This window comes from Mugil cephalus, chromosome 2 (genome assembly GCF_022458985.1).
Source record: "Mugil cephalus isolate CIBA_MC_2020 chromosome 2, CIBA_Mcephalus_1.1, whole genome shotgun sequence".
In the NCBI taxonomy this organism is placed as follows: Eukaryota; Metazoa; Chordata; class Actinopteri; order Mugiliformes; family Mugilidae; genus Mugil; species Mugil cephalus.
This window is the reverse complement of record NC_061771.1, coordinates 15,266,250-15,505,988: the sequence shown is the minus strand read 5'-3', so window position 1 is coordinate 15,505,988 and position 239,739 is coordinate 15,266,250. Positions and strand designations below refer to the sequence as shown.

Below are 239,739 nucleotides of genomic sequence, written 5' to 3'. Positions count from 1 at the left end.
CCTTGGCCGGCTTGACCTGACTGACATGGAAGGTGGGGTGAACACGGAGGGAGCGAGGTAGGCGGAGCCGGACAGCCGCAGGACCGATGACCTTGGTAATGGGGAAGGGACCCACAAAACGCGGTGCCAGTTTCTTGGAGGGGACCCTGAGGTGAAGATTCTTGGTAGAAAGCCAAACCCTTTGACCTGGCTGATATGCAGGTGCAGGTCGCCTCTTGCGGTCCGCCGCTTTCTTGGTCCGGTCCCCTTGGCGGATAAGCACTTGCCGTGCAGCGGCCCAGATGCTTCGGCAGCGGCGGATCATGGCGTGGGCGGATGGGACCGTGACTTCAGGCTCCTGGGCAGCGAACACAGGAGGTTCATAACCATAAACACACTTGAAGGGCGAAAACCCTGTGGCAGACGTAGGCAGGGAGTTGTGGGCGTACTCGACCCAGACCAGGTGTTTGCTCCATGTCGAGGAGTTCTGGGACACTAGACAACGGAGGCCGGTTTCCAACTGCTGGTTAAGGCGTTCGGTCTGGCCATTAGCCTCCGGGTGGTAGCCCGAGGTCGGACTGGCCTTAGCGCCGATGAGCCGGCAAAATTCCCTCCAGAACCGTGACACGAACTGGGGCCCCCGGTCTGAGACGATGTCCTTGGGAAACCCGTGAATCTTGAAAACATGGTCAATCATAATTTCAGCTGTTTCCTTGGCTGAAGGCAGTTTAGGCAGGGCAATGAATCTGACCATTTTAGAGAATCTATCCACCACAGAGAGGACTGTGGTGTTACCTTGAGAGACCGGAAGCCCCGTGACGAAATCCATCGATATATTGGCCCATGGTCTGGAGGGGATAGGCAGTGGTTGCAGAAGTCCCATACGTGACCCGGAGGACACCTTGTTCCTCGCACAGACCGAACAAGCCTCGACGTACTCCCGGACCTCCGATTCCATGGATGGCCACCAGAACCTCCGAGAGATGGCGAACACCGTCCGCCGAACTCCCGGATGACAGGAAAGCAGCGAGGAATGGGCCCAATGAATCACCTGTGGGCGCAAATCGACAGGGACAAACAATCGATTCTCGGGGCACCCACTAGGTGGCGGAGCCTCACCATTAGCTTGCTTAACCTCATTTTCTATCTGCCAAGTCACCGCTCCAACCACACAGGTCAGTGGAAGGATAGGCTCTGGTTCTTTGGCTACAGGCTCAGGGTCGTATAGACGTGACAGGGCATCAGGCTTGACGTTTCGGGACCCCGGCCTGTAAGAAAGAGAAAAAGAAAAGCGGTTAAAGAACAGCGCCCACCTGGCCTGGCGAGAATTGAGTCTCTTTGCCCTGCGTATATATTCCAGGTTCTTGTGGTCAGTCCAAACGATGAACGGGTGCTCAGCTCCCTCCAACCAGTGTCGCCACTCCTCCAACGCCACCTTAACCGCCAACAGCTCCCGATTGCCGACATCGTAATTCCGCTCCGCTCTGGACAGTCGTCGCGACAGGAAGGCGCAGGGATGCATCTTCCCATCCTGCTCTGACCGCTGTGAAAGGACGGCCCCTATACCCTCGTTGGAAGCATCCACCTCTACAACGAATTGCCGCTGAGTGTCCGGCATGATGAGGATGGGCGCCGTGGTGAAGCGGGACTTCAGCTTCTGGAAGGCAGCTCCTGCCTCTGGTGACCAGGAGAAATGAACCTTCGAAGAGGTGAGTGCGTGCAGAGGAGCTGCTATTGCGCTGAAGCCTCTGATGAACCGCCTGTAAAAGTTAGCAAAACCAAGGAATTGCTGAACTTTTTTGCGGCTATCAGGAGTGGGCCAATTGACCACAGCGCTAACTTTAGCCGGATCCATCTGCACCCTTCCAGGGGCTACGATGAAGCCCAGGAAGGAGACGGTATCGGCGTGAAACTCGCTCTTTTCAGCTTTGACGTAAAGTTTATGGTTTAATAGTCTCTGTAATACAGCTGCTACATGTTTTTTATGGGTGTCCAGGTCAGGTGAGTAGATGAGAATGTCGTCAAGGTAAACATACACAAAATGGTCAAGGAAGTCCCTTAGCACGTCATTAATCATGGCCTGGAACACAGCAGGAGCGTTAGTGAGCCCGAATGGCATAACCAGATATTCATAATGACCGCTAGGGGTGTTGAACCCCGTCTTCCATTCGTCCCCCTCCCTGATCCTGACCAGATGTATGCATTTCGAAGGTCTAGTTTTGTAAATATTTTGGCCTGTTGTAGTTGATCAAACACAGATGACATGAGGGGCAAGGGGTAGCGGTTCTTGATAGTAATGTCATTGAGGGGGCTGTAGTCAATACATGGTCTTAAGGTCCCATCTTTCTTTTTTACAAAGAAAAAAACCGGCTCCAGCAGGTGACGAAGATGGACGAATGAGTCCCGCCTTCAGAGATGACTCTATGTAGTCTTTCATGGCCTGCCGCTCGGGCCCTGACACAGAGTACAGCCGCCCCTTGGGAATGGTGGACCCGGGGATGAGGTCGATGGCGCAGTCATATGGTCGATGAGGTGGAAGTGACGTGGCCTTGATCTTATTAAAAACCTCCTTGAGGTGGTGGTAACAGGTGGGTATCGAAGTCAGATCGGGGTACTTGGCGTCTGTAACAGGGTGAGCGGAAACAGAATTTATGACAGTGGTAACCTTCTCCTGAATCTTGTCCTGCAGACATTCTTTCTCACAAAGCTCCCCCCATCCCAAGATCTTGCCCGTAGGCCAGTCTATATGGGGGTTGTGGCGCGTGAGCCATGGATGTCCCAATACCAGGGTGCGTGTCGGTGATTTAAACAAATAAAAGTTCATTAATTCGCTGTGATTATCTATGGTAATGGCTATGGGTTCTGTGACGTGGGCTATAGTGAACAGAGCGTTACCATTTAAGGCCCTTGCCAGGATGGGTCGTGAGATAGACTCAGTTTTCACTCCCAGTTTCTTGGCTAATCCCCAGTCCATTAAACTCTCATCAGCCCCAGAGTCAATTAAAACGTTCATCTCCATGACGGTGGTGTTGTGTTTTACCTTTATGGCGGTCAAACTGCGTGAAGGAGGACCTGAGGTTGAGAGCTTGCTTACTCCGAGCTGCCTTGACTGGGCAGACGACCACACGATGTCCAGATTCTCCGCAGTAGAAGCAACGCCCCTCCTTGAGACGAGGTTGTCGTTCCGCCTGGGTGAGCTGGGTCTGACCCAACTGCATGGGTTCAGCCTCTCCTACCGTGGATAAGGAAGGAGGACGTTCGGGAGTCGGTCCCCGGGCTTCATGCCCATCCCGAACCAGCGGTTGTCGGTACCTCTCCAACGATGGTTGGCCTTCTGATGCCGATGGAGTTCTTGGATCCGGTTATCTGTCCGGATGACTAGGGCGATGAGGGAATCCAGGTCCGCAGGCAGGTCCAAGGGCACCAGTAGCTTCCGTATGGGAATAGACAGTCCATCCAAGAAGGCATCATAGAGGGCTGTGGAGTTCCATCCGCTCTCCGTTGCCAGGGTGCGGAAGCGGATGGCGTAGTCGCTTACCGAGTCGTTTCCCTGCTTCAACCCGCTCAATTCCCTAGCTTTCTCTCTGTCCGCTGACACCGGATCAAAAGTCTTCTGAAGAGCGGTTTGAAACTGGAAGCGAGTGGCACAGTGGAGAGTCACACTCCCATTCTGCTGTGGCCCATGCTCTCGCTCTTCCGGTCAGATGAGACATCATGAAGGCGATCTTCGACCGATCTGTGGTAAATGCAAGGGGGGAATGTTCAAAGTGAATGGCACAGTCTATGAGAAAAGCCTTACATGATCCTGGTTCTCCGGAAAAGCGCTCCGGGGGTGCCAGTCTGATCCCTGTTCCGACAGTGGGTACCGTCTGAACAGGAGCAACTGCTGTGACTGGAGGCTCCGGCACAATTGGCGGGTTGTGAGTCTGTTGTAGGTGTCCAAGCATATCCTGCACTTGGGATGAAAGTTGACCCAACTGCGTGAACACCGCCACCTGAAACTCCTCCTGGCGGAAGAGTCGGGTCTCGTGAGCGTGGAGCGCGGCCGTTATCTGGCCAGTCTCTGCTGAGTCCATACTGGCCAGAGTGTACTGTCAGGCCGGGACTCAAAGCAGAACTCAGGACTCAGTATGCAGAGAAGACAAAGGGGCTTTAATTGGAATGCACAGAGATCCCTCACAGAGGGACAAACAAATGGCCACAAAATTCCTGGACGTAATTCTAATCAGTGAAAAACAAAAAACTCTCCAAAAAGGAGGAAATTCAAATCGTAGAAACAAATCACCAAAATAAACACAAAACACTCCGAATGGAGGAAAACCTCAGAACTGAGGAAATAACAAAGAAAAGACTAAACAACCAAAACTATCTCTCCGAGAGGATTCACAGGCTTACTTGAAATTACTTTTGTTGAAAACGTGAAGCAAAGCACGAGAACAGGTTGACGACGACAACACTCTGGCACAAGACAAGGGGAACACAGACTACTTAAACACATGGAGGGAAATAGGGAACAGGTGGACACAATCAGGAATCAGGGAAGACAATCAGACTTGTGACACATGAGGAAGGGCAAGTGACCTGAAACGAGAGGAGCGTTACTTTTCAAAATAAAACAGGAAATGACAGGACAAAACAACCCCAAGACAAGACGCCCTCACCACGGTGTGACAAAGTGCTGTTATTTGCCTATCCTTTATTGGATGTTTAGCATTGTTGTGTATGCTGACTTGAAGAATGTTCAGTCTATTTATTTATTTATTTTCATTTGCACGCCATTGGCATTTATGGAGCCATGTTTCTCCTCTCTAGGTAGTATGTAATGCTCACATGTACACATCAATAAAACACATTAAAGTTTGGCATTCGGTTCATCGCTAATATGTTTTGTACCTATTTCTAAAAAGAGCTTGGAAATGTCTGGCAAGATTTACAATCACTGGACCAACGGTCAAAGAGCTTTGGCCAGTTTCCCACTAAGTTCTGCCTCTTACAGAGATTTGTTGGTTGTCAGCAGCCATGTTTTTGGACTACTTCTGTGTGTTTCTAAACTAATTGTCTAGTTCAGTCCTCTAATGCTGGATATAGAATTTGGAGATGATACATGCAAAACTCAAAAGGTCTTATGGCACAGTTTGTGAAAAACAAAAAACATAAAAACATCTTTGTGGGCTTTTATGGCTTTCCAGGAATTTGACCTACCCTAATTGTGAAAGTGTATTGCACCTATTATTGTTCGTTGACTTCATGGCATCACATCTCAAACCGTGTAAAAGTAATGTACCCTGCCAGTCATCTCTTGCCTCATCATCCTGTGGTTTTTGAGGTGTTGTAATTTACACACATACAACATTTCTTCAGTACAGCCGGATGGACACTCCCAGAATGCTTACGGTATAAAAAGAGATATCAGCTGTGATTAGTTTCATAACCAGAGCAGTCCGCCAAAGGAACTTCTTGGTGTCATTAACAAAGGTAAGAGAGACATTTTTCAGAGGATAACAGTGAGTCAGTGAACCGCAATCGTTTCTGTATTTTAAATGTTTAGCAGATGACATAAGCTGTGCGACACCTTAATGTGGATAATTGTGGTAAATTCTCTCCTCACCAGGACTCCATTCCACTTTAAAGACTGAAAATGGTGAATTACAAAGTGACCGTCTCCACTGGCAACCTTGCCGGTTCCACCACTTTTAACAATGTCTTCATTAAGCTGGTGGGCACAGAGGGGGAGAGTGAACAGAAATGGCTGATAGACTTAAATGGACCTTTAGACTTCATCAGAGGAGCTGTAAGTCCACCGACTCCATCTCCTAATGTTGTGACCTATTGAATGCTTCTTCTGCTTTGCCTCCATGACACGACACTGATTTAGAGGAAGTGATGAAAAACTTGATATGTCAGATTTGTGCTCAGCAAAGACAAAACATTCAGAAATATTGTGTTTTATGTATATGTTTGTATTTATCTAATCCACAAGCTGATTATACACATGAGTTCTTGAAATGTATTTCAAAGCAACTGGTCATTTTTATAGGTGGCCAGTTTTACCGTGTCCTGTCCCACCTCCCTGGGAAAGTTGGTGTTGATAGAGCTGAACAAACGGCCCCACGTACTCCTCCCAGAGGGCTCTTGGTTTCCTGCCAAAGTGGAGGTGAAATCCCCTGAGGGAAACACCTACCACTTCCCCATCTACCGCTGGATCACTGACAGCGAGGTGCATCGTTTCAGAGAGGCAACAGGTTTGTGGAAGTTTTCTTGTCTGACACATTGTGAATGACTGACCGTGGACAGATTCTGCAGACTACACTAGCGGGAATCAGGACAAAATTCCCAACATACTGCAATTATCAAGTATTTAAAACCTTGTTTCATTTTCTTTTCAGCTCTGACAGTCCTTGAAGACAAGCATCATCTTGGCCAGTACAGTCGACAGCAGGAGCTTAAGGAGAGGGAGCAAGACTACCGGTGAGAGATCAGAACGTGCTCATTTAAGCAAAACTTTCCCACCTTGGGAGAATAAACCGATCAGCCACAACATTAAAACCACTGTCAGCAGGAGATTGACATTGATCATCTTGTGACAATACAATGATCTCCTGGGAAAGTTTTGGACCATGTTACTTAGACATGAATCCACCTCGTTTTTTGAATGATTCCTTACAAATCTAGGTTGTATATTGTAATCTTTAACACTACATGAATTGTCTTTCCTGTTTCATACGTAGTCCTGAATTTCCAGATTCTGATTCCAATATTCCTGTTTGAGAGTAGGGGCTTCAGTTCTGTGACTTCTGAGACTTTGCAGCTTTCATCAGTGTGTGTAATGAAAACTTCCCTGAGGGAAAACATTTCATACCAGCAAAAGTGGTTTAGGATTACAAGAAACATGAAAAACAACACAAGGTGTTGACCTGGCCTCCAGATTCACTAGATCCTAAACTGATCAAGTATCTGTGGGATGATCCACAGAGCCTGTGATCCTGCCCTCAACCCACAGGACCCAAAGGCCCCCACTACCAACATCCTGTTGCCAGACACTATAGAACACCCTCAGAAGGCCCATGCCTTAGGTGTATATAGGAAGGTGGTCATAATATTATTCCTGATCGGTGTATACAGTATATTAATGAACTATGATTATGAAACAACTAACTTCCTTAGCTGTTTATGACATTGGACAGCCAGAATTAAAATATAGAAGAAGTCGCAAATATTCAAGTGTTTTCTCTGTTTGTTTTTTTTCCCAGCTGGGATGTTTATCTGGAGGGAATACCCCACTCCATAAAGGCAGAAGGCCCTCTTTCGCTGCCTGCTGAGGTCCGCTTCTCCTTCACCAAGACCACAGAGTTTCTCTACACATCAGCCACAGCGTAAATTCCTCAGACTCTCTGTGACATGTGTTTACCCATTCTAAATGGTTTAAAGCATCATAATACTATGACTGTTTTCATTTTCTAGACTGGCAGAACTGCAGCTGAAGGGACTGGATGAATGTCGAAAGCCGTGGACTGACATTGATGCTATCGATCGAGTCTTCTGCTGCAAACGGACCGACATATCAGGTACCGCACTGTCCTGGTATGTTTATGAAGTAGCTGATATATAAGGGGCAAGTTTTACAGCTTAAGTCAGGGGTCCACTTTACCTGCACCTGTACGTACAGGGATCTCTGTATACCACAGGGAATGAAGTATTACAATACTAATTACTGTTTAATGTATCATCTGCAGTCTGTGATGCTGATAAATCAAAATCTCCAGCTCTTAGAGCACAAATCACACAACAACAAAAACCCCACAGCAAAACAATGGCAAACTATCATTTCTACTGAATAAAGACTCTCGCACATTGTTCCAGAGCAGGACGGACGTTTAATATGGCAGATTTTTACCACAGGTTTACTACCATACAGCATTTAACTAATAGAGTCAGTTAGCCAGAGCCACACAAACAATGCTAAGGAAATAATAAATTCCATATTAAAGCCAAAATGTATCTGTACAAATGAATCCTCTAATGCCTCAGTATTAGCTATTAGATAATGCATAATATATGACATGAAACGCACAACTAGCTAGATATTTGTCTAACTATGGAAAAAAGGAATGGCACGCTCTATTCATGATGTAATCCAATTATTTCCAGATTTTCTGCAAAATGTCTTACGAAATTATGACCTATACAAAACAGTTTGCAAGAAATCTTCATAAATGCCCTGGTCACCTCCAGCTTGGATTACTGCAACTCCCTCCTTACCCTCTATCTGTTCTGTCCCCTAACCGTTATATCCACCTTATCAATTTTCTAGCCACACTGTATTTTGTTTGTATGTATTTATATTACGTGCTATTGTATTTTATATGTATTTTTTTTTTTTGTTCTTGGGTGACCCTGGGTTCTTGAAAGGCACCGACAAATAAAATTTATTACTATTATTAAGTGTGTAGTGTTAAGTACATGTCACGACATTGTCCTGACTGCTTTGTGTCAGTTGCCCTGTGAACATAAACCACATCCTGGTTAAATTTGACATTGTAACATATTGTACCACATCAGTCTGTGAATAGGAATGAAGTTTAGGTTTGGAAGCACCCTGACAATAACAGTGTTTTAATTCCCAACACGTGAATTCAAGATTCAGGAATCATTTATTGTCATTATTTGTGTATGCGACGAATTTTTGGATGGTAGCTACGTCAGCATTGTGGTGTGGGAGGTGGTTGATTTTACAGCTCTAGAGAAGAAGCTGTCTCTCTCTGCTGGTGGTGGCTGTGGTATTTCTCTACCTTTTCCATGAAGAGAGAGGTACAAACAGTCCATTGCCCAGGTGGATGGGATCTGCAGCGACCCCGCTGGCCCTCTTTCGGACCCAGTCAGCATAGACTGAGTCCAAATCTGGGAGAGGACCCCCTACAATCCTTGAAGCAGTTCTTAACCAACCCAAAAAACCTACTTATTTTCCTGTCTCAAATGCAGTCAGAAATCCGGGTAACGGCAGTAGCAGAGCAGGACTGTGCTTCAGTGTTTTAAATACAGTGAAGTTCTGTTTTGTTCTTTTACTAGACTATGTCCAAGAACACTGGAAAGAGGACGCTTTCTTCGGCTACCAGATGCTCAATGGTGCCAACCCCATCTTGATCCGGCGCTGTTCGGTCCTACCTAAAAACTTCCCTGTTACCGATGATATGGTCTTCAGAAACGGCCAGGGTAGCCTGAAAGGTGAAATGAAGGTGATTGCCTCATACATCTGGTTGTGGACTAAAATATTTTCTTGAATCTATCTGCCAAATGTGCTGATAATGTAATATGTTAACATTGCAAATGTAATATCGAGACCATGTGCATGGGAATCAATTTATTTTGTCATTTTTTGCTGGAACTTCAAACAGAGAGGGAACATATTCCTGTGTGACTACAAGCGTCTGGATGGACTGAAAGCAAACACCATCAATGGGAAGAAGCAGTATTTAGAGGCTCCCCTTGTCCTGTTCCACAAAAGACCTGATGATAAGCTGATGCCAATTGCTATTCAGGTGAGATTTAATGTTACTTCACTGTTTTTGTTATTAAGAAGTACAAGTTGCTCAGAAGATCCAGATCAACCTACAGAAAAATGGGGAGATGAGAAGTTAGTCGGGCCTCCAGACTAAGCAGGTGCAATCTACATTTGTCATGTTTGTATCACACAAGGATTGATGAGTTTAAAACTCTGAGCTGATTTAACTTGATTTTGTCCTCTGACCTCAGATACCCATGCAGAGAGGAAGAAATCTTACAATAGGTCAATAGGCAAACATTCAATAACAACAGAAAAAATCCTTCTCATTACTGACCTGCATCGGTAATGGTCTAAATGTATGAAATGAACCACATCCTCATTCCTTCTCCTGTAGCTGAAGCAGACTCCAGGACCTGACAACCCCATCTTTCTTCCTACTGACTCTGAGTACGACTGGTTGTTGGCAAAGATTTTTGTGAGAAGTTCAGATTTCAGTGAGCACCAACTCAACACCCACCTGCTGCGAACTCACCTGCTGGCTGAGGTTTTTGCAGTGTCGCTGCTGCGCAACATTCCCATGGTGCATCCTCTGCACAAGGTATCTGTAGCCGATGAGTTAATGTTGATGTTGTATATATAAAATCACAAGTCACTGTGTACTAAAAGATTTTCGTCTTTCCCTCAGCTTCTTGTACCTCACACTCGCTACACTCTGCAGATCAACCACTTAGCCCGACAGCTTCTAATATCCAAAACTGGAGTTTTCACTCAGGTATGAGAAGATAGTTACCCAAACAATGTTTTCTTGTTCAATGTAAAGTTGAGTCTGTGTCTCTGACTGAGGTTTGACTGTTCAACAGTTCTCATCTTCTGGGGGTGAGGCCATGATCACCATCTTGAAGAGATCACTGTCCTCAATTACCTACAGCTCCCTCTGTATACCAGATGACATTGTTGAGCGTGGACTGGAAGCTGTGCCAAACTTCTACTATAGAGATGATGGACTGAAGCTTTGGGATATCATCCACAGGTACAACAGCCTACACTTTCCATTCTTCGTTGGTTTTACTAATGTGATTATAATGCGAATTCTTGGATGCTTTAATTACTTTCCCATGCTGTACTCACAGGTCTTATTATATGCCGTTGTTTCAGGTACTCAGTTATGCAACATATCTCTTTTTAATGTACTGATGTGATGGGGAGCTCCCACATCCATGTGGTTAAGGTGCTGACCAATGTAAACCCCAATGTCTCTGGTTTGAGTGCATCCTCCCACTGTAATAACATATCAAGAAATATATATTTCTGAAAATGAGTTGCATGTAACCTAAGTAATCCTGGAATATACAGTGTCTACAGCAAGTGTTTTACAGAACGTGTCCCATCTCATCCCATCTCTCAAGGTTTGTGCAGGGAGTGCTCGGATACTACTACAAGACTGACAAAGAGGTCGAGCAAGACCCTGAACTGCAGAAGTGGGTTAAGGACATTGTTGAACATGGATTCCTTTCCCAAGAAGGCAATGGTATGGTGGGCTTTAAAGAAAATCTTAACTGTATGATAATGAGGAACTGGGTGAGGGTCCCAGAGGTACTTTTGGGATTTGCTGTAGGCTCTTAATACTGTTGTGCTGTCTGGGTTGACACACCTGTAGAACAATGCATTGACCCCGGGGCTAGTGCCCTTCTTGTCTCTGGTGGTCCCCCTTTTTACAAATGTAGACAGACAGGTGTGTGCCAATTACTGGGGTATCACACTTTTAAGTCTACATGGTGAATGTTATGCCAGGGTAGGTTAAGACCAACTGTCAAGTCTTGGCTCCAGGGGGAAACAATATGGGCTTGGTAGTGTGTCAGTAAGTATATTTTTAAAGGACATATTGTTTATGATGTTCATTGACAGGATTTCATGAAACAGAAGGTGTAGGTTTGATGCAGCATGTGCACTGTCTCTTAGTGGTGATGATAGAGTGAAGATATAAGACAAAACTCTTGATGTGTTCATGTAGCCAGTAAGAACGTATGTATGTATGTTCATCGACATTCATCAAGTATCTACATATGTGGTTAAACCTGTGGGTGTGTACCCTACACACACATGTAAATATAGATGTAGGCAACAATTAGGTTTATTCACTCTGCTCAGAGTCGACCCTCTGCAAACTTTCATTTAGTCTAAAATGCCTTTCACTAATCTGGCTTATTCTTTGCAATCAACAGGAATTCCCAAGTGCTTGACCAGTGTGGTGGAGTTGGTCAAGTTCGTTACCATGGTGATCTTCACTGGATCAGTGCAGCACTCAGCTGTCAACTCTGGACAGGTGAACACATGGACTCTATCCAAATGAATAACCATAAAAAATAGCACATCTGATAAAATGCTAACTGAGTGACAATAACTGGTTATACTCTTACCGTCACCTTCGCCAATGAGCGGCAGCCACTGAGTACAACTTATTCTGGTGGGATTTTAATTAGTTGATTTTCTGCCATTTTTATATAAACCAAGAACAGATTTTGACATATTAGGTGTTGATATGAGGATGGTTACAGTTCATCCAGAGTAAGGCAATCCAGAGTTGTGGAGACATTCCTTTCATAACCACAAACGTTTAACTTCCATGCTGCTGCAAGAGGAAAAGGGCAAGTTACTCATTTACCACCAGTTGTTGAAACATTTCAGTCTGGACCAAACAATATGGCTGCCTGACGGAGATAAAGTAGCATATTAAATAATAGTAATAGTCAAGGTGCTACTATATATGCTTCAAAACTTCATACTCCCTTATTCATTGCCTCTTCATTAACTACAGTATGACTACGGTGGCTGGATGCCCAACACTCCCATCTCCCTGCAACAACCTCCACCAACCAAAAAGGGAACATCAAGCGAGGCCACGATGCTGGCCACGTTCCCTGATGTCAACACAACCGCTCAGGGCATGGCCACCATGTGGCTGCTCAGCAAGCAGTCCAGTGACTTCGTAAGTATCCAGGACTTCATGTTGGTTGAAATATATCAAGGTTTGCAGCTGCAGAATTAAACTAAATGTTTGGTTGGTTTTATCAGGTCTCCCTTGGCCGTTACCCTGAGGACCATTTCTGTGAGGAGGTTCCCGTAAAGATGATAAAGAAGTTCCAGGGAGAGCTTAAAGTGTTGAGTGCAGCCATCAAAGCCAGGAACAAGAGTCTGGCTGTGCCTTACACATACATGGATCCAGACCTGGTAGAAAATAGTGTGGCCATTTGAATACTAGAAGGTATGAATTCGTCATCCTCAGGCCAAATTCAGCTTCATTTTAACAAAAAGACCCAGACCATAAACTGTATATGCCGATACAAAGAGACCAATGTTTGTGATCCTTGTACACAGGCTTGCTGATTTGTAAAATTGATTGTTGTGGAGGTCAATCGCACAACAGCAGATTTAACAAACGTTGAGCCTGAGACGGAACACTGCATTATGTCCAAATGACCTTAATAAAGATGTGATGGGTGGTGATAACATATCGTGTAACCACATTCATTAGATACATGATGAAACTAAAACATTTAACATTTGTTGAATGAGCTTGTATATCATTAATCCTGATAATTTAATTAATAGATACTGCTGGTTCTTGTCCTCAGTGGCCAGCCTGGTCATTTTTGTGTTTGACTGCTGACTTTTCTTACTCTTTCTACACATACATTGCTTTAAATGCCTTACTCACAGCTGTACTTTTCTGAAATATATTCAACCTTCTCACAATCTCTGGTGTCATCATCATCTTTTTTTTAAAGCAATATGTATTCAATTCAATTTTATTTATATAGTGCGAACAACAATGCAATAACAATAGAAATCGTCTCAAGATGCTTCACAAAAACCAGCCTGAAACCCCCAGAGCAGCCTGAGGGCGACAGTGGCAAGGAAAAACTCCCTTTTAACAGGAGGAAACCTTGAGCAGAACCAGCTCATATGGAGGGACCCATCTGCCAGGTAGAAACAGAAGATAGACAGAAAAGAAAAACAGGAGAAACAAGATAAACAAACTTCTGTCGTAGATACATACATCAAGCTGAAGGAAATACGTAGGATCTAGTAATATAAAGCATAGCAGATGATATAATGTGACAGTTTGTGAGTATAACTGGAATCATGGGCAGGTTGGTGAATCGTTCATCTAGGTAGGAGTGGACAACTGGAGGAGGCCATGAAGACTGGGGCAGATGTAGTTTATGGAGCTCCACAGGTCTGATACACAGCACTCCAGACCATGAAGACTGGGCTGGTTGATGAGGCCACAGCAGCAGATGTAGCTTAAAACTCCACAGGTCAGATATTCAGCACTCCAGACCAGAGACCCTCACAAGAGGATGGAGGGTTGGGGGGGGAGTGGAGCGGAGGGGAGAGAGTAAGACACATTGGTTAGTAATAGAAAATAAATTATAAGAGATTAGAGGACAGGAAAAAGAGAAGAGGAGAGGGCATGTCCTCAGTGCATCGTCCCCCTGCAGCCTAGGTCTATAGCAGCATAAGGGATGTTTAAGTCCAGCCCTAACTATAAACTTTGTCAAAAAGGAAAGTCTTAATCCTGACCTTAAACGTAGAGACGGTGTCTGCCTCCCAAACCCAAACTGGGAGCTGGTTCCATAGGAGAGGAGCCTGATAGCTGAAGGCTCTACATCCCGTTCTACTTTTAGAAACTCTAGGAACCACAAATAGACCTGCACTTTGAGATCGTAGTGATCTGTTGGGACAATATGGTTCTATGAGGTCTTTCAGATATGATGGAGCTAGGCCTTGTATGTAAGGAGGAGGATTTTAAATTAAATTCTAGATTTTAAAGGGAGCCAATGAAGAGAGGCTAATACTGGAGTAATATGATTTCTCTTGCTAATTCCTGTCAGTGCTCTTGCTGCAGCATTTTGAATCAGTTGGAGGCTTTTTAAAGAACTATTTGGACAGCCAGACAGTAACGAGTTACAATAATCCAGCCTGGAAGACACATGCATGAATTACTTTTTCCCGCATCACTCTGAGAAAGGGTTTTCCTAATTTTGACGATATTACAAAGGTGAAAGAAAGCAGTTCTGGTCACCTGCTTTATGTTAGAATTAAAGGACATATCCTGGTCAAATGCAACACCAAGGTTTTTCACAGTAGTACCTGAAGGCAAGGTAATGCCATCCAACGAAAGCAGGTGATTAGATAATGAATCTCTGCCATGTTTAGGGCCAAATACAACGACTTCGGTTTTGTCTGAGTTTAAAAGTAGAAAATTACAGGTCATCCAAGATAAATAAATTAATCAATGAAGATTTTTTTTTTTTTTTTGATTATGTCGACAAACTGGACAGGCAGCTGAATCTGCAGGTGCTAATTCTAACCCAGGATATCAGATTTAGGGTCAGATCTACTAAAGGTCTGTGCAAACTCATTGCTTGCACAAAAAAGTGTACAAACTGATTTACTAACAGCGCGCACTAAGGGTTGCAACTTTCAAAATGGCACTATTACCTCAGTGAATATGCAATATAGGCATTTACACACAATTTTGCATGTGCTGGGAGGAGAAAATGCAAATATCTTAATTTAGCACATGCAAAGTGATTTATCAAGCCTGAAAGCAATTTTGCTCATAGAAACTACGTCTATATTTAACACGTCTATATGGCTGTTGAGGAGGAATTCACGCATCTTCATTTTGCAAATAAACGTTGCCATGAAACACATTCTTTTTTCATTCCTTAAATATCCAAATGGGTCAGATGTTTACAATAAATTTCATACCTGTGTGTTTCATACGTACTGTGGTCTGCAATAAATATTCCGTTGTGTGGGCCTCTTTTATTTGGCAGTCTGTCACTGCACCGTGTCTTATTATTATATTAAGATGGTTTTTGCTCTAACTCAGTGATGTGTTTAGTTGCCCCTTGGGTTTACACCCATGTAACGGCACCAAACGTCATTTTGCACTTGAAGTCTCAACAGTGAACACCAATACCACGCAAGTGCGCATGCAAATTACTACACACAATTGGGGATGATATGTTACAAAATAAAAAAATAAAAAAGTAAAAGTAAAATACAATGAAATAGTATAAGCAATTAATTATAAAATTTTACACAAAGCAGTGTAACAGAAAATATATGCTTCTGTAGGTGTTTCACACCACCATATATACACAAGATAAATATGCAATAATGTGCATTAACATTGATGACATGGAGTTGTCTGTTACAAAAAGGTGAGTTGCTTACTTAGTTCATGGACACAGGCAAGAGAAGACATCACTTACCACTCAGCTTTGACAGGAGATGCAAGAGAGGAACAGCTGAGTAGAGAAAAAGAGAAAAAGAAAGAGAGAATTTAACATTGCCAACATTCATTTTTAACGTTTCGTGATCCCTTTAGTCTCTTGGTTTTTCCAGACAGTGAGGATCATTCTCTGCTAGACTGAATGTGGTTCTCATGAGTTGCTGCTTGATAGATAATTCATGCTACTCTACACTGACATGGTTTAAAGCTATTGTTTTCCACTGTTCTCCGAAAGTCTTGAAATGCACATGTGGTGCTCAGGTTGCACATTGCCTCCGTTCTGTTTTGTTTGCTCAAAACCACCTCATGGATACTGGACAATTATGATCCACCTTTTTTTCCATTTTTCTTTCCATATTTACACAATGGAATAGGCTCCTAGTGCCACGGAGGCGCAACAATGCGCCATATTTGTTCGCATATAAATTTATCTATATAAGAATAAATCAACATAAGCTTGACCAAATGCGAAGAGAGTGACAGTCTGTCAACAGGGGTGGCTCAGACGTCATAAGTAGTTGTATTGCCACAAATATGCAAATAGGAATCTGATTATTATTTATTATTTAGGATTTCGTTAATGAAACAGGAGTTGGTTTTTATTACTGCTAATGTTTGTCGTAACTGTAATAATAAAAATAATTAAATATAACAATAGGTCCAGTATTAGATATTACAGTACCATATGACAAAAATAGTAAATAAATACATGTTCATTGTTGTGTTCATTGTTACTCGGTACTGAATATAAACTTGCAAACAAAATGGAACGGGGACTTTCCGTTCCCGGTTGTTTTTAAATTTAATTGAATCTAATTTAAATCCAACACGATGAATAAAAATGCGCTTGATAAACTCTGTCAAGAGCGACGGCATCTCTCAAAAGAGTGGCAGTCATTGCCAGTAAAGCACGAGGCGTCAGTGTCAAGCCAGGGCATCAGTGTCAGGATTTACCCTAGTGGCCATGAGGCATCAGTGCCACTGGAAAGATCCTGACAGGTAGTCAGTGGGTGTCAGTGGGTGTCAGTGGGTGCCAGTGAGCATCGCATCCAGGAGTCACAGGTTGTCAGTGGATGCCAGTGTGTGTCACATCCAGGAGTCACAGGGTGTCAGTAGTGGGTGGCAGTGTGCATGACATCCATGAGTCACAGGGTGTCAGTGAGTGCCGGTGATCGTCAGGGACGTGTCAGTGTGCGTTGCATCCAGGAGTCACAGGGTGTCAGTGCCACTGGAAGGATCAGGGTGTCTCTCCTCTGTCCAAAAACGACACAAAGCTTATGAAGATCAATCATAGATAATGTAGATAGTAGTGGTGTTGGTGTTTAACCTCGGTTAATAGCTCTCTGAAATAACAAGTTAAATGTGCTATTGTGACAGTTAGTGGTTGGTGGTGGTGATGTACATCGTGCAGAATGACAAACTGCACCATACTGAGTGGTGTCCCGCAAAATCTTTTAAATTATCTTTTAAATAAGCATGATATGTGTGTATTGAATGCCGTAAACTGTATGAACCCTTCATTAGCCTCTTGCCACTCAATACTATGCAGACTGCATTTTGGAAGGGGAAGAACTTTTGGTCTGTAAAGCTGCCAGTAGTAGCCAGTAGGCACTGATTGTTCAGCACTGACGGTAGATCATTCACAGGTCTGTGTTTATTTCAGTGCAAAACTTTGTGAAACATTTCTGAGACTAAATTCTTTCTGCTCTCTAACTTCAGTTTTTGTATTTTGACCCCCTCCTTGGAATCATAGTTTTATTCTATTGATCTGGTACAACACAACTAACTCAATGCTTCTTAACTGACCTTTAAATGAATCAAAATACACTGCAATCAAACATGCATGATCATAGATCGTAGAATTATCAGACATTATTTAGCTCAGGGGTCTTTAACAATTTTTCAGATCCATGCGTCCTGTATTAAACATGGCCCAGTGCTTATATTGTACATTATTATCATTTTGCATTCAATATTAAGCTTTTCAGATAATAAACAGGTGCAACTGCCGTGAACATAAACATACCTGACATACACATATCTATATATACCATGCACTGTTAGCGATGGGGCGAGGCCTAGTGTGTACAGCAGCTTAGATTGACAGGTGTAGTGTGTCGCTCTGTGTGAAAAGGTGCGCTGTTGAGACAGCTCCTGTATCGCTGAATGAGTGAAGTCGCAACTGAAAGATAAAGTCATTTATCCCTTTACTAAAACATGTTGGATTCATGTTAATGTGTATTTAAAGAAATTGTATTCTGTGGAGGAAATTAAAAAAAAAACAAAGATTCCCTAGGGGTGGCGGGCCCCCTGGTGAAGAACTATTATTTAGCTTATTTATCTGGTCTCTGTGTGTCTTTTTCTCATGTTTACTCCTTTTTTTTTTGCGATACATACATGTGCAGCTTAAAGCCAGAAGAGATACCAGGTTTACTTCACTAGTGCACACTGCAAAGAAGCTGACAGGGGCCTGAAATGGAAAACAGTGTCTGCAATTTGTAACTGTGCAACAGAACACACGCAGCGAGCAGAGTCTTTGTCAGTGTACAGGAGACTACCTTTTTTTTGTGTGCGTGTCCCTCCATACCCCCCCCAGAGAAAGCTGGGATATGACAAAGAGCCTTTCCCTCTGTTCCCAGGAGACTTGTGGTTTCCCTGCAAGGTTAAAGTGAAGTCAAAGGAGACAACCTTCCCGTCTACCCTTCCATCTCTGACGGTAAAGTACGCCTGTCTAGGAACAGGTTTGTGTAAACGTACTTGAATGACACGATGGAAACTTTTCCCGCCTTTATGAGAAAAAACTACATTAAATATTCTTTACTCAGATATAAGCACCCCTGTCAGTTATTGTCTTAGGAAGAAGGAGACGACGCTGAGAAAATATAGAATAAAACAGAATGTACACTATGTACACATTAAATTTAATTGAATTCATTTGCACTGAGTTTTATTTCTATCGCGTCAATGACAAGACAAATTGTCTCAAGACGCTTTAAAGAACCCTGCCTGGAAAAAATCCTCAGGAGTGTGCGCTAAGACGAGATAAGCTCCCTTTTAACAAGAATAAACCTTGAGCACAACCCAGCTCATCTGCTTAATGGAGAGAATGAGGAGAGGAGTAGAAAAGAGCAACCGGGGGATCAAGATGATACATACGTAACTCACGGATGTAGAGTCTAACCATGATACAAGCAAGAGTACACAATATAGCATGCTCCATTAAATATTGATGGTGAATAAGAAATGAGCCGGCACTCATTATGTTAATTGCAGGAGAAATTCTGAATGGGTATAATGATGTAAGAGGTATCATAAGCAGGTTGGATAATTGCGTGTTCAGACATAGATGGAAATGGATGGAGAGAGGGGCACGCAGCTAATAACACGCTACACAGTAGTAACACAGGAATGCATGGATAGAAGAGAAGGTAGAAGACATGTGCATCATGGGAAGTCCCAAGCACCACCTTATTAATTATTCATTATTCTTTATTAAATTTATCATTCATATTATCTCTGCAATAACGTGTAAATGTTACTAATAAAAATAAATAAATAAATGTTAATAATTATAATAATTTTACTCTTACAGTCATATTTACATCTTCCAAGGACAGTTTGAATTAATACCTTTATAGCACAGTTTTTTCTTTTTGTATGTACTTTTTATTGTTCTATTTTTTTTGTTTTTACTTCCATAACTGTATCTTATAGTTACACGTCACATTGCACTCTGTGTGTGTTTATGAAGAGCTTTGGGTTTACGCCTTCATTTTAAATGTTTTTTTTTTGTTGTTTTTTTTTTCTTTATAGCACCATCATGTGGACTTCCTCAGTAACATTCTGTCAGGAACTATTAAGTAACATCCCAAACACTTAAAATGTTTCCCCCCTCTTGTACACTGCATTAATATTTGCTAAGTAAAATGCCACAGCCATTGTCAATCACTTTTTATGGTGTTTAGTGAGTTTTATGGCGCTGCATGTGTTTGGATTTGACTATTACTCAGAGGATGTGCTCGGGCCCACGCACAGACACTTATCATAAATGGTCTGCTGGTTTAAGGATAAAAGCTGAATAAGCCATCAGCGTTTAAGCGACAGGCTAATCTTAGTCTGAGTCACAGCTGTCGAGCGTGACAACTGCTCAGCCTTGATTGATGGTTACAAAAGCAGATGCTTTGTGTCAGGATTTGTGCAGTGTGTTAATGAACACCGCATATTTTCCAGAATTTTAATCCCGGACATATTAACAAAACACTTTTTATATATTCTCCATAATTAACGTCACCGGGCCCAAAGCTTGAGCAGCCGAGACAGCCAGCCAGCCAGGCATGAGGTCAGTTAGACTGTGGGATACAGCCTTTTGAATTTTTTAAATCCTTCCTGACAAACTTTCCAGACAGCTTTAAAATGTATTCCTGGATGAACACTGAGAAGTTTTACAAAAGACAGTCTACTAACAGCAGCTCAACTTCTCACCGGCTTCTTCACATGACAATTTGTGTGTTCTTTAGTCTTTTTTTTTTTTTTTTGCCGCTCGTTCCGAAAATAAAGAAATAAATAAAGAAATGGGATAGCAAATGGTGACGAGGTGGCGATGTTCCTTAATCGTTTCACATTTTATTCCCCCAAAACGTGGCTAAAATAGATTTTTTTTTGAGGTATCTCAAATACTCTGTAAAAATCTTTTGACCCTCATGTGTATGTATTTATGTTTAATCTCCTCCAAGAGACAAATTAGAGCATCATCTAAATAGTGTTATGTCAGTAAGAAGTAAATTGAGCCAAGTATAAATGGAAAGTAATAAACAACGCAAGAGACAACAAAAAACAACGGTTTGTTTTTAAAGAAGCTGAATATTTGTTAAAGAAGCGTTTGTGGGATTGTTTGCAAAGCTTCCTGCATTCCTGGCTCTCATGTTTCTACAGTACGTTGTGTCACTGAAGCAGGGAGCATCTCGAGCAGAAAAGGCCAAGTCAAACTCTATCGCCATTTTCATTTGTTATGTGACATGAGTGCACCCGAAGGATGTCAGAGTAATAAAATAACTTATAAAGAAAAGGCCTCCGAACAGGCTGCAGTGTACTGCTGTGGAGTCTGATTGGAAAGAATCAAAAATGTGTAGCTCACAATGTCTAATTTACAAGGAGTCATATGCCCTTCTGGCAAAACATTATGACCACCTTCCTAATATTGTATAGGTCTCTCTTATGTCTCCAAAACAACTGTGACTAATCAGAGAAAGGACATGGGTCTTCTGAGGATGTCCTGTGGTGTCTGGCAACAGGTTGTTGTTAGTGGGGGTCTTTGAGTCCTATTGGTTGAGGGGAGGGGCCTTATTATCCCACAGATACTTGATCAGTTTGGTATCTAGTGAATTTAGAAGCCAACTGGCACAACCACCTTGTGTGGTTTTCCAGGTTGCATCCTGCTGGGGATGGCTGCTGCCATCAAGAAATGCTATGGGGAGGAGGTACCTGGTCTGGTCTAGGTGGATGGTACATGTTAAAGTGACATGTTATTTACTTCATTAATGTTGCGGCTGATCAGTGTACTACTCTCAAAGTTAGAGAAAGTACTCGCCTACAGCTACTTAAAGACCGTAGCGTTTAAATTTTAACCATTATGAGGGCTTTGCTTGAGGTATTTGGTTGAGAGACTTGTTTACTTGTTTGCCGCCAGACTTCACCTGCTCTCAACCAAAGCCGGCTCAAATGCGATTTTTCAAAGGCGCTCTGGCACTAATAACCTGGCCCTGTCAACAGATCTACATATTCATATTCAGATATCTGCTCGAAGAGATTACTCCATTTCTACAGCTGCTTTTCCCCTCAGGCAAAACAATTGTTGACGGTTGACGTTCTGAAAAACGAGTCACTGACTCACAGTGGCTCAGAAATGCAGCAGATTTAAACTCTGTTGTACTGTGAAATACACTTTTACATGGTGCTGATTATCTTAATCGGCAGTGTGCTTGACAGATGACCAAATGTAACATTTTTATTTATTAGCTCCACACTGCGGCTTTTAACTGAACCATACTAGTTGACTTCCACTCATATCATCCACATGTCATCTGGTAACATTTAAATCATAGGTCTCAACAGGAGGGGCTACAACCCCTAGAGGCTACGAGAGGGTACTGCAGGGGTGTCGCAAAATATTTGAGTGATTGGACATTTTTCATATATATATATATATTTCCCCACCAAAAATTTTAATTTGCTTGAATGGATATTAACATGAATCCAACATATTTTAGTGAAGGAATAAACCAAGGTTATCTTTGAGTCAGCACTTCGCTCTTCACACGATCTTTCACACGGAGCGCTACACTAGCCAGACCTGCCAATCTAAAGCCTCCTCTACACAGTAGGCTCCGCCCCTATCAGTGCTGAGCCAATCAGGAGGCTGCATATTAAACGCTGTCTCTGTCCCGACTACATTTAGCTATGTTTAGAGGTAAAGGTATGTACGTTTATGGCAGTTGCACAGTCACTCTACTTGAATTAGAAATGATTTATTATTTGAATGTCTTGATAATGAAAGCAAAAGCATGATAATAATGTATATTTATAAATAGCACTAGACCACGTTTAATATAGAACTCATATAGTAGGTAGGGGGGGGCCCTACTTAATCTCTCCATCAGTCTGGGGGTCCTTGGCCTTAAAAACGTTGAAGACCCCTGGTTTAAATCATGATGTGAAAGACACACACTGGTATAGTTGGTTAAATTGTAAATTGTATTCAGGTAAAATATCAATTAGGTTGAACAAAACAGCTGTCATCCTGACCCTGAAGTAAGTTTACCACATTTCCATCAGGAAGCAGATGCAGCTGTAGGCGTGTGTTTTCCCAAAAGTGATGTTCTGACAGTAAAGCAACAGTAACAGTATTTTTAACTGATCTGTTAAAAACAAGTCCTGCTTGTTTGTCCCATTTTAGAATAGTCAATCCATATTTTTAAAAAAAAAAAATTATTTATTTTTTATTTTTGCTTATTGAAGTCAGAGTTGTGGCATAAACAGGGTGAGAAGGCACCCCCGCTCCCTTCACAAACAGAATTTTCATTACTTTGATCAAACGCCTGGTGGATTTGAACGCACTCTGCTCAATACTGACATTTTTCCCCAATTAACCCCCGATATCAAATGCCAGCAATTCAGGATAGATGGATCAGTGATACCGCTGGCAACAGTGGTAGTGCAGTGATATCCAAAGGCTGCTAACAAGAACCCTCAATCTTCCACATTCACTGACTGCCCAGAGGCACTAGAGAACATCTAGTGGTCATCTGCTCTGACCTGCCAGTGCTTCTCTGCTGAATCAATATTTCTTACCTTATCCTGGAAGACCCCTCCTTCAGACCGCTCTGAACTGTGCATCAAATTGGTGGGTTACTGCAGCGGGTTATTTACGGACAAACTGAGCCTAGAACGCACAGTCGAAAAATCTGAACGAGGTACTGACAGCTCCCGATCTGTTAGAACAACAGCTACTTATTATTGCTCTGTGAACATTGGCATCAGTGTAGTCTCACCTTCTCTGACATCGTGACAAAACACAGCAGTGATTAGCCTGTGAGTTAAAAGACAGATAAATGTCATTCTCTAAATTAAGAGCTTACACTTTCTTTAACATAATGGAAAGTTGCAACAAGGGATCAATGATTGTCAAAGAAATTCAGTGAAATCTAAAATCTCCCTGACATGCCATCAAACAGAGGCTCAAAGAGAACTCTCGCCTGCCTCGTCTTTATGCACGATGAAGGACATCTCCACTGCTTGGCTCTGTGAACATATCCCTCGTCATTTATCTCCTCATGTGGCATTCATTAAAGTGCCATTGGTGCATACTTCTTATTTTCATGGAGCGAGGGCCTGAGGATGGTCTTTCACCTTCATTAAGCCAGAAGCCTCATTCGTTATTCTAAAGGAGCGGAAAATGAATTTGATATGTCCTTTGCTTCGTATTTTCTCTATCACTTTTTGTGATGTGTGTGTGTGATTGTGTGAGTGTGTGTGTGTGGGGGGGATGCTTGACTTTGCTACCCTTCCAGGGACGACTGGGAATCCGGAGAGAGATTTGTGTTGTCTATTTCCTCTGCTGTCTGGATCTCTTTCTGCTGTGGCAGGTTTATCTTAATAAAAAGCCTGTTTGCTTGCCCCGTTGGTCCCGCATAAGCAAACCCAGGCGATTTTTTTTTAGGTATTTCATCACAGGTCATAGACAGGACTTGAGAGAACCCTCTGTTTGGAGACTCATCTAATATGAAGACTGTGGTCCTCAGTTGAGCAAACAGAAATCTGATTCATTTGGTGTTTGCTATTGTGTGTGTGTGTGTGGGGATCGGCCGCGATAACCATTCCTTCAGAGGCCATCCGACTATTTCCTGTTGACCACCATCACACAAAAGGGACGAGGTGACGTTATATTGTGCATATTATCACTACTTACCCAGAGAAAATAAAGGGCGGTCTGTATCAGAGCAGATGCTAACTGACCCAGTTAACATCACTTAAGAAACTAATTCTGATTTAAAGTGATGGATACGTTTTATAGTTCTGCGCAGCTCAACATATCTCACACAGGCGTTTATAATAGCAGTGTGATTAGTGCCCAGCTGCCTATTCAGTTTTATCTGCCGGTATCTGCCTGCCTTCAGACACAAGGGAGCTTCACAGCTGCAGTACAAATGAAGAGAACAGAACTCTGATCAGGTCAGGGAGGATTTGGGAAACGTGTGAACTCGTCCGGTTTGTCTGTTTTCTGCCGAGACTTTTTTTTTATTATTTAAAAAGAATTTTGTTCTGTGCTGTAAAGTCTTCGAATAATTGAATTCACAGTTAGGATTTCATATATAAATCACTATTGTTTTATAAAAGAAATCCCAAAAAAAGGCTTCAAAAAAAAAAGGAAGGAGACTGATTACAGGCAAAAGTTTTTCAGCCAATAATTGGATTTTGCTATGAAACGACATAGACCGAGCACAGCCGTGGCGCAGATAAGAGAAACACCATAATCTACTAGATACTTTGATCATAGTTTGAAATTCTGGGGCATCGTTATATATTAAAGGTAGCATTTTTGAGTTTTCACTCCATACAAACACAGTTTTGCTTGTTTGTTGTCAAATTCCATAGCATGAAAGTCTTAATAGTTTTGACGCTGCTACGACTTTATCCTTACGAAACCTTGCAGTGTCGCTGCAACATCAAATGGTCGTCATCCCTTTTTCTCCTCTCAGTCATTAGACTGTTGTCATTTGATGGAATTGCTACTCCTGAATTGCACGTGAGCCTGCAAGGCAAACCTCAAGACATGTTCATTAAAGCGTCATAGTGGTTTTATGATTTAATAATAGCAGTCACAAGCTTAGTGGGACACCTATAAAAGTATTATGAAAGAAGCATGTTTTGTGTCGTGGCATATCAGTCAAATGTATTTTATTTACATACTGGTACTCGGATAAAATCGAATTTTTGTGAATGCAACCATGCATACAGAAGACCTTTAACCTCCAGCTGATGCCCTTCATTATCACAGCATACAATAGGCGGCAACGTGCTATGCAAGTCACAGACAGAGCGTTACACCACACAAACACACACACTTTTTGCTAAACACAGCCTTGCGCGACACAAGGTTCCCATCTGCGCATGAGTCCTTTAATTAAAATCTGAAATGGCAACCACTTGTACTCCAATTAATATCCACGGAGGAGTTTACGTAACATAGAAACCACACAGCAAACGGGATCGTATAGAGTATGTACACACGACTACATTTACAATAATACAGTTTGTGAGAGCCTAAAAAGTCGTTGGCACCATTGTCTTTGTAACAAACTGCGCTCAGTTTATGTTAACAAAACATGTACACGTTTAATAGAAAGCAGGTGTTGATTCGCGAGTGTCAAAAATTGCGCGCTGATTCTGGTTTTGCACGCTTCCAAGTGTGTGAAGAACATGAGAGTTGGGAGTTTTATCAAGGAGCTCTGACAAAAAAAAAAAAGTTGGGAAAGAAAAGGTGCTAAATATTTAAGCTCCAGGCTACTGAGCAGATCTTTGAGTGGCAACGACGGTAAAGCTGTTGTTGAGAGTAAAGCTGCCAGAAATTCTGATTAGACCAACGAAAGCAGGGCTAAACTGACTCACTTTTTGGTTTTATACACTGTGTCCACATCAGACTTGGAGGAATTTGGATTCAGACCTAATTTGGATATATACAATTTGTCTTTTACATACAGTTTTTTCAGTCTAACCCCCAACGAAATGTGTATTTTGGATATTTTACAGGTCGAAATAATCACAAAAAGCAACCCCGGTCACATGTTTTACCAATACGCAAATGAAAAGCAATGCACTGTGGTTAAAGGCTCAAAGCAAAGCAAAAGTGGACTCCTAAAAGAAGGAGCAATCCTCCATCCATGAAGAAATGTAGTGAACTCCCAGCGCTGTGGCTGGGAGGCTACCAGGGCTGCATTTCCATGGTAAGTAGGTGCATGCAGGTTTCAGAGTATCGAGCCGATGGAGTGACGGGGAGGCCGAGAAGATTGGGGTGTGCTGCCGGGATCCGCCCATGAGATTAGGTTCGGTCCTTTTATTCATGGACAGTCGAGAGAGAGAGAAACCCACTGTTCTGCAGACACACAATTTTTCGGGTTATTGTTAAGATGGATGGCGGCCGGGTTGAGGGAGGGGATCAGTGAGCAGACAGGCGGACCGAGGGGACGTCACAACAGAGCCAGTTCTCTTTGAGATGATTTTCCCTCTTGTTTTCGCTCTGGCTTTCTCCGTTCTGTCAGTCAGAGTCTCCTCAGGTTGTGCTCCTCCGTGCAGGAGCCTTTCCTCAAGGTGATGTCGTCCACGGCCATCTCCCCACTCCGGCCTCGCCCGCGCTCCCCCTTTAGGATCACCTGACGAACAGCAGAACAATACAGGGTTAGCGAGAATGCAAACATTTCTCTTCTCGCTCGTTTGAAACGACTCAATTTGTTCTTATACTTACACTTTCTAGGCCTGTGCCCCATAACGTGATTTGGGTGTGCCTCCAGCCGTTCCCACCTGTTCGACCCCACACTGCTGGACTGTATTGTTTTCCCTTCTTCACGAACACTTGTAGCATCCCCACGTGGTGACCCGCCAGCTTGTGCCGAAACGACAGGCACAGATTGCCGTCGTTCCAGGGAGGGGTGAGCGGGAGGACCAGCCGGGCCCCGCGTCCAGTCCTCTTGTTTCCTGCTTCAGGAATGGTGAGATACCTCCCACCTGCAGAAATGATAACAGTCAGTCAGTCAAAATGTGCTTTCATCATAAATGTGCAACAATGAACGGAAGGAGGCAGCACTAAAATCAGAACCCAGCTTTGGCATCCAGCTTTGAGGAGAAATGCACCAAACCACTTCTGATATATTCGATAAAAGATATAAATATATTTGCAGTGTTTTTTTTCTTAATGCAGTTTTATTAATCGTCATGTTCACCAGTCTCACTGATTTACATATTATACACTGCACATTTATATTGCCAGTTGACATATTTTATATATATACAACATAAAATTGCCCGTTTCTATATATCAGTTCATTAGGTACACTAGTGAAAATGTAAAGAAATATAGCAATATATAAAGAAAGGTCGTAATTCAAGTGTATGATCATTTTGGGAGAAATGCTTCACTCGAGGGTTTTTGTTCTTTAGCCTAGCCTGTCGACAAAACAATAGAAACATGTGCCAGCACTGCAAACCACAGCCCTCACAATGAAAACACAGCTGAATCCACAGCCCTTTCGGTTTATATTTGTTACATTTAGATGAATTTGCCTTCACCCGTGTACCTAATGAACTGGCAGGTGAGTGTATGTTTACTTATTGCATTGACCGTAGTGTATGTACTGTATTGAACTAAAATAAAGTTGATATAAACAGATTTAAAACAACTTGCATTGAAGCAGGACAAACAGAAAAGAAACTACACCTTTGTAACTGACTACATGAACGAATTAAAAACTGTAACCTCCCAGTTAACAGTTATTAATGCAACTACTGTCCACTCACTTAAATCCTCAAAAAAAGCTGTACGGCAGAGGGTTATTTAATAGTAAAGAAAATAAGACAGTATACTTGCTTTAAGCAAGGAAAAAAAAAAAAAAACATTTTTGTAATGTTAAAAAGTAGACAGGATATAAATAGATAGTTTCTAAACACCCGACCCACTTATGTTTCTTTCCTCCAAATACAGTCAGTTGCCAGCGGCAAATAGATATCTTGTATTAATTTATGCATTAGTTAACGATAGTAGCGCTGGAGTCTTAAAAAATTTAAAGGTGATAGAGCTTCTGGGTAGTAGCTGATTAATGCTGTTGCATTTTTTATTTTTTTTTGCTTATCGTGCAGATCCATGTATGGCTGCTGTTAACCACAGGGGGTGTTAATAAAGATCTGCTGCAGGCCACAGAGATTTCTGAATTAATTATGAGGCCCTTTTTTTTATTTTTTTTTTCTCCTATTTTGATGATGGCTGTCATAGGACTTGATTAACAATAATTCCACGCATGCTTCATAAGCACTTAAGTAAAAAAAAAAAAACATCAACCTGTACCCAGAACGCATGTACCCATATCAAATGTTGTGATTAAGCATAACAACGTAAAATGCAAATTGAAATGTTACAAAGTCAGCACTTGGCTGTTGATTTATTGCAAATTATGTTCCCGGGAATGTACACGTCTGGGCAGCAATATTTATTGGCTTTGAAGCGAGAGCGCAGACTTGGCTGAAACGAGGCCTCAGTCTGAACGTCTGGAAACACACTAATAACGCGAAAACCGAGCCATTTGGCAGCAGAAGCCAGCAGTAGTTATTGTCACACTGTTTACACCTCATGCTGCCTCTAGTCTCAGCATAATTCTTCTCCTCGCCTGAACCCAAACAAAAACAGTGTCGCATTTCCATTTAATGCGAGCCACAGGTATCACTGGTGGGTCACGTAATCCCCTCCTCATTTGCATCGCTTTGTAGCGCTAATCTGCAGAAAAGACAAACTACTTCCCTCGAGTAATTTCATCTTGACCTGTAACTGAGTAGAACCAAACTGTGCTTGGAGTGTGTGTGTGTGTGTGTGTGTGTGTGTGTGTGTGCGTGTGTGTGCGCACATGCTTCACTTAAGGATATTGTCATTTCCATTCACCGGCTGTGAAAACAAATCGTTTTCCTAATTAAAAGTGGGTGCGTGACAAGAATTGACAGATGCCCTTCAATTACCTGACGGATCGGGCGTCGTCTCCCAGTGCAGGTCGCCGTCTTTGTCCCTGATCCAACCACAAAGGCCGTCGTCAAAGGAACAGCTCAGATACCCCGAGTCTGGATAGAGCAAAACGTGTGTTTCAGAGACGTGTCGGGTGCACACACATGAACATGAAGGCATCAGTCTGCTCTTTGCAGTGCTTCACAAGAGCCCCGCTGTGCGCCTCCAACGTCACATTATGACACGACGGAACTGTAAACATTTATTGCAATGTCTCTGAAGAGAGCAGAGGCACGGAGCAAAAGCAAGCACTGCAAAAGTCTCGTGTGGAAACGCATTCATCTAAAAAAAAAAATTGAACAAACATTTATCTGGGCTGCTGGAATCGCTTGTATCTGCTTTTGCTAGTGTGTGCATTTCCCTGCATGGAACCCACCGTATGCATGCCACACACTTTAATAAACTATGTTAAGGTTACAACAGAGGGTCATAATATTCAGTGACTGATGATCTCTTTCCTGGCGACGATGCCTAGACAATAACATTAAGGCAAAACAGGCAAAAATCGCTGCGGTATTATTCGTGCATTGTTCTACAAATTGGTTCAAAGATAAAAATAACATCCATCACTTTGTCCCTGAAACAGTGCGTCTGAAAAAAAACTAAACAAAAACACTTTTCAGTTCATTTTCTGAGCCAATGAAAATATCTCCTCTCCTGACACAGTATATCAAATGATGCACTGCGGACCAAAATAAACACGTAACTAAACCATTAAGCAATTTAATCTGCATACCACTGACACCGATAAATCACAGTGAGCAAACATGACAGAAAAGTTCGTCTCTTCGCTCTTGCAGCGTTTTGTCGCCGCAGAAACTGTGTATTAAATAATGTGGAGGTTCTGAGCAGAGCGCGGATGTTCCTCCAAATGATCAATTAATCACCCAAGCAGTCAAGCAATCAAGCAAGCATAATGTGAAAAGTGGAAAAGTCTGGCAGCGCGTTCTGGGCTGGGAGCCATTATTTAAACGGATACAGCCAGATGTCATGTGTCACCTCCTGGTGGAAGCCCCATCAAAACACATCTGGTCATCGTAACACCTTCACCCCAGCGACGCAGCTGTGAGCGCTGATTGTCAGCTTCATTTTTGCCCATAGCAAATGCGGCTCGTCCGTCATCGTTTGAGCCCTATAGGAGCAGATTGTCATCAGATGTGTACCTGGGTCATCCTTGGCTTCGTCCGCTGTGTTGCCCAGTTCAATGTCAAAGTCAATGTCGAGGACAGTGTTGTGGCCAGGGTTCCTAGGAACTGAGGAGACAGAAGCAGGTTTAGATTAACTAAGGTGTTACATTTGTTTAACAGCGTCCACTTGTGGCTTTGTTTCGTCACACAACGAGGCAAGAATGAATCAATGTCATGGTTTAACGCCAGCAAACCGGAAGTGCGTTTAGTAACTGTGCAATGGGATCAGAACACTTGAAAGCAGACACAAAATGGGTCAAATGTGAATCATAACGAGTAAAAACAGGGATGTTTCATCTGATGTGATGACTGGACAAATGTTGCCTCTACACCAGGGGTCACTTTTTTCACACTCACACTTTTTTCAGGCCAAGGAACCCAAACTGACGGGGACCCCCAGCACAGTAGGGTTTCGTAACTTCTTCTGACTCCATTTATCCCGTTACTAAAATATTTTGGAATCATGTTAAGGTGTTTTTAAAGACATTTAAATTTGTAGGGGGAAAATTAAAAAATATATACAAAAAATGTCTAATCAGTCAAAGATTTTGCGACCCCTCTGCGGTAACTCTACATACCCCCTAGGGGTCACGGACCCCCTGTTGAAGAACTATGCTCTACACCATAGGTCTTGTATTTATGAATTGCACTGGGCCGAGATTAATATAGAACACACGTAGTAGGTTGGGGGTCCCTACTTTAATCTCAGTTTGGGGGTCCTTGGCCTAAAAAACCTTGAAGCTCTTCACAACTGACAGCCTCAGTTCACGCGCACACGTACAGTACACAGCCAGCTCCGAAATAGACACTATCCATCTGCAACAGGGTCACTTCCCAAAATACCGTTAGCCGAGCTGTGTTATTTAAAGTCAACTGTGTGCAGCGTAGAAAATGTGTTTGTTTTTCCTTCCACCATAACCTTTTATAGAGATAGATGCTTTGACCCTTATATTTTAATGAATGATGATGTCTTGTCTTGACTGGTTATCATGAAAATAAAACATTTGCAGATAAGAGGCCAGTGGAATATAATAAGACAAATCACTTGTAAAACTATTCTCAGCATTTCCTGCTGTATCTTCTTAATACTATAAATGATGTTTAACCTGCACTTGAACGACCAAGGCCCAGAATTTCAGAACATATGCCTCCTCCTCCAGTGGGCAGCCTGGGTACTGAAGGGGCCCATCGCAACCGCCTAGTGATGACTGCCATGTAGCCTCTCAGTCGAAGGAATCTGACAGAGGGTGGGCGTGTGGTAGGGAGGGGTGGGGTGGAGGGGTGGGGTGGGGTGGGGTGGGGGGGGCAGGGGGGGGGGTCATGCTCACGTCAAGCTCTCAAGCAATCCAAGGCATTCAGGCCTTGCTGCATCTGTGTCTGTGTTTGTGTGTCTGCGCTTTTAAGGAACGAGGCCTCCCATGAATGCTTACATCCCGTCACAGAGCTGCAGATGTGCTGAGTAAGGCAGCGGTAATCTGATGCTACGACAAGCAAAGAAGGAATGTGTTTGGTTATTTCACCATGGTTGGAATCAAATTCTGTCAATTAAAATTAAAAGGGCAGTTTAATTAATGTTCTTATAAGGTAAAATAGCATAATGCTTTATTTATTAACCAGAGTTGAGTGGTAGTGATATAACATATCCCAGTACATTGACTAAATATATTTATGCTTCTGCTGATGCAAATTTGAAGAACTCAATAGTCCCCAAACAGCATGTCCTGGTTATGTTGTGTGGTCTGCAGACCTCATTGTCAATAGTTTCCATTTGGCTTTTTTAGGAAGTAGCTCAAATAAAAACTTGACTCACAGAAGGTCAGCGGATAATCCAGAGAAACTGGGGCAGTGTTTCTGCTTTGAGCTCTGCAAACAAAACCCCATTCATCTCCATTGAATTGAGGTGTTGGCAGAAATCAAGAAGAATACCTCAACCCTCAGCACATACAACATACAACAATGGCATGGCACGATAGTTCCAGGTTAAGCTTTGTACAGTTAATCCATGTAAAAACAAATTTATATGGAAACTCTCGATTCTAAGCGTTGCCACCCTCGACGCTTATTTATTTCATCCTGGAGGTCAATCAAAGACGTGGGGTTTATTATGTTCAACAGTGTTGTGCAAAGGATGTTATACCAGATCAGCAAAAACACTCCTTGATTTTGTACAGTTTGGAGACAAATACAGCACATTTCATGTTTTCTTTTCCCAGATGCAGTCTAGCCAACTTCCCCTTCTGCTGACATAACGTTAGAGCCGGGGTGTGAAAGCCTGGCATCTCCAAAACATCTGATTTAATGAAGCTTAGAAAGAACCTTTGTGATTGGATTTCACGCAAAAGCCTTTTTGACACCAACCTGCTGTATTTAAAGAGGGCTTATTATTCTCAGTAAATTATGTAGAAAGCATTGACCTTAAATTCACTTGCATTTTGAGAAATGTGCTTCGCCTTCTTGCTGACTCTGATGAGCAGATACAACTCTGAGCTGGGAGGTGGTAATCTTAGCATAAAGAAAGGCAGCAGGAAGAAGCCTGCCTCACTATTAGCCTCTCAAAGGCTCACAAATTGGCACAGTTCATTTAATTATTGCTGGAAGAGGTGTCAAAAAGTGTAGTTAGGCTGTCTACACTTTTGCCGTGGACCCAGCAGATGATGCTCAAGAGATTCTGGTGTTTATAATAGAATACAAATATACGGTAGCTATAGCAAATATGGAAATAGTTAGCATGTAACTAACTACCATTGTTATATTTCTAGTCTATTTTAGGTTCTAATACATGGTGGTAATGAGTTAAATGTAGGGGTACTGTTAAGTATACGCCAATCACCCACAGCATTATGACCACTGACAGAGAAGTGAATAACATCGACCATCTTGTGACAGTACAGTGTTCTGCTGGGATCGTTTGGACCTGGCATGAGTGTGGATGTTACTTAGACATGTACCAGTCACCTAGACCAGACCAGGCACTCCAACCCCACCCCCAGTAAGATGCATCCTGACACAGACTACACACAAAAACGGTTTAGGATCAATTTAAAAAACATGAAGCTGTTGACCTGGACTCCAAATCCACTAGATCCTAAACCGATCCACAGAGGCCCCTCCCCTCAACCCAAAGGACCCAAAGGCCCTCACCGACAATATCCTGTTACCAGACACCACATCACACCCTCAGAAGGTCCATATCCATTCTCTGATGAGTCACAACTGTTTTGGAGACCTACACAATATTAGAAAGGTGGTCGTAATGTTATTGTCGGTCGGTGTACGATAGATCAGGCCATCCAGATCCAGATTTATGCTCAATGCGTTTTTCTAACAAGCATAAATGTTAAAATGCTTTTCACTTTAACTCATCTGAAAACAGGAAAATGCTAGAAGAGAAGCTGTAGCTCACTGTGCAGGTCCAGACAGAGGAAACTACAAAACTCTGACTTTTTTTTCCATCTACAGCACACGCCTGCTCTTGAGGCAGAGCTGGAGTGTTCTTCACACCGTGGGGCCCTAATTCATTTCCGTCTCATTATTTAAATAATCACTCGGCGGCGTCTCTCTTTTCTCCCCCTCTCATTTTATTCCAACCACCTTCAGGAAGCCTGGCTTTCTAGGACTGCTCTGCCGTGGTGCAAACTATTAGATTGATATCTCCCTCAAGCAGTGCAGACAGGTGTTAAGGTAATCTTCTCTCCTCTTCCCCTTTTCTAATTATGCGATGCCATCTGGCAAGATGAGTAAAGAACCACAGTATTTCACCCCTTAGTCTGTGCTTAGCTGATGCTCCTCGACTTATGAGGAAACGGCTTAAAGATTGTTTTTGGTGAACCCGGACGTTTGCTGCGCCTCTGCAAGCCAGCATGATTCCTGTTTAGTAAGTGTGCGGCTTGCTAAGAGATTTTTGGAGGTTACAACTTTTATATAATGTAAATGGATTAAAACAGTCGGATATCGCATGAAAATACAAAAAACAAATATGCATTGTATTTCCATCTCTAAATACATTCATAACCCTTAGTACTTTGTCTTTTAGACGTGATTATAGATGATTCATATACTAAATAACCTCTTAAATCAACCGGACACAATTGAGTGAATTATGCATTTGTTGGGGGTTATTCTAGAGTTGCAGCGAACCAGAATGCTATTTATAACCAGTAATCCCCCTTTTGCATACGTTCAGCAAGGCTATCACTCAACTTTAACATTTTTCATCCCAGTACACTGTAGGAGAATGGAATGATGACATGTTGTCACGCAGTGCGACTGTGTGGCACGCTGATGTCTTTTCAATAGTTTTTTGGCAGAGATAAATATATCAGGCTTTTGATACAGTCCCTGTTAGTAGGATTAGTTCATTCTTGCTTTTTGCCTGTCTGTGGAATTCATTTCAGTATCCCGCACATACTGAAATGTTTACCTGCGGACTAATCCACTGCATAAAAAAGCAGATAGTGGCTTGTGCCTTGTTTGAGGCTTATCTCATTCCGAAACACTTCACTGTTTTGAAAAGGTGCGTGCACTGCAAGACACTGGCAAACGATTGCCGCGATTACCTCCTTTGTTAAAGCCAGAAATTATTTTAAATTCCACCCAGTCACTTGGGTTCAGCGGAGAAAGCCAATGTAAAACAAAGACTGATGATGCATTATGAACGTAATCGGTGTCAAAGATTCATGCTTGGCAGAGAGCACGCAGTGACATGTGGATAAACAACAGTCTGGCTGAGCACCAGTTTGTGTTTGTTAACCGAAGCCAAAAACATCATTACCTCGAGAGGAAAAGATTTAAAGTGTGATGCTGTGATTAGTGAGGCAAATTTATTAACGCTTAAAATACTTAACACTTTGATTTCTTACGTACTGAGACGACTACAGTCGGTAACGCTGGAGCCTTGCCAAGGGCCTTTGCTAAAACTATTTGCATTAATGCACATTGACCTTTGATTTGAACAGTTTATCAGTTCACAACATAAACTGCCTCAGGTGTTTAGGGAAGTCACATCCAATATTAATTTGACGATAAACATCTCCTTAAGGCGAGCATACACTCCTCATTCCTCAGGATGTTTCACAATAAACATATCAGAATGCACATGAAGAAACGTGCAAATGTGCTCCGGCTTTGTTTGCAGGAACCCTGAGTGCCAGAAGTCTGAGAACGAACAGGAACCAAATTAAGTTTACCCCATTATCAAACATCAAAACTGGGCCAACAATAAGTTATTGTTATAGCAGCTCAGATGAATTCAATTATATGAACAATATCGAGCTCTATGTGCAATAAAAGACGCCACCCGTGGGGGGTGAACATACGCAGGATCAACACTTGACTCTGGAGAGGCCCTCGGCTTCGTGGAGTGTTTTAGCTCATTGATTTAGTTCTCTGGCTTTATTGTTCCGATTCATTGTCACCGCCGCAGTCGACCCCGTTTTCAGACACAGCAGCTGTTTTCAAGCACTTACGGCCGCACACTGCCGCCCTCAAATCACTCAAAGAGAGCAGCTGGACATAAAGGAGCAGCTTTAGAGACAAATAGTCTCCTCCTGCACACATTAAAACAGATGAATAAACACTGGAGGAAAATTTGCTCCAAATGAACGTAGTTCCTTTTGTGGCAGATGTGTAAACAGTTGACTGGCACTGTTATCAACTTTAAGACGTTTATTAAGAAATGCCTACACTGGGTTAATACTGTGTGTTATGCTACTTAAACCGATCAGCCACAATATAAAAGCCACTGACAGGAAAAGTAGATAACAAATAGCATCTTGTAACAATTAAGTATTCTGTTGGGAAACATTTGAACCTGGGATTAATGTGGATGTTACCTAGACCAGGCCAGGCACCCCCACCCCAAAAACAGTTAAGCAAAAACTCAAAAACACAGGTGTTGAACTGGCCTCCGAATTCACCATATCCCAAACTGATAGGACCCAAAGTCCCCCACTAACAACATCCTGTTTCCAGACACCACAGGACACACTCAGAAGACCCATGTCCATTCTCCGAGGAATCACAACTGTTTTGGAGGCACAAGGGAGACCTGCCCAATATGAGGCATGTGGTCATAATGTTATGCCTGATTTGTGTATTATAACGTCACGTTTAGTCAGTTCACAAAAGCTACATTAATAACTCAAACACTTATGTCTGTCTGTGTGTATTTAAAAGGGAGTACAAAATCACAACAATGAATTTTAGTCCCAATAAAATAAAAAGCTGGTTCTTACTGTGGACGTCCCCTCTCTGCTTGGTGACCTCCTTCTGGATGGTGTTGTCCACCGGCGTGGCCGGTGGAGGCGTCGGGGGCTGTCTGGTGGGGGCCACGGGCCTTGGCGGGACGTAGGGCTTGCGTGTCGGTATCGACGGCTTCCTAGTGGGGACAAAGGGCTTCCTGGTTGGAACTGGTGGTTTGCGTGGAGGCGGCGCGACCCTCCTGGGAGGCGCTTTAGTCGTGGTTGTCGTAGTCACGATGGCGGCGGCGGTGGTGGTGGTTGATGGCAATTTGGGGATAACGGTGAAGATTCTCTTTGGAGTGACTGGCGTACGGACGGTGGTGGTCCTCTTCTGATCCATGTCTGGGATGTGGTTGTGATGAGTCGGAGGCAGTTTGCCTGGTCTCGGTGGGTCAATAACCACCTTTGGAATGGCTGAAATAATAAGAGAACGCAGATGGAGGACTGAAATATGAGCACTTAAGAGTTAATGAGGCATAGAACTGCGGACTAACTGCAATCATTACCCTGACTTTTGCAGCGGAGGGCTTTATTTCATCCACTGAGACCTCTCCTGATATCTATTAACTAAATGTTAGCAACCTAAAACAAATCGAGTGTCTCAAATCCCACTGATGCAAAAGACGTTCAGTCAACGGGACTGAGAGGAGAAAATGAAGGAAGCCTCCATGGTTCCAGCAGTTCAAGAGCTCAGCCACGTTTAGAGAACTTCAGCTCGTGTGAAATCAATATTGCTTTCTAATAGCGTCTTCCTATCTGCTCATGTGGTCAACGTGATTAGTATTTCTTTGTGTACTCATAGCTAGAGGTGCTCTGGGTGTGTGGAATGATTTCTGAACTCATCACGCTCCTGTGCCCCCGAGAGCACCCCCGCTGATGTCAGTGGAGTTGCACCTCCTTTTCCTTCGGCGCTCCACATATTGTGTGATCTGAGAGATTGGAGGTGGGGAGGGGGAGGTGGAGGTTTTCGTTTGGTATGGTGGCTCATGAGGATTTCATGAGTGAGGAATGAGAGTGGACAAAGGCAAATGGCTCGAACTCGGTTATTGCCTGCTCGGGTTTCAGGGAACTTTGATACGTGATACACAAATAGGATATTGCAACTCGACTCCCGGAGCACTTGTGCCTCTCGCCCTCTGGGCAGGTGACAGGGTGAAGTATGTGCAGGAGGCATCCGCTTTGCTTTATGGACTGTTGCAATAGTCGTGCCTGTCCGATGATTAAATAACTCTGGAGAATAAATGACTTCTTCTTGTCCACCGAGCCGCTGAGAAAAGTGCAGACGCTCGGACTAATGAACTGTGTGTCAGCAAACAGAACGAGACAAACTACCCGGGAAAAGAAGTATTCCACATTTCCCTCCCTATTTCGGGCTGATTAAAATGGCCAGATTTCAAAAATGGAGTCACTCCAGGGGCATGCGATAAAGGAGCAGGGTGATTTAAGCAATGACTGACAGCCAATACAAAGAAAGGAATTTCAGTCCCAGCTCTGCGCTTGAAAGGCTATTCCTCCCTCTCGCTTGCTGTCCTACCTTTCTGGAAGACACACGCAAAGAAAACAAAAATGTGAGGCCCCCGCTCCTCCGTGCAAAAGTGAACAGCTCTTACGTTTACAGTCGTGGCCCATCCCCCTGTAGCCGTCTTTGCATTTACACTTGTAGGAGCCCGGCGTGTTGTAGCAGGTGGCGAAGCTGCTGCAGTGGCTCTGACCTAAAGAGCACTCATCAACATCTGAAAGATAATGGAAACATAACAACATTCAGCCACCAGGCACCGAGTGCAAAAAGCTTCAGACGTAACAGCAGAATATCAAAGACTAATTGCTTCACATCCACTTGAAGAAAGCTCAAGAGTTTATGCTGCACTGTTAGCGAAAGCATTTAAGTGAAAAGTGATCCAGAGCAGAGGAAAATCGTTTCTGTTCGAAAGAAATCCTCTCTGAGATGAAGAGCTGCAAGGTCTTTCAAGCAATTTCTTTAGCAGTGACTGGTCATCCATTTATCAAGATGTATTGCGAGATATAATTGAAAAACATAAAGGCCGTGGATGGAGTTTAAGATCCTGTGGCTTTGTGGAGAATACCAATTCACATTTACACTGCAGTTTAAATTGGTTTTGTAGTGGTTTGGTGAAAAAAACATTAAAAATGAATTTTCAGTCTTTTTTTTTCTTAGTTTAGTCCATGTTAAGTGAGGACATGCGTGTTGGAGTCACAGTTTTGTCACTAAATTGTCTGTGAGTGCATGTGACCGATTGTTTGTCTCTTTGTGTCAGCCTTGTGATAGACTGGGCCCTCCAGGGTATAGCCCACCTCTGTCCTAAGCTTTGCTCCAGTCAGCCCTTGGAGCAGGGGTGTCAAACTCATACATACAAACATACAACCCAGTTTGATCTCATGCGGAATAATACAGAATAATAATACAGAATAATAGCCTAGAAATAACGACATCTCGTTATTTTCATTGAAAATATGTAATCCAATGTAATTTTTGCACTTTGCAAATTCATGCAGCGGGTCTATTAGACCCGCTGGCGGGCCGCCTTTAGACCGCGGGCCATATGTTTGACACCTGTGCCTTAGAAGGGTCGCTCAGTTATAGATAATAAATGGCTGAATGTACAAGTCCTGCATCATCAATCTTACCATCAAAATTTACTTAACGTTTCAGGGCTAATCACGCCAGCTGCCTCCCCTCCACAGTGTTACAATATTAAATTAATTATAGAAGTGGATCATTAATTTTCATACATTTACATGTAGGCGGACAATTAATGTTGTAGCAACTGAAGGAAGAGTCGACCACTGCTGTTGCTACCGGACTCTAGTTTCTAAGCTGTGTGTTCTGTACGCAAATCTGCAAAGAGACAGATAAATGTAGAGGAATGTTTCTCTCTGAAAGGCAGCGACCTGGAACTTCAAAGTAATTTAAGTAAGAGGATTAAATGTATTTAGTTACTTTCACCACTGGTTGGCACTACTACCTAAAAACAGTAACTAACCTACGAACAAGCTTTTGTGTTTGAGATAGATGAGGTATATATATATGCGTCAAAAGGAGTCCTGCTGCACAGGGGATGTGTACGTTTGATGGGTAAAATGCCTCATTAATGCTGACAGTACCTATGCACTGGTATTTCCCATTGACGTACTGCAGGTCGTACCCCTCGTGGCACTTGCAGATGTAGCTACCGAAGGTGTTGATGCATTTCCTGAACCTGGGACACACTGCTATCCCTGCTGCGCACTCATCCACGTCTGCAAGAGAAAAAAGGCAATGCATAACATTAAAAAAATAACAACAATAATAATAAAAATTAAAATAATGCATTCAGCCTTTCTCACTTGAGGTATCCCGCCAGTTGTTCTCCAAGAGCACGCGGTTTGAAACATTTTTTGAAATAAAACAGGCAATTTAATCTAAAACAAAACAAGCGCTGCTATTCACACCAGAAGACTTCTTCACCTCCCCTGGTTGCTATTCATTTATGAACAAAGAACATTGTGTATTCTGTTCAGTGAGCACAGTGCTGCGCATGCTGCCTTGTTTCATTATTTAAAGGCCTATTCTAAGTGTCTCTGTTGATCACCTTTGAACACATGTGGGCATTAATATTTAGACGCTCAGAGGCTCAAAGCATTTGCCTTAAAATCATTAATTTATTGCTGCATAATGCGGCTGAGGCAGCACTAGCCCTACAGGGACTGTTTTTTTTTTTTTTTTTTGTTAAAGTATCTTAAAAACATGGAGACACCTGGACCAGCTGGGGAAACAAGCAAGAGGAGACAGGACAGAGAACTCGCTCATCCTGCCATTTTAAATAACAAACACTGTGTCCCTAAAACACAATGTTGTTTACAAGTGACTGGTCTTTTTCAATGTTTATGTCACATTAACCCCATATACACACTTATAAATATATATAATATAACGATATTAATACAAAATCTATACATCAGGCACAGCATTATGACCAGCTTCCTAATATTGTGTAGGTCTCCTTTGTGCCTCCATGGGTCTTCTGAGGGTCTGGCAACAGGATGCTGTTAGTGGGGGTCATTAAATCTCATTGGTTGAGGGACGGGGCCTCTGTAGATGAGACTTGTTCCAGTGCATCCCACAGATACTTGATCTAGTGAGTTTGGAGCACAGGTCAACACCTTGTGCTGTTCTTTGAGTTTTTTGAGTTGTTCCTAAACAGTTTTTTGTGTGTGTGTGTTTGTGTCAGACTGCATCCTGCTGGGGATGTGGTTATTTGATGGGAGTGTCTGTTCTGGACTAGGTGGATGGTAACATCCACACAAATGCCAGGTCCAAAAGATAGTCAATGTTATTCACTTCTCCTGTCAGTGGTTTGAATGTCGTGGCTGATTGGCGCGTCGCCGTATATAACACACTGAACATGGGCTTGAAGTGCAGCTTTAATTTGAGGGTATACGTTTTTTTCGTGGCCTCAAAAGCGTCAAAGCGACAAATGGAACTTACTCCAAATAAAATGCTTGTTTTTGAATAATTTGTCAAGAATTCTGTGCAGGCGACGACTGCCTCGAGCCCGCAACCCACTTACATCACCAAAGATGGACAAAGATGACAACCTCGGCGATGCACTGAGCGATTTCTGTGAGAGGCGCTATTAAAATAGGAAGACGTCTCACGCTGAACCTCTCCGGCAGCGCACAAACCATCAGCGCGCTTTGTCGTTAATCAAAGGGTTTTGTTCCACTTCTGTCACGAAGCAAAAACAAGTCAATCCTTCCCTCTAATGGATCAAAGTCATCCCCCTTAAGGGATTCCTGGCCCAGTCCACTTTCAGTAAACAAATACCATGGCCTGGGCACGCTTTCTTGAAACTATTCAAAGAAGACTGACACATCAGAGTCCAAAAACTAAACAAATAATGGGTCATTTTCTGTGAATTGTTCAGAACAGATCTTAAACCGAAGGCTACAAATACAGTGAGAGAGATAAATAACCTATTGGGGCGGCCGTCTTTTGTGTAAGCACTTGTACTAGAGCGTATGTACGCATTTCATATGTTAACTTCCTGCTGGAGCTATTACCCTGCCATTAAAGCATCATTAAGTGACAATGTAGTAATGGCTTTTTGCACAACGGAGGTTCAGTTCTTATTCACTGGATGTTCCTGCTCTCAGCACACATGCAATTAATCATACGATAGCAACGTGTAAAGGTTACTATTAAGGCATTAACACATTTCAATGTAATCACCTCGCACAACAAAAGGAAGTGATGACACCGCTCTGAAGCCTGGAATAAACACACACGGTGAACACTGTCTGAGAGTGAAGCTACGTTTTTAACTCCAGTCATTGTGATCGTTTACATACTAACAGGCAGCGTGAGCATTTCTGACGGTAGACTGAGCACATTCTCACAGTCAAAGCTGAGCAAACATGACACGTGGGTCCACTGGAGACACAGCCAAACAGCTCTGAGTTCATTTGCTGTGGGAGCTTCTCTATGGGAAATAGTCCCCAAGTGTAAAAGTGACCACAACTGTTAATAACAGTTTGGGGGTTTAGCAAACAACTCACTCTTAAATCGTCTTTTTATAACCGCTGATATTTGCAGTAGGTTGATTTTATTATTTACGAGGCGCCAATAAAAGAAATCTCATCTCATTATTAAAAAAACTGTTCTGCATCTATGCAAACTCAGAGAGCCTGGCACGGAGTCGCCTCCATATACGCGATTATAAAGCCTCCATAAAACTCCCCGTAAAACATCCCCCTCCAGAGGGATCCGGAAGCGTTCCATTAAATTGTCGTAACACCTGTGGCCCGGCGAACCTTTCCGTCTCCTCCTCCATCTTTCTTCGTGATTGATGTCCGTCCTGTTTTAGAAATCCGCCCCCTATTATCCAGCCGGCAGTTATGAGGGGGACTATAAGGCAGCGTGGCAGGACCAGCCCAGACTGGAAGAGCCTGTGTTTGAACCTGACGCAGGTTAACTGCTTCCATGGCCCCCTTTCATTTGTTTAGTTACCCATCTGAAGAGCAGTGCCATGTAAAACTGGCAACAGGAGGGGTAGAGGGGTGAGTTTTGTGGTTCTGCTGGGAAAGCCAGGGCAAGTTAAGTGAAAAAAAATGTCATAATCTGGTTGTGGATTAGTGATAAAATTATGGGTTCTTTGATCAAAGCATGAAATATATATTGGTAAATATTTTTTGGATGAATTCAACTTGGATGCTCAGCTTGCTTGGAGGATTTGTTTGAGTCCCCAAATTGCTTTTTCTTTTACTGCCAATCTTTTTTTTCTTCCTTTGCCAAAACAGTCGCACATAATTATCACCTGGGAAATTTAAAGGTTGAGAAGAAAAAAGGCTTTAAAGCATGCTGTTCGCGATCCTCTCCGTGCCGTGAGCGCCTCGCGGCTGCTCTCGGCGGCGGCGCTCGGGCTCAGTTTTCACGCCTGTGGAGTTATATTAAGACAGGGACGTACCCACGCAGGTTCTTCCATCCGGAGCCAGCTGCAGCCCCGGCGACGGACACTGACATCGGACCTCCCCTTTCAGCACCTCACAGCCGTACTGGCAGTTGGCCATGCCGCAAGTGCGAGCGCCTGATGGGTACAAGAGAAACACGGCACATATTAACACATGCTGCTCCCACGAGGGAGTACAAAGGGGGAGCAGTTTACGCTGCTCTCACCCACACTTTCTCTCTCTCTCTCCACGTCCACAGCCACTCTCCTTATCCTCTGGCCAATTTGTGAGAGCCAGGCCACTCGCCTGCCTTTTTTTTTTCTTTCTTTCTTTTTTTTTTGATATTATCCAGCTTGACCCTGTGGCGCAGACAACAGAACAGCGCACACTCCACCATTATTAGATTCCTCTGATCCACAGCAGTTGCTATGCGCTTACACCTTAGCTCGAGCAATCTTCCCTCACCCACTTTTATCCTTTCTTACACCCTGAGACTGATAATCCATCTCCACCGTATCGAGGCAGCGGTGTTGTTGCTGAGCGGCAGCGGGCAGAACAAGGCCCTCCAAAATAAGAATAATAATGTGACAGATTTTGTTCAGCCTCTCTTGATAACTTTGGACTCCAAAAAGGAAATTAAAAATGAGGCTTACACCGCCGTCGCCGCCTCCGCCGCCGCTGCTGCTTCAGCTGCTGCAGGCCCCCTGGAGTATAGTTTGATGACTGAGGCAGGCTGGGCTGATTAAATGCTACAGTGGTGTATTGATCAAAAGCCGTGGCGGAGGAGGAAAAAAGGGGGAGACGCAAGGTGTTTAACGCTTATTGTGCCATCACTACACAACAACACCTGGAATAATTTGAGTTTGCCTCACGTGATTAGCGATCCAGACTAATTAAAATGACCCGAGCCTTATTACATGTCCTCGAGTGTGAAAGTTATCAGGTGGGGAAACAGACTCCACGGGCTCACACTCTGTGGAGAACCTCGGGGCAGCCAATAAAAGCAGCGCGCTCCCTCAAGGGTTCCGCAGATTAGGTGTGTGTTTGATAATTTTTCATTTTGGACCATGGCAGGGTTCTTCACGGGGACTCCTGACTGTAGAGCCGCTATAATGAAGCAGATCAACACGGAACTTTAATCAAAACAGTCTATCAAAGGACTGCGAGGCCGCTGAGAGAGGCGCTCGCACGAGAGGGGGAAACGTATTTTGTAATAGAGAGCATATGTCATCAGCGCTGCATTGTGCGGGGATGAATACATTTGTCGTGAGCGCTTCACGGTATCGCACGGAGGCTGCGAAGCAGGAGAGAGATTAGGAGGAAAAAAAATGAAAAACGACGAGGGAGAAAACAGGATGAAAATATCAGTGTTTCTGACAACAATGCAAACACTGCGTGTGTGTGTGAGACTTACTTCCACATGTTCCATCAGGCATCAGCATGTAGCCGTTCAGGCAGTAGCACTTGTAACTTCCATACGTGTTCATGCACCTGTGTTTACAGGGCCTCGGCTTCAGCCCGCACTCGTTCAGGTCTGCAGACGGAGACGGGAGACATGAGTGGACCGGAGGACGCAGAGAGAGGGGGGAGGGGCCCTCCGACCGAGAGGTGAAATTAGTCAGAGGGCAGAGGTGAAGAGGTCAGTCACGTCAAACCCACACCCATCCATTAACGTGTGGGTCTGAGGTGTCTGCCTGTCTACGTGTGTGTTGACGTGTGTGTTTTCTGGAGGGGGGGGCGGGGGTGTATTCAAGGAAGTGAAGTGTGGCCATGTTCTGACAGGCCCCTGAATCCCCCTCCTTGATGATTTACCAGGAAGCCGGTGTCATCTGTCAACCTCCCCATCGCCTGCATGTGATAAAAGATGCTATTATACCCTCTGACTCACCATGGCTTCATGAGGTTGCAGCTTCACCGCCCCGACACTCTTTGACGGATGCATGTACACGCAGTGCTTTTTACACAGACACGCACCAAAAAAAAAAAAAAAAAAAAAAACGTAGAGAAACCTCACCCACGACGGGCCACGGGAATCTTATTAGAAAAAGATGCTGTCTGTGTTTGGAGGACTCCCGGGAGAAAGGAATAAGGCCTGAGCTCAGCACCTGTCAAAAGCTTATGCAAATTCAAGTCGTTACACCTTTCTCAGAGCAGACATTTCGACTAGTCAAACAGAAGAGTAGATAATAATTTGGCAAATGTCTGCATTTGGTTTATGTGTTTAAGTTGTCTCGCTGGGATTACTCACTTTTAGCGGCGCCTGTTTACCTCCTGCTACGACAAGTCAACGCGTTCGCCGCGGCTTCTAAAGCTTTGCGGTGGCTGGGATAAATGTTTACTTATTATTTCTGTGGAGTTCGTTGAATTAAAATGAATGTACGTGACTCAAAATTCACAACACTATTCATTTATAACGAGAGGCCCTGCCTTCATGAAAACCAAAGGTGTAACTCATTACACTAACAATGGATGCTTTCCATTTTTCTATTCCAGTTCTAGGGATGTGCTACTGCGCATGCTGTCTCCCTGGAAGGACTTACTGACAGGTCTAATTGGACCAGAGCTGTGACTGATGTAATTAGAAGGGCATGTTTGCTTCCATCTATAACAAGTCAACCCTATCTTTCCTTCAAAAAAAGGCATAAATATGTTTACAGCGTGCTGTATAGTCCACTTTAACACCTTATCGAAGAATAGAGACAATATAAACGAGGCAGTAATGAAATTTGAGGTGGAGCAAAATTGTCTCATGCCAGATATTTTGGCAGATAATTAGACGAAAGGCACATACGCAGACTGGTATGAGTGTGTCGAGTGTGCCGGTTCACTGGCTCATCTCAATGAGCAGAGGTATGATTAGGCGCATTTCCATCCACCTGGTTTTCATGCATATTTTCAATTTGTGTGTTTCAAAAAAAAAAAAAAAAAGCCAAATAAATAAAAGTTTTCATAGTTGGCTGACGCAGGAGCACGTAAAGCACAACCAGTCATGCTTCTGCTCCGCTCAAGAGACTGAAAAGAACTACAGGTGGGAATATCATACACCAAACGATCATAAACACGAGTTACGTCTTCATCGTTGCTTTTCTGTTTCTGCTGCACCCGTTTCTTCTGCAGCTGTGGCACCAGAACCAGACAGGGGAATCGGTGCCACTGTATCGACTGACCAACACTTGATATTTGCGGGGGCGCAGGGGCGTGGTGGTTAGCCTCACAGCGAGAAGCCCCCGGGTGCGAATCCACTGGCCGACTGGGGCTTTTCTGTTTGCATGTTCTCCCTCTGTCTGGGCGGGTTCTCTCCAGGTGTGAGTGACCCTCCGGAGGACAAGCGGTTACATGAATTAATGGACGAATGATATTTGCACCAGAGATTAATAGATGGAAAGGCACATTACATTTGGATGGAGACCTGACAATGACTCGTGTAATTCCGGCGCTTTTGATCTGAAGCCAAATGTCTGGCATGAGAACGATCTCCTGGGCTCCCTTGATGCTACTTATTACTGGTGCTTTAAGTGAGATTATCTGCTGTTTACTGAGTGCGCTCAGCAATTTATACAAGATTATTTCTACTTCTTTGAGAAAGGGAGGGGTCATTGCGCAGTCTGCGATTGCACAGTTCTGATGAAATCAGGAAATTTTTCATTTCTGTTCGCTTTTAACCATTTACTTCTCCTGAAGAAGCAGTTTTTGAGTGGTCTTGCAGGGTATCACAGAAACATGTTCATAGAGGAACAAGCTCCACCTCTCACTAATTCCAGCTAATTTTCAAGTGAAGGCGCGGCAGGTTTCGACTGGTTTTCTCACCTGAAATTTACATTTAGGAAAGTATTTTGGAAAAGTGACTCCTTCACCTTCTCGTTCAGGTAGATCCTCTGATAATCTGTACATTTGACGGTGGGTGATTGCGGAAGCACAATTAGTGGCTCTGTAATTTAGTTGTAATAGTGAACTGAAAAATAAATGAAGTTTAGCTCGTTAAGCTCAGTTTTACTGGTTGTTTGTTGTTTCATGTTTCAAATTAAACAATAGCTGAAATATTATTGTCATTATTCATAAACAAAGATTAACTTCTTCCTTCCCCATCTAGCCCAGAGTAGTTTAGAATAAGTGTGTACATGTGGTTTAACATGTTATGTATGTTAACAGAGACAATGCAGGAGTTAGGAGTAAATGTCTAACTCGACTGACCAAATGTTATGTGTGGCCAGGCAGCTCCACACCTAGAGTGTTGAATGCTGCTGTTTCTTCTCTCTCTCTCTCTTCCCTTCTTCATAGGCTGGTAGGCATTTCAAATCAAGTAGGGGATAAAAAGGAGGACGAGAGAGGCCAGCTCTCTCTCTCGTTCTGGGGCAGCAGGGGAAGGTTTGCTTTCTTTCTTTTTGAATAAGTTAGCCCTTGGTTTTTTTCTCTGACCTTGATGGCAGAGTCTTCTTATTTTAGTTTGTTGTTTTAGTTTGAGTTGGAGACCCCCGGTAGTCCTGTTTGGCGTTTTTGTTTTGAGTTATGCCTTTCTTTTAATTAGTGGGGAAAGCACAGGGTGCGACGGCTGCGTGGCTGGCCCTGTGTTTCCCTCTTTTGTTCCTTTTGGTTCTTGTTTTGGTTTATAACTTTATGGGTTAACCTTTTTTTTCTTTTCTTCCCCTGTGTAAAGTTTTCAATAAAGTTTCATTGAGCCTTGTATTACTTTAATTTTATGAGGCCGTAACACCAAATATTTTCGAATACAGTTTTCACCTGCCTCTCACCTAAATGTTTCACCCCAGACTGGCATAACTCAACTTGAGACTACAAAGAAATCCATGACAGTGGGATGGTGACCCGCGCGCACTATGAATGTCGCCCTCGCTTTTATGTGATACAGTAGGACCATCGCAAATAGACATAATGTCACTGTACGGCACATGAGGGCTCATCTTGCCTTTCCGCACTTTAAACGGTGCCGCCTTTAGCTCTATATAAAGGCCGCGTTCTCTGAGGGCCACATACCTCCTGCATTTAAAGGATGCCACCGTTTAATTTGGATGAATGATGGAGCAGATGCCCAGTTTGTATGTCCACGCGCCCCGTTTTCTATTAATGGAAGCCACTGGCCGACTGAGGTCATCCTGGCTGAGAGATCAGTCGGTTGTGACAAGGATTTATCCTCCTGTTTCACCCTACCGCGTGTTGTTCCACAGCTCTAAATTCTTGCGAATAGAAAGGTCAGTTTGTGAATGTTGTTACATTAGAGACACTATTCAAAACATTTGAAGTCCACATAGATCTTAACAAGGAGCCGACACTTGACTGATACAAAAGATCAGAGATCATCAAGGTCAAGCAAATCTTGTTTAAGCGTTTAATATTATGATCTAAAAGTGTCGACCAATATAAAACATATACATGCCCATCAGGCATAACATTATGACCACCTTCCTAATACTGTAATACTCATCAGAGACTGGACACGGGCCTTCTGAGGGTGTCCTGTGGTGCCTGGCAACACAATGTTTGTTAGTGGAGTCTTTGCCGTCCTATGGGTTGAGGGGTGGGGCCTCTGTGGACTCAGGCTCATTCCAGTACCTCCCACAGATACTTGGATCAGTTTGGGATCTAGTGAATTTGGAGGTCAAGTCAACAGCTTGTGCTGTTTTTATTGTTTTTTTTTTTGTTTTTTAGTTTTTTGAGGAATCCACGTTTTTGTGTGTGTCTGTGTCAGGCTGCATCCTGATGCGATCAAAGAGTGTCACTGCTATGGGGTGGGGGGGTCTGGTCTGGTCTGGTCTAGGTGGGAGGTCCATGAACACTGAATTGTCACAAGATGGTCAATGATATTCACTTCTCATGTCGGTGGTTTTAATCTTCTGGCTAATAATATTGATATATTATAATTCATTTATAATTGTAATTTGATGTAGTGGTAAACCCTTTTGCCTTTTCACGCTCGACATTCTTCATGAACTGATACCTAAATTAAAACGACTTGTCCTGTCCTCTATCAGACAGAAAGTCCGTTCAGCTGCGTTAATCTCCGTGGCTAAAATCCACTCCTTCTGCCACGAGACGACGTCCGCGATATTCCCTCCTCCACGCACCCATGCGTGCGCAAGCATCCCGACTCTTCAATTTCCCAATTAGCATTTTTCGATCTTGCTTTTTCCTCCTTGTTTTTTTTTTTTTTTTTTTCCACGGTCAACAACTGCCATCCTTGTTACCGCGATTACAGAAAAACCATAGCAACACTGTCCATTGTCGGCGAGGCAGAGAGACGGGTCTCCGCTTGCCCCGCTGCTCTGAAAAACAGCTTAAAAATGTAAATGAGGGATTATTGAAATGGTCACATTCTCAGACAGTGGATGCTTCCGGGAGCATCAGCGCAAGCCATACTCAAGACGCAGCCAGCCTCTCATCTATGAGGAAAAATACAGGCAGGATGGAGAGAAGAATGAGAGAGGAGGGGGAGGGCAGAGTGATGGAGCAACTGGGAGATAAACGGACACATGTGGCCGCCAATTGGCAGCTCGACATGGCCCCGGGACTGCAGAGACCTGTGTGATAGGAAAAGTGGGAAAGTCCCTCTGGGGTGTTCACTGTACCATATATGCACCGCTAAGCCACATCTGAGGTGATGCAAAGTGGAGTGATTTATTGGGTCAGCTCCACTGAGGTATGCTACGCTACATTCCCGACACGCCTCTATCACTGACAGAGAGATTAGCAGGAGGCTCTTTCTTGGGGATGCGCTCGTCTCTGGAGGAGATAAGATTGGTTGGAACTCAAGGCCTTTCACTAGAGGCTCCGGTGGAGATGTGAGTGTCCATGTCGATGATGAGTTTTGAAAGGAAGAGCTCTTTGTGCGAAAAAAAAAAGAAGAAGAGGAAAATCAAAAAGTAGAAGGAGAAAAACACGATGGCTCGTTGGCACCGAGATTCGGTTTTTGAGTGAAAGGTTGAGAGACTGATACAGAGTGGTAAAAACTGTGACATGCTCGGCATTCATGCTGGCATTCGCTGCTCTTGGGTGGTGCCTCTTCTGCCAGGGAGAGAAAGAAAAAGCTGTGGGAAAATAGCTGAGAGTGACATTCCCTTCTCCTCAGCACCATGCACGTTGCCGAGGGAGGAGGAAGAAGAGAAGCCGCCGCCGAGGGGATCGACGAATCTCACCCTCCGTCACCACCCTCGCTGGTTGATGGTCCACGGGGAGAAAGATAGGAAGGTGATCAGCCCACACTGGTGGGGTTAAATAGTCCACAGTTTCTTCTTCAGACAAAAGAAAATGAGTTAAAGGGAGGGGGGGATGAGGGGAATGGGATGGAAGAAGGGGGCGTTGGGGGTTTGATTGACACAAAGTAGTAAAGGGTGGAGAATAAATAAGGAGAACAGAGAGAGATAGAGAGAAAGAGGGAGATGTGGTGAGAATGAAAAGCACCGACCAATGGTTTCTGAACACCTCAGACCAAACCACATTCCTGGGAAGTACAGAGGAACATTATGCAGCAAAGAGGATTACACTTGTGGGAATTGGACATGAGCTGAGTATCAGAAAAAAAATAAAAATTTGAGGGCACATGGGAGAAAGTGTTTTTGTGTCTCATCTCCTGCTGCCCTCCTCTCCGCCATGCGTTGCTTTATTGTCGTAAGGGTGAAATAGGATCTCATGGAATTACAGTATCTCACAGGTTCAGAGGATCCCTTCTCAGTTTTTGTGTGGGGTTTCAAAGGTAGACAGCAGTTACCGTTTAAAGAGGCAAATCATTGCCGGACGACAAACACTCCAGCCTCAGGAATTTCAACCCCTCCCCTCACAGTCTACCCATCTATCAGTCAGGCAACCTTTCCTCCGGCAGTCAGCTAACAACACCTATTGTTGTGGGACAGGAAGATGATACTGCTGCCTCGGACTCCTTTGCACACTTCAGGTCTTTCAGCCAAACCCTAGTGAGGGACTGAATAATCTAAATGAAGACATTTTTATAAATCTAATGCAGCTTTGCCAAGTCTAGATAGGAGAGAAACACTCGCTGCATGCCTAATCTATAAAAAGGAACTAGGAATGGTTTTTGGACTAAGAGACTGTAGAATATTAACATATGCATACTACCAAATACACAGGCAACAGAATAGTAAACACATCAAAAAGTTTGAATGTTTAGGTCCAGGTTAAAAAATAGTAGAAAACTTGCATCCCTTAAATAGGTTTTTGTGAAGCTTACATAATTTAGTTTGTTCAAATATAGGCTAACGAGTCGTCGGCGAACCGTTAAAGCACGCGGTATTTGAATTACTGTAACACACAGTGGTTTGTGCTATTGACAATATTCAAAGTGTGGCTGAACACTGGGAAGTTGTGCTTTTGTCTGGAAGACCTTCGTGACACCTCAAGGGTATAACAACCTAATTTTCACCGACTCTCTCTTCCTTGGTCTTCCACCGGTCTTGCGGCGTCCCCCCAACCTGCAGCTGTCAGCAGCGTGCGTCATCTTTACTGTACTGGTAGCTTTTTTTTCTCAGAAAGCTCAACGTTCCAGTGTTCAACCACACTTTGAATTTTGTCCATTTTTTTTTACGCGGATGCTTGAGTCTTAAAGGGTTCAACTGAAATGTATAGAAATGTGTTACATGTCGGCAAGTCACGTTCATGTGCTGACTCCTGTTGGACGATGCAGGTGGTTGTATTTGGATAGAAGTGGGGGAATTTCTGCATCATTGTGGATGGAATCTGGACTAATGTGCCAATTGTATGTAGAGGTTGATCGGTTCAGGGAACAGGACCTTAGTCAGGTGTTATTTTTTTGCACCTTAACAATCATTACTCAACTAAAGTGCAGGAGGAGACCAGTTCTATTAATTGTATGTCTGTTCCTACAATTATAGAAGATGATTAATGTCAAATATTACTTAATGTCCATTTAATGATGTTTGTTTTAAAAGAGAACATAGATAAAACAAATGTGGAGTAATTAGATGATAACCGAGAGAAAGTACACAGTACGATGACATGTGCGTGATACTTTAAATACTTGCAGACTGTGTAGAAGGCAATCAGTGAAAGAGGGGGATCCGTTTCTAAACCAACACCACTGAAGTATGTGTCCACACCTGGGCTGAAGTGAATTCATGTTATTAGAGGGATTAATCATAAAATCTCCTGCACTTATGCCAAGATAAAGCAGCGAACGATCCGGATATTAGCTAAAATTTCTAAAAACGGACAGAAAAATAAACGTACGCATCCACAGTGCTAGACTGTCGTTTTTGAAGCGGTATTAATTATATGTCTGGCTGACAGACAAGGAGAAAGACAAGACAGCAACATCTGGAGAGGCTGCAGCTGTATTGCGTCTGACGTTTGAGGCGCCGTTCCACCGGCAAAATCTTTTATTAGTGTCTTAACAGCAGGTCAACTACACCTAATTAAATCCACCTGCACGGAATAATCATCTTATTAAAATGATTGGATCAGCAGGGGGAGCGTGCCGCCAAACTGTTAAACAGATTATCCCCATAATGAGTTTATTTGTGGAGTGAGAGCCTATTCATCTCTCCTCACCGTGCTGTATGACAGAACTGATTCTCATCAGCACCCAGGGTGAAGCACTGACGAGGAGTCTCAAAGTAAGGATTATTTATCTTGACACACGAGTGCCTCTTAATTCAATGATGAGAACAGTCAGATTCAAATTCTAATTATATTCCAGTCAGGTTATTCATTTATTTATTTATTTCCGTACAGGGACGACTAGTGAAGTGAAATAACCACTACAATTAAATTATGTGACGGGTGAAAAGAGCACGCACTAAAACAACCGTGTAGTCCTTGAAGTGTGAAGTAAATCTCTGGTAACAGTATCAGATAATAAAGATATGACAGAGGAAAATATGGCTCCGGTTCAAGAGAAATCAATACGACGTCTGGGCTGCTTGTGTTTAGAGTAAACACTAACGTTTCCACTGTGGTTTGCTTTTGTTCCATGCGAGCAGTGTTCCTAACGTGTTTAACACTCTTAATAGGAGGAGCGCCTCCAGGGTGACGCATCCATCCACACCTCCCACTTGAAGCAGAGCAATGTGTGTCTGTATTTGTGTACGTGTAAAATATCTCTACATCTGTGTAGATTTAGTCTGCATTGCAAGATTTTATAAGATAGTTTAGTGTTTTTCGAGAAATGCTGCCTTTTTTATAATCAGTTATTTCAATAAATGTCTTCGCCATATTTCGCCGAATGCTATGAACAATCAAATTAAGTGTGGCAAGTGATAAAAAAGCAAAAAGGGGGTGGGTAGTTACTATTTTTTTAAAGGGTCATAATCTAAAAAAGAGTACTGGTGCAACCTGTAAAAGCAGATTTTTTTTTAAATCTCTTTTAAGTGTGTAATTTTTTCTTTTTAAATTTAACTACTAAATGCACTGCAATTAATATATATATAATGTTTGAATGTATGCAATGGGATAAAATAGAAATAAAAGTAAAACACAAGAGAATTTAAGTTCTACTTAAAGCTGCAGCACAATATTTATGTCGCCCCCTCCAGGCAGTGAGAGTAATTACACAAACAGTGTCCGCTCGTGCATGTGATGCTACATCTACAGTCTACAGCCCCTCCTCTTCTTTCAGAGCTCAACAATAATATGTGTTTCTCCGCACCGTCGCTCACTTTCTGTTCTAGACTTAAACTTTTCCTCACTGTATCAGAAACATTTCTTGATTTCTTACTAGGTTCTATTTAATGCTTTTCGAACCGTGATTATATTTGTAACGCTAGTCTCTCCGCTATAGCTGCACTCGCTACAGTTGCTCCTTTCTTTAGCTCCGGTAAAAAAATAATTTAAAAAAATCATTGCTGGCTAATGTAAAATGAATCACAACCAGTGCACACAAGCAGAAATGTTGCCTCAAACTCTGGTATACTGTGAAATACAGAGAGATTACCATGGAGCTGATTATCTTGAATAGCTTTAAGGGCTCTCATAAATGTACTTAGTGTCTTTAACTGTTTTAGCATTTGTTACAAAGGCAGTAATTATGCAACCTCCGGATGACAATGCTGTCTACAAAACAAACCTACACTCTCTAAACTCATTTAAAAGCTGTCGTGGAGACTACTTGACCTTTAGCAGTGGTGAGGTCAGAGAAGCAGCTCTGGGAAACTTATTTTCCTCCTCCCAGAGGGACAGGATATTAGAATGCTTCGAGACTGGCCAACTGGCACATCGATAGTAAACCTCAAATCAATCTGTGACAGAGGCTGCATTTAAATGAGAAAAACCTAATCTCTGCTCTCCGAATATTTCAATTGGTGTCCATAGCATGGGTCACCTGAAAAGAGGATCCCGGGTTATCTCCGCCTCTGCAGGCTGGAAGGTCAAGTCTGCCACTCAGTTCCGAGTAAAATGGAAAGCTCTTCAAAATATATTAGGCTTATTTGATAATTTGAGTTCGCCTGAAAGTACAGTTTCATCGTGAAAGGTCTTAGAGTCACATGTGTCAGATAAGTCTGTCTGAATGGTTGGCAGCGGGGTCTATTGTAGTTGGATATGGGATGCGGATCATTTTTCCTTTCGCCTTTGTTGCAGATTAAGACAAAGTAGAGCCGTCTGGCCGGGCAGACAGGAGCCACCTATAGCCTCGAAATGCAGGATGAGTCATTTGGAACATTCCGGAAAGGATTTCAACAGCCCCTCCTCTGCCTCTCTTGTTTTTAATTACACACTATCCTATTCCTGTCTTAGGGCGTGAATTCCACAAGTACTTTCAAGCGGCTTGGATGCACGTCAACTTATAGCTAACTGGGAAGCTTTAGCGCTTTTCAACATGTCCAAACTGTCAATACACAAACTCTCAGGCACCTACCGCACACAAACAAACACACTCGGGAGTGCTCAGCAGGGCCAAGTCATCTCAGGTCAGTAATTGAGATGTTATCTTCACAGGAGAGGATGCACTCCCGGGATCATTCAGCGTGGCCTCACCACTCATTTCCATTTCAGCTGAATCAGCCCAGCGTCTCCACCTCCTCCCCTGTGATTAAAGCATCTCACTGGTGTGGGCTGACGGCAAAACCTGCCTCCGCTCCAGTGGCACCTTTAAAACACTGCTGTTGTGCAGCGGAGATCTGGCCACAACAAACAATTTGTACTCTGCCAGGGCAGGGGCTCCCCTTCCCTTAGCCTCCATTTGAAAAATGCGCATGTCAACAGGCCTGCGTGTTGCCTCGTTGGCAGGCACCATATATTCTGACTCCTGTTTCCTTTGTTGCGTGTGTTTCCATTTCAGCACAAGATTACAAAACAAAAAAAAAGGTCAGACGCCACTGCAAGGTAGGGTCACACAAGTCTACAGGTTTTAGTCTCACCTTGATTGCAGGTCTTGCCGGTGAAGCCGGGGTGGCACTTGCACTTATTGGGTCCCACGCAGTCTCCATGCTTACAGCCCGGCTGGCACACAGCTGTTCGGGGAGGATTCAAAGAGGAAGAGACAGATCAGCGCAGCTCCCTGGCAGACTACTTGTACCAGATCAGGATGACAAAGCACTTAATCCTGCTGCTTCTCGACTTCCACAACCCCATGGCTGTAAATTATCTGTTTGTGCTGCATTCCAGCAATAAGACAGCACGCTGCCTCGTCCTCAGAGGAAAAGTATCTCTTTTTGTGTCTCTCCGTATGGCAGCGCGGTTATTTTTATTTTTTAACTAATGACATTAGAGGAGCCATTTTCAGCTAACCGCATTATGCACAGCGGTTATTATGAAGATTTTTATTTTCAATATTTTCATTTTGCACAGAGCTCGATCACGGGAAACCCGTTCTTAGTGATATTGAGTTATTTCACCGGGATAAATGAGAAGCCTGACCTTTTAACACCAAGCAAAGTTTTGATTTCCATGGTTTTAAAATGAGGCGCTGATATTTACACTGGCTTACAGCCAGCTAGGATTCCAACGGGGATTAGGCGAATAATATTTCCCCCTTAGATTGAGACAGAAACTGTAAAAGCACCAAAATAGTAGATTATAATTAGTTCCTCTGTGAAGAGCTGCCCTGCAGATCGTTCCTTTTGCGTGAATGGAGTTATTTCGAGTGTGTACGGAGACGTGGTAGCACAGCCTCCCTGCCTCTGTGCTTTGTCTCAGTGAGCTGGAGGCTTGCCCTGCTTATCTGACTGCTTACTGCAGCTTGCTGCTAAGCATGTCTGATACACAGGGCCTCAGCCAAGTGTTACTAATTTTCATTAAAAGCTTCATTAATTATCTCATAATACGGTGTCATCAGAGGACTTAATTATCGTTGTGGTAAAAGAAGCGGCACGCGTGTGCTCGTGTGCGCGTGCAACGTTTGGGTCACAAACATAGATTCTCATGGAGAGTGTTTACAGCTCTACTCTGTTTGCTGCATGTCTGGAAAAGTGTGTGACGGCACATTCAATACAGCCGTAGGGGTGTGTATCCTCCACATATGCTGATGTTTGATATGCTGCACAAGAAGATGATTCTGGTACATGACCGGCATCAAACAGGTTTGGTATCTGCCCAGAAAGCGCTGAACAGATTTCATTTTGATTTCGGGAGGCTGGACGACGGGGTCAGAAAAGAGCTAATTAGCAGACGTTTGGAATGAAATCAGCATTGCATTTAGGATGCACAGTGACCTTTCTGGATGTGTGTTTCTTCAGGAACTAATGAGTAAATAAGAAATGATCCAGAACAGGCAGTTTAAATAAGTGAAGAATAATATTAGTTATATGATATGACTAATTTATGAATTGAGCTGTAGTGTATTTTGTAATATTTTAGTTATTTCCAGCAGTTTACATGTTTTTCCCAGAGATTTCTAACCATGACATCTGTTGGAGCCACTTGCATGAGGATGCCAGCAACAGCAATCTCAACATTGTCTTAATGTGAGGATGACAGAGCCCTTCATAGTAATGGTTGAGCAACTAAAGCATACTGTATATCTGAATGATGTATATTTAACCAGTACAATTAAAACTCTTGACTTTGCTATGGATTCGTGGCTGAGAGCAGCCCCGCAATACTTAACGTTATTTTGATGGCCCTTAACGTCCCCGCATTAAGCTGTGTGGCCTCGGTGGAGACTTTCAGAGCTGCTTTAGTGCAGACTGAAAGGGTGCAATAATGGTCTCTATAAATTAAATGAAACTGTTCAGAATTGAGTTACAATCTCTGAAATTTCCATTCATACATGAGCAACTTTAGTTCCTCGGGTTTCAGCCGCTGGCATTGTTCAAAGTGAATTCAAAGGCACACAGGTATGAGATGAATCCGGCAACAAGCGCAGATAACATCTCCAGACTCATTCTACTTTATTAGCCTATGTAATCAAATAGAATGAAGGTACTGTTAGCCCACTTTGAGAGGCCTGAGACACGAGCCAGGTTGTTAACACACTGAGCAGTCAACGTTCGCAATTACAAATGAAAAATGGTCACTGGGAGGAAATGAAAAGAGTCGTACTTTACTGGAGGCAGAAGTCAGCGAGACCTTGGAGTGGTCTGCAGATAAAAGAAAAGGAGCTACTGATGTTTTAGTGGACAGCAGCCAAACAGAGTGCTTTCTGTTATTCTCCAACATGGAGGAGGATTTGATTAGCGGGATCAGAGGCGACCATCAGCAGGCTTCGCCTCTGAGGGTATTTTTAAGACTCGGGCCTGGCAGAGAGATGAGGGAAACGGACAGTGTTCGTTAACCACAGCAAAGGACGAGGAGGACTAAAAATGGCCGTACCAGCTGGGAGGCCAAACATAGCCTGAGCGTCCATGAACACCATCAAAACACGTCGAGTGATGACACACTTTCACTCGGGTTTACATCAGCCATTCCCCTGGACACAAGAAGCCAGCTACTGGTGAACATCATTTCCACTAATTGACTTTTAATGATATAACAGCAACGCACATTAATATTTAATAGATAGTGATCGTGGTGTAATTAAATCGACATGAGGATCATTGGTTGCTTAATTACAAGTTAAAACCAACTTGCCTCCTTTTAAATATTGTTTGTTTTTAAGTTCGTTTAAATTTATATGGTGAATTCAACGATGAAAAAATGAAATCTTCTAAAAGTCATTTGAGACACTGGAGCGTATTCGCCAGCGTCACTTGATAAATGGGAATCGATGATCAAAACGGTTCATAAGATTAACTTCATCATCATAAGTTCAACATCAGCAGTGTTTGGGCTTTGACTTTGTTTTATTGATGCAACGTCATGGCGAATATTTTATTTATCGACGGAACTGGCATTCTCACCCTGAATTAATCATTAAGCAGATTGCTCTGTTTTCACTCTGCGCCATAAACAGATATACTGTACAGCTGATATATTAATTAAAACACTTCAGAGGTCTCTCATCTTTGAGAGTTTCATTAGTATCAGTGAGGGGTCGACCAGAGGGGCATTTGAGCTTTAAAAAGTTAAGAACTTTGGCATTATTCATGTTGGACGTGACTGCAGGTGAAATTAGGTCTGCAGAGTGCTGGGTCGTTTGCATAGATGTGAGGCCAGAGGGAAGAGGATGGCTGATGCCAATGGGTGTGCGGTGTTAAGTTGAGAGGGAAGCAGGGGTGGGCTTGGCTCTATAAATAAGCGAGTGAGACTAGGATTCAGAGGATGTGCCCCCAGCAATACACGTCTATCAAGATTATTTCAAGAAACATGTGGAGCTAACCTTGGGGCTGGCACCTTATCCCGACTACTCTGTGAGTTAAGGCGTAGAGAGCTGCAAAACAAATAGCCAAAGAAACAAACAAACAAACAAACAAAAAAATTGCAGGCATTGTTTAGTCGTTGTGAGAAAAGACAAAAGGAACAAAAACTAAAAAATGAAACATTTTGTTAGAGGGCACAGCCTGCTTTGACAAGCAAACACATACACTCACAAAGTCTGGAGTTCTGGAGTCGCACATGTCCCTTGTTGCCTCTATGTAAGAGGTACTTCCACCGATCAGGCATAACATTATGACCACCTTCCTAATATTGTGTAGGTGTCCTTTGTGCCTCCAAAACAGTTGTGACTCATCAGAGAATGGACATGGTCCTTCTGGGGGGTGTCTTGGGGTGTGTCTGGCCATAACTTTGCCGTCCTATGGTTGAGGGGAGGGGCCTCTGTGGATCAGGATTGTTCCAGTGCATCCCACAGATACTTGATCAGTTTGGGATCTAGTGAATTTGAAGGACAGGTCAACACCTTGTTATTTTTTTTCCATGTTTTTTGAGTTGTTCCTTAACTCCGACTGCTGCCATCAAGGAGTGTCACTGCTGTGGGGTGGGGGTGCCTGATCAGGTCTGGTCTAGGTGGGTGTTACACGTCTAAGTAGCATCCACATGAATGCCAGGTCCAAAGGTTTGACAGTGGAACACCGAACTGTCAGGAGATGATCAATGTTATTTACTTCACCTCTCAGTGGTCATAATGTTATGCCTGATCGGTGCCTACAGCTGACATTGCTCAAAGTGGTCACAACTATACAAATGGCGATGCAGTGGGGCGAGAGAGGAGGGAAGACAGAAAAAGGGAGCTCTTCAGAACCAAGCCACTGACGTTACAACCTTGATTTTGAGCTGCCTCAAGTGCGCATAATTTCAAGCTTTGATTTTTAACGTGTGAGGAATTACCCACAAATACTAACTTCCGTTTCTTCAACAAGGGCTGCTAACTTCTTAACGGCTTCCTATCACTTCTTTGGTTTTGTTTTTCAAGGTTAGGTTAAATACGCCGCTGATCAAAACCACTGCGACGCCCTATTATTTCTGAAAATGTTAACTGCATGATCCGGGTGCAGCGGTTTGTCCTTACAGGACGTAAAACAGTGAAGTTATAACACCATCAGTATAATTCAACGAGATCAATGGTCTCGGTTTCTTTTATTATAAATATGCATAAAACGCTGTCGCTACCTTTCTGGGAAACGACTGCCTTTTCTCCGGGCATTTGATTTTAAATTGCCACTGATTCAAAGTCCCTTTAATGGCAGGAGCGTGTCAAGCGAACGTGTTCCTTTTCATTTCTGCACACACTGCCTCCAGTTTTAACGAGCGATCTCTTCCATTTTTCTCCCACCTCGTCGGGATGAAAAGACACACTTTTTAGTCGAGTCTTCACACTCCAGTGGTAATGAAAGAAAGTCGAGCGGACAAGGAAACCACACAGACAATCATGATGAAGTGAATTACTTAAACTGAGGTATCACTTTTCTCCTTTCATCGCTCGCTTGTTAGCTCGCATTACCAATTCAAGAGTCCGGCCTTAATCCCATCCACACCATTTGAGGAAACAAAGGCTGCACTCAATCAGACTAAATCCTGGTCTCAGTGGATTTGTAAAATCCACCAGGACCTGTGAGCAAATTATAATGTGTGATCTATTCAATATGGAGATGATATTCAACCCGATTCCTCTAGGACGCGGAGAAAATCAATACGCGCCTTTTCCACCGAAGCTTAGGTTTTGTCTCGAGTCCTAAATCTTCATAATCAGACTCCGAGACACTTCGAGACGTTCAGGCATATAATCCTGACTGATGAAATGTCACAGCACTTGAACACGTTTCATTTCGAAGAATAAAAATATTAAATATTATCATCATTATATAAGTCTTCATTTCTGTTTTTGGTGGCAATCCACCAATTTTACATATGTAGTTAAATGTTTCTATCACGAGGATCACCATGGAGTGTTAAGCCTTGGGCACACTTTCCAAAGTCTGAGGAGAACCATCTCAGCATGTGGCTTAATTATTTACAGTTATACTAAAAACCCTGTGCTGCAACTTACGGATGTGAAGTCTGAACGATGGGGGCATTTATCAGACATCAAGGGTTTACAAAGACATTTACTGAAGGATCAATGGGAGGATGACTCAGACAAGGGGCTAAAAGTCAAGGTACCTCGCAGGCACGCTTTGATTTTCATCCTCTTTTAACTCCGTATCTAACAAGCTCCTCAGCTTTTATGAAGATCAAGAATTATTCCCCTTAAAAAAATTTCTGGCTACAATATCTGTGCGTGGCATCCATGTCTGATGTCTAATATTATAAGGAGCGAGGGTGTTTTGAATAAATTAAGGCAAGGTTAAGGTGAGGTACCCCTTTTAGGTTCAAACATAACGCAGACCTCTGTCTCTCCTGCCCACAGTGTTGATTTATAGGTGCGCGTGAGGCTGCGTTCCAGGGTACAGGTCACACTGCCACCTGCACTGACACTAAATGTTCCCATTATAATCAGTAATTGTACTTTAGCCAGTAGTCGTCCTCTTATGATTATTTAAGCCTTAATTAAGCTTTCCTGGCGCTCTGAAGCAAAACTGATTTTCAAATTTAAGTGGGTCTCGTTAAAAACGACCAACACGACCAATGCTATGACTGGATCCAGGGACCATTTTGGACCAACGTTGAAATGACAGCTTTTCATCATCAGCGTTTTCCTATGATTACGTTAAACTCTACCGCGGTGGAAATGCAATACTGAGAAATGCAAATATTCAAACGCCCATAGTGGCAGAAAAAACGTTCACGGTGGCAGCTGGTTAGAATAAGTAGCTTCAAGTGTGGCTCTGCCTGCTGGATGGCCTGTCAGAATATTATGAGTGGAGCTTTAGCCTACTATAAATCTAAAGCTCCTCTCACTCTCACTCCATCTGCCTGATTTTCTCACTTGTCTCCCCATCGTAATGTCTCTCCACCACAACAACAGAAATCGTCCCCAGTTCCTTATCTCTGAACCATTTCCCTTACACCTCGGAATTTTTACTTTTATTCCTTCCACTCCTCCTTCCATTACTATTTCACTTCTGGGAGCTATGAAAAAAAAAGAAGAAAAATCGGGTTTGATCCATTCTCATTCTCTGAGAGGAGTCACACAAAGTGATAGCTGAGCTCCGTGGCCGAGAAACCCACAATCCGATGGCTCCGATCTAATCTTTTCTATCTCCACCTAAAACTCCCCAATACCTTAAACCTGTGATGCCTGCATCCTCTCGCACACATACAGACGAAGGTATACGCACACACTTTTAAAACCCTACACTTCCTGCCTCTGAGGTTTAAATCAGCATCTTACTCACTTGATGCAATGGTGATTGTAGTTGCGAGTGAATGGATTTGAGCCGTGACCACTCAGAGGAATCACTGAGGCAAGCACCCACCGAGTGATTTAACTCACAGAACAGTTTTTTTTGTTGTTGTTATTGAGAAAGAGGTGAAAGTAGCAGCTTCACCTGACGTGAGTGGACATTTTTGGCTCAACATGGGACATGTGGGACTCCAGATGAACAAAGGAAACATGCTCACACACTGCCGCTGGGCTGGTCAAGAAAACAGAATTGTTAATGTGACTCTGTGTGCATTTGTAATAGGAGTTTGTGCCGGTTAAAGATGAGAGCACTTCTCGCCTTTTAATCCAAGCTTCTGTGATAATAAAGTCATCTTCATCCTCCACCAAAGCTCTATTCCACCTCGAGTTTTGTGAACATGGGCAAAGAGTCCACTACTGATGCACTGGGAGGTGCTGGGCACCAACTCCTGCCAGGAACACTGCTGTGTCTGGCTGCATGTTCAAACAGCTACTATCAAATGATACAATTGAAGGAGTGTTGCTTTTGGCTATGTCACTCCAGCACCATTTTATAGTCCAAGTGTCAAGGCGTCGGGAAAACGTAGGAGTTTTATAAGCAAGATCAACTAAGGTATGTAAAAAACAAAACAAAACAACCATCTAATTTCCACCCGTGAAATCCACCCATCCCCCCTCAAGCTACAAGTCTAACTCCGTCCCATGAACCATTAGCATAACCTGTTTTTCTGGCTCTCAGTGTTAGAGAATAAAATTATCATATTTTGATTCTAATAGACACGAAGCTTGAGGTGGATAAAAAGCGGATTTATCTCACAAAGACCTTGGGTTAATCTGGCTGAGCTAAAACGAATACAAAACTAGGGCCGTGAACTCGAGTGATACTGTTTGTATTCTCCGGAGTGAAATAAAACTTCTCTCCTCACGCTCTGACTTCAAGTGAATAGATGGCAACCTGCCACTTTTGCATGAAATTGGGAGTGAAAAATAGCTGCTAAGCCCTGCGGCTACAGAAGCCTTTTAGATCAGCAAGCAACATGGACCTTCAGGCCGAACGAGCAGTGTGTGGCATGTTTTCCAAGAAATTATACAAGAAAATTATACAGAATACAATGAGTTAAACAAACAAAAAATAAAAAAATAAATAAAAATGTCAGCTTTAGCATGGCATGAGGAGCTTCCATACCTAAGAACATAAATAAAAATATAGTAATTTAATGAAACACACAACATGAGTGGATTAAATATACATTATTTTATATATGAAGCCAGGACATGCAGAGTTAATAACCCTTCAAGGCCTTTTCCACAACAGGAACCTAACAACCTGACGTTTTTCCAGTGTGTTTTACAATCCTGGACATCATATGCCATTGAATATACTACATCAGTTTTAAAAAAGGAAGACAAATTTCGACTTTTGTTAATAATTTCTTTTGATGTGACATGATCAGTCATGATCAGTCAGCACTTCAAGCACCCTGAGACTACCAGGACCTTTGGACAGTTTGAAATTATCCCTTAGTACAGGTGTCTTCATCATTTTTCAGACTAAGGACCAAACTAACAGAGAGATTAAGTAGAGACCCCCTACCTACTATATGTGTTCTATATTAAACTTGGCCTATTTAAGTATCATTATGTAGTCAATATTAACCTATCCCTTATCCGTTTACTAAAACATGTTGGATTCATGTTAATGTGTAATTAAAGAAATTTAAATTTGCGCAGGGAAATTAAATATATATATATATATATATATATATATATATATAGATATATATATATATATAAAATGTCCAATCAACCAAAGATTTTGCAACCCCCCTTGCAGTACCTCCGCGGACCCCCTAGGGCTGCGGGCCCCCTGTTGAAGACTTATGCCTTAGCGTAACTTCAGTTTCGGGTTTAGTAAAAAAACGAAGCACAGCCAATTGAAATTTTAGGAAATATGCTCCTTATGCTTTGTTTTGCTGCCATGGGTAAGAAGAGAATCTTTCGCTTGGCCAGCGAGTAGTAGCTTAGCTTAGCTTAGCTTAGCTTAGCTAGGGCAGATTTTGGGTTTTATGGGCTCTGTAAGCTTTAATGGGAATTTATGGTGAGCCATCGTTGAACTGACTATTCACTTTAATACACACTCAAAGGAAACAGCTGCTTTTACTCTACCAAGAGTTAAAAAAATGTAATGTCAACATCTTTAACGATCCCTAATTACACTTCCTATCTTGTTTGTTTAATTCACCTTAATACAAAGCCAGGCTAGCGTTTTTTTTTCTCCGTCCTCCTGCTAATCTAAGCTAACCAGCTGCTGGCTGTAGCTTCGTGCTTAACAGTCACATAAGACAGTGGTATTGATTTTCTCATCTAACTCTCGGCGTGGAAGCAAACAGACATGTTGTTTTACATTAAGGGCTGGTAAATTCATGCAGTGGAAAAGGCCTGTTTATTTGTTACCCCCTTTTTTGATTAAACCTTGACAGCGAAGCAGCAGGTACAGCAGGTAAACCATCACTAGCACCAAGACATGCAAACGATTTGCGAGGCAACTGGCCAGATCTGCAACCAGCTGGTATATTTACACCTACCCTGGGTAGCATTACAGCAAGAGAGTGAAGGATCGTTATGCGATGTAAATATGTCAAACATGTGAAGCTGGCATGTGATGCTGTGATGCTATAAGTGAGAACAAGACACATCCTCTGAATCCTCAGTGTCACTGCACTGATGAGTCAAGGTATGTACGCCTGACAGCACCGTGGTCTGTGCAAACGCCACCGTTTCAGTTTTCCTTGATTTGGCAGTGTGAGCTAGCTTGTTTTTGTACTGTTGTAATCTGTAATCAATGTATCTAACCTCCAATGTGTCCACCTGCATCTATCCTCTCTCCCTCATTATAGCTCCCCACAGTGTGAATATAAATGTCAGCCTTTCCACCAGTGCAACCAACCATTACCATCAATCTTTTTGTCAAAGATTTTCCCAGGTGCAGTGCCCCATTAGCTGCATGTGTTCCTGTATGTGTGCGTCCCTGAACCTTCAGTTACTAGCGTATTGTTACAGCACCTCCTCGGTTTAATTGCGTCTTCGACCCCAGCTTGAAACCTTGCAACCTTGTTAGCACTGTGCGACACCACCCCCCCTCCCAGCAGCAGCATCATCAGGCATGGTGGCACTCACGCTGGCAGTGACCCCAGGATCGGCGCGTCCATCCCCAGCAGCAGTCCACCCTGGCCCCGTATCGACACAGGCCATTGGATGATGCCATCTGCCGCGGCCACCTGTGAGGAGATAATACAGTTAGTTAAAATGTCATAATGAAAAGCAGGGGTCTTTTTAATGTGGTTTGAAGTCATTTTCTCTGCAGTACAGAGAAAAAAGGAGGAATTCACTGAAAGTTTGCTTTAGTACAAATAAAGTAAAGGCTGTTTTTAAGCCATATCTCACTATCGCTAAGTACTAACGGGATTTTTACTGCATGAAAATCCCCATTTTGGGATTTTGAGACATATATAGAACTAATATGGGTCAAAAAAGTGTGTAATACATAACTGCTTTTTACTATCCATGAGGGACCCAAAATCTCCAATCAGGCGTAACATTATGACCAGCTGCCTAATATTGTGTAAGTCTTGTGTGTACTGTAGTGTCTGGCAACAGGATGTTGTTAGTGGGGGGCTTTGGGTGCTATGGGTTGAGGGGAGGGCTTGTTCCAGTGCATCTGGTGAATTTGGAGGCCAGGTCAACATCTTGTGCTGTTTTTCGTATTTTTTGAGTTACTCCTAAACTGTTTTTGTGCGTCCTGCTGGGGATGGCTGTTGCCAACAATGAGTGTTATTGCTATGGGGAGGTGGTGCCTGGTCTGGTCTAGGTGGGTGGTACATGTCTAAATAAATCCACATGAATGCCAGGTCCAAACATTTCCCAGAAGAACAATGAAATGTCACAAGATGATCAATGCTATTTACAGTGGTCATAATGTTATGGCTGATTGGTGTATATCTTAAAAGCACTAAAATTGACCCAGTCTACTGGAAGTCTAATAGTTGTCTACTGAACATCAGGCTATCATGACAAAAAGTTTCCTAGTTTTCTTTCAGTTGCAGCCTCATTCATAATCTAAATATAACCAGTTTAATAATACAATATTATCGATTGTTGCAGATTCATTAGTTTGTTGTCTGATGGTTCCAGCTCTACAGCAATTAATATAAGGTCTATATGAAGAGTGTCAGGTTGACTTTTCACTGCCGCTGCAGCAGATTATCTCTGCGTCGCGGAAGCGAAGCTGATAGCGCATCAGTTTGTGTTGGTTTGTGCGGTGTCAGACTGGAGACTTGCGCTGAAAGCCTGCCAGAGCCCATTTGAATTCAGCCTTCGGTGTGCATCACCGCGTCACTGACACTCTCACATCTGAGAGCACCGCTTTGCCGTTGTGCTCCTTGTGAGTCTTGTGAACGCGATTAGGAACGACATACTTCTGGATGTCCTTGAAAACACAATATTTCCATTCACTGACAAGTGTAGGACAGTGGCAGATGTTATCGTCCCCGCTATACAGGGAAGGAGCAGGTAGTATTATACACATAAAGGTTATTTCCCAGCACTGCAATTCCTCTAAGAGAAATTATAGCCGGATGTTCTTTTTACACCATGTTCCATTCTGCTCAGGGTAAGAAATAGATTCTTGGCAGCCGGCTCATGTGGATTACCTTTTTATCTGTACCAAGACCGACCACATATTTATGGAGAAAATGGAGTGAAGGAATGAGTCCATTTAAGGATACTGATGAAAATCCAAACCGCATACTTTAAGCGCCTGGCTCTGGGATGCTACCTAAAATGTAGCAAATAATAAATGAGTCAGTGGGAAGGCAAGAAGTGACTATTCCCACATTGCAATTGAAGAGAAGGACATCTTGAAGCACTATTTCATTGTCATTAGAAGAAGCAGATGAGCGTATTGCATAGATCACTGTATAAGTACGACATATGGAAAACTAAAGGTGCTGGAAACCCTGAAAAAAAAAAAGAAAAATGAACAGGAGTTCTCTTGATTTTCTTGCTTTGGACAAAAGGCGCCTTCCTTCGTGCCTTGATGAAGTGAGACTGTCACTCAGCATTCAAGGCGCATCGCGTGCCACTACCCCTGCCTGTTAGTGTCTCTATGCCAAGATGAGGAAATGCTAATGTGTGCCCCCGCTGCCAATCAGCCCATTGGGGAAAAAAAAAAAAACCCAGATGGATGCTAAGTGAAAGTGGCAGACCCAGGGAAAATGTTTGTCTGCTGCCTGGCAAAGAGGAGCGCAGTCAGTCAGTCAGTCAGGCAGGAAGAAACCCCGAGCTCACCGTACGAGAGGACAGGAGAAGAGAAAAAGAAGAATGTAAATGAATGAGGAAAAAGAAATAAGATGCCACTAACCCTCCCTGTCACATGCACACTGGAACCAGATGTCCCTCATCGCTGAAATCACTTGGAGGGCGGTGACGCCTTTAAATACCTCTGACAACCACCCCACGACATTTAAGTGATATTTAGATTTGCTGCCTCGAGGCTGAATTCCTCCTGGCGTTTTGATAGATCTCTTGTTAATTTATTCATCGGCGTCCATAAGGTAATCACCACCATCGAATATGGAGGCATCGGTGGGGGGGCTTGATGACTTTCCGCCGCTCTGCTTGCACCTGTTTCTCTACAACCTAATGACCTCATATCTGTTGCACATTACAAAAGAAATTGCCACGTCTAATGAGACGCGGTGCGGAAGCTTCCCATTACACCATCGCAGTCAACAACTTTAGGCTTTCCAGTTTTCTGCCGCTGTGCCATCTAATTGTTAAAGTGCATTCCCCGGTGGAGGTTTTGTCTTCTTCAGTCTTCAGACTCTCGGAGTGTAACAGACTTGGGCGAACGCTGAGGCTCTGTTGGAGGGCTCTGTTGGAGATGTGTTAATTTCACACTTGCAGTCATTTCTGACACTTTGCGTGTGATTTTGGTGGTGTTTAGCACCAATCTAGAAATGTTTTTCCTTGTTTTTGTTTGCAAATTCTGTCACTTATTTTCACACTTTCTCCTCTTCAGCCGCTCGGCTGCGGAGGAGACTCTGAGTATAACGTTCAACTGACGACTGACACATGTTTAGACAACTGGTACGGCACAGAACAGCACTGTTCTCCATATCCCTAGCCAGTGCTGTCTTGCCAGCTGACTGACAGAACGTTAATCGTCAACAGTTTTATGCAGTCAATTAGTTTTGAGCAAGTGACACAGAGCATCCACGGACATTTATTGGTCTTCTTCACATGAGCCTCGTGCCATAATTGAGCCATGGCTCCAACGTGGGAAGCTGTGTTCACAAAACATTATATTACACCTGTTAGATGACTGCTGCTGCCTCGAAGCCATCATGGCCTACAGTTTAGCAAGCTAACGGGCGGCTAAGGAAACATTAATTTACCATCCACCTCTGGTGTTTCTGAAAACGTCAGCAAGCGCGTCACAGCTCATGAATTCTCGCTCATGCAAATCTTCACCTTTAAGGCTGCTAATACCACAAGTAAGGGTTTTTCATAGGTCTCACATTTTCTGCAAAAAAGTAAACTGATCATCTTTAGGCTGTGGACTGCGACGAAACAATTTGTATGAAAACGTCATCTTGATCAACATTTGAAAATTACACCAATCGTGCATAACGTTATGACCACCTTCCTAATATTGTGTAGGTCTCCCTTGTGCCTCCAAAACAGTTGTGACTCATCAGAGAATGGACGTGGGTCCTCTGATGGTGTACTGTGGTGTCTTGCCTTTGGGTCCTATGGGTCCTATGGGTCCTATGGGTTGAGGGGAGGGACCTCTGGATCAAGATTGTTCCAGTCCATCCCACAGATACAGTACTTGTCATTTTGGGATCTGGTGAATTTGGAGGCCAGGTCAACACCTTGTCTTTTGATGTGAGGGTGGCTGCTGCCATCGAGGAGTGCCATTGCTGTGCGTTAGAGGTGCCCGGTCTGGTCTAGTTAATTGTCACAAGATGATCAATGTTATTCCCTTCTCCTGTCAGCGGTTATAATGATATGCCTGATCAGAAAGAAGCAAATTACAAAAGCGTCCATAAAACACAGAAGATAAACAAAGGAGGAAGGATTTGACTCCTGAGGGATAATGGGAGAGAGGCGTGTGGGAGGTCTGTCCGGTGTAGTGAGAGCGATAAGGACACAGGAACCTCTTGAGACGCAACAGGTCCTGGGTTACTGAATCAAATATTTCCCTCTAATGCTTTCAACTACACCCACACATATAAATCTACATGCATGGCGTGAATAGAGGGTGGTGTTTCCTGCTCTCGCTGCTGCTGAATTTAGCCTCGGGCAGTGTTGCAATGCCAACTTGAAACTGATGATTTAATACAATTCATCAGCCCACCGTCTCATCACACCAACGCCACAGTGGTGTCAGACAGACATCGTTCATTCGTATTTGTCGCAACCAACAATGGTAACTACTGTACGGTGACATGATTTTCTTCCTGAAGGAAGAGCTGGCATATCGAATGCACGGGAGCATAATACCTATATTTATTAAACCTGAAGCCCTGAATAATGATCCTAAATTGCACTAAGCCTCGGGGGAACTCAGGCAGATAATTATTACCCTTCACGCTTGCTGTGTGACACCTCTCTCGAATACGGGCTATAAGACAAGGTCCCTCTCTCAGAACCTGCGAGGCTGGCATCACAAATTGGGACGCCATCATTCTTCCCTTGTTTTACTACATAGCTGTCCCATCTCCCTCATCTGATGATAAACAACATTAAGCCCAATATGAGGCGTAGTGTGACAATCAGGGCCGCGAAGGTAAATATTCGGCATTCAGAGCGATTGTTATTTAATCCATCCATCATCCTCACATGACCCACAGCGAGACACGAGAAACGTGACAGCTGAATGGATTTTTTTTTCCCTCCCTCACGAGAGCCTATTGATGCTAAATTCTGCATCTGTAGCATCTTGGTGTCAAAGGCTTGCTCGAACCTGCCGAGCTCAGCTGAAGGCATGAGCGTGCGGAGTCACAAGGTGTCTGCCGTCTTAATTAACCACCTCAGCTGCGAGCAGCCGCCAGGAAACCATCACATTAGCACACAGCACCACATTACCACGCTGACACACATCGAGGCAGCAATGGAGAACGCATCGCCCTGATAACTGTAAAGCACTATGTATACACAACACTGGAACAATCCTGAGTGCACCTCGTCTACAGCGAAAGTGCTTAGATGACGGCTTTTTCTGCTTTTCCACCAGTCAGTTATTTTCATTGAATCGTTCAGTGCTAAGTATTTCCTGCGTCCTTGCGTCGGGCCATGCAGTGCACTGTGCAGCATGACTCTGACAACAGGCGGTAACAGGACCTCACCTATTGAGGACATACAGTAACTTGTCAGTGTCTGGGCCTGCGCCTGCAGACGTCCATCACACACAGTTTACACTATATGACTAAAGACCTTGCTAGTTTACTACATATGTCCATACTGAGTTTCTGAACGTGCGAAAATGATAAAGTCCTGCAAGACAACACCGTATGGGCGAGCTCAGATCTCAGTGAAATGTATTAAACGTGTTGCCACTCTCCGTCAACCTCATTGACACCAGGACAGACGTGTGGACACTGAGAAAACTCTAAATGTTTTATTTCTTAATACATGCTTCCGGCTTCACTTTCCACACCAGATGACTCTGGCAATTTTTTTCGCTCTTATTCTTTACCCCTTAAAAGCACAGAAGTGGCTCTGATATTACAATACCAACACAGTCTGGCACCCGTCCACGGCTTCGGATTATTACTGAGCAGGTCTGGTATGTGCTGCTTGGCTGTGTTAGACTTAACAATTTAGTGACATCACTGGAGAAGAATATCCTCCACTGTACTGTATGTGTTTCCTTTCACGTTGGCAAAGTCTCTTTCCTGACATGAAGCTGACAGATTGATCCCTTGTCTAGCACAGAAAATGACAGTAACAACTGCACAGTATTTTTAGAGACAGATTTTAAGGTAAATTGTGTGTGGCTACGGCACCAAATTATCTTCCCAATGATTGCCGTGAAGGACCCTTCAGGATTAGATGGATAAGTCTGTTAGGAATGCTCCCTAAAAGCCAATAAGTGAGGAAGACTAGGTAATAAATTGCTTTTTTGCTTGCGTTCAGTCTCGGGGGATATTTTCTCAATAAATTAATATTGAAGCGGAGTCTGAAGCCAGAGCAAGTTCATGCCCATAAAAATTGGCAAATTATGGCCACGGAGACAAGCCACTCCATCAGCAGGGAAGTTAATAATGCACAATATGCTGCTGCTTGGTTAAAGTAAATGATTATTACACACATGCAATGCGTGAAATAAACTTTGAGCCCTACACATCTCATCAGACCACAGTCTGTCACGCAGATATTAGCCACGGAGATCAAGGAGAAAAATGTCCCAAATAACAAACGATGTGTGTTGCTAAATGCTAAACTGCACTTTTCTGCAATATATCCCCCTTTTCATTCTCTGCAGACACACTTTTACTCCTTGCTAAAACCTTTGATACATCCAAATTGCTTCTTTTGAAATACCTTGGAATGCAGCAGAAAAAAAGAGCCCAGGAGGAAAAGAAATGGCTTCATATAGCTCCAGATGTCAAAATCTGTTAGCGAGCAGGTGAAATGGCACTCAGTTGGACAGGGCTTCCTTGAAATGCATGCATGTTATTTCAATAACAATTACCTCCAATAATCCTCAGTCCCTCATTCATTCGGGGGAAAAATGTTAAACATGGATTCAATGGAGGATTTGACTCTGGAGCTGAGGCTACAGAGATTCTTGAGGAAAAAATAAAGCACTTGGCTGTATTCTCTGTTAGAGATGTAGGGAATTTGGCTGCAAGACTTTGTTTGTGTAACTCTTTCACCATTTGGATGGACTTCAGTTAGATTTCTTTTGCCACTCCAGAAATCCATATCAATATGACGCAAATAAAACATGAAATGTAATTCAATTCTTTGCAGTCACCATGCTAAATTCAAGCAGCAAATTAATATTTGGCCTAAGAACACAACTGATGCAATTACTGCAATGATTTCATGGAACTCTTGCTTTTTATAGAAATGAGGCTGGATTAGTCCTAAATTACAACCTGGCTTTATTTATGGGCTGTTGTAAAAACAACAAAACAAAACAAAAAAAGCAGCCACCATCCATCATGTTTAACTAAGATGCACCTATGGGCAGATCGAAATCTCGGACACACGTGTGCATTCTTGAGAGTCTGGCACGTCTCCACACACTTCACGGGATTCGTGTCAGGACATGGAGCACAGCAACGTGCTGTCACATCACTTTATAATCAGCCTGATATCTGCACAAGACAAGAGGAGCTTGGCGTGATTTCTGCAAATGTAAACACGGCTCCTGCTTCAAAAGAACCCCTGCTCTGGTGCGCACAACAACCGGTCTGGATGATGCGCTTGAATTAGTGCTGTGTTCATGAAAAAGAATAAACAGATAGTGTGGAAGCGATCAGGTGGAGATACACCGACCCAGAGGGAGCACTCACGGAGAGCTTGAGCTCATATCTTCACAGGAGCAACACGTTTTCTGGTCGGATCTGCTAGTATCTCACTTTGCTTCAGTTTTCAACCCTTCAAGCAAAGTACTGCCTCCAAGCAGAGGCGCTGCTTTAACTGGAATACCTTATAACGTGAAACGATCTAACGTGTGATTCGTCAAATTCAGACTCGCAGATCATGCGCCCCTACCTGCCGTCGAAGTCTGCACTTGCTGCAAAAAAGCAGCAATGCAACAACATCAACTTTATCCATAATTCCATGATTCGGGAGTTGTGCGTCCGCGCCGCGCTGCTTTTCTCCGTAATCCAAACGCACCGAGTTGAGAAAACAACGGAGAAAACAATTACAGAAAAAACAAACAGCGGAGTTTTTTTAACGCGCGCTGGAGGTGCACGGGCAGCAAGGGTCTGCAGGCGTCCTCCAGACTGCTCATCTGCGATACTCGGGAGGTACGGGAGAGAAACCAGCCCGATGCCTGGAGGCAGAGTGACTCCGGTGTGTGCGCGAACGTGTGTGGAGCGGGACGCACTCTGCCGGGAAGGGAGCGCACAGCTCCTTCTCTCCCTCTCCCACTCCCGCCCCCCTTTCTCTCTCTCTCTTTCTCTCCTCACAAGTTGAGGCAGCGGACTCTCCAACCAGAGTCACACACAGCATTCTTATCTCGCATCTTTCCTGTATCCAGCGGTCCAAACAGCAAACATATCCAGCCCATAGAGCCCAAGGCAGCTAACTTTAGGTAACATAACCCCTACTCGCACGTGATTAAATTTCGTCCATGTCCGTGATTTGTAACGTAAAAATGACACCGCGAATTACCTACCACAATTCCCGTAACACAGAGATGTGTTACTGATAAAACAAATCCAGTGCGAATCGACATCTCTGGAATTTAGGGGGGAGTTTTTCATTTGTCGTGACTTCTGTTTGATTTGCGTTTCTTTTGCTTTTGCCTGTTGTCACTTAAGGATTATGAAGGATGTGCTGTAATTCAAAGTTTGCACACATGTTAGAGCTCAACGTGGAGAGCAGGCCAGGTCATTCGTAATCTACTCCCAAATCAAAAATCAAAAACATATTTTATCATCCATTATGATTTGCAAAGTAAACCTGTCTTTGACATGCAGTTGAGTGAGGCGGAAAGTAGCAGAGCCACAACAATGGAAGTGAATTTGAAAAACATGAGTTTGTTTATTCCATGTGAATGCGCCACTTGAAACAGTGTGGTAGGGGGTAATATTTGAATCACAGGACTTCCTCAGGTAAAACTAATCCCCTGTGAATAGAGATAGAGAGCAACTTCTGGGTTTATTTGGTCTATCTGCCAGAAGCCATGACTTCTTAACAATTTGTCACTACATACCTTGTCCACTCAGTTTCTCACACAATATTTTAATCACATTGGTTTGTACACCTATACTGTATGTGGCATATATTGACAAGCAACTGAAACTAGCGCCCTGAACATATGGTACATCAGCAGGCTGCATTGGTAGCTAATAAGGTATCGTGTAGAGGCAGCCTGTACATTTGCCACAGATCCAACAGTGGACCACATGCTTTTTCTCCAGTTTGAGAGCCCGCTTCATGAACCCATGCACAAACCTCCCACAGTTTCCAAACTCCAGGCTGCGGCACCCAAATCACAGCGTTACAAGAATGTAATGTCTAAACCGTGACACCAGCCTGCCACCGTACACAAACTGTGAAGTCCTCTTTGACCCTACAGGATTAAACTAATGGCACCATCCATTCATCCGTTAGCTAAACACTTAATAGATGGATGGATGGAGCGTCTGCTGGGCAATAACTATGTGCACCATTAAACTTATCACTCCAAACCATGCTTGTATAGTTACTTTGATTCGACCAATGTTGAAAAAAAAAAATCCTTTTTATATGAAAATAGCAAGGTCTTGTAGCGTTTCCACTGAAACAAAAGGCTATGAAACTCCAGGTATGGCATACAGATAGCAGAAGTTAACAAGAACATAGGACTAAAACTCCAGGGTACAGGAGACAGTTACTTACTTACTAAAGTCACGTGAGGATGTCACCATCTGGACAACAGCAACAGTGCATCAAAGCATGTGTATTTTTCATTTGAGACGGATGGAATCAAAGAATGATGATCCTAAATTGGTATTCTTCAACACCAACGATGGCTCTTCCACTCAAGATAAAGCTACGTAGCTAAAGAGTTAATAAAAAAAAGATTTGGGTGGAGATGTCCAATATAGATTTTTTTTTCATGTATTAATGAATCACAAGTTCCTTCTTAAACTCAACTTTATTATGTAAATGTACCCCACTCCTGCTGAGTACATCTCGGAGTTGAGGTTTCTGAGGACTGTACTAGGCTATTGTAGGTATTAAGTGCAGAGGACACCTAAGTAAAAAGCACAGAGATGGATAAAATGGAGAAACCACATCGTCTCTCTTTTTATTATTTTATTGCATTCAGATCTGAGACTTAGAAGCCCGAAACGTTCTTGTCTTGGATGAAAACATCTCCAGAGTTGGTGACTTTTAACCAATAAAGAGGCATCTTCCACTCCTGGTGCTTGTTGTGAAAGAAATGCACATCATGCACTGGAAGCCCTCAGTAAAAAGGAGAGAAAACATTGGTAGTTACAATTCTGAATCCCGTGCTTTGCCATGAAGACCCTAGCACACAGTAAGATAAATGTATTTTGGAGTTGCACTAGGATATTGTGTTTGAGGAGATTTACTTTCTTTTCGGTCAAGTCCCTTAAGGGGTGAAGTAAAATATTTAGACTGTGAATTCAGAGAGAGATTTGTTAACTTTTTCATTTTTTATTTGTATTGTCCCCAGTGATCAATGGCAGGGCGGCTTTTCTAGAAGACACAACTATATGTATCGTCTGAAGATAAATATTCACACATTAAAACAAATTACTTCCTGGTTGCTACAAGACTTATGGGAGCAAAAATATATGTATTTTTTTTTTAATCCAAAATAAAGTTTTGTGTCCGTTCTTTATTCTTGTTCGCTGGGTACCTGACACCAGATTACTCACACGTAGCTCCTCGCATGCTTTGGAAACGCTTTAATTAATTGCATACTGCAGCCTGCTGAGGCACGCAGGTGCATCGGCCACCCAGGTAGACGTTGCCAAGGCAGTAAAGACAATGCAGCAAAAAATTACTGGGGATGAATTTGGTGAGGACACAAACGTAAGCGGAGCAAAATTCTAAATGAGTGGTTTGGTTTGACGAGCACTTTAATAAACAGAGAGGCTTCCGTAAGAGGCGCGTGACTGCAGTAAAGCACAAATGATCTAGCTTTTAACTGAGATGTTTTCATAATGACTCCCACAGGGCTAGGTCTCCGCTTTTGTGTGATATTTTGTCTGAGAAGCACAAACATGTCTTCCCATCAGCTGCACTCCACCCGGCCACACTTGTTGAAAACTGAGAGCTTTAAATTTCTTGGATTTCATTATTCTTATTCTTTCACAAGAGGATATGTCTGATTATATTAACGTGGTTCGCTGCCTGACTCACAAGCAGCACTTCATATTCTAAGTCCGCTGAACTGCGCTTCCTGTCTGGGGTCAGAATCATAAAAGCTTTTGACGTGACAGCCTTTGCGCTGTGAGAGTCAAATCTGTCAGTGAAATAAGACGAAAGAAAGAAGGAAAGAAAGAAAGAAATGGAAACAAGCCTGCACCATTAATTCGTGAGATGAATGAGAGGAATGTTTGATATGATTACCTCTGCTCTTTTGATTCATGGCAGTGTTCCCCTTGTTACACCCTGTCACTGGTTTCATAATAAATCTAGGAGGTGGCACAGAGGCTTCACATCAAGTGATCGGAGAAATGCCGCCTGTAAATAATTACACTATCAATCAAACTATTTCCACGAATGGGCCGCAAGACTGTGATTCCGTCATTTATTATATTTAAAAATGAGCTATGGGTCATGCAGATCTCCCAAATCATGCATCATTCCCAATAATGTGTAAGACTGAGCGTGGGAATTTTAAAACGTGCGTTTAATCAGAACTCAAAAATGTGTTGTTGTGAGTGGGTTCGAAGTCATTTTAGTTTGGTCTTCTGATACAGATCAGCTTTACTTGAATGAATGAAATGAAAAATCCTGCATCCATCCAGCCTGGAAGCCTGTCTCAATTACCTCCAGCCACACAATGTTCATGGATGAAAGTTAAGCTGTTCCTCACATGCTGATAATGCCAATCTGATGGTCTGGGTGGGCCTTATCTACGTGGTGATGAACAAAAGAATAACAGTGATGCAGTCATTCACATCATCAGAGTTTGTTTTGAATGATCTGTCCCAGATTGGTTTTAGGACTATCTGAATGCATGCAGAGGATTTTTTTCTCTCTCTCTGTTATCAGCTGAAACGCGCCCCATCAGGAAATCACAGCGGCGTGTTACAAGATTTGAGTCTGGTTACAACAAGCCGGGGGAATCCTGCGTCCACCTAAAACCAAGTGTTCCCTCCTTACTCATACATTGTCGGAAACTTATTCCCTTTGCTGACATTTCAGAATTTATCATCCTCAGTCTGCGAATACTTGGACGCACCTTGGGCTACATTAAGAAATTGATCTGGACGCAAAGGGCAACACTTTGTATCTGTAGCATTTTAGCTGGAATCAGTAACTTCCCAGAAAATTAAGTAAAGCATCACCACATGTGCTTAAACATTTGAAAGAAGAAAAAAAATACTACCAGAAAAGGTTTCTTTCACAAATTCACACACACAAAAAAAGTATTTTTGGGCAAACTCACCCTTTAATGGACCCTTTGGATGGGAAACAAAAGCAAAATGAGACCTGGGATTATGTACAGGCGACGTGTGACACAGCACTTCATTCAGGAGTTTTGTAATTATACTAAAGGTTCATTAAAGCAATGAAAGGTATGCATCACATTTAAGAAAACTGAGAGCAGGCTAAAACCCTACTGTTGTACTATATTTAATATCAGTAGTGGTAGCCTTGGTCAAATGGGGAGGAGACTCAATTATGGAGCGGACAAACTGCTGCAGTTTGCCTTCCTCCCAGAATTTACTTCAGGTTCAGCTCATGTTAACTATTGAATTGAAAGTTAATCGGCTTATATCCAGCTCGGTACTACACTCAGAGAAAGGTCTAATGAGGTGACTCATTAAAAAAGATAAAAATAAAAGGGCACACTGCACCAGTTTTCGTCCAAACAAAGATTCCCGTTTCCCCCCTGCAGGTCTTTGGCTTCACTCGACTCACTTCACAACTTGAAATTCTCCACTTACGCATGCAAGACTTAAGTAAAGCCCCCGCCCATCCTCTCCTTTGTATCCATATGCATTTCTATAATGCGCACATGTGCAGAGCCACAAGCGTGAACAGGGAGTGTGCTTTTGAAATAATTCCAGTCCATGGAAGGAGCTGTGTCTGTGGCCATTCAGCTCGGGATAGATTGAGTCTGCAGGCTGAATTCAGATGAGCCTGACGCTGGAAATGAAACCTGCGTCTCTCTCTCTCACTCTCTCGTCGTCTATACTTTCAGCGTGAGCAGGAAAACCGGCTCTCCGGCTGCCTCCCCAGATTTCTCAAGCAGTTGCTGTCAAAGGTGACAACGCAGGATTTTTTTTTTTTTTTTTTTTCAGAGAATCAGTTGAACAGTTTCACCAGTGAGAATGGAGGAGCTACAGGCGCACCGTACGGTGAAATACAAAGCGTATTGTGTGATTTTTCGGCTACAAGGCTCAGAACAGGGGCGCATCTAATCAAGCGCGCTGACCTTTTCGCCGGAATCATAAAATATTCATTGCTCCTGAGCATATTACTGGTTGCATACCGCATTCACGGCGCTTCTTTGCGAAGAATAATCCGGTTTCTGTGTAGAACCGTGACAAATGCTGTGTTTCACCTGATACGAGTTTAAATCCAATTTCCTTTCTTATATCCACATCACTCTCTCTCTCTCGGCCTATCACAAAAACCCAGCAGACGAGAGGCTGGCGGGAAGAGATGGAGGTGATTCCCCATCTCATCAGTTTTTCGCACTGAATCTGTCCCTTTCCCGTTAAGCAGAAGGAGCCGGGTGGCGAGCGCCATCGCAGAAGGCTGCGCTCAGTCTATTTGCAAAAACAGCATGTTGGACGTATGGTGTGCTTAATTCTCAATGTGGGTGAGTAAGTCCTGCTGCTTCTGTACACGCTGACAGCTTGATCGCACAGTTTAGAGAGGCACACTACTTGTGCTGTTCAATAACACAGGGAGAGCGCTCGGCTAAAGTTTAGCTCATCTTTCCTTTTAGCCAACAAGAAAAAATTATGGAGATGACTTCTGTTGTCTTAGAAATAATATTTTATTTTCTGAGGCCATTTTTCACAAAAAAATTAGATAAAAATAAAATGAAATTTTGAGGGTGGATAAAAAGCCAGGAGGCACGGAAGGCTGGGAACGTCATCAAACCCCCGACCACGCTGAAGGTGCCCTGCTGCACACCGGAGCTCCGAGTCCTAATTACGCACCAGTGCTTGGCCGTCAGCGGCTTCTTGTCCGCTCTTCTGCGGCGGCCTTCCCACCAGCATGTTGTTCTTCGGCGAGCAGCTTTCAGGCTCCATGGTCATCACCCGCACCGAGTATCCGTGAGTCTCCGCTGCCCACGACCGATCCAAGTCCACCAAGCCCATACACTGTTTACCTGCAGAGGTACGACAAGAAAAAAGGTCACGGTTGAGTATCAAGCTCTTACTTTCGCTGAAGGATTGAACCCTGAACACAAGTAGACGCAGCTGCAGCCCGACAGACACTAGATGTTTTTGATAATCCTGTGTGACTTTTTTTTTTTTTTTTTACAGATCCAAATTATATTTACTGAGCTTAGTCAAATGGTATCCTTCCTCATTAATCGTTTGAGATGCTCTTTTTAAAACAAAAACCCAAAATCGTTCCACTGAAGCTGAACTAAAGTGAGGTTTTGCTGCTTCTCTCCGTCATAACTGATAAACATTTTGCCATTTGTTGAAAAACAGATGGCACAGAAAGGGGTGAAGCCATCTCAGCAGGCACCTTTCACTGTTTCCCACCATCTCCCTGTTTACTGCCACCAAAAAAATCAATAATCACCAGATTACGTGAATATGTGCACAGAACAAAACCTAATATTTATGGCAACGACTCCACAAACTTTGTCAAAGGAATCAAAAATGTGTGTGGGCGACAAAAGGAAGAGAAACATTAATTAAGTTTGCAGACGCTTCTCCTGTTTGCGTTCTAGATGCCACAGTTAACATCAGATCATAGTCGGCTGCTCTGCCGGAAAAGTGATTTCACGTTTTGAGGGAATACTTCCATCTCGATGCGAGTCTCCCGCGGGGTAATAGCGCCTCTCTTCGTGGGGCGGTAGGGGTCAATGAATGGTTTGATGAGTAGAGAAATGATCTAGATCCATCCTTCACAGTCGGGACTGACATTTGAGATGGTGTATCACCGTCATCAAAACAAAATATCTTCTGAAAGAAAGGCAGTAATCCCTCCGATGGAGTTTATTTGTAGACGCTGCAAAACGCGTAAGCTTTTCTGGCATCTTCCGACCACAGACATTGTTTTCCTTTCATTAGTCACCCTCATGTGTGCGTGGTGTATATGCTGGCTAATCTCAGCCAATAGGAGCATTCAGTCAGGCTTTAACTCAGCAGAGTGTGTTGCAGAGCTGCTACACTGGTTTGCACATCGTCGCCGTTATTCTACTTCCCAGCATTCCTGTGCATCGGTGCACAAACACACAATCCACGTGGATTATCACAACTGTCTCTTAGGATATCCTTCAAACGTATTATGCAGTTTAGTTCGGTGGCAGGTGGCAGGTATGCTAAATGTGAGCTTTGGTCTGCCATGTTGCCTAGAAGGCCACTTTCCTGCTAGCAGGCTCAGGAGAGATGAGATCAAACATGGTTAGAAAACGTTAGTGGGACGGGCTGAGCTCCGTTAACTGATACAGAGCAGAGACCGGCGTGACAGACGGTGTCAGGTACATATGAAAGGGCTTCAGACTGACGAGGCATCGGGGAGCCCGCTCCGAATCAGAGGGAAGCTTTGATAACCCAGAGAGCTATCAAGGTGAAGAAAGTTCTCAACTTAATGAAACACTGTACAAGCTTCAGCACAGGCCCAGAGGTTTCAGTCTGACAAAACACTCTCCCCTGAATCTGACAGCGCTGATCTGGCAGCTGTTCACCGCAGCTGTTTTGTCACGCAGTAGAAATCCCTGCATTAACATTGCCCAAAAAAAAAAGAAGAAAAAAAAAAAGAAAAGGAACAAAAAAAGTCTCGCCAGTCTGAGAAGTACAGCAGTGAGGTCAGCGCAAGTGTAAGAAGAAATCTGTCTGGAAACACAATTTCACGGCGCGCTCTGTTCTGATTGAGCACGGTCGGGAAATAGGCGGCCGATACTTTCACTCTTTCACAGGAAATGATGTGGACATGTTTTAGACACTGTTTACATTCTTAATACTACCGAGGAGGTGTCAGGTCCTGAAATCAGTCATAACAAACAAGCAGGACCAGGAGCCTCACATCACATGATACAACCTGAGAAGTGACTGGATCGAACGCACCACACAAAACAAAAAATGTACCACCAGTAGATTGTGCTGCTGTAATGGACACACTGATGGTAGCACAACAGTTAATGAACAATAATAATAATTTCACTGCTGAAAACATCTAGTCCTGAAAATGACTGTGAATGTGTGACCACTGTAAACCGTACCGATGAGTCGCCGGTCAGGGGGGAGCTGGACAGCCGTCTGGTCTGCGAAGCGGCAGAGGATCATGTGTTCCTAAAACAAAGACAAAAAAATCAGTACAGAAACTCAGTCTAAATATATCATCACTGCCTCTACAGAAGCAGCAGAAAAATCCCAAACTACACTCACATGCCACTTTATTAGTTCAATTGCTTGTTAACACAAAAAAATGATCAGCCAATCACATGGCTGCAATTCAATGCATTTATTCATGTAGAGCTGATCAAGACACCTTGCCGAAGTTCAAACTGAGCATCAGAATGGGGAAGAAAGGGGATTTAAGTGACTTTGAATGTGGTATGGTTGCTGGTACCAGACGGGCTGGTCTGAGTATTTCAGAAACTGCTGATCTACTGGGATTTTCACACGCAACCATCTCTAGAGTTTACAGAGAATGGTCCCAAAAAGAGAAAATATCCAGTGAGCGGCAGTTGTGTGGATGAAAATGTCTTGTTGATGTGAGAGGTCAGAGGAGATAGTAGGGACTGGTTGGAAGTGATAGAAAGGCAACAATAACTCAAATAACCACTGGTTACAACCAAGGAATGCAGAATACCATCTCTGAACGCACAACACATCAACCTTGAAGAAGATGGGCTACAGCAGCAGAAGACCACATCAGGTGCCACTCCTGTCAGCTAAGAACAGGAAAGAGAGACAGTTCACACAGGCTCACCAACACTGGACAATAGAAGATTGGAAAAACGTTCCCTGGTCTGATGAGTCTCGATTTCAGCTGCAACATTCAGATGTCAGGGTCAGAATTTGGCGTAAACAACATGAAAGCATGGATCCATCCTGCCTTGTATCACAGTTCAGGCTGGTGGTGTAATGGTGTGGGGGATATTTTCTGGCCACACTTTGTGCCCCTTAGTACAAACTGAGCATGGTTTAAATGCCACAGCCTACCTGAGTGTTGTTGCTGACCATGTCCATCCCTTTATGACCACAGTGGACCATCTTCTGACTACTTGTAGCCGGATAATGGACCATGTCACATAGCTCGTATCATCTCAAACTGGTTTCTTGAACATGACAATGAGTTTGCTGTACTCCAATGGCCTCCACAGTCACCAGATCTCAATCCAACAGACCATCACCTTTGGGATGTGGTGGAACGGGAGATTCTGATCATAGATGTGCAGACGACAAATCTGCAGAAACTGTGTGATGCTATCATGTCAATATGGACCAAAATCTCTGAGGAATGTTTCAAACACCTTGTTGAAAGTATGCAACGAAGAATTAAGGCAGTTCTGAAGGTAAAAGAGGGTCCAACCTTTTACTTACAAGGTGTAGCCAGTATGGAGAGAGTGTTAGGGTTAGGGTTAGGGAAATCACAGCAGCGGCACGGCTCTAAGGATGTCAGTCATTGAGCTACTTCAGTCCAGACCGAAGTATCTGGACGGCTGCTGGATGGACTGCAATGACACTTTGAATTTAAACATTGCCAAAATGTTTTTCCTCAATAATATGACGTACATGCTTGGTTTGGGACAACTCTCTCAGCTGAGTTTGTATTTATTTGTCGGCTTAATGACTCTGAAAATGAAATCATCTTTTGTCTCAGCAAATGTACAAACAACCTGATATGTGGGTACAGATTAAGTTGTATCTGTGTAGGATGTGTTTTATATTCTTTGCATATTGTTCTGTTTTATTTTAATCTTACTGTGTCTTTTAACTGGAACGTACGACTGAGACTCACATCGTTTAGGTCAAAACTTGGGAAATGGGTGTCGAAATGAGATCACACACAACACTGGTGATTTGTTGCGGTTGTTTAAAGCTGGATAGACACCAGTGTGATGTCACATTACATCCCACTGAGATACTGTGTGAATGGAGCTACTGTGAGACTATGAGACTTCTCGAGGGATTCATCCTGAGGGATCATAAGTCAGAGCAATGCGTGACTAATTTCCTTTTGACATGGATATCGTTACACATAAAGTCAGAGCAATTTACCTGATGCAAATTTAAGCAGAGCCTATGTCAGACAATTCAGTGAGCATCAATACTTGTACACTTGTGCGTTGGCATTAATCTGCAATGGGTGAGAAAATGCTGTTTTGACCAATCAGATTTGTGCGGCCTGTATTTCTTGGGATGTGCGTGTCAGGCGTAGACATAAAACCACACAGCTACACTGTATTTACGGTGCACTTCTCCAACGCAGAGGCACAATTCAAGTTTTATTTAGTTTAAACCTCAGCACTGTTCACACCCTCTCCTCTGTTTGTGACATTTTTACACTTTCAGTGAAGACATAAATTAAAATGAGATGGCACGTGAGCTACGAGCGCTGGCACCACTGTGCGACACCAGATACACCAATCAGTCACAACTCACAATATGATGTTCTGCTGAGAAACCTTTGGACCTGGCATTCATGTAGATGTTACTTGGACTTTAGGGGTGTGCAAAGCATCCTGTTTTTGAATAACAATCAAAATAGTTACACAGTGAGTTACACTTCTAATTTAGGATATGTAAGTATTCTTTAATTAGCCATTATAATACTTAAGGCTGTATATGCAATGTTGGTTGATGTTTTGCATTAATGCAGCTAATATAGGTGATTTAAGCTGACTTGAAGGGGCAGAACATGACTGTCATGATGATTTGGTGCTTGTGGGAGCTGATAGGAGACTGTGGCTCAGTATGTAGAGCGGTTAGTGGTTTGATCCCAGGAATGTACCACATGCTGAAGTGTCCTTGAACAAGACACTGAACTTCTGTGACTGTTTTGAGTAGCAATAGGTAGAAAAGCGCTATACAAAAGTCAGACCATTTACCTTTACCGATAGACAATAGTCTGAATTACCGAGCTAACAAACGAATGGTAACATGAGAGAACCTGACTGCAGAATTCTCAGTACTAATGTAACGTAATAGAATAATCTCCAGGTCAAACTAAAAAAAAAGTCTAAAAAGTCTACAAAAATAATGATGCATTTAAGTCATGTTCCTTCCAGTCAGAGCCTCTTCTGTTGAGTTGAGACCTGAACATCACTCAGTATTACTGCGGTCTCATGAGGAAATGCAGCTTTTTGATAGGATGTTTTTCTTCTTCTCAAATACAAATAATTTGAAAACTATTTGTTCGAAACAAGTAGTATTCATAAAGAACACATTATTATATTATTATCATAGGTGGATGATTGCAGATATCATCCACCTAGACCAGAACAGGAACCACAAGCCTCCGGGATGAACTGGAACCAGCGTGATCCACAGAGGCCCCTCCCCACAACCCATAGGACCCAAAGGCCCCCACTAACAACAACATCCAACATTACCAGACACCACAGGACACCCTCAGAAGACCAATGTCCATTCACTGATGAGTCACAACTGTTTTGGAGGCACAAGGGAGACCTACACAATATAAGGCAGGTGGTCATAATGTTATGCCTGATTGGTGTAGACTGCTGGATTGGACTGGATGCTTACAAGTACTTGCAACCTCAGAATTCTCTACATTTATGCATGTACAGTTGTACATCCCAGATATGTACAAGTGATTAATGTTCTTGACTAAATTAAAGCACAAGTATAATATTCGTGGTTACATTTGTCCACTTTCCGGACTCCAATGATGTTCATTTATATGCAAAAAATGCAAATACTTTTAATTCTGTATCTGCATCCCTGTAACCTTCCCAGACAGGGCAGACGAACCCGGATCATTTATTTCAAACCAGAGGACAAGCGTTTCCGTTCTGCTTTTACCCTGTTATGGTTCACTGGACAAGTGACTCAGGAGAGCGGTTAGTCATCTCTAACCTGCCACTACTTTAATTGATTCTATTCTTCACTCCGCGGGGTCGGCACTGAATGCAAGGCCACGGAGCAGGTGCTTAAAGTTAGTGTTGAGCACCAATATCTCACACCATTAGCCTTTTATTCCGGCCGTACACCATTTGTCAGCGCGCTGTCATTCTGTTTAACTGCCATGGTTTAGGAAGGACAACGGCGGTTCTGCTATAAAACAATGAAATGCAGCTTTTATTTCTGCAGCCTGGGAGGATGGAATCAGTGGGGTTCTGTGCACTGAGCCCAAATACCAAGCGTGGTTGCTGAATGCAAAACCACAGGGACAGGCAGATGAGAAGCAGAGCTCAGGTTTAACGTGTCTGCCGGTTTAAATAGAATATGGATTCACCCCGCTGAGTTGCTCTGTGTTTAACTTCTGCCTTCCAGAAACCGGGCTTTTTGACAAATGGTAGAAAAATCAAAACTCAGTATGAGGGAACACTTCAATATCCCCCCGTCTTGTAAATAATAAGCTATCATCTGCGCCTCTCGAGCCATGTTAAAATCTGTTCTACAGGAGAAGTCAGAGGTGGTCCGATGTTGTGACATGTCAACTCTTAAGGTTGCTATGGTTAGGACCTGCAGCGACTTCTGCTCAGAGTTTCCCCAGGGGCACTGACAGGTCCCATACATCATCGTGGGATGGGCCCTCTCCGAGTACAGTGGGACGTCTGTGCTGAGCGATAAGGGATTGAGAGAGGGCAGGGGATGGGATTTTTCTTGTAAGTGCCTGGGGAATCTTTGTTCCCGAGACCGTGATAAGCGATTTTACTGTTTTAGTGTCTACTAAAATAAATATAAAATCCGAGCAATTTTATAGACAGAGGGGGAAAAAAAGGGAAAAAGCCATGCACATGCCAAGATAAATAAAGCCGCGCCAATTTGCTTTTAATGGTTTAGTTTTTTTTTTTTTTTTATTTGGAACACGAGTACCCCAAAAGGAAAAGCTTGCAAAGACATGCACGGTGTAGATGAAGAGATTTGCGCATTACTAAATGAATACATCGCATCTGGATCTGTTGGAACAAATCTATTATACTAGTCATATTGTGGACTGGGAGGAAAAAGTGGAAAATGGAAATAGGTGAGAATGTCTGGAACGTGGGGCTGAATTATATCAACACATGTTCTATTAGTTTGATCCAGTCCAAAATTTACACGGGGGGCATTATTCACAAGCAAAACCACTTGCAAATCTTTCCAGAAATCTCAACAGTATGCTGCGTGTGAGGACACACCAAGGCAAATTTATTTCATAGATTTGTTACGGGCTTTAAATCACGAGTTTTATGGCTCACATTGTTCTCATTCTTTTCCAGCATTTTTTTAAAAGAAAAAAAAAAGAAAAAAACACACACATCAGTCCAGATCCCCTTCGGGGTTATATGAGGTATATCTGAAGAGTCAATAGACTAAAGGATACACAACATTGGCTCCTGTGCTATGGTCTGCTTTGTGCAAAGAAACGTACGGAAGAAAGCGGTGCCGACCTTTAAAGCGTGGATAACGTGCTGACTGACGCCTTCCATCTGGAGAAAATCCGCTACGCCCAGACTGGAGGAATTGGAACGGAGTTGGAGCCTATTGATCTAACTTGGAAGGGACAGAAAGGCAAGTTGTACCGCATAATCACTACCTTCGCTAGTGCCCAGGCAGGGGAGGGGTCATGAGCCAGACCTTTTTGTCATTTCCAAATCAATGAAGCACTGTATTCCTTATCCAACTCATGTCCATGTTTATGTGCAGAAAAGATATGAAACTAAATATTGTCCGGGCAAAACTTTAAAGAATTCACCTGAACCAACTCCAAAAAAACAACTATTAACTTGTTACCGCTGAACCGATCACTGGGAAGCATTCAAAGACAAAACATGGAATGAGCACATCCCATCCCACTAATGCCATCTTAATACACAGTAATACTTCAAAACTTAGTTTGAAAGGACTTAATTAAAACCAGCAAGTAACTACAAAGGATTCTAACAGGCTTCATTTTAATGCCTAATGACGCATCTACGAATAGCAGGTAGACCCAGGTAGGTCTCTGCTTTTATATTTTTTTTTCACATTTGGCTGAGTCTGCTGCGTTTACTGGGTGTTGAAGTTCGTGGCATGGGAAAGCACTTTCACCTTTTACTGGGTCACTGAGCTGCAGTCGAAGCATGTCAACCAATAACTCTTTTTTTTTTTTAGCTTTCCATTATTCTTGTGTCGATGCAGTAGCTTCCAAGTTAAGACACAGTTAGTAAAAAATAATGTTTTCTCTTAAATAAAATAATAAATAAATAAAATCAGTAAATGAATTTAAAAGCCTACCTTATACGTCAGGGTGTCCTGGAACTTTTTGCTGTAGAAACAGAAAAAAACACAGGACATTTAATGTTAGTCTGGTCAGAACAGTTTCCTCTTTTTTTTTTCAAAATAAAAATAAATAGAAATACTGCACAAAATCAAAACACAGACAAAATGCTTTATGTCCAAATCTGTTTCCTCCTGGGAACCTTTCATTACTTTTGTTACAACATGCGTGCAAACTTGCTTGGCTCGTGATGGTGAGTTTGGTTGATCCTGCTTAAAAATCAACATGAAGCGGGTCAAGGGTGATGGGGCCGGCGCAGTCACACGGAGAAGGACGCCAAGTTTAACTTGAACTTTTGAGGCCTTAATGAAATGGGCAGTTTAGTTGCACAGCTCATAAAAACCTGCGAACTGCTTGGAATGTCTACACCTGCGAGAACATCCACACGAGGATAACTGGAACATGACCTGAGGGGGAAAAAAAACACTAAAAGCAGCGAGATGAAGATTGACAGAGTCAGGTGTGTAAGTCCCTCACAAATACTGCCCTGCAGAAACACAGATTCCTGTTGTCCATTACAGCTGCAGAGACAGTTTTCGTTTTTGGCATTCTTTAATATTTAATGAGGAGTCAGGAGGGGTGAAGTGTCACATTAGAAAAACCAGAGGAAAAGAAAATGATGCACGTGAGAATGCTGAAATATTTGTGCCCTAGACTGAAGGTGATCCCCAGGGCGCAGTTTTGAGGCCGGCGATACCGGGGACATTGAAAGTATTAAAACCTTCATTTGTTAGGGAAGGGACCTTTGAATTCAGAGGAAATCCATAAAAGCACAAACAGGACAACGTGGCTATAACAGCACCAGCACGATGTTTAAAAAAATTTATTCTAAAATCCAGAACCAGAGAAATCTGATAACATTTATCTTTGTTCGATTTCTTTATATGTTCATCTCTTGGTGGAACTAAAGAAACACGGGGAAGAAGAAGAAGAAGAAGAAGAACCAACCAATACTCCTGGCGTATAAAACAAAAGTTATCCACATGAGGAGGGAGTAGAGGATACGCCAAACTCATCTGTAGTGTGCAACCTTCCACCGCATACATATTAACACTAACACAGAACTCACAAGTCCACACAGCTCAAAGTCTACACATGCAGGATAACAGATTTAGCATGCAGAGAGAGGATCCTCTGGCTGGGCCCCTTTTCATGAGGTTGCTGCCTAACTAGAAATACAGAAATACGTTGCCCCTGCTTTGCGCGTAACATTTATGACCTTTTTTTATATATGCACACATGTAGAATTAATAATTACTTAAAAAATATTTGGAAATACAGATTAACTAAATACTTCAGTGGACCTTATAAGCATGTGTGGTTTTCCTGTACCTAACAATAGATATTCACTGTTTCTACAATAAAATTAACCTGCGAAATGCCTTTGAGAACGATTATATATGTCATATATTAATAGTTTACATCCTAACTTCTTCTTTCACCATCCTTGTTCCTTGTACTGCATCATCTTTATATTTGAAATAAAAGCCATGGCATGATAAACGGCCAAAGATCCGAACACCCCTCCCATGTCGGCTACTTCAGGCAGCAGAGATCTATGAGTGCTGGAAGAAGCATGGAGTGAATCCTTCACTAACTGATATCCATAAACCAGGCAGGAAGAAATGCCAAACTTGGATGTAAAATTGGATGCTGTGATGAGGGCAGCGTCAGCGACCCAGCTCCAGGCGAAGCAGTGGAAAATGTCTGAAAACGTCCTAATCACTGGATTATAAAATCATTTTCACTTGGGGGCGCATGGCATTATTTCTGCTGTGTGACTGACACTTTGTGACAGCTCAAATAATTAAAGAGTGGCGTTCAAATCAGAAAGGAAACTGCCACATGCCGCGTCACTCGATACCATGTAGACTAGAGAACAAATATGATGGCTGTGTCAACTTTTAAAGGGACAGTTTGGGTTCTTGTGAGGTTGTATGTCCATCGTGAGGGTAACACCCACAGTTAGACGCCGGTTGGCATGCAGGATGTTGTTAGTGGGGGTCTTTGGGTCCTGTGGATTGAGGGGAGGGGCCTCTGAGGATCATCCCACAGACACTTGATTAGTGTGGGATCTAGTGATTTTGAAGGTGAAGTCAACACCTTGTGCTGTTTGTCAGGTTTTTTGTGTTTTTGTGTCAGGCTGCATCCTGCTGTAGTGTCATTGCTATGGGGTGGGGGTGCCTGGTCTGGTCTAGGTGGGTGGTACATGTCTAAGTAACATTCACATGAATGCAAGGTCCAATACAATATGATCGGTGTATATCACTTACTTTACTTCTACTTTGTCGACGCCCCTACAAAGTCACTGACGCTCCACATGCGATAAAGTAATGAAGTCAAGAGTAGCATATCATTCTGTAGCCGTAATCAATATTACCCACTGTGGCTATAATGTCCCTGACAGCCCCTACACATAGAACCGCATCCTGTGCCGTGGCTGCAACAAGATGTGAGCGATGGAGCCCTTTGTGAAGGTGATGCGGCACCGCTGCCTCACATTGTCACTGGAGATCGTGACAGACAGGAGGTGAACAAAAGGCAGCGAGAAGTGACTGAGATTATGTGCGAATGAAAGAAAAAGCATGAGTTTGATGGAGAGGGCGAAAGCATAAAGGCAAGCCAGAGTGAACGGGGTAACACAAAAAACAACAAGGTCAGGAGCAGCAGATTAAAAAGCAGAGAGTCGGCGCGGCGACCCTGGATGGAGGCGGAGTAGGCAGCAACAAACCTCTTGGGGAAGGTGAACTTGACAGCGTTCTGGATGAAACCATAGCAGCAAGGACTAATGACAAAGGAGGCTCCAGTCTGGATGCAATGCTCCATCACCATGTCTGTTGCAATGCCACAAGCGTGGAGGGCAACCTGAATTCAAACAGAAAAAGAATAAACAGGTGATCTAAAAAAAAAACATGCACTCAATCCAATTGATTACTTCATGATGGGTGCTTCTATTAAATATATCTGTGCTCTCAGAGGTGCAGACTTGGGCAGTTAGAGTAAACAAAATGTATTAGTGCTGTTGGGGCGGCAGCACGGATGGTTCAGGATTCCTATTGAGTGGGTAAACTATGCGTGGAGATGAAAGCATGGCTCTCCATTAGTAATGCTGTGTTTATACACTGGACAGCAGGAAGGGACTAAAAGACCCAACATTACATCCTGTCTGTGTTCCAGACATCTTTCTTATCCAGTCCATCCACAAAAAACACATATTACTTGTCAAAGTAGGAGGAGTTTAAGGTCTAAAGTACAGGAGATGACGAGCTCTCACTGGTTAACGGTCCACATACATAGATTGAAAACTGTTTTCAGACACAACATGCATTTGTGAAACACTGAATTATGAATCACTCTTAGGTCTTCATAAAAATAAAAATAAAATAAGAAATGTTGAGTATTGGGTTTCCAGTGATCCACTAATGAAGCCTGTGCTTTTTATTTATTTTTTTAATTTATTAAAAGACACATTTGTCTGTTTCCGTACTTGGTCTCTATATAAAGCCAGTATGTAAATGGCCAAAACAAGGAACCTAACGCAGGAAACAAGACACAGAAGATACAGATTCTCAGCCAGGAAGGGTACAGCTGCCACCAGATCTCCAGGAAGTGCAGATGCAGTCCTTCATCAGTTTGATCCACCCTGCAGAAATACAGACGAACCAGCAGCTTGGAAAAGACAAACCAAGATCTGGGCATCCAAGGGTTTCTTCAGCCAGAAATGACCACATCCTGATCCACATGTGCAGGGAAAACCACTGAACGACCTCACAAGAGCTCCAACAGCAGTGGTCAAACCAAACTGGTGTCCAGTGTTCCACCAGCACTGTACGTGGTCGACTTATAGATCATGGCTTAAGGTCCTACAAGGCTGTCAAGAAACCTCTGATCAATGAGAGACAGGGGTTAGCCTGACATCGTTGGGCCCAAGCACACAAGAACTATACAGTCAGGAACTGGAAGAAGATTCTGTGGTTAGATGAGTCCAGTTTCCAGCTTTATCTTCCTCCTGCTAATGTGAGGGTACAGAAGGCCAGGCCAAGCATTATCTCCAGCATGTACAGTACCTACTGTCAAAAAAGCGGGAGGCAGTTTTATGGTCTGGGGAAGCATGAGTGCTGCTGGTGTTGGTCATCTCACTGTCTGTGATGACACATTGTCCAAACGGAGTGTTTCAATAAGATAATGCTCCTTGCCACACATCCAGGACCAGCAGAACTTGGCTGCAGCAGCACAGTCTCCAGGTCTTAGAGTGTCCAGCTCAATCCCTGGACCCCATTGAAAATCTGTGGTGGATTATCAAAAGGTGTGTTTCAAAGCACAAAGTAAAGAATTTAGAAGAATTAAAAGTAGTAAATCAAGAAGAATGGGACTAGATTACCCCTCAACACTGTGAAGGTTTTTTGTCCAGTTTTGGACACATTCTCCGTTATTTGTTGACTGTGATACCAACAATGTTGAGAACACATTGAACCGCAATGAATTTTTTTTTGTTAGTTTTTCTTGTAAACAATGAAAAAATTAATATAATTTGTATTTGTTTGTGTCTGTCTAATGCTGCAAAACCTTTTGAAACACACACACAAAAAAATTTCCTGAAATATTTCGTGATAATATTTGAGATTGTGTGAAAATTTTAGCGGTGCCCACCACTGCAACATTCATTATCAACAGTGTGATGAGACGACAGTTACTGAGATTCTCGGAGCTGAACCCAATACGAGTCAAGCAGCTCTTGTTTTCCAAGGCGTCTGTGAGTCTGTACGTACTTCACGTTGCCTTGACAGCAGGGCCACGGACAATTCAGAGCTCATCAAGACGGGGCTGAGTCGGGATTGGCTGCGGCTCCACACATGAAGCAGGAAGGAAGACACAGATACTCTGTGAACGGCCATTCCCGCTCATAAAGACACCGAGGTGTCTGGACAGTGGGCAGGGGGTACATTACTTGGAGGTGCTTAAAGTCTCCCTGGTAGCTGAAGCTCTGTGGGTGTGATTCCACGGTCTGTATCTGGAAATGGGAAGAAGACACGCTCTGCCTCCAAATGAACACTCCTCTGTATAAAATGTATTTCTTTCTCTTCGGGAATATGTGCACTGATTTAAACATGAAGCTATTAAATGGGTCTTTGCACATGAAAAAAAAAATAAAATAAAAAAAATACTGTAAGTGAAAATTGGGGGAATTAACATCAATTACCTCCACGGTCTTGGAACTATTTGACACCTAATCCTGCATTTATTCATGTCATTAAGGAAAAGCCTTATACTTTCCAAACAGCATGTTTCAGGCGGCTTGATTAGGAGAAGGAGGAGGAGTTGCTATCAAAGGCTGCGTGGTGCTACACTCTCCCACATCTAAAGCAAAAATAATTAGCAAAGTAGCACTCTCGCTTTTACCTAGCTACTTAACGTTGTACATTAGTCATGCTGGGCTAAATCCTAATTACATTTCATAACCTTTAGCCTTGATTTTACACAAAGCCCTTGAACCAAAAGAAAGGCACGCAACTGGAATAAACCACATTCTGATATGTCCTGATAACTAATTAAGTATTTCCAAGTTTCGCCGAAAACATTTCTCTGTTTTCAACAGTGATGGTAAAGCACAGTGTAGTCTCGATATGTTCTGGGTGTTACTAATTAAAAATGAAAGGTGGAAGTGTATGCAAGCCTAATTTAAAAGCATCTCACGGTCGTAGGGTTCATATTGTGCTAGGCGTTGCGTCTGCACAAACAGTCTGGGAGAGGAATTAATGCGCAACAACCACGGGGGTCAATTGTAAAACTGCGTTCTTTATTAATCTTCTCCCTCCATCTCTTTGTCTCAATAATCAAATCGCAGGAATAATGAGGCTTCATTATTCACTCTTACTCATGAAATTATATCCCTTTCCCGTTCGAGCCGGATCTGAGACAGAACAAGTTCCTGCAACACAGAAAACTGATACTTAATCAAAATCACACCTTTCTGCAGAAACTTACCACGAGCTTCTTTAGTTGCAGAGGGCTTTGCAAGAGTTTTTTTTTTTTACAGTTAGGGCTTTTTCTTTACTGTGTTGGACATGTTTATTTTGTTGCACTGATTTTGCCATAGGATCCCTAATACAACTCATAATAGGGAGAAGAAAAAAAAACGCATCACTAAAAAGTTGATGTCAAAAGTTCCTGAAACACTGAACAGCTCAGTTTCTAATCTATAATTTCTCTGTCTCCATTTTAGTTTGTTTACCCATACACAAAGATGTGCATGATTCTTTTGTGTGTGTGTATACAGATATTATTTATATATGTGTGTGTGTACCAGACTAGAATAAAGCCTGATTACATAGAATCGAAGAGTTGTTTTCCTCTCAAAGCCGGATGCCTTTTACTGCAGATGAACATATTCAATCGTGAAGTCTTAACAAAAACAGAAAAAAAAAAAGAAACAAACAATATCCTTAAATTACATTAGGATTCACACCTGATGCGGCCATCTGGGACTTGATCGATATCGTTTTCTGCGTGAGCCTTACAGCAATACCAGCCAGTACATTTTTTGTTTCACACAAACATAAGGAAGTCAGCCAAGAGAATCAATTGCAAACAATCAGGCCCTTTAGCAGAACCAATAATGGCCCGGGATGCAATAAAATCCAAAACAACTTCAAGCTCCACAGACTTCCAGGCATCTGCAGTTCGTTGGCTCAATGTTATCTGACAGGAGATTGGATAAATCCTAAATAAATTGCATGCAGAGGCCAGTTCTAATACAACTCTAGCACCTGGGCTGTGAAATTTCCAGCCGGTGAGTGCAGACACTGACTAAGATTAGGAACACCTCGACTTAATTAGTCTGTTTAAACGAACAGGACTAAAAATGGGACCATGTATTATACATAGCTGGATTATAATCAGCGTGATGGGTGGCTCCTTCGCGTCGAAATATCTGCAGGAGGAAGCTTCGCAAAAGATCAAATCTCAAAAGAAAAGGTGGAACGCAGGCACCTGTTTAAGCACAAATGTTGGGCACATTTATATATTGTGCGAAAAGAATGTGTGTGTAAACTTCCACGGCGAGAAAAGACACCCACGTGTCGCAGGGAGGAATATCCTGCACTGTTTGCTTCCTGCCAAGTGGAACGGGTCTCGATGGAGTGACGATGCTGGAATGAAAGCTACTTCTAATTACAGCAGGTACATATATATATATATACATATATATATATATATGTACATATATATGTGTGTGTGTGAGTGTGTGTGTGTGTTGTCTTACTCTGTCCCTTAGTACGTTAGTGTAAAGCTACTAGAACAGCTGGCATTTCTGAAAGTGGGCTACAGCACAAAGAAGACACTGACCCGAGACGCATAAACGACAACAGTGAACAATGAGTGAAGATTTTGTAGGGAAGCATAAAGCAGCCGGTACGAAAACAAGAGTTCAGAGGAGCCTACATATGGTTTAATCCCAGTTTGCTTCTTTGTCTACGATTCTATCCCGATGCGCATCCACAGCTGAGAACGTATTCCCTCCAAATTGATAGTAATTGTCAGTTTAAGGCGTCAATAGCTCCGCACATGAAGACGGGTGCTATAAATAGGACTGACGAGCTCTGCTCTCTGCTGAATTAAGCCGTCAAAATATTCACTCTGGTTTTGCAGGCAGCTGCACAGAGTTAAACAGATTTACTTTAATTTGGATCTTCAAGTTTAACAAACACAAACAGGCAGAACTGCAGCGCTGGGCGGCATGTTCGATGCCGAAGCTGTGCCGAGAATTAAGGAGCGAGAGGCTCACATGGTACGGGGTTACACTCTCTTTTCCAAAGAGGACCCCTTTTAATAAGAGAACAAAGCAAAGCACAAGCATCTCTGCACAGAAGATTTCTACAGCAAGCAAAGGACAAACAAAGAAAGGAGAGCCATGAATATTCTCCACTGGAATGCCCCCTCAACCCTGACATTATGTTTGACCTTAATTTTCCGGGTAAAACTACCTTTTGGCTGTCCAATAATCAGAGAGGGGCCAGTGGCATATTCGGTTTGGCTGAAGTGCAGTGCACTAAAAGGGTTCTGATTAAAACCTCCACTTCAGGAAATGAAAAGCATTCTTGGTTGTTCTGAACAAAAACAATAATAATTGCATGTTGGCATTTTGCAGTTTCAGGCAAAGAAATAAAAAAATAAAAAAGATGAGGAAATAACATGTCTCTTCATGTGAAGTGCGGTTGTGATCTTCTGAAATATAGAAATATTCCTATTAATATATGCAGTGACAACCCTTTGCAGTGAAGTTGTAGCCGTAGGAAGTGTTCAAGTAGTGTGACCTAAGGTGTCGATCCATCACCATAAATAATCATTACTGTTAATAGTAAAACTTTATCTTCTGAACCAAAGGTCATGCTGTGTCTTATTGAAGAAAAGACTTTAAAGAAAAGACATTCATGTGGATGAGGCTAATGTGGTTTATACCCAGAGATGTAACTGTGCGATACGGCGACATAGACCACAGGAGCTGTGATTGGTCCGCTTGGTATTAGCGTGTTTAGTATTTCCGACTGCTTCTCCATTTTCGCAATTTTCAAATTGGTTGTTCTGGGTCAATAAAGACAGAACGCATTAAGGAATGGTAACTAGGTTACGGGGTCTAGTTGCAGGATGCAGCCTGACATAGACACACACATAAAAATAGTTTAGGAATAACTCAAATTCAATATAGCCTCCAAATTCAATAGACGCCAAACTGATCAACTCAGAAGACCCATGTCCGTTCTCTCATGAGTCACAATTGTTTTGGAGGCACAAGGTAAACCTGCACTATATTAAGTATCTGTATTGTGTATTAGTAGTATGTGCACTATCACAAAAAACATAAAAACATTATGCCAACAAATAATTAGATTTGTTGCTAAAACACGTTTTCTTTGCAATGAAGCTCAACAAGATGTCAAGTGGGGCACCATTGTCTTTTCATGGAGAAGAGCTTCTGCCTCTGAAGCTTTCGAACTGCAAATTAAATTCTCATTTTATTTCATTGCTCCGTATCAAAGCTAATGTATAAGTGAGAGAAAGATCTTCCACTTACATATTTATTGTAGAAACTGGATTATGATAAACAAGGCAAATTATAGAGAAAAACTAATGGATTTTAACCAGTGAAATTATACCATGTGAACTATAATAGCAGAAAATAATACAGATACTGTAACAATTATTTCAATTTAACCAGTGGCTGTGGTGAATTTTTTTTGTCTGTGATCAAACATTTTATTGCAGTTACTAACATTCAGAAATGATCAATTTGTTTAATATGCACTCCACTGAAACAGTCACCATACCACCCACATGATCACCGGATCATAAAAGAGCAAATGGAAACCAAATGATGCAAAAGCCTGTTTTTTTTTTTTTTTTTTTTTTTTGTTTTTTTTTCTGCAAAAGCATGTTCCTGTGCTCACCCCAATGTGAAAGGGTCCCGTGAAGTAATCCAAATTGGCCTGAATGAAGCCGATGTTTTTCAGGCCGAGCTCAGCACCGCGACTCTGAGCCCTCACCAAGGACTCTTCTTTGTTCTCGATGAGGATGACCTTAAATAAAGACAGAAAACACCCACGTGGAGCTGACTGATACGCTTTCAAATTACTCGGAATGAGTGGTGCTAAAATGTAAATGAACAAAATACTACAAGAGCCCTCGCGTTAAAAAGGCAAAGGTAAACCATGACTGGTTCTTCTGGATATCACATCATTTTACTAAAGAGTACAGGAGTGTGAAGGGCAACCAGTTCATGACTATTATCGCTTTATCATTTAATACAGTCCTGATTCAAACAGACATACATATCTCCTCGCACACAAACACATTACCTGGCAATCTGGGAGCGTGTGTGCCAGAACAATCCCAACGTGGCCCTGAGAGACGGAGAGCGCACAAAGACAATGAAAACACACAACAGCAAAAAAAATAAAAAATAAAATCTGAACACATGAAAGAAGGCATCAACAGAGTTATGACTAGCGTTGGCCTTTTCCAGCCAAGTGTTGACCTTTTAGCAGCGCGGGGCCACCGGTCTGAGTGTTTATTTTCATGAGCGTAATTATCAGTCTGCTTGCGTGCGCCACTGAAAAGCGAAAGAAGAAGAAAAAAAAATTGCAAGAGAGCGAGAGAGAACACGGGGACTAGTTCCTTTCGGTTGCTAATGGAGTCTGACGCAGCTGTGGGGTAATGATAGATATACACGCGGAGACAGACTGATGGATGACGTTAAGTACCGTTCCACTGCAGAAATCCACGACGGTGTAACCTGGTCTGGCTAGATCTGTAACCACGGCAACCAAGTTGTTCAGCTGTTGCATCTTGCGGACTGCGCGGATATTTGACATTTTCCCTGGTGAAAAAAAAGAAAGAAAAATTCACATTACAATTCAGCACAAAGTGGAAAGTAACATTATTATTTATTTTTATTTATTTATTTTACAGCCTATTCGTTTAAAAACTCAAATAAACAATAAAGAAAAACGACTGCACAATAAATTCTACTTCAACAACAAAAAGGCATCTGAAAAATCGCACTAAAATCACACAGCACTCCGTAGCATTACTCTCCTTTCCCTCTCCTGTCAGTTCGCAAACAGACGGCTCAAATTTTGATTTACAACCAAGCCATTTCAGCCAATGATTGCAGCGCACAGATGAAAAGACCTCCACTCTCCTACCAGCGCGTTTCTAGCCAATTGCCAACTAAGGAGAGCGAGTAATCTCTCTCCACATCATAAAAAAGAGGGACTTCAGGCCAAAAATCAAGCGTCTCTTTGATTGTGGTAAAAGTTTTTGTTGCTGTGTAAGCAGCGTGTACCACATTAACTCACACTGCGGTACACATATTACACTCTACTGCATCTTCCAGTGCGTCACGCTTGGCAGTGAGCCACGGACACGCTGTGTGGAAGCCGTATCCGGACAATAAACCTGAGTGGTTCATTAGACCGCGAGTCACACCCTCATATTCAGACATCAGGAAAATATGATTTCTGTCCTTTCCTTCTCTGCTCACACTGCTCTGTACACAACAAAGAGATAAGGGAGATGGCATGGAAATTTTTTATTCTGACACAAAGCGTGAAATTTCAAGCATTACTCAGCCTCTCACACTGGCTGCTGATCCCAGGTGTAGAGGGAGCACAAAAAAAAAAAAAAAGACAAAGAGGGATGATTTTAAACATGGACTAACTGCAGTACGGTTCTGACTCTTTTCTGCACGTTCAGATGAGCAATTCAGTCCCATCTGTTTATCCATGAGTCCATAGAGGACTTTAAACTGCAAATTACAACGCAGAGCATGAGCAAATTCAGCTGGTTAGAAAAACAGAGTGCAATATAGGTTGTGACCAACATGAGAAGACTGTAGGTCATCCATAGAGCAGGAGTCTTCAGAGTTTTTCAGGCCAAGGACCCCAAACTGAAGACCTACGCCCTAGATGATTCAAAATGTTGTATGTTATATAAAACACCAGAAATTCTAGTTTACACAATTTGATAGTTTGTAGAAATGTAACAGAGTATGATATACACTGTTTTTTCTCCACCAAAGCTTCCAAGCGAAAATCCTTGTGTTCTCATCTGCCAAAGCGTCCACTACACTCACCATGTATCCTTTGGTGGATGTGGTGCAGATAGAGTTCACACAACACTACGAGAAGCAAAACTGTGAAGGTTATGCCTGAACCGAAACAGCGAGTGAGCCGAGAGCCACAGAATGTGGGAATATCTGGGGGTTCATCTCTGATAAAACGACCAGTTTCCCACACAAGCACGAGCAATCATGTGGTTCATTGTTAAAATGATAATATTCATTACTGCTACTTTAAGGGCCAAGTGATTTTCTAAAAACGTTCACAATGAAAGGCCCGAATCTAATGGTCCGGCTAATGCCTTTAGTCCCAGATGTACACCGTGCACATTTATGAGTTGTTGATACAGTTGTAGTCATGTGGGTGAATCATGCCACCGTGTGTGGAGCCACAAAAGGTCTAAAAAGAGAATTACAAAGGTTTCCACACCAACACTAAACGTTTCCCCCATCTCTTAAGAAATGCTCATTGTTATTTAGGAAATGTGAAAAATCAGTATCTTAATTACAGACATGGACGGTTATAGTTTTAACTTGAATCATTATCACAGAGATAATCAATCCCAAAGAGAATTTACAATTTCCCTGCAAATGTATTTTCTGTTTTTATTTATCCCTCCCTTTCTGCCTTCACGCGGTGGCAGTAAGTGTGGATAAACTTGAAGGCTTTTTAAATATTTACAACTTAATTAGCACGTTGATCTTCACCAGCTGTCACTCGCACCCTCGCTAAAAATAATGTTTAGTTAAGAGCATTAGTAGAAAAAAGTTTTTTTTTCTGTACAAAAATCTCAAGGTGAAGAAAAACATTGGGTTACATGGGTTAAGCCAAGTTTCTTTTTCCCTCATTACAAAATGATTTATATGGGTTGAATCTGCTCCATTTATTTTTTAGTCGGATTTGCTGTATGTTATGTAGTTAGTTACAAACTGGCCTATCTAATATTTGTAGTCAATTAAGCGGAGGGAAAGTAGATGTCTGCATCACATTCTGTCCAATAGTTGAGACTTCAACTTCATAGTGGCAATCGATGAAAAAGGTTGGGGAGCCCCCAAAACCCTTAGGATTTACTTTTTAGATGTGTCCATTGCCCACCATCACAGCTCTGTTTAGTCTGTGCAATAAGATCCAATATGAGCAATCTGTTTGCAAGTAACCAGTGTAAAGTGCAAATGACAAACACCCCAAGGGCGCATTGTGATCGCATGAAATCTGACGTCCAACCACGTTTGGAGGAGGTCTGGGTCAGAGTTTTGTTTCATTCATTCAGAAAAACAATTATATATGACGACTGAAAAAAAAGCACTGTGATGTTTGTTCATTAGTAATAAGAGCCTTTTAAAAGAGTGTGTCCTTGCAGCTGTTAACCAAATAAATAATAAATACATCAAACAAGAATTAACAAATGAAAGTATTTAATATGAGTAAACAAATGTCATGCTGTCATTACACGGCATATCAGACTAAGATTAATTATTTATGTAATCGTTTCACTGTATAAGGAGCCGTGTGGAGTTACATTACGTACGTTTGCAACAGGAGATTAGGATGTGTATGAAAACCTGCAGTATTTGAGTCATAATCTTAGCCTCTTGCAGGTCTAACTAACAGAGCGCAGTAGAGGTCCATTAGAGGCATCAGCTATGATAATACTCCGCTGCAGTTCAAATGATGTCAGTGTTTATTTGCATACAGCACAAAACTGAGATCAGATCTGGAGATCTTGCTGGAGCTGCATATTATTGCCAGGCATGAACAGCTCGTCTGGTCACTTGCGATGGGATTGCTCAGGATGTTTGTTGATGCAAGGTATGAACAGGGCCTAAGAGAAGGTGCAGAGGTGGTGACCGTCAACAGTTCTCCAAGATCTGATGGCTACAACAGTTTGAGGACACCACACAACTTTGCAGCTTCAAGAAATATACTTATGTTTGAACAGAAGATACAAATGCATAAGTGGTTCTGTGGTACGGAGCCCCTAAAGGGACACCTGACAGACTCCAGGCTAATCTCTAAGTATGGCAGAAGAAGATGACTTGTCCTCTTTCCTTACAGGCCAAAGTAGCAGTAGTGTCATTAACAAACTGAAAGACGATAAATGAATATAAATGTTAATTTTAGATATATGAATATAGAAATACATGTATTGTACAGCATTGCTAGCTTTCTCTACCCTGATTGCTGTTTCAAACGTTTGACGCTTGCCTGTCTTTCTACAGATCGACATCAACGTCAACGGTGTTATGACAGATGATAAATTGGGACAATATTTCACAAGATATGGGAACCGACTTGCAATAAAAACATTAACAGCTAAAAGTTTTGAGTTGTGTTGCGTTGCGTTTTCATGTCCCTTTAGGGGCTCCGTACTGTGGTAGGTTTCTAGCCAAAACGCAAATCGGTTCATAGAAGATTCGCAAGTTGAATCACTGGGGGCACAAGAAGCTGGCTCTATCTAGCACCTGTTTTGCTGTGGTACTTGATAGGAGACACTTCATATCATTACCAAATGTCACGCAAATACAGCATACCCAACAGTACCCAAATATTTTGCATCAAAAATCTGGACATCACTATAAACTAGACCATGAATGGATTGATGTACAACATTAAATACAAAACCATATAATAGCATTATAGTCTGGCCCAAAATGACAATTTGTCATGTCTCAGTTATACTGGTCTTACACTGGACACTCAAGAGATGAACTGAAATGAGGTGCGCAGATACACTGGAGGACGAAAAAAGTCTCTGGCACTTGACTGGAGTACTGCAAGGGCTAAGGGGAAAACAAGAAAATGTTTTTTTTTTTTTTTCAAAGCAGGTCATTGCAACCTTCTGCAGGTAGTTATGCCACTACCATTACCCTTCAAGTGACTGAAGAATGGTCTCTTGATTCAATGAACAAAATCATTACATGACAACGTGACGCCAGCGTTGCCAGTTCAATAAGATAAGTGACAAATAATTCAACCACTATGCCTGAATGAAGCTTGATAGACTAAAAGTATAACAATTTGGAAAGAACCATTTTATCTGAGGCCTAACACACACAAAAAAAGCAATCAAACACTGTGTAATTCACACAGGGAACAGTAGGAAAGAGGCCTCTTTGCCTCCACTTTATTCTCATGTAAACTAGAAAAAATACCTACAGCAATCACAAGTATGACAGAACCTGCCTGCATCTGTCAGCTAACCCAGCCCATGCACCACCAGCAAGGAGAGTTGTTGACATGGGATCAGTCAAACCAAGATAAGATAAAAATTTAAAAAACATGACTGAAAAACAACTTTCATCCTGAAACCTTGATATCACAGCGTTTGTACCAGACAAAGAGCACAACGGCAGAAACAATGTTTGACCAAGCTCTGAACAATCGAAATCCTATTTTCTTAAAGCAAGCAAAAGCAAAAAAAAATCCATTGACATCTGAGATTATTCCAATCCTGGTTTTAGAATCAATTGTCATTATCTTGCTACAGGTGCAGCGTTCTGCCTAGATAAGGACAAGTGCTACATAAAAACAATAATCCTTTGTCTCTCTGTAGTGGAGAAGATGTTTATTTATCAAGCCGCAATATAAGTCTTCGGCTGAAAATGTAATTACGTCTTTGTAACGGATTATGTTTCCTGGACCTCTCGGTATATTCTGCCGACAGTGTTAGTTTGGTTGGACAGGGCTCAGGTGTTTTCCTCTGGAAGACTTTTGTGTTTAACCTCCTTGCACTGGGTGATGTGAGCTGAAAGCCCAAATGCACTAATGCTGGAGTTTATGAACAGGTGCACGGGCGCCATCCCAACCTGATAATGACTGGCACAAAGCCAGAAATGACAGAACCTGTAAAAATCTTGGTATCGGGGAAACAAGCTCTTTGTTTTTTGCAGCAGCCTCACTCTGCTGTGACACCTCCAAAAGCTCAGTTGGAAGAAAACAGGCTGTGGCAGCGCCATCGGGGGGTGGGGGGTGGGGGGGGGCACCAAGGATCCATTATCCCAAGTGTCCTCTGCTGCTTAAAGGTGCCTACTGGTGCTGCTGCTGCTGCTGCTGGCACTGAGCCATTATCTCTTTCTTGTTTCCCTGATTCTGCAGAAGTGCCCACGGCCTTATCAAGCAGGTCCATCACATAGATTAGAATGTAAACACACCGCTGAGGCACAGGGGGGCTCTGTTTGTGCTCCGCAAGATCCAACACCTACCCTTTCTCAGGGGATGTGGTGGTTGAAAAAGCAAATCTAAGAATGGATGGTTGGAGATTTTGGTTGAGATTATTTAAGTTATGACTGCAATTTGTGTTTGGATATGGTTGCACGTTTGAAAGAGCGTTGTAGGCTGCTGTAGTACAGGAGATTTGTAGCCCAAATTCCGTAAGGCTAAAAAGTTTCCCTGTGTTCAAAAACACCAGCGATTATCAGCCTCGAACGTGTCCAAATACCTGAAGGAGCTACGTGCTGGCCTGTGTGTGTTGTGTTTTGTTGCCACAGAGGAAATTAATTCCTCACAAGTGAAAAGCGTCTCCAGACGTGTTCACCGCAAATATGTCCCCGACGGAGTCATCCATTATGCGGTCGCACAATGTCATGTTAAAAGACGGCGAGCCAGACATGACAGTCTTGAAAAGCACTTAATGCTCCAGAGAATCATTTTATGTGGTTCTAAAATGTAATGTAATGGTAATGATCTGAGCATTACGTAAAGCGAAAGTGTGGCATTTTTATATAAAAATGAACTTCTGTTACAACGGAGCCGCTGCCAAACGAGTTCCCAACATGCTGATTAAGCTAATCAGTAGCAGGTATCACTTTGTTTTTCATAGCATAGCATGTGTTCCGTATCAGATAACAAATGGTTGACTGAGTTGAAATTGGGAGAAGCTGAAGCGGCAAAGAGGGAACCCAAGAACCCAAGTTACAAATGTAACCAAGGTTCTATGACTTCATTGTCTCTGGCGGTCAGGAGGGACGAAATAGAAGCACCCAAGTAAGGGCTGTGATGTTCCAGATAAAAGACAAACACTTTGTCCAGAGGAAACACTGTGTTGTACAAAAAAAAGCAGCGGATGGAAAGGACAGACACAGATTACCATCGATGTGGCTTTTCTTCATCAGAAACCACTTAAAGTAGAAAATTGAAATAAGTGACTAAAGTGCAGTGGATTGCAGACGTACATCAATAGTTTGTTTGTGTATTTACTCTTGCTTCCAGAAGGGGAAGGCGAAGGTTCTGACTTCTTTCAGTGCAATGATTTTATGATACCATCAACTGACTGTTTTTGACAGTCAATAATAATCTAAAACACAGGTGTCAAACATATATTGCCCCCAGGCCAAAGGCAGAGGGTCAAATCTGGCCTGCTGGATGAATTTGCAAAGTGTGGGGAAAATTCCATAGAAGACTGCAATTTTTCAATGGAAATAACTGCTAGACCTTATTTTGTTTCTAGAGAAGTGGACAAAATACAACACTGAGAGCCAAGACTCAGCAATGTGCACAAATTGCACTTTTCAGAAAAATTTTTATATTTTTTCTTCTTTCTTTTTGGAGGATAGTTTATCAAATGTAGATATTCTCCTAATGTTCTTGTTCTTGTTTTGCACTAACACAAATGGAAAAAAGTCTGGAGTTGTTTTTACTCATAGGTTATTAAGCTATAACCTTTCTGGTCCGGTTCACTGGAGATCAAATTGGGCTGCATGTGGTCCCCTGAACTGAAATGGGTTTCACATCCCTGATCTAAAATATCTAAAACAAGTAATACATCCAACAGTAATTATAGTAAATCAGTGAGGGGAGTGGCCTCTGTGGATCAGGCTTGCTCCAGTTCATCCTACAGATAGTTGATCAGTTTGGGATCTAGTGAATTTGGAGGCTGGGTCAACACCTTCTGCTGTTTTTCATGTTTTTTTGAGTTGTTCCTAAACTGTTTTTGTGTGTCAGACTGCATCCTGCTGGGGATGGCTGCTGGCATCAAGGAGTGTCATTTCTATGGGGGTGGGGGTGTCTGGTTTGGTCTAGGTGTGTGGTTCGTGTCTGAGTAACATCCACATGAATGCCAGGTCCCAAAGTTTCCCAGCAGGACACTGTATTATCACAAGATGGTCAATGTTATTCACTTCTTGAATCGTCACCTTAATCTCTTCTGATCGCATCACGAATGCCTGAATTCTACTCAAGCAGTCACAAATGTGTCAGTTCAGACAAGATCGGGTTGGCTGCCCCCATCCTTCTGAGAAATAGTAACAATGTTGTCTTGTCTTGGCAGGAGCTGAAAACAACGTGTGTGTGTGTGTGTTTGTGTGTCATAAAAAACAAAACAAAAAAAACAACCGAAGGAATCCGTTGGCAGCTCTGGGATATGTTAAAAGACAAAAGAAGGCTAAAAACTAAACTAAGATCAACTGTTAAAGCCTAAATCTTTCAGTAGATAAGTGTTGGAACGGAGCATTAAAATATTAAATGCACACAGTGAAGAAGACACAACAGCGTCAAGGTATGTGAATGTGCCATGTCGGAATGAAAAGCCGCCTAATGCGAGTCTTAGTACACTTCCTGGTGTGAGCAGAAAGCAAGAGCGGTTTTATGTGTGAAGAGTGCAAACTGCTGATCCACACATGGGTTTTCCCGGGAGTAAACTCAACAATACGAATAAAAATTGCTCCTGACTCCCTAATAAACCAACTGCCTGTAGCTCAGTAACGAAATTGATTACAGAGTGCCTGACAAATGCTTAAGGGAGGAGACCTGGAGCCTTAACACAATGCCACAAGATAAGAAGAATGGGGGGAATTTACCTCTTAAAATTCAGACTTTCCTAGGAATATTCCTCTTTACTTTCTTACTCTGGTCTACACTTGACTGATGACCTTATGGTGGCGATAATGAGCAAAACTCTGGGCCGTTTATAGGGCTACACCGTAACAACAAACGAAAGTATTCTCGATATTTTCTTCACGCAAAACATTTGACACTTATCTAATTAGAGCATTAATTCCACAAAGCTCATTAGAGGTTTGCTTTAGGCCGTCAGCACATGCTCCCTTTTAAGCAGAGCATATTTTCAGCACGTTTCTTTTGGGTAAAAGAAGCACCAAGCGGGCTTTCCTGGGAAAAACTCAGTGTAGTCTGCGGCCATCTTCACTTGTAGCTTGAGCTTCACTTGAGATGCGAGACTTCGGAGGGCGACCGGAGGGGAAAGCATGTAACTGTTGCACAATGAGACCCAATTCTTGAAAAGCAAGCTCTCTCTTCAGCCTGGTGTTCATTTCTGTAGTGGAACACAAGAGTTAAAGGCCCTTCTGATATAACTTTCAAAGTGACAAGATTCTGGCAGTAACCCAGTTTTAATAAATGGCCACAGCATTAAGCTGGCAAGGCTTTGGTTTCACCTTGGCACGGACTACTCTCGACAACTTCCAATATCATCTCGGAAAATTTGAAATTGCGAACGCTTGTTGGGATTTAACAGCTTATGCACTGGTGCAGACAAGCTTGCCATATGTTCATCATTATGGAAATCAATAAACTAATGAATGAGGAAATGATCTTTGGCACATCTTTTAGAGTGTGGAATGCTGGTAATTAATAACAGAGGGGAGGTCTAAATTAATACCCGTTTTCCAGCACTGAAAATACCTCCTCATTCCCGCTTATTCGTTAGAGGGAGGGCAGCTTATTCCACCTGGAAATGTACAAGAGCTACACCCTGGAGAGGTTGCCAGTTGCAGGGTAAAAAAAAAAAAATCCACGGGTAAATCCAGCAGGCAGTCACACTCGGCTTTCAATGTCAAAATCTCCACTATTGGTCGATGATCTATGTTTCTGTTAAATTTTCATCTGAATTCCACTATTTCATTTTGGAGACGCATCCAGGTGACGGCGTCATTCACGATGCAGGCACACAAACAACAACACAAAAATCAAATTTTAAATTAGTAAAGTAAAATCCTGAAATAATTAGTAAACAGAACGCTTTAATTAAAACCAAAAATGAACCAGAAACAAGGACAGCTGCAGGTACAATGAGATCAAAATGAGTACCTCACCTTGCCCTAAAGATAAAAAGAAACACAAAAGACAGGTCTGGTGCTTGTTGTTCCAGGTGGCAGGTGCAGAGTAATTAAAATTGGATTTCCAAGTTCGGTAAAAACAGCCGACATGGCAAAGTAATCTGATCATTTAAACGTGGGGCATTAAGATACAACGGTGGAAGTAATGTAAGGCGGAAGGAAACCGGGGTTTAACATGCACAAGTGCTCTGAGCCAACCAGTCCCCATTCTTTAAATGTATTGTAGCCCTGTCACTCTGTCTTTCAGACGTCCATTGTGTAGCCGTCCTCCTCTCATCTCCACCTTATCCTGATTAGCCGATGCCTCTCAAAGTGTCCGTCAGCCTAATGGGCGGTTTATACTTCGGCGTTAAGTTGGCAGGGCCTTCGAAGAGCCTAGCGCCGTAACTGATGCGCACCTCCCAAGAAATGTAAATACACGGTTAGGGATGGGCATTGATGAGATTTTATTGATACCAACACCGTTATCAATTCCTCCTGTGAATTTTTGGCTTAGAAAATGTGTGATTTTGTGTAAACAGCAGCAGTTTTATTGAGTTTCTAAACAAGAGATAAGAGCTTGAGTTAGAAAACAAAAAGGAAATTGGTCACTGGATCCTCACTAGCGCTGCTCTGCTGAGACTTAGAGGCAGCTGCAGTTGTTGACCAAGATTGTCGAACACATGGCACTCTCTGTATTTAATGCCGTGCATTGTCGACAAATGCTTCACCATGTTGGTGGTGCTTTCGCCCTTGCTTGAAATTGCGGTGCCGCATAAATTGCACGTTGCCCTGTTACAGTCGTCTCTGGAGACGTGAAGACACCGTTTCAGTCTCTCCATCATCTGCCATCGTGTCTCCCTCTTTCGTCACGTGAGTGTCACATGATGTGAATGACGCGCTTCGACGTAACGATTCTTCTTCTTGCATTTTATGACAGTTTGCAAACAACATTTAGGTGCATTACCGCCACCATCTGGACTGGCACATAAAGATTCGTCACGAAAAGTCGATAAGAGCAATCGATTAGCATGAAGGCTAATGATGTCGATGAACTGAACCAGTTAGAACCGGTTCTCGATGTCCCTACACACGCTGTAGCGACACAGACCGCAAGAGCTGTGATTTGTCTGCTTGGTAGTAGCATCTTTCTGCTCTAGTATTTCCAGCTGCTTCTCCATCTCTGCGGTGCACATATTTATTTGGTTTTGGATCAGTAAAGACTGTAAGGTTAACTGAGGAGGTTTGGAGATACACATATTTGTATGACTCTGCGTCAAGGCCCTGCAGTACTCTAAAAGCACCTTAACTCTGCTCCACCAACACCAACATCTAGACACAACTAGAGCCCTAGCCTCGCACACCTCGTCATAGTATCACCATCAAAATAATTTAATTTTGCACACTCTTGTTACTTCAAACTTATTTTAACGCAACTGTGCAAGACTGTGATTTGCAGAAGCTGTGCAGCAAGTACTAAATATAACCTTGTTGGATTGAAAAAGAAAAAACACCTTCACAACACTGAAAGCTTCAATTGTCGTCAAGCTATCAGGAGGGCGGAAAGAGTTTTCTTTAACAACAGCAGTCACTGAAAGTGTATTTGCGTAAGACTTGATGACAAGTGAAATGAAAGGTAATGAAGACAAACATGTGGAAAAAAAAAAAAGGCTTCTCACTGTGCATCCTTCAGCAGCAGCTTTGGAATGACTGTCAAAACATGACCAGACGTAGCTGCAGGGGAGAGGTCTGCATAATTATGGAACTCCCAGGGTCCCTCTCACAGGTCACAGCACATACCTAATTTGTTTGCAGTGTTTTGCTTCAGAGCGAGCACACAAATAACCCGAGATGTCAACTTTGCTCCTCCGGAGGCGTTCCTTCGCTGACATTAATGTTACAGATGGGCAAGGCATCGCGTCAACACGTGCTTGACGTAAACGATTACGATAGAAATCTGAATTCATGCTGGCTTAGCTAAAATGGTTTGCTGATTAACTCAATAGAAGTGAAAGACCTGCCACGTGTGGGAATTCACTTCAGTGACCATTTTGGGTTTTCAGTCAAAAATAGCTGTTTGGTCAAATTTATACAAATCTTCCCAATAAACTTTCTAGGAAATTACAGAGCCGTGAAATAAACTGTGACCCCGCAGAGATTTTCTGACCTTGCGTCAGTTCATTGGGCTTCACAAATTTATTACAGCAATACAGCTTCTTCCCTCATACAAACAAAGATAAACTGAGCAACACGTTGCCGCAATTTCTTTTCACTTCAATGACTTCAACGGAGATAATATTACATTTTGCCTGTAGTAACAGAAACCGACCACCCTCGTTCTGGCTGCCATTCATTACATGGACGACATGTTAATGTGCAGTCTGTCTCCCGAATACCATTGACCACAATGTTTGAAGTGGAAGCAGCAAAGAAAAAGGAACTCTCTTTCCATTCCCCTGCTTTAAAACTTGGGTAGTGTGGAATCGATCCGTCCTGTCAGCGAAGCTGTGTTTGCCATGGGCAGAGAAAGGAATTGTTGGTCAAATGAGTAAGCTGCTGTGAAGCGCACCAGCACATTCACAGCTCAACTCAGGTAAGGAACGAACAGCCCAAGGCTACCCACAGGCTGATGTATTGGTAAACCATGCCCACACGTAAAAAGAAGATTTTGCACAGTTTATATTTATACAGAATGTCAGCCAGGATGTATAATTGGAACCCACATTATCCAACATCAGTTCACAGCACAGTCTTAACCTCAGTCTATATACATTTTCACCCCATCCACGCCTTCACAGTAGAGACTCTGGTCATTAACTGTTCCATTCATTGTGGAAGGAAAACTAGATCAGAACAGATTCCTCTGATTACAGGTAAATATCTACTCATTACAGATCCTAGCAGTGTTGCCAGATGGGAAATGAAGAAATATCGCACTATTGGTTTAAAATTATCATATTTTGGCCCAAGCCGATGTACTAAAATAACTTGCAAAAGAAAATCACACGCTAGGACAGTGCATTTAAAATGAATGATATTCTATTTGCATGGAACCGCAGTAACCTAAGGATTAAACATGGAGGCTTGCAAAAACTACTTTATTTATTCTCAGTGTAATATCTGGCAGCACTGAATCCTAGTTATGTGACTTTAAGTCACTGCCCATCTACCAAAAAAAAACAAATACCTCACCACCAGTCATGGACTAACTGAAGTTATCTGGATGAGTTTTCTCTTCAAGAAAGTCCAGTTCAAGGGAAACAAATCCCCTTGTTTCTGCTTTGTTTGTTTTTTTTGTTTTGTTTTTTTGGATATACCACCTACCATGACCTGGATGACTAAGAACCTTTACACACACATGCAAGCTTCAAAACTGCCTTCAGGGCACACTAAAGTACAAGATATACCCCGAGCCTGACTGTTCGAGACACTGAAATGGTGATAAAATAACAAACACTTGTTTGCGTGACCAATGCAATGTGCAAAACCCTGGGTAACAACAGAAGAGACATCAGTCGTTTTATGTTACTTATTGGAAATGCCCTGCTGTAAATAAAGGGCCACCATGTGGAATGACGGTTACAGTTACAGTTACAGTACACAAGAAATACTTCAAACACCATGTATGTGGGAAAGACTCTTAATGTATAGTTTATAAAATGCAGAAATCCACCTCTCCTTCCTGTTTTGTATCATGAAACGATTCCCCCACAATTGTTATTTTAAGGTAAGTGGTTGGTTTTTATTCAGTGCACACTCTCTGCTCTCTGTTCTCTGCGAGAGCTGTCAAAGTCAGGGAGTAAGTGGCACAATGCTGGCATCTGTGGAGGGCCGCGTCAACGTCTTTTGGCCTGCCACCTTTGTTAAATCTTTCAGCCAATGTGGCTTTTAGCCCTAGCCTTGGAGTGCAAGTATAAATACAGGCTACTTTGACCAGCTAGTATCGTCCTCCTGGTTTTCCTGTAGAAATGTTGGGTTGTCAAAGCTACTGAGAAAAATAAAAAGATTCTCCATTTGACTCAAGACTTCATAAGCTCTTGGAGCTTGTGGAGTCTTGACAGACTGATGTGTGCAGGGAATTTGTAACTTCAACATTTTAGTGATATGAAGTATACGCTTTGGCTCAATGTATAATTTGCCTCATTATAATCTAAGAATGTCTTGGCGTAGCACTCATATTCTTATTTAGGGAAGTAGGACAAGAATCAAGGGACTGCACATTGGCCACAAACACAACACGTGCCCTTTGGATAATGAGAGAAGGATTTAGTTGAATTATTATTCTGTCTTCCTGAACCACCTGCATAATAAAAACCTCATCATGCACTGCAATGTTAAACCTGGCCAGTGGGAATAGCAGAGAAAACCCCTCAACGGCCTGTCCTTGTAAACAGGACATTTTATGTTTCTGTGAATAATTATAAATCACCTGTCTGTAATATGATGTATGGTGTGCCTCAAGGGTCGGTTTTAGGACCATTTTCTTTGTACAAACTTCTTCTTGAACACGAGACTCCCCGAGATGGTGTCTCACTCCATTTTCAAGTAGATGACACTCAAATCTCCAACTGCCTGTTAACACCTCAGACTTGGGAACCTTGAGTGTATTAAGCAACTGCCTCCATGATGAAAAAAAATGGTTGTGTAACAACTTCCTGCAACAGAACTTGGACCAGACTGAAATCCTGCAAACTATTTCCACCCAAATGAAGTCATCCAGTCCTTGTTTTCACCATCTCAGAGACCTTTTCAAAATCCGACCCTTTTTATACATTAAGACACAGAGACTATTTACTGGATTATTGTAACAGTCTTTTTACTTAAAGAAAAATAAAGCAATCTCCCAACTTTAGACAGTACAAGAATTCAACGGCCATGCTTTTAACCAGAACCATATACCTTGAGATCCTTGGACAGAGGTCTTCAGTCTGTCCCAGGGACCAAGCCGAATAAAAACAAAAGTGAAGGGGGCTTTCACAACCAGAGCCTCACAGCTGATCTGCTGACTCTGTGAGCTCCATAAAACAAACTTTTCTTATGTGCCCGTTTATAAAACTGCAATTTTTTGTGTCATTGCTTAGGACTTTGTAATTTTAAAAGTGCTCATTATTATTATTAACTGTTACCACTTCACAAAAATATAAACCGATGTGACTCAATTAACTCAATATGACATGTTGACAACAGGATAAGCTTGTAACTGTCTAAATGTTATCAGCCACTTATAAGCACATTTCTATTTTTGAGAGGACTATAATTATCACAAAAGGCGATGGAGGCCCCTGTAACGACCGTGATTTATGTCTGCTGTTAAATGATCTGCAGACACAGGAGACAAAACACACACACACCAATGATAACACACCCGCATGCGAGTGTAAGCCAGCACCATGAGGGTGTAAAATACGTGAGGGAAAACTCCACTGACAACGAGACAACTGAGATGTACAAGCCAACGTTCATACACCGCCATGCTTGGAGCCAAATTAGATGCAGGCACCGGGGAGGGTCCCTGCTACATTAACGGTGCATTTCAAGCCAAATATAACACATCATCTATTATAGTTCTCTCCATACAGGCTGTAGTAAAAAATGTAGAGCAGTTTTCTTTGAGGTGTCGCCGACAACGTGGGTAACTCCAGTGAGTTCAGTATAAATGGGGGGAGAAAAGGAATAGTTGACTTTAAGATTAAAAGAGTAAAACAAAAGTGTTTACTTCTTCCTTTTGTTTGTTTTTGTTTATAATCATTATTCCTTTCTTTTGTATTTAGAAATGGTTACATATTTTATGTTTGAAATGTTCGAAATAATTCATTGACTCAACATAAAATGCTTTAGTTTGCTGGAGTTTGTAACAGTAACTTAAAAATACACACAGTTACCATTTCGTTAGTTACAGTAGTGAAAACAAACACATTCTCATATTTGTCCTGCATTAAATGAAAAAAAAATGTTTAAAATAACAGAAAATAACAGCTGCTGATTCAAATGAGTTTTCATTTTAGAAGCTAAGATAAGATAAGATAATATAAGATAATCCTTTATTGATCCCCATTGTAGAAATTCAAATGCTACCGCAGCACAAGTCAAGAGAAAATACAGCAGTGACCAAAAAAGAAATGAAACAGGACACAGAGAGCAGGCAACCAAAAAGCCATTAGATAGAACAAACACAAGTCAACAAGAACAAAGTGCACAAGAGCAAAGTGACAACCTTTGTGGATAAAGTGACTATAAAAATGGCTACATATCAGTTCAGTGGGATCAGAGCCGTCTGCTGTCAGCGGGCACAAAGGAGCGTCTAAAGTGTTCAGTCTTGCACCGGGTTGGGATGATTTGCCAGCTGAATAAGCTGTGGTTTGTAGTAACATTGAATTGTATCATACCGACACATGTTTATATTATTTTGTCATCATCATCTTAGTCAGTGGGATAAGCTAAATAACAGTTCAATCCAGTTTAACAGCACCACAAACTAAATCCAAATCCAATGCTGTGTCGTCACAGACTAAACATAATTATAATCATGAAAGAGCAATGCTTTTATTTTGAATGCCGTACCTAATGTTTTGCCGTGTGTGTGTTTATGCTCTCCTTAGTGAAGCAGTAGAGGCCGAGGAGAGACAAATAATGAACCGTCAGGAAGTATCTCATACAATTAAAAGGTGTCTAGGAATAATAGCAGAGTAAATGTAACTGATCAATGACCGCCTCATTTCCATCGTTTAAACTCTGTGGCAGCTTAATCTGAGCCAGTGAATTGGTGTAAGAGAGGACAGGTAACATAAGATAAAATAAGATAATCCTTCAACGCTGATATGAGGATTGGAGCTTCAAATAGGTGAACCGAGTGGAGATTCGTCTCCAGTTGAATCTCGTTGCTTGTAAATCAGCAGTGAAGTAAAAATGTTTGTTGATGCACAATCGCTTTATTAATGGAAACACTTTCTTCTAGCCATAGTACGTTATATTTCAAATAAGCCTTGCTGTATATCCTTTCTTATTCATGAGAAACCGTAGAGAAGCTAACAAAAAATTGCATTTTTGAGTGGCCCTGGCAGCTCACCAACCTGGCTGAGTCTTTGTCATCAACCCTCTCTCCCTCACTCCAACACTCTTGATAAATCTCATCAAGAGAAATCAATGCAATAACGCTAAACTTACGATACATTAAGAAAACACAATAATTCCAATGTAATTTATTCCAAATAGCTGCAACATCTAGCGCTCTGATTAATTTAGCGGGTTGCTGAAATAATAGAAAATATGAAGTGGTTACACTCTAATATGTTAATAGTCAAGTCCAATTTCTCATAATATTAGTTTTAAAGATGTCATCTTTGTGTTCAGGCTACTGCAGCCACGCTTAAGTAAATGTTATTTATATGAAACCAGCCTATCTCAGAGTAATAGTAAAAATAATTCTAACAGTCATGAAGGGGAATTTAGTGCAGGCTGGTTATACTGCAGTACGTTAGTTTTCATATATAGTGCACCTTATGTTGTTGCAAGTGTATACCCCACGTGTATACCCCAGTGAAAAGTAATGGATACGTGACACCTGACGGCCTTTAAATAGGCGAAAATAATTTCCTGAAGTGGGACTTATGTACGATTATGTCAAATCTAATCTATGCATAACTTATATATTTGTAACTTGTCAAAATTTAAGAGGTGCATTCAACAAAGTGTCAAAAAATATCAACCAGATGCATTTCAGTGGCTCTTCAAAGTGTTTTTTGTGCCTAAAAATTAAAGAAAACTTTTTTTCCAGGAGCAGAAAAGTTAATACATTCAATGAGTTGCACTCTTCAAATGTCATTATCGACAACGAGACAAGACGTGTTGAGCGGTGCTCCAAAGCAAAGGCCTGTGGAGAAAAGATTTGGTTCTACATTCTGCTCAGGGCTGAAAGCACTGATCAGTAATTAATTATGACTGCGCTGAAACGGCGTAAGAAACACTGTGTAATCCAGCACTCGCAGAAAGCTGGCTGAGGGTTAGACAAACCGTCATTCCTGCTCCGCACGCGCGCCGCAATGCCTCACCGGAGATTATGGAACAAAACAAGGCTAAGGAAACAAATGAATATTCATGATATGACATTTCCAAGGAGCTCATCATGTAGGCAGCCAGTGGCTCTGCATTGCAATGGGCCCAGCTCAACATCGCTGCAAATAGTGAAACTCCGTGGTAACCCTCCAGGGAGTCTAGATGTGTTTGAACTTGAATTGTAGAAATAAAGTGCCAATTATCCCTCTAATTGGGAGTAACAAAGCTGGCTGCCTGTTGTGCTGAGTCCTGTGTTTACTGCGTATCTTTAAATCTCCAATTTAAAGGCTCTAATGAGTTCAATTAATTGAGAATGAGAGGAGTGATTTGGGAGTCACAGCCTGCTGTTTGGAGCCATAAGCCCAGGGGAATGAAGTGCTAACCAAATGCACTGAGTGCAAACAGATGTCGTCACCAACTCCCAACAATAAAAACATTTTTAAATCACAAAAACATGTATTTGCGTTCCTAAAGAGAACTCTCCGACTTGTAGTAAAAGCTAATTTACCTGTTGTTACACATGCAATGACGGCTCAACCTGCAAACCTGCTCACCCCTCCGCCCCTCAAAGGAAAAAAAACTGCTCAAATTCACCTCGAGTGTCAGTTGCACTTTGTGCTTCATGCTAATTCGAATTCTGAACCCACCACGGCAATGTCATGTTAGTCTGGTCACAGGCGCCACCGTGCCTAAATACCACCTGACAGGGGCACTAGTGTGGCTGTCAAGTCTTTTTCCCAGTAATGAAAAGAGAAAAAAAAATCAGCTGTCTGTCTCAAGGAGGATGCGTGTGAAAAGATCCTCAGATTCAAGGTTTGTCAACACATTTGCTTTTGGGGAACGGTTGCAAATCCTACTAATCTTGCACAGCAGCTTTAAGATGCTCAGATCAATCGCTCTGTAAGATGCTCGGGTGGAATATTTCATTCATTACAAGAAACTTGGAGAGCTGGATTTTTTTTTTGTTTGTTTGTTTGTTTGTATTTGAAGCCGACATGATCACAACCTTTTTATTTAGGGCTGGGAAAGTGGAGAGAGTTCATGATTAGTGTTTTATTCAGGTTTATTTACATGAGAGATGTGTGACGCACCGAGTGTCTTAAGAGAAAGTCAACGTGCTAAGCCCACATTTACATTACATCCGTCAATCAGACGCCAGGAAAGTGAGCGCCTTTTTACAGACAGGAAGGCTTCATTCAGCCGAAGCCTTAACTTGTGCCTATAGGCTTAATATCAACAGTATCGATACCAAGGCAATATTGGTATTGGATTGATTCCAGTACGATGATACTTTTGTTGCAGTTTCTCTTCTATACGTCCAACAAATTATTCATCACAGAGTTCATGCAAAAGTGCAGCTTCTCTCTAAGGCGTCTCCATCCCCACCTGTGGTAAAAGGTGGGGATGGATATGGACAGAGTTTGATAGTCGAATCCTAGCATCACAGCAGCCGTTATTGACATGCGTTGGTACTGGGACTCGGAAGAGAAGACAACAACACAGGATGTAGAATCACTTCTGTGGTAAAAATTAAACGAGACAACTTTTCCATCTCTGGGCAACTTTTGTTTTTATTATTACATTGTTGCTTTTATTTACTTATTTCGCTCAGCTGACTTTGTTACTGACTTTATTTTCTATTGTTGCTATGTTGTTCTATTTTTGTTACATTGTTCCTTTTTCTTATTTTGCATGAATTACTTTTTTTTTCTAAAAGAATTGAGTGTACTAAAAGGGAATTATTTAAATTTCATACTGTTAATTTGTTTCATATTGTAATTAGTTAAGAAAAAAATGTTTATTTTCCTAAATGTTTGTCCTGTATTTTATCATAATCATAATTAACTGACTAAAGGGAAAATTAAAAAGGGATTCAGTGATCATGACACTTCAAGAAAAATACCATTGGTATTGGTATCAGCGATACTAGTAGCCTGTATTTACTCGGTAAAGGATCGATACCAAATTCCCAGTATCGCTGAGCCTTACTTGTGCCCTGGTCGCTCATAGTGAACACACAACACTAATGTGTTGCAGGAAAAAGAAAAAAAAAGGTGCAGAGAGGTAGAGTGAATCAGTCAACATAATCTTAAGCTGATGTGGTAATGCGCCTCAAAAGGGTTTGACAACAAAGCCAGCTGAGTGTCCATCAGCAGGGCTCCGTTCAGTCCCCCCAGTTCAGATGGACGGCTTAAGTGCAGCGCTCCACAGGTGAAAAGATGAATAAAATGGTTTTATTCAGAGAGAAATTTTCTTCAACCAATCACATTTCTATTTTTACTAATATTGGATGTGAAATGGCTTCAGTGTGTTTGACGCACTTATATCAAGTGCTTCAGATTTCTACAATTGATCCTGTTATTCTGTAAAAGCCTTCAACTACCATGAATGTATTTTGTGATGTCCGTGACATCCTTTACAAAGACGAAACTGTTCATTTTCATTATTTTAAAATGAGCGACTGTCTGTTAATGCCCGTAGGGCATCCAGTCGGTATCTTGGATGCACAAGTAATATTCGCAAATCTGGACTTTACGCAAATGTAGATAATTACCTCCCCGTAAATTCAGCAGCGAGACGGCGCGCCTGAGGGAAAATCACGCCCATTACAGGCGGTCGATCAGCTCTCACAGTGGAATAAATCAACCTAGCATCACAACCCATTTTACCTATTTGAAGGCTCATTTTAGTATTTTTAAACCTCTGTCTAATTTTCCCATCTTTTTAAATGATTTGTAGGGGCTAAAACGCTTGAAATTGGTCCAATAGTGAGAGAGAGTGCTCTCACTGACAACGGAGAAAGAGCTGCGGTGTAAATCAGACGGGATATTTGAGTGGAGATATGATGCACCGATCACAGAAAACATTATGACCACGTTCCTAATATTGTGTAGGTCTCCCTTGTGCCTCCAAAACAGTTGTGACTCAGAGAATGGACATGTGTCTTCTGAGAGTGTCCTGTGGTGTCTGGTAACAGCATGTTGTTAGTGGAGGTCTTTGGGGTCACCAGTTCTTGACCAGTTTAGGATCAAATCTGGAGACCAGGTCAATGATAATATTATGCCTGATCAATGTATATTATATTATAGCATGAATAGGATTCCTACAGAGGACTACCAGACATCTTGGTCAGCATAAAGCATAAAGAAGACATCAAATGTAAATGCGAGTCCGAGTAACAAAAAGTCGTGTGTGGTTAAAAAATAGATAAATAAATTATTTTATTTTTTTTTCAAGTACCAAATAATGAGCCACACTTGCCAAAGCTTTATGGTCCATCTTTGGTGGACAGGGACCCACCCAAGTTCAGTGAATGCTGACGACACTTAGGAAATAGGAACAGAAAACAGCTCTGTTTTTTTTCTTAAAAAAATTGCTGTTCTCAAAACAGAGCAGCTTCCTGCTGACAGAGAGGACAGCGGTTATAGCATTTGCACACAAGAGCGGACTGATTCCAGTTATATTTGTCTCCATTTATCATTTAGAGATTTAAAAATAGGGAACACCAGAACAGTCTATTAAATACAAGTTGGAAAAACATTATAAAAACAGCCAAAAAAGAGCAGAGTATAGCCACCTACATAACTAAATATTTATTACTGGATTGATATTCCGTCTATGATGCATCCTACAGACATGTCTTCATATTCCCAGACTAATATGGTAAGCTTCTGAAGGATATCTGGGGGCTAAACATGACAGATGTTTAACAGTTCATTAGATCTACGCACTTAGTAGAACAAACATGCAAAGCTGTGAAGAGCGTGGGCCGCAGCCTACGATGCGCATACTTCTTCTAATACTTCTGTTGGGATTCGTATCACAAAGAGGAGGAGGTTGCAGAAAGACGTCCTCGAAGGAGGAGGAGGAAGTTCCATCTCGGCTGCAAACACTGTTTCGGAAGCTGCCTCTGGATCCTGTGAAATCACTTAACACCGCAGCGACTGTCATATTGCTGAATGGCCATTACTGCAGAGATCAACTCGTAAAAAGCCAGCGTCAGCAGCCCAGCACGCCAGGAAACTTCAGGAAGCAAGTTAACCACATACGATGAACAGTATATACTCAAGAAGGCTCAACCTTACATGACAAGAATGGTTTTTGGTTTTTGCAGCCTACGGCTTCACGCTGCGCTCTCGACCTGCTCGCAACCTGGCCGGCAACAAACAAGAGACGCACAACGAGGTGGGAGAGGAGCAGGTAGATCAGATATTTTATTCAGCCCTCAGCGAAGGTCAATAACAACAACAAAAGACGAGCGGGTGAGATTCGTCAACCGGCCAGAAACACGATGCTCCATAAAAGCTGGCGTGTAAATAGAACTGCCAAGTTTTTTAAATGATAATAGGCCCCCACGTCAAAGTTGTGCGAGCTGTGTTTCTAGCTTGTTTGTGCTGCCCACACACAGCCTTAAAAAAAAAAAAAAAAATGTCACTGCGGGTTTATGATGGATGACAGTTTAGAGTTTAGAGAAGAACAAAAAGTCTTTTTCCGCCACATAACAAGGAGACATAACAGACACATGCTTCAATTAGTTCTTGTTCACCGCTCAGAAGACTCTACCGGCGGGAAGGACACTGAAAACTTCAGCTTTGCCTACCTGCCTGGCATCTCCAGTCTGATTTTTTATTTTTTTTTACCAATTATCACAAACACACATTTCTAGAGATGTAAGAGTAAGATTAAGTTGCCGTTGTGCTCCTCGTGGAGTTTGGGAGACGTCGAATGTGCCTCAGCTCCTGCCAAAGCAGAGGGAAGACAAATGGAGCCGGTCTGCACTCCAGCAGCTCAACTTCTGTCACACTCTTGTAACCTAAGACAAAGACAAGGGAACTCATCTCATCTCCTTGTACCAAAACAGCCCTGAAGGGCCAAACGGCAGCATGTCTCAAGCATGAAAACTATGTGGTTTCCTCACCAGACCTCCTTTTTTATATGCCTCATTGTCTGTTCCACCCCTCTCCCCTCTCTCCCCTCTCTCCCCCAGCCTTGTTTTCTCCTGATAACTCTTGTCTCTCCTCATGCTGTCACGGTGCTATCTCAATCTCCCACAGCCACACACTCCATCATTCTATCCTGCTTTATTTGCTGTCTCCCGTCCTCCCTCTATTAAGTGAAGTGCTGGAGACAAGACGTTGGCCGCTCGACACAATGGCCCCTCTATTCACGCCGCTGTTTACCTGTTTGCAGACAACCCTCACCGCAGTTAGTGAAGGAGCCCTCTACACAAGGAGGATGAAACCCTCTCAATCACAGAGCTCCCATTGTTTCTCTACAGTATATATCTATATCTATATATATATATGTGTATATATATATATGGAGCATTCCTGAGCGTCAGAGTGTAGGATTTGTTGCGACCCGGTGTAACGTACACTATATCTCTCAGAAAAAAATGCGGCGCACTCATAAAGAATTCAGAGTGTGACATTTTATTTATTTCTTTGTGTGCTGTTATTTTGGCTCCGAGCCAGCACGACGGATTTCAAATGGAAAAACAGCCACAAGGTTAAAGTATCCTGTTTTAAGGGCGCTTTGGGGTGTTTACAGTCATGTTCGGGTTTCTAACACATTTTCAATTTGAAAATCGGCCAGACTCGAGTTTCCAGGCGGCTCAGTGGATTTTTTACAACGTGTTTTACGTTTACCGCTGAAATAAGGGGTTTTAAAATCAGACTCGTACTAATCTCGACTACAGTATGCCATTATCATTTTGCCCAATAATTGCCAGACCGATGTATCTCTACACACTGCAGCGCATAAAAGTCAACTCATAATTCATCGCATCACATCACGGTAAAACGAGGACTGCTGTTATTTATACCTGAATTATTTTCCCTTTACATATTCAACAGTCTGTCTGAAGCCTTGTTTTGTCACTTTCTCCATAGAAACTGAAATTAACGCAGTGTTCCTACATATAGAAAAGATGCAGTGTCCATTTCTGGTAAGTACAACTCAGAAATTTTCAGACAAGCTACACATGTGGTTAAATGTGATTCTAAAGACTTTATACATACATACATATATATATTATTTAGAGATGCAGCAGTCTGATGCGTTTGATGCCGTAGCCCAGACCCTACGCAGACCGCAACTGGACGTGCACCTCCCCACAAATGTAACTACACGTCACGGCAACGCACAAGAGCTGTGATGGGTTTGCTTGGTAGCAGCGTTATTTCTACTTTACTAATTCCAGCTGCTCGTCCGTCTCCGCAATTTTTGAAATAATCGTTTTGGATTAATAAAAATGGAACACATCGAGGAAAGGTTACCTGAAGAGGCGATACAAAAACTTAGACGCACCACTGTTGAACCCAACTGGCAAAAAAGACACGGCGCAAACTAGCCTTCTTGCCACTGGTGTGCACGGGAAAAACAATACTCAGAGCACTTGCAGACAAAACCGTGAAGGTAGGCCACTACGTAGGAGGAAGACTGCTTTCAAGCACCGGACCGGTGTATGTTACGCATTAGTTCTGCTAGCGTGGATTTATTAATGCATATGTAAGGGGAAAGTGCTGCCATTTACCCTGTAGTGCCGTACGTGTAGGCATGTGTGCAGCCATTTGTGTAACACTGTAGCGGCAGATAGATGGGAAAGCCCACGCGCTGGGGTTCAGGACAGTTTGTCTGCCTTTCGTCTCTGCTCCTCTTTAATTAAGGCACTAAAACGCAGGGGCTACCTACCCACCAGCCTCATACCACAGAAGGCGATATCAACAGTGCCGTTTATCATGCAGAGTGCTGGCAAAAGAGTGCTGGCTAAAATGTACTCTCTCTCTCTCTCTCTATCTTCGTGATCCACGCTCTCAGAACAGACGCGCTGCCCACGTCAACAAGAGTTCTTCTGTTTAGACGAGTGGAGTTAAGGGTGGAGATTGTAGATTTAGGTTTGGGATAGAAATAGATTATTAAGAAGCAACATTAATTGGCAGCAATATTTGTGAAAGCAATTACAGCAAAGCCATGTTTTGTTTTGTTCTTTTTTTCCTTAAACTTGACTGTTAGGTAAAAGTACTGGTTTTATGCCATATTCTTAAACTAATACTAAAAAAAAAGTCCTTTATTCATTATTATTGAATCTACTTTCTATTCGCCATGTTTCATCGCAAACTTTTTAAAGAAGTTCAGAATAGACAAAGCAGTTTAATATGAAGTCTCAGCCACAGTAGGTTCTGCTGGACACGTGCTTTCAATCAGCACTAGTGATGTGTGGATCGATACTGAAACATTGACACTTCTGATACCAGGTCTTCATGCTCTGAAATCGTTTCTGAAATCAAATACTTTCGATACCTCACTCATTCGAGGTGACACAACAAAACACCTCAGGTGTTTATGATGAGGAGAAGGAAGAGGACATCACGGTGTTTCTTTAAGAGGATTTCATTTCAATAAATTAATTATTCTCATGTCTTATATTCTTCATGAAGGCATGATGTGAAATACACAACGTTTTTTTAGGTTTGCCGGACACATTAGGATGTATTTACACAAAGTATCGGTATTGGATCGGTATCGTAGATACCAGCCTGAATTTTACTCAGTATCGGATCGGAAAGGAAATCGATGGTATCGAACATCACTAGTCAGCACTCGATCACTGCTCGATACTTGGGGTATCGGAGCGATACTGGGAATTTTGGTATCGATCAGATACCAAGTAAATACAAGGCTAGTATCACTGATACCGATACGTTTTAATTGAATGTCGTGATCATTTAATAACTCAGTAATTTTGCCTTTAGTTAGTTGATTGTGATTACGATAAAAGCACAGGAGAAATATTTTAGTCAAATAGACCTGTTTCCATTAACTAATTATAATATTAAACAATTTAACAGGATAAAATTTAAATTTTAAAATTTGACAGTTGCAGCAGCAGTGTACAGGCACTCACACCATACATCTTATATAACAGTTCTTTTCTCAGTTATATAGGATGTATGGTGTGAGTGCCCGTACACTGCTGCTGCAACTGTAAAATTTCCCAGTTTGGGATAAATAAAGCATCCATCTATCTAAATAATTCCCTTTTACTCCACACAATTGTTTTAGAAAAAAGTCATTAGTGCACAATAACAAAAAGGACCAATGTCACAAAAATATATAACAATGTAAACTACACAACAACAATGAAACATAAAGTCATTGGAGCAAAATAAGCAAACAAAAGCAACAATGTAATAATACATATAAAAACTGCTCAGAGAGGGAAATGTTGGCTCATTCATTTTCCACCAAAGAAGTGAGTCTGCATCCCACGTAATTGTCTTCTCTTCCGAGCACCGACACATTTCAATAGCAGCATCAGTTCCAGCTGTGCGATGCTGCTGTGATGCTATGATTTGAGTGTCGAGCTCTCTCTATATCCCACTTTTTGCTACAGGTCGGGAAGGAGAAGCTCCTGATGCTCACAGACTTGGAGAGGAGCTGCACTCGCATGAACTCTGTGACGAGTAATTCGCTGGACGTATAGAAGAGAAACTGTAACAAAAGTATCAATTGCATCCTCAATCCGATACCAGCTATGTTATCAACACTATCGATATTTAGATCAACACGCCCAGTCCTACTCGATACCATGACCAATTCATATACATAGTTTGGGCCACACTCACGCCAAATATCATGAAATTTTGCGCATACATCCAAGTCCCCCGAAAATGTATTCTGCTGACACTGACAATCCTATGACTTTCCTCAATCATGAGGTTGACATTCTGACATTTTTGGTAATTAATTAAAATATCTGAAATGCTAACATTCATAATGGGGAAAAGATGAACTACAATCACTTGGATGACTGTGACTCTTGTCTAATGAATATTTAATGGGGTAATGATGTAGGGTTACACTCAAATACCAGAAAATAATGGTTAATTGTTGTATTTTGGGTTTAGTGCTAACATACAATGATTAATGTGGTAAATATTAAAACTTTAGATCAGAAATAAAGCGCATGGATCAAGTCTAGTCCGGAACACCACGTCCCATTAACCAAAGCTTTGCAGCCATCTTCAATGTGAAAATGTTAAAAATGTGTTTGTGTTGTACAACTTTGGAGCTGTGCTTTTAAAAGTGCACCTATTATGTACAATTCACATGGCAAGGTGAAGTGGAAACAAGAAGAACTGCACAAGCACGTTAGCTGAAAACAGAGAAAGCTCAACTTATGCCATTCACATCTCAATAATGAAACGCCCTTCATTTCCAGGAAATCACAGAGCGGAATAAACCTCTGCTTGCCGCCATTTTCCACTTGAAAGTACCCAAGCGAAAATGAAAGGGGGCAAGAAACGAGCACATTACCCGACGATGAGAACAGACAAAATATTTAAATATTCGTAATAGGCGTATACGTGCGCCTTTTCATCCATTTTCCACACCACTCATATGCCGCGCCTGCTGCAACGCAGACATTTGGCTAATAAGGAGAAAAACAACACAGGCCCCAGAAACAGAGACAAAGACACACAGAGAGATATCTTCTCTCTGCTTCATCGGCGCCACCTGGGGAAGCAATCAGCAACATTTCCACTGCCTATTAGACGCCACTCTCAAGCCAATCAGTATCCGCTACGGCATAAACACAGGCGTGATGCCGCATGTTACTCGTGTGTGCACCTTTTTGTGTATTTGTGTCGCGCTGAATCGCTTTCCGCCACAGCACTGCTTCTCTCTTTCACCCCACAAAATAAGGTGGATAGCACATATAGATAAGCACTTTAAAATTCATTAGGGAGGCCCACAGGGGAACCGCGTCCAACTGAGGACGAACGGAAAGCTCTGCAATGTGTCAGTGGAAGGTGCCACTGAAAAAGCCCGGCGGCATGGGAAGGTCTGATGCAAACATTTATGCGTGTTCCTCGCCCCATATACAGAATCAATACTATTTGTTGACCGAGCATTAAGAAAGTGGGAGTGTGGAATGACATAGAGGCATACAGACAAGGGGATGGGGGAGCTGTGAATAATGTGAGGAGGAGGCTTGGATGTGGACAGAAAGAAATTGTAAAGAAGCAGGAGAGACTTTTAAAAACAAAAGACAACCCAAAGGAGCACTGAAGAGAGTGCAAGGGCTTTGACTTTACCCTCAGTGGGGTTGATGGCTTCCGGTAGGGCGTCCCATGGGAGAGTCCAGGCAGGGCAAGGATGAGGAGCAAACACCGCCTCGATGCCGCTTTCCTAAGAGAAGAAGGACACGTACGCAGGTTACCGTGGAAACCCATTGGAAAACCTTGTGGTTCTGTTCTGTTAGTTATAATGACTCAACTTAGATGTGGACTAGTGTTATAACATTCAAGAGCAACAAGTTCAGCAATAATCTTTTTTCTTTCTCCTTTTCCCTCTCTGACGAGTTTAGGGCTCAAATGGAAAGTATACTTCATCAGTATAATTACAATACAGTATAATTCATAATTCATTGATAATGAAATGAACCTGAACCTGAGCTTAGTATGAAGGCAGGAGGCTAAATCAACAGCCTTTAATTTAATGAGCGTCGTCTGGAAAAGTCTTTTCTGACAACTGAGCCAATGAATGCACCAATCAGGTGTAACATTTTGACCTCCTTCTTAATACTGTGTCTCCAGAACTCATCGGAGAATGAACACAGGTATTCTGAGGGTGTCCTGTGGTGTCTGGTAACAGATGTTGTTAGTGGAGGTCATTATGGATCCTATGGGTTGAGGGGAGGGGCCTCTGTGGATCAGGCTTGTTCCAGTTCATCCTACAAATACGTGATCAGTTTGGGATCTAGTGAATTCGAAGGCCAAGTCAACTACCACTATTTTTCATGTTTTTTTGGGTTTGCTGTTTCTGTCAGGGCTGCATCCTGCTGGGGATGACTGCTGCCATCAAGGAGTGCTATGGAGTGGGGGTGTCTGGTCTGGTCTGGGTGAGTGGTACATGTCTAAGTAACATCCACATGAATGTCAGGTCCAAACGTTTCCCAGCAGAACACTGAGTTGTTACAAGATGATCAATGTTATTCACTCCTCCCGTCAGTGGTCATGATATTATCCTGATGTAGCACGCTGGTCGTCCGAGACATGTCGTACTCTCTGCCTTGTATCTCTGAAGAGAATGATTCATACTGCAGGAGGATGATGAGCCCGTCCACTACTTGCAGTTTAACTACTTGAAGACGACTAAGGAACTGCTGACTCAGACAATGCTGAACATTTATGGAGCGCTGAGAAACTCCTGCCAAATCACAAGAGGCCGCCCTCAGATTTATAGATGTTTTTAAAGGATGTGGCATTTCACTCAAATTCTTAAACTGTCACAATAACTCATCAACTGCAAAAAAAAAAAAAAAAAAAAGTCTGACATTTGAAAGAAAGTCTAAATATATTCACTTCGTGGACCCAACGTCATGATGCTGCTTGAATACTGCTTGAATGCAAAGATTTAGTTCTTGCACAAACTTCTGTTTCAGTTGTTTCAGTGCTGGGTGGCTGTGGCACGCACGAGGTGAATATTGTGGTGCTGGTGCTTTGTTAAAGTCCATCACGATGTCAATCACATTAAGTGCAACAAATTTTGGACAGCCTTAAAAATGACCTTAAATCAACAACCTCTCCAACACCAGGAACCTAGAATTTATTTCAGGTTCACAGTCATTTCGATGATGGCTGGAGGTGTGTGGAGTGTCTCAGACTGCACTTAAACTGGTAAAAAGTTCAGCTCATTTTAATCTCAAAATGTGATTCAGTCCACAGTACGGTGGCGTGGACTGAACTGAAAGCCTTAATGATCAGGTCCACACAGTTTTGAGACTGAATTATGGCGAATGTCCCCTGGAACTAGAAACTTAGCTGCTTAGTCAAGCTTTAGGCCCAAATGTAGACTAATGGGTTTATGTATCCTGTCTTAAAGCTCATTGGTTTCAGAGAGCAAGCTTCGAAATGGCAGGGACGACAGGCAAACCAAGATTTTCTCTTCTAGCATGCTGTGAAAAGAAAATGGGAAAGGGGGCTGCATGATGAATACTTTCTTTCATATTTTCTTTTGACCGTAGGACAGATTTAGCTAGCTTGGGGGCTAGCGCACATACGCCTTTACACGAGCCCCCACAGAACCTAGATCCCCACTGCCGACAAAAATACACAACCACCGTCTTTAATCCATCTGCAGCACCAGCTTCTTTTTTGTAATTCCGATGATCGCGCTTATTTTTACACTTTTTTTTCCCAACTTGTTTTTTGTTTTTTTTTACTGTAGGCGACAGTGTGTGGTCTTTTTTTTTTTTTTTTGGGTGCCGGTGCTAACTTTCTGTTGACACTCGGATCACAGGTTGTGTCTCAACAGCTCACTGCACAGGCGCCTCGGCTCACATGCATCGCGTGTTAACTGAAGCAAGAGCGGAGCTGACTTTACGAGCCACTTATACCGTGGATAGTGTGGCCAGATGAGCCCCGGGTTAGCGGCAGCGAAAGATCGATTGACAGCACGTCAGCTGACAGGCTCCTCCGTCCCTGCAGTATGTCTCTGTGCGACATGTGACAACGTATACGCACACACACACACAAACACACAGGCACGCTGGCCAAGGCAACACAACAGCTGCACTGCAGACATAATGGTGGCGACATGTAGCCGTCCTTGTAATCCCTCTAGGCAGAGACAGCATGGTGGCCACCGCTTGTGTGTCTGTGTGTGCGTACACATTCCTCCTCTCAGCACTAATGTCTGATTTCAACCTACCAAGAAAACTGTCATTTGTGCACATCTGGGCCCGACTAAATTTCTTCTGGCCAACATGGCACATTCGAGACACGTCCCATCATGACCACCCAGCTCACCTAAGTTCTCTCCCTATTTCCATTTACACCATTTCAGCTGCTTATTATCACATTGTTCTCGACATTTAGCAGGCAGGGGAATATTTTTGCCAAGGAGGAGAGGCAAGGGGGCCAAGAAAACAGTCTTAAGACGGAGTGGGGAGAGGTTAGTCAGGGCTGCGGATGCGTTCTCCTTTCAGACAGCTGGGCCTGCTTATCTCCTGCTGCAAAAGCTAGTTCAAATGTTGCAGGGGTATTATCTGGGGCGCTATGGAGCTGAGAAAACTATAAATGTGCCCGACTGCGAGAGCGCCGCGGCGATGCTTCCGCAGGGAACCGGGTTTTAAGGGGGTCGGGGGGGAATCGGGTGCCGTCTTGTCTCTTTACACTAAGATTTTTAGCCGTCACCATAAACTACTTGGTAAAGCTGTAAAGCTTTTGTTTGGTTTTGGACGAGATTCAGCGTTTTTATTACACCTGAAACGAGAATGCGCCGAATGTGCACTACTGCAAGTGGCAGCGGGAACCAATGAGAATGCAAAAATGTGCATTTTTAAAAAGCGCCGTTTGTTTTTATTGCTTCGTCTCAAATTCTGCCGTGGGAATAAACCTGTGAGGGGAAAAGAAAACAACGCATACAGACAAGTGTCACAGCACCCTTAAAAAAACCTTAATTATTTGACTGAATGCAATTAAAGCGCCGGCGGAAAGATGGAAAATTCTACAATTAAAGGAGCCAGCCAGAAGGGAAAACAATAACTTAGAGCTGCAACCTTAAAAGCACAAATGGAGGCTTGAAATTACAGGGATAATGCTTAATAACCGGCTCGGTGTGCTGTGCCATTTGGTGACGCTGGGAGACAGACCTTAAATTTTAGGTCAGCATATGTTGGAGCGATGTTTACAGAGGCAGGGAATGCAGAGAAAGAAGTAAGAGGAAGTAATCATTTACTTTAAGTTTAGTCATTGTGGGCCTGGGCCCGCCGACGAATGGAAGCTGCGTGGTTGTCTCCTGGCCTTCCTCTTGTTCCAGTGGGCTGGCCACATTGTCCTCTGCAGCTGTCTCCTCTGGGAGGCTGGATGTTGGGGGAAGTTGGGGGACGGACAGATGAAGCCCACAAGCCTCAGCCGCCCGAAGCACCCCGGGTACCTCTTGAACGCGGCCGTACCAACGCAGCAGGCGGGGGACCCAACGCAGCGCGCTCGCAGCATGGGCTTGAAGGGAGCACTAGTGAAAAGGAAGAAACAAAACAACAGAAAAAATGAGGAGCAGTTATCGATTAAGCGACTCAACTGGCATGTCATCTCCACTGAGGCGAGATGAAGCGAGTTCCACTGGTGGACAGACACACATAGGGGCCCGGCAGGAAAAAACATCAAAACAGAGTCGGCCATAAGGGGAGGGTAAAGGCTCAGGCGTGATCAGAGAAGCCCTGTCAGGCGCATGTGACTGTGCAGCAGACGGCGAGGAGAAAGAGAGGCGACGCGGACGCAAGAGGGAGACGGGCCCAGTCCGCAGTATAACAAGTGGGTGGAGTGGAAAGGATCCACTGACGCTGCCTGTGTCGCGGACAGTGATGGCCGTTAAGAGGAGACACGCTAGGCTGAGTGTGAAACTGGAAACCACTGGAGCACAGCTGACTACTAAAAGCCTCATTGTGAGAACCTCAGCTCATTCCCACAGTCGAGGAATAGTTGGAGACAGCTGAAAGGTGAAATGGAGGTTGAGACCCGCTTTGGCGCCTGACAATGCCCCATTCTTGATCAATAACAACATACAGTTGAACTGAGCAGCTCTCAGTTCTCGGCTGCAGGTACTTAAAAAAATAAAAAAATTAAAAAAAAACACTTACAAATCCACTTGAATCACTGGGTGAAATGAATATTCAAAAGGAGCATTAACATTTTTTTTTTCTCCAGTTAAGTGTTTTAAGGTCAACACAGCAGCCCGCCAACTCTTGATCTCTTGCGAAGGAGAGAAGTGTTCCCGAAGTAAAGTCAGTGAAATGCATTTCAGCCTGAAAAGACGCCCTCCTGTTTGCCGTTATCAGCCTCTGCCAGGTGCCTCTAGACCACCTTTGAGAGCAAAACCTGTGCCAAGTCTGTTGTAGTGAGTTTTCTTAACTCGAAAGTCTCTGCTTGGATGGATGTGAAAGGAGCTGCGTGTACCGCCTGCTCACCCAGACCGGAGTGTCAAACCCATACGGCATGCATAATTGGACAAGTCATCATAACAAGCCTGAAAGTTAACAGCTACACAATGACATCAGACATGAGTCACGTGCGCTGTGATTTAGGGAAACAAACCGGCGGGACAGGGCTTAAAGCACATTTTATAAAAAAAATTAAAAAATGTGTCAGTGTATTGAAAATATGAAGCTTCTACAAGAAATATGAGCACTAATAATAAAATCAAACAAGCATTTGATGTGTATTCATGGATCCAAATTGAGCAATAACTTATAGTAACAGCAAGGCATTAGAGTTCATTGACAACAACAAATCATGTCAAGTCCAAAGCTCTTACCAGATACTGATGGATGCACGGCAGCAGCACCACATCAGTCAGAGTGAAGTACAGTCCCTCAGCAAAAACATGCTCCAGCGGAGGCAAGTCCGTTGTCTTCACTTTCCTGATCTCAGAGTTCTCTCTGGTGGTCAAAGCCGGAACTGAATCCACAGACAGTTTGGCGAGAGCCGCCCTGAGCTCAAGTCCGTCACGGACCGGAGACGGCTGTCCAGACTCGGGCTCAGCGTCCGGCTTCCCTCGGCCTCCCTTTGGGGACTCACTCTTTTCACTCTGTCTCTGCTCTTTGAGTTTCTGTCTCCGTATTTTGTCGTCGTTGTGCACTTTGACAGGTTCCGCCAGCCTTCGCTCGAGGGTGAGAATGGAGAGAGGCAGCTGCAGATATTGATTCTGGGGATTTTGGAGGTGTTCCTCAACGGCAGAGGGGATGCCAATTTCACATAGCCTAGTCCACTTGCTGACCTGAGAGTGAGGAACAATAACACACACTCAAAACAGATAATCCATCCACATTTTTACACCTCATCATTCATCCCTCCTATGTACATAGTGTATATTTACCTCTATTTCTATTTCGTGTAGATTTGTATATATTCAAATCTTGTACATTTTTGACTAACACTACAATTTCATTGATTTCATCATTGTATTTTAAGTATCTTACACTATTTTGCTTTTTGTTTTTTGAAGTACAGCTGAGCTACTGTGACCAAGCAATTTCCCCGGTGGATTAACAAAGTCTAAGTCTAAGTTAACATTGCGTGTTTGTGCAATATATTATACTAACAGTATTTTTTATTATTATTATTATTACATTATCACAGACACCAAAAAAGAACACTTATGACTTTGAAACCAACCAATTTGGATTAATCTCCTAGTAAGTTTATGGGAAACAGGTAATAAGCAAATGTTCTCAATAGAACCATGACTAAATATGTGCAATCTGTATTTAAACTCATACTGACCCCACAGCTCGAAACAGAACCCTCTGTAACACTGACTGATGGGCACTTAAGCCTAAGAATCAAAACATTCACATGGGGCCTTACTTGCAGCCAAAATGCATAATTCTCCATAAACTTCTGACTCTTTAAAAGCAACTTCTTTACGCACCATGCAAGGAAGTTAAATCATCATTCAAGCACTTTCTCTTTCTGTGGTTATGCCACATACACTCATTTGCGAAAACACGACACTAGTGAAAATGAATGCATCCTAATATAGCAGCCGTGCACGAAATCCCACTTCATGACTTTAATAACTTCAATTTTATGTTAAAACAGCATAAAAAAGCTAATAATTCAACTATATCCTTGTTTTGGGGGGTTTCAAATTGTGGTGATGTCAAGTTGTGTGGAATTAAACTTTAAAAAAAGACTAAATGCCCCATGACTGAAACAGAATTGTCAAAATAATAGGAACATACGTCTGTACAACACAATACGATTAAATAGGGCCGCAAACCACAGCCTCCAGAATGAAAACACAGTTGAATCAACAGCTCTCTCGGATGCTGAAATCCACAACCTTCATGGAGCAAGGCATTATAGTGGGACTGTTACATGAGAATACATTGCTTTTCACTGGTGCACCTAATGAACGTAGGCTAAGTGTATTTTCCTGCATGTCACTAACCTCAGCACAGGCTTTCAGACATGTCTTCTTGAAACCAAGCAGTGCCAGTACATCCTTCCTGGTAGGGTCTGCCTCGATGGTTGTGTTAATGATATGTCTGAGGACCACGGCCAGTCCTGCCCTGCAGAGCCGTCCAGTCTCATCCAAAACAGCAGGGAGGCGGCAGGCCTTCACCAGCTGTGGCAAACCCTCCACCTGGATGTCAGAGACACTCAGGGAGGCGGGCAGCTGACTCCTCAGTGACTCGCAGCTGGCAGGTTTCTTGAAGACCAGGAAAACTTTGAAAGTCTTGCACTCGCAGTAGGACAGCAGAAACAGGACGATGGACGTGTGCAGAGGAAGACGCGGCTCCCCGCTTTCAGAGCTAACTTCTAAATAGAGGGAGGGATGCTCCTGCTTTACCTCAGTGTCTTTCATTGTAAACGAGGTGGACTCTGGTGGAAAAACAGGATGCAGGATCGAACATGTTAATAGTTACCTTTAGAAATGTGTCGGTGTGTCCAGCATGGATTCTGCAAGTCAAAATACCAGCTGGATTATGCACAAAAAAATCACATACTTACTGAAAGTAGATAAATCCAAACACCGGCGACCTCAACAAACCCACGTTGTTATGGTACACAGTCACGGTGCTGCTGCTTCTTCTTCTCCCAGTGCTACAGCTGACATAGCCCCACAGCGCCATCCGGTGTCTGCTTACAATTAAATAATATTAAAATTTAGTTTGAACGGTTGAACTGCCACATCCATTTGGGCGTGTCGCTGGAATATATATGGCATTTTAGCTAAATATTAAACGCAGAGGATATTATATTGCTGACTTGAGGAAGAAAAAAGTCTCTCTAGAAGGTTCCTCGAGGGCAGACTCCGGACATATTTGACGGTTACACAGGTTGTACGGCGAAGGAAACGCGTCGGTTCATTTCTCTGCTTCTTTGTAGGAAGTGTTACCGAATCGTCAGGACGAAAATACCGGGTTAAGGGACAGGCCTTTGCGAGGAGCAGACTGGCAGGTAACGTAATGAGAGTGAAACTATATAATATTGTCATTTTGGACGGATGTCTCGCTACTGAGGGTGAAGGTAACTTCAGCTCTCACTGTGCCCTGTGTTCCTGGTCTGGGCTAAAAACGTTACACAGCAACCAAATCAAGTCATCGTCCATCTCTTTATAGTAAATATTAAAAAATAAAGTCTGACCTCAACCTACTGGTATAAGTTAATATTAAATATTTTTTTGGGAAAAAATAAAGATTAGCATAGGTGTACATTCATTTTACACTAAACTATATCAAATTCCTAATTATTTTACGTTGTAATGTGTTTTGGATGGCCCCTTTTGTATATTATTTATCTTCTAAGTCATATAAGTGGCCAGGTTTTAAGAGGGAGAGGGACCTCGTTGAATATTTAGAGCTTTCTCGCGAAGGGATAAAGTGTTTCTTTATTTAAAATTAATGTTAATACCACAAGACATGGCTTTGTCTGAACACCATGCTTCAAGTAACCTGTCTGACTCCTGGAGACTGCACATTCAGGAAAAAATATATATGTGTGTGTGTGTGTGTGTGTGTATAATAAACTTTAATTGAGTGCTGCATATATATGTTATATAAATTATTTTAGAATTTGGATCGATGTAAGTGACTACCATTGCTTGTTTTTGTCTGATTGTCTAAACAAAGCCCAGACTACTAACATTATTTTTTATTTTGATTCTCAGTTTAAGTCATGGCTGGACCCGTCAGTTTGGAGTTGGATCCCATTTTTCTCAAGGGGCTGAGTTATTTACACTCCAAGAGTAAAGACTCGGCTGAGAAACTAAAAGCTCTGCTGGATGAGTCCCTTTCAAGAGGAAGTGACTCATCCTACCGTTCATTACAGAAAGTAATTTACACTCTTTATTAAGTTCATTATTGTTAAATTCTTTCTCATTTTCCATTGTTGAGTCATTTATACGCTACTACATGCTAATATACTTAATGATATATTTACATCTTCAGGATATGGAGGTGTCAAAGGGTTCTGTGTCAAAGCTGAGCTTAAGTAAGCAAGACTCCAAATCCTCCTCGAGTTCCTCGTCCTCCAGCAGCAGCAGTGGAAGCAGCAAATCCACCTCGGAGAAGAGCAAGAAAGAAGTTGAGAAGAGGCCTTCTGAAAAGGTACTGGATTCATTTTGAATCATTTAGTGGCACAGCGTGTGTTCGACAGCTGTGTGCCGTTTCAGTGGTACACACAAAAGAGCTCGTACATCTCTGAGAGTTGGAATTTATACGGACGTGGAGAAGTGAGGTGACCAAGTCAGCAGAGAAGATTGTAATGGAATTCACAAGAGATGTGAAATGTTGCTGGTTTGTCAGAATTAACAACTGAATGAATTAATGAATGAATTAAGATAAAAACTTGTCAACTCAGGAGCGCAGTTCTTTAACGAGGAACGTTTTTGCTTAATGCAGATAAAACTCTTTCTGATCGCATGATACAAACCCTTGTGGTGGTGCCTCCAAACCAGAAAGGAAGGGATACAGTGGGGGTTGCACGAGTTCAGATTTTTTAAAGTTGACTATTGTGTCATGGAAGTCAAGTTAACACTGATGTTGTGACTAATAAAAACACAGTAGAAAGTAATGCTTTGCAACAATGACATTTATATTCTTGGCCTGAATACATATGCTGAGAACACACAGTTGGTGAGCTACATGCTGTTTGGTGCAGATATGTGTAGACTGTTTAAAAACAGTCTGCAATTCAGCAGTCTATTCCAATAGCATAGCAATTAATAGTATTCTACAGTGTGTTGAAAGATGGAATAATGTAGCTGGTTTAAAAAAAAAAAAAAGCAGAAAGCAAAAGATAGTGAATACACCCAGTATTCAGTGATGTCTATGTGAAGAAGACTTCGGGATGTTGTTGACTGCAAAACCCTTTGTTGCTGATTTGCTAACAGACACTTCTTTCTAGACTGTGGAGCAAAACAATGAACTGAAATTAATTCAGGACTGCACACACAAAGCAAGTGGGGCTGAGGTCATCTTGAGCTTTACTGCATATATTTTGTCATCTGTGTTGTAGCCCAGAATTGCTACCCACGAATAAGCGTTTCCTTTTTGAAGAAATGCAGTTGTGAAAGTTCTTCTAATTTACATGCGAAATTCATTGCACATCTATAATTGCAGAATTACAGTCAAGACATTTGGAAATGTAGCGCAAGTCTTTTTATTTCAAGCCTCCAGCTCTGTATTCCAGAGCTGCACTCTAAGTCAAGGCAGACTAAGCAGATCCATGGGCTAGAGTTCAGACATTTCCTTTTATTGCAAGCTGCACATTTCCATGTGTAACTATTAGTGTAACGATAAAGTTGATAAAAATTAACAGTGTTGTTTCTGTTTTGCCGAAAAACAGGTCCGGGTGGACTTGAGTGATGTGGATCCACCGAAAAAGCCTCGTTTGGAGAAACAGGAGAATCGTTCTTCTCCGATTACTGTTCAGACGAGCAAAGACCTCCTGCCAAACATCAACGATTATGATGAAACTAATGCAGATGACTTTGCCATGGAAATGGGCCTGGCTTGTGTGTGTTGCAGGTACATGTCAATAGTTCATGAATAGTGTGAGGTTTATATTCCTGTCAGATTATGTGTTTTCATTTTACTCTGTATTCAGGCCTAGACCGTTCACTTTCCTGTTTTCATTCCCTAAGACAAATGACAGTTACCATGGGAAACCAGTTGGTGGAGTGCCAGGAGTGCCATAACCTGTATCACCAGGACTGTCACAAGCCCCAGGTGACAGATAAAGAAGTAAATGACCCAAGGCTTGTGTGGTATTGTGCGCGTTGCACCAGGCAAATGAAACGTATGGTAAGGAAGAATTTGTTATCTGCTGGTATTTGCATCTCCATTTACTTTGTGACTGATCAGTCCACATTTGTTGTTGTGTGTAACTGTCGTTCTTTATCCTCAAGGCCCAGAAACCTCCACAGAAGCCGTCCCCTGCATCATCCTCATCAGCGCCTGTTGTAAAAGACACGTTGGTGAAAAAGACTGAGCTCAAACCCAAAACTGACACAACGAGCACCTTCCAAGCCTTCAAAAGAACAGAAGTGAAGGTATGTGTTGACTCATTACGGCTGGTTAGCAAAATTTTGATGATTACTGCGTATGTGCCTCTTTGCCATGCCCAAGTCACATATAACCTCAGATTCTGGACAGCAAGTGAGAGGAGAGGAGTTGGTCTTGATGTGCAGAACTGTTGCAGAAGGCAGTCTGCATAAATCTTTGCAGGCGAATTGAGTTTAAATGTGTTTTTAAGATTCAGACCACTGACGTCTGCTGCTCAGATTGTGTTCCGATACATCTTCATTTCTCCAGAGGGAATGTGTTCTGAACTTATCAGAGCGTGGAGTTCACCCCAAAGTTATTTTGACATGTTGCTTTGCAGTGCTTGGCATCAGGAGTCAAAGTTTCCCGTGAAAGTAATGTTGAAGAAAGCACCAAGTCAAGGCGCTCTCTAGGTTGTATTTAACTGTGTTGAAAGATTATTACATGGTATGTAAGACGCCAGAACTAAAGGTGTTTTTCCTGCATATAGATAAATGATTGTATATCCTTTTATACCTAGCTCTCTACTCTGAATTGATATAAATCTGAAGCAAAGCTCTATGTGGTGCTTATGCTTATTCTGTTTTTGGGGTCTTTTCATTTTAAAGCCAGTGACCAGTTAACTTTGCTAACACATGTACAGGCGCATTTAGGTTGAAAGGGAAAAGGCAGAACCCATAGAACCAACCCAGGATTCTTGTAGGCTGTGATTGACTTATTGCAAAGAGAGTGAAGGTAGGTCCACCTAAATATAAGCCCAATTAAATAACTCCTACTAAAGTACAAGTAATACACTGAAATATTCATTTATGATCTATCTAGAGGTGGATTTCTTTTCTTGAAGTTGTAAATCGGCTTCTTTTCCTGTTCGCAAACACAGTTCTGGGAATTTTGACACAAATATTGGTCCCCGGCATAAACTACATGCTAAATGCATTTGAATAAAAATCAGGACTATGACAGCATCATGAACTGGTGAGTTTTAAACCTGAGGATACAAACAAACGAAATGGAAAAGAAGTTCAACGCTTAGTTGTCTGAAGAAAATCTACTTTTAGAAGGCTTAATACAGAAAGCTGCTTAACTCTATCAGACGTTTGTAGGCTTTACTCGGTAAAGCAATGTCAAGAGAGAACTTGCTTAAGAGCTGGGGAAGGCCAGGTTTAAAGCATCTTTTTGGGGCGTGGGTGGAGTATGAAACTGGTGCTGTTGAGATGCATAGGTTCACAAGACAGCGATTGGTACTTTAGAGGAATCTATAAAAAAATAGACGGTACTATTTAGAGTTACGTATTCATTACCTATAACTAGAATGCGCCCCCTTTATTATCTACCATATACAGCAAACAGTTGCTATTCCAGAAAATGTTGCACTTCTGCTAGAGGTAACATGTAGCCAAGAACTGAGAAGCAGAACATTGGTTTCATACAAGGTCTTTCACTTGTCTCAGTGCCACTAAGTCCATAACACTGGACCTTTAGTTAATGGTAAAATGGATAATTTTCCTTTTCCGTTGGTTATTTTACGATATAGAAACAGGATGTGACTTATTGGTGACCACCAGTTGCAATGCCAACCACTCCCACATGCCAAGCAGTCCCATGGGACGGTTAGAGTTATACAAATAAAATGAGTTTGAGGGTATAATCCCACATTTCTTTGTAACTGGTGGAGGTAGAACAGTAGTGTAGTATTGATTAAACGTCATCGATATCGCGGCTCCTCGTTGCTCCACTTTCAGACCGTACTGCTCAGACTCTGGCTCCTTGCAACTTGTATCCCCTGGAAAAAAGCGTCAGTTTGGCCAGTGCAACGAAGTGGGGGCACGTTGTCCATATTTATATACAGTCTACGTGTTAAACCACATACACACTGGTGTCTTTCTCAAAATCAAAACATGCTATCACAGCATAGCTGCACTCTGATAGCAATACTTACTGCTTTTTCATTTCATACAGCCTCCCACGACGTCAGCCAATCCCACTGGCAGCAGTTCCACCTCCTCTGGCAGCGGCCTCACAGGCTGGGCCGCGTTCGGCGCCAAAACGAGCTCAACTCTTCCCGCCAGCTCCAAACTGGGTTCTTCAGGCCCAAGTGGGAACAACAAGACGGCTCCCTCTGGTCAGAAACCTGTTGGTTTGTCTGGGCTGGCTGGAGCCAAGTCAGGACTCGGTGGGGCAAAGATAGCTGGGAGCGGCAATGGGAACGGCTCCAGCCAGGCGAACCCGAAAGCTCCTCCGCCTCTGACTCTTGGTAAGCAGCCGCTGAACCGGTCATCGAGCGGTGAAAGCCAAGGGAAAGTGTCTGCTTCATCGGGGGCTGGCTCCCCAGGCAGCACGAGCGCTGCAGGGAACGGAGGCAATAACGGGGGAGGAGGTAACGGGAACAATGGGAACGGGTCAAAGGCTGCACCGGGGGACAAAGCGCCAACGTCTCAAGAGTCTCAGCTTAACGCCATGAAACGATTACAGCTGGTGAAGAAGAAAGCGGCTCAGAAGAAACTGAAGAAATGAGTGCAGGTAGAGAGAAACGAAGAGGAGGGGGAGTGTAAGTGAGTAGAAAATAAAACCATTTAACAGTGCCAGAGCAATATGTTTGTAGTTGATGAGCATCTGTACACGGAGTAACACCATCCAGTCGAATACTTGAATTTTACTTTGTGTGAAAGCTGCTGCTGGACTCTGTGTGCCTCGTTCTGTTCTAACAAATCTAACCAGTGGGTAAAAAAAAAGTGTCACTTTTTATCAAGAAACATCATTAAATATCATCTTCTTACAAACTGCCTGTACAAAGTAGCATTTGTTGAGCATTGCAGTGTCACAGAGACAAACAGAGAATCGTAGAGGTCACATTTATTCATAATGTACTTGAGAAAATATAAACGATAACATAGATTTCTTCATTTCGGGTCTGATAGAGAATAGACATAAAACTTTGCATATAAATCATTTACATATAACATATACTTCATCTCTAAATCACATATAAATTTTCCTTCATGACTGAATCACTTCATTATTAATATAAACTCGACAACACTGAGGTACAAAAAGTGCTCGTCACAGATAATTGGTCACGGTACCATTGGTCAGCTCTCGGGATCTTTCGAAGGCAAAGAGGATTCAACAACACTTTTGGTATGAAACATCTGATAGAAATATTTAGGGAAAGTGCAGTTTAGGTAGGACATCCAGGTTCAGCGATACATGAAAGAGTAAAGTTTCTACCATTTTTATGCTAAAAGATCACTTTTCTTGAGGGGGGGAGTTTCAATCCTGTGCGTAGACAGAGGCCCTGTATTTATGCATAGGACATCCTGCCAAGGTAGTTGGCTGGCACATATCCTTTTTGTCCATTAGACTCAGCTAACCACCAATCCTTATTGCCTCCCAGGTCACAGAACTGGAGGATGCGGACATGTTGGTACTCCCGCAGGGTCAGCTCCTGGTCACAGCGGGCTTGAAATGCATACACAGCATAAAACTGTGGAAACACACACACATCAAAATAGAATTAGAGGAAAATTTGTCACAGCACAGCTTTGTTTAGTTAATTTTTTTTTGTGCTGAACAAAAGCCCTTTTGTGCGAATTCTTCATTTTTACCTCCAAAGCCAAGGCACCATAAAATAATATTGAAGTGTACCCTCCTGTAAATCCACAAGGTGGCACCGTTTGTCAGCTTTGAACCTGAGCAAAAAGCTCCCCGCCAGGACTAATTGTCATTGGTCGTGATCGACTGTCCTTTGTCGGCAGGATGCATTTTACTGTCATGATATGATGAAGATTAGAGCCGCCTGAGCTGGTTCTAGTGAAGTGAAGACATGGCGCCAAGGAAAATAAAACCCAGGGATGCTGCGGTGACAGCAGTGTCACCCTCCGCACGTTGTTATTCAACCCATTTCATTTTAATTGCGAGCTAGACAGACACTGCCTTCTGCTGATCCAGTCCATAAGACGTGAATCCTGTTCAATGAGGACACGCTTCAGGCTCCAAACCCCATTTAAAGTTACGTGATTTGTGAAGTCTTTATTAATTATCATAATTATAATGTCTAGGTGTTTTTTTTTTTGTTATTTGTTCCGTTGTCTCTTATTTTTTTTAGAATCTAAAACTTTGCTTTTGGTACAAACCTTCGAAAGGGCATTCATTTGTCTTAACATAACTATTGTGTTAGACCCTGAAGATCTGTACCCTCTAAAGTGATGCCCATATGGTGCAAGAACGGTTATGATAAACACCCACCTGCTGAGCCTCTGTCTCCACCACGTCCACCAGTTCTTCGTTGCTCTCCAGCTCCCACTGTACACCAGCGAGGCTCGAGTTGCTGTCAGTGGTGTTGAGGTTGAAGCTGCGCAGGCTGCTGCTGCCGCTCCCCGACACAAACAGGCTTATGTCGTCGAAGTCCTCTTCCACCATGGCAGCTGGCTGCTGCTGCTGCTGCTCTTTAGCCATCTGGCCTGCCCGCTGCGAGTCCCTCAGAGGGTTGTACTGCTTCAGGAAGGTGGAGTAGACGTAGCCCTGCGCACCTAGCAAAGACGCACAGGGATGGTTTGTCAAGAGGCATGACCTCTGAGGTTCTCTCCAGAGATTTCTCCTGAAGCAGATCGTTCTAACGAAGATAACGTTCTTGTGGAGCATCGCCCCAGACCGTTTCCCCGAGTGATCGGTGATGTGGCTGGGCACAAGCTCCCATCAACACATCATCTTTTTCCATAAACAGTGTTCAGATTTTCATTCTTTAAGCACCACTTAATTCCATTCCCATCGTCTGGGATGGAAGCAGCATTCTCAGATACAGTATGTAGGACAAAACCTGAGCAAAATTCCTGTGAAATGACCCACCAGCAACCTGCTATCTATTGTTATTCTGGAGGATACGTGTGCGCTTAATATATGGAACTGTACGTCTCACTCCTTCAGCTGGAGGCATTTGCTTAAACAACCCTTCCATCCAGTTACAGCGAGCGACTGAAGAGGGTGTAAATATGAGACGAGCATATTCATGGTGTTGATATCAACAGAGGCATGAACAACAACTTCCTGGGCTTGCTGCTCGTCCCAGAGGAGAAGACAAGTCGGTGAAGAATGCACTTGTTATTGCAGAGTACAGAGAGGACGGCACAGGCGGAATCTCTCCATCTTTGCTTCTCAATACCCAGAGGGAGAGGCTTTGTAACTCTAAGGAACACTGCTTACGACGCGCGGCAGTTTGTTCCAAACAAGATGCTGGGATCCCGGGTACCTCTGTGAGATGTAAAGGGGAGATGGAGACAAGCTATGGAGTTGGCCTTGTTGTGAAGCAACCCTCTCCAGAGGCCCCGGCAACCATGACATCACAGAAGCTCCTGGGAATAAGCCTAGTGTGTTGACTTATCATTGTCAGAAAGTAAAGTTTAGAGCATGTACTCGGCCTCAGTCATCTGATAGATGCAGGTGTGTACACAGAGGAATGCGTATTAGAGGGGACCTATATCAACCATATCTGCAGATCTGCTGATCCGGTGTGATAACTTAATTCACCTTTGCGTGTCTTACTAAGAATACGCGCACATAGCTCGCTCTGCCTTGAGGGGTCTCTGTCCTTGTACACACACACACACACACACACACACAGATATGCACTCTTACCTCCTGTGTGAACTAGCCAGCGGCTGCTGCTTCCTAATGGGTCGGTGTCCTCCAGCAGGGCCACCAGCTCCCCCTCCAGCAGGCTGAGGTCCTGCTCCTGGCAGCCATTACACTTCCTCTTCAGTTGGTACAAGCGGTTCAGCGGGTATTCTGCTAGCAGCCAGGCACGCTGCTCCTCGGTCTGATGCTGCACCTCCGGCACCTGAAGGACGGCGCAACACAAAGGAGTGTTGTTGTAAATGTTTAAAGTGGCTCTGTGGCGTGTGCGGGAGGGAGTGTTAAGGGAGGGGGGACTACTGGACCGCACAGTCCACGTCTCATGGGACTGGTGTCTGGTGGAGGTTTGGGTTGCAGAGTGCCTTACTTGATCTCTACCTTTACTATATAACTGCTCGCATATGGCTTGGAATAGATTTTTCTTAAATATCTGAGGAACTGGGACTTCTGATTTAACCTGGTGTCAATTGGAAACTTGCAGAGGCCCTCAGTGTGTGGCTAATACTGCAGATTGCACAAACTGCATGACATCCATGAAAATAGAGAAGCAAACCACAGACACTTTTTTGTAAATGTCAGAAACTGCATTACAGTTTAAGATATCCCTGGATATGAAATAACTAAGGAATGTACCTTTGCAATATAAATGATTGTGTTGTTGTTGATCGAAAGCACTAATAAGAAACTAGTATAGAAAAAGAACTTCCACTTTCTTACCACTACTTTTTTATCTCGTTGTCTCTCGAAGCTGACTTTTCGCTCCATCAACTTCTGCGCGTTATCCTTGACAAACGTCAGATTGTTCAGCTCGTCCATGATGCTGTTCTGCACCTCCACGATGTTTGACAGCGGAGCCTGAAAGGAGAATCGTAACACAATGGTTTAAGATTCAGCAGGTTAACTAAAAAACCATGTCTGCTAATATTATACATGTATAGACTCACTGGTAGCTGCTGTACAGATGGAGCTCCGATCAATATGCTATCCATCAGTCTTCTGAGTAGGGCCACCAGATACACCACGCTGTTGGTCAGGATAGTATAGGCAGCCTTGTTGAACCTCTGCAACTCCTCCACCAGCAAAGCATTCAGGGCTTCGTAGTCCCTCCTGGCGGGACCAGGTGGGTCTTCTGACACCGGTGAGGGAGAGGACGAAGAAGAAGTGGAGGACGAGGATGAAAAGGAGGATGAGCGCTCCAGGCGGCTGCAGTAATCTAGCAGCTTGTCGTAACGTTTCTGGATGAGCTTCTGTGGAGCAGTGAACATGCCCTGCAGAGAGGAGAGCGGGGCGAGGACCAAGTGCTCCATGCTGGTTTTCTGGAGGGGGGGAATAAAGACGGCAAAACATTGAGATTAGTCTGTCTGTTTCATTATGATCTACTCAAGGTGGTTTCTGTGAGATTGAATTGTATTTTTTCCGTGTAAAGTGCGAACGATTAAACATCTTGTTTTTAGTATGCAGTAGGGTCTCTGGAGATTCTAAAGCACATTTGAGCATTAACTTTGAGCACACACCAGGAGAGCAGCAACAGCCCCATATGAATACAGATGAAAAGGAGGTTCATCTATTATAGCAGGAGGCATCAAATGTGCGGTAACAGACATAAAGTAAATGTCACGAATGCTATCCATCAGCTACTGCTGCCAAATTGATTGTTGCAGACACGAAAATAAACCCGTTGCCTCTAACCAAAGCCGTTACAGTCTTTGGTTAGAGGCAACGCTGAAATGCTGCAGACCAGGATTCTTCTAACAAAGAGGCTACAGTAGATCTGGTGACTGTATAGTCCACAGAGGGAAGAGGAGAAAGGGGAATGAGGCTGACTGATACAGGAGCCAACAGGAAGGTTAGAGGCACAGAATGGCAGGATTCATATAATGGACAGAAGACAGATAGCTGTGGGCAAAGAGACAGAGGACTCAGAAGACTGGAGGGTGAATGGGAGGTCATGCAGGAACAGGAAAGACACGACAGAAGATTCAAAAAGGAAATTGAAGTATGGGAAGCTGGACAGTAAAGTGAATTGTGCTCTGGGTAAACCGAACACACTTACAAAGTGCTTGTAGGGATCATTGCCATTACTGTGAGATGAACCGTTGGTGTCACTTCTGTTTGAATCCTTGACCATGTTCTCCATGTCCTGCACGCTCTGGACAGCTACAGACACCATCTCCTGCACAAAAGAGGAAAAAAAAAAATCAGGTTGACTGAGTACATAAAATCAGTATTTAGAAAATGTGAGCTATGTACTGACCTGAGTGTACTGCAGGTAACAGTGAACATTCTTGACCAGTTGCCTCACAGCTTTCTCCAGACTCCTGAACAGCTTCTCCTCTCTGTCAAATACTTCATCTCTCACCTGCAGACATTAAGAGTTCAAATACACGTCACTTTGTTAAAAAAAAAAATCTCCTCAGCTCAAATCAAGCTTTTCTTTTTAAGTGTACACCAATCAGCCACAACATTAAAACCACTGACAAGACAAGTGGCAATACAACGTTCTCCTGGGAATCTTTTGGACACCACAGGACATCCTCAGAAGACCCATGTCCATTCTCAAATGAGTCACAATTGTTTTGCAGGCACAATATTACACATTAGGAAGGTAGTCATAATGTTATGCCTGATGCGTGTAGCTATAAAATATGCAGGTTGATTTGCATAAAACAGTGCCTTGTATTCTACCTGTGGTTCCACTCCAGTGAGGATCTTGAGATAACCAGCAAACCTGTCGCCTTTCTTCCGAATTGAGTGGATGTTGAACTTGTTTAGTTTCCCCCTCAATGTGCCTTCATCTTCCAGCCTCTTATACTTCATAACTGAGAGTAAATGGTAAATAGTTAATTGTGGATAGATTTGACATAGAAAGCGCAGTAACCATACATTTGATAAAAAGACATCACTGATAAAAAAATACTATATGACACAGCATAAATCCTACCGATATCCTTGCGTCTCTTGAACTCATTGATGTTCACATTTATGATCTTGGCAGCAGTGAAAGCCTCCTGCAGCGGCAGATGGTCAGGGTGGTCCTGAGGTGTTGCCTGCCACAGCTCTCCAAGCAGTAATGGGTACTTCATGATCCTCTGGACGGGTTTGATGATCAGCGAACCCATATCCAACAGATTTGGTTTCCCTCTGTGCAGATTAGCGCATTATACAGTAATTATGATGAACACGAGAATAATCATGGTGAGAAAAACTTTGCAAATGACTATACTTACTCATGGTCATAGATTTTCCTGAAACAGAATAGTTGAAAGGGGAGAAAAAAAACATTAACAAGTGATAATATACGGATTTGTCATTAATAATGTGACAAACAAATTGAATGGATGGACTTGACTCACTTAAGTGCTAATACACATGTGGTAAAATGTTTCTTTATTTCCTCCTCCTTCTCATAGGACTTGAGCGACATGTTAGCATCATCATGGTGGTAACAGTAAATCTTATACACATCCTCTAAAGCTGCCTTCGCCTGGATGAACACTTCTCCTACAAATTAAAATAGGACATTCAACTTCAGTACTGAGCAAAACAGCAACCGCCAACAAATGGAAAAGTGAGCAATCAGTCAAGATTCCAAACAACCTCACCTATGACTACTGCTTCAGGATCAGGGTCAGCCATGGCCTCGTTCAGTCTGTGAAGGAGTGCTGCAGAGACCTCACACACTGTCTCCATGTTGGTGAACAGTCGATCCACATCCACAACCTAAGAAAATATGAAGAAACTGTGTTGTGAAAGAACTCTGTATCCAAATCACATGATGGTGCATATCACTGTCCAAAACACAACAGGATAAAAACATGTATTTCACTGTCTTTTGGTGTCCCACAAGGCTCGATTCTGGGGCACCTATGATCCAATTTCAATGTATTTATTTCAGCATGGACATTATACATCAATGAACATTCCTTCCAAACCAGAGAGGAAATGTAGATGTACACAATGCGTACATGCAGTCAGCTCATTGCCAGGTTTTGGAAATATTGCTCAATTGATCTGAGGATTCTCTGCTACTTAATCCGTCCTGGGTGACATTTAATTTAACATTTAATTTATTTATTTTTATCAGGTCTCATTTTTTCCACTTAAGAGCCATTAATAACCTAAGACCTATAGCTTTGAATGTGGATCTTAAGATACATTATTTTTTCTCACTTTGTAATTTTTCGTGAGCTTTTAAATCACTCAGTTAATAAACCTTTAAATGTATTCAAGTCAGTTCAGATTACTGCCTCTAAATTTCTTCCTTGCCTAATTAGATGGCCTTATTTAACACGTCTACTTCACTGTTAATCCTCGTAAAGTCACTGGGAGTTCAAGCTTTTGAGGTTGTTAGACCAGAACTGAGTGACGTTCTGCCAACACCCCTAAGGTTTGCAGATTCTGTTGTTTCTTCTTAATGAAGGCAAAGACAAATATTGTATGGTCAGACAGGCATTTATGTAACATATCTGCATTTTATTTACCTGGGACTTTTTTAACTTTGCTGTTGTTTTTAACTATTTATGCTGCAGTTTATGATGTTGTCTGTGAAAATACTTTTTTTTTTGTTTTTACTTTATTCACAAAATATTAATCAGTTAGGTTATGATTCACTTGGATATTAACACAAACATTCCCCATTTAGGAGCAAGAAGCTTTTATGCATTTATATTCAAGCTGGTTGAGATGCACCGAATAAAAAAGTCAGCTTCTTCTCAGTTTAACACTTGAAAACATTCATGCACTGTTTGGCTTTGCTCGTGGGGGACCCTTAAAAGCACCTACCTGCAAATTTCGTAGCGGTTGGACTACTTCCCTGATGCACAGCTCCAGGTCAGTGAGGTAGTCTTTTTCAGTCTGCACCAGCTCCTGAATGACCTTTGCCCTGCGGCTCATCTTCCTCAGACGAATTTCCTCTGGGTCCACCGCTGGAGAGGACGGTGTGGACAGGTCGGGTGGTGTCATTTTCTCTGGACAGAAAATGGCCATAGCAAAATCAGTCAAAAATAGAAGTGTTTAAACAATCACATATTGTTGTAGCAGTCACAGCATTGGGCCCTGGTGAGCCATAAAGGTTATACAAGGTCACACAAAACCAATGATATACTTTGCCCTAAAATTTTTATTTCAGAAAATAATATGTTTTTTGCCAGCATTTCAAACCAGCTGTAGCACATTTTCTAAAATCCTGGTAAACACCCCGCTCTGTGGGCCGTGCACGCTTTGAAAAACATACATCCCTTATAACACGTCCTCCTGACGCCTGAGCAGTATTCAGTATTTCACGGTGATCTAATTATTTTGACTCGAACGCCAAAAGGCCTCACTTAACATGCCAGTCAGGCTCACTTCTCTTTTTTTTTTTATTGCTCAGCTGCCTAATCAGTCTGTGGCTGCTCTGCGCTTTGCATGGCAGGCAGGCAGGAGTGTCTGTTCAGGGAAGAGGGATGCTTCCTTGCTGCCTAATCGACGCCACGCACCACTTCCTCCTCTGGGGGAAGAGAGCGATGAAAAGGGAAAACGAGGGGTGAAGGCAGGGAGACAGAATGCTGCGAGGCCTGTGTCAGGTTACGAAACTAATCGTGCTGCTGATGTAATTCTACAGCGTGCTCAGGCATTCCATCTGCTGCATCTCTATGTGTGTGTGTGTGTGTGTGTGTGTGTGGGCGTCGGCACACAAAGATAAAGTAGAAACGTTAAGGACACGCGGTGACACTGATTCACACAACATGCATGCGCGCACAGAGAGTCACGCATACAACTCAAATTTACCCCCATCTGCTTCAGGTTGGTTGTTTTAGTCACTATACAAAAATATAAAAAGCACGCGTAAACATGCAAAAAAAAAAAAATAAATAACTATCAACAATCAAACCTACAATGTTCAGCTTAGTCTAAGTGTATAAAATGTTTATTTCTCTGCATCGTATTTAGTTGAATCTACAGCGGAGGGGAATCCTATACAGTGCAGTCCAGCCACCTGCATATATAGACTACCTGATATCTGTACACACTGCGGTGAAGTTTTTGCACTTAGCAAACAAGACAGACGAGTAGGAGAGGGTTTCGCACGTCAAGTATGAAAGCACCATTGCATTGCATTTCCACTTAATCTTTTTTTTTCTCTTTTGGCAACGGGTATGAAACAAGTTCAACGATGATGGAAGGGTACAATAAGCAACGTCTGCCCTTTCCTGTAAAGTAAAATGGATCATGTGTTTCTGGGCAGTAGGCAGCGCTTTCTCATGAATGCAGGCACTGTGCAAAATTTAATCAAAAAGGACTTTTTGATAAAAAAAGAAAGAAAAAAAAGGACTTTTGGATTTAAAAGCATTGTGCACATGCACAGTAGTAGATTTTTGTTTTAATCTCCAACAGGTGAAATGTAAAATGCCGTCCTTCCGAAGTCACCTTGCCGGGCTGTTACATAGTGGAAACATTGGTCACAGCCTGATAATACTCAAAGACAAGCCTTTCTGTTGTTTGAAATTCAGATCACAATTCTTATTGATTTTATTTTTCATTCTTAACTCGTGGAAATGAATCACATTCATCTTCCGGTGGTGCCATGAAGTGTCATATGCCCGTATGGGCTTTCAGAGTGAAAACAGACCCCAGAATATCCGAAAACCTCCCCCCGTGAGAAAGATCCCCTTAATGAGAGATCGGGTGAGGTGTCTTTATGGCTGAAGCGTACTATTTTACGCTGGCATGTCAATCAGATACGATCACCTTTCAATTCGATATTGTTCTTATCAAAACACAAAGTTTTTCCTGGCCCATTCACAGTGGGTTAAAAAAAAATGTGACCCATCAGGACGGAGCGGCGGATCTCCAACTGTGCTGACTTGTGCTTTTGCCTGCTCTGTGTTTGGTGAGGTATGGTTACTGGCACAGGAGTTCCCATGAAAGTGGATACAGGGCTTTTCAATGTTCAGCCCAGTGAAAGGGATCTAACAGACTTCCCCAGAAAGAACACAAGGTATCACATATCGCGTGTCACCGTCAAGAAAAATGACATTTCAGCCACATACCAACGTGCACAATGGGAATTTGTCACTGAGAATACTGGTAATATAAACTGGGTAAAACACGTGATACTTTTCAATGAATGTGATAAAATTATTTGAAAAGAGAGAGTAAGAAAGAAGACAACATGTAGCCACAACAAAGCGACATCCTTTTTGCGTATTAATACATGGGAACATGTGCTATTGCCGCCTCTTCATGTGGATTTTGTCCTAGTAAATCATTGCCACAACAATCATATATTTTTGCTGTAAATAATTACACATATCAGTGTCACGTTGCCATGGTTCTACGACTCGACCAACCTGTCTGACGAGCATATGAGAACCGGCTGTCGAGTATTAACTCACATGTTTCCTCTTTTGGTGAAGTCATCGTTTTGTCAATATTTGCATTGGTAATACCACTGTAAATATGCATCACTGCTCGTCGGGGTGTGAAGCTAAGCTCGGAGAGGGTGGGTGGGTGACTGGTTTACTGAAAACACTCCACTGTTTTTTCACAACTTTGCCTCTCATGATGCAGGCCGGCCAGGAAAACAGAGAGCGCAAAGAAGTAGAGAGTGGCTCCATTACAGGTAAACAAAGCTACAGCTGATAAGGAGAGTGTGTGTGTGGAGGCTCTTATCCATGAAACACCAAGTGAAAAGTTGGTTATACATCGATGTAATCATCAAGGTGCCTTTTGTCATTTTGCTCATGTGATGTGTATTGTTCACACAAAAGGAAGCAAAGGAACAAGTGGCACAGGAAAGGCTACATACTCGGCTTATCTTTAATAGTAACCCACTTCTGATGACAGCTGATGTCATCTTGCCTGAAGTGCATTCCCAGCCTCTGACTGCACTCTAAGGACAGGTGAAGCCAGTTTTTTCTGAAATGTGGATCTGTGTTAATGTGAAAAGACTGTGTCAGCACTAATGATGACTTTCACCCTCCTCCCAGCAGTCCCTTCCTTTTTACATCTTGTGCTCATCTTGCGCTCACTTCAAAAACCTCAGAGGCTGCATTCAGTTTGAAACAAAACTCTAAGGTCGAGTTCCTAATGATACGTCTAAACTCTAAAAGTCCATCTTCGCACATCGCTGGTCTTGTTTACAAGCTGGCCTGGAACACTTCTAAAGCCACTCCTCTGAGTCTGAGTTCGGATCACAGTTTGCATATGTGGCTTGATCCCTGTGGGAGTATCTCCTGCTAAGCACATAGTAACACAACAGGTGCCCAGTGCACCGCGTTCGCTCCAGGTATCCAGCATATTGTATACTTGTGGTGTGTGCGCGCTGAATTTCTGTCTCTCAGGTGCTGCACCTGTGGCTCATCTGCAGTGGACATATTTGTCTAAAGGGTCTCCAAGTTACCTGTGTTACCAACAAGTTTCCAGTGTAGAGAGGTGAGAGACATTTGAGGCTGATTGGTTCACGTGTGTATAAATTGTTGCCATAGTTTTGACCCCTGGGGACATCATTAGCTGCCCTACCTTTAAGTTTGGCGCTGTACTCCGTCTTGTCCGACTGACTCCTCCTCACCAGCGTCCCCAGGTTGATGTCACCTTTGGCCATGTCATCAGATACAATAGTGTCTGTCCTTCTCCTCTCCAGGTAACGCAGAAACACTGGCCGGTTCCTCCTTTTTATGCCTTTATCCTTCTCTTTCTCCTTCTCCTTCTCCTTCTCGCTCCCGCCGGCCTCTTTAGGATCCATGATGAGGCCGTCTGCTCCCCTGTGCTATCGGACAAGTGAAGGCAAAAGAAAAAAAAAAAAAAAAAAGAGGGAGGAAGGAGGGACAGGAAAAGGGAGAGAGAGAAAAGAGAGAGCCTGGGAAGTGCAACAGGTGTACTGTTCACTGTGCACTGGCTCCTGGCTCTGCACAGGTAATGCAGCTCCTCCCCACGTCCACTTGTCATTAGACCTATGTGGCCACGCCTCTCCACTGCCGTGCTATGTTTCTTCCCTTTATGCCATCTATCCATCCGGGGAGAGGAGGTGATTAGGTGCACTTTCTCTTGCTCTGGGCGGAGAAAAAAACTTCAAACTAACGTCGAACAAAATGCTGTTCCTCTGTGAAATGTTTTAAAAGATGTTTAAAAGATCATTTAACAGTTATCTTGTGATGAATTGTCTGTGTATCTGTATATGTAATTGCTGCACATTGGTAGACGTACTGTACGTCTTTAATACAGGTCAAAGTCATTATTGTTGCTCATGAGTTACATTTTCTGTTTTTATTTCTGCATTGTTGTTGCTATTAGTCACCAAATATTTCTATGTAGTCGTGTTTTCTGATGCTTTGTGTTTTATAACAACATGACATTGTAATATTAACATATTATAAGGTGAAGGCTTCAAATAAGCCAACCACATTTTTTTGCCTCTCCCTGCACTGTTTAATTATTTTTTTCTGTAATATTTTATGTATATATATTTTTTTTATGTCCTGAATGACAGAAAATGCTTCTGCACTAACAACACTAACAATGTGCCAAATGTTGACAAGGAAGTACGCATGTAAATTACAACGTGCTCCCACAAGTAGTTCTGGTCATGGCAACCAGATACTGTGTTCCTTGTCAGAACAATGAACAGATACATTTCCTGTCCAGTAAAACACAACCAAACGAAGGGACTCCCATTGTGCTTCCAGTCCACCATGGCACACCTTTACACTTCTGTTAGACCGGAAGCACTCAAGTCAGACTGTCAGCAGCACAAAGCTGTATTGTTTTAATATTTCACTTCATTATCATTTAATAATTACACTTTTTGTGTAATATTTGGGAGTTTACATACTGAGTGTGCACAGTCTGGCACAGATTGCTTGTTCACCACGTTTTTTAAGTTCTGCTCTTATATTTATTTGTTTATTTATTGTTGTTAGTATGGGCGTCCAGCAAAGTAAGAATTTCATTGCATGATCTACCATTTTTACTGTGCATATGACGATAAATATCTTGAATATTTTAAGTTTCTTAAGTCATAACATTCATTCATTCATTCATTTTCTGTGAAGACTTGTCCTCTGGAGGGGAGGTCCAAAGAGGCGCAGGTACACCCTACACAGATCACTCATTACATACGAAAAACACATTAGGATTGAGTATATAAACCATACAACACGCTGGATGCTGTACAGGTTGGTGGCTGACCAGCAGGACGCTGCCTGGCGCCTTAATGTATCTCTCCAGCGCGGCCTCCTCCCATTTGGAAGCTGGATTAAACACCCCAGGGAGGCTTTTATGAGGCCGTTGGCTGGGGACCACTGATAACCCCCACTGATGTTACGCTCGTTTAACTCCAATACATCTCCTGGTGGTAGAGTGATAACTGAGATTTCTCCCCGCCGCCCGCCAGCAGCAGCTGTCTTTTTTTTTCCTGCCTCCTTTGCCAGAGCTTTCACAGCTTTTTAGCGCTTTGCTCCTGCCACACTCCAGCCGGCCTCCCAGGACTCAGCAGCCGGGCTGGAGTACTGTGTTTCGACTCGAAGGCATCTTCTCCCAAGGTATGCCGAGCTGGCACTACCCACGTGTTGTTCATTTCTTGAGGTCACATAAAAGCCGTAATAATTCTGATTAATTTTATACGTATTTTAAATGTCAATGAGGCGGTATTACAGACAGATCTGCAAGGGTTTGGTGAGACCTCAACCCCACAGCCGATAACATATTCCAGGAGTCCAACTTTCAAGGCCATCACTTGTGAGCAGTGTGTCCTGTGTACCCAACCCTGTGTTGTTGTGTACGTGTATTTCTCTCCCAGATGTGGCCTTGCATAGGTTGTGTCCACATAGCTTTAGTTTATTTGAGTTGGATGTTTATTTGAGTTCACCCGTTAGTTGGTGAAAGAAAAAACACAGTTGAACCCCTCTGTCATTGTGATACAGCTTCAGTTCTTGTGGAGACAAAAAAAAAGAAAAACTCCTCGTTGTTATGCACTTATCGGTTATTACTTGTAATATACAACATAAATTGTGTTGCTGCTAGTATGTATATATCATTTTCTGTGGGAAAAAATGTTTTTGAGCTCTTGGTCATATTGGTTTGTAGTACTGAATAATAAAATACAGCATGTAGTATATTAAGTTATTTAAAAAAAAATCTGCCAGCACAACACAGTTTTTTAGTAAGTCATTAGCAAATGTGCAGTTTTCTCAAACAATTTCAATTATATTTACTCAGATACTTAAGTGCTTTCTACTCAGGTTTTCCATACGGTTAACAGAGCATTTCAGTTACATTTATGAGGTATTTGTGCCACGTCAGTTCATTCAGACTTAACTGAAAACATTACGTAAATTTACTCATTGCTTGTGTATTGTTGTAAGAGCTTTCAAATCAACTCAGTATCTCAGTCTGTGAGAGAGTGGGCTGTAAAATTCCTGATTCCATAGTTCTGAGCAACAGACAGTTGTGAATGTGCACGTGTGTAGAATAAATAAATAAATAAATATGCAGTCATATGTCAAGGTTTATGTTACTGCATTTAATTTTAAATGTAATATAAAGTAAATGTATTTGTATTGGTATTTTTGGTAATAAACATCAATAATCATGCACGAAACAAACCACAAATGTCAATAAACGTGAAGGTAAATGTTTGTTAAGTGTGTATTTGCGTTTGGTGGTTTTGTGATAGAAGCTGTTGTCAAATGGGTCAATTTGTTTTCTTAATTTGCTCATGTTTTGTTCATTTTTATCAAGTTGCCGCACACTGAGGTATCTCGGTCACCTTGGTTAAATATTAAATTATTTTTTTCTTTTCTGTCCAACGAGGGAAACACAGCCCTCTGTGTTTGCAGTATTACGTAACCAAGTGCACTTTTTAAAATAACCATAATGAATAGAACGCGTGACAAGTGAGTAAATAATGTTATCTCCTGCGGGCCGTCAGTACGGCAGCATTAACTTACCCGGAGGGAGCTTGAGTGATATCACGTCACTCAGGGTGTGGCTCTGGTTGACCTGCACACAGTAAGGAGGTGTACTCTTTCCAATTAATTGGCCTCACAGAAAGAAGAACAAAGTATCTTTGTTATACAAATGGAAAACAAATCTGCTTCCCATTTGTGAATCAAAGATAAAATAGATGCAAAGTGTGTTTTTATTTATCAGTTCACAAAACCAAGTCAGAAACTGATCAGTTAGACACATTTTAGTCACAATGCGGCTTGATGAAATTTTACTACAGCCTCTCTGCGCTCGTCTCTCCTTCCTGCTGTCCAACTTACAGGTTTAGCCTGTAGCAGCGGATGTTTTTCTCACAAACGGTTTAGGCCTAAACCAGCGACACTGGTGAAAATGTCACTGTTGGCTGAAACCTGGATTAATAGCGTTTAAAACAAAACAGATTCAAAGACCTTTGGCAACAGTATCAAAGAAAAGGTTTCCCTTAAAGAATTTAATAAGTCAGCTTTTTGTGGAGCGATGGTGTGTCATTTGTTTGAACAGAGCGGGTACAGCTATAAAAGAGGCACATCAAGGTGGCCAGGATGGATGTTTATTTAAAGCACAATGGGCACATATAGACTTTGATCTCATAATGTATAGTGGAAATTACCACCATCAAATCAGTTCACTTTTGTTCAGCGGAGACGGGGGCCTGTTGTGGGAGCTCTTAAAACGGGAGCCCAAATGACCGGAATCTCGACTAAATGAGGAATATTGTAGAAGCCTGGAGTCCATTAGTTTAATTGGAGGTCAGTGTAATTATTATCAGTTCTATGCTAAATACAGTCATTACGGGGACTTTTTTCCCCCTGGTTGACAGCTGGGAAGTATAGGTAGCGATACAAAGAAAAGAAAAGAAAAAGAAAAAAAAAGAAAAAGAAAAGCCATTAGACGGAAAAAATAATGAGAAAGAAGATAAAATAGCTAGGCAGTGGTAGAATAAAATATGTTGCAATAACCCCCAAAAAAATAATTGGGTAAAAAAGAATGAGTTTTGGTGAAAAAAAACTGTGGTTGTATTGTTAAAATAAAATGCAGCACTGGTAGGCCACAGCTGGATAAACAGTCTGTGGACGGGAGACATCCTAATATCTGACTTCTCTTACAAAACAGGTTCTGATGACGGCCCCCTCTATTTCTGGATACTCCATGAGCTTTTTTTTTTTTTTCTTTTTACTGTAGCACCACCACCGAAAACATTTTACATGCTAAGTAAATGGACTATTGCCACACACCTAATATTTTAATCACAGCAATTTTTCCTTGCCGATAAATCATTTTTTTACTCAACTATCAAATTAGGTGACTATTACACAGTCATTATAATAATAATGCATTGGTTTTATATAGCGCTTTTTCATTAGATGTTCAAAGCGCATTATTCATTCGCTCACAGTCACATCCTGGTGGTGGTAAACTACCTCTGTAGTCACAGCTGCCCATAGTCTTTCTTGCCAGTTAATTAGGTACACAATTGTACCACCTTTCTTACACCGTTTCAACATAAACTAAAGTCTTGAAGGTGGATTTAGCACAGAACGGTTATACCAGAATGTATTTCTTTTCACATGTGTACCTCATGAATTGGCAAGTGAGTGTATGTTGGCATTTGCATTGATACCTGATCTTGATTTTCTAGATTTACAGAAACAACAGATGCATCTTGTATATTGTATACAGCCTACCCTACTGTGAAGGCTGTCATCTGCCTGCTATCTGTCCTTCGTGGTGCATAACTTTAAACCTCTCTGATTCTGAATTAAATACTGTACAGTTGTCATAATCTTAGCAATAGATACCTGAACCGTTTTGCACCGAGGTGTAAATATGTTGCATATTTTAACATAAAGGTTTACTGAAACGGACAGCCTCACGCGGCCATTTGATGAAGTGCATTTTTTTTGTCACTTCCGCTGCATTCCGGAAGTTGCTCCTTGCAGTCGCTGGGAATGCTTTAACTTTGAAAATCCCTGCCCGGAAGCTCTCTGTGGCGGGCTGTGAGGACGTTTAGGACGGGAAGCAGGAACAGAAGAGGAGGGGGGGAAATAACGTGTCTATGATGATGAGCTCGCTGCTGCTACGCTCCTCACTCGGCCGCTTGGTGACAGCTTTCGGCACCCCTTCCTCTTCCTGCAACAAAGTCGTCACACAAGCAGCAGCCGTACCTCATCTGTATTCTTTGAGAAAAACGATGCACTATCAAACGGAGCCGAGAGGACACCCGAATTCCCCCGACTACCGGCTTTATTTTAGTAAGTTCACTGCCGCCATTATGAGAGGGAGGGTTTGCACTCAGTGGCATTAATGATTCACAGCAGGTAACAGCTCTACCTCCAAGTTGACGTAAACGTTCGAGCTTTGACGTACAAGCGCGTGGTTTCTGTGGCATGCGGCAACTCCAACCACTTAGCTGTGAGGTTGCTAACCCCGAAAGTACAAGTGTGTTGAAGAAGCTCACAAGCGGAGGAAGAGGCGTGTACGCATCATCGTCCTCCATGTGGCTGTACTTCCGGTTGGGCGGTCACGTGGATGCAGTCACACCATTAGAGCTTCATTAATAAAAATGTGATTTATTGCCACGTATGCTCACACATACAAATCTGTTTGTCTCGTGTTTGGTGCTGGAAACATTGTAAATAATAGAAACAATATAACAAATAACAACATATTGTGCAAAGATGTGCAAACAATAGTAAATTATACAAAAAAAAAGTGCAAGTGTTCACTGTATTAAGCAACTGAATGTACAGGCTGTTGTGCAGGGAAAGTGTGCTTATGTAATCAATAGACACTTGTTTATGCTAATAGTGATGCATTGGTCTTCCTATCAGCAGAGTGAATGAAAACATAGCAGACAGAGATGGAGGAAGTGAGGATGAGAGAGGTGTAGAAGAGCACCGTCAAGATTTTTTCGCAGGTTGAACTTGTTCAGCTGCTACAGTACTTCCTCTTTCGTTTTTTATTTATTTATTTGCTTTGTTAAATTAGAGAGCTGATGTTCAGCCCCCACTTGGTGATGTTGGTTTCCAGGACATGATCTGCTACGTTTGTTCTAGAAGCACTAAGCCATTGAAATGAAATGTTTGTTTTAGAATTTATCTGTTTTTTTTGTTTTTTTAGCCCAAAATAATGAATCAATACATAAATAAATCAACAAACACTCTAAGTTACATAATTTGTGATGGAAAGTACAAAACTACATGTAACGCAGAGAAAATAAACAAAAACCACAAACAAATCCACTTAGCAGCATATTAACTAGGTTTTGTGGTCTCCTCTCGATGAAATCTGCCCATGAGAAAGCTCACTGTGTTTATTTGTGTGGGGATGCGCTTTGTAACTGTGCTGTAATTTGTGTTTTTCTCAGAAACCTCTGAAGGGAAATACATCTCACCATTCCATGATATTCCACTTATAGCGGACGCAGAACAGGTAACTTTTCCCTGACGGCGGAGGTCTGAGATTCTGCGTAAACGTAATATTTACACCAGGGATTTAGAGCTTTTTTTAAAAAAAATGATTATCCCCCCTTTTTTTATGTAGGACAATGATGTGCCAGCCAAAAAACCCAAGAAGGCCGAGAGTGAGGTACTGTCGAATTCAAGAATCTCAGATCCATTTTTCCGCTTGACAAACGTCCTCTTACCGCGTAGTGTTCTGTGTGTGGTTGTCTCATTTTCTTTCAGGTGCTCTACAACATGATTGTTGAGGTTCCCCGATGGACAAATGCCAAAATGGAGGTAAAACTCTACTTGCTTTTTTTCCCCTTACTAATAGATCTAATGATCACACTTCTACTACTTCTAAGAGTTCAGTGGCTTCAGTAAATGCTGTCTCATATTACAGTGCTCATCTATGAATGCATGAGCCGGTTTGTCAGCCTTCATCCAATTGTATTCCATTGTATTTTTTTTCAAAGGATGGCATTGTAGTTGCTGTTAAGTTTCTATAGCACGTACATAGTCTGGTAGTAGTAGTAGTAGTAGTAAAAAAGTAAAAAAAAAACCTTCAAGTGACGATACATGCTCTTGTTATTGCAACTCATTGTCCTGAATCTATTATCATCTTTGTGCTAGCTAGCACCGCGGTAGCACGAAGCTGACTTTATGAGTGTTGTAATTTTAAGAGTAGAAATGAATAGCATGTACTTTCTTTCCTCAGCACGCAACCCTAAGCCTTTATTTTAACTCGGTCATCCTTGGATAACAACAAATTCCGCACGCAAGCGCATACAATCTCACAATAACTTCACTTCCCAGATTGCGACAAAGGAACCTCTGAATCCGATCAAACAGGACGTAAAGAAAGGAAAGCTGCGTTATGTCGCCAACATTTTTCCCCATAAAGGTTACATTTGGAACTACGGGGCGCTCCCGCAGGTGAGGAAACAACACAGTTTAAATACATTAAGTGTTTAATTCAGCAAATTCATTTCTAGTCGGCGTGCATACAGAGGCTTTATTTCTTTCATTCTTATGTGTTAATTTATGTTCAGTTGTGAAAGAATTACAAGAAAGTTTGGATTTGTGACGTATTTCTGTTTCTTGGGATAGACATGGGAGGATCCAAACCACAAAGACAAAGACACCAATTGCTGTGGGGATAATGATCCCATCGATGTTTGTGAGATCGGCACCCAGGTAACACTGTTTTAGGTGTACATGTACTTTAGGTACACTTACTGAAATCAAATGCATTTTAATGTAGGAGTCCTGCATTAAATCTTCACTTCACAAGTGTTACAATGTTCAACTTGGTGATTATTTTGGAGGATGTAGTTTGTGGTGCCGGTGAGTACTACAACAATTCACGAGTACTACAAACCACAGCCTCCAGTGTGAAAACACAGCTGAATCAACAACTCTCTGTTATTTTAAACAAATACTGAATACCGCAACCTTCATGAAGCTCAGATTTAGTGCAGCGGCGTTCTATGAGAATGCATTAGTTTTTACTGGTAAACCTGATGGACTGACCTGATCAATACACAGTGATGTTTTGCTCATTTTATAGTATATTTTAAGTATAGATTTTTGTATCACGTTTATGACACAATCGATGTAATCGTTTCCTCAGGTGTGCTCGCCAGGTGAGGTGATCCAGGTTAAAGTGCTCGGCGTCTTGGCCATGATCGACGAGGGAGAGATGGACTGGAAGGTCATCGCTATCAACACCAAGGACCCTGATGCCAAAAACCTGAATAGTGGGTGTTTTTATGAATTACAGTCATGAATCTGTAGTTCAGATTCAGTAGGTTGTATTTATCTTGCAGCTTCCCGTGTGGTCAAAACACTAACTGTGCCCTGTGTTGTGTTTATCGTCAACATTGTTTTGTTTATATTCAGCTTTTCCTCAAAAGACGTCGTGTGTGTCCATAACACATCACAAATGTGTTAAATTAATCATTTGCTCATTTACGTAATGCGTTTATGAATCTTGGCTTTAAATATTTTGAAGACTGCTTCATTAACCGCCATTTATCATTTAACCTTTTACCTCCCAGCATAAATGTATTACCTGTTTAGATATTTGTTATATAATATAAATATTTACAGAACAGACAAATACCGATCAGCCACAACATTATGACCACTGACAGTGAGTAACATTGACCATCTTGTGACAGTACAGTGTTCTGTTGGGAAAAATTTGGACCTGGCGTTCATGTGGATGTTACTCAGACATGTATCATCCACCTAGACCAGACCAGTTTATGAACAACTCAAAAAACATGAAAAAACAGCCAAAGGTGTTGACCTGGCCTCCAAATCCACTAGATCCCGAACTGATCAAGTATCAGTGGGATGCACTGGAACAAGTCCACAGAGGCCCCTCCCCTCAACCCATAGGACCAAAATCCCCCCACTAACAACACTGACACCCTCAGAAGGCCCATGTCCATTCTGATGAGTCACGACTGTTTTGGAGGCACAAGGGAGTCTGACACAATATTACGAAGGTGGTCATAATGTTATGCCTGATTGCTGTATACCAAGTTTGAACATGGTGTGAATTCACATTGTTCACACACAAGTCTTTTATCTCATTGAACGTGTTTTCTCAGGCATAGAGGATGTCCGCAAGAGCCGACCGGGTCACTTAGAGGCCACTGTTGAATGGTTTAGAAAGTATAAGGTGCCTGATGGGAAGCCTGAGAACCAGTTTGGATTCAACGGACAATTCAAAGACAAGGTCAGTACATTTGTAATGATGGCTACAAAAATAAAACACGACAGTTGTGAGGATGCGGTTCATGCCATTGCTTTTTACAGGCTAAAACTGAACGGGTTCAAACAGAGTGCTCCTAAAGAAATCCAAATGTCTTTATCTCTGCTCATAGGACTTTGCAGTTGAGATCATTATGTCCACCCACGAGCACTGGAGGGCACTAGTGCAGAAGGGAAAAAACAGCGGCGGGATCGAATGGTAAGTTTTTGGAGATGAGAACTCCTGCACTATGTGCGGTGATGTACATATGTGTTTGGTATGATAGCGTGATGAACACCACTGACTTCTTTCTTTTTTTGTACAGCAAAAATATATCTTGCTGTGACAGCCCTTGCAAATGCAGCACCGATGAGGCCAAAGAGGTCGTCCACTCGGTGAGAGTTTCCAGAGCTGATACCATATAGTCAATGGTAGCATATAAAGGATGCGTAATGACTAGGTTTTGTAATTGCCTGGTTTGTTTATTTGGATTTCTCAGGCTCCTGCATTTGGCAGCGCACATCCTGTGTCTCCAGAGGGTAAGCAAGCAATGACTTTGGTTTGTTTATATATGCTTTCAAATTTCACATTTTTATACCATTCCAAATCTCCTCTTCAACAGTGGACAAGTGGCATTTTGTCTGAGGTCCCTTCAAACAGCACGGAAACCATCAAATTGACTTTTGATGAAACGAATGATGCAACAACAATTCTGCATCTTTTGTATGCAGCTGGATTTATTTTTGGTAAGCACTCAGTCTCATCTGTATAAAGGTGCCATGTAGAAAACTACCCAGCACACTGCCAATACGAGACTATATGTACTGTTGTAAGGCTGATTAAAGGATCATAAGTGATGTTTGTTTTTGGGTGCCACATTGGACCCCGCGTTGATTTATTGTGACGCTAATTATCATTTAGACATTAATTCCAAAAATCATTGGTCTCCTTTCTATTAAATTGTTGTGTATGTGCTATGGTAATTTTGTTGCGGAAGACTGAAAGTCATGCTCTGATATTCATTATTAGTTTGTTCTTGCAGCCCAAACTGTAAATCAGTTTCTATGTACCATCTTTCTCTTGTTTGGGTAAATAATTAAAAAAAAAAAAAAAAAGTGTGACGATAACATGATTTCTTTCCAGTTTTGCCTGTAAAGTTAATCTGCATTTAAAACTTCAACACAAAGCATAACAATGCACAGAATTTAGATATTTGTATTAACTTGAGTAACAAATAAAAATGCTTTAAATAAATATAAATTTTATTAAAAAAAAAACACCCACATATCAGCAATATCAGGAATGATATAATAAACAGCTTTCAAATAAACTGCATTCAGTACATTACAATACTTACAGTATTAATACCCATCCTTAATTCATTTTTTTTGTAGCATACCAAACTTCAGGAGAACTCGGGAAGCCTTAAAAAGTAAAATGACAGGCAAAACAGTTGATTTTTTTTTTTTAATATATATATATGTGTGTGTGTGTGTGTGTCTGTGTGTGTGTTTTAGTGTCAAACTGCAAAAAGCCAAGTGTGTATGAACTGTTCGCTTAACTCTTGAGCTGGCACATGAAGTGCGCCTGTTAAGCAAAAAAAGTCATTCAAGTAATGTTGACTCACTCAGAAACACTCTGAAGCATCTTCAAGTATGGCTATGCTTTTAACCCGCTATCTTACGGCACCTTGCCTTTCCGAACGGCAACCTGCTACTGTAGCTGGGTCCTGTACAGTGAAATTCAACATTTTAGTATGGATATTTGTTTTACAAAACAGTTTTTAAAAAAAAACTTGAACTTCTAATGACTGAGCTAACATGATACTCTAACTGTAAACATTGCCATGACAGTGAGTGTAATATTTACAAAAACTTCCTGGATATTCTAACCAATATCATTTCGTCAACCCCAAAAAGCCAAAAGTATTTTTAAAGTTTGATATATGAGGAGCCGCGGGTAAATTTGACAAAGAGAACCTACATCAACATTAAAGAAAGAGTTATACTCCTGCAACGCAAATTCTTGGTATGTACAATGTGACATAATTTATTTAATTTTTTTTAACACATATACAATTACTTTAAATAAAATGTTTTGTAAGTCTTTATTACATATTTTTTTCCTGAAAAAGAAATGAAGTGCTTTCAGCAAATGAATGTGTAAAAGTGGGGTGAGTTGTTGCTATGACACGACTGTCGTTCAATTATATATATCACATTAATTAAATCAAATAAACAGGGAATAAACCATTGTACAATTGCTTAGTGGTTATAAATAAATTCAACTATACACAGGCACAGCGATGTGCAACTACATTAATCACTATTCTTGCCTCTTAGCAAAAGCAAATAGATGCTTTTTATCATTCCCTTTAGTCAACTCAGTGCATATATGATCAAATTTCTTGTAAATGATTACCACCATCCTACCAGCTAAAATATAAGTAGGGACTTGCAGGAAAACCTATTTTTTTTTCCATCACAAAATGACTTTGACATAAATTCTGTTGGGATGATTCAGGATGCAATGGCAATTCCCTGAATGCAAAAGACATGATGAACACAGGCAATGAAAGTGTATACAAAATTAGTTGAAAATGTCCCTGATTTTACAGTAATGTCAAAGAATCAAGTTAATTTAATACTTTCCAGCAGTGATGAGAAAGTAATGAATGAACTGTTATGGATTTAGGTGGCCTGAACATGTTATTAACAAATTTAAAGTAATATACAATGATGAAGAAGAATATGTTCTCATCCTATTGCCTAACTTGTTTTTGAGGTATATGACTGGTTGGTACTGTACATTATTTAAAAGCCTTCTTATTGTCCAAAGAGTCTCACATTGTACGTTTCTAGTAGGTTGAATAGCACCTTATGAAAAAAACAAAAAAAAAACACAAAATCTGTTGAAACCCAAAGAAATACAACAAAATATGCTGTTAGCATTCTTTACAGAAAATCTAAAACAGTAATTCCAAAAAAGGGCAATTAATTAATTTACTGTACAAATCTCACATGTTTATATTACAGTTAGATTACAATAATCAAAGACCCCACAGCAAGCCAGCTGCCCTCCGAAACTGACACTGAGCTTACCCTGTTTTATGTTCCTCAGTGTATAGAAAGCACATTTTATAAGCACAACAGACATAAAACTACGTGTAATATTCACAAACCAGGTTTGTTCAATGAACCTGCTGTAAGGAACATTAAAATTAGTTGCTGTCAACAAAGTAAATCTGGAAAAACATAAAATAACACAAATGTAGGTTTTTTTTTCTTAAAATGTTAAAAATGAACCATACGAATGGCTCATTTTACAGTATAAAGAGAATGAAAGAAGCACCAACATAATGATACGTTTAAAAAATAGTTTTCCGTGAACTCAGTCACCCCATTATAAATTCATAAATGTAACTTACTAATTAATTGCTGTCTATGCAGCAGTACAGTATATCCAGGTTTTAATAAACATTTAATTCTCAGTATCAAATAGTGCTCTCAGAAATACTGACTTGCTAAAAACCATTATGATGCTGATGATTTGACAGTGGGATGATGTTTTCAGTGTCCCGTTGACGTAAGTAATTAAATCTCACTCGTAGAGTGTGTTGTGGCAAACACTATAGCACCGTGAATGTCGTCATTTACAAAGTCACTGTTTTATGTCACGATTACATCGCCAAAATCTTGTAAGAAAAATAAAGCCAGCAAAAATGAAACTGTTTCCAGCTAAAATATAGTTCCTCAGATATCAGACTGAAAGCACCAGAGATTTTGTGTATGTTGCCAAAGTCACCAAACAAAAATAAATACATCCTTCGTGGGGCCAACTAGTAAAGCTCGATTGTTAAAGAGGTGACAACCTGATGTGAAAGGTTAGTATATCTAATCGGATCAGTTGTTCGTTTGACTGCACAACATGAGGCTGATGAGAGGGCATTAGTGCTTGTGGTCTTTTTTTTGTCTTCCATTAAGCACTGTCAGGGTCTTCTCAATAAATGTTTTCTATACAAACTGACTGTATGGCCCTGTGACCTTGGTGAAGGCATACGGAGATGTACTGACGAATGTATTTGTTGTGCCTGATAAGGACCCCTCCATTAGTGCCTTGATGAAACGCTTGTAGGGAGGCTCCCCTGTGGGCTCTGATGACTCTGGATGCTCACGCTTTACCCCCTTCTTGTTGCTCTTGCTAGGTGTCCCCTCGCCACCATTCCTCTCTGCTTCTTCCTCCTTCTCACGAGCCTTCTCTGCCATCTTGGCTTCCCACAGTGCCAAACCATGCTTGGCCTCGTTCAGATTTTTGTGCTGGTAAAAGACTAATGAAATGCGCGTTGGGTGGTTGCGATCTGGATTTTTGAGCGGCGTTGTGGCGTGAAGTTCCCGTTTTGCGCACTCAATAAGAACTGAGCCATGGCTTGGGGCCACTGCCACACCACCTATGTCAGGGTCCAGGAAATTGTGCTCATTGTCTGACCACATCTCTGGCTTTTTGGGTGTTGTGGGTGTCTGCGGTGTTGTGGGCTCCTGCTTAATACTGGGACCCATGATGCTTCCATTAGGCAGACCTAACACTGACTGTGTTTCAGGGTTTAAACACCCACCACTCAGCTGAGCAGGAAGCATCGGTGTGCCAGGCATACCCATCTCTGTCTTTATTTGCATACGGAAAGAATCTTGTCCTGGTGGTAAGATTTGAGGGCTCTGAGGGAGGTATGGATTTGGGTATTCTCCAAACTGATTGCCTTTGCTCGCAGCAACTGTGTAATTTAAACCTCCATGCACTGAAGATGTTCTTGAGAGGGGGTCCATAAACTGTTCTTGAGAGGGGGTCCTATTAGGGCCGTAAGGTCCATAAGGTCTCATGGGGTGAACTGGTCTCATGTTGCTGGCATTATAACCATTGACCTGTAAACCGGGTTCACCGTACCTTGGTGGATAATTGACCTCATAGTGTGGATGTACACCGTACTGTTGCTCTGAGTAGAGTGGCGGCCGTTGTTGCCGATACATCTCCAGGTGCTTTGGGTTTGAAGCATAGTATGGATGAAAATTGTCAATGGGCATTCCTCCATTACACTGATAACCTGGGTATGGACGATTTGATCCATTCATGTAAGAGTTTGGTACATGAAGTGGGGAAGGGTAAGGGCTAGCTGGTGGTGGTGGCTGAGGGGAATACATGCCGCCTGGTTTGGAAGTGCTTGGAAAAGACACAGGGTGGTTTGGGAACCTGGTGAAAGCAGCATTTGTTGGCCCAGGATAAGGGGGAAGGTGCTGTTGTTGCTGTAGTTTCTGAGGATGGATCCCAAGGGGGTGTGTTGGCTGACCTAACTGAAGGGCTGCTCCCACTGCTCCCACTGCACCGGGAATAGGTCCTAGAAAACAAACCCAAATAAATGTAGAAAAGTCTCAGCACCAGATGAGTTAATATGTTGGCAAAAATGTGCATTTTATAAATGTAACCCTACCTGCCATGGGAGTGCCCTGAGCAGTATTCTCATAAGTGCCTGCTTTTGACTTGGCCAGGAGGGCCTTCTCTGCTTTATCGTTAGAACTGTCCAGCATGGCATTCTTGTTTGCAGCGGCCTTCTTAGCATCCAGCTTCTTTTGCCGGCAAGACTTGGCAGGCTCTGCAAGCATGCGCACCTGGCGGCGGAAGGCACTGAGGACTTGGATGGCCCCTGACTTCATTTTCTCCTGCTGACCCTCTTCACTGCCGAATTCGTCTGTATTGGAAGCTTTATAAAGTGGTAAGACGTGGAGCTGCTCGTCTTCTGGGATCTTTCCAATCTCTCTGTTGTCCTCCCTTGTTAAAGTACACACCTAGGAAAATGTTAAATACCAAATAAGTCACTCATTACTGTTACAAACTGTTTTATGTTTGAGTCTCTGTATTGTATTTCTTACATCTTCAAACTAATTCAACACACTAAAATACAGCATACGTAGAAAGCTTACCACAGTGCTGCCGCCTTGCATGTTGTGGAGATCTCTGTGGGCATGGGCACAGAAGTCCATACAAGCTGTGACCCCAGAGAATGGGCGACCCTCTTTGAGCCCCAGACGACAGTCTAGCGCCCTATTTTCATGTTCCACCTACGTCCGTAAAACAACAAGAACCGCATGAACAAGATTAGAGTTTGTGAAAATGGTTCAGATGTCAACAAGAAGACTGTCCAGACAGTGTCCCAATATATTCACCTGGTTTCCATAAGCTTCAGGTGCCATAGTTTTATACAAGGGAGCAAGCAAGCTCGCCAGATTTTGAAAGCTGTGCTCCATTCTCTCTTCCTGAAAGGCAAGCAAAATGTCAGTATTAAATTATATTATTTAACGTACTATATTCAAGTAAAGAGGCATAGTAATTTTTATCTACATTAAGTACCTCTTTCATATCGTCACCGAGTAGCTTGAATTTTCTTGGGATTTTGCTCCTGGCAAACTTGCAGCCATTGTAGTACATGCTCCATGAGCAGCCAAAGGAGAATGATGCCCCACTGGCTTCAGGATCGTATCCCTGGCAAGCACAGGTCCTCCTGAAAGGGCAGGGCAGAAAATTGGGTTGATGTCTCATTGTATCCCCGCAAATTGTGTGTTAGACAGATGGGTGACTGAGGATCAAATATGGAACTGGTTATGATACAACAAACGTAGTAATATGTACAACAAAACCAATGATTTGAAGTAGAAGAAAATTACAGCAATTCTCTCTATACAGTTACTATATATTCTGTACATTGTGTCTCTACTATATACCTACAGCATAAGTACAGACAATTGTGTTTTCCTTTTCAAAATAAAAATAGTTATTTTTTTCTTTTTATTTCAGCCACGATGTAATAGATAAGGCCAGATTTGAGTCGTGTAGTGCTTTCACTTACTCTTCATTGAGAGCACATCGACGCTGGGTGTGGGCTCCGTGCTTTGTTAGAGTTTCACTCAGCTCGAGATAGAGGCGGTCAGCCAGACTGGGTAGTATGCCTTCCCAGACCAGGATTACGACAATGATGCAGGCAGTGTCACATCTGTGACCATTCCGTTCCCGCACCAACACCAGTAGCTTTTCTTCCACACTGGATCGACGAATCACCTGAACCAAACAGGTATGGGAATGCATGCACACAGTTATTTGAAGAGCAGTTTTGTTTGCATCTCAAACGAAATATACAATTATGTGTCATACCCATTTTGCTATGGGGCACCCTTGTGTACTTTTTCCTTCCTTGCCGGTGTAGATTACTTTCTCAATCCTGATGGCTCGACCACTTAGGCCAGACCTGCAAAGCAGAGTAGAGGAATTAAAATTAACGTTACAGGGAAAAGGTACACTGCAGTTATGAAACACAATTCATCTCTACAGTAAATTCAGGTCAGATTTGTAGTTAACCTTTTTTCCATCACTTCTCGAATCCCAGCAACACTAGGTGCTGACCCCAAGTGAGTGTAGTATGGACCTTCATCCTTCTCGCTGATTTGTTCTAAATATCATAAGGCAAAATATGTTAATATTTACACTTCAACAGATCAGTCATGGTTACACAACATTATGAGACTTACCAACGCAATGGCAGGATGCAATGTCATACTGTGTTTTCATGGGGGTATCCAAAAGATTTTTTATAGGGGTATCCAATAGCTTCATAGGAGACTCCATAAAACTCTGTAAGAGTTGTTCTTTCTTGGGAGTGGAATCAGGTGGTTTTTTAAGAGCCACGTTAAATAAAGAAGCTGCTGATGAATCTACTCCACTAAGATCAGTGTTGGTTGACAGGATGGTGACCGGTCCAGAAGATTCCACTTTGACTTTATTTGATGAATTAATAACGAACGATTTTTTCTCATACACAGGTGAAAGCTGGTACTGCCTCAGGCTTTGTTCCATAGAGGCCAGGATGCTTCCCTGCTTCTTGTTTTGCTCACATAGGGATTGTTCATTTTCTTGCTTGACTTGCATTCCACCCATGCATGCTTCTTGCATCTGTGACTGCTCCGAACCAGGACGATCATATCTGGGTCCATTTTCGATTTTTACAGTTCTTGGGATATGTTTGGGGTCACTAGTGCTTACAGAGGGATGAGGAGGGCCTTGGCGTTCCTGCCTTTGTAACAGGTGCATACGCAGTGCTGCATGCCGTTGAAAGTCTACATGGGGACCTACAGGTCCCAGAGGTAGTCGAGGTCCCCTTTGGAACTGAGTGCAAGATGTCTTCTGCTGCTGTTCAGCTTTCAGATACATCTGTGTTGTCACCTGTTGGTTTAACGCACCTTGTGGTAAGTGAGGTTGTGACTGTGTAGAGGTCTGGGGAAAGTCCACATGGTTGGGCTGGTGGCAGTGGTTATTAGGCTGCTGTGGTTGAAATTGCTTGAGGTTACTGCTGCCTGAGTTTGGTGGATACTGCCTTTGATGATGCTGCATTTCTGCTGTGTTATTAAAACTAAATGCTGCATGGTCACTGTGCTGGATGTGTTGGTTGCTTGGTTGAGTAGAATTGCTTCTCAGAGGTTGGTTTGTTTGACACAGTTGTTGGCCTGGCTGAGGCTGACTGTGAGGTCTGTAATTGGGAGACTTCAGTTGCTGCCCTTCAAACTGGGGCGGATGGGACAGTGGACGTTGAAGGTGACAGTGCTGCTGTTGTTGTTGTTGTTGCTGCTGTTGTTGTGTTGCCAAAAATCCAGGTGACAGTATATCATGGAGGTCGGTGTCTTCACGTAAGTGCTCTGACTGCATCTGGGAGTGGCAGCGGTTGTCTGCTTGTGTATTTTGAGGAAAGTTAAGCTGCTCAGACATTTTCTGGTGTAGGGGCTGCTGTATTTGAGGTGCTTTAGAATTTGACTTCTGCCACTCAGGGGCAGTGTTGTGCTGGACTGGAGCACAATGTGTTTTGGCTGGTTGACAGTTCTGCTCTTTCTTCTGCAAGCTGTTGGACCCATGACTGTTGTCTGTGAAAACTCTCTGTGTCTGGAATCGTTGTGCTGGGTTTGACTCTGACATCTGGCTCTGAACCTGGGGGTTAGCTGTTTGCTGTTCTGACTGAGGCTTAGAAGGGAAGCCCCTCCACATGTCCTGCTTTTGTGCCTGAGATGTTGGGCCACTTGCTGACTGCTGCTGGGAATGTGAAGAATTTAGATCCATCCAGCCTCTCTGGTTAAGAGTCGAACAAGATAGGTTGACTCTCGGCTGAGATGTGTTCTCCATCCCATTTTCTAACCTAGTGTCATGTGGCTGTTGCTGATGGTGCCCCATGGGTCCCGAGCTGTCAGCAATATGTGGGTTCCCAGAATTTTCTTGGAAATTCTGAGGTTGAATCCCATACTGAAGGCCTCTGTCACTGCCTTGATACGGATGGTGACCAGGTCCGGGTTTCTCACTTTGCCCCATATTTTGCATCCCAGAGTTGGGAAAGGATCCATATCCACCTGCCTCTCCTGCCTGTAGGGGGTTGCTGCTCTCCAGGAAAGAGTTGTGGTTAAACTCCTGGTGGGCTTTCACATATACACCATTAGGATTTGCGTCATCTGGATAACTCTGTGCATTATTTGGATGCTGTTGTGAGTTGTTACCACTATTTGTAGATTGGATCATGCCTTGCAACTGCCCTAGAGACAGTTCCTGACCAGAGTAAGATGGTGGCCTCTGCTGATGTTGTTGTTGCTGCTGGTGGTCTGCTCCAAAATTGTTGGAGTATCCATTCACTACATAGTTGATGGAGTTATAATTGTTACCTTCTTCAGAATTTCCAGATACCCCTGGGTGCTGTTGCTGTGAGTCAGGCATCTGTACTGAATTGGGCAATCCTGAGGTTAAAGGGGATTGAGCACCTTCACTGGAGAGCTTACTGGCCAGTGAACCATTGACAGCATTTGATTCTGACCCAGATGTTTGTGGTGCAATGGACACTTGCTCAGGATAATACTGAGACAAAGTTTTCTCTAACAGGTCACCCGGAGTGCTTTCTATGGTTGAGGAGGGTGATACAGCACCATTTGAAACTTGTTTATTTCGTGGTAGACAGAAAATATCTCCATTAGGAAAATTGCAATTCCTCTTATCTAACTTAATCTCCGTTTGTGGAGAACTGTGTTCAAATTCTGTTGCCTTTGTCAACTCTGGGAAGTTGTCCACCAAATTAGAGCTCATGTCATCATTTCCTTTCATCTCGGAATCTACTTTCATTTTCTTGGACTGGTGGACCAATAAGGATTGCTGCGGTACGTGGTTTAACTCTCCATTCATCAATTCTCCATTCATCATGTAGGGTCCTTGATCAAACAGCCCTTGCTTTGAAGCAGGGTTGTTGTAGTTTTCCCTGTGTCTCTTCAAAGAGTTAGCACCTGTACTGGACTTATAATTGTTCCAGTTCGAGTCCCCAGTGATCTGCATAGAATCTCCCTCTGTAGACTGGCCTCCATTCTGCAGTTTGTGGGAGATGTCGCGAGGCGTGTTGAATTGTGCTAATATCAGATTTTCTTCCGTCTCATGTCTGGCCTGTCCTGTTTCCATCTGGCCTGCTCAGAGTCCATACACAGGGCTGCCCTCTGTCCGTCCTGCAAGACAGAAAGTGGGAAGGAAGTGTTTGGTTACATCATTTTTAAAGCAGCTATGTTCTTTACATACGGCTGTGTGTTAAAACAGTTTGTCCACACCAAAAAACATTTCATGTGATTATTCTATTTCTTTTAAAACATTTACGTCATGATGCTTTGTTTTTCCTACAACTGATTTATGGACCGCACTTAGACAAAAAGAAAAAAAAATGTGTTGTGAAAATCTGTTACAACTTGGTAATATGGCTAAATGTCTAAAGCTGAGGAGACATTACAAGACTTTTTGACAAATTTTACCCATGATTCCCAATTGGGCCAACTCTCGATGGGGACAGTTGGCATCTGTCTGTGAAGTGAACAGACCCGACATAACCTCAGTTACAGTCAGTCAAACTATTTTTTTATTTGAATCTGGGCGCAATCGGGTAGTTTGAACTGATTACCGAACCAACTGCAAACATGTGTTGCCAATAGCCAATGAAAAAAAGGGTGGGACACAGGAAATAGCGCCAGAAGATGACAGGAAGTAGCGGGGATATCAACAATTCTGCCATAGAAGTGGATTCCCCCTGACCAAATGTCTCCAAAAGAAAAACAGCTCCCACTAGCAAGTAGAAAGTAAGCAAGGAGAAGAGAATGTAAACATGAGGTAATCAAAGGATAGTGGTGGCTGACAGTGTCCTACATGAATCTGAATCATTAGCAGCTTCCTTATTTACAATGGCTGTTTAAAAATTATGTTAACAAAAGTTGTCCCGAAGATACAACATGAAACCATTTTCTCTGACTGAAAGTTATGATGTTAATTATATAGAAGGTAAACAAATGATGAATGACAAAAAAATCTCAGTCACAGCTCAATGATCGACAAAGCATTTCATCTAAAACAGTGGGCTAACTGCACAGCAATGCTCTGTTAATGTTTGCTTTGAACACTTGATGCTTTCTGAACTTAGTCTGATGTTCTCGTTTCAGCATAAAATAATTAGGTGCGGAAAATTGTATAAGTCACAAATAATAGATTTTTGTTTATAATTTATTTGGGATTATAAGGCTAGCAGATAGAGTGCGCTAGAGCACTTTACCCTTACAACTTCAGTTGACAAATATTTTCTTGAGTTGCCTACATTACAAACATAGTTTTTTTTTCTTTTTCTTTTTTTATTACAAGACAGAATGTGTGAAGTGAAAGTCTAGCTGACTGAAGGCGGTAGGATCCGAGGTTAAGGTCCCAGATGGTAGATGAGAGGAGGAGCTGGCTGCTCATCAGCTGTTCAGTTGAGATATTCCTCTCCTGGCCTCGCCACATTGTAATGTCAAATATGCAAATACTATTCACTTCTCAAACTGTGACCCTTTGTTATCAGGTCCCTCAAAACTCGAGCACTGTGAGGTCTCTGTCAGGAACTTAAATTTAGCACAGAATCTAAACTGACCCCCACATTTTTTCCCACAGTGACTTCATTATCCTGACCCTTTCAATCCTCTAGTTTAAGGAAATGTTATTTATTGGCACATTTGAGGGCTGAACATGTTACAACTGAAGCTTCAATACAATTTTTGCTTTTAAACTATATTAATGTGTCTGCTGGTACATTTAATGTTTGCGCTGCAATAAAGCTGGTGCCAAGGACATACCCCAAAACCTTGGCTGTCGAAAGTTGGCTAAATGTTTTACATGGCAATCTAAATGATTTGCTTTGGACTGGAATATCAAATATAGCATTTTAAAGCACATGAATAGTTGCGATCAATGCTATTTCTGGACATTGATCATGAAGTTGTAGGCAAATGAGCCAGAAACAGGAAATGGGGCGTAACCATTTATTGTTATATGTCAGATGTGTAGTAAGTCCTATTAGATTGTAATCAAGGTGTAAATAAAACCTAGAGGCTTAGGTAGCAAGCTGAGCTCCTGGTGTATTTCTAATTATTGTGTGCTCTCTCTCTCTCTCTCCGCCAGGCCAAATAGATTCCTGTGATTCCAGTCGAACATTGATTTTTGTCTGCTGCCCTCAATTATTAATGCGTGTCACATCTGCAGCATCTGCAAAATCATTGCAGTGCACAGGTACAAAGAGCCGCAGACTAATCCATCATAATTATGAGCAACCCTCTTCTAGATGCCAGAGGAATGGTCGGCTTTGTGTTGAGTGTTAAAGTAAAACAGTGTTCAGCATAAAGGCTGGATGAGAGAGAAGATGTTTCCTAAGGATCATTTGTGGGAACTAGAAAGGAAAAAAATGCAAAATATTTGTGGTATTATGACAAGTTTCTTTTGGCATAATTTTGCTCCATCAACAGCAGAACAGCTGTTGTCTTCAAACAACGTTTTTTTTATGGTCTTCTTTGAAAAATTTTGCGACTTGTATAAAGCATTCCAAGATCCCGAGGCAGCGCACTAATGCAATTCCTAGAAACCGTGTGTACATCATGCACTGCCTGGTCAGGTGGACAATGTGTAGGTGAAAGAATAAGGCCACTATTGGAGTTGTGTCTCAGTCGCCTGTCTGGACCAAGACGTCAGGAGACTGTCAGAGCGAGCTCTGCTCAGCCAGGCAAGCTAGTTGACATAATGATCACCTTCCCTCTGTCACTCGCCCTTCCAAGACATTAGCAGCCCTCCAGACCTCCAAAGTTAGAGTGCTAAATCTCCCACTAACGAGCCAAGCTGTTACAAGGGGTGTCTGGAAGCTCCTACTGTTGTCACAACAGAGCAGCCAGCTGCCTGTTAGCAGGTGGAAAAGGGAAGCGGCACAGCAAAAACAAAGACAGCTCTCAGGTCAATGGCGAGGGAAAAGAGCCTCAAAGGTGTCTTTTTGTCTGCACTAGGCGAGGCATGAGCATCGTCCATCTCAAATATCGACTTTTATGCCTTGTTAGCTAGATTGAAATTCATTTGACTCATTCATCCATTACCCTCATTTAAAATAGAGCTGATATATACTGTATGTGCCAACGAACGCATAGAATTCCAAAGATATTTTACCACGCGTGGCTGTTTCTCCATGAATTTGATTGAAAAGATTTAATTAAGTTCACGGCTAAGCTGAAGAAGCTCCTTGTGAAATGGCTTTTAATAGCGGTTGGTTTTTAATAGAATATGAATCTATGAATCTATGAGCAAGTAGTCTAACTGCACACGCTAATGAACTACTCAAAAACAGAGCAATTAAAACTAAAAATTTCACATACAGCTGCTGAGGCACCAGTTGCAGAAGTGCCTCAGCAGAATACCACCATCAGCGCTCTAATCAGGAGTGACCCTGAAGCTATTTATGATCACGTCAGAGGCATTAAAACTGAAATGTGTTACTTTGACTAATGAGTACAGTAACACTATGTGGGAGCTGGGAATGGTGCGTGGCTCCTTTTGATGCGTGACAAGTGGTCTCTGCATTGGGAAGGCATTTTCATTCACGTAGGGCAATGTTCATGAATGTTTAAATAGAGGACCTGCTCATTTTGGATGCATGTATGTATTTGCATTTTCCTGTGTAGTTTGTTAGCAAAGACAAAAAAAAAGGAGAAGAAAGAGGTGAAGTCTCTGTGATCAGACTTACACTGAATTTGGGGCAGATTTTACTGATGTACCAAAGAGTACCGGGAAGGCTGTATTGTTGGGCATTTTTAAAATGATCAGATCGGATTGAGCATGTTGCTGAGCCAAGTATTTTGCATTTGTCTTACATCAGCCGTAAACTAAAAAGAAGCGTTATTTGCTGCCTGCAACAACTTGACACAAGATTTGAAGCTTAAACAATCTGATGTTGAATTTACACACTGACCAAGAAAACTGACTAAAACATTAAAACATATATATATGTATTTCTCCATGGATTTGTTCATTGTTTTCATGTAAGTACACAAAGAACACATTAGGAGTAAAATAACGCCCCCATCTTTTTTTTTCTTTTTTTTTTAACATATAAAGCATCCCTCAAAACATAACAATGAGGTAAGCGAGTGACTGCCACTTCCCGACCCCATGTGACTACTCCTTTGTTTTTGTGGCCCTCAGTGCAGTCTGTAAATCAGTAACAAAGTCAAGAGGTGAAGACTGGTGCTAAGCTGCTTTCAGTGCAGCTCCAGTCCTATGGGACACTCCAGAGTTTACAATGGACTGAAGGGAGCCAAGCGGCTTGTCACAGTTGGATACACCCACACTGACAACAAAAAAAAAAAAAAAAAATCTTTGCAAACCTAGAACAAAGCCAGAGATCCCAGCTGTGTGCGTCTATCTCGGCTTCGGACAAACATACAAACACACACACACACACACACAAGAATTATGCAATGTTTTAAGTCCAACTGTGACTTTGTGCTTTACGACAAGTATTGGCTGCATCTTGTTAATTATTCATCAGATGTGATTCACAGTCGGGCCGATCTATTTTTGCTCTGGAAGTAGAGCACTAAACTAAGCCAGAGGCACAGCGTGGCAGTGGCTTTAGTTTGGATTCCGGCTGGAAGTTATAAGGCTTTGATATATTTTGGCTTTCTTTCCATTAGCTAATGTCCACCAGGGAAAATGTGAACTGTGGTTCAGTTTATGATATGACTCAACTGACTTGGCTCGAACCAAATTCCTGATAAAGCTTTCTTTCCCTCCAAAACACAGTTTCTTTGTCTCTATGTGCTGCTGTTTGGTTTCCCTCCCTCTCCCACAGCCTCATCTCTGCCCTGTAATTACACTTCTGGTTCATCTCTACTTATTCATCTACTCCCTCTTGTTCAGTCTGCCATCTAACCTGTGCAGTTATGAACCTGGCTAAACAGTCATTTGACATAGTTGCTGCCTCTGTAGCTATGTATTTGCTGCCATTTATAGACGGTCAGTTGCTTTAGTGCTTTGAAGCCCGGGGGGCAAGGGTGGACTCTTGGACACAGTGTGGCCAGTGTTGCAAAACAATGAATGCTGTTAGCCTGTTAGCACAAGACTCATTTTATGGAGACAGTTAATGCACATGACAGTACAGGCTGTGTTTTGTAATTTTTCTGTACCAAAAGCAGAAGTATGTAATTTCTGTTTGTCCATCAAACAGTGAAAAAAAAAAAAAAAATTGTTCAACTATGAGAATTTGTTTTGTGAAATTTATTTACACCAGTGGCATAGTGCTTTGACTTCGTAGCACCAGAGTAATGGTGTTTAATGGATTGGACGCGCACTTTGTTTTTGTTATTGCCAGAGAGAGAGGGCTAGTGAAATATGAGAACTGCCATAGTAGACGGGATCTGTTTGGCGTGACTTGGCAGCCGCATGTGACATTCAGCACTAACGACAGCTGTTGGGAGATTCAGGTCTCTGTACTTTCAGGTTGGGACTTAGGCAGCCGGGCTAAAGAGTGTTAAAGTCACTGTTAAAAACGAGAGAGATGTGCAGCAGGCCAGTAAATCAAACGCACACGCACACACACTTGACGAGCCACGGCACCATTTCGTCGAATGCTCCAAAGAATACACCATAGTCTCAAGTGCACATTTCCTTCTCTTTGCTGAAATGGGCCCATTTGTATTTTCCTGTTTAAAAGATAAGAACACCCAGAGCATGCACCCAGTCCAAAGACTATAAATTTTCAGTAGACTCAGTAAGGGTAAAAACCTAGATACTCTACCTTGTCAGCTGAGTCACGAGAGTCTGGTTATTGCTGATTTTCAATGTAATATTACCTCAAGAGTAACTACTATAACTTAAGCTCCTAACCTAAGCTAAGTTTCAACTTGCTCTTAACATTACTTACATTTTAAAACTATTTAAGAAAGAACTCGTTCAAGGCTTTATGCACATTCCAAATGAAGTATGTGCACCTGTATATTGTGTGTACTGTTTGTATTAGGAGTGTAGACATTAACCAGAAAACACTGTTTTCCGTGTGAAATCCTGTGGGACCCTTTAGTTTTAACAAAACAGAAACCAAACAAAACTCGACCTAACAGCAAACCATGAAAGTTCAACTGGTTTTTGGTAATTAATGTCTTAAAATAGTATAAGTTCTGCTCTGCTGTTTGTGCTGACAGACTTCAGTAGGACAGTTGAGACTGCACACGGCTTAGCTCCGAGTGAAACCTCATCCTTAGCAACCCTTTACCAGTGTAATCAGGTCAGATGACTTGCATTCTACAGTGTGTTAAATCCCTTGCATAAATATAGAGCTGGACTTGTTGCTCCACAAACCTAATGACCTCTCGCAGCATGCTCACAACTCTGCATTCCTGCTGACTTGGTGGACGGGGATTTAACGTTCAAAAACTAGTTTGTGATCTCCTGAATATTCTTTTTTTTTTTTTTTTACACTTAATTCATTCTGTGGTTAAGCCACATAGCCTCCACACCTCTAACAAAGACCCAATAAATGAGCTGAATCAGTTACAGTTTGTCAGCAAAGACGGCAGAACTCCATGCATGGATACAGATTTGCCTGACTACAGGCAATGTTGGATTATTTTTTTTGACATTTGAATAGATATTTTGAATTATGGCAGTTGAAAACATGTGGCTTCCAAATGAAAAGAGAGCATTGAACTAACCGGGGGTGTGGAAGTTAAGGGAGTCACTGTGCTGAGTCGCTGTGGTCACAAAGTAATAGGACAGATGTTCATTCATCTTCTGCATCGCACGGACTCTCTTCATCAGGCCCTCGCAGTTGTGATTTATGTCACATGGCATGCAGTGTGTGCAATGCACCTCACATGGTTGCTCGTGCCAACTCTGTAGCTCTCCCTTTCTCTCCGAAACATATGACGTTCCCCGGCTGAGAAACAAAAGCCGCCTGTGTCTGTAGTAAAAAATTCCATGCCGGACACAGATCATCGAAACATTTGCTTCTAAGTGCCCGTGTCTTGTTATTACACACCTTAGCGAAACAGGGATCAACACGTACCAAGCTATCAGCCCACCCAGTGAGCATCCAAGCAAATTGAAAACAAAAGTGATATCAAAGACAAACGGCTTTAATAAAAGTAGTACACAGATACTAGTCAAAGATCTGTGGCGCATGATTCATGTCATTTCCTCGTCTATCATATCAGAGCAACACATCATTTCCTTTACTTTCCCCCAGGTGAGAACTAGTTTGAACAGTTTGTAACCGATTTTGCATCCGGTGATGAATGCATCTCTCTCGTATTTGACACTGAAGCTTCTGTTTTTTTATTAAAATGCTGATTTTTCCACTGGTTACTGTATAGGACGCAGATACACGTGAAGGTTGTTACCAGGAATGCTGATGCTTGTGGTTCAGTGTTACTGATGTGACGCATGTTGGTTCCATTAATAATAACAAAGGTTGCTGCGAGGCTTGCTGCATATGAACTCGATAACCCGGGGGTCCGGTCTTTCTTTCAGGTGGGAACAAGCAGTTATCTGATGGTCGTCTGGGCCCTGAGCACTAGATAGTGAGGCAAGATTGGCTGCGTCACATGCCACCCTAGCACAACACGTCTGCTTGTCTTCCCTCTTCTGTCCTTACAATCTCAGTGGCGGACCAGAGTGGTGGCAGGTAGAGTCAGCGTGTTAAAAAACTCTGAATGTGCCAAACTCCGCACATGTGTCTCCTTTTCATGCCAGTGTACAATGTGCATGCAAAAACTAGTTAATTGAATTCAGCATCTTGACTTCTTCTTAGACCAGATTGATAAATTACTACAAAGACCTGAAGACACAAACTTCTGTTTATAATTTCTTCCCTAGAAAGTCTCCTCCCCCTCCATATGAAGAAGGGATTGGTACAATCTACGTTGTTCTTTATGTCTAATGTGAGACAGATGTGGCCGACTTTTGGAGATTCCCACTGCACAGATTCTTTGTGCTCACGCGGCTTTGTGTCTCAGTGCCTTCTTTCGTTGTATTTTGACATCACTAGATAGATAGATTACTTTATTTATGACATCCTTTGAAGTAGTAAAACTATTGTAATTAGTTTAATCCAATGAGCTGGGTTTAACATATCGTACATCACCGGTGTAATTCGTAAAAAGAAATACCAGTCCGGTTTTAACTTCAACTCTTTGGCAGATGGCAAACAGTTGATGTTTGAACAGTAGATGGATTTGTGAACCCAACACATGGATGTTAAATAATTTCAGCGCATACTGCAGATCTTACTGTCAGTGGTGTGTAATAGTAGCTAAAAACACTCAAACTTTGTAACCACAGAGTCCAATGGCTAGCTAGAAAAAATCATCCAGTTTGGATGTGAAGGACAAAAATGGTGAACCGGTATCGTACAGTGAGTCTATAGTAAGAGGTGCTGTGCTCGTTTACTTAAATAGCAGGCTTTCATCGCAGACCAGTTTTGGTGATGTAATATTTGTGCTGAATGACTGAGCAGTATCTGGTGAGTCGGTGAATGTCAGTTAAGAGATGTCGTAATGTAAATTCCTGGGTAATAGCTGTGGCTGTGGTTCTGTTGGCTGTCCACTATTCGTGGGGGTTGGCAGTTCAACTGGCACTGGATTAAGTGCCCTTGGTAAAGACACCGCAGTTTCCGGCATTGTTGCGTTGGTGATAGGTAAATGACAAGCACTCTAGTGCTCTGGTTACTGGTAATGTAACGTTGTGTAAATGCAGACCTTGTCAACCCCACCTCTGTACATTTCTGGTACGTCCTGTTCAGCAGGTATTCAGGGAAAAACAACAAGGTGTGAGTCACAAAACCTCATGCTAGCACGTGACACGTTTATCTTCTTCAATTTCTGTCATTGTGCATTTTAGGATATTTCTCAACAAAAATATCTAATGTCTCTGTATTATTTTGGAAGAGTTTGGTCATTTGGTCAACAACAAAAGTGTAGCAGCGATTGCTAACAACTGGCAACAGTGGTAGATAGTGGTAGATAGTCGTTGAACACCAGCCCAAACCTCACTTGTTAAACCAGTTCGTCTTGAATTGTACCTATTTCATCAGCACAGCCTAAAAAGAACGCCTTCCTGGATTTGAAGCTCCCTTAGCAAAGCTTACACAGAGAGGCTAAACCTTTTTTGTACCTTCAAACCGCATCACATGGAGACTCTAATTAAGAAATGGGCTCCTGAGCGTACAAACCCAGTAGCCTGCCCCTAGCCCTTCACAATCCAACATATCCCCTCCCAAAGTGCCCGTCCCGTTTCCCCTCTAACCCTCTGTCCATGCAACAGTCAATATATCTGACTAACTTGATGAACCGTGCGCACAGCAAAGTTAATTTCTTTCTGAGTGCATGGTAGCCATGGCGACCATCTTATGAGCGCTTCAAAGCCCATCTGGTCTAAACATTACCCCAGCACGGCTGACTGCAGAATAGCGCTGGTGTGCACATGTGCTTTATGCGCTGATCCTACAACTACTTCAGAAACCTACATTTGCAATTTTGCAGATCGAGTCGCAATTTGGAAAATATAAAGAATGAAATGATATCACAAGAAATGCTTTTGTTGATCTTTTCCTCCTCATTCATTATTCCTTTCACTACAATCTGGCATGAGATGAAAAGCTCATGCACAAAGCCTACAGATGCCGATTCCCGAGTTTCTTCAATGCAGCGTCTTGACTTAGCACGTGATGAGCTCACAGGCATGTCTATTTAGCAAATATTTCCCTCTGCTTGCTTGCTCCAAATCCAAACCAGCTTCCAATTAAACAGGAAGCAGAGGTGAACAGTAAACAGGGAAAAGGAAACATTATTGGAGGGAAAAATATAACTTGGCAAACAAACATGGCAGCGAAGGAATTTTAAACCGACACAATATCGAGTCAGAGTTTCAGCGAAGACTTGTTTTTTGGGAATGGAACTCAAGCCATGTTTGGCAAGCTGTGCTTTCTTTCCTTTTTTCATGAAACACAGAGCTAAAAATATTTCGTAGTAGTGGTCACTACTGGTGTGAATGAGAAATATTTGCTACATGCGCTTTAGTCATCTGGAAACCAAATGTGGGGATATTCTTTCCCCCATTGGTTTCCAAGCAGCCTGGCTTAAGCCACTGTTGCTAGGGTCCTCCTTTCCCTCCACTGATTGGGCGGCACGTGACCCTCATTGGTTTCATTACTTCAGTGTAAGGTTTCCAGATATCTTTCACTTCATCACGCACACTTCAAGGATTGACTGGGAGTTACAGTTGTTTCTAACATTTAGATCTTAATTGTGCTCTGTGTATTGTTTAAGTGGGGACTTCAGATTCTGAAGGTATCATTAAAATGTGGCGGTTCTTCAAGAACTACTCCAAAACGTAGTAGAGGAACTAGGGTATCGTCTTGTCGCTGTCTTTTCCTTGCATGCTATCCCATCCTTTCTACTTATTCAGACATGGGGCTAAAGTCCGACTTTGACATTTTCCCAACTTAAACACATATAAGGCTGCGAACCAGTCCAGTTGTCATTGAGCACTACTCGGAAAGACACCAGCTGCTGCACTTGTACATTCCACTTGGGAAACCTAATATTGAGGCCAAGCCACTCGAAGCTCTCGGAAGGTAGTAAGTGATGTCATTCAAAGCCTTTGGTAGGGTTACGCTTCTAAATGACAATCAGGGCCAGCTGTCTTTCTTTGTGTTCCTTGTGCAGACAACAGGGGGCCATGGAGCCTAACCTTTTCAGTGACAGCTCCTAGCAGCCAGGCGCTTCATATCTGACAGCCATTTTAGAAGATGGCAGACAGCAATCAGAGGAGGTTGTTTGGGTGATTTTGGGCTGATTTTAGGTTATGCCATCGTGACAAAGCTTTGCGTTTCATGATAGATAAGCATTCTGTTGCATTAGCTATGGATTTATGTTAGCAGAAAACACGTTTTGACATGCTGTATTGTCCTGATGGCAAAGTTTTTTCTTTCTAATGATCCAGCCTCACCATTGTGATCAACTTGATTTAACTGGAACCGATTGACCTCGATAGATTGTGACACTAAAGTCTTACTAAGGGTCAGACCTTAACATGAGGTTCAGTCACCTTTTTAATATTAGCATGGCCTATTTACAGACTGTGTTCAAGTTTGCTAACGCTACTAGACATGTGCATGCATTTGTCTCCTAGCATGCAAGGAGGGCGTCCATCTCGATTTAATGCATTTATTCCTCGTTTTTCCCTTCCAAGAACTTTAGCCTGCCAACTTAATTTCTATCTTCACAAAGTAAAAGTTTTGTTTTTAGGATCACTAAAGGTTCACAACCGTGATTTCAGTGAAGTTAATGGAAAGCAGTACAGTGATGGGGAACACCACAGTGGACTAAACTTAGTTTTCAAGGGTGTCTGTACCAATGTAGTTTCATGTATGATATATGTTGGGGTTTAATCATAAAACTAAGCAGATATTGCAGTGTTTTTTTTTTTCTTTCACCACCCTCCAAAGGTGAAACTCTTAAGGAAGTTCATGGAACTTGCATAGGTGGCGAAAACGTTTACACCCGGTCTGTTCTCCTGATGTAGCGCCGTTGAGGCCTCCACCTGCACAAAGGCTATGCAGAACGGTACGAGAAAAGGCCAGTCCACGGTCTCGCAACGTTTTCAGGCGTCGACGCACGTAACTATTGTTCTTTATTCATTTATTTATTTATTTATTGCTTCCAGTAGCGGAACCAGCGACAAACGGCACGGAAGAAGATTGCCCAGGCCTCGGAGGAGTGGCCGGGCGAGAAGCGGGAAGAGATGCTATTCGCTTTGGGGCGGTTACGTAACATCTCACTTGCCTCCCTCTCCGCGGAATGCCAGGAGAGTGTTTGTAAACAGAACGGCCATGTGCGTGTGCTCACGTGGAGGAAGCTTTTGAGTCGCTGCCCTCGCTGTCTCACCCCTGAGGTAAACCCTGACATCGATACACGCTCGCAGGGCCAGCACCACTCCCTCCGGCCCTGTGCCACTCAAACAGCGCCTTATCACTCTCACTCCATAATTACGCCTCAACTCCGCTAACAACGCACGCCGCAGTGAAAGGAGAAGGCCAAGAGTCATATTTGTGATTAGCGGGCGACATCTTTTGCATGGCAGACTCATAAAACCATTATGACCTGGAAACCGCTCCCAAGCCATAGCAAGGTAGAGCCTCCGCTAGATAGAAACATTGGCTGTTGGTGATCTGTATCTGCTTTGGTGACCACTCTTCAACCCGTAAAGCTTTGCAGGAAGTAGACACATGGCGATTCGCAAGTCAGAGGACCTGGATATTTATTGTTGTGCAAAAAGCAATGGTAAATGTCCATTAAATGTCAAAACCCTTACAAATGTCTTGCTGAATGTCAGCGACAACATGACATGCAGCTAAACCTTCCCAAAATTCTGCAGGGATTTTCAGTTTTATGTCGAAAATCTAGTTCATTGAGAAAATTCTTACATCCGCGCGCACGGTCTAGTAAGTATTAAAAAGAAATGTGCGCAAATACACAACAGCGTTATAGTGCTGTGATTCCCTTGCAGGAGCACCACAGTTGCTGCTTTACTCTTGCTCTCGGTAGAAAAACAACCCCCAATAGCAGACAGGAGTGAAATCAATATTGCAAAAAATCAATACAACACTGAGTATCTCGCCATTTTGTCTTAGGAAAGCGGTTGAGCTATGACCGGCTAGCAGGTAGTACAATCTAAGATGTCTAACTGCCACGGGGCTTGTTTCTGTGTCATTTGTGCAGCAGCCCCTGGGTGGAAAAATGATCTGTGGGCTGGACAGAGCAGGGTCAGAGGTGAGGGGCTTGGACAGCATTGTTGTGGAACGCTATGGCAACTGGACATTCTTCCCAATGGTGATATTGTCTTTGCCCTGGGAGTGACATAATAGGGACTTACGGCCGTGGCGAAGGAGCAATCCAAGCACATGGCTTTATCTGTAGGTGTGGATGTATGAGAGAAGCTACGTGCGTGTGATTGATCTATACGGCCCATCCCCCACTCAGCCCCTGTAGACCGATTAATGCTGTGGTCCCTGTTCAGCTGCTGATGTAACAGCAGGCCTGCGGAGAACCACTCTAGCGATATTGTGTGTTTTAGAGTTTTTAATTTTAGATTGCGATTGTATTAGGCAGGAAACGGATTACACGACTAATGGTGCACTTCTATTAATGAATTAAGGCAATGAATGGACTCATTGCCTCCGAACAATGTGGTAGATGCGGGTTTTCACATGACACTTTGACATGAGGCATTATCTACAGTGTCTTAACATCATGAATGGGTCAGCGGCATCTCCGCGCACACACAAGCGTGGATCACCTGATCTCTGGCAGTCACAACATACTTTACGAGGACTACGGAGAACGCCGTTGCTTAAGCGCTCGTGTTGACACTACACAGTCAATGACCATGCTTGCCATATCAAAACACAGCCATGCCATTGCGTCAGAGGGGCACACCACTACTGTTGGTTTGAAAGTTTAGTGGCAACCCGCTATGACTGAAAATGGGATTCTCTCCCCCTACAAACAGATATCTTTCAACAGTGGGAGCCGCACGCTCAGAAAATGTAACCACAGAAGAAGAAGAAAAAAAGATTCAGATGGGGGAAGTGTTTGACTGTCAGAGGATACTTTGTTATCAGCTGTTCACATAAAAGCTTGGTAATTGTCTCCTCGTCACTTGACAGACAGATGACTTTATTCCCACTTCACTGCCCCTCTACCTTCTTAATATCACATTCTGTTCGCGCAGTGTCAGTGGATCCACGCTGGTCTGTTCAAGTCTCCGGAGACCAGTAATTTTAGCATCGATTAGAGATAAAAACTTAAGTTCTGTGCTGCTCCTGCAGGCCGTCTGCACTGTTAAGTTACAATGCCCAATTAAAGGTTAGGTTTTATTCTCCACCTTGCAGACATGCTTTTACTTCGCCTGTGACCCGAGGCCATACAGTGGCCACATTACGACTGTAGTCAGTGGAATACACAAACCCAATATACAAACCAAAGGGAGATCTGTTATGTTCTAATTAGCCATTCACATGTTAATTTTACAGAAACACTTCAATGTGCGAATTCAGGAGGGGGGGAAAAACAACTAACAAACAATTAGATAGTTGCTAATTGAGATGAGGCCCCCCTGTCCTGTAACAAATCTGAATTGATGTTATGTTTGGGTAAATAATTACAGCTGACGCACATGTTAACCGTTCTGTTGTCAATAATCTCTTCATCAATGACTCTGTTTCCTATATAACACAGAAGCCTGATTGTTGCAACATGAAACTGCTTGTAATGCATCAAAATGTGTCCTAACCACTGGCGTAAGCTTAGTCAATTATTTTGACAAGTAAACCATGTGTGGCTCCTCTTTGGCAACAACCCTTTGCTTAGCCTCAAGTTAAAAAATAGGCTCCAGAATAACCATTCTTGTTCCCCCAGCTAATGGTGCAGTAGGATTGAGTTTCATTTCCTCCAGAGCTTTCTGACCTTGCCTGCCTTCACTACACTCTGCCACCACAATTCTCCTCTCCTTTGCTTCTCCTTGGGATTTGCCTTTGTGTCTGCTTGTCATTCACTGGTGAAAGCAATGAAAGCAGATTCACAGAGATACACAAAGCCAGAAGCCTCCAGCTCTGCTGCTGTGCAGACGCCATGCACTTACTACTGTTACTTACTACCAGGTTGGACTTTTCCTCTCCTTCTCATAGTCCTACTGAAACCTACTGAACAGCAATAAACAGGCACACACAGAGCAATGGACATTAGCGTGAGAGGAAGCAACAGAAGATAACACTTCCTGCGTCTAATAGAAACTATCATCATCTTGTAGTAGCCATTAATTACACACAAAAATGTTAAAAATGTGTTTTGCACTCTTCCGAAACTCACTGAAAAAAAAAGAAAAACACACACACACACTGCACTCCCTTGCAAATATTTGACATCTTATATAAAAAAAACGCCAGGTTTAGAAGGAGAGAATTACAGAGCCATTTAAATTATGCTTAAAGAAAAACTCCTGAACAAGCAGTCTAAGTACACCATTTTCTATGATGCATTCAAAAGCAGCAAAAATGTTGGGTTAATACAATATACACAGGAAAACACAGGAGGTCTCTCAATTTTAGCTGCCAGAAAAAAAGAGAAAGAAAAACGTCAGCCATGTTGGAGTAGCTTTATCTAATATCCCCTCCTTATTATGTTAGCTCTTGCTTTTTTACGGTGGTGGACATCTGCCACACTTCACCTGACAAAAAGACCACCAAAAATACACCCAGGCTTAAAGGAGAAACAGGTAAATAGAGCATGAACACACAGGGCGAACCCTCACCTCCGTTTTATGTCCCTCCACTTTGTAGAAATTCCAACAAACCGTCTGGATCTCCTCTTTAACAAATCCTAAAGGGCAGCCATCTTGCCTCCTTCTGTTCTTCTATGAAACAGACTATCCTCCACATCAATATTCATGAAAACCGGTCTGACGTCGGCTCTCATCATCAGGAGAAGCCCGGGTGTCGCTGTTTGCCGGCCCGACAAGAACACTCATATGTGACTCTGGCGTGAGGCAGCAGAGGCACATGGAGTGGACGGGATCCTGCTGCAGGTCGGGGCGAAGAGCCTCACTTTGGAGGCGAAGTCAAATAATCACAAAATCACTTTCCTGCTGAGTCCTTCCACACAAAGAGACAGGTTTTCTTTCCCCCCTCTGCTCCCTCCTTTTTTTCTCCTTCCCTCAGCCGCACACAATAGTGAACACTATTATGGCTGCCCCGAAGCACTGGAGTGGATTTTGGAGCAGGACAGGACTCCAGCCCTCGGTGCACTTTGTGTTGAATATTGCACTGGTCTCCCAGGTTGTCTGACTGAGCTGAATGCCTCCACCCCCATCCTGTTCTCAAACAGGAAGCCAAGTGACTCAGGGTTTTTTCCCTCCCTTTTACACTTTGTCTTCTGTTCTGTCATTGGTTACAGAAGTTCCCCTTTTGGTGTAGTAGCATTCCTCTTCTTTTTAGAGCATTACAGCAGCAATCAGATGTGGCCAGTTGGAGCCACACCAGTTGAGCAATGCGCTCATTTCCAACGGCCTGTTCATTTTTAGAGCAGGGTGTAAGACAACTCCACAGCCCGCATGCATGCAGCTTACTTTGCTTCATGTGTCTGCCAAGACCCACCTCCTGTTGACACTGGCCACGTGGGCTTGAAAGAGATAGAGAAAGCAGTGTGTGTGTGTGTGTTTGTGTGTGTGTGTGTGAGTAAGAGAGAAAGGGGCTGAGGGTCATTAAAAGACCTGGAATGTTGTTGAAATGACTCATGGAAACGGCTTCTGATATAATAGTGTGCGAATATTAAAACTGCTGCCTGCTGCGTTTTTTTTTCTGCCGGTTATTTAATAAATTTAGGTTGTTTCTTTGAGGAAAACCAGAAGACAAGGCAATAAGTGAGTGTATTGTTACCGTCGCTAAGCTTGACCTATTCTGAGATAAGCTGCTTTTCCTTTTGGCGTGGTGAAAAGCTGCAGCTAACTTGTTACTGTGTCACAGTTGCATGTTGAACATGTGGCCACAGCTTCGACCAGCACCATTCGTTTTACTATTTCCTCCTGTGCTATACTAACAGGTGGGTCTTGTCTGAAAATAATCTGGTTTTAGCTGCATTTTGAGACTTAAAAAAAAAGAGAGAGAGAGACCCAACCTCTTTCCCCGCAGCCCCTGCTTAGCAGCAGTGACATTTGTTGACTCAATAGTTTCAGATTTGTTTTTACACAGAATGGGGGATGGGGAGAGGCAGAGAGAGAGAGAGGGAGGGAGGGAGGTGGAGTCACTGTAGCCTGCGACATGGACCCTGCAGAGACAAAATAGACAGTTTTTTTTTTTTTACAATGTGCAGTTCTAAACATAACTATGTGAGAACCACGTTACAGCTGAGATACTTTTAGCGTTATGTGTCTTCAAATCGCATATTGCATCATCTGCTAATGGAGCTTTTGGTGTTTGGTCAAATTTGTGTTTTTTTTGTTCTTTGTTGAAATAGTTAACCGCTCAACCTATAGCAGTACATGTCGCAGGAAATTACCAAACATTTTAGAAACGGGAAACCCTTTAATTCTATTCTGGTCACAAGTCAAAAGATATAAACAAAGCAGACGAAGAGCGTTGGACTACGGCTCGCCTTTTGTACTTATTTTTATAATCTAATCTTATCAGGTTGTTCATTGCATCAAGCCCAGCTAAGTGTTAGAGAACTAGAGACTGACAAATTGAAATCCCCGGTGAAGCTGTGTTGGGAAAACGCTAGGAGCGATGAACAGCTCTCTGTTCACCTCTCATGAAATGCCAACAAAGCACCCCCCAAGCAAGGCAGTAAACCCCTCCAACACCAGCACTTTAAGGTGTACCGGTAATCAGTGCTGCAGGGTTTTCAGACTGGTTAGCTTCCTTCCATGTCTTTGTTCCCTCGGGCGGCTGCTGTAAACAAGACAGTGCACACAGTCTACGTAAGGTACACTTCAAAGTTGTCCAGCTGAGGTATCAGTATGTTCAGTTAGTGTCAGTAGTTCACATAGAAACCTTCAAAAACACTCTCCAAAAACTAACTTCTAATAAATGCATTACTTTCTTGACTATAGCTAACTATAGCTAACATAAATATAAAACATAAAAAAATGTTGAAAAAATGTAAAACAAATTGTAAAAAATGTCCACTTCCAACAAAATCCTCTGTATGCTAGCTTCCTAGCACCAAATTGCGGCCTAACACACTTAGCTACTAGACATAGACTAGACGAGTACGAAGCTGTGGAAGATCCAGAAAGTTCCCAAAAACTGAGCTTAAAAAACAGAACACCATCTTAAAGTGGCCCAAAGCACTCGGCATAATGTGTAAATAAGAAACAGCTCGCTAACATCCTGACTACAGGACCTTAAAACATTATCAGGTTTTACTTGCGGCCACAGGACTCTAACAGTGCAGTCGGTGCGTTACCTAATGCTTGTCTTCAAATGGCCACGTTGACTTCTGTCGTGTGGATTGGCAGCAGTGAGGCAGGACGGCTCCTTGCTGGGGCTGCTTCCCTTGAGAGCTACTGTAAGTTGTAAATGAGAGATTATCTTGTCATTCCTCTCACCTTGTCACATTTCAAAGGGACTGAAGGCTTGTGCCCTCACCTCATATGTAAACACGGAGCTGTGGCCTCATGCTGACCTGGGGTCATCAAAATTTAGGCACACTTGTCACTTGACTGATTTCACACCCAAAGATGTTGATGGGCATTAGCAAGGGATTTAAAACTGTTTTTCTTGTGGCCCAGTACCATCGTTGATTTATGTTAAGCAAAACAAAGACGGGAACCTGCGAGCTCCTCAGGTCAAAGGCCTGGGCTCCTGGTTTGGGATCTGGGTGTCACTTTAAGTCATGTGGTTGTTTATAGTCCTACTCCCTGAGCAGGGTTTTTCATTCCTGCAAGTGAAAGCATTCATCGAAATGATTAAACTGGTTAGGGGGTGAAATGAGTTATTCTTTTCAACATTTTTTTTTTTTTTTTTTTTTTTTTTTTGCAATGTAAAAATATGTAACTGAAAAAATAGGGGCAATGATAAATACCAATTTTTGGTTCCATGTTAATTCTATATTATCTTATTGGGGTCCAAGGCTGCAACTACTTTAGTTAACCTGCAGTGTGATGCACTATTGATATATAATGTATAATACATATGAGATTACTTATGATATGTTCAATATGGAGGGAGTATGGTGCCTTGTTGGATCTATAACGAATCCAACAATGTCTGCACAATCTGAATAGAAACTGACTTAAAACCGCATATTTCATAATCAAATTCTGATGCCTTTCCACACCGTACCCGTGCTCTTATTTAGAATCAGATCATTTCCCTCATTTGTCTCCGTACTAGTTTATTTTATTTTATTATGGAGATGAAAACACATAATTGTTGTGCGATCTGAATCAAGGCAGTAGTTTTGTCACTTAGTGTGAACCCACTAAAATGACAAAGTCAACTTGTGTTTTTTTTTTTTTTCTCACATATTTGGTGGGAATTATTAGCTCCTAATAAGGTGGAGAAGCAAGTTGTGAGAGAGAGAGCAGCGATCAGTGTGCAGCTTTCCTTATATTGGTCCCGAAGTGGGAGAAACTTGAGGTGCGAGAGCTGCAAGGGCTCGTCACGAAGCTGAGAAAAGCAGCACTTCTCACAATCACCAGTGGCACTACGCACATATCACCTGGGGCAATCTAAACACACAAGTCTTTATGTAGGGTAATAACTAGGTACTCTCTGCTTAGGCCAATACACAAATTGAGTGACCCCAGGATAGCCCCCCCACCCCACCAACAAGATGTCACCCACTACTGCCCCTCCTCCTGTAGTTATCTTAAAAGACAAGGGAGAGTCGTTAGTGTGGGTCTCAGATAGCCTAATTGTTTAAGCCCCAGCAGGGGTTCTTGAGCAGGGTTGTGGAGACGGGGGTTTACACACGAGAATCAGAGCAAGTGGATAACAGTTCACATAGATATATATATATATACATATATATATATATATATATACACATCCGTTTCAAAAGCAATGAAGCATTTTTCACATCCTATTGTACTTGCCTTGCACATTTGTGTGTGTTTATGTATGCGTGTGTTCTAGTAAGAGGGAGAGAAAGAGAAAGACTTCTTCTAACTATTGACAGAGTCCCTCCGTGGGCACAGCAGGGTTGGACAGGGCCAATCAAGGCTTGTCACTGTTCCCGTGGAGACCAACTGCTTCTGAGAGGTTTAAGAACTGGTTCCCGCATTCAGGCTGCAGGTGCTTCTATCCTCCCCTCGCACCGCCTCCAGCCGAAGCCTCCATAGGCACGGCCTGCTATTAAGAGAGGTGAAGACCTTTTTTTTTTTTTTTTACCCGCTGTGTAAGCCCCTCACACACTTCTCCCACACTTGATCCCAGAGGGGAATCAATGACTGACCCCTTCGAGAACCTGATTGCAGATCGACTCTGATCTGTTTTGCGTCTAGTTAAACCAAAAGAGGCACGATAGTCCCCATATTTATGAACAGCCATGTAGAATCAGCCGCTACCAAATTTAAAACATTGTTATGGACATAATGATATTTTCCTGGATGTTCCAATATTCGGGATCACTAAAGTTTGCTCACTGCTACGTGCGCACGCCTGAAACATTTCCACTGAAACTTCTCCACTGGTGTTTGGGATGGAGCATGTGGTGACCCCTGCTGGTGGAGCTTGATGACCTCAAATGCTCAAATGTCCAATCCTGAAAAAGTGTCTGCTTGAAGTACCATTTATTTTTTAAATATTTAAAATAATAATAATTAAATAATATTTCTTTAGCAGCTTGCCAGACTCAAGCGAGACACCCACACTGGGTTTTCTGAAGGCCTTCTCTAAGAGTTTTATAGGTCACTTCCTGTCTCTACCTAGAGAGGTTGTTCTCACTGCTGCCTAATCGGGAAGGTGTGATAAATGTCGAGGTGTACATTGTAAATGAATACAAAATGTCTGTTTAATGTGCCATTGTTTTGAGAATATCACCGTACCAAACATTTGGTTGTCCACATATCACAAAATTCAACAATTTCCATGGCATGTTTTTCTTTTTTTTTTTTCCAGGAAACTGCATCTATAACAGGTCTCTTTACAAATGTAATACAAAATTGGGGTTGTTAAAGTAAAATGAAGATGCAGGATTGTTTTTCAAATAGTTCTTCTATCAGGTACTTGTGTCTGTTTAAAAGAACAGAAGTCACACGCAGGCACTCCCTGTGCAGACAGCTGTCATATTTACGACTGCTAATGTAGCTTCGCCCGGCAGCAGCCTCCGTGGTCCCCTTGCAGTCTAAACAACATCTCGATTCACCGTTTTCCCACAGGTGGCCTCTGGTTTTGCCCCCATCTGCCTGCCAACTGTCCCAGCAGCAACACCCTAGTGTAGCAGCCAGAACACAGCCTCTGTTTGTCAGGGGAATAATGAGACGGCAGTGGATCTAGCAGAATATTGTTCAGGGGTTACTGGTTCCCTTTAGCTTACACGTCTGTGTAAAGAAGGTGCGCCTGGACTGTATGGAAATTGTACTCATTACTTGCGACAAAAGGAGCATTGTCAAAATAAAAGCCTCAAAGTAAAATTACATTTAAAAGTATCTCATGGTTTTAACAACAAAAGATACTTCCATTTGAGTATCAGTTTTTCACATCAAACGGCAAAGTTTTATTATTCTAAATTATGACCACATTATATTGTTAGAAAGCTTAAACGCAATTCATCATATACATAGAACAGGACCGCCTGTGGTATGGCTTGCTCAAAACTACTGCTTTAAAGGTTTTGTTAACCTTGGGTTAGCACTGATGCCTCCCAGCGAGGAGGTCCGGGTTTGAGTCTGACTCTTTTCTGTGTGGAATTTGCATGTTCTCCCTGTGTCTGCGTGGGTTTACTCCGGGTACTCCCGTTTCCTCCCACCTCCAAAGACATGCTTCTTTGGTTAATTGGTCTAAATTGGCTAGGCTGGCTGGCTATGGCTAGTTCTGGCTAGACGACTGGGTCAGAGCATCTCAAAAACAGCAGCTCTTGTGCAGTGTTCCCAGGCTGCAGTGGTCAGTTTCTATCAAAACTGGTCCAAGGAAGGCGAATGTTGTCCCATTAGGTCCAATCCAACATAAGAGCTGACACCTGTCCACTACCGAAAGCACCAACAGTGAGCACATGAACATGAACTGAACCACGGAGCAATGGAAGTGACCGAGTGTCACTTACCTTGGGAACACATGGCGCTAGGATGTGGGAAGAAGGCAAGCCAGTGGAGGCAGTGTGATGCTTTGAGGAATGTCCTGCTGGGATCATGCCATCTATGTTGATGATGTTTTGAAACGTACCTTCTATGTGAACATTGTTGCGCCACGTACGCTCTTTCGTGGGAGCTGTATTCCCTGATGGATGTGGCCTCTTTCGGCAGGATAATGCTCCCTGGCATCTGCCAGAATGGTTCGGGAATGGTTTGAGGAACACAACAACAAGTTTGAGGTTTTGGCTTAGCCTCCAAACTCCTCAGATCTCAGTCCAATCAAGCATCTGTGGGATGTGCAGGGCAATCAAATCCAATCTATGGAGGCCCAACCTCGTAACTTACTGGAGTTAAAGGATCTGCTGCTGACATTTTGGTTTCAGATACCACAGCACACCTTCAGGGATCTAGTGGAGTCATGGCTGTTTAGGAAGCAAAACGAGGACCAACACAGGATTAGGAAGGCGGTCTTAGGGTTATGCTTGATTGGTGTAGGTTGAATAATATTCTAACTATCCCAAAGAAACTTTAAGTTGAAATAAATACACCAAAAAATGCACTTTTAATAGGGAATGATCTTATATGAGAATGTTTGGACAGAAACTCAAAATAAGAGCATATCTTTTAGAAGAATCATGTTTATCCCTCCAGTAGAGATCCATACTATAAAGCTCACAGAGCTCACTAGAGCCCAGAAAGTGAACTGAAACTGTTGTGTTTTCGTTGGGCCAACACCTTGCGTCAAAACTTTGCACAGTTTTTTTTTCTTTCTCTTTGTCATCCATCAGTATATATTATTAATGTTGCTTGTGCCCCATGTCTGCAAGTAAACAATCTGATATTTTATTGTTACTCCCACTCAAGAATACTTACCTTTCTGTAGCCAAATTTTTTGCACCTGGCTTAGGGACCACAGGGCTTCTGTAGATATGATGGTAAACAACGCACTTGCTCAAGACTGTTGCTCGACTTCTTGCTCAATGTCAGGTTGGAATGATGCACAACCAGCCTGTTGAGCTGCCTGCAGCTGATGTTTCAGAAACTGTTGCACAGCTGCCCAGGAGCAGCAGCTGCCTCCTCCTTGCTTATCTATGCATTGGCAGCTGAGACGGTCCTTCTAGATAGCGCAGACATGAAATCATCCCTTCACCTGCTCGGGGCTCGGTTCAGCGTGACGAGCACCCGGTGCAACAACCGCCCCCAGCCATGTTGTCTATCACTAGACAAACCTTCCTCCCTCTGAACTGCTCAACCATAAAACACTTAAACCTGACAGGAAAATAAAAACAGATAAGAAAAGCGAAGCTATGATTTTTTTTTTTTACTTCCAAAACCTGTATGAGAAGACGGAGCAGATTAGGCTCAGATGAAGGCATCCGGAGCAGAAATCTTGCAGACAGGGGAGGGATGCAGTGTGGTATTAAGGTAATTAAGAGGATGTTTTGCAGCGGCAAGGATGTGCCAGTGACTCAGAATGTAGCGTAACAGCTGTGCTGTGACACATAACCCCCCCTCCCTCCCACAGCCCATCACTGATTGTGGCAAGTCCTTGGTTGTGACCTTGCTCTCACTCTCTCTCTCTCTGCCCACGCTGTTGTGAGCCGGAGATGGTTGACGATCAATTTCAACTGTGCGCACTCTGCGGAGGAAGGCAGCATATGGTTAGACATGATTTACACAGACACAACCTCTCCCTGATATGCACCTCTTGCAAAGACACAAACAAGCTCTTACATATATTATCGTGTTCTGTTCTGCAGCAGGTTTTTTTTTTTTTTCTGGAGAATCTGTAATGCTGAGCTTATGGGTCAGCAGAGAGAGGTTAAAGGCAGCAGTTCATTGCTCACCGGAGGATCACATATTCTGTCATATCCGTCTCAAAACAATACTCATGCTGTCCTACGAACGTTGAGACAGTTTTTCTTGCATGATTGAGACTTTAGACTTTCTCGTTCTATGAGACTTTAGTTAATCGGATCTTTTCAATTCTTTCAGTTTTACAGACTTTGTTTTCTCTGACTGAGCTTATTTTTAGGCTGTTTGTATCATTAAAAGATACAATTTGCTTTACAATTTACAATTCCAGGTAAAATGTTAGAGAAGAGTTAGAGAAAGCATTATGTAAAGATGTCACTATTTGTCAGTGTGAGCAAATGTATGGACTAATCAGCATTAGGATGATCACCATAAATAATTCAAGATATTTATACTGATATTTCAAAACAAGAGCATGGCTGGTATTATGTTCGCTATGTGGTCTGTCTGTCTGTCTGTCAACACCACACTTTACGAGTGCATAACTGAGATAAGAAGGGCGGCTAAGAACCCACGGGTCAGAACGCCAACACGTTGACAGGTTTTGAGGACACATGTGCTTAAAACTTCCCTCACCTGCATTTGTGCGCAGCTTACTCCACACCAACGTTCTCTCGGTATAAAATGTAGAGACTCCCTATTTGAATTTGTGCAGGTGATGCAAATGCTTCAGGTATTGATAAGTTCAAAGACCTATTTTTTTCCTCCCGGCTTTCCATTATATAATGTAGGTTGTGATGTCAGACTCCGCTCTCCTGCTTTTGTCAAAGACTGCATCCTTTGTCTCACTGGATGTTCTTTTCACATCATGTACCACAGGAGGGGAGATGACGCTTCGATACAACGCGACCACCTTATACGACATAAGGATATGAGACGGAAAAAATGCAACTGTTTGTCAGGCAAAAACACACAGTAAATGACATCGCATTGAAAACAATGACGGTTTCCTGAACGCAGTCTCACTAAATACGTTCTATTCTCAACAGAACAAAGACTAAACCTTTTTTTTTTTCCTGGTCGTTTTACTCAAATTCTAGTCCTTTAATCCCGTAACAAATGGCCAGTGTGAGATGTTTGACTTTTGGTTACGTCCATCTCCGTGCAAGCCTCTAAATTGTAGCGTTAGCTCTATATGCAACAGCGAAGCAAGCGAGAGAACAGTTTAGTTAACGCCCGTCTCAGCGCGTCCCTTTCTGCCTCTCGGAATATTTTATCTTAACGAAAAACACTTTCAGCGCACTATACAGCTTCACCATAATGATATTTTTACTCCCAGAGACATGGCTTAAATGATTTCCTGTGCTAATGCAATGGGCTTGGCCATCCCTAAGGCAACGGCACTGGTCTCATTAGGGTTTCTAGTCATGAAAGTGGTGAAAAAGGAAAAGCACTGAATGGGGTCGTTAAATACATCATCAAAGAGGTGTGTCTCCGCTCTCTCGTTATAAGTTAAGATAACGGCAAAAAAAAGGGAGGGGGTTGGGGGGAGGGGGTGTAGGGGGTTATGTGCAGGGAAAAGTCAGTTGGTGTTTGCTTGTACTTCCTGTTTTTGTGTCTAATTACTGAGCCATAATGAATTTTCCATATCTAATTTATTTTTAATTTTGCAGCTAATTACACCAGTTGCATGCGCTGGATGTATTTCGGTGTAAGGATATTTTCCTTAGTTTGAGTCACAAACCATATAAGTCATTAATCTCTGAGTTTAAAATCATTTGGGCATTTTATTTATATTTTATCCTTTGAGACCAATATTAATTTAATGAGAGAAATCCCTAATAAATACTAAGGCTTACCGTTATTCACATCATCTGTAATTCTTACTTACAGTTATTTGTCACCGTTACTCACATGCGACAAATGATTAGGCCCAAGTTTTAGTGTAAATCTGTTTCTTTGGAAAACCACACTGCCTTGACTCTTCATAGCTAAGAGGATGCTGTGATTTTTAATTATTTTAAAAGCTGTGACTGAACTATAACACCAGCTGAATAAAAGCCGCAGACATTCTGGAGTCAATGTTGTGTGTGGCTGTGATATACATTGCAGACATACGTTAAATAACCACTAGAGGGCAATGTGTCCAATGCATTCAATCTGATGTCACAGGTTTCATAAGGGCGACATGTCACACAAAGAGAAATGGCAAAGAGTCAGTTATTACACCGTGTGCAGATTGGAAGAGTGAATCACCACAAAATCTGATCATTACCTTGATATGAAGCCCCCGCCCCCTTTTGGAATTCCTTTGACTCAGAGGTGGTATGCATTTTTTTTTTTTTTTTTTATAACCGCTGCTTCTTGCATCAGGTTCCTGGCCATTTATTCATGATGTTTACGTCATCCATCACACAGTCATTAAATCCAAAAAGAAATTATTAACAGATTTGTTAATAATCACAATGTGAAAGAAATACCAAAAATTAGACCAATTTTCTTTTCACTAATTTTCATTAGCAGTTATCATGAGGTGAAGGGGAATATTAAATCAGCTATAAAGTAATAGACATATGGCAGATGGCGATATTTTAAATAAAGCGTTGAGAAAAATGCCATTAATCAGTACATTTTATCTTCTATGTCCAACAGACAGGAAGCTGCCCGCCTCCTCTTCCAGTATATATTTCTGTTCCTCTCTCTCTCTGTGTCCCCTTCATCTCCCCCCTTGCTATCTCTTCCCCCCTCCTGTGGGATCATGGGAATTGTGCAAGTAGCGTGGCGTTCCACGCTCTGCCCGCGGCGCTCCAGGAGGAGGCGTGCAGTAATGACCTGCTCCTCAGCTCGCTCGCCATCATCGCCCTCACAATTAATTCCCGCCTCGCGTTCCTCTGTGGTGGCGGAGGGGAGGGGGGCGAGAGTGTGGGCTCCCTCATTAGAGCTCCTTGTAATGTGTCTGGCAGCAGTTCCCATCCTGCCACTTCTGCCCTTCCACTGCTGCTACCATGTTTGTTTTATGGACGCCTCCCTCTATGCTTCCGTGCCTCACAGAATGACTGACACCGAGTGTAAAAGTGCGCCGGGTCTGTGTTTTTATCCGGGGCTCTAGGAAACACATGAATGCACCTTTTTCGCATGCATATCGTAGGAAGGTTATATTCTCAGCAGGTTATTCCAGGTTCATCCGGCTAGCATACAGAGCTTTTTTTTTTTTACCTGTGGAAATGTATTGTCACATTACAATGCCCTGAGAAACAAGTGATGACATTTTGAGCGGCTGGTGACACCGAAGTAAGGCTACACGCTGAACTTTTAAACCAAGTGGAGCAGAAGCTGACCTGGATTTCAACTCTGTGAGATGTTTCACTTTCATCATAGCATGGTCTGCTTCACATGATTGGCCGGGCCACGTATTTTTCAGAAAGTAATGATACTTCATAATATTGTATGGGCTGGGGGTGGGTGGGGCCTCTGTGGATCATCACACAGATACTTGATCAGTTTGGGATCTAGTGAATTTGGAGCCCAGGTCAACACCCTGTGCTTTTTTTTTTATGTGTTTTGAGTTGTTCCTAAACCATTTGTGTGTGTGTGTGTGTGTGTGTGTGTGTGTGTGTGTGTGTGTGTGTGTGTGTGTGTCTGGCTGCATCCTCCTGCTGCCATCAAGGAGTGTCATTGCTATGGGGTGGGGGCACCTGGTCTGGTCTTAGAATAACATCAGAATTGGTCAGGGGCTTCTCATGGTGAGTTCGCAACTAACAGCCAAAGAGTCCACTCAGGTAAAAACAAGGCAGAGTTAATAATAGACGTCCATTTAATAAATAAATAAATGCGTTTGATCTGCAAAATGCACTCTTTCTACCCAGGTAGCCATATAACTAAAAAGTTTCCTAAAATATGTCAACCACAGTTTGTGTCCACTGCCCCTAAGAAGGTCCATTACTTCAGGTGTATGCAACATTTTAAGAAACATTACACGGATGATGTCACCTGTAGTGAGAACATCCTGAAGACAGCCTGAGCGTAACTCAGTTTTACTCTTGACCTTTTTTTCTTGGCTATGCCCAAGTTCAAAGTGATAAAATTCAACGTAAATAATGTAAATCCAAGCTGACAATACCCTGACAGGGATGCATGATTTTTTTTTTTTTTTTACTGGAGTATGAAACTGTTTGCACTCATTGGATAAGCAAACTCAAGCAAACAGAGCAGTGTACAGTATGTACTCTGTACAAAACAAAATAGCAGACTGGTATTCTTGGGGGAAAACAGAGGATAAAGGAATGAGAAGAACAATCTTTGCTGTTATATCCCGAACAAACTGGGACCCATTAGTCAGTTCACATTTCTGTATAACATGCCACTCAAATTTTAGTATTTAGCACATTATCATTAACATGTCAAAATGGTGAATATATATATAGATAGATAGATATTACCAAAAACAAAAGAAACTTATTATTGTCTTACTTGTTATTGGTGGAACAGACAGTCAGCTGTTTGTGCATCTCCACAATCTTCAAATTTATCTGGGTCAATAAAGACGGAACACACTGAGGAAAGGTTAACTGAGGCGGTTTGGAGATACAGTTATTTCCATGACTTGTGTTTGTGGATAAAAGCTCTCCATCTGGCTCTCTGTGTAACAACACCACCCAAACACTAGTCGGCACTGTGTCTTTTTTTGTTTCTACCTCATGCTTCGCTTTCTGCTTCAATGGCTTCCAAACAATGTCGACTGCAACTGTCACCAATTTCGCCGAGAACAAATCTCACAAATGTCTGTATCTCCACACCGCCTCTTCATTGATCCCGAGCAATCAATTTGAAAATTGCGGAGATGGAGGAGCATACTAAAGCGGAAATACACTTTTTTGATTTTACATATGTACCTGACTCAAGTACTGTAACAGGTGTAGACCCTGGCGACCTTTCCCATCTGTTTTGGTCCTGTCCCAGGCTTGTCACATTCTTTTCTGAAATCTTCAAAACTCTTAGCACAGCATATAACACTACTTTCTCTCTCTTGGCTTTGCTTGTTGTCCCTCTGCAGCCTCTTTAAGTCATGCAGACTGTTCTTGCCTTTGCCACCCTGTTGACACGGCGACTCTCCTCAACTGGAAACACCCTCAACCTCCATCTCCATCCCAACAGATGAATGAAAGACGTGTTACTGTCCATTAGACTTAAAAAGCTTAGATTTTTCCCCAATGGTTCTTTAACCCTTACACGGTATTTGAATTACCGTATCTCACAGTGGTTTGTGCTACTGACAATTAGACCAGTGTGGCTGAACACTGGGAAGTTGTGCTTATGACATCTCAAGGGTATAACTAACTTCATTTTTACCAACAAATTCCTCCAAACAACTCTCTCTTCCTTGGTCTCCCCAGTCTTGCTTCCTACAGCCAACAGCAGTGGTGCGTCATCATTACCGTAATGGCAGCTTTTTTCCCCCAGAAAGCGCAACCACCCAGTGCTCAGCCACACTTTGAATCAGTGAGTTAAGGTAATTCAGATACCGCAAGCTTTTTTATGCGCAGGGAGATGTTTAGGTCTTAAAGGACCTAATTCATTTGAAAAAACTTGGGAGACCTCTCCTGAATTATATTGAATCTTTGACATCTTGGATGTCGGATTGTGACGACTGTTACCTGTGAAACTGCTTCCAATAAAGAAAGTCATTAAAAAAAAAAGGGAGAAACACACAACTACCAATCGGACCAATCACAGCTCTTGCTGTCTCTGTCGTGTAATTAAATTTCTAGGGAAGTGCACATCTACTACAGCATTACGGTGTGGGCCGTCTCCGTAACTACGGCATCAAACTGAGGCAGAAGCATACACCACCTGTAAGTTACAGTGTTCAGCATCTGCTATTGTGGACGCCGTCAAAGCCAAGGATACAGCTCAGAGCTCATACAGAGGTTGAGTCAGCACACAGACAAAAAGAGGCTCCTGGTTGACAGTACTGTGTAGGAAGCGAGTAAAAAGTTGATTTGTTTCAAGTAATATTGATGAAGCCATGATTTTGATAAGCGATATTGTCAGCGTGTGTTTGTGTGTGCGTCCTCTCTCTCTCTCTCTCTGCCTGGCTTCTGTTTCTCTGTGTGAAACATTTCTAGTTGCACTTAAAACAATCTCTACCCCCTTATCACCCACTGTGGCAACTTGTGTATAAACCTCATAATTAATTCATTCTGATTTTTTCTTTGACATCAGATCACGGGTTGCATGTAGTAAAATCTTTAACAAAAAAAAAAGACTTCTATAACTGAGGGTTCAATTTTACTGTAAAATAGTGACACAGTTATATAATCTGTATCTGAATAAATTGAAAGCAGAGAGAACCAGTTGAAAAAGTAATCTGTATAGTTTGGCCACATTTTTAGGAAACAAAACTTGCCCAGGAAGCCCAAAGTTCACCTAATATGGGCTCTTCCTGCTATTTTGAGCCACAGTCACCTTGATGTATAGCTCCTAGATATAACTGATAAGTCTACCTGTTCCATCCGGATATAATTAATCAGATACAGTTACACATCCAGATACTGATTAAGAGCAAGGCCCCTGATTCATGGTGGGAGATGTAAACCTTATAGAAACAAACATTTATAGCTAAGAGCAGAATTAGTGCAGCAGAAGCAGTGTCACAAAAGTGTCAAGTGTGTAACTGTTAGAACAACGTGGCACAAAACACCTAAAATTGAGTCACATCCTGAACGTGACCTATGGACTTAACCCGGTGCTTCAGAACGATATTTGTGTTTGCCAAAGCTGTTTGCTCACCGGCGCTGACAGATGAGCATGGCAACTGTGTTTGCACAAATAACCAAAAAAGCGAAAGTGTCCCTAGTCACGGTTCATGAAGAAGCTTGAAGTTCAATAACCTGTCAGTGTTGATAAGTTGGCTTTTTGTTAACCGGGGAGCTGCATCAGTTGTATACAAAAATACAAATTCCCCCGGAAGAATTGTGAAAGATTGAAAGAAGTGGCTGAACGTCATCCAGGGTCACTTGTGTTTATTTGTCGGACTCGAACAAATATCCCCTCTCCAAAATCATTTTGTTGTTCACTAAAAACAACACAGATGACAGTAACTGTTCCTTTACCACCTCGAAGGACCTCTGAAGGCGTCCTGAGGTATCTGGAAACAATATGTAGAAGCAGATCCTTTACGTCCTGCAGGTTACAAAGTGGAGCTGCCACTGACAGTACTTGTTGTTCCAGTGCTTTCCACAGATGATGTTTGGAGTGATATTGCCGTGAATGCCGGGAACCCGCTTTTCTCAGTAGAGCATCACACTCCATTCAGCAGCTTGTTTTCCTTCCTCAGCGGTGCGATCACCTCCACAGGTAAGTAGCTACATGTACTGGATACATTAGGTAATCAAATTGGGTAACGTGAATTTAAGATTCCACTTTAGTTGAGCCAAGTCATTTATATAAATCAGTTCTTTATACTTATTAAGTGGCCCTCAATAAGCACAGTTACATCCGACGATATCTGTTATGTAGTTCTCTTACTGTAAATAAGTTATTGATACAGCTTTACTAAGCCAGACGTTTTCACCTGTTAAGGAATTAAACCAAATAAGAAAAAAAAAAAAATAATCAGCAGCTCATTCGTAGGTGGGTGTGTAACTGCTCTTTCACAAATACCACTGCAAACAAAGTACTTACACGGACCGAGCATAACATTATGACCACCTTCCTAATATTGTGTAGATCTCCCTTGTGCCTCTAAAACAGTTGTGATTCATCAGAGAATGAACATCAGCCTTCTGAGGGTGTCATGTGGTGACACAGTGTTGTTAGTGGGGGTCTTTGGGTGCTGTGGGTTGTGGGGAGGGGCCTCTGTGGATCAGGCTTGTTCCAGTGCATCCCAGTGTCTCAGTAACATCCACACAAATGCCAGGTCCAAAGTTTTCTCAGCAGAACATTGTATGGTCACAAGGTGGTCAGCGATATTCACTTCTCCTATCAGTGTTGTTGTTGTTATCAGCAATGTTGTGGCTGATTAGTGTATAAACTCGTTTCTACATCCGAACTAACGTCATGTCTGGATCCATGCAGCAATGCGTAATTAACTCGCTAACTAATGCAAGACTCCAACAAAAGTTCTGTGGGGAAAAGTCAGCAATCCGTAGTTAGTCTTTATCCAAATAATTCTTGCGTCTGTGTGGTCAATAAGAGGAAGTGGAGACAGCCTCTGGCCCGGTGGGTGGGCTGCAGCTGAGCAGGGGCAGATGGACACTGTGCTGTGGCTCATTCCTTCCACAACTCATTAAAATCAAACGGTTAAAATGCAGCAGCCTATCACTGTCGATCCTTTTACACCTTCCTGCACAATGGCCGTTCAGTATAATATGTGCTACATGTAATTGATAAACATTTTTCACTTCATCTGAGTGTGGTCAATTTTTTTTTTCTCTAATTGGTGCATACGTGACCAATAGGAGAATATGAAAACTAGCAGTAAGAAGTCAGTGGCCGGAAAATGTTTGGAAACCTTTAATAAATTCAAGTAAATAAGCTGTGTTCACTGACACTAATTTGTTTTGCCGTGTGAGTTTGCTGGCAGCCCCCCACTATACCAGAAGGTTAAACATTTGACATTAATATCCATCAGAGGACGGGTGTAACATTTTATTTGCCTCACAGTCTTATTTGTCGTCGGTTTAACACTTGAAACACTGTTCTAAAATCAGGACAGACTAATTTCGCTCAATTTTTTTTTTACAATTTTTAAGACGTCTACTTGTAGTTTTGTTGGTGTTGTATTGCAGCTTAAAACCTTCACTTAAAAAGCATAAAACTACTTGAGAGTTGTAAACCTTTTGTCAATTCATTCAGGGTGTATGGTACATGCTTGGTCAGATTGTGTCTCTGTGGTTGAAATCAATACCTTCTTTCAGTGCATGTTTTAAAGGATTTAAAAAGAAAGAAAAAAAGCCAGGATCAGTAAGTACCAAAATCATTTGTGTGAGCAGTAATATATATACGATGATATATGTAGTATGTGTAGCTCACTTTGACTTGGTCATTGTAAAAGCAGCTTGCACGCTAAAAAAATGCGTTGTCCTCCTGGTTTATGGTATATTTCCAGAAGATCAGTTCAATTCAATTCAGTTTTATTTATATATAATGTCAATAGCAATACAAATTGTCTCAAGATGCTTCACAGAAAACAGCCTGAAACCTCCAAGTAGCAAGAACGAAAAACTGCCTTTTAACAGGAACAAACCTTGAACAGAATCCAGCTCCTAAGGCCGGCCATTAGAAAAAAAAAATGATAATGCAATTCAGACTATTTGCTTTGTTTATGTTTGCATACATACACTGCAGTGAATGAGTGAGTGACTTGGCTCTTGAAAAAAACACACCTGAACTGACTCTTGAGGTAACACTCCCAGAGAGAAAGACTAATCAGGAGGCGCAATGTCAATCTGCTAGTGCACACTGTGCTAAATTTAAAAAATAAGAATAACAAATCAGAACTAACAATAGCAGAAATCTCTAGTGCGCTTCCTTCTGTCTGAAAAGAGTTTTAAAGCATCTACAGTCTTGACTGAACATTTTCGTTCTCGTAGCCTGCGCGAAGATTTTTCCGTCCCCGTGTGACTTGAGGATTTCTGTGGATGCGATTGTATGTGGAAGCTGACATCTGCAGCAGACTGTGTGCCAGGAGTTGGCTTTCTCTTAGCAATGCTGCTAACAGGATAATTAAGGGTGCTCTATACACTCCAATTAGCAGGCAACTGCAAAGGGAGGAGGGATCACTCAAATGTATCCGAGGATGGCCGTGTAGAACTGGATGATGCACATCAGATCCACAACAACTAATGGCTAATGTGCGCAAGGTGAGGGCAACATACACTACTTTACAGCCTGCGGGAGGGAAGGCTGAGGCTGGTTTCTAAATGAATGCAGCCGCACCGTGTCGCATCGCTGCCAAACACATAATCTCACATTGTTTTCATCCTCAAGTCGCTCTCTTAGTTTCATTTCCGTCTTTCCGTCTGTGTCTTTCTCCTCTTGCTTTAAAGGCCTCGGAGGAATGCTGTTTACCACAACGGTCCGCATTAGCCTATCAGGAACACCTCCACGCGGCACAGTCGAGCTTCCTTCGTTTTTCTGGTCAGATTTTTTATTTATCTTCTATTTTTTTTTTTTTTTTGGTAAATCCCCTGAGGAGCGACTGTGACTGTGTTCTGGTTTCTTTGCTTGAATCCAAAAATCTAAAAGTCGTTCAAGCGTTCTGGGCCATCCAAAATAAGAAGATTTACAGTACGTTTCAATTAACGAGCTGAGATATGACACGGATCCTCACGCCCCGTTTCCTATCGTTATTTCAATCATGAGCATCAAAGCTCAACACTTTTCTTTTTTTGTGTTTCATCAAATTTCTTTCAGCTTGGTTTGCAGGATTTTTATAATTTTCACATGAAGACAAAAAAAAAAAAAAAGAGGCTGGGTGCATCCACGTTCCCTGCGTCTTTCTCCTCACAGGCGTGAGCATGGCGCTCACATCAAATTGAGACAGACGAATCAATGGATTCACACCATCAGTCCTCAAACACCCATGTCTGATGACTTCACTCCTCTGTGATTCCTCTCCCATCGACAAAGTGGGGGCCGCATTAAATCACGGGGTCATGCTTATTAATTACTCCTCAGAGTTTAGTTGAAAGCACGGGGAAACGGGGAGGAGCAGATTCACAGGGAGAGACGCCAGGGCACGCAGATAGGAACAAAGCTCTGCCGCGTAGGTTCATGCCTCCCACTGCTAGAGACCCACATACTGTCGTGGCTCTGCAGACAGAGGTTAGGACCACCTAGGCAGATTTCCCCTGGGGGCTATTATCGCCCGGAAGATAAAATGATTTTCAGACCAAGGAGCTTCCACACACAGATGCACAGGGCCTGATACGGAGAACACTGTCGAAAATAGCGCTTCAACATCCCTTCTTTTTCTCCTTTTTTTTTTACTGTAGCTGTCAGTCATGTATCGTGGCCAAGAACAAAAATTCTGTTTTGAGCCAAACTTAACCCAAATGCGTTCACAAACAATTCTTTACAAAAAAAAATAAAATGTTGAATGAGCTTTTTGCGGTGTCAAAATAACATGAGCTTTAAATTAGTTATGGGTACGCTGCAGGAGATGATCAAAACAAGACAGAAGGAAAGGACTTGTATAAACACTGGATGAATGGGATGAATTACAGTTCAGATTAAGAATCCTAGACGAAAAAAGAGACAGACCATCAATGAGTCTATAGGAGAAGTGGAGAAAGTAAATGTCCCAATAATATGATACCCCCCTTCCTTAAGTTGCAGCTCTGTGTGACTTAATGTTGATTATAATCCAAACTAGCGTGTTAGCATACCAGAGTCACGAAACAATACATATAAACTATATATTGAGAGGCAGAAACAGAACAGCAGCTCGTTTGTTCTGTAAGGTAAAATGATTTTGTTTTTGTCACCAGAGTCTGGTGGCTTTGAAAAGAGCGACATACAGCAGCCTCAGTTACCCAAAAAGTGACAGCAAGGTAAAGAAGTGATAATATTCTAAATATAGCATCCACCTAAACTGATGTGGATTTTTATTTTAAATTGAGTTTTTTGATCCACACCCCTTCGTTGCTTGGCTTCTATGTCAGTACCCAGACCCCCATCTACTTGATGAAACCCAACCACCCCTTTAAATGTGGACCGTTACATAACACTACCTGAGACATGCTAACGCTGAAGGCGCATATCTGCTGAACTTTACAACTCCAAATCAACCGGTTACTCTCCTCTACATGCAAAACAGCTGTAACAGTTTTTCAACATTTCCAGTCTTCAGTTAGGCCGATGAGACTGTGTCGCAACTTCTGGTAGAGTGCCAGACTGTGGTCAAACTGCAGAACGTTGCTCTCTCTGATTTTGCCAACTGTAATGTGAGCTGATGCAACCTTTCCTCCTCTCCTTCAGTTTACATCAGCACCTGCGTTCATCACATCCTCCACTCATGTTGACTAATGAAAAATAGTCCTTCTCCAGATACGGCACTACTCCGCATGTTCCACCTCTACAAGTGTTTTTGGGTCGTGCGGGTTGAGGGGAGGGGTCTCTGTGGATCGTCCCACAGATACTTGATCAGTTTGGGATCTAGTGAATTTGGAGGTTAGGTCAACACTGTTCTTTTTTGAGTTGTTCCTAAACTGTTTTTGTGTGAGTGCCATTGCTATTGGGTGGGGGTGCCTGGTCTGCTCTAGGTGGGTGATACATGTCAAAGTAATATCCTCTTGAATACAGGTTCAAACATACAACAATGAATTGTCTCAAGCTGGTCAATGATATTTACTGTCAGTGGTTTTAATGTTATGGCTATTGTAGCCATCCACAGGGCTCATAGTTAGTAACATCATGGCCATAATGACTGATTACTCTCTGGAGGACAGGTTTTAGGTTTAAGGTATGTCGATTAGCACTAATGACGGGCTAGCACCCGGATCATTCCTTATGATTTGAGTTCCTTCATCCTTCCAAAAAGAATAAACCCATGAGAGGTGCATTTGCCTATAGTCATATTCCGTGTATTTTGCCATTAATCTGCAGTCATACCTTTATCTCACCCCTGGTTGTTTTGTACTTTAAGAAACAGAATGTTAACACTTGAATCTGAAGAAATTATTTCTTCATAACCCAAATATCACTTCTAAACGAAGTCTAAAACAGATATTTACATTTAATTGTAAAACATTTAGTGCAGGAGTCTCTGCGTCTTCCCTGTCCCATCTGTTGCCAGTTCTAAATAACTTCATCAAAGTGTCGCCTTTAGCAGCCCATGGGCCTGTGTCACACAGCTCACCTGGAAGGGCTGTATGACTTAGAAATGTGTCAGTGTAGCTGTCAGTTTGTTTACTCACACATAAGCCCGTCTCAAAGCAGAAGCGGATGCGGGATTGTTTATTCCTCAGTGACACGTTGCCGTTTTAAAGAGACACGTCAAACGAAGCTGAAAAGATTCGCCGGATCACGGATTAATCAACTGACTTAATTGATCAGTTAATTGGCAATAGTTTTTTTTAAAACAAAAGCACAAATTCTTGTCTGGTTTTAGTTGACATTTTGAAGACATTATAAACATTTGCAATTTTCTCTTATATGACAGTAATATTAACATCTTGGGGTGTAGTCGATTGTCGGTCAGACAAAACAAATTAACTGAAGGCTTCATCTTGGACTCTTGGAGTTTGTAACAGACATTTCTTCTTATTTTCTGACTCTGGTGGTTAATTTAGAAAATATTCAGCACAGTCCTAGAAACACACAAGATTAAATCATAACTTACAAGACTTTCACCCATCACACCTCTAAGTGTATGTTTCATCTCCACTTTCTGTTTTCTTTCTTTTTGTGTTGTTCACATCTTCAGTCTTTGGTTACATTTAGGCAACAACAATGACAACAAAAACATGGTTTGATTCAGGATGAGATGATGATTTTGGTTAAAAACTACCCTGAATATAAAAGACTGATCAGGCTTAACATTATGACCACCTTCGTAATACTTTGTAGGTCTCTCTTGTGCCTCCAAAACAGTTGTGACTCATCAGAGAATGGACATGGACCTTCTGAGAGTGTCCTGTGGTAGCACAACGTTGTGAGTGGGGGCCTCTGGGTCTTATGGTTGAGGGGAGGAGCCTCTCTGTGGGTCAGGTGTGTTCCAGTGCATCAGTTTAGGACAGTATGTAGTGAATTTGGAGGCCAAGTCAGCACCTTGTGTGTTTCATCCTTATGAGAACTGAAAGAATGCCCTGAATTGTCTTTCATTTCATGTGTTCATCTGATGTTCCTAAACTGTTTTTGTGTGTGTGTCTGTGTCATGTTGCATCCTGCTGGGGATGGCCGCTGCCATCAAGGAGTGTCATTGGGAGTTGCCATGACAGAATTCTACTTTGGTTTACTGCAGTTTCACGTTTACAGTGTACTGCTACTGCTCACACAGGTAATTAAAACAAGCCAGGAAGAAAAAACCTAGTTGAACGCAGTGTTATTTTATTTTTTAATGAGCTCAACTTGTGCTGTTGTTGGTTGCCACAACAATCCAAAGAAACCGAAAAGTTTGTCGCACCAATAACTACGACGAGAAAGCTTGTGCCCTATGCCCTGCACTCCATACCGAGCAGTGACGAACGAAAGCTAGCGTGGCTTGTGGCTTTAAAACTAAAATATCCTCCGAAGAGAGTGTATGTTTGCTCCTACCACTTCGTTGATAAACATCCCACTGAACCTTAAAATGACTGAGTGTACTGATGTTACATGTCTTATTTTCAGATCAACTTAAATGTAAAATTGACCCAAACGGATACACATTAATTTCATAAATGATATCATAAATTACAGTTATACTATTTACTATTTGTATTTACTATTTGCATTTTTTTTTATACTTTCTGCTTCTGGTCCACTACATCTCAGAGAAAAAAAATTGTACTTACAATGTCAATGTAGCTGATGTCCGAACGGTAGCTTCGACTCATCTAACCAGTCCGTGAGAAGTGACGGATGAGAACTATGCCCACAACTTTTTCAAACATCCGAATTATACATCCACCCACGATTTTGCCCATTTCTTTGCTACCTGTAGCTAAAAGCCGGCATTTACCACAATGTTGACAACTCCAGAAACCATAGAAACGTAGCGCTACCGGAAGAGCAAAACCGGCTTCCGCTATGAATCATAGGAGACATTCAGAATTCAGGAAAAAGGTGGATAAGGGTGGAGGTGTCTGTTGGTCTGGTTGGGTTCGGCACATGTCTAGGTAACATCCACATTAATGCCAGGCCCAGAAGTTTCCCAGCAGAACATTGTTTTGTCACAACATTGCCACCCTAATGTTGTTTACTTCTCCTGTCACCGGTTTTAATGTTTTAGAATAGCATAAAAAAAGCTGAAAACAAGGGTAACTGGACTTGTAGAAGTCCTTATAAGGTCGCTTATTATACAGATAGGCCTATTACCAAGAAGGCCATCCTAAATCAGTCCTGTCTGGGTGTCTAATGAGTTTAATTATCCTGCTGTTTTATAGCAGGGTGTATGCTTTAAAAGCATAACATAAAATTTAAGCCTAAAATAAGACACTATATCTAAAATTTATTTTCATGCATGGCTTATTGCGGACAGATTTAGTCATAGAGGTGATAGTAATACATGTAGCTGGATTCTGAAGCCCAGTGGGGCTGACTGGAGTCAGGATTTCATCTTAACCCACAGCTTATAAGCGTCAACTTGTACAGTGTCACACATGGGGACTCGTGGAATAAACGCCGGCCCCTGTTGTCAGTGGGAGCTGTAGGCATGGGTGGCCAGCAGGCGGGATTTATAACGTGATGAATCCCGGAGGTCTTAGTAATTATGGCTGTCTCTGGACGGGGAGAGAGAGAACGAGAGAGAAGGGAGGGGGGGCAACCCGGCGGAGGCATTTTATCTTAATCACAGCTCAGCTCCGTTCAAATTAATTTGACAAGTTTCTCCAATCCTTATTAAAAGACACGTCTGCTTAATGGCAAACCATTCCTCCGCTCTAAACGTCTCGTCATGACAGAAATATGTTTAAAATATATTTTTTTATTTTTTTATTTTTTGTCAAAGAGAGGGGGGATACGAGGCCACCGTAATGGTTCAAGACGCAGATATTTCCCGGAGATATTCCTCCCCCTGTAGGGCGCCCTGAGCCATCCATCCCTCCCACCTCCCGAGTGTTTCTATAGTAATTTCCAGCCAATGATCAGTAGGTGTCCACATCCCTGCTTCCTCACCTCAGCACCAATCAGCCACACACAGCGACAGGAGACACGGACTGAGCAGAGACCAGGCAGAGACACAATACAGCCCCCGGATCAAGAGGAGAGGAAACACATAACCACCTCTGCGATTTAACCCCCCTCTTGTTTTTCTCCGACACCTTTTTTTTGGCACATTTGTGCACTTTCCAACCTTTTTTTTCCTAACGTGACCAGAAAGTCGATAAAAAAAAATGGTCCTTTTGTTTTGAGCGCTCTGAACAAACACGCACAGAGTCGCCCCGCTCTCCTCCGGCAGCCTGTGTCTGCGCGTCTTCTCGCATCTTTGCATTATTTCCCCCCCACCACGTATCGCTTCGCAGTAATGTGCCGTTACATGATCGCAGGCTGGTAGCATCTTGGGGGTTGTTCTCAACGGGAACCTGGTAGGTGATGCTCTCTCTCCCTATCTTTGGTGTGTGTGCGTGCGTGCGTCCGTCCATATTTTTTTGCCGTCCAGTTGCATGCGTTTTACCTTTTCCCCCCTTTTCCTTCGCGAATTGTTACCGCCAAGTGATCCAGCCAATGTCAGGATCATTTTCATGGGTTTTTTGTTGTGCGCTGTTGCGCCGCACTCCCCTCGTCGGATTGTCTATGCATGACCTTTTGATCTGAATGTCTACCACAGACCAGACGGAGCAATTAATGGCATCGCGGTGCGGCAGCGTTAGATGGTCGGTCATCGGACGTGGCTCTTTCTTTTTTCTTTTTCTTTTCTTTTTTTTTTACTTTTCTTTCTCCAGTCTCCTTCTCCCACTCTCCCCTTTCTCTTTCTCTCTCCCCTCCCTCCCCTCTCCCCTTCTCTCTCTCCAAGTATTGAACATTTCTGTCTCTCTAAACTTTGTTTACAGGCTGAAAATCAATGTCCGTGACTTGATTGCCTTTGGGCTGCGTATCTCGCTCCAGGGGTGAATTGATTAAGTAATAATGACCCTGAGGAGGGCTGATCATTAAGCCAAGGAGGTTTTGTTTACGGGTGGCCGCTGCTTGTTTTGGATGCCACATCGACATTGAACCTCCAGATGGAGAACAGATGCTGGGTAGAACATGTGGCATCAGATTTAAAAATGAATCATAATCATTTGGAAGGTGTCACCTTGCAAATTGTATTAGGACTTAAAGATTTTTTTATTTTTTATTTTTTTTTGGAAGAAGGACTTTAGCCACTGTGAGAATGTTGATGGTGTATCGTCTGGGTATTTTTTAGGTCAACAAGGTGGCCAGAAATATTCACCTGCTTGGCTGTGTTTGAAAGGATTCACACTTTAGTACAGTAGGACCTTAATAATAATGCCACCCATTGCGACCGCTCCAGTTCCAAGTGTGCATATTTATAATTCATTCTTTTCAAGACAGCTGCTGGGTAGCACCATGGAAGTGATTTGAAATGCCTTAGTCTTCCAGCAATGGATCAGCTTTGGCAATTAAGAGAGAAAGCCCAGAAAAAGGTAATGGAAGTAGGGGGAGATGTGTCTAATGGGCTTTTATCTGTGGAAACCAAATCCAGACACACTGGTGGAGAGAGAGGGAGAGGAAATGGAGCACACCACCACCACCTCACACACACACACGCACACACAGATACGCATGTACCATCCCGAGGCAGCTGACACCGTAGTTGGTCTGGTCCATGATCTGGTTGTAAATTCACCAGTGGCTATCACAGAGAGCTGTCACTGTGTAAATGCAATAGAGCTGGCCATGAATGAATACCAGGTGCTCCTGAGAGTCTTGTTTACATGCACGCGCCACTTCTACTTTTACTACTGATAAAATCAAGAAATCTGAACGTATTAAACTGTGTTCTTCCTCGCATCCAAAGCAGACTATTTTAAAAACACACACACACAAAAAAATGTGTTTGTAGCTACAGCTGTGGTAATCTGAATTCTGATGAGGCTCGACTCCAAATACTGATATTTTGGATTGAATATTAAATGTTTATGTTTTGATGAAATGTTCCCTTGTATATCCACGATAGATTTATTTCTTCTCTGAAGGAGCTGATTGTATTTTCTTGAAAATGTGTAAGAGATCTTGGGGAAAAAAAAGAAAAAAAAAAGAAAGGAAAATGGTGAAAGTGTGGCGTGTTTTGAAGCATGCTAATTCTTCCCCCTCGTTATAATAATGACATGTTGGTCTGTCACAGCTATCACATTATTGTCACCATCAGTTGTGACTATTTTTGATAGTTCCATTATAAACCGTCAGAGCGTAAACAATGTGCCAGAGGAATCTTCAAATGTTCAGCTCTTATCTTCAGAGGAAAGTTGAGGTGGAGAAATGAAAACTGATTAGAATGAAAACATTTGCCTCTTTTATGTGTAACTGTTGTTTTTTTTTTCTTGTATTTTTTTGCTTTTAGCACTGGAGACGATAAACCAGGATGGTAACACGCTGTTCATAACCAGCTTCAGTTTGACAAAGGCCGCTGTAACCTCACTCTCTTCTCCTAAACACTGACAACCATTCCTCAGCCATGTCTAACATAAACAATGCGCTTTGCATTGAAAACGGACAGAACGCAGATGTGTCTCTCTTACAAAAGGATAACCTTCAGGATGGTGGATTAAGCCAGCTTTTGGATTATAATGCAGAAATGGAAAGGTACAGGTCTTTTGCAAACTTTTATAAAACCAATGGGGCATTTCCGCAGACTGCTAAGATTGCTCGTATCACAACGCCCATTTTTCCCAGTGCAAGAATTGGTATGTCCCCTTGGAACTGTGATAACGCCATGCTCTGGGGAAGGAAATCAGCGGCAATAAACCCTAATAGGACCAGCATGCATAGAAATGACTCCCAGAGGCCGGGGAAGCCTGGCGTGCCGCCAGAGACGCTGCAAATGGCAAATAATAATTTCCTCTCTACCTTATCCCCCGAACACTGCAGACCTTTAGCAGGAGAATGCATGAACAAGCTGAAATGCGGCGCTGCTGAAGCAGAGATAATGAATCTCCCAGAACGCGTTGGAACTTTTTCCGCTATTCCGGCTTTAGGGGGCATCTCATTACCTCCCGGGGTCATCGTCATGACAGCCCTTCACTCCCCCGCAGCCTCAGCAGCCGTTACAGACAGTGCGTTTCAAATTGCCAATCTGGCAGACTGCCCACAGAATAATTCCTCAGCATCCAGTGGAAACCCAGCGAAGAAGAAAAGGAAAAGGTGTGGGGTCTGTGCACCCTGCAGGCGGCTAATCAACTGTGGTGTCTGCAGCAGTTGTCGGAACCGCAAAACGGGCCACCAGATCTGCAAATTTAGGAAATGCGAGGAGCTGAAGAAGAAGCCAGGCTCATCGTTGGAGGTGAGAATTGGGGCTCTGCTTCCCCTTCTTTTGTTATTATCCCCTTGCACTCCAAAGCATTAACCTTTTCATCCAGTCACGTTCTAAGCCCTTGAAAATTGTTTCCATGCCCACCCATGCCTGAACATCCCCCCGGTTTCTCAAATCTGCCTACCCGCCTAGCCTAATTGGCAGTAATTAGGGGTGTTTGTGCGGAGCGCAAGCTGAGCTTGGCTCAGACACCCCTAATTGCTGCCAGTCAGGCTGGGGCTGGAAAGCATCCGAACAACCCCGAGCTTGGCTCAGCTCCAAGCAGGGCTGGGAAATGGTTTTCAGCAGAGAGCCATCTCTCTCTGCACCCGGTCATTTTAACCAATTATGGAAACCGTCTCTGGATGGGGAGAATCAATATCCCACAAAGACTCAGCCTCCGACCACCAAGAGATGGCAGAGCTGTTGATGGTGTTTCTGAAAACATCCCCCAAGTTTTGTGTGGGGAGGATAGTAAAGCACCCAGACTAATCCCTTCCCACTGATCCTGTATGAATTCACTGCGCATATACAGTAGGGGAGGGGGGATTGGGGGGTAGCGGAGGGAGGGGGGGCTTCATTATGGGCAATTATGGATCAATCTGGTGCATGATGCATATCAAGAAGGGAACAGAGGCAAAAAGTCTGTGTCACTTCAGGAAATCTTATAAAGGTCCAACTTAACTGACGAGGCTTAATTAGGACGCAGTCTTGTTTTTAAAGGCTTTAATTGTTTTATTTACCAGCTAACTTTTGGTCATGCAGGCCAGGGGCGCTCTGTGAAGATTAAGTTACAGATATTGTTCTGTTTACCCTGAGATTTTGAACATGCTCACTGATTTAACATGGACGTGTATGGAGGAGTTTCCAGCAGATACAACCCGAGGGCCAGATAATTTGCTTATTAATTAAGTGATTAGAAAGACAGGCACACGGGGTTAATTATAAAACATTACCTAATCTGCTTGTGTATGAATTCCTCCGTAAACTTTGAATTCACTAAATCAGTTATTCTGATTATTTGTTTTTAGTGACCATTTAGTGTTGAGAATGAAATTGTGTTTAGTCATGTCACCCTCAACGCTTATACCTCGTACTCTAGTGCTACATGGAGATTTTCTGTTAATTCAGTCCTGATTAAAATGTTAGTAGCGTTTACTGTTTTTGTCAGGACTCCCAAACATTTAACGCTTTCCACTTTGCAACTGAAACAGAAATCCAGAGAGTCAATTAGGCCAGCTTTTTACTCTTTGCGCCAGCTTTTAGCCCCTGAAACCGAGCAGTTGGCTAATCAGGGCAGACATAAGTTGCAGAACAAACCCACGAAGCAAGCTTCATTTAAATTCTAGCAAAGGTATATGTTTCAAGAGTTATCATTCTGATTGGCCGAGTTATCTCTAAAGGGAACATTTCTTGTCTAAAATTGAGTCTTTAACATCTTCCTTTCTGAGTGAACCAATCTCTGCGAGGAGGACCCGTTTGGAGAAGAAAGGATTTTTCCCGCTTGCTGATTAGTCTTTGGAACGAGTAAAAATATCTCGACTACAATGGAAGAATTTTTACCAAAAAGAAAAAAGAAATCCTTAACAGACTGAAATTACAAGTGCAAACAACAACTGTCTATAAAAGATACTTTGTTTCATTCATAAATATGCCTCACAGGCTGAATCTAGGAACGAGCTGGTACAGAGCATACTTGTGTCCTGTCATACAATGTGGGAAACATGGGTTTAAGAGTTTAATTGAACTGGATGTGGATGGGTTATGGGTTTGGATGTGGATGCTGCAGAGGTGTCAATCGGAAGCTCATTTAATGTTGACTCCATATATTAGGCACTAACAGGTGTCCCAAACAGGTGTCCAGGAAGCTGGACTCACATTCATAATCCATGGGTAGACTCACTTTTGGAAAACATCCATTTGCAAAGAAGGTTAGAATTACCCCGGGTGTGAAGTCCCCTAAACAAATCCACACTTGCTTTTAAAAGCTCCTCCAGTATTTCGCAATATGGACCTCTCCTGCAGTAATTGTTATTTTTGACTGTGGATGTGTAATTACAGGTCCACCTTCTGCTGCGGAAATGGTTTTAAAGGCGTCTAAAAGGTGTGAAGTGGTGCACTGGCTTTGAGAACCTTCTAAATGCACATTAACAGGGAGCGGATCTCTCCTCATTTCATTGATGGCGCTAACTGTCTCTCAAAGTTTGGCAGGATTAGGCCGAGACGTGCGTTCAGTAAGTCAGACGCTGCAGCGAGTTTGGAGGGAGGATTTTGCAGCATATGTGCGAATTCGCCTGTATGCACATTGTGTCTCCCACCTTTTCTCTCTCACGCACACACACACACGTGTACGTGAACGCGGCCCCGCTCGGTGCCACAGTCTCACTACACAATCACAAACAAACACACCCACCGAACATGAGCCGAGCGTACCTCCTGCCTTGGAAGAGATGATAAGCCACTGGCAGCCAGTTAGATTTGGCTGTCAGTGTTTTCCACATGGGAATCACCCTGAACTAATTATATCTTAAGCAGCGGTGGAAAATGCAAATCAGAATTTTACTCACACCCCTGAAATCGGAGAGCCAATTTAATCTAATACCCCCTTTAATTTAGCGCGCTAATGCAAGGCCCTAGAGAATTGCCCTGTGTCACTGCTGTGCTGTTCTGCAGCAGTTTCTGCTCCCTCTCTCTCTCTTTCTCTCTCATTGCTCCGTCTCTGTGCTGCTCTCAGGCTCCAGGATGGATTAGTCTGGCAGAGGAATCTCATCTAACCTAACATTTCCTGAGCAGTTACCTTTGCATAGCTTGAGCTGAGACGACTCAAAGGTCCTTCATTAACTTTCAAATGCGATACTCGCATGCAGGCAAGTCGTATTTTCACCTCTCTTTAACTCACCTGTTTACCTCATATTAACTTTTATTTCTGCAAAGGGGTCCATAGACTCATGGCAGGGAGGACGCGGTACGCTCAGCAGCCTGTGTTTTAAACAGAACAAAAATACTAATCTGACGTGGCATGTGGACACTCGTGCGTCCTTTATGGTAAATGGTCTAAAGGGCTCCATACAGGGCTTTTCTACCTACTCAAAGCTCTTTACTGTCTACCCATTTATTCACTCAAGCCCTTTCATATACCAGTTCCAGGCACTTGTGGCCCACTCTGGGTTCAGTTCGGCATGTGGTCCACTAGGGTTTGAACTGCTAACTCTGGTTCATAGACAAGCTGCCTACTGAGCCACAGCCCTCCCACAAATATGGACCAACATTGTTTGTGAACGTTCGACCCGGTCTTCTTTTTTCAAAGCAGCCGAGATCATTTAGGTGGAAACATCAACTCACTATTTGGTAGTTTATGCTTCTGTACCAGAGCTGTGATCTGTCCACTTGGTATTAGCATCCCACCAAACACCAGACGTCATTTCAACATTGGTTTTTGGGCTAAATCTGGTCGGTCCGTCATAGTCTTGATTTAGTCCAAAATAGTCGCTGAAAATTGGGTTGTGTCTTTTTAAAGACGTCTTTTCAACGACATGAAAATGACGATTTTTCACCTTTCACTTTTCAACCAAATTTAGACATTGTTTAGACGCACATGAGTGACGTATTTTCAATGTCTTTTCAATGTCTTTTCAACTATTTTTTGCTGGGTTGGATGTTTCTGCTTTAGTTTTTCTCTATCTCCTCAATTTTCGAATTGATTGTTTTGGATGAAAAAAGATGGAAGACATTGACGAAAGGTTCATAGATACGAACATTTGTATGACTCGTCTGTGGCCAAAATCCAGCAAAATGTCTGTGAAATGTTTGATCGCCATTGTTGAAAGTGAAGCAGGGGGTGGAAGGTGAAGCGTTGTTGGAGAGCTAGCCAAACTAGCCACAGAGGAATGGCTACGGCGTCTATGTCCTGCAGTACCCTAAATGAACCTTAAGTAGCAAGACCAATCGCTAATGATTTAGCAAGCTAGCAGCAGGATGACTTAGGAATGTAGAAAATGCGAAGCCTTAATGAAAAGATGAGCCCGTTTGGCCAAATCACAATTATTAACAAACGTCACAACTCATCAAATGTAACCTTTCTGAAAATGTCCTATTGTGAATACAATAATAACCTCAACCATCGTACAGATCGCTTACTGGTTGCTTGTTCTAGGCTGGTTTGGAGTTAACCGTGGAAATATGAAAATCTTTGACAAATTATTTCCATTTGTTTATGCTAACGTCGGAGATGTTTACATATATAATTACATTTTTTTAGCTGAGTAGTCTTGGGAATTTTATTCTTGCATTTTGTTATATGAAACATGTTAATATTGTTATATAAAACAATACCACTTCATTAGCTAGCCAGCCATGTGAGAGTATGAGTGGACTTCTTTTTTTTTCTGTCGTAGTGTCAGACAATCACGCCACATTGCTGACCAATTCCAAGAGATATTTTATTTAACCTGCACATTCGTTTTTTGCGTTGCACGTAATAGTTCCAGCAGCATATATATAGGCTTTGCTTGTGAATGATTCAGCGCTGAAGACTTTTCACGGACGGACAGACGGACGTCTGAACCAGTAGCTTCGTCAGTCATACAATTTGACAGAAATATTTCCTCATAACATCAAGCACAACTCGACTGACTGAGGTACTGAGGGCATTGACAGCGACAATTTGACTTAAACATCCTTGCTTTTCGTACTAGTGCCAGGACAAAAGCAGAAATGCTTGAAATAACAGCATTCTGAGAACATTCAAGCAGCAGCGTTGCACTGTAGAAAGAACGGGAAAGGGGCAAAATGGAGCTGATCCTCCGTTCAATTAGCAAATGTCAAAGGCCGGAATCAAGTCACGTGGAGGAAAGCAGCGTCCCCGCTCTCCCTTTCCCTCCCTCCCTCCCTCTCTCTGTTCTTTGTGCAGCATTGATGTGACGACATGAACTGGGTGAGATGAAAAGGTGGCGTGGATGCTTAGAAACCTTTGCTACTGTGATAAAAGACAAGGCCCGAAATGGTAGGAAGCAGGACCTTGAGGAAAATAGCCTGCATTCGGCCCCTTAATGAGAGTGCGGGAGCCAAATAAGCAACAGCAGCCAGGTCTAATTTGTTTTAGGTGTGCTCAGAATAGATAAGGACAAATCTGTGGCCTTCACACCCTCCCCCCAACCTTTGCCTCCCTGGAGATAACACTGAGTGCTCCCAGTCAATCTCCACGGGCAAAGGAGACGGGGTAACGAAATAATAATAATAAAAAAAAAATAAGAAAAAAATCAGAGGAGGAAAAGCCTGAGGGACACGCGGCCTTTAGATCTGCAGATCTCTAACTTACTGGATTTATTCAAGCTTTAAAAGTGCAGATTAATTTGGTCGCAGAGGTCTGGGGGAGTGTGAAAAAAAAAAGAGAGGAGAAAAATGAGGCCATACGCTGTGGCGCGTCTCAAGCTAAAGGGCAACGGTAAGCTCCTGTCAAGACAATGGGATTTCGCCATCTGAACCAGAATGCAGGCCGCTTAATTATACACACCGTTCCTGCAGCTACCCTCGGCTGCTTAAGAGCACGGGCCCCCTTAGTTATTGTCATGCCCCTTTTCCACTAGATTGGTCGTGCCATGTGGATTTTCTGTCAGCTTCCATTTGCACTGAGAAGCTGTCCTCCTTAGGCCTCGGCTGAGCCTGGAAAACCGCAACAGCACGGCTCTTTTAAAGAATTCATCGTCTCCTTCCACCGCCACAAATTAAGGCCAAAGCGTAATTGGAGGCGTCCGGACGACGCCCCTACATTATGTGGTCTGTCGCCTCTTCTGCCCCTGTTTGATTTAACATCCCTGGTTCAGTGGTAAAAGAGATCTCATTGTCATTGTCTGTGCATAGCGGGAAAAGAGAGAGGAGGAGAAAGAGAGGAGGAGAGAGACAGGGATGGGGGTAGAAAGCGGCCCAGTGGAGGGTGGACAGCGTGAAAGAGCAGGTGCGGGAGGACGTTAATGTGTGGCACTTTAAATTTTAAACAGATGTGAATAAATTATTGATGCTGACTCTGGCTGAGAAGTTAAAAGGTATCTCGTCATTACCGGGGAGCCTGCATGAAAAAGTGTGAGAGAGAAGTCTTGAGTAATTGCATCAGGGGATTGCACTGAGCGCAGGGTATCACAACACAGGGTGTTATTGTGGTGCTGGGTGTGACTTTTTTTTTGTTTTTGTTTTTTTTTTTTGGTTGTTTTTTTTATTTTTTTTAGTTTCCATTTCTAATTCATGTTTTGGCAGAAACATATATATATATACAATAAAATGCTACGAACCCCGTCCATTAAAGAGACATGACCCACATTTCTTAAATGAAAATGAGCGACTGCACTGATTTCATTTCATTAAAGAGATGTTTGTGAACACTGAAACTTTCATTTTACCGCTGTTTCCTTTGTGGCTACGTCAGACTAAAATAGAAGCGTAGGCATCAGTTATATTAGCCATGATTAGGTGTCAGGTGTATTATTACATTGTCATTAACATCGGAGATCCGCAGAGAGAAATTATCATTTGAGGTGTCAGAATAGGAATAGTTGAACTCGCCTATGTCTATACCTTCTAAGACAAGAAAAATACTAATATTAGCCTCTGGTTCCAACTAGAGATAAGGAATACTTACCTCTACACCAATTTATTCAAGTTCTGCAGTTTCTGCTGCGTTCAGGTACAGTACTGAGCTGTAGGTCGCCTGTCTTGTGGTCAAATACACGATCACTGTACTGATTTGTAACAAAACGTGCAAAGAAACTGACTTAAAGCCTCAAAACACGCCTCAACAAAGAGACGCTGAAGTCCATGTTTAGTTGGCACAACTGCACAATGCTGTGCAACCCAGGAAGAGAAAAAGACTTTGTAATTTGATCGAAAGTGTATCACGTTGCATCCAAGCATGCAGCTTTAATAATACTCCGACTTCATATTAGTGCTCATGTGTTTACCCTTTTACAGCAAGTTTTTTTTTGGTAAATACAGTGGGGGTCCATTCATTTCATCACCTCCCTACTGTTTTATACACTTTCATACATTACACTGCTTTTCCAGCATTATTTACCAAATAAAAAAAAAATTCTGTTCACATTGCAGAGTATGACTTTCTGGTTTTGAACCTAGCGGAAAATTGCAGCGCTTGCCGTCCTCAGTAAAAGTCCATAAACTGCACTGTAATTGTAAAACAGTGAAAAATGACACCTTACATCTGAAATGGCAGGAATGCATGAATCTACTTGATCTGGACTATTTGAAAAACAAAACCGTGACGCCGGCCATTGATCTTATGATACCTGCCAACGTTTAGGTGATGAGGTGGAGGGTTACAATTAGATGTTCCCACTGCACCTGTATTAAAATCAAGCCCCGCATTCCTGGCGACTGAGCAACACCAATGGAAACTCTATTTCCATCCGTCGCTCTATCAGAGTTCCTGACATTTTGACATCAGCTAAGTAAAATGGGTCAGATTTGTAAAACCTATGGATTTCTGTTTGATCACTGTTCAATTATGACCCAAAAGACTCGGTTAATTATTGTTGCGGCTCTAGTTGACACGATGACGACACCTCTCCCGAATGTTAAGAGTTTGTTGATTCCAGACTTGTGAATTTAGTCGCCCAAACACTGATTTAGAAACCGACTACAAGAGAACTAGACTAGACATTTTTCCAGACCAGACACAGTTTAATTTCTCTTACCTCCCTCTGATCTGTTTGCTGATTCAGCGAAATCTCGTCCTTTAATGCCTACCTCTTGTAGGGAAACCTCTCTACCTTTTTCTTTCTCAGTTTGACCTGTTTTTTACTGTCCTTGCAGGTTTCCCAGTAGTGACCTTGGTTTTTGACTTGAAGCTCATTTGAAGTAACTTTTGCTCTTATTCAGTTAAAAATGATCGGTGCATGATAATGGAGAACCTTCGCTGAAAAGTCTTCCTGAAAAGTTGCTGCAAATGCTTGTAGATTAAGGGCAGCCGAAACACAATCCTCATTCTTAAGGAAGCTTCGTTGAAAATCCTACAAGAAAACAAACTGAATAAACATCATAAAAAAAAATAATGTGAATTTGATCTTTTTTTTTGAGTCTTTTTTAGAGTCACAATTGAAACATCAGCCACTGTGTACAAATATTACTCATGTAAACAAACCTTTAAAGCGTGTGAAAATATTAAAGATTTCAGTTTAGATGCAAGTATGTGGACTTTTTTTTTGTGATGCGGTTCTCTTTGCTTAGATTTCGATTTCTGATTTTGCCTCGGGCGGCAAACTATTAAATCCCAGAATGTTTCCACGTGTACATAAGATTTGTGTAATAGGCTAAAGCATACAAAAATAAAAAATAAAAAAAAATCAGAAATGTCACTAAATCTGTTAAATCTGCAAAACCAAACAACACACACCCCCAGTATATAGTAAATGTATTTAACCAAAGCCTTTTTATCCTCATTGTTTTTGGCAAATGTTATCTTAGCAAGAAATTGCACTCGGACAGACACACTAAGGGCTTTGTGTCTTCGGAGTTAAAAAGGCGGCAAATGACAGATGCCTGTGAGCCGCTCATTCAAGGAAAAGCGTTGTGAAAGGGAATTTGTGAGTGACAACTAGGGAGAAATCGGTCAGCGCGGTTTAAGCGTCTCAGTTTCTGCAAGTCAAATCCTCGCTTGCTGCCACCTCCTCTATTGTGGCTCTGCTCTCACGTCATGAATATTTCATGGCGAGCATCTGACACCATGCCCAGAAAGATATTTCAAGTTTTTTTTTTTTATTTTATTTTATTTATTTATTTTCACTGAGAAACCCTGGGGTTGGAGAGTGTCACGGAGGTGTGGAGTCAGTCTGTGGTCCTCAGGCGTAGGGCAGGATTCATGGTGAACCCGTTGATGACATCAGGTGGATATTTTCATTCCTGAGCGGAAAGCCCCTTTGTCCTCCGCCGCTGATGAACCACTGAGTTGCTCACAGTTTGTTGTCATTCCTTGAATGATCTGTCTGTGGCGTTCTGTCGAGCAGAGGAATGATTTTAGTCGGCTCAGAGTGCAAGCTGTGTTTTGGCAAACTGTGACCGTTTTCTCCGTCTGATCAGTGTGGAGCTGGAATGACTAAACTGCGGCGTGTGTGTGTGTGCGTGTGTGTGTGTGCGTGTGTGTGGGTGGGGGGGGGTTGCTTGGATTAGCCCCGTCTTAAATACTGCACATTACCTAATGGTATCTCCCTTGTTTTCATCTTTGTCAAGTTCCACGTCCCAGTTTGACTACGGCTTACTTGTGTAATTCCTTGTTCTGGGTAGCTTCTGGTGGAATATTAGCCTCATGAGTCTAACCAGATGACTTTAATCCAGGCTTCTCTTTTTTAGTGTGGAGGTTGTTTTTTTTTTTTTTTACACACCTACAGACCTCAACGCACTGTTATTGTGTCTCAGCTAAATTAAATGAAACCAAATTAGGACTTTAGGACACACGCAGCCTTGTGTTTTCCATCCCTATACTGTAAATAAATGAACCAGTCCAATGGCTTCCAACGTATTTGGCTTGCGGCCCGTTAAGCAGGAATTATGCGAGCCTACGCGGGGAACGGTGCAGTGGGTTTGGCTCGACTCTCGGCTGACTCTTTGTGCAGACCTGGAGACCATTAGCGAGTTGTTTGTTTGACTGAACTCTAGAGCGGACGGAGGTTAGAGGAAAAAAAAGACGAAAAACGGATGTGAATGGACTGTGCACATGTCCAGTTCAACCAAGCAGTTTTCAGCTTTGCCTGAATATGAACCAAATGCACTAACATAACCTTATGGCGCCAAACCGTTTAACTGGTTTCTGTTCCGGTTTCTGATCACCCCAGATTCATCTTCTTACCGGCGGAACTGAAACGTCGGAGGAGGCGCCGGTTTCAGAAGAATTTTTTTTTTTTTTTAAGTTCCCATTTTCCAGTTTTTCTCATTACTGTTATTTGGGTTTTATGATGTGGCCACCCGTCGTCATTTTTGTATATTAGGTCACAGATAACGGCTGCAGCCTTTGCATGAGGCTTTGTCGTCACAGTTACTTAAGCAGCAAATTGTTAGCAGATGCTAGTGATGCGTGTGGCAGAAGTTGAAGCGTTGCAGTTGTTTGTTTGTTTTTTTTTTGTTTTTTTGTCTTTTACGAATACAGGACTATTCCACCCCCTACAGAGCAAGGGTCTTATTAAACCATTATTTGCTTCATGTTTGTTAAAGACACATTTGACAGTAACGTGTTGTATTTGCGCAAGTTGGTCAGTCAAGCACCTACACTCTTTCTTCCTTATATATCAGATTAAGGCGAAAAAACAAAAATGTATATCACAGTATATTACAGTATTTATTTTTTTCATGTGTTTACAAATTTTCTACTGGTTGAGAGAGGAATTAAAGCAGTAGATCGACTAAAGAGGGACTATTTTACTGTGATGATGAATAAATATTGTAGAATAATCCCGCACTAGTAGTGGCCCCTTGTTAGCACTGTCCACTCTGAGTCTACAGCTCTGAGGTAAAAAAGAAAAGAAAAAAAGAATGAAATGTTATCAAGATGAAATGAAGAAACAGGGACAATTACGGTTTAATTTATTTTGTCATAATTATTCATATTTAAACTGCTATGTCTTTCATGTCAATAACAGCGGGACCGGCTACCGTAATAATTGTAGTTGCGCGCAACGTTTTTTTTTCCCGGGGGCGTCTGGTCACCCTAAAAAAATTTTAAAAAACCCCACATGGCACATTATTTTGGCAGAAGTCCTCCGCTCTACCGCTTTATTTTTTGGACCTTTCCATCTTCACCACACCTCACAGTGACACAGTGACACCATGCAAGTTTAGAGGCGCTACATTGAAATTGGACCGGTCTAAGACTGTGTCTCGCGGGGCAGCGTTCTGAATGCTGTGTAATCAAATACACCGGTATGCGGACATATTAAAAATTCATGAGAAAAAAAATGCCGTATGAACAGATATACCACCCAGCCCTATATCAGAGATCTGTTAAAACAGGCATACATCTATAAGCAGCACAATATGGAGCGAAAGCACAATGGTTTACTTATCAAAATAGTTAAAAATCTCATTAAGTGATATTTACGTTAGCCACTGATTTGATGAACAGATTGGTTTGACTCTCATTTACCTGAGTGAAATTAAAACCCCGCCGCCATGTGTATTTCCTAATCCTAACCTAAATATTATGTTGATTTACAGTCAATATGCAGAGCCTTGCATATGGACCTTCTAAGTTTAAGTGCTCCCACACAGATGCTGGGAAATCTGCTCAAAACAAGAAGGCCTGCTCCTGCTTTGCATTTCAATTTAACATTTCAGAGAACTGGCAGCACGTTGCCTCGCTTAGCCCTCGCCTCGTTACACCCACATGGCTTCTCGTCGTGCTCACTGACGTCTTTCGCTGTTCAAAGGGCTGCAACTTGGCTGAGAAATTGGGGATTTCCATAGCAGATCCCTCAGGTATCTGCACACTCAAACGCGTGTCCTGTTCATCTTCCCCCTCCTCCCCCGATCACTCCCTACACCGCCTGCCCTGATTTCCAGTCGTGCAGCTCAGCTGACCTCCCTGTCGCATCTCTTTGTTTTGTTTTCCTGAAACCGCAGCAGCACCTGAAAGCTCCTCCGCTGTCTCCCACATATATGTGTCCCCCCAAACCACCACTCTAAGGAGCAGCCCTGTGTAAAACTGCTGTACTCGGACCAGGGTATCAGGGTGGAGCTAATTGAAATGAACGCTGGCATTGTTGTACTTAGTAGCAGGTAGGTGAACCTGGCTCCCGATGGCAGCCTCTGACCCGAGGGTGATGCCTCTGCGTCTTCCTACGAGGGTTGGCTCAGCCTCTGTCTGTGTGGGCTGGGATTTTTCTATGTATGATAAATGGAAGAAGCATGGCATCTGAAAGCTGCTTCTGCAGCATGAAGTTCCTCCCGTTTTAGCCTAGATATCCCCGCATGGGTGCATTGTGTGAGATTCTATTCTGTGCTGTCGGGCACCGTTTACACAAAGCAACATTTCATCCTTATATGAACGCACAGTGCAGAGGAGCCACTGCACAAAATCCTCGGAAGCAGTAGTTATTCATTTTTAATGAAGATGACTGTACATATTAAGTATTTCTAAAAAATAATAATAATAAAAAAAAGAAAAAAACCTTTTACTTTTTTTTTTACGATCAACAATAGGAAGCTACTTTACATCCTGTACTGTACAAATGTGAGGAGGAGGTCGGGGTGTGTGACTGGGCATATAAATCTGGATTGGAGAATCAGCAGCACAAGACGCTACTTTGTTATCGCTGGAGAAAAACCGAGGTCTTGGTAAAATTCGCAGCATCCCATCTGTTGTTTTAGCCACTGGTTCACGGGAAAACTACAGAAATATGTTGAAAGCGAATATGTCGCCAATATATTCTGCATTCAAATTTTGCACATGAATTGCAAAGTTACCATATACATTGAAATTATATTTTTAATTGTTAGTTGTTTTTTTGTTTTTTTCATAAAAGCTAGCTCCTTATTGTAACACAATTTCACAAATGGGACACAAAATTAACCTCCTGAGAGCCAAGCATTTATTTGGAAACCATTGTAATTTCTTTAAAATAAGATTTTTTTAGGTGTTTGGGATTAGTAGGACCTAAGAAATATAAAAATATAAGCATCATCTTTGAACTGGAAGTAGTTTTTGAAAGAAATGTGGACACAGGGATTATTTCCAGTGTATATTACAATTTAAGTCACCAATGTGAACCGAAATCTAAAATTGGAAACGGTGAAATCCCAACATCCTCAGTCCTAAGTACTGGTAATTTGTTAATTTTGCATGTCATATCAAACCACAAAACTTAATAAATGTAAATAAACAAGTGCACTGACCCTTTGCTAACAAGACAAAGTGTCTCCTTAAGAGGACAGCAGGTCTAAATGAGGCAGAATAAGCTGCCACAGATCTAAAACATAATGTCCCCATATGAGGACGCCAGGTCTCAGGAGGTTAAAACATGATATTTAGGACATTCTTACTAAGTTCAGGTACATTACAGTGTCTTATAATTCGCGTATCTCCTTTTTATGTTAGCACCCACCATTCAAACCTAGTGCAGTCCTAATCCTGTGTGTTAATATCACCTGTGCACATGAATATATCCGCAGACATTTCCTCATTTCATACCATTAAACTGAATCCTGTGCACATTTTACTCTTCCTATATTTCTTGTCCGGGTCTGTTTCTACTCAATAAAGACAAGACAGACTGAACAAAACCCAAATTCAAACAGCATTTGAGAGTATCTGTTTACAAAGTGCAGTATGTGCTGCTGTCCCACTTCTTAATGATGTTACATACTGTCCTCTTTCATAGATCTTAATTTATTTTGTTTATTTATTTATTTTACATTCTCTCTTTAGTTTAAAAGTCAAATAAAACACAGAGATCTACTGTCGACGGTTCAAAACTTTGAAGTGCTCCCAGTCGCGGCCGTATCGGTGACGTCACTGCGTTCAGCAGGTGTTCCGCCGTAGGCCGATGGAAAACATCTGCTTTGACATCACCGACTGTGGAGTGTCCATAAGGGGAGCGGGCAGACTGAAGCTCAGCAGCTTTTCTTCCTGACGTGATTCAGTGTGGAATTACCTTTTTCGCATAGTTGACTGTGGGTGTTTCTGTTTCCACCGGTACACACTGAGTCACTCACGAAGAGATGTGTATGTGTGTCGCCTCAGGAGCGCCGGGCCTGGTCTGTTTCACTGTCCGCTCAATGCAAAAAAAAGAAAAAAAAAAGAAAAAAAAAAACTGTGTCGGCACTGACGCTGTTCCACTGTACATTCACTCCAGTGGAGAGCCAGTAAAATATACGTCCTACAGGAATACTGCACTGTAATTACATTCCCCCATTAGCATACAGAGGCTTGGAGTCACTCAGCCTCCAGCAGCACTTTGCCATATGGTCCGTCTGTGCTTCTCCGGCGATATTTGGCAAGATTCTTGCGGAAGGTCAAATATCAAGTCAGAGGACTGTGCCAGAATCGCATCTATGCTAATTGCTCTCTCTCTCTCTTTCTCTGCTTCCTCATCCATCTCATGCCCCTCTCTCTCTCTCTCTCTCTCTCTCTCTCTTTCGCTTCCCTCCCTCCCTCCCTCGCTTCCTCTCCCACTGAAGTAAGTAATCTGCTTTAGGATGTTTCTGAGATGGAGATGGATTTGGTTTTCCTTCGCTGCCCCTCAGCCTAATCTCCCCCCTGTGGCCACCCCGCCTCTCCCAGGCACGGCTCTTAAGCACCCCATCATACACACACACACCCCCACCCCCGCCCTCCCCTCCCCCGCCCCCGCCCCCCATCCATCCGTGCATAGTCAGCGAAAAACTACCAAATTCCTTATTACTCGCAAACATCCGCAATACACTTAGCTTGATTTGCTCGAACGGATGCTTAGTGCGCGGCCGGACCTTGAATTAAAAGATTGTAGCTGCATTTCAGCGCTGGAATGCTATCACTACGCTGGTGCACTTGGGTCCTTTGTCCGCGTGCGTTTGTGCCGTGAGCATATTCAAGTGGTGTGGTTATCAGAATGTGTGAGCTATTTAGAATAGCAAGGGGGGAAAAAAATCCTTATGGTATTCCAATTAATTTGACTTGGAGTCCTCCGTGGGTATTGAAATAAACCGTTGATCTGAGCTAAATATGACTTCTGGTAAATGTCTGCTGACAGCGTACAAGGAAATACAGTGGTAACTTTGTCGGCTGGCTAATGTGCAATTACAGTGACAACTTGTGATCTTAACAATCGAAACAGTAAAAGTCACACTTAGCCTGGATGGAAACAATAGCTAAGTAATTTCGTCGAGACTGAGCTTCATCCACAGTATTTGTGACGCACCTGTAGTGTACATTTAAAAATCTTTAATTTATTTTTTTTTAATCTTTGCATTAACTAGTCCTTAGTTTTCATGCTGTAAGCCGTTTCTCTTTATTAGTTAGTTAACAACCAGATCAGATATTCCCGAATCGTTATCGTTGCAGCGCGCAGGTAATATGTGAGGTTCTAAGCCTGTTTGTGTTTGTGTTACGCCGCTGTGGTGCAGCATGCGGGGCAGCAGAGTGTGGGCGCCTAGATGAGCGGTCTGTCCGTGATGGCGGCCTTGGAGAGGCACCTTTTATAAACGGCACTGGGGTGGGCTAGAATATTGGCTACAAGCTTCAAGATGAGATTTCACCCCCTCCGACCGCCAGCGCCATGATGGCGCAGGTGATGGATTGCTAGGCCTTCCAGGTTTGAGCTTGGCAACGCCCCAATATTACTGCAGAATAAAGTGACAGGCAATATATAACACATCAGTTAAGGCTGGCTGCACCCCTGAATCCACCACCACCACCACCACCCCACAGCTGGCTGGGCCTCCTTCCTTAACTTTCTGATGGAACGCGGTCTTTCTTTCCTGTCTTCTTTACTTCTCCCATCCTCACCAGCAGGTGGAAAATAATCCAAGCTTGTTGTCATTTTATATTGCGGGGACTTTTCTTTGTGTAGTTCAGAGGGTTTGTATTTATTCACCTGGGGTTTGGAAGGTGTCTGTGTCTAAAAGAAGATGAATTTACCAGACAGAGGTTACCCAAATGTGAAAAGCATTTGTAATTATATACCGTACATATGCAGAAAAAAAAAATGTACGTGCAAACGGCTAAAGCAGTGTCAACTGGAGTTTATGTGTGTGTGTCCCTTTGTGTGTGTGTGTGTGTGTGTGATGTTTATTTATATATATTTTGTTTGCAGCCTGTCAGAGCTGCATCCAAAGGACTGTGGCCATAAAAAGTGGCCTGGTTCCCGGCCTGTAACCTAATAAATAATGGGTATTGTCAGGGTAATGTATGGTCCATGTGTTATAATGAGCATTTGGAAACACATCAGCACACTCCCACAGGCTACTATTCAACCTGCCCAGTGCCACTGTCTCTCTCTGTGAAATTCCTCCCTTCCTTCTTACCTTTCAGTCCCCCACATATCTCTTGTCTCCCCTTCGTCTCTCTCGCCTCTGCCCGCTCAGATTTTTTGCATTTTTTTCGCAGTATTCTTTCTCATCTCTAGTAATATTTGTCTCCGAGTCTGAGCTGGTTCTTTACAATTTCGAGGGGGGTGATATTGTAGGGGGAAAAAAAAAAACACAAGCGTAATTATGGAAAATTAAAAGTTTTATGATGTTGTGCATGTCTGTGTGTGAGCCTTGAGTGTGTGTTAGTGGGAGGGAGACGGAGAGAGGGAGGGAGAGAGGGAGGAGAGCGGAGGGAGGAAGCCTCTGTGACAAGGCTGGCTGGGAGCATAGAGCTGAGGGTTAGTGCCAGACATGTCTCAAGAGAAACCGGGGCACATTTGCAATCACCCCGAGTTCAAAAGGGTAATTTATTCACAGTCTGTGGTTAAAGTAGGGCTGCTCAGAATGCCAGTGGGATTGTGCAGGGAAGCAGAGCAGTAGAGACACATTATTTTCATTTCTCTCCCTCTCTTTCTCTCTCTCTCTCTCTCTGTCTATGCCTCTGCCTGTCTTGCTTTTTCCCTCATCGTCCTCTCTTCATCTCCTGTTGTTGTTTCTGTGAGCCCTGTGTGGCGTCTTTTAACACACGCCGGCGAGCATATTTCACTTTTACACTCATCCGCATTGACGTCCGGGCGCTGATTGAATTTTGAGGCGCTGCGGCGTCTGCCATTATCATCCTCATCGTCTTGAGTGGTTTATCTCTGGCCCCGGCTCAGTGTGACGCCAAGGCTGCAGGGGAGAGAGGAGGGGCAGGGCAGGGGCGGGCTGGCAGATGAGGGCTGTTCATGTGTTTTCATTATTTGTGTGGAAAAAAAAGATAGCGAGGGCCCGGTCTCAACCTGGACCTTTAAGATTGCGGCTGGTGGCGGTGGGCTCGCCTTCCGACGCGCGCACTCCAGTCGGCTTTGATTGCGGCCCGCTGTCCCGCTCCGGCCCGCGCCGTCCCTCAGCCGCCTCGTCTCAATCAGCCGACGACGTGAGCTCGACATTAACCGCTCCTGCCGGGTTCGGTTAGGATCACGCGGTGGCACGGCTGCCCAGAGACCTCACGCTGCCTCGCCAGAATCAGCAGAGAATTATTCCACCACATGTCAGTTTTACTGTGTTGTTATCACCTGAAAGCCACCAGCAGACACTTAGAATAACCCTGCCTAGCGCGATGGTGTGGCGGGGTTAATTTGAGGTCTGGAGAAATCTCTTCCTCCTCCGCCTTTAGTCGGTTCACTACTAGTGTGCGTTCGTCGCCAGAGCGGGAAATTGTCTTTCCCTTGGCGTGTCGTCGTAGCCAGCTTGTTATGTATGCTCTGCTGCAGAGGCAGCGGCGTTGACGTGAGGCTGAGCTGCTGCCACAACGTCTTGATTCGAGGTGAAACCTTGGCGTTGCTCCCTTGTCCCTGGTGTAACACTATCAACCTTTACCTCCTCCCCAGCCTGTCTACATCTCCCCTGTTTCTCCAGCCTTGTTCTCCTCCCGTGCCTTGCCTCCCTCCCTCGCTCGCTCGCTCCTCCTGCCAGTTGATGGAGTGATTTTGAAGGCGCACGCAGGTGGGGGAGCAGACAACGCAGAGCTGTTGCTAATTGAGCCTTCTTTGTGCCCGGTCACTGCAGTGTGCTGAGGCAAGGAGGCCCGGGAGTGAATCCAAGCAGCACTCAAGAGCCCCACCGGATCGATAACGTGGGAACTTAACAAAACAGAGACATGCCGAGTGCCCAGATCAGGGTCATTATTGTCTCTGGTGAGCCGCACTTCCACCAGGGAGTGATCAATGTGCGAATATGGATCGAGATAAACATTCTCACCTCCGCTTTCTCTCCTCTCCTCCCTCGTCTCTTCCCACCCCAGACAGAGAGAGCAGAGTTTAAGCCTGAAAAGTCCTGTGGATATCCAGTGTGGATGTCGCGAGCACATCCACGCCGTTAGAGCCAGGCTAACTCTTCGCTGCGTGTTAATGAGGAAAGTTGTCACGGATGCTGATGTTTTTTTTGGTCATATGTATCGATGAGATGAGCCTCAGCATAGATGGAAATAAATAAAAAGTAAAAACAACGGTGCACTGAAGTGAAGGGGCTCAAGACCATCGTCTTGCATTGTCTGGGGGAACTAAGTGAGTTTTCCCTAAGGATATTTGATGAGAGAGACTTCCTATCTTGGCTTTTATACAAACATAATTTTTTGCTGTCGCCTCGTTTTGACACAAATATATATTTACACCATGATGTAACCGCATACTATCTTATCTCATCAGTGGACCATGATTACATTGAACTTAAAGGTCTTGCCGCTGCCTTCTATTTACTGTTGTTCAGGGCGTGTATAATTGTGTTGGCTCACAGTGTTTCCATTGTGAAGGTTGTATAGTGAACATTTCAGTTGAATTCACTGTGACAGAAACCATATCTGAGGGCTCTGGGTGTCTTTGGAATTAATTGAAAAATTAAGTAGGCAGCTAATATTACCATCATACGTCTTTTGCTAATAAAACGGCAGAACTGGAGATTGTATTTTTATGAGTGTTTATTAGTGCCCAGTGTGTTCTTTCTGAATTATCAATTTTAATGTCATCTTTGTTTCAACCGAACCACAGCGCTCAGGTTGTGAAGTGCATATTTTCTCTGGTCAAATAACAATCGCTGCATCCATCTTTTAATGACAATAGTGTAAATTTTTATAGAATGAAAGCAGTAATGTCAGAAAGGTAATGAATGGTTCATTTGAATTGAACTATGTAAAGACCGGAGTGCTTTCAGCTTTCAGCGCTGACTCATCTTCACAGGAAAAGTGAAAGAATTTTAGTCTACAGGGAGTAAAACTGATGGTCGTATTGCAATAAAACTGATTTTTCGGGGGAAAACTCTCCATGTGGCTGCGGTTAAAAGTGATTTACCTCCTTTGTTTCGTGCCGCTTGCACATACTCTCCAGCATGGAAGCCAAGCTCTGACTTCCCTCACCCATTTTTGTGGTTGAAAGTTTGTCTGGAGTCACTCAGTTGGAAACTTATTACGCTCCATCAAAGGTCTGTCTATCCAGTCAAATCGTTTGGGAAGGCTTGAACTGAAGAGCAACAGCAACATAGTCATACACGATATCTGAGCACCGTGGAGTTAAATGAGGTTACAACAAAATGGCTCATATTGGTCAGACTTTCCAATTGCGTATAGAGGTGCTTTTTTTTTTATCTGTAGCCTCAAAATTAAGTCCAAGGTGTTATAGACCCTTCATGGCATACGTCACTGTGACATCACGATGTTAACTGGAGGCAAAACAGAGGGAAGCTTGAGGCAAACACTGTCATTTTCAACCATGAAAATGTCATCTTGCTGTATTTTTTGGTGTCAAAGCTGAAAATCAAAAACACTAACTTGAAGTTTTATCACATACCAGCCACTGTCATTCGTAGACAACTTTGGTTTGACTTTGGTGATTAAAAGAAAGGATTGGAGCGAGTCAATCAACAATAGACACACTTCTTATCAGATAAGATTAATATCTAATGCATCATCAGTTTCAGCCTGGATAATGTTATGGGTTATAATAAATTGTGACTAATCATTATTTGGGGGATTGTTGTTACATGTTAATGCTAATGCTAACTGCGAGCTAACGCAACGTTACTTGGTTACTTGCATGTTTCAGGGGTGTTCAAGCAGAAGTTACCCTCCACAGTGATTCCACCTACTTCTTGTAATATCTTTGTAGAAGAGGATTCACTAGATAAAGACAGACTAGACTTTGTCCCCTCTGTGTCCTCCTTTGGTCAAATCGTCCATCCAATGAATGAGAGTGTAGGGGCCAGTGACTGTAGTACCATCAGTTAGAATCAACTTTTTAAAATAACACTCAATGTATCAGTATATTCTCTAAAATATACGTTTTCCTGGTTCATTCGCACAGTCCATTGAAATGTGCTAACCGCCATTTACAAGCTATAGGGTTGGAGATGTTTGGCCTCCAGTTAAACCCCGCCCTTCAAAAAACGTCACGTTGTTTAGAAACCGTTAAGAGGTCTTTTAGACTCATATTCTGAACTGAGTGTTGCTACACTAGGCTACATCCTCTCTCGTGTTCACCAAAATCAAAACCATTAAAAGCAAAATATATATTTAAAAAAACGAGGTACTTCAAAAAATAAATAAATAAAAAGATAAAACGCGGCAATGAAGTTACATCGACTCACCAATAAGCTCATGGCAATTATACAAAAAAAATAAATAAATAAAACGAGATGTTTGAGGACATCTTGACCCTTTAAAACGCAACTGTGCTTCATTCAGTTTTAAATTGGTGATGATGGTATCCTGCTGCTCCGGGTCCCTCCATTACTCACTTGGAAGGATAATAGTAATTGCTTAATGTGGTGTTTAAAAAAAAAAAAGAGAAAAAAAAGGCAAAAAACAGACATAGGAAGGAAGGCATCATAAATAGGTCTGATCAGGATCCAGTACGCACAGCTGACAGTTATCGACTGCGTTCGGGAGATTAGGAGGGAACAAAGGTGGCGGATGAAGACCTTTCAGACACTTTCATCAAATCATTTTGTGTTTTCTATTAATTAATTAATTTATTATTGTTGTTTGGCTGTTTTGGGCTGTGTGATATGCATTAATTTGCATTTTCAAAACTAAACAAAGCCTCTAATGTTAGGCTGAAGTTGTCATGACATATGAAGGGACACATTAGAGTACCAAACACTTAAACTGTACACATGACCTCCTTATGTGTAAGTATAAGTAGTTAAGTTGGATAGTGGGAACATAAGCGGAATACAACGTTACCCACATTACATTTTTACCATTTTTACCATTGATAATAATGGACTTAGTTTGAAATGTGATCATCTGGGATTCTCAAACTTCTGTCTATGAAGAAGCTCTGTGGTATAGTTTATAAAAAATGTACAAGGTAAATGTTTAAAAATCTCTGCAATATCCGTGTAAAAAGGAGCAACGTGCTAAAGGCTATTGCTGAACCCTGAATTGTACGGCATGCACTATTTATACAATAGGGAAATGTTTTTGTTTTCTCTGTGATTGGGTTAAACTGATAATCAGATTTGTTGCAGGTGAAGTAATTGATGAATCCACTTGAGGCGCTGCACCTCTGTTTACTTTATAATTACAAAAACCTTTTGGGGATTCTGACACGACGCGATTCAAAGCAGAGTTAATATGGAGTAATATCGCTGCGCCGTAGTATCGTTGCCCGAACTGAAGGTGTTTACGTGTGGTCAATAAGCGGCATCATCCCGGGTGTGGGAGCCCCTCTGGTGCTAAAGCACTCATCAGCATGCCTTTAAGGAGCCGCCCGTGATGCTTGGTATTAAAATGTCAAATTGCCCTCCACTCAGACTAAAGTGATTTTAGTTGTGATTATGCACCATTTCCCTCTCTGTCAACTGCAAAAAAAAAAAAAGAAAGAAAGAAAAAAAAAAGAAAAATCAAAAAATGTGCTAATTGGTCATGGGGATTGGTTGGAGACTTCAGTATTTTATGTCTCTGACTTCGAAATGAGTTTCGGAAAAGGGAGGCTGTCACTCTGGCGTAGGGGTTTTGGGGCGGAGGAGGAGTAGGGGGGGGGGATGGGGAGGACGGGGAGGAGGGGGAGGAGGAGGGGCGGCTGCTGGCGCAGGCTCAAATTGAAATGATGCACTGTTCCCCCTCACTGCAGCTCCAGCTCACAGTAATTAAATGCCTCATTGTTGCTTCTTGGGAATTTGTATTGAATATTTCATCCGGCGTAATGATTATTTGGGTGTGGGTGGGACGTGGATGTAATCACCTTGGCTGACTCTTTGATGAAATACTTGGTTTGGTGGTTGTGTTTCTGCCATTTTATGTGTCCTTCTAGGTTTTTTACTTAATGTCCATGCTGTTTCTAACTGATGTTGTCCACCACTCTTTATTGATTATTGGCTTCCAGATATAATTTCTGATTATATATCTTGTGTTTATTATTATTATTATTATTATTATTATTATTATTATTATTATTATTATTATTATTATTATTATTATTAATATATAAATATAGCTCAAAACCTGGAAATTTAAATGTGTCCTTCCCCTTTTGTCTCCCACAGAGGACGCCGGTCAACAACGGCGAAGCTTTTCGGTGGTTCTTTTAGAAAGGGCGAGCCATGGCCAATGGATAGGGCCGTCCAGCAGCAGGAGGGCAGGTGGGACTCTTGACTCTCTGCCAGGAGCACTTCCCTTTGGGGGTTCACAGAACCCAACGCGCCCTACACCCTTGAGAGAGGACGAGCGGAGAAGAAAAACGAGGACATACAAAAAGATAAACGAAAACATAATGGTGTTGTTTTAACTCTGTAATTTCCTTTTCTGTGTAATTATTGTACCTTTTGACAGTATCATAATGTATATTTTTGGTGTCTATGAATGTGTTTTCAGTGTTGTGGCTGTAGGTTCACAGCCAATCCTCTGTAAAGGACACAAACAGACAATCATACGATCACACTGAATCCGTCGAACAGAAGAGGCCACAAGGATTGGTGACAAAAACACAACACACTTTACTCTGGAGCAATAATCTATTCTGTTGATTATTCTTCAACCTTTCAGTTGACCTCAGCTACTTTGGCAAACTGAGTCATATTCTAGTTTTGTCTTTTATCTCATCTGAAAAACCCACAACGCCGAGGCCGTCGCCGGCAGCGCGCCGCCCCCTCGGGGGCGAGAGGTACGAGGGCGGCAGAGCTTGTGCGACCGCGCTGGTGGACGTGTTCCCTCATTCGAGCGGACTCACTGCGGAACAGGGCACATTGTCCTGTGTGGTGGGCTTCTTTAAACCCGACTCATTTCGCCGCGACAGCGCCAGATGTTCATGGGTCGGACTGCTGTTTTGAGGTCGCACTCTCAAAGATGCTACATGTTTTTGGCGGAATTACGCAGGTCATTACACTTTCTTTTTTCTCTCTCGGCTGGAATTTGACTGTGGAGGAGCTATAAAGTAATGCCAGTGAAGAATCGTAGCTTATGTTTAAATCATTCAAATTTAGGATTAATTGCAAAACGCTCGACTTTAATTGACCTATCAGATGTTGTTCTGGAGCTTCTGGGATAGTCTGGATTTATTACAATACATTCCAAAAAGCAAAATTATTCAATAAGTTACTCATTGTCTTAAAACCCTATTGTTGCATGTGTAAATGTGTTTTGGTTTTAAAGATTACTAAGAATTTGTATATTGTTGTTGTGATGCTTTTATGTGTTAAAATAAAAAAAAAAATGACTTCAGTAAAAGATATCTTGACAGAAAATGTTTGATGTGGAGAAACCAAAATCATAAATCAACAGACGGATATAGCTACATTTAAAAAAAAAAAAGAAGAAGATCAGTGGTCAGTTGAGATCAACTGATAACCACGATTTTTTTTTTTCCTGCTGCAATGCATCAACAGAAATAACAACCAGGAGGAGACTGGAGAAATGTAACAGCACTGGTTGCCTCCCCAGTCACGTATTCCCTAGAATACTAAAATGTTGCATGAAGAAGAGTGGTTCCCAGAGGCAGCAGACTTTAAAGGACTAGTGAAATCCCATGTGGTTTGTCATGCTGGAATGCACTTGGTGGGGGGAGAGCACAGGGGTGGTGGAGGGATGTGGGGAAGTAAAAGAGGGGAAGATGGCGTGTGGGGTAGGTGAGGTGGGGGAGGAGGAGGAGGAGGTGAAGCGAGACAGGCTCCTGAGATAACTTGAGCAACTGAGTGATTGCCGGCTCTTTGAGTTTCAGGGGTATGGGAGGGGGCAGGAGTGGAAATGCTACGGGTGGGGAGGGAGGAGAAGGGGGGGGGGAGCAGCAGAGGGAGGGGAAAGGGAGGACAGAGGCACATTTGGACGATAGCTGAGGTGGGGAGGGGTGTCGACGCAGAGGAGAACGAGCAGAGAAGGAGGAAATCATCCGGGACCGACTTCGCCCCTGACTGAGCACGCTTGCCATCACCCAAATTGAGCTGCTGACTGGTTAGAGCCGGGGCCGGGAAGAAGGCTTCAAGTGCTCTGCAGCAGCGGCGGCGGCGGCAGCAGCAGCGTTTGGTGGCAACAGGGCATCTGAGGCGCTCAATCCCCCCTCGCTGGTCATCAGAGGTTGATAATGTGCATCAGGAGTGCACTGGCTCGCTCACTCCCCGGCCGGCGAGATTAAATAACATCAGAGACGGCTCTCTCTAATCCTTCCTCCCACCTCCCACTCTGTGCTCTGGAACCGGGATTTAAAGTCCTCAGGCCTCGGCGGTAATGTTCAGTTTCCTGCTTTGACAGAGAGAGACAGAGAGAGGGTAGCAGGAGCTTGTTAGCAGGTTAGCATAGTGGGAATACAATGTAGCTACTGTATGACAAGTCCTCCGTCCCCAGAACTGTCCCAAAATGACCTTTTATGTGTTGGACTGCGAGAGCTTCCATGTCTGGGTTACGACCGAAGCACTTTTCCTAATTTATAGGACTTATAAATCATTCTTACAGAAATGGTAGTTTTAGGACCAGTATTGTAAAAGCAGAACTCCGACACGCATCCATTCTTCCCTCCACTGGTTGCCTGGCAACCCCGTGACAACAAGACTCTAGGAAGTCACTGCACCCGGTTACAAAGAAGCAGCTACAGCACTCAAGTCTCTACAAAGAGGAAAATTCCATATTTTCACGTCTGTTTGGAAAGAAACAAGACATTAGTTGAATGCTAAAACAGATGCTAGGCTGCGTTAGATTCACATGGATGAGGCACAATGATGAGGCATCATTTAAACCGTCACACTGTCTGAAAATGACTGTTTCCGAGATTAACCAGGTCCTGCTGCAGATGTGAGTTTCACTTAATGATCTGCACCAAGATGGTATCTTCTGGTTTTTTTTTTTTTTTTTTCCCAGAAGACCTCCATTCAGACATGTTGTAACAGCAGGCTATAGACCACTCACCGCATCATACGAAACTGCTGAAGGTGTCATTTCAGTCTCAACAGTAAAAACACCTGAGCCCTAAAAAGCATTTCGATATGAATAGGTTGTACATGTTTGAGTAATGAGTGAAGTACCGAACAGGTTTACATTTAAATCTGGTTTCCGATAACAGACCAACTTGGAGTCACTACAACTCAGGTGTAATTCCTTTCTCGTTCTTTTGCTTCGTTGTTTCGTTGTGTTTTATTTATTCAAGTTGTGATCCACCGATGGCATACAGTGCCACAGTTAAAGGCTGAGATCTTGGAGCGTGGCCGCATCGCTTCGTCTGATAGGATAAGAAACACAGTCAGTCAGACAGTTGATGAAAAGAGTCAGTCAAAATGGAGGCAAAATCAAAAAGTGTCAAAAATTAAACTCGGAGATGGATGTTTACATGTTTGAAAGAACCAAAAGATAACTTATACTTTCACTGTTTGTCTGATTCATCTTTAAAATAATTTGACTTCTTATATTCTTATATTCTTATATGTTGCCATATTCAGGATAGAAACAATAACCACCAGATATTAAAATTGAAGTTACAACTGTGTAAACAAAGCGTACCAATACGCACATATTTATTATTTATAATTTATATTTATTTATATTCTATAAAGGAATTATATAGATTTCTTTTACATTAAACATAAAGAAAGATTCAAGTTTAAACCACAAGGCCAACAAAACTGCAAAATAAACTTAATACCTTCAATAATATTGCAGGGGTATTGAATGTGTTCTATATTAAACTTAGCCTGGTGCTATGTATAAATATACACCATATTATCATTTTGCATTCAATATTAGGCTAAGTCTAATAATACACATGTTCAAATTTCAAACAGATGCAGTTGGGGTGTGGTCCTGCTACTGAATTTTAGCATTATTTAATTTTTAGGCATAAAACTTATATATATATAAAAAATGTCTAATCAGGCAAAGATTTTGTGACCCCCTTGCAGTACCCCCGCGACCCCTAGGGGGCCCCCTTGTTGAAGACCTATGCCATATTGTCTACACTGCTGTGTTGGGCAGAATCTCTACCACGCTTGCGTGGTACAAACAAAAACACAAATTTAACACAGCACAAAACACTAAAAGGCGTTTTTTTCCCCCAAACTGCTTCATTACATAATTTTGCTTTTCTCGTGTTTTGCAGAAACTGTGAGTCAAGTTTCTGCGCCGTCCCTCTGGGATGAGAGCTGGAACAATGCAGACGTTTAAACTTCCTGTAAATACTAACAAACCTCCAAGTGACCCGTAACAGTGACAAATGGTGTCTTCCCGCTTAAGAACTACATCGCTCGCTAAATACAATTGTCCCAGTTTATTTTATAGCTGCCCAAATAAGAATTTTTAGCAGTGAACTCAGTTTGAACCCTGCACACAAACGCACGAACAGCCCACGCACACGCAAACGCCACACAA

At 42.5% G+C, this 239,739-nt stretch overlaps 8 protein-coding genes across 12 annotated transcripts; 4 read left to right on the top strand and 4 right to left on the bottom strand.

Moving 5' to 3' along the window:
* The first annotated feature begins 5,334 nt into the window (after positions 1 to 5,334).
* On the top strand, positions 5,335 to 13,236 carry LOC125003249 (arachidonate 12-lipoxygenase, 12R-type-like). Its single transcript, XM_047577336.1, has 15 exons — positions 5,335 to 5,454; positions 5,591 to 5,770; positions 6,017 to 6,221; positions 6,366 to 6,447; positions 7,230 to 7,352; positions 7,441 to 7,544; positions 9,046 to 9,212; positions 9,372 to 9,515; positions 9,876 to 10,079; positions 10,167 to 10,253; positions 10,342 to 10,511; positions 10,888 to 11,009; positions 11,704 to 11,804; positions 12,297 to 12,467; positions 12,554 to 13,236. The coding sequence occupies exons 2-15, from the start codon at positions 5,618 to 5,620 to the stop codon at positions 12,731 to 12,733; spliced, it is 2,013 nt and encodes a 670-aa protein (XP_047433292.1). The 5' UTR covers positions 5,335 to 5,454; positions 5,591 to 5,617; the 3' UTR covers positions 12,734 to 13,236.
* An 11,988-nt stretch (positions 13,237 to 25,224) lies between these two features.
* Positions 25,225 to 73,202, bottom strand: npnta (nephronectin a). Of its 4 annotated transcripts, XM_047579037.1 has the most exons (14): positions 72,843 to 73,202; positions 65,229 to 65,329; positions 58,650 to 58,700; positions 55,312 to 55,404; positions 50,122 to 50,217; positions 44,391 to 44,510; positions 42,994 to 43,113; positions 39,653 to 39,787; positions 38,140 to 38,262; positions 36,524 to 36,943; positions 30,267 to 30,356; positions 29,061 to 29,159; positions 26,806 to 27,065; positions 25,225 to 26,713 (listed from the first exon to the last, which is right to left on the bottom strand). In XM_047579037.1, the coding sequence occupies exons 1-14, from the start codon at positions 72,911 to 72,913 to the stop codon at positions 26,603 to 26,605; spliced, it is 1,890 nt and encodes a 629-aa protein (XP_047434993.1). In that variant the 5' UTR covers positions 72,914 to 73,202; the 3' UTR covers positions 25,225 to 26,602. The 4 variants fall into 4 exon arrangements, with proteins under 4 accessions (XP_047434993.1, XP_047434994.1, XP_047434995.1 ...); XM_047579038.1 differs by lacking the exon at positions 58,650 to 58,700; XM_047579039.1 differs by lacking the exon at positions 50,122 to 50,217 and having other exon boundaries at positions 72,843 to 73,201.
* A 5,773-nt stretch (positions 73,203 to 78,975) lies between these two features.
* Positions 78,976 to 132,978, bottom strand: gstcd (glutathione S-transferase, C-terminal domain containing). Of its 2 annotated transcripts, none has more exons than XM_047578594.1 (12): positions 132,858 to 132,978; positions 132,295 to 132,728; positions 130,657 to 131,118; positions 129,082 to 129,357; positions 125,436 to 125,529; positions 97,877 to 97,992; positions 97,472 to 97,516; positions 97,064 to 97,192; positions 90,352 to 90,485; positions 87,578 to 87,608; positions 81,406 to 81,475; positions 78,976 to 79,335 (listed from the first exon to the last, which is right to left on the bottom strand). In XM_047578594.1, exons 2-12 carry the CDS (start codon positions 132,709 to 132,711, stop codon positions 79,151 to 79,153), a joined length of 1,959 nt encoding a protein of 652 aa, XP_047434550.1. In that variant the 5' UTR covers positions 132,712 to 132,728; positions 132,858 to 132,978; the 3' UTR covers positions 78,976 to 79,150. The 2 variants fall into 2 exon arrangements, with proteins under 2 accessions (XP_047434550.1, XP_047434551.1); XM_047578595.1 differs by having other exon boundaries at positions 132,854 to 132,951.
* A 98-nt stretch (positions 132,979 to 133,076) lies between these two features.
* ints12 (integrator complex subunit 12) lies at positions 133,077 to 139,173 on the top strand. The gene is made up of 7 exons (XM_047578596.1): positions 133,077 to 133,307; positions 134,017 to 134,180; positions 134,297 to 134,455; positions 135,696 to 135,877; positions 135,994 to 136,153; positions 136,258 to 136,401; positions 138,353 to 139,173. The coding sequence occupies exons 2-7, from the start codon at positions 134,025 to 134,027 to the stop codon at positions 138,905 to 138,907; spliced, it is 1,356 nt and encodes a 451-aa protein (XP_047434552.1). The 5' UTR covers positions 133,077 to 133,307; positions 134,017 to 134,024; the 3' UTR covers positions 138,908 to 139,173.
* Positions 139,174 to 139,231: 58 nt separating this feature from the next.
* arhgef38 (Rho guanine nucleotide exchange factor (GEF) 38) lies at positions 139,232 to 151,008 on the bottom strand. Its single transcript, XM_047578593.1, has 14 exons — positions 150,524 to 151,008; positions 146,804 to 146,988; positions 145,624 to 145,741; positions 145,375 to 145,522; positions 145,249 to 145,266; positions 144,963 to 145,162; positions 144,707 to 144,840; positions 144,276 to 144,380; positions 144,075 to 144,194; positions 142,966 to 143,337; positions 142,739 to 142,876; positions 142,025 to 142,226; positions 140,639 to 140,922; positions 139,232 to 139,877 (listed from the first exon to the last, which is right to left on the bottom strand). Exons 1-14 carry the CDS (start codon positions 150,744 to 150,746, stop codon positions 139,695 to 139,697), a joined length of 2,430 nt encoding a protein of 809 aa, XP_047434549.1. The 5' UTR covers positions 150,747 to 151,008; the 3' UTR covers positions 139,232 to 139,694.
* Positions 151,009 to 155,971: 4,963 nt separating this feature from the next.
* On the top strand, positions 155,972 to 161,049 carry ppa2 (inorganic pyrophosphatase 2). The gene is made up of 12 exons (XM_047577666.1): positions 155,972 to 156,237; positions 157,353 to 157,417; positions 157,529 to 157,573; positions 157,672 to 157,725; positions 158,245 to 158,364; positions 158,539 to 158,625; positions 159,062 to 159,188; positions 160,050 to 160,177; positions 160,326 to 160,411; positions 160,518 to 160,587; positions 160,692 to 160,731; positions 160,815 to 161,049. The coding sequence occupies exons 1-12, from the start codon at positions 156,042 to 156,044 to the stop codon at positions 160,835 to 160,837; spliced, it is 1,041 nt and encodes a 346-aa protein (XP_047433622.1). The 5' UTR covers positions 155,972 to 156,041; the 3' UTR covers positions 160,838 to 161,049.
* A 384-nt stretch (positions 161,050 to 161,433) lies between these two features.
* tet2 (tet methylcytosine dioxygenase 2) lies at positions 161,434 to 186,459 on the bottom strand. The gene is made up of 10 exons (XM_047577665.1): positions 185,933 to 186,459; positions 167,761 to 170,748; positions 167,591 to 167,681; positions 167,387 to 167,480; positions 167,085 to 167,293; positions 166,589 to 166,739; positions 166,405 to 166,494; positions 166,162 to 166,299; positions 165,672 to 166,026; positions 161,434 to 165,578 (listed from the first exon to the last, which is right to left on the bottom strand). The coding sequence occupies exons 2-10, from the start codon at positions 170,702 to 170,704 to the stop codon at positions 164,206 to 164,208; spliced, it is 5,445 nt and encodes a 1,814-aa protein (XP_047433621.1). The 5' UTR covers positions 170,705 to 170,748; positions 185,933 to 186,459; the 3' UTR covers positions 161,434 to 164,205.
* A 23,310-nt stretch (positions 186,460 to 209,769) lies between these two features.
* On the top strand, positions 209,770 to 236,641 carry cxxc4 (CXXC finger 4). The gene is made up of 3 exons (XM_047579690.1): positions 209,770 to 210,393; positions 212,373 to 213,311; positions 235,440 to 236,641. The coding sequence occupies exons 2-3, from the start codon at positions 212,487 to 212,489 to the stop codon at positions 235,482 to 235,484; spliced, it is 870 nt and encodes a 289-aa protein (XP_047435646.1). The 5' UTR covers positions 209,770 to 210,393; positions 212,373 to 212,486; the 3' UTR covers positions 235,485 to 236,641.
* Positions 236,642 to 239,739: the final 3,098 nt, after the last annotated feature.

What these genes read in the sequence shown, in the direction of transcription:
- LOC125003249 (XM_047577336.1), top strand. Translation starts at nt 5,618, where the DNA reads ATGGTGAATTACAAAGTGACCGTCTCCACTGGCAACCTTGCCGGTTCC. An exon ending in CTCTACACATCAGCCACAGC is followed by an intron (nt 7,353 to 7,440) that starts GTAAATTCCTCA and finishes TTCATTTTCTAG; the next exon opens with ACTGGCAGAACTGCAGCTGA. An exon ending in CAGCTGTCAACTCTGGACAG is followed by an intron (nt 11,805 to 12,296) that starts GTGAACACATGG and finishes CATTAACTACAG; the next exon opens with TATGACTACGGTGGCTGGAT.
- npnta (XM_047579037.1), bottom strand. Translation starts at nt 72,913, where the DNA reads ATGGAATTATGGATAAAGTTGATGTTGTTGCATTGCTGCTTTTTTGCA. An exon ending in GATAAGGTGCCAGCCCCAAG is followed by an intron (nt 55,405 to 58,649) that starts GTTAGCTCCACA and finishes CTCCCCGAACAG; the next exon opens with CTGTGTGCCAGCCGGGCTGT. An exon ending in AGCGAGGGTGGTGACGGAGG is followed by an intron (nt 44,511 to 50,121) that starts GTGAGATTCGTC and finishes CTCCGTCTGCAG; the next exon opens with ACCTGAACGAGTGCGGGCTG.
- gstcd (XM_047578594.1), bottom strand. Translation starts at nt 132,711, where the DNA reads ATGAAAGACACTGAGGTAAAGCAGGAGCATCCCTCCCTCTATTTAGAA. An exon ending in TGGATTTCTGCAGTGGAACG is followed by an intron (nt 97,517 to 97,876) that starts GTACTTAACGTC and finishes TCCGTCTCTCAG; the next exon opens with GGCCACGTTGGGATTGTTCT. An exon ending in ACACGCTCCCAGATTGCCAG is followed by an intron (nt 97,193 to 97,471) that starts GTAATGTGTTTG and finishes TCTTTATTTAAG; the next exon opens with GTCATCCTCATCGAGAACAA.
- ints12 (XM_047578596.1), top strand. Translation starts at nt 134,025, where the DNA reads ATGGCTGGACCCGTCAGTTTGGAGTTGGATCCCATTTTTCTCAAGGGG. An exon ending in AGAAGAGGCCTTCTGAAAAG is followed by an intron (nt 134,456 to 135,695) that starts GTACTGGATTCA and finishes GCCGAAAAACAG; the next exon opens with GTCCGGGTGGACTTGAGTGA. An exon ending in CTGGCTTGTGTGTGTTGCAG is followed by an intron (nt 135,878 to 135,993) that starts GTACATGTCAAT and finishes TCATTCCCTAAG; the next exon opens with ACAAATGACAGTTACCATGG.
- arhgef38 (XM_047578593.1), bottom strand. Translation starts at nt 150,746, where the DNA reads ATGGATCCTAAAGAGGCCGGCGGGAGCGAGAAGGAGAAGGAGAAGGAG. An exon ending in TCACTGGAGTGGAACCACAG is followed by an intron (nt 144,381 to 144,706) that starts GTAGAATACAAG and finishes TAATGTCTGCAG; the next exon opens with GTGAGAGATGAAGTATTTGA. An exon ending in AACGAGATAAAAAAGTAGTG is followed by an intron (nt 142,227 to 142,738) that starts GTAAGAAAGTGG and finishes GCCGTCCTTCAG; the next exon opens with GTGCCGGAGGTGCAGCATCA.
- ppa2 (XM_047577666.1), top strand. Translation starts at nt 156,042, where the DNA reads ATGATGATGAGCTCGCTGCTGCTACGCTCCTCACTCGGCCGCTTGGTG. An exon ending in GGACAAATGCCAAAATGGAG is followed by an intron (nt 157,726 to 158,244) that starts GTAAAACTCTAC and finishes TTCACTTCCCAG; the next exon opens with ATTGCGACAAAGGAACCTCT. An exon ending in TTTGTGAGATCGGCACCCAG is followed by an intron (nt 158,626 to 159,061) that starts GTAACACTGTTT and finishes TCGTTTCCTCAG; the next exon opens with GTGTGCTCGCCAGGTGAGGT.
- tet2 (XM_047577665.1), bottom strand. Translation starts at nt 170,704, where the DNA reads ATGGAAACAGGACAGGCCAGACATGAGACGGAAGAAAATCTGATATTA. An exon ending in TGCATCCTGCCATTGCGTTG is followed by an intron (nt 167,682 to 167,760) that starts GTAAGTCTCATA and finishes TATGATATTTAG; the next exon opens with AACAAATCAGCGAGAAGGAT. An exon ending in CGATGTGCTCTCAATGAAGA is followed by an intron (nt 166,740 to 167,084) that starts GTAAGTGAAAGC and finishes CTGCCCTTTCAG; the next exon opens with GAGGACCTGTGCTTGCCAGG.
- cxxc4 (XM_047579690.1), top strand. Translation starts at nt 212,487, where the DNA reads ATGTCTAACATAAACAATGCGCTTTGCATTGAAAACGGACAGAACGCA. An exon ending in AGCCAGGCTCATCGTTGGAG is followed by an intron (nt 213,312 to 235,439) that starts GTGAGAATTGGG and finishes TGTCTCCCACAG; the next exon opens with AGGACGCCGGTCAACAACGG.